At 40.3% G+C, this 256,153-nt stretch overlaps 2 protein-coding genes across 4 annotated transcripts; both read right to left on the minus strand.

Annotated features, from left to right (window-relative positions):
- Positions 1 to 15,455: 15,455 nt before the first annotated feature.
- Positions 15,456 to 52,302, minus strand: PLCXD2 (phosphatidylinositol specific phospholipase C X domain containing 2). The gene is made up of 4 exons (XM_072993952.2): positions 51,891 to 52,302; positions 30,941 to 31,401; positions 26,436 to 26,677; positions 15,456 to 19,596 (listed from the first exon to the last, which is right to left on the minus strand). Exons 1-4 carry the CDS (start codon positions 51,976 to 51,978, stop codon positions 19,446 to 19,448), a joined length of 942 nt encoding a protein of 313 aa, XP_072850053.1. The 5' UTR covers positions 51,979 to 52,302; the 3' UTR covers positions 15,456 to 19,445.
- Positions 52,303 to 68,697: 16,395 nt separating this feature from the next.
- CD96 (CD96 molecule) lies at positions 68,698 to 127,796 on the minus strand. 3 transcript variants are annotated; one of them, XM_072993949.2, is made up of 13 exons: positions 108,475 to 127,796; positions 105,181 to 105,591; positions 101,933 to 102,042; positions 98,459 to 98,681; positions 93,513 to 93,559; positions 90,454 to 90,544; positions 89,632 to 89,814; positions 86,930 to 87,004; positions 81,493 to 81,567; positions 79,989 to 80,069; positions 75,389 to 75,478; positions 74,755 to 74,878; positions 68,698 to 72,211 (listed from the first exon to the last, which is right to left on the minus strand). In XM_072993949.2, exons 1-13 carry the CDS (start codon positions 108,545 to 108,547, stop codon positions 72,103 to 72,105), a joined length of 1,692 nt encoding a protein of 563 aa, XP_072850050.2. In that variant the 5' UTR covers positions 108,548 to 127,796; the 3' UTR covers positions 68,698 to 72,102. The 3 variants fall into 3 exon arrangements, with proteins under 3 accessions (XP_072850050.2, XP_078245971.1, XP_078245972.1); XM_078389845.1 differs by having other exon boundaries at positions 98,459 to 98,684; XM_078389846.1 differs by lacking the exon at positions 74,755 to 74,878 and having other exon boundaries at positions 72,131 to 72,211; positions 98,459 to 98,684.
- Between the last annotated feature and the right edge of the window lie 128,357 nt (positions 127,797 to 256,153).

Genomic DNA, 256,153 nt, shown 5'->3' on the forward strand with positions numbered 1-256,153 from the left:
AGATCCAGGACTCTATTAATAAATATTTTAAAGCCACTTCAGTGTTGTTATAAAGAAGTTTTGAAACTGCTCCCTACAAAACCCTCTCAGGTATGCCCAGACAGGCAACACGATTCCTCTGTCCAACAATGCACCCTGCTTGACTTTTTCACTGCAGATCAGATGTTGAAAGGAAGTTGCATTCCATCCCATGAATATTTTAGCCAGAAACAATTAGCTTGTATGCTTATCAGAGGCAAGGAACTGGCCCTTTGGTTTAACAAGTGCTTTCTCCAGACAATTTCTGAGTAGGAGTGGGTTGACTGGTATGCTAAAACATACCAGATATGAAGTCAGGCTTTGTCTCTATAGCAGCAGTGTGTGGGCATGGCTGAGCTTCATAAAGGAAGCCTGGCTAAGTATCTCTAGATGCCAAGAATGCAAGTGGTACTTCTCCAAAAAAGACAGACAGATAATTTCCACTGTTAGCTCCAACAATTGCCAGAGTAGCTCTCAAGCTTTTAGATCAGGAGTAGGGAACTTGTAACCATGTAGAGGTTGTTGGACTACAAATCACATTAGTCTAGGCCAGGGTAGCCAATGACAAGGGATAGAGATGGGCAAGAACTGCCAGTTCAATGGTTTGTGCCAGTTTGTTTATTGGCGGAACTGTTGTTCGGTGCTTCAAGACCCTGCCTCTGGTGGTAGATTCCTACTCGGAGGCAGTGGCCTGGCTTCCCTGCCCCACCTCCTCCAGGTACTGCCTCTGACTGGGTGCCCACCAGATGAGGCAGGGTTTTGAAGCGCCGAACACCTGTTTGCCCAATAAACAACGGTTCATGCCCATCTTCAGAAAGGAATGATGAAAGCTGTAGTCCACTAACAATGGGAAGGGCACACATGTCCCACCATGTTCTGCACTTATGTAATGTGAATCTGAATTGAAGGTACTGCAATTCTTCACAAAATTCATAAGCAGATAGCTCAACAAAAAGCACCAGACTCATCCTAAGGACATGTCAGAATGTGAGAGATCACAATAGGAATTTGGGGAGACCAGACCACATCCACGGTCTCATGTTCTGAACAATGCACAGGTATGTGTAGAGATGGGAGACAGATAGATTCTAAGCAACAAAGACATATTTGCCTCCCTTTTGGCTACAGGCTGGTGATGACAAGCATGGCCGTCTAGAAGCTGTTGAACTACAACTCCTGCCTAATTCATCATTAGCTGTGATGGCTAGAGCTGGCGGACATAGCAGTCTCAACACAACAAGAAGTCAACCTTTACTGTAGTTTGTTTCCCACAATAGGCTTTGGGGAATGGGCAACTTTTTAATCATTTCCATTCCCCACAGCACCATTGCATAGAGGATCCAAATCCATAGAAGGCCCTTTCCATGCTCTACAATTTAACACAGACAATAGTGGAAGCAACAAAGGTTATATACTATTGGGACCAGCTTTGCGTGCTTCTTCTGTGGAATCCTGGAAGATAGCTTATGTGATTCTCTGAGGCACTTTCCTGCATAAAAGACATCCAAATGGAATCACGGGAAGTTACCCCTTGGGTCCTGGTAGACACGTTCCTACAATCATCAAGTAGTGCCGGCAAAGAAGTGGGACTGCAGTGGCCAGCTCAGGATCTTGGTGTAAAACTGTTGAGGCAAACAGCGCAATGAAACCATAATAGTTATCTATATATTTCCACAAATATTTTGTCCATGTCTACCTACCTTATAACCTACCATGTAAGCAATCTTTAAGTTCCCCTGCCTGGCTGGACAAGAATATTTGAAAGCCTGGCATCATGACAGTTTCCAGTCCAATCTTCACCAACTATGGAACATCCTTAGCTTGTAGTACATTTTAAATTAATAAATATTTTAACCCGTCAGTACTGGGACGTGGTGGTGCTGTGGGCTAAACTGCAGAAGCCTGTGCTGCAGGGTCAGAAGACCAAGCAGTCGTAAGATCAAATCCATGTGACGGAGTGAGTGCCCGTTGCTTGTCCCAGCTCCCGCCAACCTAGCGGTTCGAAAGCATGCAAATGCAAGTAGATAAATAGGGACCACCTTGGTGGGAAGGTAACAGCGTTCCGTGTCTAAGTTGCACTGGCCATGTGACCACGGAAGATTGTCTTCAGACAAAACACTGGCTCTATGGCTTGGAAACGGGGATGAGCACCGCCCCCTTGAGTTGAACACGACTGGACAAAAATTGTCAAGGGGAACCTTTACCTTTTTTTTTAACCCTCGGTATATTTTTTAAGTGTGTTCCTAATATTTCCCTTGGGCACTTTTCCATTCCTTGATTTTCATATAATGAAGTGGAAATAATTTATTCGCAAAGTCTTTCATGGCCAGGATCTAATGGTTGTTATGGATTTTTTGGGCTCTTTGGCCGTGTTCTGAAGGTTGTTCTTCCTAACATTTCACCAGTCTCTGTGGCTGGCATCTTCAGAGGACAGCACTCTGGAAATAATTTGTTCAGTGAATTATTTTGAAGTATATATATTTAAATAAAGAGACTATTAGAGGCAACTTCTAGAATGTTTCAAGGAACACTTAAGTTATTTTTTGCTTCAACTGGATGTTTGTTACTTAAATTCTTGGCCAAAAACAGGGACTGTCACTTCAAAACTGAATTCTGGTTTGGGTACCCAATTGCATAACATGAACATGTGGCAAGCACCCAAAACTTCTTATATGAGACCTCAGAAATGTGTTTGAGTATTCACAACCAGCAAAGTAAACTGGATTTGGGAAATCCATGTCCAAATCCTTAAAGCCACCAAACTCTCTTAGTGGCCTGGGATAAATCTCTCTCTCAGCCTAACTTGCCTCTAAACCCTCATGGGTTTGTTTAGGATTACAGCCCTCTTGCCTCTAAAACTTTTGACCAGCACAATGACCTACCCACCCTGTGAGTTCCCATGGCTGAGAGGCAATTTGAACCCATGTCTCCTGAGTCTGAGCCCATCACTCTGTTCAGTACTCTAGACTGGTTGTAATCTACCATATACATTTTCCCCACCACATCTAACTGGTAGGGAACCCCACTGAGAAGAAGACTGTGACTGTCCCAAATGTCTTTCCTCTGGTAAATCTTTACTAACTAATGCCTGCATTTTCCAGGATAGAAATCTGTAAATTTTTAAAACCAGAAAAAAACTTGTATAATGCATTCTGCCTCTGCTTTTGAAAAAAAAAATTACGTGTAACTACCAGTGTAACCCTAAACATGCATAACTAGATGTAAATCCCACTTGTCCATGGGGCTTACTCCCTTGAAAGTGTGTAGATCCTGAGGGTGCAGTCAGATACAGACTGCCTTGGGAGTCAGGCTCTTTGAACACACTGAGCACCACACTGAATACTTCAAACAAACAAACAAAAACATACATGAGGATTATTTTCCAAGGTTGCTGTCTTTTGTGAACTTTCCCAAGAGTAAGCTTCACTGACCAACATATGACGTACTACTGAATCACATCCACATTAGTTTTGAATCATCTTATCCATATTTTATTTACATTATTATGTGTTGATATTCCCTGCAGATATTCCTCGATTTGATACAGTATGCTGAAAAATATTCTGGTGGGTTCCAGGAACACTTTAAAAAAATATGTCAGTTACAGTGTTGTTTACTTCATCCCATGTTATCAAGTTCTGCATCGTATTGTGCTCTCTAAAAGAAAACCATAAAAACCAATGTTAAGATTTAAAAGAAAAATAATTTGGCAAAAGTTCACCTCAGAACTCTGTTTCTCTAAGTCCCATTTTAATTACAATCATGCTGTATAAAAACATTAGAAAAACAGATACAGAAATCTAAGTACAAAAACTGCTTTCTGAGCAACCGTTACAAACTCTATTAACGCAGCTTCTTAACTAAGGATACGTTGGAGAATATTTGCTGAACTCTGCCAGCGAACCGATTCATTGGTCATTAATGCAAGCCATATTTAGCAATATGTCTACATCATAAAAGGCTTCTCCTTTCACCCCCAGCAAGACTCAACCCGCTCCCCCCCCCTTATAACCGAATCCACAGAGATCTCTGGATTTCATTGTACATGCCTAAATAAGGTAAAACAACATTTTTCAAAAATGCAAACCTGGTTTAACTCCCCCTCCCCAGAGTGTGAACAGTTATTTTTAGCTTGAAAAAGACCTTTGTTATACGTTGAAGGATGCTGCCTGCTTCTGATTCAATCCTTCTGTCCTGTCTGCCTCTGCACCCTCCAGACATGCCCCAAAGAATTCTGCGAACGTTTAATGAACACAAGGCAAAAAGAGTGATAAATAATGTTCATCGAATCCTCAAAGCCCCGTTGTCTGCTGAAGACTGTGGAGTTTCCAAGCAGATGTCTGCTCTGTGTAACAACAAAAGGAATGTTTGGATGTGCCTGGTTTCTTCTCAGGAGTTCAGCCATTCTCCAACTCTGGCCTGAGAACAGAGATTCCCAGTGTAATGGCTCCGTATTAACAACTTCACACACACTTTAATGTTTCTCCAAGGAGGTGCACCGATATTCTGCAGGAGATGCCAGTTGATGATAAATACCAAGGATTTGCTGCTGCCAGCCACATGTTGCTTGGTAAAGAACCAAATGTGAAAAATATCATCGTATAGTTACAAAATCTTTAGAAAATGAACGACTCATATTCGACCATAGTGTTTCTATATAGGCAGGTTATATCAGTAAGGGAGCTGTGCGAAATTGCCTTAAGAAAAGCAGGTGAAGATAGTTGAGGTGGATTCAGATTGTGTTGATATTAGGTAAGAGTCTCTGGAGCTAAAGTTTTGGCCAGAATCTGCTTTGAACTTCACACAAGCCTAGATTTTGTTCCAAAGTTAACGTCCCGTCTTTTGCAGCAACCGTTATTTTCTAGGTGGCTATTTTTAAACTGCAACAGCTTGAGTGCAGTAAGCAAACCATGCCCCCAAGGCAGCATGGTTTAATAACCCACCCCTTCCCTTTGTTAATTCAAACCAGAATTTTAGAGAGCCTGTTTAGTGATGACATAAGCCTTCATTTAGATGCAAAGATAAAGAAAGCTCATGCCATTGTGGAGTCTCTCTGTGTTCCACAGGATTTTCTGCAGTTTCAAGAGTTTGACATATATTATTTAAGGGGTATGTAAACCATGAAATGGGAATGGGCATGAGGTTCCCAGCTGAGGGCAGGTTCCTCAATTAACACACATTCTGCCAGATAATAAAATAAAATAGCTGTGTGATCGTTTCTTGGAAGCAAAACTCTGGGTTAGGTAGTACCTTTATTGGATTACTGAGACATTACAAAGAAGATGCGTTTTTAATCATGTAAAGACTAAGAGTCAAACAGAAAGTAGAAATAAAGGTATGGCTTTGATACTGTATTGTACTGTGTTGTGTTGTATCTGCTGTTAGAAATAGTGCCTTGGAAAAAAATTTGACTCCCTCAGGAAGACATTTTACCATGAGACTGCACTCCAAGAAGGGCTCCATATAACACAATATGACAAACAAGCTGAATGTAAGTCACCTTTTTAACGCAATTGTGAGGCCTAAATTCATTCTGTGTTTTGCTGATGTAAAGACTGACACCAATGTTATGGCTACAGTATTTGGTATTTATGTTCATAGAGTGCAGCAGTCAAAGCACTGAGCTTTTATCTGCTGAGGAGATGCAATTGCTCTGGGGACTTGTGGTAAGTAAAAGGGTAGGAGACTTATTGCTAATTCTATTAATGGAAATCTGATCGTGCAGAAGGAAAAGTTCTTAAACATGGTTACGAAGTCCTGAGAACTAACTTCCATATCATTAGATATACTTCTTTGTTTCGCCTAAGATGGTAGATGAAAATGAAAAGAGAATCTACTTCAGAGAAAGTAGTAGGGAGGAAGCTTAAGAGTATCAATATGCAAGGAGTTCTAGAAAAAACAGTGAGGAATACACCTGCTGCCTATTTCAAGCTTTCATGGTTGTTACAGGGAAAGGAGGGCAGGCCATGGCTTATCCTTTCAGACTGCAATGGAACCAAAGAAGCCTTGACGACAATGGCAGTAGACCTTCTACACTAAAAAATTAAAGTAAATTAATAATCCTCCTTTTTTGTGTGTTACGGCAGTTACAGAAAAATCATCAAAGGTGCAGGATCTGCTTCTGGATAAGGGCACTGATTTGGCATGTGTTACAAAGACTTGGTTGTGAAAAGGGGTGGGAGGGGAGGCAATCTGCTTCATCCGGCTCTGTCCGCCAGGCTACTCTCTGGTACAATAGGCGAGGACTAGAAGATGGAAAGACATAGTGGCTGCCATCTAGAACAACTCATCTCATTAACCAGAGGCTCTGTCCAGGAGGCTACCAATTTTGAATATGTACTGCTATAGCTAGATGGCCAGGACATGTGTGGAATCTGGTTGGATTACCATCCACCACGCTACCCAATGGCTTCCTGAGATCCAGTGTGATCTCTGGTGTGACGTTGGATTACTCATTGTTCCAGGGAATGTCAGTGTTTATCCTGTGGTCAGTCAGTGACGAGTGACTCAAGATTTCATGCCTGCAGTGACGATCATAGATCTGTCCCAATTTGTAGCTGGCCTAATGCTTGTGACAGGGCATACTTTGGACTTGGTATTCTTTTCTGGAGGTCAACGGGATTAGAAGTGATTTCATTATCATAGACAGATCACTGTTTGGTTAGTTTTAGACTGGCAGCTGATGTCAAGCCTCCACAGAGGATGTGGACTGATTAACATGATCTGCCCATGGCACATTCACTAGGGGAGCTTCCTACTTTGTTGGTACTACTGTCAAAGTCCTCACTGATATATAGAACGTGGCAATAGTCTGGACTGGATCAGGTCCCTGATTGAAGCAGGAATGGAGGGCAATAATGCAGGAAGGGTTGCAGCTTGGATATTATCAGAGAAGCCTCAGAATGATTTAGATCGTAAATTAGCTGTAACTAATCTGAAAAGTTACACTGTAGCAGCAAAGGCAGGCACATGTGTTTCTGCTTCCACATGTGTCTCAGAATGTAGCAGACACGTGTTTCTTTTCCAAACAAGCCAAATGTTCTCATCTGGGAATATTCCTTCCTTCTGTGCTGTATCTGGATTCCCAGGTGGCAGTGGTAACAAGGAGTACTTTTGCACAATTCTGTTTAGTGCTTCAGTTACTAACAATTTACATGAGTGGATCAAGTGGTCACATGATTGTAGAAGGATAATTTTTGTATGGGCTACGAATGGATAGGTCACAGTATGTATTATAGTTGTTTAAAGGCTGGGAATGTGGCATACCACAGTTTTCAGTAAGTAGTTCCTTTTGAATAATAAGGAAAGAGTTGTCGTCTTTAAAAATGCCACTATAACACAAATGAACTGCTTGGTGTGGTCTCAGAACCGTGAGTTTAATTACTTTTCAGAGGCAACTCTGACTATGCCGTAGTTTTGTTTAAATTAAGAAGTGTTTCTCAAGGACTAGAATTGTTCTGTGCCATCAAGTTGGATCCACCTTATAAATGGGGCATCCTTTTAGAACCCTGTGTTGTTACTGTACATCTGATCTGTGTTGCATCCATAGCTACTGTACTGGAGACTAACTATTGGCCAAAATAATATAACAAGACTGTTTCAGACAGCTGTGGAAAAGCAAGATGGTGCTTTGCCACTTTTTACCAAACTAAAGATACCTTCTAAGTCTTTCTAGCAAGCTTTTCTACCTACGTCTCTGCAATCTGCATACCAACAGAAGTTACATACTGATTCTCTTCTTGAAATCCCCCACATTTTCCCAGCTATTTTGGCTTAGTGCATTGACCGAGCTTTAGCAACCAATGCACTGGCTTTAGCTACAGTGTTACCCTGTTGAATGCATTGGACAAAGAAGCTTTGTCTGAAGAGGGAGCTTTCTGAATTTTAAAACGTTTTTTAAAAAATTGCAAGAGAGCACCTAGATTCCCAAGAGTAAACTAGTTAATACAGGAAAAAATGCAGAAAACAAGAGCTATGCAGTACCTCTTAAGCATACTACTGTCAAGCATCTAAACATGAGAATGTCAAAGGTTTTCTGCAAAATCACAGCAGTGTCTTTAGAAAGTCAGACTACTAACACAAAATCTGTCTGTTTTGCCTCTTTTATTGGAATGTGTTGAATTTTAAACATAATTGAGATATCTGTGATGCTAAATGCATCTGTGCATTTCATAGGCAGATTTTTTTAAAAAAACCCAATGGAAATAGCAATGATCTGGAGTACCCAATGGAAGTCATTGGAATAATCACAGCATACAGATGAATGGAGATGAATGGAGAACTGAACCTTTTGCAAAAATCTCTAAAGGCAAATGCCAACCTCAGAGATGTATTTCTCCCCAGGGTCAGTGCAAGGGAAGAATAAGTTAAATTCATCCTACATATCTTCTGTTATCTCAGTAATTACTAAGTGTGCCAGCTGATGCAGTTTGCATATTTAAGCCACTATGTGTAAAATGCAAAGATGTATGTAATGTCATCATAATGTGGTGGACAGTTTCAGATATCAGGTCTGGAAAAGACTCCTGTTCTTGGATCACTGCTAATTAGTATGTTTGAGATCTGCTGATGATATCTGTCTGGAATGACGGGGATTAGTTAGAAGACACCTTCTTTGTGTTTGGTTTTTGCTTACTGCTGAGTCATTTCATACCTCTGTAAGGTAGTAGGAGTGTATGGTCAAGCTTACTGTCTAGTATAATGATACTCAGCCATCCTGTTCCTTTCTTGGGAATTTGTGATTAAGAGTTGCAGCAATTATGTACTCTTCAGTCTTGTTTGTCAGCTGCAAGCTATTTGTGATTAATTTTCTTTTCACATTAAACAATAATAACGATGACTTGTCTATTCTGACTTGGTGACTCTTTTCAGGGTTTTCCAGGTACAAAATACTCAGACGTGGTTTACCATTCTCTTCTCTGTGTGTGTGTGTGTGTGTGTGTGTGTGTGTGTGTGTGTGTGTGTGTGTGTGTGTGTGCACGCGTGCGTGCGTGCGTGCGTGCGTGTCCATGTGTGTGTGTGCGCACGCACACACGCCCTGGGACTGTGTAGCTTGCTCAAAGCCAAACCAGCTTGGTCTACTTGCAGGAGGTACAATGGAAAATCAAACTCCTGACTTCTGATTTGGCTGCCAGATACCTAAACCACTGAGTTGTCCACAAAGAAGAGGTTGGGATGTTCTGTACCAGTGTCTCTAATGTGGGCACATGAGAATAGACTGTAGACAACAATAACACCATTCTTTAACCTTTTTAGTCACTGTAAGAAGGTCTAGTTCTGCAAAATTCTGGGAGGCCAAATATGCAATATAATTGCTTGGCAGACATTTTACATTTTTAGAATATTAATTATAATTTGTCGTATATTTTTACTAGCCATAAGATAAACTGGCAGGGTTCATGGTGTAGTGGTTACCTTAAGAGTTTTTTTTTAACTTCATCATCTGCACTTACTTAGTTTTAAGGGTCAGATTATACTTTCGCACTATTAAAGAGAGGGCTGGGTAGTTGGGGCTCGTCAGCCATGGAAGGCAGCCCATCTAGGAGAAGGAAAACTCCGATTTCAAACCTCCACTGCCTTGTGGCTATATCCACTCATGGAAAAGGCTTCAGGAGTTAACCTCAAGGCAAAATCTGGAGCTGGAGTCCCGAAGGCAGCATATGTCGTTCTGCCAACTCCTGCGACATTGCTGGAACCAGTTGTGTTGGCTCTTGCCTTTCCATTGGACCATTTCAGCAATGTGGAGAGGGGGGATCTGCTGCTTGGGTAACAGCCTATCCCCCATATTACCTTACCCGGGCTTCATGCTCTGGAGAGGACACTCCTCGATTCAGAGCATGTTACCATAGTCTCTCGAGGCTGAAGGATGCCTATGCATCTGCACTTTGGTCATGGAGCTATCCAGCCAGTTCCTATTTCACAACATGTTTCTAAAACCCCACATTCTGTTGATAAAAGAGAGGGACCACAATTCCCTTGCTTAGCTATGAAAAAGGCATAATTTTTGGAGATCAATTACCTCAAGTTATGAAAGCTTTGTAGACACTATCTCTTGAATATCAAGTAGTGTGAATTAGAATGCACCAAATAATGTTCACTATGATGTTGTGAGACAGTTAACACCCCCCCCCCCCCCAATTTATATCCTTTCTGTTACTAAAGCAAGAGGACTTTGGTCAGTATAAACCAAAATGTTTCTATGACGCCTAAACCTTTGGGAATTTCTCCTGTGCAAAGTTCACTGGAAAAAACAAAAACTGCTTAAAATGGTATATGTGCTATCCAGCATCTTTGCAAGGGAGTCAACAAGGGTACAGTATTAAAAAAAAGATCTTTAAGCAAACAAAATTAACAGTAAATACTGTAACAATTAAAATGTGTGTGTGTGTGTGTGCGTGCGTGCGTGCGTGCGTGCGTGCGTGCGCATGCATGCACCCATCACAATTTTGAAACTTCAGACACCTGGAACTTGGTGTGCATATTAAGCATTTGGCAGTATTTTGTTTTTAAAGCAGATAAATTTCAATTAATTAAACACTGTGATACCACTGGTTACTATAGATTAAATATAGGTTTCTCAGGGGTTCTCCTTAAGAGTAGGTGTCTCCTCATTAACAAGATAGCTTGAAGTTTAGCCAAAATATCAACTTATGGTTTGAGGTGGGGCCAGAACCAACAGCTGCTCAGATATGCTACACCACCAGTGCTTAACTGCTGGCTTCTTTCAGTTTGCTGTTGTTTGGTTTTCATACTGTGCTTGATTCCTCTTGAATTTGTTTTGTCATTTTTATATGTACACCACCCAGAATAATGCTGTGCACTAATGGGGCATTATATAAATGTCATTACTTAATTAATTAAGCAATTAATTAAAATTTTGAGTCCTGGCAGCATGCACCTTGTATATGGCCAGCATTTTGTCAATTAGCTGTAATCAGCCAAGCAATGTCTATAATTCCTCTTGCATTTGTGTGAATTTACGAAAGGATTTTGGCCACTATGTTTTTAGATTTAAAAAATCACTATGGTTAGAATCCTGTTGAGCAAACGCAGAGTGTAATGCCATGGATCATGCCCCTCAAAGCAAAGAGCCTCTGCTTTCACAAATATCACCCTGTAATAATGTTTTTGAAAGAATTGTGTATCTGATGGACTGTTGTCGGTACAGCAGGAAAAAAAAAAAGCAGATTCTGCCCTTTGTCACTTTGGGTTTCTGTACTGGGAGAACAGCAGATAGGAACAAACAAGAAATGTTTCATCCCTCATTAATGCTTTAAAGCCTTGACATTCTTAATTGGTGTACGCAGTACCTCCAACCTTTCCTATTGCTAATAATTTAGCACCATTTTATGAGACCAAGATAATCAAAACCAAAATTCAAAACAAGGATAGGTATTTTAATCCACCTATTTGTTCTCTTTTCAAATAAACAGTTCTCTGGACCTTGACTGGTGGTTTAATCTGACCTGACCTACATACCCAACATGAAGAAATGTCAGGTTGCAAGTCTGAGCACACTTTTCAAAGCTCCAGTAATGCAAGCATTTTTCAGACTGCTGTCCAGTGCGGTTTCCAGTGAAGGGAGACCTCCTGTCTCAGGTGATTGCCCTTGTTTTCAACTGAATGTAACTAGAATACTTGGCTAACAGTAACATTTACTTAACCCCAGCAGGTTTCAAATGTGTTCTTCCCCTTCAGGGTAAAATATGTGCAAGAAGAACAGCTGGCAAACACTCCAAGGGCCCAGCTCTTGGCATATCCTCAAAAGGCAGGAGAGAGCAAGCATTTTCCATCGCAAGCTAAGGGCTCTCTTTAGAGGCAAGTATTCTGCCATGTGTCATTCAGGAATCTGGCTGCATCCAGGCAGCCACCTAGAGGCTTATCACTTTACCAGAAACACTTTCCAAGAGGTAAATTAAGGAGCTACTACTCAAACCAACATACTTTTTGGGCTGGTCTGCAATGGAGCTTCACTTTTTCTTAATACTTTCCCAGGACAAAATGGGCCGTCTTCCACAGAATTAAAATCAAATACGATTACTCTGCTGGGTTAAAACAAAAACTAAGGAAGCAAATCTATCTCTTCATCCACGGAAATTCTCGTGCAATGTCTGTTGTTGCTGGTGGGCAGAATGAAGGACAGTAATTGTAATTGATGTCTAATCAGGAGAAGATGAGGTGGTTCTCACCAGGTGAGTGTCAGATCAGGGAACAGGAATTCAAACAGTTCTGAAAAGGGTTGTACATTACTTCCCTTGAACGCTCTTTGTACAGCTAGAGTATACTTCTGCATTGAGGCCTGGATCTAGAGGTCCAAAGTTTGGTGGCAGCAAGGTCAGTGAACCAAGTGGTACAAATATTCAGCCGTAGGAAGTAAATAAAGCCTCCAGTCAGCTAAATCTTTTTATTTCTTCTTTCCTTATCCTACCCCATCTTGGTAATTCTTTGTTAAATTAATTGTCTTAATTAATATAGCAATTGTATTTTTTATAATTATATATATATTTTATATTGATTTATTTTATGTTGTAAGCCGCCCCGAGTAGACATGGTCTAGAGGGGCGGGGTATAAATTTAATAAACAAATATAAATAAATAAAAGCAAAAAAAAAAAAAAAAGCCAAAAAAGAGAAAAAAAGTGTGTTGCTAACATACTGCCCCATAGTATTGAAAGCACTCTCTAGTCAGTTTACAATTATGCAGGCTACAAATTGTCCCCCACAAGCAAGCTGGGTACTCAGTTTATCAACCTTGGAAGGAAGGAAGGCTGAGTTAACCCTGAGCTGGCTACCTGGGATTGAGCCCAGGTCATGAGTGGAGTTTTGACTGCAGTGTTGCAGTTTAACCACTGTGCTATGAGGCTCCCAGCTAACAGTAACATTTACTTAACTTTTAAATGTAAAATGGGAAGTTTCCCCCCAATAAGTGGATTCAAGGCAACTCACAATTTTAAATAGAATTAAAACCACAATAAATTATACATTAAAAACAACCTAGCTACAAAACGGATTAAAATACATCAAATGATTAAAACATGTCAAATGTTAAAAACTTAACTAAAAATGGCATTCAAGGACCCAACTCTTGATTATAAAGCCTGCCTGATAAGGTGGGTTGTCAGGTGTCAATGGAAGGATAAAAAGGAGTGGGAGAAAAACTAATATTCCACGCACGGGCCATTCAGTCTGAGTAGCCACAGGGAAGGCCCTTTCATGTCCCCTGTGCTGGCAATGGGACCAAGAAGAGGCCCCTCCTTTGACGTTCTTAAGCACCAAGAAAGCTCTTATGGGGAGATATGGTTCTTTTTAGTAGTCTGGACACAAGCCGTATAGGGCTTTATAGATAGTGTTGGCTGTTAACTGCCCAGAGAGTGTGCATCATACTGTTGGGCAAGATATGAAATGAATGAATGAATCACTGACTGAATGAAGTAGAAAGAAACCCAGTCCATCCTGAAAAGGTGTGACAGATACATTATGTAATCTGTATTTATCTTAAAAAAAAAAAAAAAAACACCCAACCATATAGGTATTCCAAACAGTAGTGAAATGAAGAGTTACAGAGATTCAAATTTTAAGTATTTTCCCATATTTAAAGACAAAAAAGGCAAATGATCTTTCTTTTGGATGGATACAATAGCATTCCAGGACAGACTTTGGTAGGTATTTCTAGTCTGAAATCACCTGCTTTTATTGTATTGGATTTTAAACAAAATCACTAGAAGATGACTTTTTGCAATTTCTACTTTTTCCACAATTACTCCTTGCACAATAATAATAATACAAGAACAACCATGCAAATAATCTGAAACAAAGCAGCATGTAATTTTATTGAAAGCTGAAGTAGTTCTATGATCTTACGAGTTAACATAAAATTTTCTGTATATTTATCCAGATTGCATATTCACATCTAAACCTGGACATTAAAGGATCAGAAAGAGAGCTTTGAGTAAATGTGAAGAACAGATGTTAGCCCCAAATTTTATGGGCACAGATAAAGTGAGGTATTCAGGTTTAACAATATTCAAAACAGTTAAAGTAGAACACATGAGGTTTAATAAAACATTGGACTTGAAAGATTCAGCATTCTGAATAAAAAAAATATGAAATATACATATGGTAGGGGATGGAATCATCCAAGACAGTGGCCAAAATCCTGCTGCTTACCACAGTAAATAGCTCTAGAGTAGGCCCACTGAATCAGTGAAGACTTAGTGAGTCAACTCCTCTGTAAGTTCCATTGATTCAAATAGGCCAACTCTAGTTGTCATTTACTAAAGTAAGCCACAGTTACAGTTGGCCCAATTTAATCAATGGAATTTATGGAGGAGATAACTCATTAATCTCCATTGATTCAATGAGCCAACTCTTGTGTGATTTACTATGCTAAGCAACAAGATTTTGGACCATAAAAATACATCTGTTTCAGTGTAATTTATATACAGCAAAGCCAGATACCAAATGATTATGGGAAATAAATACACATCCTAAATACTTGTCATTTGAATATACTTCTGGTATTCTTCTGTCACTGTGTATGCCTACCCATCAGCAGAATCACCAATACTAACTGCAGGTTGCCTATGAACCATAAGAAAATGACTTACAGGACAAATTGTGGAAAACAAAATACCCCTCATAGTTTTGATCTTATCTTAACCTGATAATACTCAAATACTTCTCCTAGTTGTGGCTTGACTTCAGGGATGGACAGGAGATATTTATGTAGGATTTGCATGTATACATAAGATAAAGACAAGAGAACTATTAAGAAAAAATTTCTCACTGTTAAATAACATTGGCTTTGCTACTACTGCATTATGTGATGATGTGAAGTAGCTAACTTTATAGAGATTCCCTTCATAGTTTGGCTACTTGATAATTACTGCAAGTAAAAATTCCAGTTTATTTCAAACTATAAGCCTAGCATGGTTTTATTATTGTTCTGATTCTAGTGAGATGAGATTGTTAAGTGTCTAAATCATTTAAATGCATTTCCTATTTCCCATTTGGAGAAAAGTGACTGTGCCAATCCTAGTGAGAAAATGGAGAGCAGACCAGATAAGCAGGGTAGAAATCAAATAAATAAATAAATTATTACATTGTGTTCCCTCTCACCTTAGTGGAAAAAGTTCTGAACACCATTAACGTGGTTTGGCTTCCTATAGATAAAAGCACCTGCATAGAATTCTATGCTTCAGAGCTGAGTAGAAGAAAATAGATAGTAGAAGGAATACCTACTAACCACGCATCAGGTTCTCATTGAGATATTGTGCACTACAAGATGACTTACTTTTAGCTAACTTTTAGTTCCCTTCTGCCTATATCTGCTTCTGAATTCAAATGTTTCCACCTGTCTTTTGGTCCCACCTCCCATACTCTGATGGCTGCCACATGCCATGTTCCCAATCCTAAAAATAAATTTCAGAACATAAAAAGCAACTTGAAATCTTTTTATTCAGTACCTGATGACACATCAATTTGTTCAACCAAAACCATAAGCTATAAGTCTATCCATGGTAAGATGGCCAAATTCATAACACTTCTACCAATAAATACTGTTAACTAAAAGAATGCTCACTTACTATGCCAGCGCTGTACAGAACAAGGGACAGTAACAGCCTTTCCAGTTCATTAAAAAAAGAAACATAAAGAAACAAACAAACCAAAACACACACAAAACATTACAGTCCATAATAACTTCAAATATAATGATTTAGAACAGGCTATGAAATAATAGAAAAAATAAGTTAACAAAAAAATCATTTTACACCACAGACTCATATTTCCACGACATTAAATTGCACAAGAAAACCCCAGCCTTAAAATTATAAAAGCCTCAATAACACTGATGTGTTGGCCTTGTAAGCTTGTGCCCTTCATACCTTTGCTTTTGAAATGATTTCCTCATGAAGCCAAATCACCCATGCTGGTCTGGAGATTCTGTGAGTTGTAGTCCCAAAACTACTTTTTTCTAAACTCTGGTTTGAATCATGCCCATGTACTCACCACACAAAAAGGCCAATTCACACAAACAGATTTACAGATAAAATTAGACCGAAATAATCTTTCTTGGAAAAAACATGCCCAGAAATCAAACAGACTTGATCTGAGTCTGTTTTATTCAAAACCAGGAAATAGTCTGTTTTTTTATGTTCAGTGTCTAATCTTGAATATCACCAAGAGCACATCCTTTTTATTCCATGAAGCTCAAATGACTAAGGACACCAAATGAGTTTCAGTGGATTCACCACAGTTACAGAACCCTCCTCCTCTATGAACTTGATACAGGCTGAATGCAGATTTTCATGTGACATGTCAGCATAAATTTACCATAAAAATAATTATCTCATATTTTGAGAAATGTAATTTTCACAAAAAAAAATCATCAGATTAGTGTGTATGACCACACTGAGGAGGCAGTTACATGAAATATTCTACAAGCATATTTGATATTATAAAATATTGCCTTGTGAGACTCTAGCATGCAAAAAGTATTGCTGAGATGTTCTGCCTGGTTTTTACTTGCAAGAATAAAGAGTCGACAGGTTCATATGTTTATTCCACCTATCTCATATTTTTATTTTAAAATACATTTTTGCTCTTAACTTGCAAGATAGGATTAGACATAAAGGAAGTACCTTATAAATAAAATAAATAGCCGCTATTCCACTTGAAAAAAAGATGAATTCCATCAATCAGATCATTATATGTCCCAACATGAAAATCTGATTGCTCAGAGGTTTGACTCAGGACTGACTCTTTCAAATTTGAATTCATCCTTTCAGTAGTAGAATCAAGTTAGGGGGTGCAATGGGTGTAGATGCTCTTGAAAAATAGTTGTGGACTTAGTCATCCATAATCCTAAATATAACAAGAACCCTCTTTCCACATTGTAATTGAGACTCCCAATGAATCACAGACCTCCACCAACACATTCAGCAAACAACAGAAACAATGTTTTACCTCAGTGAAAAAAACAACAAAAAAACCCCCCCAAAATTCTGTTCAAATAAAAATATAACAGAAGTAGAGAAAGAAAAAGAAAGGGAACAGAAAAAAAGAAAACCATCTGAAGAGATTAAATCAACTCAGACACAAACTATTAAAGTCTAGTGTTTCGATCATGAGGTAGGTTTAAACAGTAACAAATCCCAGGCTCTGTATAGATCTGTATAAGCCAGCTCTTTAAAGTCATACAATCACTGACTTCATCCTCTGTTCAAATATACGTATCTCACTCTGACTGAAATGCAGCCCAGCGTGAGGAATAGGCATGATACAATGCTCAAACCAACAGGTCTGAAGCATTTTTAAACTAGGCATCTCTACCCACTGTTAACCTGAGATGTGAAGCTGAAATTCCCTCAGCATATCTGGCCCCAATCTTTGGGCATCTGTTTAAAACATAAAAATAATAATAATGTGCTGTCAAGTCAATTCTAACTTATGGTGAGCCTTTTCAAGGTTTTCCAGGTAGCAAATACACCACAGTGGTTTATTATTCCCTTCTTCTGGGGGCATCCTGGGACTATGCAGCTTGTCCAAGGCCATACAGGCTGGCTCTATTCGCAGGAAGCACAGTAGGGAAACAAACTCCCAACTTCTGGCTCTGTAGCCAGGTGCCTAAGCCACTGATCTATCCAGCCAACTTTATTTAAAATAATGCAGTCCAAATGGCTACATCTAACCATTATTAATGACCTGGTAGGAAATCCCAGAGAAAAATTTAGGAAAGTCATAACAAATGCTCCTTCTATCAGGAACATAATTTAAAAAGAGACACAATCACACATCATGCAAAAGCATATTCAAACTGAAAATAAAGCAATATATGTGTGATATACTGATTTACTAAAGTGGCAGTGTTAGCAGCACCGGCAAAACTCTGAAGTATTGGAGGAGGGAATGCTGACCCCACCTACTGGCCTATAGAAAACTTTTGCCAAGAAAGAGCCATGAAATAATGCCCACTTTGGAATACAAAATCTATATAGACTTTGTGGGAAAACTCCAATGAGAAGAATATTAAATGATTGTCCTCTTTTATTATTTGTTATCTCCAAACTTCTGACAATTAAATTAAAACTGGATCCTACACCTGAAAAGGAAGGATTATCCATGCTCAAAGAAGGCAATAGCCTTACCTTTTTATTTCAAAGCAGGAATTAGGACAGCTATGATTAATGTGAAGATGGAACTGATGAAACTTTAGACCACAGGAAATTCACTACGTTATTAATAACTGCATGGTGCAAAACATATAGCAATCTACTCTCCTCCAAAGGAGACCAGTTGTAGTCAACTTCTGAACACTGAAATTGCACAGAGACACATGATTTCATTAATATTAAGTTCAATCTTATGCACGTCTATGAGTTCAATGATTCTTCTTTCCAGATCAAATTATATACAAATTCAACCATGCTTTGCCACTGCAAATTGGCGCTCCCCAACATTCACCAGTGTGCCCTGTTATGCAATTTTGGAATTGCTCCATTAATTTTTCCCTGCAAATCCACAAATATGTTGCATTTTGGTATGCCAGTTTTCACTCACATCCATGTGTGGATGTTCCAATATTGATGAAATCACTGTATCAGAATTGGTTCAGTGTGATGTTGACATTGGCCTCCAACTTCTCAGAAGTGGTTCCCAAAACTTAACAAAAATAAATACAACTGTATTTAAAAACACCCATCTTTTTGTTCCAGTAGATTTAAATACTAACTCTCATAACAAATTAAAATGTGAGTTCAAGTTTTTTAAATAAAAGGAGGCTGAAAGATATAATCTCTATCTCACAGTGAACTCTGAAAATTTCCATACAGCACCATATTCACAAGAGGTCCTAATGAACAACAGGGGTGCCGTTTCTTTAAAAAGTGACAGAGGCAGATTAATATACAACACAGTCCAAGTAAAGTAATGTACAATATTGTACAAAAGGAAAGAACAGCACACATGTGTGACTGATGTTGCCAGAGGAGATCTTTTGGCTGGTCTGATAAATACGTGCTTACAAATCAACAATTATCGTTGGAACTGGAGTCCTGGATGTCACAACATGTAGAAAGTATACACTCAGCAAGTCCATTGAGAGGCATCTGCTAATTATTTGCATGTGCTGAAGTATCCAGCCCCCAATCTGGCTGGCCAGCCTGACATCCTGCGTTTCGGCAGATGTAGATTGAACAGTCATTTCTGCAGCATGGTGATGAAACATAGTCATGCTGTATAACACAATGAAGACCGATGCCAAGTCAAGCTAGCATACGTGTTTTTTGGGCCTTCATCTTATACAAAACAGCAGAATTGATAGGTGGTGACTGAAGGCCTGAAGCCAAGTTATTGGTATGTCTGGTCAATGCTTCTACATCAAAACAAAGCAAAGTACGTAAATGTTAATCGGGTGGCAAGTTGAAAGTGTCAGGACTTGTTGTCTTCTAAAAGGAGGTCATTTAATGCAATTACAGTAGCTGCAAAGTCCACCAGCTCCACAAAGTCTGATGTAATTATGTTCACGCCCATGACCCCGGGTTTCTGTGACTTCACCCAGTTCAGAATCAAGGGAAGGTTCCTAAAGGAAAAAGAAAAGAAAATGTAATAAATACAAGTACACTAGGCACATTTCATTCTGTACCTCGTCAACATACTGGCACTGTATACTGGTTCTTGCTACGATAGGAGGCGAGCTGCTGGACCATCCCGGCTGGGCTCAGCCTCCCAGGGTTCCCCGCTGCCCTGACCGCCACTGCCAGAGGCCTCCCAGGGTTCCCCGCTGCCCTGACCGCCACTGCCAGAGGCCTCCCAGGGTTCCCCGATGCCTCTGGAGGTCCTCCGGGCTTCCCCAGTGGCGGTGGTTGTGGCAGCGGTGGAGCCAGGGCCAGGCGGCAGCAGTGGAGGTAAGGTGCTGCTTTTTGGGTGGCTTTTGCAAGTTGGGATTGGGCTGGTGGGGTTATGCTTAGCGTTATTTTTAGATTTATTTTTTGCAGGCCCAGGGGCTTGCAGTGTTTTATTTTTTGGGGGGGGGGGTATTTTTTTCTTCAGCTGGAATGGATTAATTACTTTTCAATACATTCCTATGGGAAATGGTGGTTCGACTTACGAAAACTTCAAGTTGCAGCCACCATTCCAATACGGATTAATTTCACAAGTCGAGGCACCACTGTATTCTTTAAAATTCAGCTCCTACTGGCTGAAGAACAAAGCTTTGTGAGTGGAGTTCAGCTCTCAAAACACTTTGCTCTTGGATCTTGGCTTCCTTTCCTGCTTGCAACTCCTTCTGCCCTTTCCACTTCCAATCTGCTCCGGCATGAGAGAAGACCCAAAGGGTTGCCAACAAAGGGGACATGGCCAGAAGGATAAATTGGCAAAAACAAATGCGACCCCACTTCTACCCAAACCAGATCCAGTTTTGTGAACAAGCAGGTCTCATCGATAACACAAGAGTGCTTTGTAGAATGAAACTAATATGATCAGTTATCAAATATGACATAAAGCATAGGTAAGAACACAGGAAAGCAAGCCACATCTGAAAACAGAGCACATGGTGCTAAAAGAAGTCTGAGGAAGGGGGATGGAGGCAAGCAGATGTTTTGCAAGTCACTTTATGTAAAGAGGGATTTTAGAAGTATGTGACTGGAATATGAACTCCAATATTTATGCCTCTGAATTGTTTACTGACTAAAGAAAAGGTAGAAGATCAACCCTCATGCCGTTTAAAGAGAAAATGTGAACCAAGTGAATTCTGGGCTATTTTCTAATCCCATTGGAATTCCAGTGTATAGTGGGCAAGCTGTAGGGTTCAGGGCCAGAGCTGCACATATTGTTATTTCCTAGAACCAATAGGAACTCCAGTACTTTCTTCCCCTGGAATCAACATCCTCAGGTTCTTGCTTTCTGTTTTTTTACCTCATGACTTACTAAGAACAGCACAGGACTTTCTTTTTTTAACCTGAATAAGTTCAATTGACAGGGACAAAAAAAATGTCCCAAAGACAAGAGCAAACAGTAACAATAACATAATAATAAATAAAAACAAAATGACAACAACAAAACCCCAAAAATAAATTGTTGAGAAAATGTTGGTCCTGGCTAGTTTTATTCTTACAGTGGTGCCTCACATTACAACGTTAATTTGTTCCAGCGAAATCGCTGTAGAACGAAAACGTCGCAATGCGAAAATAAAAAGCCCATTGAAATGCATTGAAACCCCTTCAATGCGTTCCAATGGGCTGGAAACTCACCGTCCAGCGAAGATCCTTCATAGGGTGGCCATTTTTGGTGGCTTTCTTGTGAGGAATCTATCCCAGAAAACAGTGGGGAGCCATTTTATTTACCCGGTGGCCATTCTGAAACCACCAATCAGCTGTCCGAAAATCGTCGTTTTGCAAAGAATCGGTTCCCGAAGCAGGGAACTGATCATAGCAAAGCGAAAAACCCCTATTCAGACCATCGTTTTGTGATCGCAATTGCGATTGCAGAAAGATTGTCATGATGCGGTTTCATCGTAATGCGGGGCAATTGTAAAGCGAGGCACCACTGTATATAACAATCAACCCTCCATATGACTAGTGGCTGAAACTCAGAGATACTGTGCAAAAGCTTACAGCATAAGTAAGTAAATAAGTAAACAAACAAAAACAAACAGATTTTTGGTTAAAACTTGTATCTGTAATATAATACCAGTCAATGTTTTAATAATTTTGATTAACTGTGCCTGATATTTTTTAATAACAACAACAATGTGGTATAATAATAACAATATCACACAGATAAGGGGAGTTGCGTGAGCAGTTTTGCAGTTTTCTGGCCATTTGAACTAAAATGCACAAAGTGCAACCGACATAACTCATGCATGTAGGCAAAACAGTCAGAAGACACAAGTAACACAATCCTATGCAACTGCAGTAGGATTCTGGCAATGGTTTCTATCTTTTTAGGCAGCAATAACACAGAAGCCTACCTTGCAGGTCTGCATGAATTTTGAAGCAAAGTATGATTGTGGGGATTAAAGCACCCCGTCTTTCTCTCTCTCTCATCTGTCTATTTATTTATTTATTTAGATTTATACCCTGCCATCTAGACAGTCTACTCTGGACAGGCTGAATGCTCAGATGTCAATGTTTCCCATCTGTTGAGGTCCTTTCCTAAGGCCTTTAGGTCCTGCTTGCAGATATCATTGTATCGCAGCTGTGGTCTTCCTCTGGGGCGCTTTTCCTGAACTAATTCTCCATACAGGAGATCTTTTGGAATCCGACCATCAGCTATTCTCACAACATGCCCAAGCCAACGTAGATGTCAGTTTCAGTAATGTATACATGCTAAAAATTCCAGCTCGTTCTAGGACTATTCTATTTGGAACTTTGTCCTGCCAGGTGATGCCAAAAATGCGTCTGAGACAATACCTATGGAACATGTTCAGCTTCCTCTCCTGCCATGCACAAATGGTCCAGGAATCACTGCAGTACAGGAGTGTGTTCAGGACACAGGCTCTATAGACCTGGATCTTGGTATATGTCGTCAGCTTCTTATTGAGCCATACTCTCTTTGTGAGTCTTGAGAACATAGTAGCTGCTTTCGCGATGCGTTTATCCAGCTCGACATCTAGAGAGAGGGTGTCAGAGATTATTGAACCAAGGTACAAGAAGTCATGAACAACCTCCAATTCTTCTGTAGAGATGGTAATAGAGGGAGGTGAGTCCACGCCCTGGCCCATGACTTGTGTTTTTTTCAGGCTGATTATTAATCCAAAGTCTTGGCATGCCTTGCTGAAATGATTCATGAGTTGTTGGAGGTCTTCAGCAGAATGGGCAACAACAGCTGCATCACTGGCAAAGAGGAAGTCCCGCATGTATTTCAGATGGACTTTGGTCTTCGCTCTCAATCTAGATAGATTAAAGAGCTTTCCATTTGATCTAGTCCGGAGACAGACACATTCTATTGCAGTTCCAAAGGCATGCTTCAGTATGACAGCAAAAAAGATCGGCATGAGGACACAGGGTTGGTGCGAGGACACAGCCCTGTTTCACTCCGCTTCGGATGTCAAAGGGATCTGATGTTGATCAAAAACTACAGTGCCCTTCATTTCTTCCTGAAAGGACCTGATGTTGTTAAGGAGTCAAGGTGGACATCCAATCCTGGGAAGTATTTTAAAAAGGCCATCCCTGCTAAGCAAATCAAAACCCTTTATAAGATCTATGAAGGCCACATAGAGTGGCTGTTGTTGTTCCCTACATTTCTCCTGCAACTGTCTGAGGGAGAATACCATGTCAGTGGTGGATCTATTAGCTCGAAATCCACACTGTGGTTATGAATAGACTGTCTGTAAGCACCTCCAGTCTCTTCAGCACAACACGAGCAAGCAGCTTCCCCACAACACTGAGAAGAGAGATGCCATGGTAGTTATTGCAGTCACCCCTGTCGCCTTTGTTCTTATACAATGTGACAATGTTTGCATCCTTCATGTCCTGTGGTACTCCAACTTCCCTCCAGCAAAGACAAAAGATTTCATACAGATCAGTGGTGATGATCTCTTTACAGCACTTCAGCACAGATGTTATCCTTCCCAGGTGCCTTGCCTGACGTGAAGGAATCCAAGGCCACTTTTATTTCTGCTAAAGTTGGTTCGCTGTCCAACTCTTCCAAGACAGGTGGGCACTCAATGTTATTTAATGCCTCATCAGTTACTACATTCTTGCTGGAATATAGCTCATTGTGCTGCACCCAATGTTCCATCTGCTGTGTTCTGCCCTGGATGATCACGCCTGTAGCAGTCTTCAAAGGAGCAGATTTCTTCTGCATTGGACCTAAAGCCTGCTTGATACCATCATACATTCCCTTGATGTTACCTGTGTCCACTCCTATCTGTATCTGAGAGTAGAGCTGAAGCCAATAATTGTTAGAACATCTCCTGGCAGCCTCTTGGACTTTGCTATGAGCAATTCGAAGAGCCTGCAAGTTGTACTCACTAGGGCAGGCTTTGCACCAAGGATCCTCTACATCAAGGATAAGGAATATACAGCCCTCCAAGTTGTTCTTAGATTGCAGTTCCCATCACCAACACTGCATGTGCTGGCTAGGGTTGTTAGGAACTGGAAGGTCATCCTATGCCCCCTTCCTGATTCTATGAGAGATGGAGTTTTCAGAACTTCCTGTGGATGAAAATGTGCTTTAACAACAGACAGTGAAGTAGAGCTCTTTCAATGAATTATTTTCAGCAGGTTCTAGAGAAGTGGTTTATTTGAAAACTCAAAAAAGTAGGTAGTCATTAAAAACATCATGGGAAAGTTGATAATTTTTTTTAAATGTGCCTTGTTTCTCATAGTGAGAACGCAATGCAACAGTAATCACAGAAATATTGCATTGTACTGAAATATTATATTGTACTCTTTATAGTTTTCTAGCTGTGATCTGTAAAGGTTCACAAGCAGCTGATCCCACTCTTCTTCTTAGAAGCTTCCTCCTGAGCAAACCAAAAATTACTTAGGTATTTAATGCTCATATGGCTTGCATTTACAGTCATGCTTTCATCCAGCAAATTTTAGCCAGAGTTTAGGAAGATTGAAATGAGGAATCATGAAACAAATAGCTAAGCAAAAGTGATTATACTAGGTTGTTTCAAATGCTATGTTTTATTTTTGAGGAATGTTGTTATTATATCATTGTTTATGTTCTGTACCATCACGCTGGAACTGACTTACAGTGACCCTAATAGGACTTCTAAGATAAATGAAATATTTAAGGAGTGGTTTTGGCAGTTCTACGTCCCCAGCGAGTTTCCACAGCCAAGTAGGGATTTGAACCCTGTTTTCCAGAGTCCTAGTCTGTCACTCTATCCACTACACCACACTAGGAGTCCAGTTATATTGCTAGATGGTGCTTAAGCCCTTTTTATATCACTTGTGATATAAAAATCACTTGTATTTTACATTACTTATTTTTAGGGAAGGGTGATTATAACAAAATACCACTTTTTGTTATTAAACGATAGTGACTGAATGTGAACCAGTTTTAAAGCTCTAGAATAAATGCCTCAAACATATATGATGAAGAGAACTGGAAAAAAGGACTTTACCACCATCTGGTGTCTTAATTCCAGAACAAAAACAGCAATGAAAAGTTGTGGATTAAAATCTGTTGCGTTTGAACGAAGGCAGAGAAGAAAATATGTCTGTTTTTATCATAGGAAGCAAGGGGTGGGCAGAACTCAGGCATAAAGGGTTTTTTTAAACTTTGCCTTTTTAAAAACAAGGACGCTGAAATCTATCAGAAGAACTTGGTACAAAAGACACGTAGTGAGAAGTAGAAAATTCTGAATCTAAGAACTGAAATACTGGAAGGGAATGGGGTGTGCTTATTCAATATGCTTGGACCCACTCACTTTTGCTTTCTTCATGCAAGCAACGAGTCTGAAGAGAAGCTGTTCCTGCTCATGTGTGGGCTTTGATATTCCTGGTTCCCTAAGCATTCTTCATTTTAGCAGGATAACAGGGGAGGGGGGATTGCAATGTTGTTGCTGCTGTTTTTAAGAACCTAGAAGTCAGAAATTCTTTCTGTCTTCTGCCCATCTCTCCCAAAACATAGGTAAGGTTTCTCCACAGAAATCAAACACCCACCTGCCGAATTATAACAACTGTAGGCATTTGCTACACTGACATAAAAGGTGCTGTAAGCTTCAAAAGGTTAACTTCTGTTTTTAATTAAGTAAGTAAGCAAATCATTAACATCTGAAGTTGAGTCTGAAATGAAATTTAGAATGCTAGTACCACTCACGCCCATGTAGTTCTCTTAGACGTCAAAAAAAAAGTAGGTGCTGTTACTTATTTTGACCTGTAGGTGGCAGCAACGTACTGTAGAAATGGCTTCTGTCTAATCATCTTCACACAGGCTGAACACTTCCACTTAATTTAAGGCCATCAAGTTCAGTCAACACAAGGCACTTCAAGGACAGCCACAAACCTGCGATTGCCCTAATAGGATTGGAGTTTTAAATATGTATTTACGTATTTATTTATTACATTTTTTACACAGCCCCCATACACAGCTCAGGTTCCAACAGCAACAGAAAGCTGGAGAGCAACTTTTTGCCTCACCCCACTTTTACTTGGGAGTTTTGATCCCTCAGGGGAAAAAATAGCTAAATTGTGTTATTGGCAGCTGTCTGTCAATGCGAGAGTCTTGCAACTGAACCCATAGGGGTTTCCCATGCCTCCCTGCAGCACACTCTCAGGGATGATATGACTGCACTCTTGGCCAAATTATAAACTTTATTTGTTTAGTCAAACAATTAATAAGTCGTTGGGCGTGAAACATAGCCACTCCTTGTTTCTTGGCAATTTCTGTGTCTGTGGGTCAAGGAGGAACAGCAAACCAAACAGATCCCAAAGGGAAAAACAAAACAAAACGGGCACTCACCTGTGAACAAGTGTGTTTTTCAATCCACGAATGAGGTGCCGTGCAATTGTTTTGACCCTTGGTGTGAGGATAGCTTGAGAAACGTGGAAAGTTCCATATTTTGCTCGTTCCCCAAGGGTGGTCTCTAAGAATTGCAACAGTTTGTGTACATTGGTTGTGTTTGCCCATGGTGCTGGCATTTTAGTCCCTGGCCATAGATAAGGGTATTCTTCGTAAAGTGGATGATGATAGAAAATAAGGACCTGAAGAATGTAGAAGGGAATAGAAAGCGTAAGAAATATCTTCTTAAACCAAGTTTGAATATCACTTATATTCATACTGTCCCCACTAAAATCTCTATGACAGGAAAGTCTAGCTGTTTTAGTGTCACTAGCTCCACAAACAGAACAACAGCAGAGCTTAAGAACATGATACAGGAAGTTTGTAGACAAAGTCTTATTTCCATGGGGATAGCTACAATCTGCTGTCCTCCAGATGTTCTGAATAGTACCCCTCAGCCTCGGACACATGGCCAGTGTTTGACACAGCAGGAAATTAATGTCCAAACTGTATCGGGATGGCACTAAAAACTGCAGAAATTCTTTGAAGGACTTTATATAATGAATGAAATGCTGTTTCTCACAGCTGAAGTATTGGAAATTCACATATTTTAATAGCAATACTTGATGAGTAAAGGTCCCTGAAACAAAATATTGACACATGTTGTGTTTATACTCCCAGTTTCAGCTTGAACATTTCTCTTTACACTGAGAAATTCATTGGCTTTTCAAGTTTAGTCTCCTTTAAACTGGGTTTTTAAAAGGTGAATATTGAGATGGGAGGTATACATAGACTTAATTTCATTACAATGTTTGATTTCTCCATTGCTATTTTTGAGAAGGAACTCTTTCATCCTTGGGTTTTTAAATGGCTCATCCATAGAACTCTATAGTGAACTATCCACCAAATAATGTTTTTCTGTACCCTTCCTAGAGTTATGACTGTTTTCTTCCCTTCTTCCTTTCCAAACACCCAATTCCGTTCCCTGTAGTCACTGGTTGTCAATATCACATTATTTAGCTCCATCCAGACATTACAGCCTGAACATGGCTAGGGGAAAGTGTTGTAGGAACATGGGAAATTATATCCCAACATTTCCACCTTTAGATCAACCAGACTTTTGTGCGTTCAGTTCAAAGTTCTGAAAAAGTGCTTATAAACATGTTCAGCTGAGTGCACTAATTGTAATAATAATCATCAACATCTTAGAACTGCAGAGCTGGAAGAGACTTTATGGATCAAGTCCAGCTCCTGTCAAGGAGGCACAGTGGGGAATTGAACTCCTAGCCTCTGGCTCTGCAGCCAGATACCTAAACCCCTCAGCTATCCAGCAGTCCTTCTGTGTTAACACTTCTTTAGCCAGATAAGGCATGGCTTCTGATCACAGGTGTGCTTTAGGCATATTCATCTGAATGTGGTTACTTGTTCATCTTCAGATCTTTGCACTGAATGCTTGAAGGTGTGGTTGACATCCATGTAGGAGAAAAACTGGAAGAAGTAGTTACGCATGCTCCCCTCCTCCTCATAGTTACAGCCCTACCCACTTACAGGCTGCAATGCCAGAATAGGGATTAGGTCTATTAGCATTCCAAGCCACTCAACCCTCATAGAATTCTTGCAGAGGTCTTCTTAGGGTTTTGGCTCTTTTTCTTCTTAAAGATTTATATTCCTCTATTTCTGGCTACAACAGCAAGAACAAGGGAAGTTTGGAACTGTTATTAGTAAGAATTGTGATAAAGGTAAAGGTAAAGGTTCCCCTTGACAATTTTTGTCCAGTCGTGTTCGACTCTAGGGGGCGGTGCTCATCCCAGTTTCCAAGCCATAGAGCCAGCGTTTTGTCCGAAGACAATCTTCCGTGGTCACATGGCCAGTGCAACTTAGACACGGAACGCTGTTACCTTCCCACTGAGGTGGTCCCTATTTATCTACAGTACTTGCATTTGCACGCTTTCGAACCGCTAGGTTGGCGGGAGCTGGGACAAGCAACGGGAGCTCACTCCGTTGCGTGGATTTGATCTTACGACTACTTGGTTTTCTGACCCTGCAGCACAGGCTTCTGCAGTTTAGCCCGCAGCACCACCACATCCCTGATAAAGAATTGTGATATTCATAGACAAAATGATACTCAGCATTTCTAGGGCAGTATGTCCCTTGAAGCAAGACAGAAAATAAGCTGCTACCATGGTGTACCAGCTATAATGATTCAAATAGCAGGAAATAATGCAGTACTGATAACTTGGGATGTTTGTCCTGGGACATAAACCACGTGACCACGATTCAGTACAACAGAGGAATGGAAAGCACTGTACTGGAAGAACTAGAAAACCTTCCCCTTGTGTGACCAGGGCCTAAGTCCCATTCATTTTCTGAGGGGTTATTAAGATGCAGCATTTGTTCCAGGTCCTAGTCTAACTCTAATCTCAATTTTCCTCAACAACCAAACAATGTTCTCCTTATAACACTTTGCACCAGTTTGTCCACCTTTTCCTTCCTCTCCACACGTTCGTCTTTTTTTTCTGCGCTGCTTTGTATCAGGAGAAGGAGGCTAGCTCTGTAGCATTTTCCAAATGCTTCCCGGTCATTTTAGCAGGCAAATACAAGTTCAGAGCTGAAGTTCCTGCTCCCTCCCTGAAAGCAAGCTGTGGCATCTCTGAAGAAGAGGACCTGATATCCCTTTCTTTGGGTAGGCATTACCCACAATTTCTTGTCTTGAGTTTCAAAGGTTCTGATTCAGCAGTGCCCAGCATATGCACAACCAAATATACATCCTCCTCACAGCTGTTTCCTCACTGGTACTGACCTACTCCCAGCTTGCCAGCTGCCACGGAGAAGTAAACACATGAAATCACCAGATGTTGCACATTTGTCGTGTTTTAAGGAAGAGATATCCTCATCCATTGGTGCCTCAGTAAAGCAAAACCTTATTTATCATAATTTTCAGTAAACAATGGGATGAGATACTGACAATTTCCACCATCTTATAACCAGACTGTTAACAGTTAGGATGCCTGTCCCAGTAAATTCCATGATCTCCTATCACCAACTTTTAAAAGTTTTTCTGCCGATTGTGACAAATTAAGAATTTAAGAATTTGTTTTATTATATTAATGTTTCCATTATAATTTGCAAGGACTTCAGACTGATATTATTACCTACCAGTCAGAGTACACTGAGTTAAGTACTGAGATTTTCAAGCCCTTTCTATGACTCTTAAGTAGCTCTAGTGTGAAGTGGGGCTAATCCATTACACATATAGTGGTTTTTCCACCCATAATCAGCCTAATTTGTTGCACTGGGGAAAAACTTCAAATTTTATACAGTATAAGCATTTTAGAGCCAGCTGACTCCCAAATAATCATGGGGACTGTCAACCAAAAAATAATGGACAATAATTACAAATCGAAGAGATCTGTAAAAATTCTCACTTTTTTCCTACTTTGCCTTAAAAATAAGCATTTTTTACACTGATCTGTACCATATTGCACATTCATGAGAAAATCCTTTGATCTGAACAATTGCGGATCACAATGGAATGTGGTAATCAACTTACTGAAAGCTATATATATATAAAAATATGAAATCAGTCTAATTAAAGGAGTATCACTAAACCCAGACTTAGGACACAATATGTTATTTTATACTGATGTCCAGCTTAGTTATTATTATGTGCCATCAAGTCAATTCCAATCTATGACAACCCTAATAGGGTTTTTGAGACATATCAGATGCTTAGTATTGTCTTTCCCTCCATGTTTCAGCAAGGATTTGAACACAGATCTTCTGAGTCTTTAACCAACTCTTGTTCACTACATCACACTGTCTCTCCCTTGGCTTATTACTTGAATTAAATCAAGATGGACAAAGAGCAGCCCTCAAGATAATAATGGGCTGCAATTCTTAGCGTTCCTCACTACTGACAGGCCATCAGATAAATATGGCATGACATTTCTTTTCTGCATGTTATAAAACTTAAATATAGGAATGTAAGAGTGCCCACAGCACTAAAGCTTCATAACAGACAAAACCAAGGCAAATCCAAGTGAATCAAACTTCCTGTTAACCACTAGAAACCTGGTACCAGGCAAAAATCACATTTTGCAGTTTGCTTTGAGAAAAGAGCAGGGATAGGGGCTTCTCCTATCACCAGGTCACCAAAAAGGAAGTGAACCAAGCTGGAACAAACAATGGTTTTGGAAAAGCTTTCATTTGGAAAAGCCTAACAATTGGATTTAGCCCAATATCTTTAGAGGAGCACAAGAAATGTTAGATGTTTAAACCAGAAAGCAGAAATGTTCCAAAGTAACATTTGCCATTACAAAAGCCATTTAAGTCTCATAGGCAAGTCAGTCAGTATAGCTTATTTTACAAACCCAAACAAGCAGGATGCTACAGTAGTTTTTCCTGACAGCTGTGTGAATGATAAGAGTGTTTGTCAGAGATCCAGTAAAATGGAAACCTCTGCTTACCTGCTGTTGCTTGTCCCAGAGGCTTTGCAATGTCACATTTTCTACACATTCCTTTGTACAAAGTTTTGATTCAAACACTTCTTGGATCCTGCTGATCAGGTACAGATGGTGGTCATTATCCATAGCATAGAAATGGTTGAAATCAAGGAAGATGACTTCAGTAGGATGATGTGTTAGGAAGCTGTTAATCTCCATCAGCCCATCCCATACTTTGATTCCAAACAAACCATGAATGAAGTAGATTTCCTGTCCTGCTTCACCTGGTTTGGAAGATACGCGGAGGTCAAAGTAACGGATTCCACCATCGAGCTGTTCCTTAAATGTCAGATTTTGTGTCACTGACCACTTCTTCATTATCTTCTTTACCAGTGAAATTTTAGCTAACCGTTTGATTGCTGTAGCTTGATCAGGTCCCACAGGAGATTTCTCATCAACCCAGTAGCTGAAGGAGTCATGTGATCCTATAGAAAAGACAGATACCATTTTACTCTTAATCTTTGAATATGGCATATATTCTTTTCAAGACAGTATCCTCAAGAAATCTGGATGCCACTCTGGTTGCAGATAGCTCAGTGGCTTATGTCTTTGGCTGCAAAGTTAGAGTTTGGGAGTTCAGTTCTCCACTGTGCCCCCATGAGAGGGGCTGGGTTCCTTCCAGCTCTGCAGTTCAAAGGCAAAAGTTAATTACAACAAATTATTTCACACAGTTGCACATGTGATTACAAGCATGGGGGAAGAAAGCTTAGCATGAATTTGATGGAGGAACCACCGTCCCATAGCACCCCGAGAAAAAGGGCACGGCAAACCACTTCTGAGTATTCTCTGCCTAGAAAACCCTGGAAATGATAGTCATGTCAGAATGGACTTGATGGCACAGAATTAATCAATAGTTATTAATCATAAGTAGCTGGTGGCTGTGAAGGGGGTACCTGCTTCATATTTATAACTGTGGAGCCTTCCTCCACTTCTTGATTGATATTATTTATATAATAATATATAAACAGAAAAACAGCAGAGAAAACTATAAAAAAGTTTTAAAATAATAAATAAATATAATATTAAAAACAAATAAACCTATATGAAGATTAAAAAGCAAGACAGAAACAATTTTAAAATATTAAACTTGATGCACAAACTCTCTTTGGCTGTAATTAAGGAAAACTACAAAAACAGCAAGCAATCCGAAGCTATATTCGTAGTTTGAAAATAAATAAAATTTAACAATAAGCCAGAAAAAGTAACTGATGGTGGAGATTATAGTTTGGAAAAAATCTCCTTTTTGGAGTATAACTTCCAGTCTTCTCCACCACCCCCACTATAATTCCCATGATAGGGCAGCCTAATAAATGTGGTCCCCCAAAGTAACTTCACATTTTGGATACAAGTGATTCATAATTATTAGCAGCTAGAGGCATCATCTTGCATGACACAGAAGAGAGGTTTTGACAGTGTGCATGAATCCTCAGTTAGCTGTGGGTTCTTTTCTTTTCTCTTGTAATCAATCTGTGTGGAGGCATTTCTGTACATTTCTGGAATCTAGGCTGCAAACAATTAGGATGTCAAAAGCAGCAGTATTTCCCCCCTTGTATTTTTCTCTCTCTTGTCATCTTCTGCTTTGAGATGCTTGAAATGAGCAAATTTACCATGTATGTCATTTGCTCAGGTGAGTAACTGATCAACTACTGTGTGATTTTCAGAAAGCCAGCACGTGTGCACAAGAAAAGCACATTTCAGTTTGCCACTCCTAGCATCCCCCTCCCCAATGCAGGATGTATGTGTGAGGCCCCCAAGATGCGTGGAGTTACAAGAATCTTTTGAATCCCTTTTTGAACCCCCCTCCCCTCAATGTTGATGTAGCAATAAACATGGAACCGTTTGATTTGTTAACACCGTCTCGTCCTTTATTGGAGGAACCGACAGCCCCAGTAAACGAACCTTCACAGTATGACCTTCATCTTTCTCTATCAAGATACTCCTTCTCTTGACATTGACATTCTAGTGCCCGATATTTGCTAGCTGCTGAAAGCAATTAACTCAAATGTGTTTTTTTTTTTCATGCAAAGAATCACTGCCAGTTTATCCTAATACAAAGAATTATTTCCCAGGTATTTCCTCCATCTGTATATTTTACAAAACACTAATAAGTTTCCACTTCTACACATACAGATCCACTGCTGATTTAATCTGTCTCTGAGAAGACTTCATTGTATGTGTCCCCTGGGATTTTGTTAGGCTAGACAAATGCATCCTACATGCCTCACTGCTCAAAAGATTTTGACTGCTACTTCTGAATGTGAACCTTGGCCAATCCTTATACACAAAAGACTCTGTACTTCTGTCTGCAAAGAAGCCCAAGATGTAGATTAGTAATAATGGTGTGCTGTCAAGTTGATTCTAAATTATGGTAATCCTTTCCGGGGTTTTCTAGGTATGGAGTCCTCAGGATTACCTGGTTTACCATTTTCTCCTTCTCAGGACCCCATTGTTGCGTGTCCTGCACTCTGGGATGATCGAGAACAGATCCTGCCTCTCCTCTGTATGACAACTTTTCAAATATTTGAAAACTGCTATCATATTACCCCTCAGTCTTCTCAGGATGTTCTGGGGCTGTGCAGTTTGTCCAAGGTGATATATGTAGTCTTGTCCTTTTAATGCATTTAACAATAGCTGTTACTTTTAATGTTTTAAGAGTTGTCCTCTGCTGGTAGCATTTTTATTTTTCTTTAAAAGCAAAATGCCATTGTATTTGGTGTTTAGGGATTGGCTTTGTCTATAGCACTAACCATTGATTAGAAAAACAGTCATTTCCATTTAGTGAGTCAAACTGCCACTTAATGAAGGAGTTGGCTGAGTAAAGGAATGTACTGTACTGATCCTTATTTATTTTTTCCAGTTGGGACTAGCTATAATCTATTTCCCTTTTTTGTTGTTGTTGTTGGTAATTACTTCACGTCTGCTCACATGCATACACTATGAAACAACACGTTTCTTCCATGCCCTGTTGGTGCTGTAAATGAGATTAAGATATTAAAGGCATTACCTGGCTAGGGGGCACTGAATCCACCTGGATGCTCACACTCTGCACAAATCAAGTATCAATGTGCCACCTTTCACAAATGCCAACAGCAATCAGCATCATGAGAGATAATGCTCTCCCTTTCTGCTGTTCCAACAAAATCCTTGATTTCAACCTATCTCAAGGTACTTCACATTTTGATCCTCAGAAAACTGGAAGGTAAGTATTTTTTAGAGGCAAGAGCTTTTTCAGCCTGAAGCCAGAAGAGGTAAACAAAGATTTTGCCTTCTGTCATACTGAATGTAAGTGACAGTGAGCTGGCATGAAACCATGTGAAAAGAAAAAGCCCAGAAAATGGGTTAGTCATACTCTGATCATTCAGGATGAGCTAAGCCAGCTGTGGCTTGCAAAGAGTACAAATAAAATTCTCATGTGAATTAAGAAATGCATCAACATCTAGAAAGCTATTAAGGGGAACTGTGAGCTAGGAATGCAATATGGTACACATGGTAACCAATTTGTACAGCACTTAACATATCACTCTTATGCCACTGGATGGGACTTGAAGATACCTTTGAAAATTTACTGGTTTGCAGTACATCTTCCCAAATCTCCAAAGGCTATGCTGGATGGGGAACTGTGAACATGAAGTGTGAATTTTCCAGGCTGTGGACTGAACAGAGATAGTCTAGTGCAGTGGTTCCCAACCTTGGGCCTCCAGACGTTCTTGGACTTCAACTCCCAGAAATCCTGGCCAGCAGAGGTGGTGGTGAAGGCTTCTGGGAGCTGTAGTCTAAGAACATCTGGAGGGCTAAGGCTGGACACCACTGGTCTAGTGCATATCCTTCCCTAGAGCAGAATTACTAAATTCCCTGTACATTCTTGGAAAAGTTCCATACTAGCCTTTCCTTCAAAGCTTTCAGGAGAGGATGTACCCAAGAAGACTCACATCTTCCTGTTAATTACAATTCTTTGGCTACAATTCTATTACTGTTTGCATAACTTCCTGTGGCTAAATGCAACTAATTGATGAAGTGACAGAACAAACTCTGGTTGTGCAACTGAATGTATAGCAGGCATGTGCCTGAAATATGGCCCAGCATCTTATTAATTCACTACAATTAGCTGCAGAAAGTTATGCAAGTCTTACACGAACACCAGTAGGTTTCTGGCTTTTGGGTATCCATTTGTAATCCATTTTACACATAAAATAACACTTCTGGGGTTCTGTTTTTCAAATTAATTCACAGAAAGTGCTACAGTGCTATATTAGGTTCATGATATTATTGTATCACAAAAGTAGCATACATTATTACAATATGAATTGCTGGTTGGCTCAGTGGTTTAGGTATCTGGCTGTGGAGCCAGAGGCTGGGAGTTCAGTATCCCACTGTGCCTCCTTGACAGGGGCTGGACTTCATAGGATCCCTTCCAGCTCTGCAATTCTAAGGTGATGATGACTGACAAACTTGTAATTTAAAAACTTGTCAGAATAGGAATCAAGTTAGTAAGAATGCAATTTTATAGGTGTTTCTGTAATTTCTCTTAGCAGGCACTCATTTTACCAGCAAGATAGAACCATGGACACCATTTTGAACTCTTATATAATCATAGATAATATAAGTGAATTGAAAGGGGCGTACAATCAAGTCCAATCCCCTGCTCAAGGCGGGAATAAATCAAAGCATATCTGCCAGGTGATTATCTAAGCTCTTCTCGAATGCCTCCAGTTGTTGGAGCACTCACCAGCTCCCGAGGTAATTGGTTTCACTGTCGGAAGTTTTTCCTGATAGTCAACTGAAATCTGGCTTCCTTTAACTTGACCCCATTGTTGCGTGTCCTGCACTCTGGGATGATCGAGAACAGATCTTGCCTCTCCTCTGTATGACAACTTTTCAAATATTTGAAAATTGCTATCATATTACCCCTCAGTCTTCTTTTCTCAAGGCTAAACATGCCCAATTATTTCAGCCTTTCCTCGTAAGGCATGGTTTCTAGCCCCTTGATCATCCTTGTCGCTCTCCTCTGAACTTGTTCCAATTTGTTAGCATCCTTCTTGAAGTCTGGCGTCCAGAACTGGACACAATACTCAAGGTGAGGCCTAACCAATGCTGAATACAGGGGGACTAGCACCTTGTGGGATTTGGAAACTATACTATTAATGCAGTCTAAAACAGCATTTTAGCCACATCACACTGTTGGCTCATATTTAGCTTGTGATCTACAACAATTCCAAGATCCTTCTCGCTTGTAGTTTTGCTGAGCCAGGTATCCCCCATCTTGTAATTGTGCAATTGGTTTCTTTTTCCAAGGTGCAGTACTTTGCATTTATCCCTGTTGAACTTCATTCTGTTGCTTTCGGCCCAGTGCTCCATCCTATCAAGGTCATTTTGAATTTTGTTTGTGGCTTCTAGGTTATTAACTATTCCACCCAATTTAGTATTATCTGCAAATATGACAAGCATTCCCTACACTCCCTCATCCAAGTCATTAATAAAAAATATTGAAGAGCACCAGGCCCAGGACTGAGCCTTGGGGTACCCCACTAGTTACCTCCTCACAGTTAGAGAAGGACCCATTAATCATCATCCTCTGAGTACGATTCTGTAGCCAATTGTGCATCCATCCAACACTTCATCTATCCAGCCCACACCTAGTTAGCTTGCTAATCAGGATATCATGGGGCACTTTCATCTCTATTACATGTTTGGAAGAAATGCCAAAGGACGCATCACAGCTATATAAAGCTTTTCTCTCCAAGATCCTGTTAATTTTATCATTAAGACAGGATGTGCTTGAATAGGCTCAATTTAAATTCAGTTCACGTCTCTCATCTGTCTTGCAAGACTGCATCTGTACACATGAGTCCAAATTCTTCCAGTGGTGATAGGAAAAAGGGAGCACAAGGGTACTCAATGCACATCATTCTCAGCAAAAATGATGGCATCATCTGACAGAAAACCTGAGAAATGAAATAACACGAAGTGTTTTACTTCCTACTATTTTACAATACGGTTTCATCTCCATTTCTCTCCATTTCCTCTCCACCCCAGCATGCACTACTAGATGTAATCTGATACCTCAGCACCTGCTATTGATTCTTGAATCAGCATTCTGCAGACTTTACCTGGAGAAATTAGCTGACACACTAGCAAAAATTTGGACTTCCATGCTTCTTTCCCCACACTCTTTTTTGAGCCATCCATCTTGTTAAAGAATAATAGAGAACTTGAACACTTGCAAACATTGTGGAATTTTAGTAGCATGGGTGATTTCCAGAGCTGCAGGTGCCACCTGTGCCCAATCGATGACTTTGGAAAGATACAGCTGCTCCCGTGATCTCCAGCACCACCCAAAAAGTTATCTAAAAAAACTAAGTGAAAATTTCTCCTTCTACTCTCCAGTGACCACATTATATAAAATAGAAAATGAGGGGTGGGGACCAGATGCTTGGGAGTCCTCAAACATAGCAAAACTGTTCCTACACCCATAGAAAGCACAAGTGGACTTTTTGAGTCAATGTTTTACCATTTTTAAAAAAACGTATGCAGCTTTGGCCTCATCTTTACCACCCAGGGATGTGGTGGCGCTGTGGGCTAAACCGCAGAAGCCTGTGCTGCAGGGTCAGAAGACCAGCAGTCGTAAGATTGAATCCACGTGACGGAGTGAGCTCCCGTCGCTTGTCCCAGCTCCCGCCAACCTAGCGGTTCGAAAAGTGTGCAAATGCGAGTAGATAAATAGGGACCACCTTGGTGGGAAGGTAACAGCGTTCCATGTCTAAGTCGCACTGGCCATGTGACCACGGAAGATTCTCTTCGGAAAACACTGGCTCTATGGCTTGGAAACGGGGATGAGCACCGCCCCCTAGAGTTGAAAACGACTGGACAAACATTGTCAAGGGGAACTTTTACCTTTACCTTACCACCCATATAACAATAATCTTAGAACTGCAGAGCTTAAAGGGACCCTATGGATCATCGAGTCCAGCCCCTGTCAAGTGGAGACTTGAACTCCCAACCTCTAGCTCTGCAGCCAGTTATCTAAACCACTGAGCTATCCAGCATTCAAACAGCATTGCCTGCTTGTGTACTTTGCTTTGCTCTCATGGACCAATATGACTACAATTCTTCATTACTTGTGTTGTTTGTGACAAATTAAGAATCTATGGATTTGTTTTACTGTAGCAATGTTTTTATCGTATAATTTGCAAGGACTTCAGACTGATATTATTACCTGCTGGTCAGAGTACACCAAGTATCAAGATTTTCAAGCCCTTGCTATGACTCTTCATTAGCTCTAATGTCAAGTGGGGCTAATCTGTTACATATACTAATGGTTTTCCCATCAGTAATCAGCCTAATTTGTTGCACTGGGAAAAAGCTTCATATTTTAAACCCACATAAGCATTTCAGAGCCAGCCAACTGCAAAGAATCATGGGGACTGTCAGCTAAACAATACTGTAATAAGCAACCGAAAATCTAAAAGAGGTCTGTAAAAATTCTCACTTTTCTTCCTTTGCCCTAAATATAAGCATTTTACAATGATCTGTATCATACTGCACATTCACAAGAAAATCCTCTGATTTGAACTGCTTATCACAATGGAACGTGGTGAGCAACTTACTGAAAGCACACAATGTAGATAAAACTATTATATGTAAATGTGTGTGTGTTTATCACATATACACACAAAAATATAATTGAAATCAATTAATTAAAGGAGTGTATCTTTAAAACCAGATCAGACTTAGGACAAAATACTGTATGTTATTTTATACTGATGTCCAGCTTAGTTATTTTTACATGCCACAAGTCAATTCCAATGTATGGCAACCCCTTGGAGGTACATAGTCACCTATCGATTTCTCTGTTTCATCCAATATGTAGGCTCTGTTCTTCCCAGTATGCAGCCAAATTAAAAAGGAAAAGACAAGTACATGTAGCACCTATGCTAATTACTCGTACTGCTTTTCTAAAACCGTATAACTTTTTTGCATGAATTTACAATGCACGTGTGAGTATATCACAATCTGATTACTCCTGCTGGCATTTGCTCTTAAACAGTATGTATTCCATTGCAAAACTTCACAAAATGCTACCTTGGGTCACTTAAGGAAAGTGTATTTTTCTGTTATTTTCTCACTGCAAGCTCTGAATTGTGCTAGGACTGAGGTTAAAGTTGACCCACTTGGAAATGTACCTACCAAAATATTATGGGGCTTGAGGATTCAGATCATTAACAGGGCTGATTAGCTTCTTAAAACCAGCTTTAAAGTAAAAGCTAATCAAAGTGCCTATTGGAGCAATTGAAGGGTGCAAACATTATGTTGACAAATTAAGCTAACACATCAAATAATGAAACTATTCTGACAAGCATACTGATTTCATACTGTTCTGTTTCATGGTTTAGCAAAGAGATTAGCAAAGCTATTAACAGAGGCTATTTAAGGTCAAACTGTGTAACATCTACAGCTCCATTTACTTCCTGTTTCAAAGCTGCCTGGCTGCTTATACTGTAGTTGAGGCTAGGAAAATGTTAGGGTCATGGATGCCCAACTCTTCCTTCCTGCTGTCTTCCAACCAAAACTGTAATTTCTAAGCTGTGTTGCCAAGGGAGATATTTTTTTCCATTTCATAAATCACTTTTAAAAATGAGTGTTCAAATGTTCCATTGTTTTTAACTCCTACTGCCATTGTCCTTTCAGCGGATAATCAGTCAAGTTAATTTCGACTTGTGGCGACCCTTTTCAGGGCTTTCCAGGTAGAGAATACTCAGATGTGGCTTACCATTCCCTTCTTCTGGGGTGCCCTGGGATTATGCAGTCTGCCCAAGGTCACACAGGCTAGCTCTGTGCACAGGAAGTACAGTGGGGAATTGAACTCCAAACTTCTTGCCTCCATAGCCTGATACCGAAATTGAGCTATCCAGCTATCTCCAGCTCCTCAGGAAGGATGTAATATTGATGTTTTCATTTGTATAAATCGAACAAATAAATAAAATTGTTTTGTCCCTTCACTTCTTCTCCATTTAAGATAAAAATAAAAATTAAAGCATAAGTTCCAGGTTACAGTAATGTATATTTTTGACAAATTGGATGTGAAAGGTGATCTGAATCCCCAGTCAGAATTTGCACTTTTGGAGAGAACTCGAATAACCTCTGTGCTAAGCAATTATGGACTGGCCTGCCCACTATACTCCCAGGAAGCTCGATTAGCTAGCATCCAGTTTTAAGTACTGTACACTGTTTCACTTGAACTGCAAGGGCAGAATCATAACTATGCCTTTGCAGAGATTAAAGAAAAGGGAGGAGCAACGTCTTTTCTTCAGTTTTGCTATCCCTGCATTGACTTACAGTCATGACTGCTAAGAAAGCAGATGGCCAGCTTAGCTGCCTTTGCTCTAATTCAGTGAATCTCTTCAGGATCTTGCTCAGATTGACCTCCGTGGATTTTCCTTTACTGCACTGATCCTAGACTAGCTTTTGAAGGGTACTACTCACCCAAGTATTTTGTTGGGTTTTCCTCATTCTCAGCAGAGGATAGGGAACATTCATTCACCAGAAAATGATTCTGCAGTGAGTCAATGTATCAGAATGGAACTTTAGCACATAACTGTTTTTTATCTAATAGCTTGTACACTCTTCCGAAGGTACTGTAATATAGACATATTACAACTGAACAGAGAGGTTCAGGTGGATGAGCTGATCCTTTCAACATCTGGGCCTTACCCTCAAATTATATGACGTTGCATGGATTTCCCTGAATGTCTTCACTAAGATGCAGGACCCACACCTTATATTCTATTGAACTGGGGAAGGGGGAAATGAAATAAGAAATGTGGAGCCTCTTATAGGTCAAGAGAGGTCTAAGTCCCTTCTGTTTTCTGACAAGATGGGACAAAGTCCACTGACTCAAGCAATGTTGTTTTATTTACATCCTATGCCTGCTTTCTGGAGACAGAATTCCTCAGGCAGTCTGTAATGTGAAGCTTGTTATGATATGAAAACTATATTAGCAATTACAGCATCTGGAAACATAGTTGCTTTGTATTGTAGGAAGCTATTAATCCATCGAGCTCAGCACTTTTTACACTATCTGCTGGCATTTTTCAAGGTTTCAGATCTCAGGTGCCCTTCCAAGCCCTCCATGGAAAAACATTGAAACTGGGACCCGCTGCATGCAAAGCAGAGGACCTACAGTATTATTTTTTATAGTCCATTCCATAATTTATCCTGAGAATTTTATCACTGTATTACCTTTCTCTTGGCCGGTGGATTTAAATAAGAAAACTTCACCAGTTAAATTTTGGAAACAATCTGCACCATTCAATGCTAATTTAAGATTAACTTGCTGCAGCTTTTGGAAGATATCAATAACTATAGTCACTTGGAGCTGATTTATCATATTATCTATCCTGGAAGAAACCTACATAATCTGATTGAAGGGGAGCCACATGGTTTTTAACCTGTAATGGGAGAGATTAGCAACTTTTCTTGCTTGTCCTAGAGGCTCCACTACACTCAAGAAAATGTCTGTGGGCACAGAAGTATCCGTATAGTCATTTACCCAGTTATGTACAATATGCCAATGATACATCCACAGATATTGCATGGGCATAGTAGAGCTTCCATGAGACACATGCCACCCTTGCAGTGCAGGTCCTCTCTGCTGATTAGAATGGCACTTCTGTTTTAACCTAATCTTTCAGCAGAAGTCTCACTGGCATATTTCTGCTGGTAGCTGGGTCCAAATTCTTCTGAAAATGCCAAGAATTTGGCCCCACTATAATTTCAATTAGATGGGGCATTTAAAGAAAATAATTCTACGGCTGGAAAAAGGCCTCACTCTCAGAATTGCAGCGTGAAAACCTTGCTCTTCTGGGTGCGTGCTTTTTTACATTCTTATAACCATAGAATAAACTTGTATGCACTAAGGAGAAAAGATATGCATATATTAAATGTTACATACCAATGCTGGAAATAAATCCAAGTACTGTACTTTTTGTTTAGCTTTCTGTCTGTTATAGAGAAAGACATCAGCTTCTAGAGAGAAGGGACATGCAGTTAGGGTGGCCGTTTGTCCTACTTTAAGGGGGAACAGTCTTCAAATTGAAGGGCTGCCCAAGCTCAAGCCTCATTTTGAAGGTGTCCTCCATTTATGGGGGCTGCCCAGTTCATGTCTGATTTAAATATAAAGAACCATAAGCAGGGATCTTGAATTTGCCAACCCATAGTTAGCATCTGGATAGGAGATTCCACAGACACACACCTGGCCTCCATCTATACTACTTTAGCGCTGTCATTCCATCTCACTTATTTAAAAATACAAACCTTTACACCTGCACATATAACATGCAATCTTATGTAAATCAGAGTCCTCATTTATCCTCCTTTTCAGTGCTTTTTAAGTGGCCACTCTAGATAGCAGCCCTTACATATGTCATCCCCTCTCTAGCCAAAATGTTGTCTCAGGCTATGAGAAACTGGCACACCAGAAGCCATGTTTTGGCCCGTCATCACCCACAGTCTAATATGAATGGTTGTGAACTTCAATCCTCTGCCAATTCCACTCCATCCCCTTTTTAGTTGGGATAGTAAAGGTATTAGAACAGACTGTGGACAATGGGAATTGCTTTAATAATATAGTTTCCTTTCCTTTGTTTCCACCATACAGTGGTGCCTCGCTAGACGATTGCCTCGCGGGACGAAAAACCCGCAAGAAGATTGTTTTTTGCGATCACTATGGTGCCTTGCAAGACTTTTTTTTCTATGACCGTGCTTCGCAATACCTTTTTTTTTTTAGACCGATGCTTCGCAAGAATTTTTTTTTGACCAATGCTTCGCAAGACTTGGGGGGTTTTTTTGAGACCAATGCATAGGGAACCTCGCAAGATGATTTTTTTTCACAAGACAACATTTTTGCGGAATGAATTAAAATCATCTTGCGAGGCACCACTGTACTTTCCCACATTTCCTTGGCATTTACTGTATGTTAAAAAATTCTGTGAAATGTAGCAGTAAATGCAGGGAAATCTGACTTTGAAGAAATAGTGGAGACAGGTCAAGAGAAGATGGCTAATATGGTGTCACCTGCTTAGTTATCGTTGAAGTGAACCATTATATGTTATTAAACTAGAAGTTTCCAGATAATGCAAAATAACAATAGAAGTAATTAACATTTTGAATACTATATATTTTTAGCAGCATAGTAACACCAAGCAAATATTGGTTTGTTTTTTTAAATTACAGTACTGTTAATCAAATAAGAAGATACTATAGCAGAATAAAAAGGCTCCTCTTTAGGAGTTCATAGAAATCAGGTGACATGTCTGCACAAATCTCCAAGTGACCATCTGTTTCCTTCTTTGGGAGTTAAGATTCAGGGAGAGGTTTAATCATGATTTTAGTAAGTGCTTAGGGAGGGAATCGAGCAAAAGGGACATCGTGCATGCTGTTAAGAGAAGCCGCTGAGCCTATCGCCATGCAAAGAAGTATGTCAAAGTCCACTGAAACTGCTACCCAGTTGACAGAAGGGAAGAAGAGAGGGAGACCGAGTTCAGCAGATGCCACAGAGATTAAAGGAAGCAGCCAACACATCATTATTTCTCTGGAATTAGTTCTAATACTGGAAAACAGTCCAGAAAAGCACAATTAGCAAAACCTTAAACCAACAGTCACACACATAGCACTCAAATCATAGCACTGTATCTACATAAATACTTAAATAATAATAGCACATTTAGGTATTTAAATAACCTTAGTTTTAATCAGCTTGCTGGATAACTCAGTGGTTTAGGTATCTGGCTGCAGAGGTTGGGAGCTCAATTCCTCACTGTGCCTCCTACCAGTAGAGCCAGCCTATGTTGTCCAGGGTAAGCCACACAGCCCCAGGGCACCCCCAGAAGAAGGGAATGGTAAACCACTTCTAAATATTCTCTATCTGGAAAACCCTGAAAAGGGTTTCCATAAGTCGGAAATGACTTGATGGCACATGATGATGATGATGATGGCAGCAATAGTTCTGATAGAGCAGAGTCCAGTAGAACCTATTGCCAGCATTTGAACTAATTCATCTATTTTGAGGAAATAAATTCAATAGATTTACATATTTTTGCCTTTACTTGCCTTTACTTCAAATTGATTGGTCACATTTTATTCCTGCTTGTGCTTAACTTGTGAAGAGCTGTCTGTGTGCATATGCAAATGAGATGAGTGGAACGAGAGGGGAAGATTATCCTTCTGTCTAATTAGGGCCATCTCTTTAAAACCAGTGCAAGGAATCTATCACTTAAAATCGCTTGGACAAGGTAACCTGTATTGGTTTAGACTAGAAGTGGGCAATTATGGCTTTCCTTATATTTTTTACCCATAACTTCACATTGTCCCAACATAGATCATGATGAGGGACTGTGTGAATTGAAGATTGACAACAGTTGCCTACCCCAGGTTGGGCCAACTGATATATCACACTATTAAACAGGAAACTTGTACAGACCTTGAGGCCATCCTCCTTCAAACCAATACTGTGCCACTGACAGTGAAATGTCGCAGTACAACAGTGTAAAAAATTCAGAACTTCCATTTTAGAACAAAGCATGAAGGAGCAGAAATATGTTTAAGTACAATGCACCTCATTTAAAGTGGAATTATAGAAGACAGTGCTTCTCCCAACCCATGTCAATATAGCTGTGGTAGCAAACGAAGGTACAGGAAACCAGAAAAAAATGTCAGGAAATATACAGTCCACATGTTTTCACAGACTGACACCTTTCCATAATTATGTCCATCAAAAATCCTGTTTTCTATGAGTGGGTTTTATATATCAATTATATGTTTCTAATCACAGTTGTTTTAGATGTTGCCACTATGTGGGCCAAATATTTTTATTGTTGGTGTTATTCATTTTAGGGCAGGATTTTAATATATACGGTAGGTTTTTATCAGATATGCTGCCTTAGAATGGTTTTTGCCTTAAATGCATTTTCTTTTTCTTTTCTTTTTTGAAGTATACTGGTTTATAGCAGTGGATTAAAAAAAACAGAAGCCTGTCATCTAAGTATGTAAAAAAACTGACACAAAAAAATTCCCAGGGAAATACTGTTGTCTTTCGGTTTGAATGATAAATGTCTAACACCTAAAAATGTCATTTCATATTAGCTCTTGGTAATCAAATATACATTTCTAGCAATAATTGCACTAGTCAAAGAAGACTTAAAACATCCAGGTTATCTTTAAGGTGTAGCATAGAAGAATTTTTAAATCAAAAGTTTGTCAACATTTCCCATCATTTATCCAGTCTTCTTCCTCCCTTCAAAACAAAACAAACACCATCACACCATCAATCTCGTATGCCCTTCCCAAGGGTTTAATAGCTTGGCATGGTTGATGCCTGAGATCTCCAGACACATGCTGGAGGTTGGAAAATAAGTCAATGTGTGTCCATGTAATCATATGATTTAACAAGGTACTCAGTAGACAGCTATCAATCTTTCTTTATAATGATCATCACAACAATCAGAGTGATACCTGAAAGAAGACTCAGTGAAGTAGAGAACTGCTGTAATAGCGAAGATTCATGTCTACTTTATGCCAATGCTATAGCACATAATCTCATAAAATGTTTTGTTGACTAGTCATCCATGCTAAAACAATTCATATGACACAGAGAGTAACCTTTAGGCAATTATAAGATGTCAACTGTCATTTTTTTTCTTCTCTTCATATGGACAGCAATATTGTATATTTATGGGTCAGAGGGATGACTGACAAAAACTTATTTCACCTTTGCACTGTGCAAACATTAACCAACACTTCCATCTTGGTTTACTGGCATGGAAAGAACAGATAACAATAACTAAGGAAAATGATAAATGTTTGATGCATCCTGTCACACACGTGCCATGATTCATTCCCAGAACTCATGACAAGGTAATAATTTAGGCACAACTGCAATTATATGAGGATCCCTGAGTACGGTAATATCTGAGTTACATCATGAGTCAGATAAACTGCAACATGTAAACTATGAAAATGAAACAGTTTTCTGATAAAACAAAAGCAAGTTTAAGTTAGTGAACATGCTGCAAGTCAGAAAGGACAACAGTTTAAGTACCTTACCAATGCTCAGCATCACAGGTTTAATTAAATGTTATGCTTACAAGAGAAAAAGCAAAAAGTAAAAATAAAAAAAATCAGATGTTATCTCCTTCTAATGCTGGATAGGAGAACATAAACAATAAGATACATTGAATCGTGACTTGTTAAAATATAGTTTTATGTGATAATAATTGTAATTGTAAGAAGACAACATTAAGATAATTTTAGATGCAGGCTATATACTGTGTATTAAAACAGATTTTGTAGGTTGTTTTCTGATATTTATTGCTCCTGTCAGTACTGCTTCTGATTTTTATTTAAAAAATTAACAATCCCTTTTAAAAACAGTCTTGGATTTGTCTCAGAAACTTTAAAATAAGTCAGATGCTTGTCAATTTCCTGTTTGCTTCACCCACATGACATATTCAGCTCCCATGTTACGGTACCTTTTATTAATGCAGTTACTTTAATGACAAGTATTAACAATCGAAATAATTTCAGCATTACTCATGATCAACATCACTACACATGGCTAGGCTCAATGTATGTGTTAATAACTAAAAACAAACCACACCTACTTTCAGCTGTGCTTAATAGCCTGAGAGAAAATGCTAAATATGGAAAGAAGAGAAATAGGTTCACCAAATCCTGCCTGCATTAAAATGCTTCTGCTTTTGTTATTGTTATTATGTGCCAGTTAAGTTGCCACCGACTTGTGGTGACCCTACGAATGCATAATCTCTATAGCGTCCTGCCCTCCGCAGCCCTACTCAGCTCTTGCAAACTCAAGGCTGTTCCTTCCTTTAGGGAGTCAATGCATCTTTTATTGGGTCTTCCCGTTTTCCTGCAGCCTTCAACCTTCCCCAGCATTATTGCCTTTTCCAGAGAATCTTGCCTTCTCACAATGCGTCTGAAGTACAACAGCCACAGTTTCGACATTTTTGTCTCCAGAGATAGTTCAGACTTTATTTGCTCTAGGACTGACTTGTTCATCTTTCTGCTACTCCAAGGTACAGTATCCACAAAGCAATCCCACAGCACCACATTTCAAATGAATCTTTTTTTTCTTGTCAGCTTTCTTTATTGTCCAGCTTTCCCAACCACACTTGGTGACCAGGAATACAAGTGAGCAAGATCTTGGTCTTCATCACCAGTGTATTTGATTATCTTTTCTCATTCCTTCATAACTGCCTTTCCAAGTTTCAGTGAACTTCTGATTTCTTGGATGCAGTCTCCATTTGAACAGTTGATGACTGAACCAAGCTATACAAACTCTAAAAATTTCAATTTCTTCAGTGTCAGCATTACAGTTGTGTAGTTCTTCTGTAGTCATGATTTTTGTCTTCTTAGTGTTCAACTGTAGTCCTGTTTTGGCACTTTCTTCTTTCACTTTCACTCAAAGTTTATAAAATGCTTCTACTACCAGCTGATTTAATTAACAATGCACTCCAAAAAAACCCAACAATTTTAGGTATAAGATTTTGTCGTATAACTGATAACATCCACATTCACTTCATAAATTGTGTATCAGGTGGTTATACTGTTGTTGGATTAACTATTAAATACAAGTAGGTGCCTGAAAAGTGTGATAACATCAGCTCTCCTTATCTCCAAGTGCATCTCATCTACATGATACACAGGATCTCCTAAAAAGAAATGTGTATGATTTTCTTTCATAGCTGGTAAAACAAGATGAGAACATTCCTGTAAGTTGTGATAAAGAAGTCTAATTTTTGCAGGATTGTGAATATTAGTTTTTGCTGTCAATTTCAGATATGGCACTATCTTTTAAAAAAAGCAGGAAAAATGGCTGTTGTAAATTCAAAGCATACTTCTGTTTCTCCCCTTACTCAAAAGGCATTAACAGAACAGATTCCTTTTAGTGAAGATACTCTACCACCTTTTATAAAGAAATATATGGGATCCAACATTTGCTGTAGCAGTTGGGCTCACTACTGTTATGACTTGATGGGGTGTTTCATTAGTTTATAAATATCTTTAGGAAGACTGAAGCATTGGTTCCGCTGAACAGCCACATTCCCAGTTTGTTAAGTGAACTGTAAATAAAAAACATGACAAGCCAAATGCCAGCTTGTGCCTGACTGTAGATCTGCCAGTTGTGCAGGATGGCCAGACATAAGCATTGCTACATAACAATGATTCACCTAGTTTGGTATCCTGTCTTGAGCAGAAACCAACTATGGAGGTTTCTGAGAGAAGGTCACCCCTCCTCAATAAGAAAACCTATATATGCACCAATACATTATGAGCACTGGCTGTGGTAAGGAATGCTGATTGACTTCCACTAGTGGTCAGCTTACACCTTAAAGCCAGAGATGGTACTGAATGTTTTATCCTGGTTAACCACAGTCATTTACTGTAATGTTCAACAATCCTCCTGTTTATTTTTGGAAATGGGATGGTTTCATTCTAACATGCTTTTATAGGCACTGAACAGTAGAACATACCACACAGAATCCATATGAAACCAAATATTTATTATTTATTTGAAAGATTTTTACCCCACCTTTCTCCTTAAAAGGGCCCATGGTGGCTTACATCCTCAAAAAGATGATGTTTTAAAGCCAAAAAGAGTAAGTATACAAATACTGTATTAAAAAATAATTGAACAAGCATATTAAAAATGCTGTAGTAAATAAAATCAATACTAAAACACATTTAAAAGCAACAGAGCACAAAAATCCATTTTAAAAACACCTCTCAGATCACCAATCACTAAGGAAAAGCCTGCCTAAAAAGAAAGGTCTTCACTTGCTTGTGGAAGGACCGCAAAGATGGGGGCAGCCCGGCTTCCCATGGGAGGTATTTCCAGAGCCAGGGAGCAGTGACAGAGAAGGCCTTCTTCCTTGTCCCCACCAAGCATGCCTGTCAAGGTGGTGGGACTGAAAGAAAGACCTCCTCTGGTTATCTTAATGTCCGGGCCGGCTCACAGAAGGAAATGTGATCCTTTAGCTTGGACCCAAGGCATTTAGGACTTCATAAGTTAAAAACAGCACTTTGAAATACTCATGCAAATATCACGAAATACTTCCCCAATCCAAAACTAAGCAGAGAATGTTTTGCTTTACAAAATTGCAATATTTGAATTCAGGTCAGTAGCAGAAGTCACAGAAAACCCTGTTGGAGAAACATATGAACCAGCCAAGTTTTCAGTAGGACACAGGAAGATGTGCCAAATATTAGTTTCCTCTGGGAATACAACTCACTCCTGTGAGTACATCATGTCATCAAATAGATCACAGAAGAGCCAGACTACATTTTAAATGCCTCCACCCTCACTGGGGACAAACTTGGGGGAACGTAGTGGTTTATATCGGAAGCTGTATTTCTAAAGCGTGAAAGAGAATTATTTCCACATATTTAGTGGAACATGTTGACAATCCAACCTGCAACTAAAAACCTGTGAAGATTAGGAAAGATTTGGCATAGATGGGGAATGGGTGGGGAGGTATACACATAGCTCAGTTTCCTCTCTCCGGCATCCTTCAAACAAATAAGAAAACAGCTTCCAAAAAAGGCAGCTGTTGATTACCAGATACACAATTTGGTGAAAATGTTTCTGACAGTCACTAGGCAAAACACAAAGAAATGATATTAAAATCACAAGAAAGTATATTAAAAACTTATTCTGTACTACCTTCAGGGCACTACAGTTGTCTCCAATGGAGCATTTACAGCAGCTTACAAAGAATGTTAGTAAAAGTAATAAGTACTCATATTCTATATTAATAGGCACATTGTCAAACACAGGAGGCTCATAGTCTGTGCATGGGCCTAAGATTTCCTACAATGTGAAATCCCATATGTATACATTACATTCTCATGATCACTTAACTAGCATTCTCTTTGCAATATTTATTGCACTGTTCAAGCCTGCAATTTTTTTTTGTTCAGATGCTATGTCTGATCTTCTGACGGCAGGGAAATAAGGTCAGATCTTGCCTCCTTACAAAATACGCAAGGGAGCGAGTGCAGAAAAGTATTATTGAAACCAAACCAAGTTGTTTGTCCAGATTTCACACTGTACGAATATGTACATCTCATTAAGTCTTCTCTTTCCACTATAGGGACAGTAACCAGATGTCCTAAATCACAGTCATGCTCTGTGGAATGGTTATAGCTCACTCATACAACACAGGCCTTGCATGGAAAAGGTTAGGGTTCAATGCTCAGAAATTCAGATTTTGGCTAAGAAACAGTTCCTGGCTGAAACCATGAAGAGGTGCTGTTGTCACTCAGTCTAAAACGTACACCTAAAATATGCAACATGTGAAGCCACTGACACTTCTGAACTGCAGTGCATATCACCCACCAATGTTGGCCATGATGGCAAAACATTCCAATCAAAAATCTCTGAAAGACAATGTAGTTCTTACTACTGGTGTCCACTGCACAGTACTGAATTTGATGGATGGAGGACTTGATGGGTGTGTGTGGAAGCATCCTACATTCCCCTGTTCTTAAACATGAAGGAGCTGGTCTGTAGAGTCTTTGGCTGTCCAATGTACCATGCTCCTTTTTTCTTTGGTTTTTTTTTCATACCGTATGTCTTAATGGGAATAGTCTCAGTTTCCAAAAATTTAAAATATGCTACATATTGGTAGTCTGAGGCAATTACCTTCCCACAGCACTTTTTCATATCTTACATTTGGGATAAATTCCTAATTGGCTTTTCCTACTTCACAAGAATCAGGTAACATGCCTGCACAAATCTCCAAATAACAGAGAAAAAATGCATTAGAAAAACAATGTTGCAAAATACATTGTTTATTTACAAAATGCATAAACTGTCTTTCAACAATTGTTCCCAAGGAAATTTACACCACATAAAACAGTAACAAAATTCTAAAAACCCAATTTAAATGAATTTTTTTAATTAACAAAGATAAAAGAAATAAAGCATGTGTGTCTGTGCTATGTCTTTCAATGTAATGAAACAGTACTTTTTTTTTAGTTCCTTATGAATATATCACCATGGTCAAAGTGCTGGGTTGTAGCTTGGGCAATCTAGGTTCTGATCTTCACTAAACTACAAAACAGTTTGGGTCCTCTTGTGCCTACTGTTCTCCCTCAGTCTGATCTACTTCTACTAGATGAGGATAAAGTGGAAAATAGCAGAATGATGACCTCACTAAATGGAAAGGTAGAATATAAATTTAAGAAAACACTAAAATATATGAATACTCCATAAGAACTGGATAGCATATTGATATCACTGACACTTTACAAGGCCAGCTGATAACACAATCCCTCCACGCTACAGATGGAGCAGAGAGAGTGCTGAGGCTGCAAGGCATTTAATCATTTAAGCCTATGTTAAGTTCATAACAAAGGCAAGATTCCAACTGGGGGCACATTTCTTTATCTCTCTTTCCTAATCAGTCCAGAAAAACATACACATTGTACAGAGGGAGTACACTAGTGAAATGAACCTTCCTAACGATTTTAAAATCTTTGATTAAGACAAATAAATGGCAAAGTAATTATTTTTTAGGAGGGTGGCACACAGTCAAAGTACAGGAGGTTCACTCTAAATATTCTGGGGCCGGCCCCCCCTCCTAGGCTCAAATCATGGGCTGCCTGTGTCCCTAAAATGGGAGGGCAAGGCTTATTTATCCTCTGAACCAGGTGGAACGAGGAGGGCACCCGATGCCCCCGTTTCCTATCGCCTATAGTATTCCCATTGAATTCGATGGAGCGGAACTCGAGTGGCTGCAGGCAGAAATGCCTAGCGACAAGGGAAAAAGTTGAATATTATCCTTTGCAGATGTCGGGAAATAGGGACGTGCCCAGAAGGGTCGGGAGCGGGTTCCGTTACCTGGGATGGCCAGATTGGAAAGCGGCAGGGCGCTGAGGGAGGGCGGCAGGGAGCCCATCCAGTCCGCGTTGCTGCCTTCCGCTGCCATCCTTGCTCCTTCCCGCCGGCTCCGCAGAGTCAACAGCAGCAGCGGCGGCGGCGGCGGTGGCCGCGACCGGTCCGTTTGCTGCGGCGCCCCGGCTTGCCCGCTGCTTTTCCTGGCGCCTGAAGCTGCCCGGATGCCATGCTCCGAAAGACGAGCGGGGCTGCCTGCCACTGTCTCGCCCCCTCGGGCGCTAATCCGCCCGCCTGCCTCGGCTCTTGTCTCCCCGTCAGAAACGCCTTGGCACTGAGGCGGAAGGAGCCCCTCCGGGACAGCCGACCTGAGCCACCCTGCCAAAGTTGCCCGCAGGTCCAGGAGCGGGCACGCCCTCTCCGCTTATGTAACAGCGGCTCGGCCCCGGCCTCGTCCCGTGAGCACCTGGCCGGCAAAAGGAGGGAGGCGCCCAGCAAGCAGGAATGCCTCTGCACGCGGCCAGGCTGCGCACGCCAGGGCGAGAAGCCGAACCGGGCAGCGAGAGAGAGAGCACGTGCCTCGTGCCCGAGCCGGAGCGCCTCTGATTGGCTGGCAGTTGGACCGGCAGAGCGGCGGGCAAGGGCACTTCCTTCTTTTTTTTTTTTTTTTGTCTCCTCACCCCCGCGGCAGGGCGTTCTGGGCCGCCTATTGGCCACTATCAGGGCCGCCTGAGTCTCTAATTGGCCTGTTCTCTTCCCCTGAAATCCACTCCTGCCTCAGGCTTCTTGAGGCAGCCTTGGGGTTTGAAACGACGCGCGTTAAAAAGAAAGGAAAACGATGATAAATAAGGGCAGTGCTGGGTACCTTTTTTTTTTTTTTGGACTAGGGTACCCAAAATTTCCCAGCTGGCCCCTTCAGGCTGGGGAATGCTGAGAATCAGAGTAATAAAAACTGACGTTTCCAAGCTCTGGTTAAGATTTACTGCGGTACCATAAAATCATTGTGAAGGCATCTTTTAGAACGATCCCCACGCATATGATAAAATGATGCTCATAATAACCTGAAAACAAAGCACATGGCCCTTTCTCTCAAAGGAATTTGCCATTCTTTCCAGATAGAAGTGTTTTCTTTAATTTAACCCAAATCTTACTTTATAAAGGAGGATACATTTAAAGACCGAACCAAATGTTTGTTAAGCACACGATCTGGTGAAGTCAGAGCTATGTAAAAGCTTATACAGTATCATAATTGCTTGTTAGAGCTGGCTGAGTATTAATTCTAAGGTGTCACATGTTTCCAAGTATATTTACAGGCGGGCCACCTCTTCTCATCCTAGGTTTATTATTTCACAACAGTGGTTCCCAACCTTGAATAATCCAGGTGTGCTTGGACTGCAGCTCCCAGAAACTCCAGTCAGCACAGCTGGTGGAGAAAGCTTTTGGGAATTCCTGTCCAAGAACACCTGGTTATACAGAAAAGCAGGGTTTGGAGAAGCTACTTTTTTGGATTGCAGTTCCAGAGTCCTTCAACCAGCATGGCTAATAGGCATGCTGGCTGGAGGATTCTAGAAACTGAAAAGTCTATTTTCTCAGCACTGCAGAATTCCATAGTACAGTATCACCTATTCTGCATGTACCTAGCTATATAGGAGGGTAGGTATGTAACACTTCAAAGTTCTATGGGGTTATTTGTTTACTTAGATGTCTATTGATGAACTTTACAAATGTAGCTTAACAGAATGAGTCTTTTCATATTCACAGTTATAGAACAAAGAACACGAGCAATTATAACAATAAAATGTTACAATTTGTGCACTTGAGTCCTAGGTGACAGACAGCACAATACAGAAACTGTTTTTAGAATTGCGAAGTTCAAATATACCTTTGAATTCAAATTCAAATAAAAATTCAAGACTTCTCCCTCAAGTGTGTTGGGTGTACAGTAAATAAAAGAATCAACTCCATATATGTAGTCTTCAAAACCCTTAACTAAAATCTATTCAATTCTATGCATGAATTCACTATGTGGATTCCCTCCTCCAACAGAAACATTATAGAAATTATACCTATACTGAGTTGGCAAAGGCCCCTACAGTTTCAGCAGCAACAGCAACTTCGGTCTCCAGTTTCCCTCCTCTTTCTAACTCAGACCTCTTACTCAGAGCCTTGCTCTTTCTTATTCCCACACCTTTGGGTTGAAACAATATTTCATAGGGGTTAAAACTACATTGGCATTTAGCCAGCTGTTTGGTTCCTTGTGGAGGTGGGCTGGTTCACTCTTTTTGCCAGTGATCAGAGAACGTCTTTGCTAGAGTGAACCAGCCCATCCCCAGAATGTTCCTACCCACACTTTTCTGGGTCCCCGTCAGGGGTTACTGTTTTTTTCCATGTGGCTAGGATTGCTCACTTCTGCTTCGTTTTCAGCATGTGTGATCACTGGGATCAGACCAAAGCAAGCTTCCTGCTTTATTTTGTGGCTGATTTCAATTTCTGCATATCATTAATGGTTTAAAGAGAGAGCTTGATCACTTAATGATATGGGTAACTGAAAAACTTCCTTTCTCTGCTCCAAGGAGCAGAGGCGGGAATCTAATATTTTAAAACTAATTAGGGCAGTGCTGACGTGTTGTACCGTTTAAAAAAAAATAGAAAGCTTCCTCCTGGAAATGGGAGGAGGATAAGGTTTTTTTCTTCTTCTGTTTACAGTCCAGGAAGTCAAGTTGCTCTGCCCTGTTACTTCAAATTTAATATATATATATATTTTAAAAATATAACACATCAGTGCTGCACTAATTGACGCTTTAAAAAATTCATGGGGCACAAAAAGGAGGCTTTTAATTCGGCTTTTAAAAAAAAGCTTTTCTTTTCTTTTAACAGCTTCAGGATGCAGACCAAATATGATTGCTATGCTACATAGATGCAAAGATCGCATCACGTGGCATGCAGGTTCTCTACTAAACCTTAAGCAACCCTGTTTAGCCCACACCAGCTCTCTGCAAAGGAAAATGTAGTCAAGCTCTATGTATTGTTCATTCATTAGTTGCCTTATAACCAATTCAGATAATTTGTTATTAGGTAAATCACTTGGAAATTTTGAATTTGCATGTAGAACTGCAGTAGTGCAAATTGTCTTTTCCAAAGTGGTATCCTTTTAGTTCTTTTACATATATTCTAGAGATGTTTAATTTCTGAAGAGTACACAATTTTATCTGATTTTTTTTAATATACTATAGTATGAAAGAAAAGAAAGAACCAAGAAGAAGCAATTTTTTTCTTTTTAAATCCTTCTTCAACAATCTTATTTTAGCTGCCCTAGTTATTTTTAAAGCGTTAATAACATGCTTCTATTTCTTTTCCACAAAGTAGCTCAGATTGAGACAGGATAAATAAAGCCAGGTTCTAAATGTAAGTCCTTTAAAATGCTCTTAGTGGCTGTAGTTGGAAGTCTGCTTTAAAACCACTACAGAACTGCTCTGCTCTACGGTGTCTTCTTTTTTGATGCATGGAACAAAACAGGCTAGATCATCTCCAAACAACTAGGATCCATTACCTGTTCCTTTGTCTCCTCAAGGAAACAACTAGGAGCAAGAATGTCTGCACAAATAATTCAGGAGCAGGGGGAAGGGGCAAATGATACCTATGAATAATTGACCCAGCTGTGTTCTTTGCCCATGCACATTTAAATAAATATCAGGCTCAGGATTCAGGTGCAGGATGTGCACTGTCTTGCTCCCTCCCAGGTACTCACAGATAGCAGTGTGGCCACATACTGCAGTCTTAGTCATGTGGATTACTGTACATGGAATCCAGAAAATCTGCACAGTTCATACAGGTAGCAGAATACAGCTGGTTTCCTTGCAGGAGCTGGAGTAACTTGGCACAATGATGTGATTGTACACAGTTGCAATTAAAGGCTGAGTCTCTAAGACTCTCCTAAAATAGCCAGTTAAATGGACTTTACCCTTTTTCTGCCACACCTGCATGAGAAAGGTAGAGGAGGTGCAAAGCTTGGTTGCCAACCAAAGCACCAACTGGATAAGCTCTAGCTGGTGCTTTCGCTGGGAAGTCCAGGAGATTAGGAGGTGCAGTCATGATTCTGATGTTTTTCTTACCATGGAACAGTTGGTGTAGGGAGGAATGTGTCCCTCCAGACCAGGAGCATTCCTCCCCCCTGCCCTAAAAGTAATAGGATCAAATGGTTCTGTTAGTTTCAATGAAATTTAATCAGAATTTCAGAACTATTAGTGAACTACGCTTTTTAAAACACAGTTTGAGGTTGGGCAAAATGTCTCTTGGATCACTAAACAGTTACGAATAAAATTAGTTTTCAGATTGTCCAGAACTCTTCATCTGGTGAAAATGGTATAAAACGTGAGGTGAAGGCAAATACTGTAACTGAAGAATTGGGCTAGAATGCCCTTTTTGGTCATGAAGCCAGACTGCCAATAAGACAACGTGGAGTTTAGATTCTATACAGGTTAAATGTTAGCAATGGTATCATTCTGTAGCCTTTCCCTCCTCTGCAGACAAATGGCTGGCTTCCCTTCCTACATTGGCAGATCTTCCCATAGCTTTTGGGGGAAAGGCAATGTGTCTTTGTGAGCATACAATGGAAATGTGCAATGTGCACTTGCCAGGGCAACTTAATTCATATAACTCTCAAGGTACTGTGTAACTCAGTGCACAGCAGCAAATACCTGCTGTTGCACTATTGGAACTAAGCTCCAGATTGCATTACACCACTGTAAAAATGTGATAGAGTTTCAGCCAGACTCTCAGTCAAAAGAGGAGAATGCATCTTGGTGTTCCACTGGATTAAAGAGTCAACAAATTATTATTATTTTTAATTTTTATATCCTTGACCTGCTCTACCACTGACAGCAATTTTCAGACATGAAAGAATCCTCCCTGTCAGGGTTCAGTAGAAAAGGCACCAGGACTCAGTGCAGAGCAAGACCACAGGAACAAGTTAGAAAGAACCCCACAGCCGAAACAGACACCAACCAGCTAAGGTTTCCTGTCGAAACAGCAGCCAAGTACCGTAGAAGGATAACGCAAATCATGGTCAGACAGTTCAGGAGTTGAAGTCAGGAGGAACAGTGTCAAGGCAGTAGGGTCCAGTGACATGAGAAGCAAGGCAGGAACAAGCAGCCAGGCCAGGAACCACCAGGCAAAGCAGGAACAAGGAGCTTGGCAAGGCCAGAAACCATTGTTGCTGCGGGACAGGTCAGAAGGCAAAGCCTGTTCTCATATAGCCCAGTCTTCAGATTCCACAGGTGGCACCCCTGAGGAGCTGGGCAAGAGCTGCAGGGAAAGGACCCAGTCCTGCAGTCTCTAAAGCAGTTCTCCCCAGAGGGATGGGGCCAATCCTGCATGCACTAAGGTTGCATGGTTCTGGCATGGTCCCAGTCCTGACACCCCAGTCCTTCCCTTCCCTACCTGTCCCAAATACCTCTTCAGGACCAAAGGGATACTTAGAAATCCCTGGAATCAGGGGGAGGGAAAGTAACAAGAAAGACTTATTTTTCTCAAAATGACCAGGGTTGATTGTTGTTGTTTAGTTGTTAAGTCATGGCCGACTCTTTGTGACCCCACGCCAGACCCTCCTGTCTTCCACTGCCTCCAGGGGTTTGGTCAAATTCAAGTTGGTTGCTTCAGTGTCACTGTCCAACCATAGCTTTGACTATGCGGACCTTTGTTGGTAAGGTGATGTCTCTGCTTTTTAAGATGCTGTCTGGGTTTGTCATTGCTTTCCTCCCAAGAAGCAGGCGTCTTTTAATTTCATGGCTGTTGTCACCATCTGCAGTGATCATGGAGCCCAAGAAGGTAAAATCTATCACTACCTCCATATCTTCCCTTTCTATTTGCCAGGAGGTGATGGGACCAGTGGCCATTATCTTAGGTTTTTTTGATGTTGAGCTTCAGACCTTTTTTGGCGCTCTCCTCTTTCACCCTCATTACAAGGTTCTTTAATTCCTCCTCACTTTTGCCATCAGAGTGGTATCATCTGCATATCTGAGGTAATTGATATTTCTTCCAACAATCTTAATTCTGGTTTGGGATTCCTTCAGTCCAGTCTTTTTCATGATGTATTCTGCATATAACTTAAATAAGCAGGGAGACAATATACAGCCTTGTCGTACTCCTTTTCCAATTTTGAATCAATCAGTTGTTCCATATCGAGTTCTAACTGTTGCTTCCTGTCCCTCATATAGATTTCTCAGGAGATAGATAAGGTGGTCAGGCACTCCCATTTCTTTAAGGACTTGCCATTGTTTGTTGTGGTCCACACAATCAAATGCTTTGGCATAGTCAATGAAGCAGAAGTAGATGTTTTTCTGGAACTCTATGGCTCTCTCCATAATCCAGTGCATTTTGGCAATTTGGTCTCTAATTACTCTGTCTCTTTGAAATCCAGCTTGTACTTCTGGGAGTTCTCAGTCCACATACTGCTGAAGCCTACCTTGTAGGATTTTGAGCATAACCTTGCTAGTATGTGAAATGAGTGCAATTGTACGGTAGTTGGAGCATTTTTTTGGCACTGTCCTTCATTGGGATTGGGATGTAGACTGATATTTTCCAATCCTCTGGCCACAGCGGAGTTTTCCAAACTTGCTGGCATATTGAGTGTAGCACCTTAATATTGTTGTCTTTTAAGATTTTAAATAGTTCAACTGGAATGCCATCACCTCCACTGATGTTGTTAGCCATGCTTTCTAAGGCCCACTTGACTTCACTCTCCAGGACATCTCGTTCAAGGTCAGCAACCACACTATCTGGGTTGTCCAGGACATCCAGATCTTTCTGGTATACTTCCTCTTTGTATTCTTGCCACCTCTTCTTGATGTCTTCTGCTTTTGTGAGGTCCCTTCCATTTTTGTCCTTTATCATGTCCATCTTTGTACAAAATGTTCCTTTCATATTTCTAATTTTCTTGAACAAATATCTGATTTTTCCCTTTCTATTATTTTCCTCTATATCTTTGCACTCTTCATTTAAGAACACCCTCTTGTCTCTTCTTGCTATTCTTTGGAAGTCTGCATTCAATTTTCTGTAACTTTCCCTATCCCCCTTGCATTTTGTTTTCCTTCTTTTCTCTGCTATTTGTAAGGCCTTGTTGGACAGCTAGTTTGCTTTCTTTCATTTCCTTTTCTTTGGGATGGTTTTCGTTGCTGCCTCCTGTACAACGTTATGAGCCTCCATCCATTGTTCTTCAGAAACTCTGACCACCAAGTCCAGTTCCTTAAATCTGTTCTTCACTTCCACTGTGTATTTATAAGGGATTTGGTTTTTAGATTATACCTGACTAGCCCAGTGTTTTTTCCTATTTTCTTCAGTTTAAACTTGAGTTTTGCTATAAGAAGCTGATGATCAGAGCCACAATCAGCTCCAAGTCTTATTTTTCTTGACTGTATAGAGCTTCTCCATCTTTGGGTGCAGAGCATATAATCAATCTGATTTTGGTATTTCCCATCTGGTGATGTCCATGTGTAGAGTCACCTCTCGTGTTGTTGGAAAAGAGTGTTTGTGATGACCAACTTGTTCTCTTGACAAAACTCTATTAGCCTTTGCCCTGCTTTGTTTAGAATTCCAAGGCCAAACTTTCATGTTGTTCCTTTCTTTTCTTGACTCCCTACTTTAGCATTCCAGTCCCCTAGAATGAGAAGAACATCTTTCTTTGGTGTCAGTTCTAGAACGTGTTGGAAGTCTTCATAGAATTGGTCAATTTCAGCCAGGGTTGATGACATAATCCAAATGTTGTAATATGATGTTGCGCAATTCTGTTCTGGTCATTTGCTAATATGTTGCTTATAGCCTACCATTTGGGAATAATGAATTTCAATAGTGATGTCCTCATTACTGGAATTAAGCACATGAAGTTAAATGTCTCCTGGGATATTTTTCCAGCCTTTTCAATGATGCTGTGGCTTTGTTAGCCTTACTGAAGAAGCACTCAAACATTTTTAAGAGAACCATCTTTGTTGCATTCTGAGATGGCTGGTGAATCCTCCTGTAGCTTAACCTGATGCTCAGAACCGTTCACATATTATGTTTGTCATCATTAGATTTATTACACCATTTCATAGTCATGTTCAGAAAATGTCTCACATTCCTTATTCAGTAATCTGATCACTGGGGATCATTTTAAAATAAGTAATAGACATGGGATTTTGGATGGGAGCCCAGTCTTAGTATAATGAAGGGCATGTGTACTTGCCAAAATGTTTCGGGAGTTTTTTTTCACTGAAGCAGGATTGCTATGTCTAGTCTACAAATTGTGATGAAGCCAGTTTCAGAGATGGATCCTGTTGCACTGTTGTCTGCTACACCGCTATTTAAGAATGGATTTAGATGACCAATTTTCACTCTCTTCATTGGGATGAATGTGTAAAATGGTTGTGCGCAGAGTCCAATATGCACTGGAAAACTCTATGGTCGCTTGTTTATTTAAAAAACAAGACTGTACTCTGGATCTGCTTCACAATGACAAAAACTCATACACTATAGAAAAAGAAATGAACACGGAGGAGTCAAACTACATGAGACACACAGTCAGTGGTTAGAAGATGGCAGAGATTTGTCATGTGACTGAAAAAAATAAATCGTGTAAATGAATGTGGAGAAATTTGATGATTTTGGACTATAACTCCCAGAATTCCAAAGGTAGCTACATGAGGCTGACTAGGGAATTCTGGAAGTTATAGTCTATAAAAACAAATCTGCTTATCAAGGTTTACTTTTGTGACATCAATACGACATCAAGGTTTTTATAATGGATTCTTGCATTGGAATATACAAAATGTTTCTAAACTCTGTTCAGCTTGTAGGTAGTGGCAGAACTCAGGTTGCAATCTTGGGGGTAATGGCAAAAGCTTTTCCCCAACCCTATGAACCAGCACACCTCTACGTTGAAGAAACCAGTGTGTGTGGGTGTGATAGACTGATAGCCAGGTGGGATTGAGCATTTTATCTATCCTGTCTATTGTCACTAATCTTCTAGACCAGCCATTCTCAACCTGTTTTTGGCCATGGCCATAAACACAATATGAAAGAAATACAGGCTTAATCAGGATTCTATAAGTCACATACCTTATAAGCTGGTGTGCGAAGAATTGTTTCTAGTCTGCGGCCCTCTTCAAATGTGTCAGAAGCCCCCAGGGGGTCATATGACCCCCACTGAGAATGGCTGGCATAGACCACTTCATTCTTCAAGGAAATAGTGTATTTCTTTTGTTGTTCTTCTGAAATGGATGGACAGCTTTGTGGGTCCCTCTGGCTTGGTCTTGAGCGCTCTTGCACACAGAAAAGACTGCAATGTGAGCTTCTATATTTGAGTTTATTTTATCCTGTTTTATCTTGAACAGACTTTGTGGAACCATATATGTAATTTTTCCCTTTGATCTTACGAGAGAACCATTCTTTGCTCTTACTGGACGCATAGCTGTAACTCACCTTACTAGCCTGCTTTGTTCTGCTAACGTAATTAGTATAATTTTCTATCCATGAAGAGGTTTTCAGTCTCTTTCTTCCACACATACTTCATTGATTCCTAAATGACACCAGGAAGGTATGGGAGGTTGAAACCACCTCAACCCAGTATGCTGAAAAGTTACATGTGTGTTTAGGCACTCCTGTAAGCTCATGCACATAAGTGGTCCTCAGGCTCCCAGCCTTTGTGGTTGAAACGATTGCATAGCACTCTTCTGTACATTCATGTTTCATGTACACAATGGACTCTCAATGAAAAGAAGAGCTTCAGTGTTAATTCCACATTATAACATGCTAAGGTTTCGAGTCAAATAATATAGGTAGCACATTATTGGAAGAAGATAAAACCCTGGGCAACAAGACTTGCAAATGAAGCCCATGTTTACATCCTGATGACCAATCATTAAGCAGAGGAAGCTAACTGTCTTCCTCAGAAGACAAATACCTGGGTAATGTGCTTCAGCTGGAAAAAGCACTGGCAAAAGAAATACTCAAGGTCCCAGCAGGCTATTCCACCCAGAGACATGGGATAAGTCCCTGGCCTTTGCAGAGGACCAAATGATGGTGGAGGGTCTAAAAAGCCATATATGCCTTAGAACATTGATGTCTCAAAGTGCAGGACCACAGAGCACAGCTGAGACAAAACACCTGTCTCTGTCAAGGACATCTCAGCTATAGCAAATAACTGAAGATCTGTGAAGGGGAGCCACCCACACCATACCAGGTAAATACAGAACACAAACACAAACCAACTTGCCAAAATGGAGAGTCCTCCCTCATCTGACCTGGCCCATTTATGGACTCTGCTTCTGGCTGCTTCCTCTTTGGATTACCAACATGGTATGCTGGTAATTTATGGACTTCCTCAGACTTTGGACTATGATTACTCCCTGAACTCTTGTAACATCTTGTCCTTGTAAGACTTGGATTTCCTTCACTGAGCTTATCTCCTGCCTTGCCAGCATTTAACAACCTGAAAATGGGACAGCAGTTTGGAAGACACTGGAGCTGAGAAAGCTCACGTTATGACAGTCAGTTATCTTTTAGCATCCCACTTCTAATGACAAGCTCTCTGTTCAGATTTCCTTCAAGGCATTTAGATTTCTTTGGTTGAACAATATCAGGAAGAATAATAGACTCTATTGGCTGTACTTTCTATGGGAACACAGAAAAACTGAAATGGGAACATTGTGTGTATGTGTATACACATGCATGCAGTACAAACCGTAAAAGTGCAAAGAATATTAGGCATGCAGTAGGACCTCAGCTGTTGTTCAGATGAAATCTCACCCAGCAGGCATCAAAAAGAATCTCCTGTTCCCAGTGGCCTGCTATTTGGACTCTACTTAGTCAGCTTGTTTATGACTCTCACAGTTCAACACATTTTCCGCTTTCAATATCAGCTGCCAGTGCATCAGTGGAAGGAAAAAAACCTGAATGTATTGTGACATATCATATTCTGAATGTGTACACACATACATTGATTTCTATGTTTGGTTTTCAAAAATTGTAGATGACAGAATACTGCTAGCTGACAGTTTAGAAGACTTGCAAAGATTGGTCAGTAAAGTCAGTGAAATAAGAACACTGTCTAAAAATGAATGTTAACGAGCTAAGACCATCCTTGTAGGCATCCTTCACTCTTCAGAGACTATGGTAACGTGCCCTGAATAGAGGTCTTGGAACAGGATCTAGTATGGCTGAGAAGGCCAATATGAGAGTGACAATCCCTTCCGCACTGAAGACAAATACAATCTGTCCCATGGCGAGCTCCCTGATTTTGCTAGTTTCAGGACTGCCTCTTTGCCTTGGCCTGCTGAACAAGTGCCTCTTCAAATTGGGAGGGACCATGCTGCACTGCCTGCCTCGAGGCTGAATGCTCAGATGTGAAGGTTTCCCATCTGTTGAAATCCATTCCTAAGGCCTTCAGATCCCGCTTGCAGATATTCTTGTATTGCAGCTGTGGTCTCCCTCTGAGATGCTTTCCATGCACTAATTCTCCACACAGGAGATCTTTTGGAATCCGACCATCAGCCATTCTCACAACATGCCCGAGCCAATGTAGATGTTGCTGTTTCAGTAATGTATATATGCTAAAAATTCCAGCTCGTTCTAAGACTACTCTATTTGGAACTTTGTCCTGCCAAGTGATACCAAAAATGCGTTGGAGACAACGCATATGAAACATGTTCAGCTTCCTCTCCTGCTATGCACAAAGGGTCCAGGACTCACTGCAGTACAGGAGTGTGCTCAGGACACAGGCTCTATAGACCTGGATCTTGGTGTATGCCGTCAGCTTCTTATTGAGCCATACTCTCTTTGTGAGTCTACAGAACATAGTAGCTGCTTTGCCAATGCATTTATCCAGCTCAATGTCTAGGGAGATAGTGTCAGAGATTGTTGAGCCAAGGTACACGAAATCATGAACAACCTCCAATTCTTGTGTAGAGATGGTAATAGAGGGAGGTGAGTCTACGCCCCAGCCCGTGACTTGTGTTTTCTTCAGGCTGATTGTTATTCCAAAATCTTGGCAGGCCTTACTAAAACGATTCATAAGTTGATGGAGGTTTTCAGCAGAATGGGCAACAATAGCTGCATCATTGGCGAAATGGAATCCTGCATGCATTTCAGCTGGACTTTGGTAAGACCATGGTAAGCACTACAAAGCACACAAGCCAAGAAATGCAATTAAAGATCCAAACTAAATATGCAGATCATGTTGGCAAATGTAAGTGCCTTGGAATTTGGTTTAACGAAGAGTAGAGTAATAGACATGCAATCAAAGTCAGAGCCATCTTCCTTGAGGTGAAGAATGTACTAGGCAACAAAAACTCTGCAATAGGGATGTCTACTGTTCAATGTACAGAGCTTCAATGTTCATTGCACAGTGCTATGTATACTCAGTTCTACTGTCTAGTATGGAATCATGGGCTTTTATCTTTTGTAAAAAAAATACAGAAGCATTTGAAATGCAGATGTATTGCAGGTTGTTAAACATTCCTTGCACTGAGTGGGTAAAAATTAAGAAGTACTAGAGTGAATAAATAAAAAAACAGGAAATCATTTTTTTTAAAATGCAAAAAGCTGAAATACTTTGATCATCTAACTGAAAAATGGAAAGTACAGATTGTTGTATTCAATGTCAAAATAACCATGAAGATGTTCAGTCTCTGACAGGAAGAAACAGAAAGCCTAGGACTGAGAAATGTAATAGAAATGCAATAGATCTAGCACAGTGATGGATTTAGCAGTGGAAGCTGGATTGCTTTTTTTAGAGAGATGACAACTACAGATCTTGACAGTAACTTATAAAGTTATTGGCAGGTGACAGGTAAATCCTCATGAACTGGGATCCAGACTTTCCTGAAGTTGCAGCTCATCACCCTCCACTTGCAGGAGACCAATGAACATGATGACAAACAAAGCTAGAATACTCTACCCACAAGTATTCCACATGTTACCCCCAAGCAGTCATTCTCTAATATAATGTTGGCAACATGGCGACACAAGGATAACTATCCTCCTTCATCAATTCCTCCATGTGAGCAGGGATGAGTCTGTAGAGGAGATGTTGCTGCTTGTTTGCAGGCTCTGCATATGAACAAAAACCCTGGAAAATAAAGATTCTTGCTTGCTTGTACAGCGAGCATGTGAGTAGCAACTTCTCCTCCTGAGACTTGTCTTTGCTCAAATGGAGAAAATGACACAACAGATGGGCAGGGCTAGCTACTCCCCTCCAACCATGTTTCAGAAGTTAAGGAATGATTGAATATGCCTTTTGTCCTAAGCAAGAGTAACAGGAGATTTTGGCATTCAGGTATACATAATACGCGCAGAATGTAATCAGAGAGAATGGATGGAACAGGAAAGCAAATTTTTCATTAATTTTCCAGGGTGTAACTGGCAGAGTTATAACTAGGAGGGGTGACCAGCCTTTGATCCTGGGCACTGGAATTTAGAGAATGCAAAGAAAATGACTGTTGGAAGGGAGCAGACCCAGCCCTTGGTATTTGTTGGTGGAAGTCCTGCTGTGGACTTGCATGCTCAGAGTGTATGTACTACCTCCAACCATTCCACTTGGGTGGAATGAAATACAAAACAGCATGGAACCCATGTGGCCATTATTTACTGAGACATCCCTCCCTCTTTTCTGTACATGAACCAATCTCACATGACTTGAGCTGGATGAAGAGTTCCATCCAGGCTTCACTGAAACAGTGAAGTCCCACCCACAAAAATGGGTATCTGTGTTTCTAGCAATTGAATTAGTCTGTTGCCGCAAAAAATAACAACATCTTCTGGCACATCTTTCCACTTCAGCACGTGCATGGAGTGAATTCTCAGTAGGCAGGTCATGTCTGTTTACTAATGCTGCATTCCATGCATTTGAAGAAACGTGTTGCAGATCCTGAAAGGCTATGCCAGATAAAAGCTGTTAGTCCCCTAGATCAGTGGTCCCCAACCTTCGGCCTCCAGAGGTTCTTGGACTACAACTCCCAGGAGCCTACACCAACCACCTCTTCTGGCCAGGATTTCTGGGAGTTGAAGTCCAAGAACCTCTGGAGGCCCAAGGTTGAGGACCACTGCTCTAGATGATACAGAACTCTTGTTTTAGCTGCACGTCCACAGATCAATGTGGCTGTAACATAAAATGAAACAAATGCTCAGATAGCTTTTCTGTTGTGAGAACCGATGGAAGCAATGTAGTTCATGCCTTCAGCTCCATTTATGGGTTATGCTGCTGCTGCTGTGGCACTGTGGCACTTTGCTTTTAGTGCCATTGAGGTCAACCAGAGGACAGTTCAAAAGCTCCAAGCAAGAGCAGGTGTAGGACCCATTAACTCGCAACAAATCCATAGCTATTCAGTCCTGAAAATTATTGCCACTTCTTTATGACTGGTTTTGTGGGACCTAACATGTTATTTTTGAAGTGCTGACCAGGGTGCAAAGGGGCTTTATTTACTATTTATTTATGTATTTGTTTTTTTTATCCTGCCTTTCTCCTCCAGGTGGAGTACAAAAATTTAAATTCAACATTTAATTAAAGGAAACTAAAATTTAAACCTTTTAAAGCGTGCTGTACAAATATTTTATTTATTTATTTATTTTATTTATTTATTCAATTTATATGCCGCCCACACTACCCAGAGGTAGTACAAATATTTAATAACATTATTTAAAAAGCATAAATCAGGCCAACCACAACTTCCAAAGAAAGGAGTCTCATCTCATCTCACCACGTCACCAAACCGTGGGCCAATTTAGCATGCATGTGGGGGGAGCAGCATCCGTGCATGGGTGGGCGGGGCACCCCTGCATGTAAGTGGGCGGGGCACCCGTGCATGCATGTGAGGGGCATGCATCCATGCGTGCGTGAGCAGGGTATGTGTGCATCCGTGTGTATATGTGGCGGGCGTACATGTGTGCATGTGTGGGGGCGTGCGGGAGGGATATCTGTCTCCATGGCCTGATCCTGCCAAGGTCATGGCCTGGTACTGGGCCGCAAACCAGTGACTGGGGGCCCCTGATCTACAAACTAGGTGAATCAAGTGTAGTTTTTGTTTGTTTGCTTGCTTGCTTTACTTTCTGAGAAATGTCTTGTTTTTCAGAATAGTACTTTTGTAGCCTACACACGTAACACAGCCAGAAGCTGGAAGGGAAACTGTCGCTCTGAGGAACATACAGTGAGTAAGAGCACTTAACTCTATATCATCCATATTGATTAACGTGGCTTTTCTGTGTTTCAGGCAACTGTCTTTTCTCATCCTCACTGGAGATGTCATGGAATGAATCAGGGACTCTTCTCATGTGCTTTGCCATCAAAGTAGAATCTGTCTCCTTTACCCTAAGTTGCTAACTTTCCCTACCATCCAAGTACCACCATCCCAGGCCCTGACAGTTTAAAAAATATATCCTTCACACATCCATTTCGGTATACCAAAGAACCAATGTGGCACAGCAGTGACATGGTCAGACATTACAAGCTCTCCCTAGCAATGTCTGACATATTATCCTTTCATGAAATTTCCCTCCAGCCCTAACGTAATGTTTCCTCAAGTATTTCTGAAAGAAAGGCATGACAGGGTAGCACACATCCTAGTCTGTGTGAAGAAATAAGGACAAAACTATAGTTTTGCAGTGGAGTTTGAGACACGCTGCATCTCTGTAGGCTGGCAAACATTTTTAGTGGTCCCAGTACAGACTTGGAATGCACCCTCCAGACTGATATTGCCATTTCTCATCCCATGCATGTCCCTAGGCATCATCTTCAGTACCTTCTCATTGTGTTTTTAATTCTAGTAACGGGATTTCAAAAGCCAGTGTAGCTGAAAGCTCAGGATATACGGTTTCAAATCTCTACCTCACTGAGAGGTAGTATACCTTGAAACCCTATTAGGGTTGCCATGAATCAGATGTGACGTGGTGGATTTCAGCCTGGATAAGGCCCCTCTGGACCCCTAGAATCCAATAAAATGTGCCCTTCTCCCACATGGGTGTCTTCTTTCCCTATACTGTATACATATAGTATAATTCTCTGCTCTAACTGGACATCAACCCAGACCCTTTGGCTAAGGTATTATGGTGTTCTTTTCTCATTTACTTGGATTCCAGAAGAGAAGACGCTGCCTGAAGAGGCATCATTAACCAATGTATCACTTTTGGCTGTGGAATAAGTAGGAGCCATCTTCCTTTCTACTGCATGCTTGTTTTAATTGAGTTAAAAGGGTGGGTACTTTCCTGCTCACCTCCATGACTAAGAAGAAATACAGTCTGGAATGGTATGTCTCAGGCAATTTTTTTCTGGTTTAGTAACACCATATATATCCATATGCCCCACCATGTCTATCTTCACCCTATAAAAAGACAACTAAAAAGAATTCACTAATGAGGTATATGAATAAGACTGTAAGTGTACTCTTCTATATTAAACAAAGCAAAGAAATGCAAATAATGTAGGAGAGGGAATTAATTCAAAGCCCATTAGAATCAATGTAACTGTTATAAAATACCTCAGAGCCTGTTGGAATCAGCCTTTAAGAAGCTGATGTTTGTTTAATACTGTGTTTCTGCTATGCACTGCATGCATTTCTATGTGATTCAGCTCAAAGCACTGGACTGTAGGCTTATTAGCAAACTTCTAGACTTACTGCCAGAATACCCCTCAGGACCTATGCAAGACAAGGATAATTCAGTCTTTTTCATCAGAGAAACTAAAGCTAAACTCATCTCAAGCTGATATTTTAATTCTGTGTTGCTTCTCTAAGGACTTTCTATTATGCATGGATTGTGTTTGCTTCCAGCAACAATGCTTCCTTTATTCAAAACTTTTAATAGTAAAAAAAGTTTTATTTTAATTTTAATCCAAGAGCTCTTGAGATCTGCAATATCACAACATTTCCAAGTCATTACAAAAACAAAGGGTTAACAATGTTCACAATTATTTGTTAATATGTAAAACAGTCACTGCCAGATTTTGCCATGAATATTGTTCATCTTTTATCTAAATGTTTCTTTTAGATTAAAAAAATGTTACTTACTCTGCCTATGTGGACTATTTGGGCTTTTACCAATATCATATCAGTAGCAACCTGAGTAGCTGCTATAAGTTGAATTCTGATCCTATTATGTACAAAATAAGCTCCTAATAAGAGAAATCTTACAACAGAGCCACCTTCTGGTGCTGAGTGGCTACTACGCCACTTTATTTTATGCAATATTTTATGACAGAAAATAGTGCAAACATATATAGGAGTTTGTGGAGACAAATAAAGATACAAGCATATAATAAATCAAATACAACAATTTTAAATTATGAATAAAAGAACATTGAGAGGTGTGTTTTTAACTGTTACTCCTAAAAATCTGCAACACTGATTATATTTTAAGTCATAGCCCAAAAAGTAACACTCCCAATTTACAAATGAAGAGAAAATCTCCAACTAATTTTCAAATGCCTGACACACAATTATGCAGTTTTCATAAGTCAAACAGTGGCTTGAGGAAAAACTAAATCCATAATTGTGAGATATTCACACTATGAAGGAAATGGTGCTCTCAGCTCCAGTTGCTGAGATGGGTGGCAGCGGGGCACCCTTTAAAGCTTGAAGAAGTTGCTTTTCTGGCTTATAATTCCTTGAATCCCTCAGTCAGAATGGCCAGGGGTGATACTGTCTCAGGAATTTGGGAGTTCTAATCCCAAATAATGGTAATAATCTTACCTCTATCCTGAAGGATTTTGAGCAGGATTTCTAGCATATTGGAACTAGGCTTTTCTATTTCAGATAGTAAAGGGGTTCCCTGAGCACTGGGGGAACAGTGATTTGAATAATATCTCACAATTGCTGGGATGGCACGAAGTGCCCCCCTTCCAGTGACCTCAGTATGTATGAACAAGTGTTTGAACACATCTGTGCAGTTCTGAAATTACCCCTTAGTCAAACATGCAGCCCTAGGAACAGAGGCATTTGCTCACCTTAAGTTAGAGAGTTAACTCCAATTTATTTTAATGCATTTACTCTAATTCTTAATTCAACCAATTATTGACACTGTCATTCCTGACGATGAATAGTAGTTTGACTTCATAGACAGCAGTAGTAGTAGTGGGTAGATTAGGGAATGGCAACGTAGCGTGGAGGTTAAACATAACATAGACTGGAGCTCTGCAAAAATGAACTCCTGAAGTCAATTATTAAATATAAGTCATCAATACTAGTCTGGTACAGAAATGGCCCATGGGCAAAAACATCCTCACACACAATAGATCTCATAGTCTCTACAAAGTTCCAGTCAAGGCATGGCAATGGTAATACTGTATGAATAAAGGAAAAGAAGGAAGAGGAGAAGTTGTCTTTAAATGATAAGATATATGAATATTTGTACATTTAATGAAACATTACTTCGACTTTGTATGGGAGCATAATGCTAATGTATATATTAGTATATTACATTACACTAGTGGATATATGAATCTAAATCTCAACTAGAGGGGACTAGAGATGGGCAAAAATATAAAAACGAACCCGGAAATTCATCAAAAATCACTGATTTGTTGCTTCGGGTTGGTTCAGGTTCATCCAAACCGGAGAACTTTCTGACCAATGAATTTTTTCACGATTTAAAAAAAAATTCCTGGTTCATTTTCCCCAAGTCTGTCCCCCCTTCCCACTGCCCCCCGTTGCCTCCCTACATTGTCCTGCTACCTCCTCCACTACCATCCAGAGAGACGGCGCTTGGTTCCCTTCCAGGAGCTGGGCCTGCTATCTCTGTATCTGCACAGGTGCCCACCTCTCAGCTGAGAACCAGCTGCCTGCTTTTAAAAAAATATTATTTTGTTAGCCAGTTTGTCAGCCCACCTGGGGGCCTTTGTGCAGGTCCTTGCCTCCCATCAGACAGATGGGGACATCTGCAGAGACTGCAATATAGCCTCTGCACAGCTTCTTGCCCCTCAGCTGAGAGGCAGGGACCTTCCTATAGCCCCCCCCCGGTGGACTGATAGGCCTTCTGCTAAAATAAAAATTAATATACAGTATATTTTTTTCTTAGCAGCCAGCCTTTCAGTCCACCAGGGGGCCTCTGCACAGGTCCCCATCTCATCTGCGAAGCAGGGACCTATGCAGAGGCCCCCTACTGGGCTGACAAGATGACTAACAAAAATATGTATTATTGTTATTATTATTTTAAGTTAGCCAGCCTGTCAGTCAGCCTGGTTGCTTCTGCAGCTGAGAGGCGGGGACCTATACAGATGCACCTTGGTAAGCTAACAAGATGGCTAACCAAAAGTTTCTTTTTTCTTTCATCAGCTGGGCTGTTAGCCAGCCAGGTGGCCTCTGCGCATGTCTCTGCCTATCAGTGTGCAGAAGCCGCTGGCTTGTGGGAGCCAGAGTCTTCTCAAGATGGCAGTGACGATGGCAGAAGGAGGAAATGGTAGAGAGGCAACGAGGTAGTGGGAAGGGGGGGGCAGGCTGTGGTGGTGGGGAGGCCAGCCAGTTTTTCGTTTTGTTTTCAAGACGGCTCCTGGGCTGTCTTAAAAAAAAAAAATCCTGAACAAATCAGCAACTTGATTCATGGTTCATTTACAATAATTCCAACATTTGTGGTTCATGGACGTCCATGTGTGTCTCCAGAAGAGACACATTAAATCCATGGGTCTTTGTTGAATCAACACAAATGTCAGTTGCACTGGTTGAATAAATGTGCTCTAGTTTGATCTAACACTTTCATTTAGCCCATGTTCTACAATTCTACAACCAGTATGCTGGTGCCAGCTGTCTTGCCCATCCTGCCTTTGGATACGCAGTACAATTATTCCCAGGCTGCTGTTGGAAGATGAGGATGTCCCCTTAAAAATAAAGACTAATCTAGTGAAAACAGGAGAATAACTATGAGAAAAGGATTAAATACAAAACTCACTTTTGTTAGTTGTGTGATTTATGGACAGTCTAAGGCAAAAAGGCTTCCTGTTAAGATTGACATACACTGTTAATTCCTTCTTCATCATGCTCAGGCTGAGTATCTGTAATGCGTGTTATGTTTGGTTTTAGTACGTCAAGTGCCTGCAGGGAGTAAATTGCCCAGAGTAATGGTATTCAGGGACACTGTGTTCCTAGCATTAATGTGAGATTAAGCAGTCCAAATTAGAATATGGGTCACCATCAATGAGTCCTGGCAATCTTTTGTAGAAGCTCTGCAGTGAAAGAACATTTCACTATGTTGGAACACTTCAGATCCATTATAGATTTTCCAGTTCATTGCAGGATGTGTAAGTTCCATCAAATCCTTGCATAGAGGTGTACTTTACTGGAGGCGGTGGTGGCTTGAAAGATGGTGGCCTGTTCATACTAAAATAGAAACACTGTTTTTAAAAAACAAGCAGCCAGAAAACCCCTCCACGTGTATGAAAAAGGATCTAGAAAGACACACATAATTAAAAAGCAAGCTGTTCTGAAAAGATCATTCTGTATTTAGATACGGATGGACTAAAATTCGGCTCTACTTCTACGACTACAGTGCTTGTTTTTACTTATATTTCAAACCAAATGATCAAAACAGTGAATACAATAAGGGCCTTTGTGGCTTTAGCACCCTGGTGTAATGTCTTCCCCTTGGAATCTCTAGTACTGCCGATGCTACCTTTATTTTAGCACCCCATTAACATCTGGCAGTAGTCCTAACATTTGGTGCCTTTGTCTCTTAGTTTTTAATTTGCTAATCAGTTTTTAAACTGCTTTTAAAAATCTGGATGTTTTTACACCACTTTTGGGAGATTTTATTGATGGTATCTCTGAGGTCTACTGAGATAAGGAAGTTTAAAATAGATAAATAAATAATCCAATACCAAATATAAGCATAAAATGCAACAATAAACTCAGGACCATACGTAGACCTGTGTGAGGTCAGCCGGAAGAGAGTTCTGTAAGAGACACATCCAACCAGTTCCATAGGAACTGGGTGCATCTTTCTTATTCAGTTGGAGCGACAGCACATTTCCATTTTCTAACCAAATTTTCTAAAAGTCTATTTTATGTGCATTATACCTGACAAGATCTGGATCTGTTTACAGGCTGCACCACACTTCAGTGCGCATGCATGTGCACATGGAACACTGAAGGTACCAACGGAGATGCTGGCATAGAAACATTTTGTTTGCCCTGTTTAATAAGGTCCAGATTTACTAAGGATGTTTAGGAAAATGAGTCTCATGTTAATCCAGCATGACTAATATTGTCTTCCATTGTTCAGTGGTATGTAATCCACTACACTACACAGATTGGTACTGATACACTTGTTCACCAGCTCAGAAAACTATATGTTTGCCACCCGGTGGATTGGAGAGAAAGCACTCTGCTGTTGCCAGTCTTTCAGTCCTGGGAACTGTCTATTGACTTTTTAACCCTAGTATACATGGCAAGGATAACCTGATACCTGCACCCCTGTTAAGTGCTTTATTCACTCCGCAGTTGGCTAGATAGCTCAGTGGGCTGGAGCACCTGGCTGCAGAGCTAGGGATTGGGAGGGAGACTCCCCACTGTGCTTTACTGGGGAAGAGCCAGCCTTTCCAGATTGGGCAAGCCGTATGAATCCAGACCATGATACAAAGGAGGGGCTGATGAACTACTCCTGAGTATACCTAGAAAACCCTGGGAAAGGCTGCCATCAGCCCAAATCGGGAGCACGTTGTATCAACTATGTGACGAAACAAAACGATTAATTGCTATTAATGTCCATCTTGGGACTAAACCTAATTGGAGATTTTGTGGCCAGAAGATCAGATCTACATTTTGGACGTCTCTGCTTCTCTCAGTTTGCAATTTTTCTGTTCTGCCTAGCCTGATAAAACAGGCTGGTACACACTTATGGCATTTCAAGTGGCCTAATAAAGTTATTGTATGGCTATGAGTACCTTTTAAAACTTATTTGTTTTACTTTAAATTTTATCTTAATCGGTTTGTGTCCCACTGAAGTCACGTGGGCCTCAGCCACAGCAATTGCAAGAGTGCTGAGATACGTCCCTCGCTAAATACATCAGTTTGAAACCTGTTCTGCTGCTTTTTGTGGCACTTACTTCACAGCAGCACACTTTGCATTGGGACGCAGCTACACTAAGGAAGGTCCACCTAGGCCAGTGGTTCTCCAACTGGGGTCCCCAGATGTTCTTGGACTGCAATTCCCACAAGCCTTCACCACTTGCGGTGCTGGCCAGGATTTCTGGGAGATGCAGCCCAAGAACATTTGGGGACCCAAATTTGAGAAACACTGACCTAGGGCTGTCAGCATTTCATATGGTCCAAAGGAACAATCTAACCCAAGTCCTTTTTGCTCCAGGTTTTCCTGTTGTAGCTGTACAGCTGATTTTTCTATTTTGTGCTGGTCCTTGGATGTTCTGTGCATTGATAGATCAAAGCTATTGTGGATTCCAATGGAGCCCACCTTAAGCTGAGTATTAATGATGTTTTCCTCCCTAAAGGTGACAATATCTCACTCCTGGCAACACCTTCCTTTCCATTCTTTTCCATTTGGGTCATTACTTGTTCCTTTATTTCAGTTTCCTGTTCTGTGGTCTTTTGTCTTCTACCCAAGCTGTTCCTACTGATCAACCTTTCCCCTCCCTTATTTATGGATGCCCAGACAAACCGATGTACAGCAAGTTATAGGGGAAAAACCACCCCAAAGCATCCAACTATGGACACCAAAAGTCTGGAGAAGGTGATGATATTAGCAAGGATGTCACACACCAAATTTAGTGCAACTTGGTGTAGCTACTTGGTGTGGGCTCAGCCACTCGTCACTTGTGCTATATCCTTGGGGAAATGTGTGGTTACCTTGCATTGTGTCAGATCTGGTTCTGGAATGTAGAAGTTGTGATTACATGTACAGTACTTACATTTCCTTTTGATACTGGCACCATTTTCTGATCCCCAAAAGGATTAAGAATATGCAGAAGAAAAGCAGGGCAGCTACAAGTGCTGGCCAGGAGAAATAATTATGTCTTGGAAAAGTTGCAGTACCTGAGAAAACCACAGAAAACCACTTCTATCATAAATCAGGGAGCCAAGCATTTATAGTTTCCACCCTTTTCTACTAGAATAGCAGATTCTGACGGTATTATTTGAATACAGGTGAGTCTCTGGTAGTCACATCCAAAAAGGATCCAACCTGGAGGTTGGAAAAGTTACTTTTTGGACTGTAACATCCAGAATTCTGCAATGCTAATTAAAATTTCCATTTCAAATACCAAGCTGAACGTTAAGGGTAGGGCTCTGCGGACCCTCAAGTAGTACATTGTGTCATTGGAAGTATTCAGAAAGAGGATCATTTAAAGATCCTCACTGAGATTTAACAGTATCAATGAAAGAATTGGAGGAAGCTGGTTACATGCACCATTTTATTTATCCCTCCCCACCACCGGAAAAAAAATTATGTTGTAAAAGTCAGCAGCACGAACCACATTTTCAGAAAATGCTACAAAAGATCTCAAAATAGAGAGATGGATCTGAAAGAGGCGAAAAATAAGTTACCATTATTATTAAACCTGGTGTTTACAGTGGGTGGATTGTTTGGGCTGACCAGCGTGGTTGGCTCCACAGCTTTTTTGGTGGACAGATTTCCTAGAAGAATGGGGAAAAGTGTACATACAATGTGTTATAGTGACTTCATTTTGAGTGGTCGCAAATTTTAACAATATTGGCTCCTTAATTTATGTATCTAACTAGTTCCATTTTAACAGGAAATATACACCTTGGTACCTACGCAAGGCAGCTAGTCAACACAATTAAAAAACATTAAAACATATTGTTGTTGTTGTTTAGTCATTAAGTCATGTCTGACTCTTCCTGACCCCATAGAAGAGAGCACACCAGGCCCTCCTGTCTTCCACTGCCTCCGGGAATTGGGTCAAATTCATGCTGGTAGCTTCAGTGACAGTGTCCAAGCATCTCATCCTCTGTCGACCCCTTCTCCTCTTGCCTTCACGCTTTCCCATATTATACTGGATTAAATTCTAGGTGTAAAAAATGCACTGGTAGTTTAAGGCAGCCCTTTCAGCATCACAGTAATCCATGTTTATGCACAAATCACTGATGCTGAAGAGGCTGAAATTGACCAATTCTATGAAGGCTTACAACACCTTCTACAACTGACACCAAAGAAAGATGTTATTTATTTATTTATTTATTTATTTATTTATTTATTTATTTATTTATTTATTTATTTATTTATTTATTTATTTATTTATTTATTTATTTATATCCCGCCTGTCTGGTCGCTGCAATCACTCTAGGCGGCTTACAGACACGAAATATAACAAAAAATAATTAAAAAGGAGAGTTATTACATTAAATATGCAATGCTTCAAGATGGAAAAGAAAAAAAAGAAAGAAAAAAGAAAAAAACCACAAAAGAAAAAAGGAAATAAGGGGACCAGAAGGCTAAAGCAGGGAGTCAAGAGATAAAAGGAACAACAGGTATGTTTGGCCATGGAGTTCGAAATGAAGCAGGACAAAGGCTAATAGAGTTATGTCAAGAGAACAAGCTGGTCAATCACAAACACTCTTTTCCAAAAACACAAGAGGGGACTCTACACATGGACATCACCAGTTGGGCAATACCGAAATCAGATTGATTATGTTTTCTGCAGCCAAAGATGGAGGTGCTCTATACAGTTAGTAAAAACAAGACCTGGAGATGATTGTGGCTCTGATCATCAGCTTCTTATTGCAAGACTCAAGCTTAAATTGAAAGGAGGAATAACCAATGGGCAATTCAGTTATAATCTAAACCAAATCCCTTATGAATACAGAGTGGAAGTGAAGAACAGATTTAAGGAACTAGATTTGGTGGACAGAGTGCCTGAAGAACTATGGATGGAGGCTTGTAACACTGTACAGAAGGCAACAACAAAAACAATCCTAAAGAAAAGGAAGAAGAGAAGGAAACAGAATTCAAGGGGGATAGAGAAACTTACAGAAAATTGAATGCAGACTTCCAAAGAAGAGCAAGGAGAGACAAGAGAGTGTTCTTAAATGAAGAGTGCAAAGAAATAGATGAAAAGAATAGAAAGGGAAAAACCAGAGATCTGTTCAAGAAAATTTGAGATATGAAAGGAACATTGTGTGCTAAGATGGACATGATAAAGGACAAAAATGGGAGGGACCTCACAAAAGCAGAAGACATCAAGAAGAGGTGGCAAGAATACACAGAGGAATTATATCAGAAAGATCTGGATGTCCTGGACAACCCAGATAGTGTGGTTGCTGACCTTGAAGAAGATGTCCTGGAGAGTGAAGTCAAGTGGGCCTTAGAAAGTGTGGCTAACAACAAGGTCAGTGGAGGTGATGGCATCCCAGTGGAACTATTTAAAATCTTAAAAGACAACAATATTAAGGTGCTACACTCAATATGCCAGCAAGTTTGGAAAACTCCGCTGTGGCCAGAGGACTGGAAAATATCAGTCTACATCTCAATCCCAAAGAAGGGCAGTGCCAAAAAATGCTCCAATTACCATACAATTGCACTCATTTCACAAGCTAGCAAGGTTATGCTCAAAATCCTACAAGGTAGGCTTCAGCAGTATGTGGATCGAGAACTCCCAGAAGTACAAACTGGATTTCAAAGGGACAGAGGAACTAGAGACCAAATTGCTAACATGCGCTGGATTATGGAGAAAGCCACAGAGTTCCAGAAAAACAACTACTGCTTCATTGACTACACGAAAGTCTGTGACTGTATGGACCACAACAAACTATGGCAAGTTCTTAAAGAAATGGGAGTGCCTGACCACCTTATCTATCTCCTGAGAAATCTATAAAAGGGACAGAAAGCAACAGTTAGAACTGGATATGGAACAACTGATTGGTTCAAAATTGGGAAAGGAGTACAACAAGGCTGTATATTGTCTCCCTGCTTATTCAACCTATATGCAGAATACATCATGCAAAAGGCAGGACTGGAGGAATCCCAAGCCGGAATTAAGATTGCTGGAAGAAATATCAACAACCTCCGATATGCAGATGATACCACTCTGATGGCAGAAACTGAGGAGGAATTAAAGAACCTCGTAATAAAGGTGAAAGAGGAGAGCGCCAAAAGCAGACTGAAGCTCAACATAAAAAAACCTAAGATAATGGCCACTGGTCCCATCACCCCCTGGCAAATAGGAAGGGAAGATATGGAGGAAGTGACAGATTTTACTTTCTTGGCCTCCATGATCACTGCAGATGGTGACAGCAGCCACGAAATTAAGAGATGCCTGCTTCTTGGGAGGAAAGCAATGACAAACCTAGACAGCATCTTAAAAAGCAGATACATCACCTTGTCGACAAAGTCCGCATAGTCAAAGCTATGGTTTTTCCACTAGCGATGTATGGAAGTGAGACCTGGACCATAAAGAAGGCTGACCACCAAAAAATTGATGCTTTCGAATTGTGGTGCTGGAGGGGACTCTTGAGAGTCCCCTGGACTTCAAGGAGATACAAATGCATCCATTCTGAAGGAAATCAACCCTGAGTGCTCACTGGAAGGACAGATCCTGAAGCTGAGACTCCAATACTTTGGCCATCTTATGAGAAGAGAAGTCTCCCTGGAAAAGACCCTGGTGTTTGGAAAGTGTGAAGGCAGGAGGAGAAGGGGATGACAGAGGACAGGATGGTTGGACAGCGTCACTGAACTGACCAACATGAATTTGACCCAACTCCGGGAGGCAGTGGAAAGCAGGAGGGCCTGGTGTGCTCTGATCCATGGGGTCACGAAGAGTTGGACATGACGTAATGAATAAACAACAAGTTTAAGGCAGTTTTTAATTATTTATTTAAAATATTTGTACTCCACCTTTCTCCTAAAAGGGGCTCAATTCATTATGGCTTACTCGTGTTATGGAACCAACTATTTGTAATTAGTAAATTATCATGGCTCATTTGTGTTGTTAGTTCATTTCTTCTTGTGAGCAGATTTCCTGACAGAAGAAAGAAACATACTATATATTACACCAAACTTGATTTAGTATTCTGACATTTCATGTTTTAACAATGTGAGCACCGTGATTTATTTCTCTAATTAGTCCCATTTTATTGTGTATATCCACTTGGGAAAATGCCAAAGGCAACTAACAATCAAAAGAAAACAATCTTAAATATAATCTAGCCGCCTGGAGTGGTCCTCACACGACCAGATAGGTGGAATATAAATAAATAAATAAATAAATAAATAAATAAATAAATAAATAAATAAATAAATAAATAAATAAATATATCACAGATTAACTCTTACATCTGAGGAAGTGGACTTGTCCATAAATGCTCACATTTTTTAAAAAAAGACATTAAGGTGTAATCATATTTTTGTTTTTTATTTGTTCTTTTACTTTATTTTTTTATTTTTATTTGGTTTTTCCTATAACATATATTGGCTGAAATCCTCTTGCTTAGCACAGTAAATTGAGCTAGATTAAGCCCATTGAATTAGTGGCAATTTGGTCCGTCAATTCCCCTGTAAATTGCATTGATTCAAGTGGGCCTACACTGGTTGTGGCTTACTCTAGTGTAGTAAGTCATAACTTAGAGGATCCCCATTTGAATGATTGCAACATACCAAGGAGTTAGCATCAAATCATCACTGATTCAATGGGGCTACTCTAGAATGACTTATTATAATAAGAAACATATCTTCTAGCTGGTTCATGGAAACTACAGTTTCAAGGTTCATCCTTAACTTTCAAACTTTCATGTAGAGTTAGAAAAAGTATATTTTTATCATATTATTATTTATTATTTTGTAAATGATGGCTTCCAGAATTGAACAGCCAGCATAGCCATTGCCATGTAATCTATGTTTCCATTCCTGATTTTGTGCACATAGGCAATAACACCTTGTGTGCTTTCATATATCATGCTGACATACACTATTACCTCTATGTGTCCACAATTTTCTCAATTCCCCAACCTCCCAAAGTCAGTTTTGATATCAGCGTAGAGTCCACAAAGGCTGTTATCCTTTGTCCTTGAATGTTCCTAAATGATCTTCCATGAGCTTTCCCCTGTTATTGCTCACTAATCTGAAGAACTCTGATTTATAGCATATTTGTCATACAACAATAGTTGAATTCAAAAAGGGCTAAGCACTTACGTTGTGATGCTGTTGTATTCTCACGGAGATGAGTCACATGAATATAGGTTTTCTGGGTTGTTGAAGTAGAATCCTTTAGACCTGTGAAAAGACAAAACAGTTTCCAGAAGCCAATTCATTTGAAAATATTTTAATGAAAAATCTAGCTCCAGCGGATCTAGCACTGCAAAAAGTACAGATTTGGTCTTTAGTGAGATTAGACAGATAATGAATTACAGCCTCTCATCCCATCTATGTCCCGGGTGAATTTTACATGCCTTCCCTGTCTGGGGAATAGGGAAGGTCTCTGAATCTATACCTCATGCGCCTCATTCTGGAAAAGCTTATGTACAAATGCAGTTTATTTCCCACTAGTCTATCTAAAAAAGCAGTAGCAGCAGAAAAAGAAGCATTTTAAATCAGAAAAGAGAGCAGTGACCCTGCACAAAAACATGTGTCAGAGATAGTCTGGGAATTAGCAATCAATATTTGTGTGCTTGCGCCTAATTGTGTGTGTTACATGTATGAACGATGACACACAGAATGGCTTGCCACAGGTGGTAGCTTTTCACAGCTTGTAAGTCAAGCAAGCCTCCAATGCCAGAAAGAGCAGCAGCCAGCTAAACATGTTAGACTTGGGAAATGATTGTGTTAGGAGAATCATAATTGCAAAGACCAAGCATTATCCCTGAGGCCACTAGTTAGAATCTTCCAAGACTGATATTTCCAGGCAGTAATACAAACAGAATTGTCTTAATCTGAGTACTATTGTACAGCCAGCAAAAGTACTATACAGTGCTTGTAGCGCCCTATTCAGTTTCCAGGAGATGGAGAAAGGACTTTGTGTAGGTGCATTTCAGAAGGAAATAAAGAGATATCTTGTTCTAACATTTCCCATTTGCACTCTGGCTTAATATCAGATGGAAGTGAAAATACTCAGGAAAACAGAGATTTGGGGCAATTGTTTTGATTTTTTTTTATCCCCTACCCTCTCCAGTTTTGGTCTCTAAGATTTAAAAAGTCCTCTTGCTACCATGGTAGATCAGGAGGCACATTTTGGGTGCTAAAGATTTGTAAATAATGTGGAAATTAAATATGAATTCACCAGACAGACAAGAACAAGGGCAGCAATTGTGTACAGTCACTAAGTATATTAGCTAGGATCTTCTTGGCATTGTTGTAAAAAAAGATCCTTTCTGAGCAGTGGTTAGCTAGACCGTCTTCAAAGATGGAAAATATACTTTGCCCGCAACCGAAGTGTTGTGATTCCATGATTTCAACTCTCTCTGCACCGTACCTCATTACTTGAAAATGCATTCATGAAATGATGAGAAGATAATAGTCAGATGCTTAATTCATTTCATAAAAACAAATTCACTGTTTCCCCCCTTTGAGACTGTTATAATTTGTGCTTGTCTGTTTTATGATAGCTCTAAGCAAAACCTTTTCATTGCCTTTGGGAATTAGTGAAAGCTCATCAAGACTTTAAATCCAAGCAACTTAGAAGCATTTATATCTTGCTTACCTTGTGACACTGTGTAGTCACTGAAGGACTTGGTCTGGGTGTTATTTTGCAGATTTTTAGTGAAATGCCAGGGTTCTGTGGAAGACAAAGGGTCTTTAAAGTCCTTGTTAAAAGTGTTTAATGCTTTGTGGTTCAGGTGCTCTCCAGTAAAACAAAAGTAATGTATATATGATCCATTTTGGACAGTACAAAAACACAGCATTTATGGGAAACAAGAAAGAGTATTTGGCTAAAGGCTTTTTCACATGTGTGACAGGCCAGTGGAGTCACCTGGGTGGGGTCTATGCTTGTGCCTCCCACAGTGGCCAGAAACATGCCATTAGGACCCCATCTCTGGCATCCTGTGTGGGCCAGCTGGGAGGAGGGACATAGCCAAATCACCACACCACATGCGGAGGGCCCTTTTCCATCACTGGCCAGCTCTACCCCAACAGATGCAAAGGAAGAGGAGCTGCCCACCACTAATTTGAGTCACCTCAGAAGTGAAAGGGGCTAGAGTGGTTTAAAGCAATAAAAATAAAAAGGGGAGAAGATTGCGAGATCTAGTGAGGTGGAGCTCCAGGAAAACCCAGGGGAGGATGAGGAGGAAGAAAAGTGTGGGCACTGAAGACAGAGAAGCTCAGGTAATCTGCAGCAGGCATGAAGAAGACTATTTCGCCCTTTGAAGATCGTCCCTATGTCCATTCTGGACTAACTCACTGAACAAGAAGCACAACCTACTCTGACCTCAAAATGGTACCTCTGCCACATGGAAGACAAAGAACCTATGACCTGACCAGCCACCTAGACAGCAAGTGGGAGACGTACATGCCAAGAGCAAACAGCAAGAAAGACTGGGTGTGGTCCTGGGACAGTTAGCAGAACCATTTCTGGGCCTTTCTCTAAGGGAAGTTGGGACTTAGTGCAGACCTGATGGGATTTAATACTGGAGGGGCAACTTATATTTTTAACATGGAATGAACAGGTGTTCGCTGGGAGAGGCTCACATGTGTATCTCCCAATGGTCTTTTGACATCGCCTCTTCATGGGGGAGGGGACACAAGAGGGTCACAACTGCTCTGTTTAAAGCTTCAGTTTGAGACAAGAAACGATTGATTGATAGAGGAGACATACCTGCCTCCTGAAGGGTAGTGCTTCCCCTCCTTTTTTTTTAGATTTCCAAATTTCTTATGAAAGAAACAATTTTCTGAGAGGTTGCTTCTAAAAGTACAGTCTGGAAATGATTTATGGTAAGCTCCATGCCACTTTTGGACAAATAAGAAGTGGAGGGGGCTGGAACTCCCCCCCCCATTTGAAAGAACCCTAAGTTGATGTAAATCACAAGAACAGAGTATATTTTAGAAACATTCTATTACTTTTCTGACCCCAAACATCTATCCTCGGTTTGAACTGTACATACGGTGGCACATAAATTTTCCCCTCCTCATTTCTGTTCTATGTTCCTGATTGGTTCTTCTTTTCTTTGGCCCCATTTTCTCAATTCCTTCTCCTTCCTGAGCCTTCCTCAGCTGCCTGCCTCTCTTCACTGCTTCATTTATTTCCTTCTCCCTGCTTTTATTCTCCGTGCTTCCACCACCCCCACCCCCGCCCCACGCATTGCCCTTTTAATGAGCACATGAGTTGAAGAAAAAAGACATTTCCTTCTGGAAGACTTTCCCCCAATTACTCATTTACTCAACAACTGAAAATCTGTGAAAGCAAACTATCAGTATTTCTAAACTCTGTCAGATGTTCATGCCCAAGTAGATTAAAACAAGAACAGCAACAACACATTCTTTATTGATTCAAAAGCCGTATTTCAGACAGTTCTGTGGAAACAGGTAAATCATTCATGACAACTTTCGGGATTTTGGAAGGGCAAAAATCAACTCTTTGACATCAGCTGTAAGCTTGAGAAGGAGAGACGCACAGCGATTAACCCTCAGCGTCAAAGTGTCGCTTAGTTCTATAAACACAAAGGATGGTTCCTATGGAAGCTAAGCACTGAACAGCTGTCTCTTGAATTATCACTGAGTATAGCTAAAGGAAAAACCTTTACAGTGAAAAGAAAAGGGCAAGGGGGAGTGACAGCTTTATTAATTTGGGCAGGGGATTTGTTAGACAGAACAAGTAACAACATCACTGTGCAATCAATATGACATTTATGTGCCAAGACTGTAATCCAGACTTCCTTGGGTGATTTATTGTGAACAGAGAGCATCTGGGCATGCTGAAAGCCTCATACCTGGGGTGGGGTAGGTAGGTAGCTCTCTAGGTGTTACTATAGCTCCCATCATCCTTACTCAGCATAGTCAACAGCACGTGTGTTTTCCTTGTATACGTAGAACAATTTTGTATACAAAAGAAAAATCTGGATCAAAAAGGCAATATAAATCAACTAGGTAAAAAGCTTTTGCTCAAAATAGATTAGGTTTATTTTCAGGTTCAAGTGTTGTTTTGTTTTGTTTTAAAAACAAGTAAACAGCTTTTTTAAGGTCTCCCTGATCACAGCTATCACTTTCTGATAGAAATGTCCTTAAAGTTAACTTGGCAATCACATATTAAGATAAATATAGCACAAGGAAATAAGCTAGGCATAGCTGAACCTGAGCTAAAAAAGGAAAAGGAAAAAGAGCAGATTGTGTCTCCTTTGCCCACTATATTAAATTCCATCCTTCTGGTATGCTGCGTCTGTCCAGGAAGGAAACTTGAGACATCTCAAGACAAATGTTTGGCAAACAGCTGACCGTATTCCATCTGGACCACTGGAGTTCCTAATGTAATTCCGCATGTGTGCAATTACTCCCAGGAGAGGTGGATCTGGGGGAATATTTCAAGTATCATTTCAAATTACATTCCCTTTTGGCTGCAGCATTTTCTTGTCATGAACTCAGACTGTTGCAAATTTATTCATCTCCCCACCCCCATGGGCCTAATTTTGTTTATCTTGTGGACTAAAGCATGTGCTTTGGGAAGGAAGGAAGGAAGGAAGGAAGGAAGGAAGGAAGGAAGGAAGGAAGGAAGGAAGGAAGGAAGGAAGGAAGGAAGGAAGGAAGGAAGGAAGGAAGGAAGGAAGGAAGGAAGGAAGGAAGGAAGGAAGGAAGGAAGGAAGGAAAGATGTTAACACACAAGGACTATCCTTTCTCTTCATTTAAGACCCCTCAAGAAAGGAAGATGAGGAAAAAAAGTATGTGTGAGGACAAGCAGCGACATTGAAAAAGCACATTCATGGATTCCATTTCCATGCTATTTCATATTCCCTTCCCTCGTTTATGGAGAAAGATTGCTGGAGAATGGCATTATTACTGCATTATTAAATAATGAAAGCATTTATTTGCTTTTTTGAATAAAATAGCAATTGGGAACTTATCACCCCAAAGATAGGCACACATAATTAAGATACAATAAATACAAGATATTAATTTTTAAAGCCTTATTTTTAATTCATAGAATAGTAGTCATTCTCTAAAAATCTCATTGCGCCACTAATTAACTTTTTTTTTTAAAAGTAAGCCATTTTCATGTCAAATGGGCAAAGCTCAAAGCGTCCTCCACGTATTCAGAAATCACTGTTCCTCAGGTACATTTTTGAAAACTAGCCAATTCCTGTCTTGGAGTATTAGTACTGTGAACTACGAAAAGGTATTTTTCCAGACTGCAGTTTCCAGAATACTTGAGACAGCATGGTTATATTTTCTGAAAACTGGAGTAAAAAATATTTTCATAGCATGTAGCCGGCCATAATGATTCAAATATGTACTTTTCCAGTCTTGTGCTCTGTACAACTGCAAGATTTAAACTGCAAGGTGATTACTGCCTAGAAGACCACCATGCCTCCATGTCATGAGAAATGGGAGAAGCTTTTGGGGTAGGGAGGGGCTGAAGGGAATGTTGGTGCTGCAGTAAGCAAAGCAAAAAATGCAAAGCGTGCTGCTTATATACCTCCCCATAACGCTTCAAGCACTCTCTGGGCGGTTTACAAGTTAATTATGCAAGCTAAACATTGCCCCCCAGTGAGCTGGGTACTCATTTTACCGACCTCGGAAGGATAGAAGGCTGAGTCAACCTTGAGCTGGCTACCTGGGATTGAACCCCAGGTTGTGGGCACAGTTTTGGCTGCAGTACAGTGGCTTAACCACTGCGCCAGTAAGGCAGCCCACCATCCATTTGCAACCTGACCGCCACTTTTCCAAGAGGACTGTTTGTTTGTTCTTCTCCCCCCCCTCCCCTGATAGGGTACCCCAGCTGCGGAGAGCTTGAATTGGGTTTCTGAGGTGAGGTTCCCTCTCCCCTTTGCTCACTGCCACTGTTGGCATCACCTCTGGCTGTGCCGCCCCAAGAGCCTCTTTGCCAGAAACTTTAGTGAACCAAATGGCAGCTGAGATGTGCACTCCAAAAGTCTCCCCAACTTCCTGAAGAAATGAGAAGGGGACGAAAAAGACTCCCCAAATTGGAATGTTCGGCCACAGAATTACAATTCAGTACAATAGAGGTATGGAATGTATTGTGAGAACTGGAGAACATTTCCCTCACGTGACCAGACTCTAAGCCTCAGCATAGGTGCAGTTAATTTTCCAAGTCCAAGCAAGATATCATTCCTGACAAAGCTATACTTGTTGGTATTCTCATTTTGGGGAAAGCAATACCTGCTGAACATCCACCTCTTCTCCAGCTCTTAGAAACAGACTGTGAAATGAAATGGCAGTAAAGGAAAGGGAGTCATGAGGAGGTGTGCAAAGAACTTCAAGACCTAGTGCACCCCACATTATTTGCAAAGAAATATTAAAAAAAACTAAGAAAATCCAATCTTCTCTTTCTTATCTATATAAGAAATTTGGTCTGTAAAGCACACAGGCATATGATCTACTGTGTGATTTCCCTAAGAAATAGATTTACTGCACAATAGTGAGGAACAGATTTGAGGAATAAAAGAGGAGGAGAGTGAAATAATAGAGTTTCCAATCAAGGTATAGGAGCTACAAGACAAGTGAGTGAGAGAAGAGTGAATGTGTGTGTGTGAGAGAGGGGGGGGCAGGAGGGAGGGAGAGGGAGAGGGAGAGAGCGCACCAAGGTGGAGGTGTTAGTTTGGGTGAAGCTGAATATATTCATTTGTAAGAATTATTTCTGATATGGAGTGTTCTTGTATAGGTACTCCAAGAAAAGCCCATGCTTTGTATCTCTTCTTCGACTGGAGGTTTGAAGTAGAGATTGATCAAACCACTGAAAAGCATTTCAGCTTAGGCTATTGCTGTACACTGCAGCTGCTGGATCACACTTTAACTGTTGTGGCATTGCTTTAGGGGTCTATTTCCCTTTACACCATTATAGCAGGACCAATGTTTGAAAGAAACTAAATGACGTAATGGCAAGATCAGAGCTTGAATAGTAATTAAAGCTTGGTTGTTGATTATTTTGAACAAAATGCACAAAATGTTTCATTCAAATAAATGCAACTTACTTTCTGTCCGTGAATCCAGACTTGGAGGAATATGGCTATTAGTTTTCAAGGAGTCCAGAGCTGTAGGCTGCCACCCTGTAGAAAATAATCATCACCTGAAATGTAGTGGTGAAATTTTCCAGCAATGCCTTAAAAACCTTGTAGAAGAAAACTGATATGTTGATCTGGCTCTGGATACAAATATCCAAACCCACAAGACATGATCTTATAACAGCATTTCTTATAATGGTATGTATGAAATATTCATATATCTATCTATTTCTTATATGTCCTGGAGGGATCCATGTGCTATACACATACCACATGCATGCATGCATGCATACATACAGCCTGCAGTTTCTTCTGATAAAAATATTCATAACGTAATGGGATAATACTATTAAATTATTATTGCACTTCAGTGGATTTGCCTCTTCTATTTTTCTTGACAGGAATGAAATGTATTGACTGCGGTGTGGAGTAACAGCTTTTTTGGTCTTTATTTAAATGAAGTACCATATGGCTATTACAGTTGATGGAAATTTCTACCACATCACATTTTCGTCTCAGTGTTGCTATTTTACTGATTTCTTTCCCAGCTTTAGAAAAAAGCACTGAAGATTGAACTCATTCTATGAAATTAATCCTCAGATTTTACCATGGACAGTTTCTCAACTGGCCCATCAGGTAAGGCAAATAATTTTTTTTTAAAAAAAATATAAGTGATGCAGCACATCAGTAGTGATATACCAGAGTCTTAAAAACCACAGCGGATCAGAGGAAGTGTTCAATTTGGCAATATCCTGAAGTGCCTTGTTTATTAAGCTACTTCACAACCAGAAGGAACCTTAACAGTCACAAGACTGTCATAAAACTGTCGACTTTAAAGTTTTAATGCTCACTTATAAGGCCCTAAACGGTTTAGGATCTTGATATTTGGCGGAACGCCTACTCCCACCAAGTTCTACCCGGATCACCCGCGCGAGTCAGGAGGTGAGGCTGAGGAGCCTGACGCCGAGAGAGACCCGGAAGGAAAAGACACGAAACCGGGCCTTCTCGGTGGCAGCTCCTCACCTCTGGAACAATCTCCCTCCTGAGATTTGCGCGGCCCCCACTCTGGGCACCTTTAAAAGTCAATTAAAAACATGGCTGTACATTCAGGCCTTCCCTTCTCTTTATTTTTCCTTTATTTATTTTCTATTCTATCTTTGTATTGTATTTGTTATAGTATGTTTTATGTAATATTTTGTATTATTTTTTGTTTATTATATTGGAAGTCACCTAGAGTGGTCTTATAGGCCAGATGGGCAGGGTATAAATCAAATAGATAACAACAACAACAACAACAACAACAACAACAACAACAACAACAACAACAACAACAACAACAACAACAACAACAACAACAACAACAACAACACTTCCTTTTGGTTTGTTTCCAGCTGGAAATGGACCAAACCAGAGCAATTCTACTCATATGAAAAAAGTAGAAGCCCCGACAGGGGCTATGAAAGGTCTGGGTACAAACATTCTGGGGATGATTTGAGTGATTATGTTGTGTGATTGCTTGAAAAAGCAGTGAAAATAGTTCTTGCTACAGCAGGAAAAATAGCCAGTAATGGTTTAAGGAGAACATCACAGTAACTGACAGCTCTATTTGATTCTTAAGTATTGGCAACCAAAACAATGTTTCAAAGCTAGACTTTTCACCAGTGTTGCAGTGCTATCACAAACTCATATTCTGATGCAAATGTTTATGATCAGAATACATTGGACATTATGCAGAAGAGTCCTGTGGTTCAAGGTAACATGGACACATTGTGAGGCATCCTATCCATTCTTATTAATTTGCTTACTCTGTAACACACTTGTATTTATGAGACACTCAGGGAGTAGAGATTCACAAAGAATGGATCAGGGCAGGAGCAGAAAAACTGCAACACCGGAGATCTCTAACAGAGAACTCTAAGAAAGTCACCCAGAATACAAAAAATTCCATGATTCCATAAGATGCAAAAAAAAAAAAAAAGGTAGTTGACATGGTAACGTTAGGTGGTGATTTTTTTCATCACAGAAAAAATATATGAAGCATAGCTACTGAAGTGACTGTTGAGGCCAGTAAGATGTGCTCAACTTCTTTGGCCAAGGAAGACCAGCACCATCACAAAGTGGCTAAAAGGAGTTAGAAAAGAGCCAATGGACACTTCTTCTGTCTATTAGGTTAAAAGCAGTGTTTCTGGTGCAGGAGCTATCCTTGAAAGCTAGTTTAGTGTCTGATATGAAGCTGAGTCTTTTCTTGTTGTCTAAGTGTGATATAAATCAGATCAAAGGGAGCTTGTGGACTAAATTAGAGGGGAATTCTCACATCATGATTCTAAGAGAATCACCTCCCTCTCTGGCTGTGAAATCCTATAAGATGCATGTTTAAACCACCACAGTCTACATCTGATAGGAGCTTGCCAAATGGTACGGCTGGTTGCAGATTTTCATATACGGTACTTGGAAGAAGATCTCATGCTGAATGTGTCCTTAGTATTGCACTTATGCCAGCACGTTCTACTGTTTCCTTAATACAACAGAAGACATAGCTGGAAACATGTGTGCGATTGTTTGGGGAACAAAGCAGTTTACTTTAGTTTCTGCAGATTTCATACAAATAATCTGAGCACATGTATATAATGTGTTCTTTGGATTTCAGACAGCTTATATTTAATTTAACTTACCACGAGGAAGCAAAATGTCTCCAGATGAAATATTTCGTGTTTCGTTTCCAAGGAAAGGATAGACAGACATGCATTTAACAGCCAGACTATGGGATGTCTGTATTGTTTTCCATATTATCAACAATGATCTCATCTCATAAAAACCTCCTGCAACTTTTGTATCTTCATTCTGAATTACTATTCCTTTGCGGGGGGAAATATAGAAAGGATATGCCATAAGAATAACTGCTAAACATTTCTCTGAAAAATAAGATCTATATTAAACATTAGGTGCTCTAGTTCAATACTTTAAAAAAAAATACATAGTCTTATTTATTATTTATAGAGCGCCTTAACGGTAAGGAAGGACCTGTACAGTAACAGCATTAAAACCTTGCCTGCAGAGATAAGGCAATGGGAACCAGCCAGAGTAGTGCTTGCACTAATGGGGCATTATATAAATCAAATGAAACAAACAAATCAATAGCAGACAGAGAAGAAATGCCAATTGATTTAAATGTGCTTATACTCTGAAAAAGATATGAAGAAGCCTGTGGTACTTTGGATCTTGGAGTGCAACTCCCACCATCCTTCACCATTGAATTTATTCATGGGGATTTATTGGTGTTGGGATCCAACAACATCTGGAAGGCCACCAGTTACTTATCTGCTCTAATACATGCACTGCAGTTTTATTATTTTCCAAACCGTTTTCCTACTAAAAAGTGCTTATTCGCAAATGCATCCCTTCTCTCACTTATAGCTGTTGTACGCTTTCTTGTTGAAGTCAAATATTTTATAAGTGTACATTTCCAATGTCATTTTCACCAAACTTTGCATTACCTTCAGACCTGCCCTTCAGAATCTCTCCATCCAGGTACCATAGAAGCTCTGGCTTGGGAAATGCCTTCTTTATTACACAGGTAAAAGTAGCCTTTTTAATAAAAGGAAAAGGAAAATAATTCGACAGTGAAGGTTAAGAGAGGTTTCAGCCTGGATCTCCAAGCCTAAGGCTGCAATCCCAAGTATACTCACACTGAAAGATAGTAATTCTGTAACAATTATTCAAATTAGGGTGACCGTGTTAGTTTATACAATACAGCCTCTGTTCAGGAGGCTATCAGTTCTCTGTTTGAACTAGTTAGTTAGTTAGATATGTATCATCCAGTTATGATGACCCTAAAAGGGTTTTCAAGGTATTTAAGGAGTGATTTTACTATTTCCATTCCCCCGGTGAGTTTCCATGACCAAGTAGGGATTCGAACCCTGGTCTCCAGAGTTCTAGTTCGTCACGCTATCCACTACACCACATTGGGTATCTGCTGTTTGGACTAGTGCAGAAAACAGTAAGAAAGGGGAGCGGGAAACTTTAGTTTGCCCCACCAATGTATGTTTAATGTATCCACAGGTCACATTATCACATTCTGTATCAGCATGTGCTGATTTACAGCAGAGCAGTCTTCCTATTCCAAATGTTTTTTCAGTAATGATTAGTAGAACTACAGCTTTGTAGGACTTAAGAATTCTTTCATCCCCTTCCTCACCCCAGTGGTGTCTCTGCTCTCTCTCATCCATTTCTTCCTTTGTTGAATCCTCAGCATCCTTGTTCAGCTCACTCATCTTAGCCGCCCCCCTTACCAAGCTGCAGTACCTTTTCTCTCCCTGTCTAAGAACTGCTTCTTAATCCTTCTATCTCCAGCAATAATTAGTTTGCCATGACAAAAATGTTGTGGCACCTTAAAGACTAATGGCTATATTTAAATGTGAGTTTTTGTGGACAAGTCCATGAAATCTCACATTAAAATATAGCAGTCAGTCTTTAAGATGCCACAATGTTTTTGTCCTCTTTATTTTTATTCTTCTGGTTTTGACTGATATGCTAGCAGAGACTAACACTGCTACCTCTTCTAAAACTACTATTTTGCCAAGAATTACTTTACCTCTCTCTCTCTCTCTCTCTCTCTCTCACACACACACACACACACACACACACACACACAGAGCATTTTAAAGGGAAAGTGATGTCTCATGGAATAGGAGACAATTGCACAAAATAAACAAATATATGCATATGTGCCTAAGAAACAGACTATATATGGAAGCCTTCAGGTAGATAAGTACCACTTGTCAAAACATTCAGATTTTGATCCTCTGTGCTCTAATCATCCTGAATGCATCACAGATGTCATGAAACCACTAAATTATTAGCAATGAAATAGCTCATAGAGCAAGGGAAATAATGATCATTGCTGTGGCTCTGTCTGACATGTGGTTTGTCAAAAAGCGCGGAGGATGTGGTTTGGTCTTCCACTGACAGTGCTTAAGATGAGAACACAGGCAGTCACAAGAGCTGTATGCTTGATGCATATAGAAACCAGTGCTAAATTGTGTGGACAACAATGACCTATTAAAGAGGTTGGCACCTTAACATGTTTATGCCAATGCAATACTTTTGCAATGGAGGAGTTTAAATTTAATGTGGTCTTAGATACAAAATAAAAATATGACTTGTAATTTCTGTCGATGCCATTCTGAACAATAGGCTTTTAACACCCCTCCTCCCTAAACCATTTATTTCACTTTTCTTTGTAGGATGAAAACTAGGTGAGCATGTGGGGGAGGGAAAGACAGACAATTGTGAATACCATTACCTAGATTTCTCCTTGAACTACCAAAATAGGTGTTTAAAATACGGGCCCCTGTTCTTGAGCATAGTTAATTTAAGACGGGGGTGGGGGTGGAGGTGGAGGACAACACCTTGTGTACCAGCAGATGATGCTGGAATGCACCGTCCTCCCTTATTACAGATTATCCTGGCAAGGGGTGACAGGGAGTTGGAGCCCAACAACATCGGGAAGTTGGACAACATCACAAGTAGCCCTCCCTGACTTAGAAGCATGCTTCTACCATATGCTATGATCAGAATTTGGCCAAATAAGTTGAGAAAGATCAAATTATACAATAAAGCTATTGTGTAAACCCTAGTTCTGCTATGTCAGATTAGAACCTATTAGTAAGCTGCTTCTTTCAGGACTTTTTTTCAGTTCCTCTGGACTTTTATGGCATTCCAAAGGCAATCAGGTCCAAGGCTGGATAGCTTTTGAGTGGCTCTCATTAAGAATAAAAGGGCATACGAGCTTACAGGGGAAATGGCATTTTTGGTCATAAAATGCTAGAAACAAACTTTGAGAAGAGTTATCTATGTAAGGCAAGTGCTGGGATCAGAGTTTGATAAATTTACATTTTTGTACACAACTCTAAGGATCTTACAGCTAGTATTGCCATTCTCCAAATGGTGGTACTCCAAAAAAAGTAACTTCTTCAAACTTTGGTAGGTAAAAGTTGATGCAATTATGCTGTGTTGTTGTTTTTCTCTTTTATACTGAAGGTATGAAGAAAAAAAGTGCTAAAAACACTGAGAAATTTAAGTACGTATTCCAAATCCTCAGGAGCAGCATATCTGCTAAAGACCGCAATAGTATGCCCAATTCAGTTGCCTGATCAAACACTAATAACTGAACAGAGTTGTATTGATACCAAGTCCCTGAGAGATTTCAGGCTTATAGGACTTTTTGTTGGGGGTGGGTGTTTGTATGTTGTTCTTTTGTTTTTGCCAGAGATCCAGCAATCCTCCATAGATCCACCCATCAGACAACTTACTGATCCATGAACAGGATATGAGCACAAGCATTTTGCTGTTAAACACAGAAAAAGAGTTGGAAGTTCTTTTGTTCACAAACTCAATCCTGGTTTCTACCCATGTACATTACAGTGGTCTTATAAACTTATTGCTCTTGTTAGAAAATTGGGAGTTTGAACCCTTGGCTGATCAACTGGAAGCCTCCTGAGGATCTATTAGTAAATCCCAGTTTACCTCCCCCCATTGATGTAAATTCACTCACCTTTCCTGTGAAACTTGCGTTGAGTGAGATAGAGATTTCTGGTTTCACTTCAGCACACAAAGAAAACACACATTTTAATTATTTAGACTTCAGGAATTACTTCAGCAGTGTAAATTTCTGCAGAAATGCTCTATTTTATAAAACAGAAGGAAAAATAACCCTGTGGCATGTTAACATCTTAAAACCAGTACTATTGATTTATTCCAGCAGCATGCCCTGTTTCTTAAGTACTCTACGGGCAAATACCAAACATACATTCATAATACTATATTGTGTTTTTGGTTCAGAATCTGGAAATGCTGGCCATGCTGCCTGGTAGACAGGACATGCTGGCTAACAGATTCCAGGAAATATGGCCAGCTGAAAAGTAACTTTTTTGAGCTCAGCTGTGGTTTTATAGTGTGCACAATTTACTGTCACCTTATGGAACCAAGTTCTACTTGCTTACATATGTACCAAAATAAAGTAAAATAAAAATATCTGGAGGCTAATTTTCTTTTTACAGTGATTTTTATGTTTGCATGTCAGGACTGGACATGCAGTTGGTCCTGTCTTCAGAACACTCTGTCTCAGACCAAGATGCTAATGAAACACATACAATTTCTGTGCATATGTGGAGGAAACTGAAACTGTAAAAGCAATCCAGATATCACAACTCAAAGCCCTTGTTGCATAAGAGAATGAGGAAAAACTCTAAAACACATGGAGCCATCAGATCCACCACAGGTTTTGGGATATATCAGATGCATCCAGGATTATAGTGTTGTAAAGGAAAGCCGACCAAGAGGCAGAGAGAGAGAGAGAGAGAGAGAGAGAGAGAGAGAGAGAGAGAAGGAGGGAGAGAGAGAGGGAGGGAAAACTATATTCTGGGGCTTTGAAAGGCAGGCTGCACTTTAATTTCCATCATTGGTCTGACCTTTTCCAGTAAACCCATTCCTGTAACAGAAAGTCTATTTACACAATTAGGACATGACAGATTTCAATGCCATCACTCTGTCAGTCTGCCCAGAACAGTGGTAGGCAGGGATTCTTTGTTGATACATACAATCAAAAAAGGCATTTCTATGTTAGATAAACAAGAAAGGAAAACTGCTGAGCATCTATATGAAGTACCTTCCTCTCTCTATCGAGTCTGTTCCTCAGAAATCATAACTGCCTTCTGAATTTTGTGAACTGGCTTGCAAATTAAGGTGTGACCACAAAAGGGCTGTTTCAAGTTGCCATGAGCATCTCTTTACTGCTTGGCATGTAAACTGCATTTGTCATTCACAAAGAACTGTTTAATTATCCCAGGAAGGTGTGTTTAAAATGGTCACTTGGTAAAGGTAAAGGTTCCCCTTGACATTTAGTCCAGCCATGTCTGACTCTAGGGGGCGATGCTCATCCCTGTTTCCAAGCCATAGAGCCAGCATTTGTCCGAAGACATTTTCCATGGTCACGTGGCCAGCACGACTAGACACGGAATGCCGTTAACTTCCCACTGAGGTGGTACCTATTTATCTACTCGCATTTTTACATGCTTTTGAACTGCTAGGTTGGCAGGAGCTGAGACAAGCGATGGGAGCTCTCTGCGTCATGTGGATTCAATCTTATGACTTTTGACCTTGCAGCACAGAGGCTTCTGCAGTTTAATCCACAGCGCCACAATGTCCCTTATAAAATGGACACAGAAACCCTTTTATCCCTCAATTTACATGTGTTTTACTTTGATGTTTAAATAGCCAATATGTCATTCCAGTAGCTCAAAAAGCTACGGCTTATTCCTGATCCACCAAGAATTGTATTTTAAAAAGGTAGACTTCCAGGTTATTTTGCATTACCTGCTCTCTTCTGTGTTTCTGCATGAGCCACTGTTGTGGATGTTCTGTTTTAAGGAGACAATTTCAGAGTAGCCACTCATGCAAAGCTGAAATGGGAAAGCTCATCTGTGCTAAAGAATTAATCTTGTAACTTTGAGAAAGGAAAAGAAATATAATGAAGACTTACATACGTACCATGATCTCAGTTGCTTAGATCCAAGCATATACCATATTTAAAGTAGACCCACTGAAATCAAGTTAGTTATGAATAACCTAAGTCTCACCAGCTTCAATGAGTCTACTTTTAGTATGGTTAAGCTTAGAAACCAAACCAGTGGTTACAACTTCATGAATCAACCTGATCCTTTGCCAATATCATAGGTGCTTCTGGGTATCATGCATGCTTGTGCTATTATCATAAACTGGTCCCCACAACATACTGAGACCAATGGGCACATTCCACACTTTTAAATAGTGTTATAAGCACTATTCCCCTTCAAAAAGCTACTGTTGTGGATTTAGTTAGCTACAATAAAACATGCATTTCCCAAAATGGCAAGCAGGTGAGACCCTCGCTGTTGACTTCCATCCCCATTAGCCCATAACAAAGCAGCTACATGAAGATGGTCCTTGGCTTTTGACATGGGTTTGCCACAGGAAATGCTTGGAAATAATGATTTTCAGTAGCCCGTGAATTCTGAATATGGAATTCAAAAAAGGCTAGGTGTGCTCCAGAAACACCACACCAAAGATTGGTATGCCTAGAAATTATCAAGAATTCATACTGAATGATATACAGTAAAAGTGTTTTTGAATGTGAACAATTTTGTTTGTCTTATATGTATTGTTAGACATAGTAAATTGGTTTATTTACGGCTGTAGTTCTAAATGTATTTCTGTTTGCTGCATTAAGGTATACAACCTTTGACAAATATGCTTTGATGGAATTGATTCAGCAGATTTTTTTTCTGCAGAATAGGAAGTTCTTATTAAACATTATCTGAACATTTCCCTTCCTACAATAGGAACTGAGCTCCTTCAGACACAACATGGGAAGACATGAGGCCGGATATTTACATTTTGCCAAAATTAGATGGTCGTTTTCTGAGGCAGGGTGACATCCTTGCATTTCAGTTCAAATCTATTATACGCTTACGCTATTAAATGGATAATTTACACCTATGTGCACTTCCAGGGAGAAAAAGTTAATAGAAGAAAGGGAGGCTGAAAATATTGTGACACTTTAAAGACTATGATTTATCTCAGTGTGAGTTTTTACTAATCAAAGTCCACTTCTTTAGACACTGGAAGGGCAAACACATGTCTTCTATATTATCATATATTCCCAGGATCAGCAGAGAATGCAGCCAGTTTAAAATCCAGTGAACGCAAGATCATATGTGCTTCCTAATTTTTTTAAATGATGTAACAAGTCTGTTTTGACCAAGATGTACCAAAAGCACATTTGGCCCAAAGTTGATTGAATACAAGTCTGAACTTTAAAGGAGCCAAATCATTATTTTATATACTAAGCCACTGATTCTTAACCTTGGGTTACTCAGGAGTTTTGGACTGCAACTCCCAGAAGCCTTCACCACCAGCTCTCCTGACTGGGGTTTCTGGGAGTTGCAGTTCAAAAGCATTGGAGTAACAAAGGTTAAGAACCACTGTACTAAGCAACTAAAAAGACCACAAAGTCAACTTGCCATGTCTGATATTTTGCATTTATATTAATAATGTGCACACCTCCATATGATGTGTAAGACTGCTAGTTAACCACAGATCTCAAATGGAAATGTTTAAAACCTCAACTCTCAAATGGAAAGTTTTTTAAAAAAACAACAACAAATATTCCAGTTTGTTTGTTAGTCATTTTACACAATCCTCTCTGGTTTAATTTAAGTTTTTTTAAGGCTTTGCCGTGCCAATGTATCTTTCTCCATTTGGTTTTGTGGTTAGGAATTATTTTTTTCTCTCTCTTTTGTACTGATCATTATAAGATCATTTATGAGAACTGGAAAACTGTGAAAATATGCAACAGTCAGGAAGTCCCCCTTCTGATTGATCTATATGAAGAGATCTATATACATACTGCAGATTGGACAGTGGGAGGGGTGAATGACCTGATAGGCCCAGGGGATTCACCTGACATGTACATGGTTGGTAATAGGCATCTCCAAAGGGGAATCCCTTGCTCTTCACAGGCCATTAGACATTCAGAGATCCAAGTTACTGTATTCAGGATTTTAGATGCATGCTTAACCACAAAAGCTTCCCCTGTACAGATGTCCATGTTCAAAGCAAGAAAGGAGAAGTGGGTGTGGGATGCTCCAGAAACACCAGAGATACAGCCAGCAGTGTACTTTGTTGTTTCATGTAAGCACTCCATTGCTTAATGTAATTCATTATTAGAATTCAAATTGGACAATATCTAGACTTCTCTGAGAGCTCTCAGAGGAATTTAAAATGTAAATGATAAAACTGAGATAAAATCAGCAGAAAATGCAGCACACAAAACTGAGCAGCAAATATCTAAAATGTGTTGCGCCTTCCACTCACTGTCAATAGTTGCTAAAATGTGGTGAGAGGCGATGCTATCAGAGCCCCGTTTAAAGAAAGCATCTCCTAGTTGACCACCAATTTGTGGCAGGAAACTTCGACAAAACATGGGGTTCTTTGATCTAGAAGAGAAGGAGGGGAAGGAAAGAGCAGGAGGCAGAGGAAAGAGCAGAAGCTCTCCACCATAGATGCATGTATGCTGTAAAGGGTTAGTTTCAAGAGCATTTTCAGTGTTTTGATCCTTTGGTTGTAAGCCTGTCTGCCTTGGCCTATAGATGGAAAGTAATATATAGTTGTATGTGTGTTTGTAAATACACACACAAACACACACATATATACATACATTTCATGCCTTATTTGTATATGTTCTTCTTAGCAACTTAATACATGCAAGCTGTATTGTAAAATAATGTTCTCAAAAAACAAATAAACCCAAAACAAAAGCCTAACAACGCTCACTTTATGTTTCAGAATGTATATAAAAGCAGCATATATATGCTGTTTTTATATACATTCTAAAATGTATATAATGTGTATATATATATATATATATGCTGTTATAAGTAGCATAGGATTGCTCCTTCTCACCAGATACTTTCACTTCAGTGGTGGTCTTCATGATTCTTCCAGGGTGGTGGGAAACAGAACAGACAAACTTCTTGCCATCATCAAAAACTGATACAGGCGAAATAATTAATGTATTCTCTGAATTACTTTCAATTCTGTCCTTGTACATTGTAGTTCTGGTTATGTATTCACGAGAATTATATGATGGCTTGCTTATAAGTATCTCTTCATTTTCATTTTCTTTCTGCTTAAAATGAGAGTTCTGTTAGTAACCAGTTCCAATCTCACAGCATCATAAATTTCCCTCCTTTATTTCCCTTTGAACCAACACCATATTATGAAGCAGTCTTCCCCAACTGGCTGCATTCCAGATGTTCTGGACATTTCTATCAACCACATTAGCTGGCAAGACTGATGACAATGATAGTTTAAAACAATTGGACTGCTCCAGGTTGATGAAGTTTACAGTTCTGAGACAGCATTTATGTAACATGTGTAACAATGGCATAACAGCACTTATACAGCATGTTTGCATGAACCATAGCTACCTGTGGTAATTTTACACTGTAAATATAGTTTGTGTATAGGTTTGTATCTGCCTGCATGGTAAATGATTTTAGTTTGATTGACAGCTGTATGTGGGACATGTGTCAGAAGAGACAGTTAAAAGAGTTGAGAGGTGTAGAAGAATGTTCATGAATGGAACTGTGAGATGATTCTTTGGTTTGATTTCTGGCTGGAGTGATGCTGCTTGGCATGTAATTGTGTACATATGATAGAAAGATAGACGTAAGAAAAAAGGCAAGAGGTTTGTGATTGTTGTCTCTTTCAGTTTTTGTCATACGATCCATGTTTAGCTATATGGTCTTTGGCTTAGGCAGCCTTAGGGCAAAACAACAACAACAACAACACAGACTATGTTAAATGATTACATTGTCTTTTTTTTTCTTATTTAAATAGGTGATATGGATGGGCAATTTGATCAGGACTGGAACATTAAAACACGCAAATCAACTTTTCTTCCTGTGCTATGATCCTGAAGAAAACCAATGCCACCACCAATTTTTTCCAGCAGCAACAGCAGATGTGTGCACGTGTTTGTGAGCATGCATATGCACGCCTTTGCCAAAATGGTTAACTGTTCACCATATTCCTGATTCCTCCTGGGAATTCTGTGTGGGGTGACGGGACAGAAATGTTAACTTAGTATGTATCAACTCAAAAGCAAGTTTCATTGTGCTTAATGGGATATTCTCCACATAAATGACTTAGGACTGAAGCCTGATTGTAAACAAATATTCAAAGAAGCACAGAATAAAACAATCACTTGATCAGTTATGTAGGTGCTCTAAGCAGAAGTGGCTTTCTCAAATAGCACCCATGGACAGAGAAAATCATCTGCAAGGGTAAGTTGCAAGATACTTGCTGTTAATTCTTTCTCCAATCTACAAAATATAAATAAGCTACATTATTATTCAGTTCTGTTATCATGCAACTGTGATATTTTAGTTGCTTTTGCCATTACTGTACAGATGTAGCCTTACTAAATGGGCAACAGTGCAGCCCATATTCTGTTCTGCATGTTGAGGCAATAAAGAGAAAAGCAATGTGTGCCACTGTTCAGTGGTCTGTAGAACTCGGAGCATTTTAAAAAGTAACTGAAATGTAACATTTAATTACTTTTGAGAAATGGTTTAAAATTTAGCTAAAATAGTAACTTTTGTTTGCAGGCCTTAGAACTGTAACTGCAACAGCAACTTAACTACTTTTTAAAAGCAACCTTCCCAGCTGTGCTTCTACACATTTAGAAATGTTCCTTTTCACCTAGAGCTCCTGGAGGAGAATTATTAAAATATGGATTTAAATATTTATAGGAAATCATAAGGCATTCATAAATTATAAATGAACACTATACTGTTGCATGTTTGCTATGTAACCACAATTCTTTCCCAATACTTTATTTCCTATCACTGTAGCCAGACTGGATGGCAGATTGAGTGTTTCTTGCTTCTTGGGGGAAGTCATGGGAAGAAGAGAATGGTCAAAAATACCCAGGATTAATGAAAACTTTAAAGAAATTAACCCCTTCTTCCCTTTCCAAAGTCAGTTTTTATATAGAAGGAATCAATTTGAAAAAGTGGCAGTAGCAGCAGCAGAGAACTCAAAGGGAAGACAATTGCTTTGCTGTACTGATTAAAGTACCAAGCACTAACACAGTGCTGAAGGTGGAAACACTGAGAGAAGCTGGATTTTATTACCTAACCTTGATCAGAGGTCTTTCTCTTCCAATTCAAGAATGTCACATAAGCCCTATTCAGGTGCTCAAAAGGGGTTAATATGAAAGGGTGAGCAAGGAGAGGCTAGCCTACCACCACCCGTTATTGTTTTCACAGTGAGAGGAAACCGTCTGAAGAGGAAAATTCTGCTGCATGCAGAGTCTCTCCGTATGACTGGATTGTGGGTGAGGGTCTAAGGCAATGGTTCCCAACCTTTGTTCCTCAGATGTTCTTGGACTACAGCTCTCAGAAGCCTTCACCCCTAGGTATGCTTACCAAGATTTCTGAGAGTAGCAGTCCAAGAACATCTGGTGACCCAAAGCTGAGAGTCACTGCTCTAAGGTGTAGCAGATTGCCTCCTTTTCAGATGGTCTTTCTTCATGTAGATACAACAGTCATGGCATCGAATTAGAACTCTCTCTCTGCTTCAGATTTACCTTTTTTTATTACATAGTCATGCTACCTGTAACTTTACCACTTGATGGCTTTATATAGCTTGGCCACCCATTAATTATTGAGGAAAAAATAGTGCATTACAGGAACATTGTTGGACAGGAGAAGCATAAAATCAGTGGGATCATCCTTGTGGTAGAGGTGAATGGGAACACAGAGAATTCTGTGAGTATACAATCCATGAGATACGAAAGGAAGGAGGGAGGAAGAGCTGCTGTCATGAACTGGCCAGTATTGATCTAACGGTTGCTAGAAAGTGCTTGTGATATAATTTTGCTTGTTGTACCAGGAAAACAACATTCGCCTTAACCATTGATCTTAACATGAAATGTCTCTTACGCTGAAGGTGTCTGTCCGCAAAACCCTATGTTAAAACGAAAACATATATTTTTCAAGATGCTAAGTTGTAGTTTTTGCACATTTATTGAAGACTAGTTTGATGACCTCAGGTCCATGTTTTGATGTAAGCTTTAGCTTGTTATGTTCCTCTAACCATAAACAATGAATCACTTCGTTCTTTTTGATAATAGTCTCATCTTTCCCTTGCATTTATCTGGCATGTGGGGTAGTGCCTACATCACTACTGCACTTCCTTTATTCTAAAGTTTGACAGCACTTTGCATCCTGGAACTGAAAACAGAGCCATTCCCTTTTGTATGGCTCCATTTTGCATCTTAAGTCACCCAGTTCAGGCCAAATGTTTCTCTTTGTAACAGAAGAAACAGGATTTCTTTTTCTCACCAGTATGTGATCAAATGTTACTTACCAGCAGCCATGTCAACGAGGCATTTCTCAGGTTTTCAGAAGGCAAATCTTTGATGCATGGAATTTCCAGTGTCTGGTTTAACAATGCTTCCACAACAAAACTCTTGACATCTTGCATTATGCAGCCAAAATAAAAGAATATACATGTTTATAAATTAAGATTAAAATCACAGTGTGTGGTACTTTTAAAGCTTCTTTTTAAAAACTCTACTTCCTTAGATTATGCTAACTGATTCTGCTTTACCACTAACACTTTCATCCCAGTGTTATGGGATGAAAGTCTTTCTGTATATTCTTTCTGAATATACAGAAAGAAATATATATCAGATATAGAAATATTTCACAGATACAGTGTTACACACAATAATCCAGGTGGGGCATAATATAAGGAAAGGTTTGTTGCTCTGTGTTTTATCTGGATATCAGTATGAGAAACACTTAGAGCCAACACTCTATCCTGAATTCATGGGTTTCGTTTGATTTCAGAAGTTAAGCACAAGTCCTGTTTAATACCATTTACCCAACAAGCAGAACCAAGCAGTAGCTAAGTTAATGTGTGGATTCAGCCCAGGCAGATTAGTCTGGTTTTAGAAAGAATCATGTCCCCATTCTTATTCTAGTATTTATTAGAAAAGTATGTTGACATAGAAATGCAATAGGAATTCTAAATCTAGTTAACTACAGTGGACCCTCGACTTACGGAATTAATCCGTATTGGAACGGTGGCTGCAGGTCAAAAGGTCTGTAGGTCAAGTCTCCATTGACCTACAGTGCATTGAAAACCGATTAATCCTGTAACAGGCCATTTTTTTTCCATTTTGGTTTTTTTCTGGTCTGTAAGTCAATTTTCAGGCTGCAAGTCAAACCTAAATTTTGCAGCCAGAGAAGTCTGTAACTCAAAAAGTCTGTAAGTCAAGCCGTCTGTAAGTCAAGGGTCCACTGTAATGTGGAGATGAGGGAGCCATGATTGTCCCCTCACCTGTTGAGAACAAAGGCAAGATACATATCTTCTATCTCCTCTGGCCTCTCCTGGAAAGGGACAACAATGTGAGAAAGAAGGAAGTGATATCAGCAACCCTAAGACTTTCAGCCTCGGGGCTGTAGGTAGGGAAGGTGTATGTCCCAGGTGCCAAATTTAGAGGGACCTAAAGAGACAATTATCCTGTCCTGTGCTGATGGCTTCTGCCAGTGATAAAGGCGGCGGCAAACGCACAATGCAGCCCAAGGTTGTCTGTCATCTACAGAAGCAAAGCATGGAGCAATGCCCCTATAGCTGAGTTACACACAACCACTCCTTAAGGGTTGAAAAAGAGAGAAGAAAACTTCCAGTGGTGCTCACACACCCCAAGAAACAAGAAAAGGTACCCATGTCACTTCTGGTATCAAGGAGCTTACTCTTATCTGTGCTAGTTCTTTTGAATGCTGGCTCCTAGCAGACGAAATCCTTGGACTTATGAGGTGCTAGGAAGAGTACTCTCTGTGCTCCAAACACACAGCTTCAGAGACTAGCCTTCCCACCATCATGCTTCAAGTTGGTTATGATGGTCTCCCCTTGGAACCAGTCCACAGCAAACAGTCAAGAAAAGAGCAAGTGTGCTCTTTCTCTTACTGTACAGAAAAACAACAGCAGGATTTTGGAAATAGAGATAAACGCTAAACAAGGTCAACGTTTGCTAGAGAAATGGCAATTACGTAGCAAATCCTGAGCAGACATATTCAGAAAAATGCAGGCCAGATGTTTTAAATTAAGGTCAGGGAGAGGTCAGGTAAGTAGTTGAAAACTTCAGACTTCTTTGGGCTGTTCTCTGCATTCTCACAATGCTGTATCAACAATATTATTTTGTCATCCTTCCTTTGATCTAGTTATACAGTAACACTCCTTCTCTTTGCTTTGGTCCTCTTTGTCTGCCAGTTATCAGTCTCCAGGGATTTGGGATAATTTTCCCCCCTCTAGATGTGCTTGTTTTACTTTGATGTGAAGTTATGTTTTCTTAATGACTAATATCTTTCAAGTTCTATTTCAACTGACTGAAAAGATGAATCTGCAATGTGTATTTTCCCTTTCTTATAATTTGTTGTGTCCTCTCTATGTGGGGACTGCAGAAGAGAGCAAGGCAGAGTGGAATAAATAAATAAATGGACTGTGAACAATAGTTGTCTGACTTTTGTCCTGTTTCAATGGCAGTGTTAATGCTGGCACACTGATAGTCACTCTTCAGCAAGACATGATGAGCAAAACCTGGAAGAGCATAAAGGTACAGCATATCTCAAACAATCCATCAAGCATCTCCTCACTTCACTGCCATTATCATCAGTTATTGGATTTTTTTGACCCATCAGACTGTTTGTGGGAAAGAGTATCTATGGAAATCATTAACTAATAATGATCAGAATGCATATTATGATCAAGTTTGTATTCAGTGGCACAGCTACTGCCAGTTTTGAGTTCACTGCAACACTGGAATCGGAAACACAACCAGGCCACATAATGTTGTACTGTTCTGTAGTTCAAGTACACTTTAGATTGACTATAAACACAGATGACATGCCGGATGTGCAGGAAGTATCAAGAATCTTGCCTGCTTCACGCCATGTTCATACATACATCATGGATGTCCTGTAGTCACATGAACATTGTATTCATATAGTTGCAGGGATGAAAAAGTGAAATCAAGCAGGATGTTGGATTCTTTCACCAGAAGTGTTGGAAATATCATGTTGTAATCATGGTCCTTTGTGACATTAGGTTTTCTGCTGAAATGGTAGGGGGACCTTTTCTACCTGATGTTTCAAGCAGGAACTCAGCTTCGCTCCACCTGCCACTTCATTTCCCTTTAGAGGGAAGACGTTACAGGAGTGAACACACTCATTTGGTGCTCACAAGGGGAATATGCTATAGCTTTGTTGTGTTCAGAGACCCTTCTGCTCATTGTGACCCTTCTGGGGTCACAATGTATTTCTAGCAATGGTCCTTCCCCCCCCCCTTTGCGTAAGGAGAAATACATTTCTTACTAGATGTAAACTGAAATTCATTGGATGCATTAAAATCCTGGTTGCAGTAGGTAAATAATTCAACAACCCCCCCCCCACACACACACACACTGCAATCAGTGTCTAACTGGAGGCATAGGAAATGCATCATGGTGGTTTATAGATGGAGTGAGGGGGTGGTCCACTTCAAAATCTAACCTCCCCCATTTTGGACAGAAGCCCACCACTAATGATAATGATGTGTTCGCTGCTACTTACCAATCTTCATTACAACAAGATTGATTTCTGAGCTGCTTGCTCCAGCTGGAAATGTAGTAACACTACATTCATACTTGCCAGAAATTTCGAGACTCACATTCTTGAACTGTAGAATCCACTGATTACATTCTGTATAGTTCGATGTAAAATTGCCATGACTGATGTCTGTCATGCAATGTTGGGAATCCTTCTTGAAGCTTACAGAATAGCTGTAAACCTTTTCAGAGTATATGGTACCATAGAGAGGGTTGTACACAGCTATTCTTCTTCTTGGGACATCAGAAACCTTTGACCACTGAGTCTGTGTTACATGGATTCCTTTTTCTTTCAGGATGTTACATGTTAAAGTCACATTTTCACCGGGCAAGGCATAGACCATTTTCTCATTCTTAATGATGATTTCAGACTGGCCTACAAGTCAATAAAAATGCATGTGATCATTTACACATATTCTAGTTATTCCCATATATTTATTTTTAGAATGCAAAACAGATACAATATAGAAATTTGCAATACAGGCATCTATTACTGCAACACACACAGAGAGACACACAGATAGAGGTCCATTTATTATATGAACTCAGAATCACTTTTCAGCCTAAATCCAACTGCTGGTTCCACCTAGAGTTGGCCATGAAATCAAATGCTGAATACTGAGTCAACAGTTATCCAAATGCTAAGTAGAGTAGAACTTTTGACTCAGTGTCATTTGAATAACTGTTTACTCACTATTCAACAACTGATTTCATTGAATCCTTTTTCTTTCAGGATGCTATACTTAGAATCACATCTTCACCAGGCAAATCATAGACCCTTTTTTCATTCTTAATGATGATAAGCCTTCAGATTTATACTCCCTAAAAGTAGTTTAATAATAATAATGATAATAATAATAATAATGATGATGATGATAATGATGATGATGATAATAATAATAATAATAATAATAATAATAATAATAATAATAATAATAATAATAATAATAATAATAATAATAATAATAATAATAATTTATTGTCATTGTAAGTATATACACAGTATACCCATACAACGAAATACACAATAATTACACTATAATCAATAAAACAGAACAACACAACACAAGAAAACAACAGAAGAATCTTTTAAAGAGCCCCAGGCTTAAAGACATTACTTCCTTCTGGTCATCTTGAAAAAAGCCATAGATACCCATTGGTCTGGATCCAATTGTATGACTGCTTGTGCCTTTTATAGTCTTGTGCAAGGAGACATCTAATCCCCCTCTCTCTGCTCTTTGGAACAGGAAAATCCTTCACAAATGTGAATGTCTGAATGTCACAGTATGAGCTTCTCTAATCCTAAACCAATTAGCTTGGATCACTTGGCAACTGGTCTTCAGCATTATGCTCAAGTCTGATTCCGCAGATGCAGAAAGGCCAGCTTAGTCATATCTCTGCAACAAAATAGTTTCTGCTCTAATTATGACCTAGCCTTAATGTCTGTTTCTGGGTTAGGTCATTGCAATGCTGTTCTTGGACTCCCATCATCCTCAGATGATGAGAGTTGCAGCCTAGAAGGATCAAGAAGACCAAAAGTTCCTCACTCTGATCTTGACCCTACAATTTAGCTATGTTGGCTTCAAAAAGTTGCATGAATGAACCTTGGGAAACAAGCCAAAACAGAGAATCAAGATGGCATGTTGAAATTGTGCAGCCCAAGCACCCCTCAGTCTCAAAGGCCAGTTGCACTGAAATCAGCATCTTGCCTTCAGGAAGCTGCTTCACTTTTGACAGAACTTTACACAGGATGTACTTCCTGAGAATTATTCTTCAGAGTGCACAGGAAGATCAAAGTGCAGCATCAACACGGAATTAGACATAAATATTTTAATACTTAACTATTATTAATATGCTTTTTATCTCAAAATGTGTTTCAGCTCTTGAGTGTCTGTACCTTTTAAGTTGTTGTGAGGTCAAAATTATTGCACATGGCTGACTAAAGTTTGTTTGTTTTATCCTTATTATAAGTTTGTTATCCCATACAGAGACACAGCTGCTTGCTTTATCTGGTGGGGCCAAGATCTCTCAAGAGACTTATTGAATGAATGCACAAGCACTTAGTAGGAGAACCAGTGGTTAGAACAACAGTAGTATGGCAGTCATTTTGCTTGTACTGACTTTGAGCCCACCCCACTAGGAACTTCGCCTGTTCAGATCCCATGAAAATTCCCTGGCAAAGGTGGGTCGGTGGGAGCTAAATGCACAAGATCAACTCAGAAGCAAAGCTCACAATTACTGCTCTTATTTATAAGATGCTCTATTCAGAGTAAAGGCACTAAGTGTCAAAATAATAAATCAGGCAGTATCTTCATTTGAAAAAAAGCATTTCTAACATTATCATTTTACTAATTTTATTCTAACCCCTTCCAGTTTTTATATTGCTTGTTTTTGATTTTCTAAGCCACTTTCAGTCCCATTGAGGTGAAATGTGGGGTATATTGTAAACAAACAAACATGCCAGCCCATGGTTTGCCAAAGGGTTTTCTCCTTTTTATAACTTCTTTTTTTAAAATGCTGTACATATTTTTTATTTTTTGGAGCTGCCCAAAGTAGTGGCTTGTCGAGTAAATGGGTGGGGTAAAAGTTTAAACGAACAAACAAACAAACAAGCAAACAAGCAAGCAAACAAATAAGAAATCAATTATTGGGTGGTTTTAATATATTTATTTAAAGCTTTTAAAAATATTTTAATAATATTGTAATAATTATTTATTTAGCTTTTAACTTTGTTTCTGTAATACTGTAAACTGTCATAGATCCATTAAGAGAAAGGTGGTGTATAAATATTTTAAACAAACAAATTTTAGAAACCTGACCCTGGAAATAGACCAGTTTGTTTTGTCTTTAAGAACATCAGAACTGCTGGTGCCCCAAAAGTCCGGCATTTTTTTCCAAGAGTCTGGACCGGATTGAGCATCAGGCAGATTGAAGCAGTTGCCTCAATCAACATATGTTGGGTGGCGTGGAGGGGCCACTAATATTAGCATCAATGACAGTGTAAGATTCGGCTGCCAGTCCTGGTGGCTTCTGTAGGTGAAATGTAGATGTGTGAGAGCATCTTGTCCTTTGCCACAGGTGGCAAAATGTCTTGGGCTGGCCCTAGCAAGAAAGGCCAACCAGAAGATTCCGTTATAGACAATCTGTCATTCAAAGGTTTCGGAAATCAATTTCCAGCACAGTGCACCGAGTTCTAATTCTCAGTTCAGAGATATAGCAAGCTAACAACTGTAGCATTGTTGAAAGAAAATGAACTTACCGCGAATGAGATGTAGAAGGAGGAAGTATATTGGGAGAAAATAATATGTCTGCAATGTCTGTCTTATGTCCATCTTCAGGTTATCTTGCCAAGAATGATTTCAAACAAAGACCTCAACAGAACTACATTCAGTTTTTTTCTCACAAAAGTTCACACATTCTGTCCCCTGCAATCTAGTAAGCAACAGAAAAGGTTCCTCGCTTCAAGAGCATAGTCTTCAAGAGCATACTTTCTTTTTCACATCACAAAGAGGAAATGTACATTTACAGGAAACCACTGTCTGTAGTTAGTTTTTATAAATATACAAACTTGTCTTAACAAGCAGTAAGGGTGGGAGGATTATTGCACGTAAAAAGAAAACTTGCTCCTTGCTGCATTTCACCTGCATATTCACTTCTGAAGAAAACCTTTTACAGCAGGTAACTGTTACTGACAAGTAACAGTAGAACATCACTGTTCTTGAAAAAACATATGTTAATTAGCAATATATGCATGGCAACATATAGGGTTAAGAGTAAATGTCTGACTTTTTGTATTTTTAGAATCTAACTTCAGAATCAGGCATCTGAATCAAGAGCTAGGCCTGCAATGTTGTGGCTGAGAATGAACAGGATAAAGAGTTGCATTCAAATGTTGTCTTAAGCCCTCCCCATGAATCTCAGCTTCCATTTTTCCACATATGCTGTGCAAAGTTATTACTACTGAAACTGCATAGTTAGACCAAGGAAATTCATTACCACAAACGAGATAGAAGGAAGTAAGGCCAGAAACACATGTTAGAGATAGTTCACAATTGGATGAGGAAAATCATTAATCGGTGAAAACATCTGAGTGCCACAAACAGGAATGTCACTCATCCTTGAAAGTATGCAAATTAAATTGCTGTATTTGTGACTGGGCTTCAGGGCTTAAGCATATGATTCCTTTGTCATTTCACAAACCCAGAAAGCCTGGCTCAGTCACCTACCTACAATATCAACACATGTTAAGCTTTAATTGCAGCCTCTCTCTTTATTTCTGGTCTAACACAGCTGGATTAAAAGGGTTTTCATACATAGTGTCTCCCTATTTTTCCCTCTCTGCTACTTATGCATTAGATAAAAGGTCCAAAGCAGACTTTGGGAATGCTTCTGTTTTAGAGTACGTCATGGCCGTGGTGGCTCGGGAATTCTGGGAGCTGTAGTCAAAAATAGTGCATTTTTTTATTTTTATCCAGCCCACCCACATCCATTTTTCCAACCACCTGAAAAGTTGGCTTCCTAAGGCAGACACCAGGAACGCAGTTTAAGGGCACAGTTGTACAGTTTCCCCCCCCGTCTCTCTCTCCTCCTTCTTCCCCGGATCTGAAATCAGCAACGCTACAGCCACACATTTGATAATTTAATCAATGCTTTTGTAGCAGGAAAGGCAAGGAGGGTTTATATTATCTTTCTCTGTTGTCACCAACTCAACATCTTTATTTTTAACTCTCCTTTCACTACTTCTAAATGTAGTGTCAGGTTTAATATCCAGATTTAATATGAGGAGTCGGGGGGGGGGTGGTGGTTGTTCTGACCTATTAAGACCTCTGAGCTCTTTGCTCTGCTCTCTGGTTGTTCAGAAATGCACCGATACTCCTTGACTTGGCTTTTGCTGTTGTCGATTCCGACTTATGGGCAACCCTTTCCAGGTTTTCCTAGAAAAAAGAGTACTCAGAAGTAGTTTATCATTTCTTTCTTCTAGGGGCATCCCGGGGGACTGTGCAGCTTGCCCAAGGCTACACAGGCTGGCTCTTCTCCCTGGAGGAACAGAGAGGAATCAAACTCCCAACCTCTACTTAAGCCACTGAGCTAACCAGCCAGCAAGGGACACCCTTGTTCTGTTCAAATCTACACATTGGTTCACAGCCTTATTCTGCACAGCCTTATTCTGGACTTTATCTCTTCTTCCTCCACACTATCAAGACAGGAGATGGTATCCTTGAGTGTGAATTAAACCGAAAAGGGGCGAGTCTTTCTTTCTTTCAGGCCTGGAAGGAAAGACTGGAGTGCAAATGATTTAAAACTCGTTATCTTGATGGGGCCTACATTTACTGACAAGCTGCTTTGTTTTCTGCTTTCTCTCTCCCCTCCCCACTTTGCCTTAACTGGAAGAGGAGAAAAAAAGAGCAAAAGGTCAGCATATACCGCTATCTGTGTGACACACTAGAAAAATTGCACAGCAGCAGTTTTATTGATCTTATAACTATTCATCACAATTGGACAGGACAGCAGCAAGCACAGCATGATCTATGCCATGTGCACAAAGAAGGTCGGGCAGTAGTTCCTAGGTCAGCAGGTCCTATCCTGAGAGAAGCATGCTAACAATCATTATTCTTCGGCCTTGGCTTTCATTGGACCCTGTTTGCTGACACTTGTCATACCACTGGGATTGCACAAGTCAAGGAAGATAAAACAAGAGAGTCTTCCTCGGCTGTGTAACTTAATTTATCCTGCTCAGGCTCAAGCACATAGGAACAGTAGCTATTTGCACCTGAGAGATAAAATGAAACCTCACACCAAAAAAATGTGAAATTAGGCCTAGGTTATAAAACATGTCGTGTCTTGCCAGTAATATCCTTCCATTCCAAATATTCTCTTGCAACATTCACAAAAGTACAGCAACATCTCCCTTTCTTTCTTTCTTTCTTTCTTTCTTTCTTTCTTTCTTTCTTTCTTTCTTTCTTTCTTTCTTTCTTTCTTTCTTTCTTTCTTTCTTTCTTTCATACATCTATATCATATAACTTTTTAATATAGTTATTTAAAATTCTTATACACTAACTAACAATGCCCTCAGTGCAAACAAGTATATAGCTTTAGAAATTTAAAAACAAAGGCAATTAATGAAATCACAAGTTTCAAAATGAAAACAGTAAGGGAAATAGCCCAAAACGGAATCAAAGAGTGAAAAACAGTGCCAAGAAAGAAAGAAAGTTTGCTATTAAGAGTGAGCGATAAAGCTGGAGGAACACTGTAGTCTCTCCAGGTCCTACACCTGAAGAAATGCTATCTCAAAAAACCGAGCAAGAAAGCAAGCAAATGAACAAAGCAAGGATGGCTCACAAAGGAGCACTTTTTCTTGCAATGATTAGTGCCGCATCCTACCCCACTGTAAAGCTTTCACCAGCAGAATTTGGAGGAGTGACAAATTTTGGCTCCCAGCTCCCGGAATACCCCAGGCGATTGGTGACTCATCCACTGCAACAAGTAAAGCAGTGTCCATCTCAACCTCTGGTTGTTGACTGCCATACCACAGGCAGAAGGCTTCTGTGTTTGTGTACATCTGAACACATGCCTATTGCCCCCACCTCCTGCTTGCTTTTGTGTATTAGTGTGGATTTGCTTCCATGTGAAGGTGTGTGTACAAATTCCCACTTCGGCCCTTAGCAACACCCACCACTGGTTGCTATGCATTCAGTCTCACCAACCTCAGCTAGCACCCGCTACCACTGCCCCAGAGAGCAGCTAGGTTGAATGAGGTAGTGGCAGCTAGATCTGGGGTTTATTGTCCAGAACATAACTTTTTAATGTTCTGCCCCTCTCCTCATTGTTACGGATGCAGTTGTTAGAAAATGAGAGAAACATGAGCTGCTGCAGGGCTACCCAAAATCTAGTCTTCTACACAATGATACATGTCCTGTTTGCACAGCATTCATAACCCAGGGAAGCCTCTGTGGATAAGTGTACAAATATTTTCCCCACTTCAGACAACCATTCAAATATGTGGACTGAGGGTCAGGGCCAAGAAGAGCCATGTGTCATTGAGACAGAAATAAAGGCACATCATTAGGGCCCCTTTCTATGCTCTTTGTCCATTTGCGCAAACAACAAATGTTGAATCATCTGGGCTCCTATGCAACAGAGAGTAAGACTGATCTAATAAATGGGATTGTCCTCCATTATTATTTTTTCTGTTTAAGCAAATTTGTGTTGTAGGATTTAGGGAACTGTAATGCAAAATGGTTACTTTTCCAGAATCTGCAAATATCTCTTTGGGTGGGTGGGTTGTGTCTTGACATTGCTCAGGAGAGGGGAAGGAAGTCCATTAAATTAAAACCCACTGGACAAATGACATCATTTTTCCTGCAGCAAACCAAAGTAGGAGTGATAATTACTGCTTAAAGATCCAGCAGCTCTCTAGAAACACTTAAGGAAAAGTTTCCTTCTGGCTTTGCAGTTTGAACAATGACACAATATGATGTTTGGTCTTAGTGGCCGATGTCTCATTCCTCTGCTTTCTCATCACCGCTCTACCATGTGTCCAATGGTAGTTTCGAAATAACTGGCAGGAAAAGTAAAGTATTTTAAATATATATATAATTGGCAATAAATACTGGCCCGTGTATTCCTAGTCCACAATACCAGCACTGATAGCATCACAGTGATTAATCACCATCATCATCAGCATGTGTTGTCATGTCATTTCTGACTATGGCAACACTTTCCAGGGTTTTCAAGGTAGAGAATAAATAGATGTGGTTTGCCATCCCCTTCTTCTAGTAATATCCTGGGACTGTGCATCTTGCCCAAGGCCATACAGACTGGCTCTACTTTCAGAAGGCACAGTGGGGAATCAAGCTCCCAATCTCTGGCTCTGTAGCCAGGTACCTAAACTATTGGGCTACCCAGCTAGCTCTGGTAGATCATTAACCCACATTATATACAGTTCCATGGGCGTCTTCCAAACACAGGCTTGCTGCAAAATTCTCCTGTGGCAGGGCTGGGGAAAATACGGCCCTCCAGCTGTTGGTGGACTCCATTTACCATTACTTCATCAATGATGAAGGATGATTGGAACAGCAGTTCATAAACTTTTGGACTGTCAATGTTAAAGGCTCCCCACTGCTATTTTAATCTAAGCGTTGGAGGGAAGACGGAGATTAGGTTGTACCAAGGCTCAGAAAAGTTAATATTTTCCACTACAACTTCTATGTTTGTTATGTAATATCTACATAAATGTGCTGCAGGAAAAGACCATATTCATGTTTCAATCTATATTTTATCATCAATTTAGGAGACATTGTACCTCAAAGGGACAAAACCAGTATCTCAATCCAGAGGAAAGAGTTTGCTGTTGGCTTTCACTATGTTCCAAATAGGCAAAAAGAAAAATGTATAAAGCAGTTTACAGTTTTCCATTCGAAATCCGTATTAAGCCATGAAATATTATTTGCACAGCAGCAAAAGAAAAAAAAAGGAAAAAGGAAAAAGAAATATAACTGCATTCTGAAGTCCTGAGAGGTTGTATAAGTGTGAGCTAATTATTTAAAACATGGCCAAACAGCCAGAAAAACCTTCAACCATAATTATTTAGAGTTTACAGCCGCTTCTCCCCAGAGCAGTTTTGAAGAATTGGCAGTAGGTGGCACTCCAATCTCATCGGCCAGTCTTAAATGTAGAAACAAGGGAAGCAACTATCCAGATACACCTTAACTATGTCCACATGATAGAGAAAGGAGACAGGGGTTCCCCCAATTGCCTTCTGTTGGGTATTTTTGCTTCCATACAAGGCTTTCCAAAGGATTTTTTAAAAAAAATATTTCTGCAGGAGAGGACGCACTAGTCCAAAATTCCATTCCCGTTGAGAAGAGAAGAAATAGAGGGAGGGAGAGAGCACATCAGTGGCAATACAATCCTTCTGTCACAATTACAATGAAGCAGCTTCTGAGAAGAACACAAGAGCGCAAGCGGCCCCAGAATAATAATAATAATAAAAAACTTGAACTCTAGGGACAGTTTCAATGATTCACAAAGAGAGCCTTTTTTTTCCCAGAGAACGTGAGAAAAAAAGAGCTGTTCCTGCTGGAGGCGAGGAATGATTCCCCAGCAAAGGAGCATCCTCAAACAGGGCTTGAAGGAAAGCCCAGCTCCCTCCCCTGCTCACTGGAGGAAAGAGGGGGAGAAGAAGGACACTTTGAAGGAGGAATGTCATTAAATGATAAACTAACTCCTGCTATCACCACAAAGAGAGTGGCTTGATGCTATAATACCAGCTATTCCTGTTTTGTCCTGTTTTTGCCTCTTGCAGCACTAGTAAGTTTTAGATAGTTTTACTTTCTAGTTTACATTGTGCAATACTCTTATACGGGAGTCATCCAGACATAGGCTATAGCCCAGTCTGGGCTGGAAACAGGAAATGTTGCTTGAGTTTGGGCAGTCTAAACAATGTACAACTCATGGCAAAGTATTCTGTGAAAGCGATCTGAAAGGAATTGGCTGTTTCTCATGTTGGTGTATAAGTGGCAAAGAAAGCTACTAAAAGATGGGCCCATCAGACCGCCATTGTTTGCATTTCCCTCCCAGAATGCTGAGTTTCAGTGGTGGATTGTTTGGTGATGGTGCTGATGTGGGTATTTCCTTCCCTCACAGGCCCATCTTCCTTACTTGTTGGTGCTCTGATTTCTACTTCTGGTGCCTCTGCAGGTTTGATTTCCAGTCTTCCAGGATCATGGACCACCTCCTTTGAAGCAGGAGAGGGATTGCTATTGCTACTGATCATAAATGTGCATCTTTTCTTTGCTTATTCCTGATCTTTTCCTGCTCCCTACCAGTGTTCTTCTGATGGATTAATGGTGGGCCCTTCTTCTACTGGGGTGGAAACTTGGCATTTTAGTTGCACGTTGGTGTAACAGGGGAGGAAGAGAGGTAGGTTATTGCTGCAGTGCCATGACAGTTGAGTGTTCTACTAATGGTCAGTCACCCAAGGAAAAAAACCCTGATTCCTCTTTTGCTCTTCCTTAAAGATTTCTTCAGTGTGGTGCAGATTACGGGTATACAACATTAGTTTTAACAACAGACTTAGTTCTCAGATTTCTTGGAGTGGACGGAATTCATGCTATGCTGCTGTTCTGACATGCTGCTGCTGTGTTACGATGCTGGCATAGTCACCTCTCATCAGTGTGAGCCACTTTTAAGGTGCTAGCAAATAATGAACAAAATAAAGCACCAAGCCCATCCACTTCATGGACACCAACCCCCTAGGTGATGGCTAAAATAAAGGAAAAGCTCTAAATATTAAACCAGAAGAAAGTGGGCAAAACCAAAACAACACACCTTGCCCAAATGGATGAACTCTGAGTGTCTCCCACGAAGACAAGAGTCTAGCTGGACCATCTAGAAGTAACTTAAGAGAATTCAAAGTGAAGTAGGAAGAACAAAGAATAATCAAGTAATCTGGAGCTACTGAAATGCAGGACAATTTTTTTTCTGACTGTGGAAAAATTCAATCTATGCAACACTTTTGTGCATGCAGTTTATGTCCCACCACATGTATGAAAGGACATCTAACAAATGGTTGTGATAATATTATTGAAGGAGCTTCTGGTCATAAATAGTCTAATTATCATAACATTTAATTTGTTTTCAATTTTACCTCTATTTCATTTATATCCATAATTTTAAATTGAGCAATACTCTCATACGATTAAAGAAAGAAAACAATGAACCCACTTTTAAGTTGGTTTGGACTGAGCTAGTAACCATGAGTCCCTATAACCCAGCCAAAGGACTTATTCATTTTGTACTTTCCCTTCTTCTGGTTTCTATTAAAGATGGAGGGTGGTGTTGTGGAAGAGGGGTTTTGGTGTTGCCATAGCACAGAGGCAGAGGAAAGATTAAGAAGACATGAGATGTGTAGGTAGAGGAAAATCCCAGGTGTGGCCAGGTGTATTTAGGTGGTTGTTTGATGTCAGCAAAAAGAGAGGGCAAAAAAGATCATCCAGAACCCCAAAACAACAGCAAACCCTCTGAGATATAAAGATGAGGAAATGAAAGAAAATAGAAGCAAGACAAAATGCACTGTCCTCATATTTAATTGCTGGCATTTTTTCAAAATGGAATTATGAATACTTACGCAACTTCCTGTAGCTTAAGCCTTGTCTGCCTCTGCCTTAGATAAATGAGATCATAGGTAGAGATTAAACATTTTTCTTTTCTGAACTACAGTTTCGAGAATCCTCCAGCTAGCATGACCACTGCCTGTGTTATATAGGGAATTCTGGGTGTTTTAGTGTGAACAGAACTTTTCAAGCTCTCATTATAAGAAAAAGATGTTTCAGACAAACAAGGAAACTTACCTTTACAGAAGGCAAATACCTAAAGCACCTAGATGATTTAATTTAAGAAAAAAACTTGGAAATATTTACAAGTAGGACACATACTTTTTGACAATAAGTAATGTAACTAGTAGTTTCAAAAGTTACTTTTAAATTATGAGAAGAAACATCTAGGTTACTTTTTAGCTGTAATGCCTAATTACTTTTGAATGGTACTTTTCATGGGCATTTTAAAGGCGTATTTAGAGGCATTTGATGGGAATATTTCAGGCACTGTATTATCCTGTTATCAGTTTTAAGAGACATGCATGTAAAGTATTATTTATCTTTTGTATTTTTTGTAAAGTTTTATCTTTTTAATTTTTATAAATTGTACTAAAATGTAATGTCAGAACTTGTTGGCAACTTATTGATCATGTGTCACACAACGAATTACTTGCACAATTAGAGCAATGATGACAGTGTAATGAGTAACAAACAAGTTCCTTTTTAAAATGAAACATTCTGAGATCGACTTAGGAAGGAATTCCTTCTGGACCCTAGGTATGGTCATCAATCAAATGTACAAAATTCAGTTGCACCGAACACTTCAGTTGCAGCATGAGCTAAGGCTTACTAAAGTGAAAACATCCACTAAAATATTTTCAGTGATATACATGATAGGGAAAAATAAAAAGAGGCGTTAAGCTGGTTGTGCAATTCAGGCTTCTACATTTGGGGACACTGCACACCTGAGGTGCAACTGAGGAACCTCATCTTGGGAAAAATCTCCTTTCCCTCCCAACCAGTCAGAAACAGCCTAATGGAAAATTGGCAGAGTCTGCATGAAGAGGTGAAAAATCTGGTTCTTCAGTCAGCATGGCCTATGAAAAATTCAGGCGCTTTTACCCTCTAAAAAGCAAGTCTGCCAAGGTTTAAAAAAAGGCTCCATCTAGGACACTTCAGAAGGAGGCCTATGTAAGGCTCTATCACTGCATTTCTGCCTTGCCCACTTCACTTCCTTCTTTGATACATTCGGTTGCTTTGTTGACAAAGTTAACTGTTGGCTGAAAGTGTTGGGATGAATATTTGCCCAATATCTAAACTGGCCATTGTTCTGGGAAAGGAAGGTCAATAAAATAAAGGTTTTCATATGTGAGGCTTTAAGAATCTTTGAGCCAGTCACATGCTATTTATGTGAATATTTAATTGCCAAATCTCTCTCTCTCTCTCTCTCTCTCTCTCTCTCTCTCTCTCTGTACCATGTACATTTTTTAAAAGGCAGTGATACTCAATAACAATTTAACAAAGGAGCTGCTTGGAAAGTGAGTGGATCTTTAGATGTAATCCATTGTACTGTATATGGAAAACAAATGTCATACTGTATTGAAAAAACCAACAGTGAGAATTAAGAACTGAATACAAATGTTGGAGTGTCTGCCTTGTCCGCCCCCCAAAACTGAAAATGCTGACAAATAAACCTGCAAAACAAACATTTTTCTTCCCAATCAGTGCTGGTCATCACCCTCCCCCCGAGCTGCCAAAAAGCAGAGAAGTATTGCTAGTATATTTCCTGCAAGAATGAAATATCCCCCCCCATTCACCAAGAGCAGCTCGACCCCCACCAAAAGCTGCATAACTCGTACACACAAACATTTTAAACCACTTAGTTATCACAAAGTCTTGCCCATTTCCAAAGCTGTAGAATGCACATAAAACATTATGAATATTTTGAGCTGCTAGAGAGACCATGTGACACATCCTGATAATGATTTCTCTTTTCCACTGGGTTAAAAGGACCAGGCAACCTCCCACTTTCACTTGAAGACAAGTCCTTAACATAACATTTCACAGAAAATGTAAAGTCACTGAGTGTGGCCTTTAAGCAGGTATCCTGACTGTTGATGTTGGATGGTCAAAGGGTTCTGCCTAAGAGTGTTGCAGCTACAGCTACTGATGGGAATGGCTCACAGGATCTGAACTGCAGTGCTTATTTTTCATCATATACCCTTTATTTGGCCTCTTGAGAATGAAATAAAACCAATAGTTGCTATCATCATTGCAAGAAAGTGGAGGGGGAAAGCAGGAATCATCTTGAGAGGAAAATGTTTTTTCCCTCCAGTTCCCTCACAAGGAAATGCTTTCCCACTCCACTTTCTTCCAAAGAAAGTGGAGAGGGAAAGCACTTTCCTGAGTAGAAAGTGGAGGGGGAAAACAGGAATCAAAGTGCTTTCATGATTCCTGCTTTCCCCCTCCACTTTCTTGTGAAGAAAATGCTTTCCCCCTCCATTTTCATCAAAGCAATTCATCAAAGTGATTCCTGCTTTCCCCCTCCACTTTCTTGTGAAGAAAATGCTTTCCCCCTCCACTTTCTCCTGATGATTTCTGAAGAAAGTGGAGGGGGAAAAGCACTTTCTTGCAAGGAAAGTGGAGGGAAAATGCAGGAATCATCAAAACGCTTTGATCCCTGCCTTCTCCCTTTTTTTGTGAAGAAAGAAATTATGGGTTAGAAAAGTGGGGGGTATCTTAAACATGGGGGTGTATTATGCATGGAAAAATATGGTACATGCCTTCACCCAGCAATGGCATAGTCATGTAGTTAGATTATGATGTGGCCATGTTGCCCTCTGAAATTAGGGCAGCTGGTTTGTCCAAGTACAACCAGAGTTTAGAAAAATTACTTTTGAGGACTACAATTTATCCCACAGCTAAGAAGAGAACCCAGCAACATTACCTGTAGAGATTAACTCTGATTATCAGTAGGTTGGGCCCATGGTGGGGGAACAACATTGAAGTGAACAAGAAGTTTACACTATACCCTCCACCTAACAGTAAATTTAGCATCAACGACAATGCTAATCCCACTGTTCAGCATTAATACATTGGACTTCTTGGGGGTGGGGTCAGAAAAAGCCCACAACTCATTCAATACAAGTTGTTTTGTTTGGTCCCCCTGTCTATTCTAGTGCATGAAGGCTAAACATTTATACATTGCTTTAGACTATTGCTGGTACACTAAGAACATGACAACACAGATTCAAAACACAGATCGTTCCTTCTGAGTCACAAAAGTTTGGTAGGAATGCTTGCTGTCCCAGAGATTTTGCAGGTTAAGTTGGACTCTGAAAGCGCCTCCTAGTCCAAATACAATAATTTTACATCGATATCTGCTATTCCCTGTGCCTCCTGGAAAAAATGAAATAAATAATCTAAAGCCAGCAGAGGCATGCCCAATGTCAGTTAGTAGATTAGTAATTGATTTTCAGATTTTCATTCGCCCATCACTTTATATATTGTTGTTTAGGCAACACGGAAGTGTATAATTATTTAATTGTTCTGAATTGTTGAAGCCATCTCCTGCCCCTTGAAAAATCAATGATACAGTAAATTAATTTCAGTCTGCTTCTGTAATTGGATTTTGAAAAGACCAACTTGCAAAAAAAAAACACCCACCAACCTGGAGGAAAGCAATGTTAACTCACGTAGAAGAAATTAGGCGTGCTGTTTAATTTTCATTTCCTCATTTTACTGCAAATAAAGAAATAGGTCTTACAGAGTGGAGAAGGCTTGGATGGGACAGATGTGCCTCTTCACTGGAGTAGCCACTTACACATAATCAAAAATAGAAAAGAGGATGAGGTTATATTTAAATTTGCATATGATGATTTATGCATACTGGTGCAAAAGGAGAAGCTTTTTTCCTAATAATTTAAACAGAATCAATATTTTATCTCATTGAAGTAGGGAAGACTGTGACTACGTGATGTCCATGGCCGCTATGTCTCTTCTCCAGCTGCTTCTCCACATGGATGGGGAACTTCAAGGCCCCTGGTCTCATTCCTCCTCCTTCTCCTTAAACGAACTATGACTAAAGCTAAAAAAATAAAAATTAAAAAAAACACAAAGTGTGCTGTTTATGTACCACCCCATAATGCTTAAAGCTCTCTTGGGGCAATTTATAATTTAATCATGCAGGTGACACATTGCTTCCCCCTCCCATGAGCTTTTTGCTCATGATGCAGAGTTTTTTCTCTGCTGCTGGGGGTTTCTCCCTTTTTCAAGCCAGAACAATTTGAATGGACATTTCCCCATGTAGACAGTTGTTTTATTCTGCAAAGGGACAGGGGCATGTCTGTGAGTGGTGTTGCGGTGACATAGACAGTAGGGGCATGATGTTTAGGGACCATGAGAACACCCAGCCTTACAAACTGTCCCCTGGGTGTCCCTGAATTTTTTTTTTCAATAAATGAGTGCAGCACTGAGTCACTACACTGATACACTAGTTTAGATTACCTCTGCACAGAAACAAAATAAAAATTTGCTGTGAAATAGAAACAGCCCCAACAAAATACACAAGGCTATGCATGTTTTTGGTAGGGACGTGGTGGCGCTGTGGGCTAAACCGCAGAAGCCTGTGCTGCAAGATCAGAAGACCAGCAGTCGTAAGATCGAATCCACGCAACGGAGTGAGCTCCCATCGCTTTGTCCCAGCTCCTCGCCAACCTAGCACTTCGAAAGCATGTAAATGCGAGTAGATAAATAGGTACCATCTCAGAGGGAAGGTAAAACGGCGTTCCCTAGTCATGCTGGCCACGTGGCAATGGAAACTGTCTTCGGACAGGTGCTGGGTCTATGGCTTGAAAAGCGGGATGAGCGCCGCCCCCCTAGAGTCCGACACGACTGGACTAAAAATGTCAAGGGGAACCTTTACCTTTACCTTTTATGCATGTTTCTGCACTATGTGTCTATTTTTCTGTGTATGTTATGAAAAACTGGAAAGTTGTTACCTTTTCCCTAACACTATTTAAAAACCCTTTAAAAACCAAGTGGCTTGACATAAGGCCATAAGGGGATTGGCAAAGACAGAAATAGAGTGAAGAAGGAAGGAGGAAAAGCTATGGGTTGAAATACAGATCAGTCTGCAGCCCCTGTGTGATTACTAGAAGCAAACGGAACAGTAAGATAGGTTGTGAATAAAATGTTGGTGTCGTTGCAGCCCAATTAGACACCCCTTTAAGTGAGGATTCTCTGGTAGCCCTTCAAATGAAGGATGGTTCTCCATAAAAGAGGATGGGTGATCACCAGAAATGGGCACAAACGGAACCACGAACCAGAAAAACCAACAAACTGGTGTGGTTCATGGTTTGGGTCATGACTCAGTTCAGGGATCCTGTTTTGACAGAGCAAAATGAAGCACCAAACTTTTTTCCCCTTAGTGCTTTGTTTTGCTTTGGGCCGGATAGGGAGGGGACAAGGGCAGTGGGAAGGGGGCAGGCAGGTAGCATAGGAGGAAGGGCAGAAGAAAGTACGTTCCCCCACCCCAAACTGACATGAAGCAGAAAAACAAACCATGAACTGGTTCATTTTTTCTCTGGGTTTGTGGTTCAAATTACTGGTTTTCTGGTTCATGCCTACCCTGGTATTCACCCTTCTATCCACTGACAGAGAGGAGCCACGTCAGTGGAGGGGGTATGCCTAATGCTGAGGCCCGTGGTGAACCTGCGTGAAGTTTTGTGTACTCTGATTTACCCACCAGGGGTAAAATCAATTTACTCCTCCTAAAACAAGGAGTAATGCTGATAATGGAGTGGGCCAAGGTAGAGGATGTTTCAGGCACCGTGAATGCAAAACACCTTTGTTTTCCTGAGGGTTCCTGGAACTGGTTCCCTCAAATTTGCCAGACTGGTTTAATTAATCAATCCACCCACCACCATATACTGAACAAGTGGGACATCTTTTAAAAACAACAGCTTAAATCATCAGTGAAATCACTGGAGGAAAGATATCTGGACTATGGAAATGGCAAATAACGTATCCTTTACCCCGCCCTCACTTCTCCTTAAGATGGCTGGCCTAACTGCATAGCTAAATTTACTGTTAAGACCTATTCAAACTATTGGACCTTAAAAAGCAGGGATAATTTTTTTAAAAAAAAACTATAGCCTGCACACTATACAAGAAAGAACAGCAGGAGCAACCATTAGATTATATTTGGTTTCTCAAAAGACTAGATCAGCCCGTGTATGTAATTTGTAGAATGGATATAAGACCATTACAAGGAGCTTATTAAGAAGGAAAAAGGGGATTTACAATGGCAACTTAGAGCATAATGGCTGAATAGACTTCAGCAACAGGGTGCTTAACTAAATTCATACGGTACTAACCTTACCGATTTCATTGAAAATACTGTGCATAAATTAGCCTAGGCACTCAATTTTGCCATTTTTAAAAAGTGGGTAGAAAAAAATAGATCAGTTACAAACTGAACATTCTGGTTTCTGCACACAGAGACAAAAGAATTACAAGCAGAATGTTTTCTGCATTCCGAATAAAACTTTTGACAAAACTAGAAATGAAAATTCTTAATGCATTCTTCATAAATTTGAGCAATACTCTCATATCCCATCCTGATGTTTGAACATACTGAGCAGCTTCCTCTACTGCTTCAGATAATGACTTCCTAGGGAGTGAACAATCTGAGATAATGGTGCTGTTTTTGGTCCCAGAAATTCTTAACGATTTTACTGTTGGCTCGTCCAATGCACAATTCATGAAGAGTAGATTGAAACTGTGTAAGAATAGCATCTTCAATCTATGTAACAAGCAGGAATGGATTAACAGAGATGGGAACAAGTGAACACAATTGCACCGTCTACTGCTGCTTCAGCAAAGTATTTATTTAGTACCAAAAATTTAAAAATAAAACAAAGGAAATTTGGAGTGAATGCTGTTAAAAGCAGAGCTTGGAACGTTACTTTTTAAAAGAATGAGTATAATTGCATGCTGAAGTCATCCATGACTGAACAGGGATGTGATGATGCTCAAAGGCCCATGGCAGTTGGAGGATGTTATGAAGTTGCTTATAGCAACAGTACTGGGGGCAAAGTTATTAATTGATTTCTTGCCCATCAGAGAAAAATAGAGGTGGGAGATTTTGCTTTCAAAAACAGCTTCAAGTATTATTTTTCCCCATCTCCAAATGTCACTGCTGTAGTTCTGCTAGCCCACCCACCTGCAGCTAAGCACATATCTTTTTTTAAAAAAAAGGTATTCAGGAATTACACATCATTTATTGAAACGTGGGATTATTAAATAGCACTTAAAAATTCCAAAGATGTTATTACCACCCACACCACATAGATATCTGTCCCAGTACAGCATCACAAAGTCATACATAATCACTCCTATGGACAGTATTACACAACTTCTAATAGCACAGGGGTGATAATTTAATTTATTTTTTTTATACCACAAAGTCAGGGTTGCATCAGATTAAGCTATAGACTAGGCATATAAATCAGGAACTGACTTCTGTTTCACGCAGAGTCTCAACTTGATTTACCAGGGACAAAAACGCTGATTGATGGGTGACCTTTGATTCACCCCCGCTCAATATCCCTAAGCAGGTGATATCACCATGACAGTTTTGCTCAAATGGTCCCATAAATATGCAACCTATGGGGCCACCATGCAAAGCCGCCACTGAATCATTGTCATCCTGATTTTCCCCATGGTTCTCTGGTGTCTTCTCACACCACAAAAAGATTGACACCTCCCCACTACTAAATAAAAACCAAAGGAGAGAATAAGATGCCTTTACTGCTACTTTTCTATCTTCTGGCTAAGAATGAGGTTTTTGCATGAGCAGTGATGTATCACAAAAGTGAAGCTATCACAATTCCGCAAAGACTCAATATAACTTCTGCAATGGGTGTCATTTTATCATCCCATTTTATTTTATTTTTAAAAAAAGTATTCTTTTCAATAGCACAAAAATTTGGGGGGCTGAATCCAATTGTTAGCCTTAGCTAGATTAAACCTAGAGTGGTCTTAAGTGACTAGATAGGCGGGATATAAATAAATAAATAAATAAATAAATAAATAAATAAATAAATAAATAAATAAATAAATAAATAAATAAATAAATAAATAAATAAATAAATAAATAAAACCTACTGCATTGATGGGATGACTCCAGTTCCCACAAACACTTTGATTTAGCTCTTCCCATTTAGAATGTTTTTAAACATACAGAAACAATTCTGATGGTTGTGTTACATGACTGCAAAAGAGCAATGGTGGAAACGGTGCTATCTTCCCAGATGCTGGTTATGTGCTTGGCCATGATCTAGTTGTGCAACTGATTGCATCACCAATTGTATGACCAGGAGTGTTACAGACAGCTGGAAAACCACAGCCTTTTGTATAATTGCCCTTGTTTGTGCTGGACAGTACACACATGGAGTAACACTTGTTGCACCCAATCACTTCCAACACTGTGCATAATAAAACGCTGGAGTTCTGGCCATAATGATATAACACCATAATACAATGGTATTATAGAACATGCACATGCATGTACATGTCATTTTTTAAAAAAATAAAAATAAATGGCAAATAGGCTCTTTCAACTATTACTACTAAAGAAATCAACTATTTCTTTAAAAATAAGCATTCTTAAAGGTAAAGGTTCCCCTTGACATTTTAGTCAGTCGTGTCTGACTCTAGGGGGCGGTGCTCATCCCCGTTTCCAAGCCGTAGAGCCAGCATTTGTCCAAAGACAGTTTCTGTTGTCACGTGGCCAGCGCGGCTATATACGGAACACTGTTTACCATCCCACCGAGGTGGTACCTATTTATCTACTCACATTTACATGCTTTTGCTAGGTTGGCGAGGAGCTGGGACAAAATGACAGGAGCTCACTCCGTCGCGTGGATTCGATCTTACGACTGCTGGTCTTCTGACCCTGCAGCACACACAAAGGCTTCTGCGGTTTAGCCCGTTCTATTAGTGTTATAACACTGTAGTATTGCAACACAAAAGTTAACATTGGGTGCTTGCACATAAAGGATTCTTAGTGCCATCAATCAACAGGCACTATGGGGATATCCCAATTCCCCACCACCACATTAATAGACTTCTTTTTCTTCAAGGAAGAAGACAAAGGAAGGAAGGAAGGAAGGAAGGAAGGAAGGAAGGAAGGAAGGAAGGAAGGAAGGAAGGAAGGAAGGAAGGAAGGAAGGAAGGAAGGAAGGAAGGAAGGAAGGAAGGAAGGAAGGAAGGAAGGAAGGAAAAGAAAGAAAGAAAGAAAGAAAGAAAGAAAGAAAGAAAGAAAGAAAGAAAGAAAGAAAGAAAGAAAGAAAGAAAGAAAGAAAGAAAGAAAAAGGGAACACACAGCCAGTGGAGAAACAAGGGAGGTTTAGAAATGGAAATCTGTTAAAGGGTTCTCCTGGATCCATTATCTATTATCTGTTAGAAGCTGCAGAAAATCCTCTTCTTGTGATTTCCTTTGTCTCTTTATTAGTAGCCCCAGAGTTCTCCTCCATGACTCAGATGCCCATTTGCAGAAAAACATAAGGTTTTTATTCAAGTTAGGATAGACAGGAAACAAATGGGGCACACATTTTCAACCAAGCAAGCCTAACGGGTTGTATTAACTAACTATACTGTCAGGAGGTAGGAGGTCTAGCTTTCCTTCTCTGCAGGGTGCGGGGGAGGACAAAACCCTTCTCCTTCAAGAGTTTGGGGACACCAGGCAAAAGATGTGGCAGCAGGCATGGAATACAACCACTGTCATCTGCCCTCTCACAATAGTTTCAATAACTTTGGCCTCATCCACCCCGTATACTCCAGGATTGGGGACTGTGCCAGTTCAGCCTACAGAGCCTTCGGGTGGACCGCAGGTGGAGCATCTGGGATGGTCTTTCTGGGACGGTAGTGGAAGGGGTGAGAGTGCCTTCCTGCTGGTGGGCCAATCCTGAGAGTCAACCTTGGCTGGGTTGCTGTTGGATTTTCCCATGACAGGTATGTTTCGAATGTGGGTGATCCCTCCCCAATACAAGGGTCTCTGCCTTTGCTGAAACACCAAACCTTTTCCACCTCTTCTGGCGGCACCATTAGTTGGATCCACTCTCCAGTCCATGGGTCTTGGTGCTCAATGACCTCCCAGCCATCCTGCAGATCATTTTGGGACTCCACTGGTGCTTCCATTTGGCCTCCTAGTCTCCAATTGACTCCAATGCTTCTTCCCAATGGTTTGTCTCTCCTGCCTCTGCCTCTCCTTTTTAATCCTGCTCTTCTAAGAGTGTACTTTCCCCTTCTGGCTGTGCTTCCCCCTCCAGCTGACTAGATTGCAGTTCTCCTGGCAGTTCGTCATTACTGCTCCAGTCTACCAGGGAGCTACGGGTGTAATAGTCCTTGGGAGTGGTCTGCAGGGGTTGTAGGCTGCTCCCCTATGGTCCAAATGTCCTCACCCATCCCACACTCTTTTTCTTCTAAATATTTCTGGCTATCCAGCCAGCACTTTCCTGTCAAACGCAAGAGCAACCCCTAACATAACGGGAGCTGGGATCAAAGTGTTGGAGAGAATTACATGCCAGGCAAACTGCCCGGTACTCCCTGAGTTAACCTTCATGAAGAATGAACTGTTAGCCCCTTCAGGTGCTGTGGTAGAGGACATTGTCCCATTGCCGCGGCTGAAGAAACATTCAAACATCAGTCCAGCTGGAAGTTGAACATGGAAGGAGAGAGAGTGCGATCTTGATCTTTGCTTTGGGCAGAAAAACATCCCGAAGTAACCTTGTCAAAGACAAAATGAAGGAACATGTTTTGGAATGCTGTTAATTTTTAAAAGATTATCCATTTGTAGCAGCAATAATATGGCCCATTACTTCAGAGCTGGCAATTGTTCTGCTGGACCTTTGCTAGCAAGTTTAGGTTGACATCCCATAGTCAGACACAAGGAAGGTGTTTCATCTGGCTTCAGCAGCCAGGCCCCCAAGTGTGATATGCTTTGAAAAACTGCCAAGATGAGGCTCGGGGGATTATTATTTCATTTCCAGAGACCAAAACCAATCCATCACTCCTTGCTTTGCAGCTCTGTGTGGAAGATTAGGACTCTCAAGGAAGCTTATAAACACAAAACCTCTCAATTAACTTCTTTGGGATCAGCTATAGCCTGTTAGATCCTTATTAAGTCAATTATTAACCCAGATGGTAAATGTGCATTGCATGACAATGCTTATTACTGTTATTATCAAGGCAGTAAAAATTGGGATATGTGTGTTTATGTGTAAACCTTTCTGTCCAGTGAAAGGACATACTGCCCTCTCCTTTTCTATTTTGGGGGATAGACTAGTTGGAAAAAGAAGTCAGTGCAAAGGAGAGCCTCAGATGAGTTTAGTGTCCTTTGCACGTCACATAATGCAACAGGGATAGAAGCTAGACTGTTTTACTCTAGAGACTAGAGATGTTTCACTACAACTACTGTACCAGGATTCTCCTAGCCATGTTGTCTGGAGCAGTCTGAGACATGTGGTCCACAAAAACCTCCTTTTCAAGCTATACATTATTTTTTCTTTGCAATGTTAAACGCAAAGAGCATTGAAACCATGCACTGAGTTATGCAAGTTCCCAGTAGGGTATGAACAGAAACGGTTTAGGGCCTCGATACCTGGCGGAACGCCTACTCCCACCAAGTTCTACCCGGGTCACACGGGCAAGCCAGGAGGTGAGGCTGAGGAGCTTAACGCCGAGGGAGGCCCGAAAAGAGAAAACAAGAAATAGGGCCTTCTCAGCGGTGGCTCCTCGCCTTTGGAATAACTTACCTCCTGGCATTCGCGGAGCTCCCTCGCTGGGCACCTTTAAGAACCTATTAAAGACTTGGATGTTTCGGCAGGCCTTCTCTCCAGATTACTTTTGATTTTCTTCTCTCCTTTATTGTTTCCCTATTTTTAATTGTTGTTGTAATTATGCTGTTTTATGTTATTGTATTTTATCTCTGTTGTTGGCCGCCTAGAGTAGTCCACCACGACTAGATAGGCGGGATATAAATTAAATAAATAATAAAAAATAATAAATAATGGAACTATCAGTCTCAGTTTCTTTCAGTAACCCTTTTCATCCATTACCCAAGACATGAATGTCAACATGGATAGCTAGGAGCAGCTAGCCTTACCTCCTCCTCCCTTGATGCTTTCTCTGTGTGAGCAGGGATGGATCTGAAGAGAAGTTCCTGCTCATGTATAGGCTCTATACTTGAGTAAGAACATAGACTTGCTACAGTTCTTGTGTATAGAGCTTACATAAAAATAGGAAACTCTATATCTTTCTCTCTTGCTTGCACAGAGAAAGTTACAAGGGAGGGAATGGAGCTAGCTGCTCCACTCTGTGTTGACAATGCTGCATTGAGTAATGACTGAATAGGGCTAGTTTACTATTTTTCAAATCTGAAGTCCAGTTTGTCTTGTCATTTGAGAACTTTACTAATTTCAAAGACATTTCTGCTTCATGTATGCATTATTTCAATAAAAGATGATAATACAAAATTCAGTGATTGGATGAAAGATGAAGCATTAGGGGAAAATTCTACCTGGAACCACGGAGAGCTGATATCAGAGCTAACAATGTGAGCTAGATAGACCAATGGCCTGACTCTGTATAGGCAGGTTGCTATGCTTCTGTGTTCTTAAAAATGAGAATAAAACAAATAGGTTCCTCCCTACAGCTGAGCTGGAACTGGGCAAGTATTCAGAACACAATGTTTGGGGACGAAAGAATCTCCTTTCCTACTAGATGTTCCAACGTTTAAGATTATGCATCCTAGACTATGCCAACCAAGGTACTAGCAGGGGGATTTTGGGAATTGTAGTCCCTGAAGATTATGTTTTCAGGCTCTGTATGGCTTTTTTGTACACTCCGTGTGAAAAGCAACTACAAAGCTTATCAAGCCAATGGACGGAACCTGCCTATCATACTGGAAACAAAATAGGCATGGCACATGTCCTCCTCAGGACTCCTAATAACAACGAGGTCTATTTTATATGCACTATGTATTGCGCCTTCAAGGTCCATGTATTTTCAAGTGACTTATGGAGGAGCTTTTCTGTTTGACAAATGAAGGCATGGAAAGCCTCACTAAAGGAGAGAAGAGAGAGAAACTATAATGCTGCATGCAAATGAAAAGTGCCCCTGGAACTTTGGAGCAGGAAATCAGTATCAAGGCTGTCATACTGTTCCTGCCGCTGCCCTATTAAATGATGTTATGTAAGACTGAATAAATATATCCTCTGTCCAGAGCCCACCTAGAAGGTAAGACAGTGCCGGGTCACTGTTTACCCATTTGTAAGGGTCACCTGTTATGGATAGTTAATCATGCCACACATTAAAAACTGGGTGATGCCACCAGGCTTCTTGGAACAAAGTATTTCTAATTGGTCCCCTGATGTACATCAACAGCTGCATTGGGTTCTGGCATTGAATTGTAGGGAAATAAACAACTGACATAACCTGATGAATGGACAGAAGAAACACAAGAGGCATGAGATCAAGAGCACCCCCATCAGGAGAAGAATAATGACAGAAGCTTCCCCCAAATACAGCGGACCCTCGACTTACGGAATTAATCCGTATTGGAATGATGGCCGCACGTCGAAAAGTCCGTAGGTCAAGGGTCCATAAAAATGCGTTGAAAACCCATTGATCCATAACCGTCCGGGAAAAAAAAAACCCATAAAAAAAGAAAAGAAATGCAAAAACCAGCACCCCAGTCTGAGGGGGTCCCTCACTGCCACCATCGCCACTGCCGAAGCCCTCTGAGGGCTTCCCTGCTGTTGCCGGAGGCTTCACGGGGGTTCCCAGCTGCCGCCGTTGCCGTTGCCGAAGCCCTCCAAGGGCTACTCCACTGCCATGGGAGGTCTCTCAGAGGTTGTCTGCCACCGCCAGCTTTCCCAGGGTACACCAGGCCTACCAGGGGAGGGCTTCCCCCAGTAGGCCCGGTCTACTCCCTGTGCAAGCTTGGTAGACTGGGTCTACTGCTTCAGAGATATGATCGGTGAAGGTGGGGGACCTCCGAGATGACTCCCATGGCAGCGGAGAAGCCCTGGAAGGCATCTGATTGGCAGCCTACTGACTGGAGGGGGGCGGGGAAAGCACAAATTTTGAATTCTGTGCCTCCCCCTTCTGGTCAATTCTCCGGCCGCAAGTCAAAGTGAAATTTTGCGGCCAGAGAAGTCCGTAACTTGAAACGTTTGCAAGTGGAGCCATGTGTAAGTCGAGGGTCCACTGTAAAAGAACAAGAAATAGAATAGCTGAGGAGCTGAAGTAGGGGCTCTAAGATCCAACCTCATTTCTACCTCTGTCCATCTCAAACAATATGCAGTGCAAGGATAATCTACCCTACCCCTTTGAAAAAAGAAACAAATGATTATTTATGTCAATCATGATGCATTCTTTTACCATCTAAATTCACATTTCCTCTTTAGGCTAGAACTGAATTTGGAAACATTATGTTTTGAACTATAGCCACCAGAATGACCAAGCCAATATGATATACTGTACTCTTTAAAAAGTAGATTACTCCATTTGTCCATATTCTGGACTAGACATCGCACAAGAAGCAAGGTGATCTAGTGAGGACCTGGACCAAGGAAATGTAGATTTAGAACACAGTACACATAGAAAACCTCCTCACGAATTGCTGCCTTGTTGTGGTGAAGGGGCTTGAGCAATTCAGAGAAGCTATGGACTATGCCACACAGGGACACCCAAGACAGGTCATAGTGGAAAGATCTGACTAAACACGATCCACCTGGAGCAGAAACTGGCAAACCACTCCAGTATCTTTGCCAAACTCCATGAACAGAAACAAAAAGCTAAAAGATATGATGCTGAAAGATGAGCCCCTCAGGTTGAAAGGCTTCCAATATGCTACTGAGGAAGAGTGGAGGACAAGTACAAGTAGCTCCAGAGCTAATGAAGTGGTTGGGCCTGACAGCTTTTTCTTGCCCTGCCAAGACACAAAATGGCAGCCAAAGTGAGGTAAGTGCATAGGGCTTCAAAAAAATTATTAGAAAGAATTCCCCCCCCCCCAACAGCCAAAATGTCACCAACAGTAGGCTATGTGATGGCTGTAAGGGGGAAATGAACAGTCTGGATTAACGTGTGCAGGGAGGATATGTTATACTGGAAAGTGGGAAGGCTATGCTTGGCTTGCAGGAATACTGAAAAGCATTCACATTGCCACAATCTGCACATTAACTATAAATTAAGGTGTTGTGAAGCCAAGAGGAGAAGGGGATGACAGAGGATGAGATGGTTGGACAGTGTCATGGAAGCTACGAACATGAACCTGACCCAACTCCGGGAGGCAGTGGAAGACAGGAGGGCCTGCCGTGCTCTGGCCCATGGGGTCACGAAGAGACACGACTTAATGACTAAACAACAACAACAAAGGTGTAGTGAAAGTAACTTGCATACAAGAAAGCTACTTGACAGAAATTTCTTCTTTACATGAACACCCCTGCTGTAATCACTCTACTCCACATTTACTCTCCTAATTAAATCAGAATCCAGGAACAGAGGAATACAGTGTAGTGTAAATCCATAGAACAATAAAGGCACAGGACAATGGGAGTCTGCTCAGCTTGAAACTAATTTCATCTTGAAACTAAGCATGTAATTCTGGCTAAGTGTCCTTAGGATCAGCTTATCTATATCTCATCTCCCATTTCTTTCCATTATCGACATTTTCTCTTCAATGAGTTTAGTAGCAGACATGGCTACTCAGAAGTTAAGTCCCAATTACCTCAGCTTCCAGGTAACTGTGCATACAATTGCTGCTTTAATCATTCATTCTCTTCCTTACTGAGAAACAGGCATTATAGAAGCATAGAAAGTACCTCATGTGGAAGTGATGAATAGGGAGATGTAGCCCAGTGTCACCTGCAAACTGATGGCACTGTGACCCTAAGGAGGCGTTACTCCTCATAAATCCTGGGGGCTTCATTTGCATGTAAGCATTGCAGGCGGCCTGAAATAGAATGCTCTTGCTAGATAGCGCATGATAAAGGCACAATTTACATGTAAAAGAATTCTCAAAGAATAAGAGAGTAGCAGACTTTTTATTTCAGTCAAATGTCTGTGAAGAGAAGCCCTGCTAAATGTCATTGGTATTCCACTCTCAAACAGCAAGCAGCACTGTGCAATGCTATCTCTATGAAGCAAGGTAGGCCTGTTGAAATTACTAATATTATCAGGATGGAAAAAAATAAAGTCTGTAACAAGGCAGGTTTACATTTCAAAGAAATGTATGCGCTCAAATATTTGAGGTATTCATTAAATCATTTGAACTGTTCCCTGAACCACCTGTAGTAGGATAAAACTATATACTGTATTCTGTACCAGTTGTGTCAGCTCAAGGAGCCAGATAGCAGAGGCACTTCCCTCAACTTTTGGGGGTTACCCTTCTGCCCTGGTCACGACCAGTCACTGCCTGCCAAATAGGCCCAGAAGTGCTGGCTGGCTGAGCTGGGGAAGAAATCAAAGGTTTGGCAAAAAGGATAAAGCTGAATTGCTGTGAGGATGCCTTCCTGTGCAATCAAATACAGTGGTGCCTCACAAGACAAATTTAATTCATTCCGCAGTTAATGTCGTCTTGCGAAAATTTCATCTTGCGAAATGTGTTTTCCCATAGGAATGCATTGAAATCTAATTAATGCGTTCCTATGGGCAAAAAAAGTCAGAACAAAGTCAAATTTGGTTTACAAAGGGTTTATTAAGTGCTTTTTAAAGCCATACATATTGTGCAGATGATTTTAAAAATTTCAGTCAAAGAACTTTAACTTTTTAAACATCATAGAAAAACATTTAAAAAATCAGCAAACATGAGACAGGAACAAAAAACGGAAAACATTTGTCTTGCGAAGCATGGCCATAGAAACATTTGTCTTGCGAGTCATCAACTCCATTGCCAAAACCATTGGTCTTGCGAGTTTTTTGTCCTGCGAGGCATTTGTCTGCGAGGCACCACTCTAAAATGTAAAAACCAGAAAATGTGTTCAGAAACTGGTTGCTCAATATCTGTGACCAATATGGGAGCTTCAAAGCAGGGGAAGCTTTGGGACCTTCAGATGCTCAGAAGGGTGTAGATGTTGACGGTGAAAATTTTATTCTTATTTGTTACATAAATTTGTGTGTAGGTGGAAACAATGTTCTTCACGAGATTCACAAATCCCACCTCTTTCTTCTTTATCTTGAAGATCTAATATCCCTTTTCATTTGTACTGGGCTAGCTGTAATCCAGTTTTCTTCAAGTTGTCTCATCTTCAAACTGACATAACCCTGACCCAAAATATTTTCCTGCCTCATGTGCAACAATAAATATCCCATCCTTCCAGTAAAGCTCTATAGCAGATATGAAGGCTGGCCAAATTATTCTAACACCTCTAAGTAAAAATTCCACAAGTACCTTTCCCTGGGAATAAAATCAACTCTGAAATTGATTTTAAGTCCCCTGAAATCAATGGAACTTAACTTAGGCGAGATGACTAATGTACTAAGTCTCATTAATTCTAGTGGATCTACCTTAAGCATGATTAACTGTGCAATCTTATCAAGTCAAAGTTGTCAATGACCAGCTGAGCCATTATGAAGTTATGAGGGAATCCAAACAACTTCTACCCTAGAGATGTCCAAAATTACTTAGGACTACCCTTTCTGTGGTCCATTTTTGTTTGTTGCCCTTGTGACCATGAACCTGGGAGGTTTAGGTGTGGAGTAATTTGGTTCTTCTTTCACCCTGTTGCTTCTCCATCCTCATTTTTTTAACTTATCTGTCTGCAGAACGTAGCCAGCAGAGCAGTCCTATGGATAGATTATTCTGACAGCAGATTTTGGAGATCTGCTGGCCGAAGAGGTCACAATTAGCAGAAAGGCACTTCTGTCAACATCAGGAGTTTCTGCCCAGTCCTAAATCACTACAGCTGCAATTTATGCAATATTCAGCATAAATCTTTGCTACACCTGTAACCTCATAAAACTGCCTTTTAGGAGGTGCTTCAGGAGGACATCATTAGTAAACATCACTAGTAAGCTAGATCATTATTGGAATTCAAAGACTCAGCCAAGCAAACTTTGTTTTTCCCACTTCATTGTCTCCAGCCTACACCTAAGTGGTCCTCTCCATTTACTTACTGCATCTAAGGAAGCAAGCCTTTTACCAGTGAAAATTCAGGGCACAACAAGCGGGTTGGTGTGAGACAAAAAGTGCTGCTACATACAATTTCTATTTTTAAAGTGAAGGATCATAAAAGTTCACTTGAACAGCCACTTACCCTTCACTTTCTTTGAAACAAATTTTCATCCTGTCCTTAACCTTCTGTCAGAACAAGTGAGCCCTCTGGCTCTAAGAGATAATACATTAGACTTTAGATATGAGGCATATATATATATATATTCTCAGTACCAAGACTTGAAATGCTTTGGAATTTTGGAAATGCTCTTCTCCGGCATCTGCTTAGTGTTTTGCATGGCAAGGGTGCAATATGTTTACACTCTATTACTGTAAACGGGATTGTTTGCAAAAAAAAAATTCTCTCAATGTTCTGCCCTCGGGCTACAAAAGCTACATTTAGTGTGGCTTGTCTTTAGTAATTGCTTTCTTCCTTTTTATTGATGGATTCTCTGGACTTTTCACTGCATGTTTTATTCTGTTATCCTTTTTAATGACTCCTCATTTCCTCAGCCTAGCCGGCCACAGATGTATCCAAGGGAGTCTATCACAGCAACAGGTGGAAGTGCTCTTGCTCTCCAGCCATGCAAAGAGGTGGGGGTGGAGAAGAGGCAGATTTTATGAACTCATTCGAGAAGCAATTTAATAATTCATCTACTAAGCAGAATGTGGCTTTTGCCTGCTGTTCAATCTCTAAATGGTGTGAATTATACTTTTTTCCCTCTGCCCCATTTCTAATGCTCTCTTTTGATTAAACCATCTTCTTGTTGTGGCAAATGGTACAGAGAGTCCTGCAACCTATATAAAAAGTGGCTCGCTGCCTTTTTAGTCACCCTGTTGTTGTTGTTGTTGTTGTTGTTGTTGTTGTTGTTGTTGTTGTTGTTGTTGTTGTTGTTGTTGCTGCTGTTGTGTGTCATGAAGTTGCCAACGACTCATGGTGACCCTATGAATGAGCTATCTCCATAAAGTCCTGTCCTCAAATGTCCTGCTCATTTCTTGTAAACCCAAGCCTTTGGCTTCCTTTAGGGAATCAGTGCAGCTTATATTCAGTCTTCCTTCTTTCCTGCTTCCTTCCACCTTTCCCATCATTCCACCCCTCTGAGAATCCTACCTTCTCAAAGTGGGACAGTCTCAGTTTCAACGTTTTTGCCTCCAAAGATAGCCCTCATATAAGACCTCTGAAATACTGCATGCAAATTTAAAATCAACAAAGACTTACTGGCCAGAGTCTTATGGGTGATTTGTGTTTGTGTAAGCATTGATTTAGCCCTACCATTTTGCCCTAACATCTCATGTGAGATTCAAGTGTTAGCATTTCTCCTGCAACTAGGAACCTGTTGGGCCCCTGCTTTTTGGCTCTGTTTGATCACTCCCTGACTCCCCCCACCTCTGGTCAGGTAGCTCTTGACTTGTATCTCAGTGGACTGGCTTCCCCTTCAAAATCACCTTCTCATAGGGATATTTCTTACCCCCTCATCTCAGACCCCTTTCCCCCTTGGCAGAGGGAGGTATCTTGTCCCTTATCATGGTCTGCCCAAAGCAGGAGGAGACAGCTTGCCCTCTCAATTGTCTGCCTGGCTGACTAATTAGGATGACTTGGGCACTGCTTGGCTTTCTGTACCCTGGTCTTTGTGCAAGATGTCAACTAAAACCCAGAGGAGGAACCATCCTGTATCCCCTAAAGTATTGTTACCCACAGGAATTTCCACAATCCAAACAAAATACAATTTGGATTGCTTTATGAAATTGTGGAAAATGCATAGAGATTCAAGGAACTGCCAATTATATTAAGTGGGATGATAAATCATAATATTGTGGAATATAGCATTTGTGTACCAGATCACATTTCTCTGAACTGCATCTGAAAGAAAAAGCATAAAGTTTTTAAGTGTTAGTCGTCGTCGTTTAGTCGTTTAGTCGTGCCCGACTCTTCGTGACCCCATGGACCAGAGCACACCAGGCCCTTCTATCTTCCACTGCCTCCCGGAGTTGTGTCAGATTCATGTTGGTTGCTTCGATGACACTGTCCAACCATCTCGTCCTCGGTCGTCCCCTTCTCCTCTTGCCTTCACATTTTCCCAACATCAAGGTCTTTTCCAGGGAGTCCTCTCTTCTCATGAGATGGCCAAAGTATTGGAGCCTCAGCTTCAGGATCTGTCCTTCCAGTGAGCACTCGGGGTTGATTTCCTTTAGGATTGATAGGTTTGTTCTCTTTGCAGTCCAGGGGACTCTCAAGAGCCTCCTCCAGCACCACAATTCAAAGGCATCAATTCTACGGCAGTCAGCTTTCTTTATGGTCCAGCTCTCACTCCCATACATCACTACAGGGAAAACCATAGCTTTGACTATTCGGACTTTTGTTGGCAAGGTGATATCTCTGCTTTTTAAGATGCTGTCAAGGTTTTTCATCGCTTTCCTCCCAAGAAGCAGGCGTCTTTTAATTTTGTGGCTGCTGTCTCCATCTGCAGTGATTATGGAGCCCAAGAAAGTAAAATCTGTCACTGCCTCCATATCTTCCCCTTCTATTTCCCAGGAGGTGATGGGGCCAGTGGTCATGATCTTAGTTTTTTTGATGTTGAGTTTCAGGCCGTTTTTTGTACTCTCCTCTTTCACCCTCATTACAAGGTTCTTTAGTTCCTCCTCACTTTCTGCCATCAGAGTGGTATCATCTGCATATCGGAGGTTGTTGATATTTCTTCCGGCGATGTTAATTCCAGCTTGGGATTCCTCCAGTCCAGCCTTCCGCATGTGTTAGAGTCACCCCTTATCTTGTGTTCCTAATGTGTTCAAATTTTTTGTGTCACTTTATGAAGTACTCACATATGGAACCTTAAAGACCCTTTAGGATACTGTCTTATGCCAACGCAGACAATTGGTTCCTCTAAAGAGCACCAAGTTGCCTGCCTTGGGATTACATACTGACCAACAGCACCAGGGTTTTAGGCTGAGGTCTTTCCCAGCCTTGCCTGGAAACGACCACGGTTTGGAAGTTGGAATACGTTTTTTTAAAAAAGAAACTCCTTGTGCTACTCATTATCTGCAACAGCCAGTTATGTTACTGTTATCCTTGTGTGATACATTATTGATGTGCTGTGTCGTTCTTAGCAGTATTGTCAGGGAATCACAGCAAAGTACTCTCAACCTGTGTCTAGAGACCAACCCCTGTATTGTGCCTCGAAAATATGGAAAGTATTGCCAGTATTATATACTGTAGTTTCAAACTATCGCACCAGCTGCATTTTTTGAGAAAGAAATTCAGTTTAAATATGTTTGTGTGCAGTCATATCATCACTTCGCTTATATATATATAAAAGAGAAATGATGATATGGCTGCACACAAACAGCAGCCACGCTATATATATATATATATATATATATATAGCCAAGGAAAGTATTATGCTTCTGAATGTACCTTCAAGGGGAAAAGTCTTTTCTTCTTGCATTTTTTTTTTAGCAAGTCCTTAATTTGCCTTGCTCTATAAGGTTTCATATTGTTATTTAATATCGCAATAAAAACCAGTGGAGCAGCTAAAGTCCTCAGCTTTCTCCTCACTCTTGATTTATCTAATGGCTGCCAAGATATCATTGGTCTGTATAATTGAAAGTCATCCAGTTTCTACAATTAACTACCAAGAGACAGCTTTGAAATGGAGATTCTGTTGATGAATAAACAATTATTGTATTTGAAATCATAATAGAAAGATAGAGATTCTCCCACAATAGAATTATTCCTCAGGAATTGCCATATCAGTAGCAAACATTGCAGATTTTATTGTTTATTTCTAATTTGCCCATAACTCCAGTTTGAGGATTCAGGATGGGCAGTCCCTTCTCCATACACCCATTGTTTTGCAGCTGAATGGGAAGAGAGCATTCCTCCACTCCCAAAATGGACACTGATGCATGATGTGTGATGTGGTCGTTTCATCACGTTCTCAGTGGTAAGGATGGGGATAGGAGCCTTTAGAAGGGCAGCACTGCCCTCTTCTCTGTTGAAACTAGCCTGCCTACCCTCTCTGTAGGCCAGAATGAGGTTTCTGGTAACTTCTTTGGCTGGATAGGAATTTTGGGCTCAGGTTTCCTGATTGGTGTATTTAACAAAAGTGGGGCTGAGGTCTGTGACTCAAATCATCATGTATCGACTGAGCAAGTATTCCTAGCTGTAACTGACATGGATTTACAGTCATATTTTCCACTATTTATACTTAAGTACAGACTGCCAACTTAGCAGTTCGAAAGCATGTAAAAATGTGAGTAGATAAATACGTACCTCCACAGTGGGAAAGTAACAGCATTCTGTGTCTAGTTGCGCTGGCCACGTGACCACATAAAGTGCATTCAGACTTGATGTCACTGTGTTCATCCAGCTGGAATTTATCCCAAAAAAGATTATTTCCAGAAGGAGATCAGACCATCATTTCCATTCATATAAAAATTCATCTGGGTATCAATTTTTCTTTGCTGCAAAAATTCTAACATCAACTTGTCTAATTCTACAGGCTTTATTTATCTACATTGCTGCTATGTTCCATATGCACAAAATTCCTTCTCAAATATTGAAATCATCTAAAAGTCTTACAGCTATGGAAAAACTGTAGACACAAAGGCTTGAACAATATATCATTGCAACTTGTGAAAAGCTGTAATTGTGATTAGCACCCAAAATTCTTACTACTATAAGAAGTTGCAAGCAGAAGGACAATCAAAAACCAAAACAAGTTATAAGCAGAACTTCAATAATGTTAATAATTATGTTTCTAAATTGCAGTACCTTACATTCTAAAAATGTAGGAACTTGTCACTTTAAAAGGCACAACTAAAAAGCAGAGAATATATCTCCAAAACACATCATTTGAAAGTAAAAAAGCGTTATAGTTTTAAGCAATCTAAGCCTTTAAGCATATTACTGGACACATATGAAAAGTTATTAAATAATGTTCTCACTTTGCCAAGCCTGCCATGTGTCAGATAACATCTATGGAGGAAGAGCCATTGCCCATTATTATTATGTTGCCAACTTTAGGAAACGAAGCCTGTTATTGTGCTGCTTACATGCCTGCTCCCCTTTGATATCTTGCGCCAAGTGTCAGTGTTGTTGATATCCAGTGTGTGTGAGACGTATCATTGTCAGATGCTTGGGGCTCTCTTGTTATGTCTGTTTCCTGCCTCCCTACATTTCTCTCAGATGTTTACCTTTCCTTTCCAACTATAAACATTCTCTTTTTCTGGGCATGTAACTATAGAATCCTGGATCACCAAGAAAAAATATATAAGAGAATTTTTTTTTTTTTTTTGCCTTTGTAACTCCTGATAATAAGGTTCGTGCAAATCAGACTCTGGTAAGCGGCCACCATGATGATAAGCATTACTCTTGTGACTAACAATGTCAGAACCTATGGATTTCAATGGGCTGAATCTACTAGTGGTCTGATTTAAAAACTAGAGCAAATCACAGAACCTGAAAGATTTTGGGGCTGCCATGTTAAGGTAACATTTTACATATTACAAAAGAATTATTTCAATGCATTTTCAATTCAATCCTTTGCTTACGGCCATCATTTATAAACACACTGAATTGTCAGGAATGCTATTGTATAGTGATCTTGCTTCCAGACTCAGCTGGAGCACCAGACTAATTGTTTTTAGTAAACTGCTGTTTAAATCTCATTTTTTAAAAAATACAATGTACATTTTCAGGGCTTCTTTTCTCCATCCCCCTTAATTATTTTAACACTCTATACACACAAAATTTGACACCTTGACAAGCTGATAGGCAAGTTTTGTATTTTTTGTAATGAATGGAAAGAACTAAGAGTAGCAGTTAAGGAGTTTATTGTATGGTACAACCTCTTGGCATACATGATATCTCATATATTCAGATAATCAGAGATACACAGAAAATGTTTCAATGGTTTCAACAGTTTATATTGACACATGGTACAGTCTGTCATGAAGAATTCAAGATCGATCAGGAACACCAGAAAATATATGCATAACAACATATAGCATCCTCTTTTGAACTTTATGTTCATGAAGTAGAGCAGACCAAAGAAAATATTTAATTTTAAAAAGATAAATTTTCAATTGCTACTTTAAAAATTATATATATGTATACTGTAAGTCCATGACATCTGTTGATGACGAGATAGGATGAAATTGTATACAAAGCGTTTTTTCCGCACTTCTTCCAATATAAAATTCATATTTGTTCTGTTATGAAAAGGTGTCTATCTCCTGTTGATTTTGTGGTAATTCAGATATGAAGAGTCCCCCCTGCTCATTTTAGAAACTGTGGTGCTGAAATTTGCAGCCACAAAACACTGCAATGCTATTCATATTTATGCTTAAGTACATATCAATGTGTTCAACGGTGCATATTATGGTTGTTGTTGTTTTACTGTTGTTATTTATAACTAGTATACACTTTCCCCCAAGAAAGAATCCATATATTGTTTTGAGAAAATTATTGCTGTACAGCCAAGTAAAACATTCAGTGTTGGCACAAATTACTCGTTCCTTTTGCTCAAGGCACTTACAAGAATTAAAGTACATAAAAGTTAAAAGCAAAATGCAAAACAAAAAGTAAAACAAAATATCCATAACACGAAATGATATAGTACCTCTCTCCAAGAACAACAAATTATAGGGATAATTTATTGATAACTGATCTGTTCGGTGCTTGAAATCCCATTAAAGCCCTGTGAATAGAGGCCTTCACAAAACACGAGAATGCACAGTGAAGGACATATTTTGAAACTTCCACATGATCAGACTTTAAGCCTTCCACTATTTCCCCTCAATGAGTTAATGGTGGGAAGGCAGAGTCAGTAACACTGCAAGATGGGAATATGCACCACTGAATTCAGTGCCTAAATTGTTATAGAAATGGACTTCTGTTCACATAATGGGCAATTCCCTTCCTTTCCCCCCACCACTCCAGTTCCCTACATGCTCACTCAATCTAGTCTAAAGGGTATCCTCAGACGTGATTTGAGACTCAGTTGGCGGAGAAGTGGAATGGTCCTGTAAAGTTGCCAGGGTCAGGGCTCTTGTTCAAGTCTCAGTGAATAGCTGTTAGGGATGTACACTGCACCTCCACTCGATTTGGCTCATGTCTGAATACAGGCACAGAGATCAGTGCTCAAGCTCCTCACACCCTTTTGGAGACATTCCAGCCTTATCCTTGTCTTGGATTTATGCCAGTGTTTCTGCATGTCTAGATCTCTATGAAAAACCCCATTCTCTCACATGGGGAAACGCAATGGCTCTGACTTGGAGCAGGGGCATTGGTTATACAGTGCCATCAATATTATTTCTGGAAGAATTACTTGCCCAGTTCTGGCTGAAAAGAGAGGCAAACAACAACTTTTATGGACTTTGGCAGTTTTGTTGTTGTTTAGTCATTTAGTCGTGTCCGACTCTTCGTGACCCCATGGACCAGAGCACACCAGGCCCTCCTGTCTTCCACTGCCTCACAGAGTTTGGTCAAATTCATGTTGGTTGCTTTGATGACACTGTCCAGCCATCTCATTCTCTGTTGTCCCCTTCTCCTTCTGCCTTCACACTTTCCTAACATCAGGGTCTTTTCCAGGGAGTCTTCTCTTCTCATGAGATGGCCAAAGTATTGGAGCCTCAGCTTCAGGATCTGTCCTTCCAGTGAGCACTCAGGGTTGATTTCCTTCAGAATGGATAGGTTTGTTCTCCTTGCAGTCCAGGGGACTCTCAAGAGCCTCCTCCAGCATCACAATTCAAAAGCATCAATTCTTTGGCGGTCAGCCTTCTTTATGGTCCAGCTCTCACTCCCATACATCACTGCAGGAAAAACCATAGCTTTGACTATGCGAACCTTTGTTGGTAAGGTGATATCTCTGCTTTTTAAGATGCTGTCTAGGTTTGTCATTGCTTTCCTCCCAAGAAGCAGGCGTCTTTTAATTTCGTGGCTGCTAGCACCATCTGCAGTGATAAGGGAGCCTAAGAAAGTAAAATCTGTCACTGCCTCCATATCTTCCCCTTCTATTTGCCAGGAGGTGATGGGACCAGTGGCCTTTTTTTTTTTGATGTTGAGCTTCAGACCGTTTTTTGTACTCTCGTCTTTCACCCTCATTAAGAGGTTCTTTAATTCCTCCTCACTTTCTGCCATTAGAATGGTATCATCTGCATATCAGAGGTTGTTGATATTTCTTCTGGCAATCCTAATTCCAGTTTGGGATTCCTCCAGTCCAGCCTTTTGCATGATGTATTCTGCATATAACTTAAATAAGCAGGGAGACAATATACAGCCTTGTCGTACTCCTTTCCCGATTTTGAATCAATCAGTTGTTCCATATCCAGTTCTAACTGTTGCTTCCTGTCCCACGTATTGATTTCTCAGGGGATAGATAAGGTGGTCAGGCACTCCCATTTCTTTAAGGACTTGCCATAGTTTGCTGTGGTCCACACAGTCAGAGGCTTTTGCGTAGTCAATGAAGCAGAAGTAGATATTTTTCTGGAACTCTCTGTCTTTCTCCACAATCCAGCACATGTTAGCAATTTGGTCTCTAGTTCCTCTCCCCCTTCGAAATCCAGCTTGCACTTCTGGGCAGTTACCTTACTGCAACAAAACAAAAAAGGGGAAACCAAACAGCAGGGCAGGGGAAAGAGTCATCCTAACATCCTAAAGTGAATGTCTGGCATAACTACAAGAATGTTGCCATTTGTCTGCATGCATGCATACATGCACATGCACATGTAGTCCTAGAACTCCAATTCATCATTATCATCATTTTTAAAAGAAAAAAAGAAAAGCTAAGTATCCTTCACTTTGCATGGCAAATTTTCAGAGTATTTCCTACTGTCTAATGAGCTTACTCAGGCCCTTCCCAGTACCTCAGTGACTGGAGAGTATAGGAGAGGTGGCAAATGTTCCTTCTCTTTTGGTACTGGCTGAATACGATATAACTTTTTTATATGGTATCAACTTTGTTCGCTGCTTGTGGGTAGGGATGTAACTGCTACCTATCAAGTAGCAAAATTTGCTTTGGCAGCAAAGAAAATACATGCCAAGCATCAAAAGTCTTAAGAAGGGAAGTTATGTCATTTTGAATTTATGAATAGATAGATGGAGTCAACTTCTTTGGTTCATTATTAACAGTTTTTATTCACATTTCTCAGTTTTAATCATGTTGCCTCTTATTTATTCCAGTATTTTTGGATGGATATTGGATGGATCCATGAAGGATTCAATACTCCATTGCATGAGCTCTACACAAATAGCCCAAATTCAGTTAACATTAGAAATGGGACTTTCAGATTTTTTTTCAACTCTAGCTCCCAGAATTCATCCAGCAACCCCCAGGCAGAATTCTGGAAGATGCAGTCCCAAAATACACATATACAGACCATCTTTCCTTTCCCTCCTGGGTGCCCATAATGGCATGCTTCTCCTTTCAAAAACAAGACAACTGCCCTGATGCTCCCTGGGAATCACAATCCATCATGGGTGAAGTAGTCTGGCTACTTATTAGGATCTATATGGGCCACGTCACAAATAACTACCATTCTCAGGAAGCCTTGTTACTCTAAGGTAGCCTTATGACTTATAAGGAGTCCTGGAGAAGCTTCCTTATTTTTTGAAGTCAAACCAAGTCAACACAGGCATCAAGGAGAAATAGTTTGTAGACTTCTCTTTTGGGGCTGAATCTCCCAGACAGGTGAATTCTAAAATTATTCTGAAATATGCTTGAGTGAAAAATCAAATAGTTTGTAATGTGTCTTCCCTGGTTCACATCTGAGACCTCTGGCTGCAATTACACTATGAAAATGAATTGGGAGATGGATTGGAGGTTTTGAAGTCAGTTTAAAGTCATGTGATAATCACATGGTTCTTGGGGCAGTGTGTGTATCCTCTTGAAAATTTTTTAATCCATTTCAATATTGTGTTGTATATCAATTGAAGGGGCTACACAGATTTTTAGAATTGTTGCATCTGAGGCTTTGTCCTGCATTCACTTGCCCTTGTGCTGATTGCCTCTCACAGCCACTCTATATGCCCAGAATTGGAACCTGTTACCAACCCCTTTTCTCCTCCCCCCTATTGTTTGCCCCCATTTTGTTGACATGTTTTCTATCATGTAAAAACTGTTTTATATATATTTCCATTGTGTATTTTTATGTTGTAAGCCGCCTAGAGTGGTCTTAACCGACTAGGTAGGCGGAAGATTAAATAAATAAATAAATAAATAAATAAATAAATAAATAAATAAATAAATAAATAAATAAATAAATAAATAAATAAATAAATCCCACAGCCACAATGGCTGCTGCCCAGGCTGGCTGGAGAATTATGGGAGTTGTAGTCCATGGAAGATGAGGAATTCTAGGAGATCCTGTACAAAAAAATATTTTTCAAAGCTCTGCATTAGATTCCATTGCAAACTGCAACAGGTGCACTCAGAAGGGAAATGGCCCACATCCAGCAGATGTTCCTTGTGTTTAATTCCCTTGGGCCAAATTAAGCACAACTAAAGTCTCATTTACAGCAAGAGGTCATATGTATGGCCATTTCACTCAAGATTAGGGCTTTCTTGAGGCACACATAAATTCAGGGCCATGGTGAACAAAGTTGCGGTGGAGAAACATTGTCTTTAACACTGAGTTGTTTAGCACACAGACTAAGACCATGCACACTCTTTTCTCACCCCTGTGCCAGTTTTCCCTATTTTGGTAGCCATGCTGTCTTGGGAGTTGTCTCAAAGATCTGGAGGTCACGAGGCAAGGGAAGTCTGCTGTATGCTGACACTAAAGAGCCCATCGTTCAGAGTACTTAGCAAGCTACATGGGTGCTTGCTTTTTCAGTAGTCTAGGCAATAAATCAAGACAAAACTCGAGCAGTCAGTGGTAACGTGAAATATTTGTCCTAATTAGACTGAGTAATAACATGAATCGGAAAGGAGACAGAGACATTGCAGCAAGACTGGTTCTAACTGATATCACACAAGCTGATCCAGTCAGGGAAAATAAACTCTGAAAAATGTACACTTGGAGGGTCATTTCACTGGCCGGTAGTTAAGAAGGTGACCTCTGGATTTGGAATCTTCAAATTCTGTTTCTTAAAGCAAAGGTACAGTATGTTACAATGCTTTTTACTTCCCCCCATCATTTGTTTTGTATTACAACATTGTTTTCAAGGATGCCTTGAAAGAGATGCAGACTTTCACTTCTTCCTGTTTTTGTACTAAAAGCTTTAACAGGAATTTTCCTGCTGCCTGACAATCAAAACACTTGCATTCAGCGATGCAAAAGGGCTAGAAAAGTCTGTGAGGAAACAATTTTTCACAGTGACGCTAAAGAGAGTGAGCTGGACCCACAGGGGTATAGGAAGGGATTTGCCACAGAAATAAAATGGATGCATTTGATTTTTAAAGAACTGCTCATATGATGCACAGTCCAATGCGAATCAGCCCAGCCCTTTTTGCTTCAGGTATGGAGTTTTTCCCCCTGCCACTGGCAGCTTGTACTTTTTTCAGGTCAGAGCGATTCAGACAGTGTACTCTCTGTGTAATCAGTTGCTTCATTCTCCAAAAGGATGGTGGACATGAATATGGATGGCGTTTTGACTATGCAATATACTGGGTGTGATGTTTTGGACTATAAAAACAGCCTACTTTTTTTTTTAATAACATGTTTGAGAAAACAAACTGCTAAGTTTAGTGCTGGATCACCTTACCACTGCTTTGATATATTAGTTTAGCACTAGATCACCTCTGCAGAGACAAAAAATAAAAAAATAAAAATCAATATGGAATAGAAGCAACTCCAGTGAACTACAGCAGACGACTATGTTTCCACAGTTTGTGTGTGTCTGTCTGCATGTTATGGAGAACTTTGGGAAACTGTCCCTTCCCCTTAGCCATGCAACACTTTAAACAGCCAACTGGCTTTACAATAAACCACAAAAGAAGAGGTGGGATTGGTAGAGGGAAGGATGAAAGGAAGAGAGGCTCTGGGCTGTAGTGCAGGGATACTGGGCTGAGGGACCTGTGTGGGTCCTGGCACCCAAGCAATCTACAGTCTCTGAACAGAAGCATAAAACTGGCATTGAATCAAGGTGCAGAAAAGCCAAAGTGCTCTGATTCAGTGTACCAGTATAGTTGCAGCCTAAGATATAATACCACTGGTTATCCTGCACTTATTTTAGGCCAGTTAACACTCAGGGTAAAATCAAGAATTCCTGAGCGGTCATACAAATAGTAATAGTTACATACAAATGTGGAGGCCCAATTATGGTGATTAGGTTCTATATGAACCTCTGATTTGTCCCCAAATAAACATTCATCTTCTATAAGTCTACATGCAAAGATATGATAAGCAATTTGTTCAGACTGTAAATCTATAGTCAGCCAGTATTGTAACTTTCCAATCTCTAAATGTCTTCACCTCATGCTGGCTCACTTTTACAAATGACCTCTTAGAAGTCTCTATGAAATTTATGTGCTGCAAAAACATGGGTGGGTGGGACCATCTAACTAAATCTTTCCAAGGGAAAGAAGATGATTCCAAAACATAGTCACAGTTTAAGCACTCACACTCAAGTTACAGAGCCCAGGTGGAGGGTCAGGAATACAAGAAACAAGATCCCCTGCAATACATTCAATGTACATGGTTGAAAAGCCATGGGAGATTGGCTTATGTTAGGTTGATAAACATAGCTGATAAAATATAATTAGTTGCTTCATTAATAGTCAGTCATATTTGTTTTGTTAGACTCAAGGCTTCAGACAATTGCTAGGTATTTGTCAAGATGTTATTAAATCCCTAGGCTTGGCACATTTTAAAGTGTGCTGTGAGTAACTGTGAAAGCTCTTTGCTGTCAACTAGCCAAGATGCAGCTGTGAGACTATGACAAGCGTAATCCATTTGCACAACCTAACTTATGCAGTGCATGGAAACAGCTGAAGCAGAGAGCTTAAGCAAATACTAAAGTAGCTCAGCTGTTTAACCAGTCAGGAAATGCATAGGAACATTCATGTTCTCAGTGCCATGATGTCACGTCTCAGTATGAATCCCATCAACTTCTTGAATTTCATTAGATTAGCCTTCTTAAACTCTGAGATGTGTTGGACTACAGCTCCCATAATTCCCAGGAAGTATGGTCATGAGTGTCTGCAAACAAGATTTGCAGTCCAACATGACAGTAAGACAGTGTGCGCATAAACTGACTGGTATGTTTATAAGGACGAGCAGGAGAACTAAACAAGAACACCTTGTTTTCTGTGGTACATGGAAATACCAATTTTGGCAGCTGCAGTGTGTTCACTTAATTCTGTTTATACACTCTGAGTGTGTGAAATATAGAGAAATAATTTACCATTTTTTTGTCCCACTTTTCTTCCAGACTGGGATATAGTATTAATTCATGTATGTGTTTCCCCCTCTTCCTCCCTGAAGTCTGCTGTGATTTCTCAGGAATATTTTGCTCCCATTCCTGAAATTAAAACAAGAGCTTCTTCATCTCTCTTTTTTTTTTCAGGGAATACATGAAATTATATGCTGAGCTCTCCAAGTGATGCTTCATGAGTGGGGCAGTCAGTGTGCACACTTAATCAGCTTTTGTGGGTTCAGGGTCAAGTAGCCTTTTCTTTTGCTTGCCTGCTCTCATATGCCCAGAGTCTGAGAGAACTTGCTCAATATTTTTTAATGACATTTCAGTGGATTTTATTAAATGCATGTACTAAATCTGTGGAATTTGGATTTTTTTTCCTTTGGATCAATATCACTTCCCCATGTGAGGTAAAGATCAGTCTGTTGAGAGGGGGAAAATGACCTGGAGTGATGAGAGGGAGCCTAAAAGAGGACAAAAGGAGAAGAGAGGATGGAATCAGAGAAGGCGGCAGGAAAGGAGAAGTAACCCGATATTGGCCTTCAAGACCAGACATCCAGGAGAGACTACACAGGTAACCTGTCCCAATTCATGTAGGATTAAAAAAAATGTAAGTAACCATGATGAATTGGATGGAGCCTCAAATGATAGTTTGTTTGATCATTATCTCCTACATTAATCTCAGCCACATGGTCAATCACAAGATCTCGACAAGAAACTTAGTCTTCATAATGTTAGCATTTTCCCACTTCTTCCTGAGTTCATAAGCTTGAATTCATGCATTTCGTTCCTCCATGGACCCTATGCTTATCTTTACCAATTCTTCAAGAGTAACAAAGATGCTATACTGTATGAAAACCAAGCCCTGATGAGGAAGTTGGGTGTCTTTCGCATGAGCAAGAGAATATTGAGAAGTGGTATGGAAGCTATCTTCATATATCTGGAGGGTTATTGCATGGAAGATAGAACAGACCTATGTTCTGCTACTCCAGAGGGTAGGACCCAAACAGGTGAAGCTGTTGGGGGATATGCCCAATATGATTTCTAGGGATGGATGGGTGAGTGGAATTTAATAAATTTAGAAGTAGGATATTGTTTCATTAAGTTTGAAATATAATGTTATAACATTGTATTTGAATCTTGTGGTAATCAGTGAGATGAAAACCTTATGCCTCCGATAGAGATTTCCTACCACAATATCTTGCCACACTCAATAATCAAAGCAGGATGAAATTTAGATAGAATACAGTATGTTTTGCCTTTTGCATAGATTAATTTATTAGTTTTCAGTTCCAAATATTCTTTGGCATTGGATGTTTATGTCATGTTTTTATAGAAATGCACTTACAGGATATAACGAAAAATGGGTCAAATAAAACATTTTAGAGTTCATACTTTACTATTATATTCATTAAGGAGCTTTTCTGCCAGCTTAGTGGAAAATTCTGTTCACAGAGCCTATCTAGTTATGCAAACAGAGGCTTCTTTTAAAATACATATAGAGATACTGGGGAAGTCAAATGTTCTACTGGAGACAGAGACTGAAGCAATCCCGTACTTCAAATTTACCCTTCATTATAATGCTTAATCCTCATACCTGGAAGAGTCAGATGATGTCAGAATTTCAGCAGAAGTGTGTGTGCAATATGGACTTCATATCGTTAAATGGACTCAGGAGAGGAAAACAAAAAAAAAGCTGCATGTGGTGCTTTTCATTATATAATATACAGCAGGAAAAAGTACATTAGATCAGGGTTGCAAAGGCCTGCTTGGCTGCAAGTTTGAGAGACAGGTCTAGTCCTATCACTAGACAGAGTGAAATAATAATCTCAGGTGGCAAATGCCAAGAGGGCAGCAGTAGCAGTTTAAGATGTTCCTCCTGAGTCCCCTGAACCTTTCTCCTCTGCTGGAGGACAGAGCTGCTTCCACTACACAATCTGTCCTATTACCTTAAATTGGTTGTCTGCCCTGATATTTGGCTGCCCTGACATTTTTTTCTTCTAAGTATGTGCTAAGTAGGTTATCTAGTTTGACCCACAGAATAAGGCAAATTCGTATGCCCACAGAACTACATAGGTAAGCAGACACTTCAAGGATGTCTGTCACAAAGGAAGACCACACGGTTCCCAGGACAGCCACCTCTACAGTACACATGGAAACCTTGTCTTGGACCAAGGTGCACAGTCTCAAAGGATTCTTGGCTGCACTCACCATAACTGGATGTTCAGCCACTCCCGTCGCACAAAAAGTACCCTTGGATTGGCCTTGGTAAATAAAAGCCATCAGCTGACTTGACCACATCTATTAGGAAGCCCATCTAGTGATGCACCGTAAGTCAATCTGCAAAAAGCATTATCAGTCAAGACACTCCTGGATCAAAGCATTTACCCCTTCAGGCAACTTTTGAAGTGGGTCACTCCAGGCAATTAGTTAAATACTAGAAGCAAAACACAGTAGGGAGTTGGAGAAGAATTATAAACGTTAAATACAGTATAATTTGTTATTCATATTAGTACAGTTCCATTGATATTCTTTAGATGACATTCTCCGGTAGCAGATTAAATCACAGTACACAGCCTACTCTCTTGAGGATAAAGTAGGTACAGTTCTTCCTATCTCAAGAACTTATTTTAATGTATATTAGAGTCAAAAGAAAATTGTCTATGCTAAGCGCCAAAGTAGTTCAGAATTTTTTTTTCAGTCTCTAAACCACAATGCATACAAAATTAATAAGGAAGGCAGCGCCCTATCCTTCTAATCAGGATAAAACTAGGGCAACGATAAGAAGCTACATCAGACCCCAAGAGGACTTAAGATGATGGCAGAAGATGGGGCAAGGAGATGTTTATCCCCTTTGCACCCTTCCCTATGACTTCCGTACTCAGCTGACAAGTGTTCCCAGGGAAGTCTAGTACAGTGGTGTCTCAACTTATGAACATCCCTGCTTACGAACATTTCGACTTACAAACAGTTCCGGTCGCAAAATTTGGTTCGACTTACAGCTGGAGCTTCTACTTATGAACAGAAAAAAGGTAGGGGGAAAAGGCGGGCAATTCAGATTGCTAACTGTAGGTGGCGACAAGGCTGCTTTGTACTGTAGCTCTTTCACTTTCAAGTTAGAGAGTGTTGTCGTCATTGTAGGCTTGGGAGAGCCTCCTCCTGCTTCAGAGTGAGCGTCCGTGTGTGTGTGTGTGTGTGTGTGTGTGTGTGTGCGCGTGCGTGCGTGCGTGCGTGCGTGCGTGCGTGCGTGCATGCATGCGTGCGTGAGCAGGGAGATAAGCTGCTGTTTTCTTCTTTTCAAAAATTGTTCTGGGTGGGTTTTGGCTGGGGTGGGTATGTTTCTGTGCTGTGTTGTTGGTGGCTTTGCTGTTTATTTTTGGAGTTTTTTCTTCTTCTTAAACCTCAGCAACGGAGGTGGCTTTAGTGTTTGTTTCTGGAGGTTTTTTCCTTCTTAAGCCTCAACAACGGAGCCCCTTCCAACCGGGCTTGCCGAGTTCTTTTTAAATTTTTTGGTGATTTTTTTCTTCAGCTGGAACGGATTAATTAGTTTTCAGTGCATTCCTATGGGAAATGGTGTTTTGACTTACGAATGTTTCGATTTACAAATACCATTCCAATACGGATTAAGTTCAGAAATTGAGGCACCACTGTAATCTTTATCTCTAACATGCTAGTACCAGTCTCCTAGGAGTATTTCATCTGGTCCTTTTGGTTCAAAGCTCAAGTTAAAATTGAGCTAGTCCTGTCTTTGTTTGACATAATGTCATGGGTGCAAACTGATCTAAACTTGGAACGTATCATCTTGTGAGCTTCAGAAGTGAATGGTTGTTTCCATAATCTTTGCAGCAAAGAATGCTTCCTTCCCACTGAACACATGGACAACAATTGTGGAGAATGGAATTCCTTTGTGAAGGAATGGATTGACATGTTTGTGTTGTCGGTGCGACTTATGTCCGACTTGGCAGCGAGTCTCAGGACTCAAGTCCCCATCCGTAAATGCAGTGTTCTCTAAGTAAGGCTTGCCTGGTATTACGCATAACAAGTGACATCAGCCTCAACTTGTATGACCAATGGTCACAATCTGGGGAAGCTGTCATCTGAAACATTTGGAAGGCAACAGATTGAAGATTTTAAAAAACAAAAACATCCCCTGCACATTATTACCTTTTTTCTGTGTGGCATCAAAACCTCAGTGAATAACACCAAGTGCCACACAATCCCAAATTTCAGGAGCATCTAGTATCTTCTTCCTTTCACTTAGTGTTTTCAGTCTACTAAAACCAAAGTTGTGCATCCTTACTTATATTTTAACTTCTCAAAAAGAGGAAGAAAACACATTACTTTGAGAAAAATATATTTGAATTACAGTGTGAAGAAGAGACTAACTAATTACTAATGGGACACAATGTTAGGAGGAACCAAGCGTTGTGAAAAGGAAAATTAAAAATGTATCTGGAATGAGTAGGCTTGACTTGCCTTCATTAGATCTCACCCACCACAGGTTTTTCTTCCTCTTTTTGAGATAGTACAAATACCATTTGAAAGTGGAGTAAAGACGACCACCATGTGTCCTTCCATTATGAACTGATGAGTAATACATTAGTCATACACTCCAGGTGGAAGAATTCATCATCGTGTTCAGTTCATTGTGTTTTGCCAGCATCCTCATTAGTTAGTTCCAGAAAATCCAACTGCGCCTTTATTTCCACTAAGCAAGCCTCCAGGAATATTCATCTCTTCACCTATCACAGATAAAGTTATCAGAAATCTTTTGTCACCATCTTCAGTCCTGGGCTTTGTTTTGAACAGAAATGCAGGTGGACGTCTTAAAAACCTCTTGTATTCACTTCATGAAATTGAAGTGTTTTGAGGGGCACTGATACAAGCAATTTCATAAGTACTGTATATATCTGAACTTTTTTTAAAAGAAGTAATCTGTGGTTCTAAACCACTGGATTATGGATCTGATTTTCCAGTACATCCACTCCTAATTGCAGTAACAAAGATATTTAATGGCATCAGTGGCAGTCTGTGCCAACCACAAAACAATTAGCCTTAATGGAATGTCATTGCTATGTTTGTACGAGAGAGAGAGAGAGAGAGAGAGAGAGAGAGAGAGAAAAAATCTCAAGAAGTATCTTGTTTTCCTTCTTCCTTCCTTTAATATTTTCTCTCTTTCAGGAGCCAAAGTGACTTACAAACATCATTGAAAAACAGATGATTGGCAAAATTGGCCTTCCAAGAGATATCAGGATAATTGAAATCTCCCATTACTGTGTTCTTTTGAAATTCTTGCAGTTTGTTTTTTTAAGTTTTCATCCTCACCTTCTCCTCCATTGGGCAGTTGGTAGTGGACTCCAACATTCCTTTTATTTTTCACCCCAATTATATTAATCCAGATGCTCTTGATAGGACAACCAGCCTCATCCTCCCATATTTCCATGCAAGAATGTGGTGTTGTGTTTTTTTTTGACATACAGTATAGTGTGACTCCATCTCCCTTTCTTTTCTTTCTGAACAATTTATATCCTTCAATTGCTGTATTCCAGATATCAGAGTCATCTCAGCAAGCTTCACTTATCCCTCTCATGTCATATTTACCCTCTTGAACTAAAACACCTTGTTTGTTTCCCATACTCCTGGTATTCATACGCTGTACAGGGACCAGAGACCATGTAGTATGTGGCCCTGTTTCCTTCCAACATTTTTATGAAAACTATTATTGTGTGTCATTAAAACTAGCTGCTCTATTCCTCTTATTGTGCATAAGCCTTCCACTGCCTTTACCTCTGAGCTTGTATCTCCCTCCCCCTTCTGATTCAATTTAAAGCCCTCTTGATGAAGTTCTTCATGCTGTGACTAAACACATTCTTTCCAGTCCATGTGTCTTAAGTCCCAAACCTTTGAGGCCAATAATGGAATGCCTATGGAGTTTCACTGTAGATTTTTGAAAGGTAATATTACATCAAGAGAATGCGCCTCAGATGCTCCTTCATTGAAACACAATGGCAGAGTTAAAAATACCATCAGCTGTTTATGAATCTTCTTAGGAGCTTCTTCCTCCAGTTCTTTTATTCTTTGAGGAATATGGCTCAATGGTTTGAAAAGAAATTTATTAAAAACAAGAGACAGCTGGTAGATGTCTTTACTTAGCTAAAATGTTCATGTAACAAAAATGTTTGAACCATGACATCTATATGTGCCACCTTGAGTCCCATATTTGACAGAAAAGTTACAAATCAGATAACACAAATAAAGTAGGCATTATTTATTCCAGAGGTGACAACTTCTAGAGAACAGAAGCCCACATGCCCAGTGTGAACTTTGTTAGGCCACACATGTTCCCCCACTCCGACCCCCCCAAATATTGATTTTTAAAAAAATCTGAAAAGGCCCCTTGTGCATTATAGTGGCTTCAGAGAGGAATTTTACTTTGCATTTGTTTGTCTTTTGTTTTCCTGCTGCTCCAGAACTGTTCCAGGTGAACTTAGATTTTGAAAGAGGTCACCTTGACTTAAAACAGATGAGAGGGATAAAACATGTCAGTGGCTCCCTGCCCCCTAGAAAGTTCATGGAACTTTTTGAGAACATTTTAAATCTTTAAAAGTCAAGATATCCTTAACTAATGAAAGCTTCCGAATATCAAAACAGGAGTTTCTTCACCTCTGAAAATATGATTTATTTAATTATTTTGGTTTAGTGATCACTCCAGAACCAAGATGTCAAAGGAAAATGTAAACCTAGATTCAGGATGCTGAAAGATCAACAGGAGAATAGCTTATCTGATTAGGTTACAGACAAGATGCTGTACTATAGAACTGTAGAGAAGAGATGCAAGAATGCCAGATGGCTTGAAAGGGCATATACTGTATATGATGGTCACTGGAGTGTCCCAAGGAATTTTACAGGAAAACCAGTTTGTGATTTACAAATTACAGCAAAGTCTTTGACCTTGAATGTTTAGTACAAAGTTCTCTGTAGGTGCAGTAAGGCACTGCATAGGTCTTATCAAGACTGCTGACCATGGAAACACTGCAGCTGTATCCAGCTGAACTTGCTTATAGCATTTTTGCTGACTTTCATGCTGAGAAGGCCTGCAGGACTTCTAGGAAGGGAAGTGGATGTCAGGGCAAACCTATATCCTTATAGCACCATTACTCTTAAGCCCTGAACACTTTCAAGCTGAAATTGGTGAACTGAGTTTATCACTCTTGTTAAATGCTGGTTAAGTCATGCTGAGTGTTGTAGAAAGAAATTCAGATTACCATTTTAATAGCACCTTGGCCTTTGGAGTCCTCCTGTGGCTTCAGTAGAAAGATGAATGTTTCTGTGTCCATCATTCACTTACACTCACACTCTTGGAGATTGCCCTATTGAACAGCATACTATTGACTGAAATTTCTCAGCTTTAAAAATATGTATCGGTAAGAACAATCCACTCCTTCTTTAGCTTTTGGCATATTTCATCGCCCATTATCTCTAAAAGTGACAGCTTTATTACCACATAATTATGGGGGGGAGGGGGTTTGAAAAGGGAGATTTCTACATAATTCTGTCTCCATATGGGCTTGTGTTGCTTGGATTTCAATAAAGAAGCATAGGCAGCAAAAAAAAGCAAGTGAACCTAAATTATTTTTAAAAGGTGATCATTACAAGGAGGTCCTACCTCAGGGCAAAGAATTACTCCATCAGATATTAGCCTCTTCAACAAAAGATGAATCTTTTATAGCTGAACAGGTAGCCAAGCTGGGAGAGCTGTTTTAAGACATTTATATGGAAATTGCACGATAAACGTTTCAATTTCAGCACTTCACATAATGTAAATGCTAATGCACTGAATAGCTTTACTGTCCAAGGATAGCATAACTATGAAGAGAAGACTAGGAAAAAGTACATGACAAAATATCAGCCAGTGTCTGTTCCAGGTGAGTAAAATTATGTTTGCTTTGTTGGGAAGGTTGATGGAGCAGTTCCATACAGAATTGTATGAGGTGAATGCTGCTGTAGAAAAGGACAAATGAATAATCAAACCATGGGAATGGAACCCTCACAGATTAACCTATTTGAATCTATCTGAAATACATGTACATTGACATAAACATGTGTTGCTTTATGTTTGTTAAACATTCTAAATGAAATAATTATCTTCACTAAAAATGACTATATCCACAATAGCTCTTGATCTTGGATTCTTTTAAGAAAAAAAAGTGGGGCAAATATTTTAAATAAATAAATAAATAAATAAATAAATAAATAAATAAATAAATTCTATCTTCATAGCCTTGATGCTGTGTAGAGAAATGCAGTGTGCAAATTAGACAGAAGAGTACATAAGCTGATTTGTTTCATATCTCTCTTGTTATAGTAGTTTTACTGGTCAACTAAGAGTAAATGAAAATGTCAGAATCACAGCATCTGTGAATGTGGACTATTTAACTAGAGGTCAGTTACCTCTAAACCCTATAAGGGTCACTATAAGCTGTTTCCAACTTGATGGCACAGAATAAATACACACAATATTTATTTATTTATTTATTTATTTATTTATTTATTTATTTATAGCATTTGTTCATTGCTTTTCTGCCCATCAAAACTCCCAAAGAGATCAATAAATTAAAATTACTAAGAATAAATTAAAAACTATCTAAACAAAACAGATTTAATACACTTTAAAATCAGATCCAAACAGTCTCTAAATCAGTTAAGGCCTTCAGAACAATACAGTAACTAAAAAGGTACTTGCTATACAATAAAAGTAATTTTTAAACTATGCATTATACTATTTTTGAAGAGTAACATTACTGCATTTTCACTGATAAAAACAAACAGGCTGACAGCTGTCTGTTACAGTAATGTAAAGGTCACATAAATAATCTTTGTGAAATTATTCTGGATTAGGTGTGATAGATGCTCCCAACTGGTCTGGAGTTTTGGTGCCCAGAGAACTAACATCACCTGGACTAGTTTTCTCCTTATGTATTTAGATTCCCACTTTGGTTCCTCCCTGTTCTGAGGACTAGAATTTGGGGTAAGCATCAGAAATATCTTGCATTCCTGTGTGAGGTAAGGCATCTTAGTTTCCTGAAAATATACAATTTATAGTATTTCTTCCTAGTATTCCGATCATCTTCCTTTATGTTAAAAACATTTAGGATGAGGGGTGGGAGGAAAGGACTTGCCATATCCAGGGATGGCTTGTGGTGGCATTACACACCTGTTCCAGCATAGCAAGAAACCCTAGTATTTCTCAGTCATTTCTACATTATTTGCAATGCCTCTGTGCTCAAAGTTTAGGGTTCCTCCAGAACAGGATAATGGGCTGTCAGGGGGATTCGATGAAAAGCAGGAAGGAAGGAAGGAAGGAAGGAAGGAAGGAAGGAAGGAAGGAAGGAAGGAAGGAAGGAAGGAAGGAAGGAAGCTTTCCACTAGTGCAAAACCAACACTGCATAGAACCCATCTTGTCACTCAAAAGCCAGCTTTAACCTTGCAGTGAGAAAAGATCTAAAGAGAGGTGAGTCCTGGAAACTATGAAGTGCCTCCCTCCCCATCTAGAAAATAATAGAAGTGTGCACAAGGATTTTTTTTAAACAGAAACGTCCTTTGGTTTGTCAGCACTTTGGCTACAATCTCTTCACAAATAAACACAAGTGGCATGCCAATTTGATACCCATTTTAAAGTTATCTTGGGTTAATATGAAACGTATTTTCACTGCAGAGAACCTGTCTGTTTCTAACACAAGGTTTCAACGATACTGATAAAATGGAGATGGATACAAAAGCCACTCTCCTTATCAAAAGGACCCTTTTTAGACAAAATTAACCGAAAAGGGTCATGTTAAGTTCACATATACATAATGGTTTCAAATTCCCTTAGAAGCACAGTAATGAGGAGATTAGATAAGCCTCATTGGTTGCCCTTTGATAAGGCACACAGGCCTTCCACTGCTCAAGACGGTTCTTCTCTTTTTTTCCCCCTTTCCTTCTTTTAAATTAAGTATACTTGTTTTCTGTCTTGATCTACCATCAGGAGTTCTAACCAAGCCTAGAAAACCCATTATACTACAGCTTAAGTAGACTGTGGTGTTCTAGAGAGCAAATGGCTGAGGTGCAGGATTGTTTTGTTTAAAACAATGAGTAGTTTATGCTTGCCAGGAAAAGTTGATAGATTAGGCATCCTTCAGTCTCCAGAGACTATGGTAACCTGCTCTGAAAAGTGGAAGACAGAAGGAAAAGAAAAAGACCTCAAATATTAAATTGATTGATTCCATAAAGGAAGCCACAGGCTTGTGTTCACAAGAGCTGAGTAGGGATGTTGAGAACAGGATATTTTGGAGGTCACTCATTCATAGGGTCACCATAAGTCAGATGTGACCTGACAGCACATAAAAACATCAGAAGTATGCATTTCCTTGGTATTTGGCCCTACTAGCAATGACATTTATCAGCTAACTTTTCTCTGCAACATTCAGTACAAGCAAGAGAGAACCTAGTCTCTGCTTGGGGGAAATCACACAACAGTACAGGAGCCATGTTAACTTGTAGATTCAGTCCTTTCCAACACAGAACAATGACCTAAACATACTGCCCCTTTTATAAAGGAGTTACAGCCACACTTTTTTTTCCCTAAGAAAAGATTGTGTATTGGAGAAATATACTATGGTATGATAGGAAAGGTGACAGAAGACCTAAATTATAGCTAAACTGGACATGTCAGGAGCGTCAGGAGCCTACATTTCTGTATCACAAAGGCAGGATATCTCCTCCTTGAAGAGACAAGAGAAAGGTGTGAGAAAGGAGGAAGTGACATCAGCAACTGTAAGAACAGCAATCTGAGGTTGAAGGAAGCCCCTTATATATAAAACCTGCTCCAAAAACCCTTTAGCAGCCTGTTTGCCCCCTTACCCCGGAATAACCACGCGAGACTAAGTGTATGGGTTAAACACGGGCCACACTTTATTAAATTCCATTCAGCTCTCATGAATATTGCCCAATCCTTCAGCAAAAGGGGGATCCTGTTGTAGTGCCAATTCAGGTTTCCATCTTGAGTTCTCGATTGACCATCGAACGGCGAATAGGTTGAACCCAGGCCTCAGTTATCCCCTTCTTAATTACTGTCAGATAACTACTGGACCCCATTTTGCCACGGACCCCTTGCTCCTCTCTCTGTGCTGCCCATGGGTCCATGTGCGTCCACAGCGCATCTTTCCCTTCAAGCACTGTAATCGTGTTGGGACTTCAGATGAACTACAATTTCCTGCCATTACCATCAAATCCCGGTTCCAGTACCTGTCGAATCTGCACTACCCACCACAGCATTGGGACTAGCCACCCTATGTCCCATGCTCCCCATCGAGCTGCTCCAGCTCCAAGAGCAGGGCCCCTTGATGTCCTCCAGAAAGACATCGAAGCCAGATAGATGAACGCCATCTGGCCTGAATAATTCTGGTTTATCGAGCTAGATCCCGTGGTGACCGACCACTGCTCCCAGGCCATCACAAACTGTACTTTAAATGCCCTCCATTTTTCACGCCCACTGTCTGTTCTCAGGAACAGCGGTGATGTTGCGTATCATCCGGGGAAGTAGCAAGGGCCCGCCTTGCTGGGGGATTCCTCGCCCCCCTCCCCCGGTGGCGTGATAATTTTAAACAGCTCAAAAGGTTGCAGTAGGGAAAGGAGAGGAAGAAAGTTACAGCATCAACCTGGTATTGAATTTAAACCTATATTACAACAATCAAGATTTTAATAATTTGCATCAATTTTTATTGGAGGTCTCAGTGGCTTGCTAATTATTTGTAATTAGGCCTGTCTCACAGGATGCATAATAATAAATTTTAGGTGTCATGGGAAAGGAGATTTTATGTTATTTGTTTAAACCTACTGGAGTAACTATCTTCATTTTGTCCTGTAATTTTCCCCTTGAAAACCAAAGACTTCCAGAGTAATTTAGTAAATTCCTATTGTGCTTCAATTATTAGAGTGGAAGTAGAACAGATTAAGAAACCTAGGTTGGAAACACAAAAGCTGACATCTTCAGAAGCATTCAGTGACAGATGTGAGAACTGGAAAAAAAGAATGTTTCCAGCTGCTGTGTGCTCTGCACTGTAATCACTTAATCACATTTGTTTCATTTACCTGGCATGCAGGATACAAGACAAAAGAACAAAGCATAAATCATAAGATTGGGCTTCCTAAGCAGCAGGTGATAATGAAGGTCTATGGCATTCATTATTCACAGAGGGATCCCTGGAATGTTTCCATACGTCCATTGTGTGGAAAAGGTATCTGCAAAAGATGAAATGGTGTCACACCAATGTCTACTGATGCCCACTGGGATTGACAGGGCAGGAATGCTTCATGGTAAGCAGAGCCAGGAGACTGCAATAAACAGGACATCTTTGCTCAGAAAAGGAAAACTGAGGGGAATCACCAAGCTCATTCCTGTGAAACAGAGAATCATGGCTGGGTGAGTGGAATGGGGGGGAAGAGAGACAGAGACTGGATCTATATACAAAAGCAGGCTTTTGAATCCACAGGGTGCATAGAAGAGGCAAGTGGTGGCAAATGAACTTCAGGATCATGAGTTTAGAGATCCAGATTCATTTCACATTTCTTCCTTCTACCAGACTCTCCATTTCCGCTGTTGCACAAAACAGGAACATTGTGAGTGAAAAGCAGAAGATGCAACTGACACAGCAGCAGCAGAACACTCGATTAAGCCCCTGTTTTGTTACTCCACTAGCAAGTCACTGCACAGCAGAGGAGAACCTGAGTCAGAAAAGCCAACATAAATGAGAGGGCAGGAACATACAATAGAGGTTTGGAGGTGTCTCTAAGACTGATCAGCATCAAGTGGTCACCACTTGCCCAGCATTTGATTTGTGAAGGTGTGTTGGTGGGGGTGGGGAAGAGAGGCAGAAAGAGAGAGAGAGAGAGAGAGAGAGAGAGAGAAAGAAAGAAAGAAAGAAAGAAAGAAAGAAAGAAAGAAAGAAAGAAAGAAAGAAAGAAAGAAAGAAAGAAAGAAAGAAAGAAAGAAAGAGAGAGAGAGAGAGAGAGAGAGAGAGAGATCTCGAAGCCATCTTCCATGGACACCTCCTTCTGAATCTGTTGCTTTGACCCCCTGATTGCCATGAGGAACTGGACATGAAACACATAGCAACCAAGCAGCGGTAGTCCTGGACACTCCACCTGGTGTGCCTCCTCCTGCTCTCAACTGCTGTGCTCAGTGCCTATCTAGAATGGAGAGGAGGAGGAGGGAGGAGGAGGAGGAGGAGGAAAGGGCATGAGGAGAGCTCTGTTTCTCTCCTTTAGCCGTGTGCAGTATGGAGGGAATCAATGACTGTACTGTGCAAGTATTTATTTATTTATTTATTTGATTTGTATCCCGCCCATATGGTCTATGCTGTCATTGTTGCTGTTATTACTGGTGATGCATGCTTTCAATGAATAAACATTTTCAAATCGGTCCTTTAACACTGGCTCAAATCTAATCCCAAAAGGTATCCTCACAGCAATTCTGTGCGGTCAGTTAGGGTGAGAGGTATGGTCCAGGTCAATCAGGGGCATAGCTGAGTAAGAATTTGAACTCCTAGCCTAACACTAAGGCTTAATTTTCCAGATCTTCCCTTTCCCGTGCACTGAAGGCAGAACCCACTAGCTTCCACATGGTCCACTGGCACAACTCTTCTCTTCAGCTCCATGCAATGTTCATTATGTGATTTGGAATGCCCAAAGAGGGTTAAATCCTCTTTCAGTTAGACATGTATTTTTCCCATAGCTTAAGAAGAGAAAACACTGTTCTCTCTCCTCTCCTTACCACCCCCAGATTAGCTGTGTATGTAAACAAAAGGAATCAAAGCACCTGCTTCAGAAATCCTCCTGTGGCTTTTGAGTGGAAAACATGACAGATTACTTCTCCGCATAGATGTGTTTTCCTGACTAATTAGCTCTTAGAGGTTAAGAGGTTATGACTAGAAGATACTTAAGGTCATTTTATCAATAGAGAACATGTGAGAAATGGAAACTAAAGAACAAATTTAGTCACGAAGTATTTATTTGAATTACAAAAGCAAGCAGTTATGCTGTTTTGGAGGTGAGTTCCATCAACTCTGATATGTATATATAAAGGCTATCTATCTATCTATCTATCTATCTATCTATCTATCTATCTATCTATCTATCTATCTATCTATCTATCTATCTATCTATCTATCTATCTATCTATCTATCTATCTATCTATCTATCTATCTATCTATCTATCTATCTATCTATCTATCTACAGTGGTGCCTCGCACAACGAGTGCCTGGTAGAGCGATGAATTCGCTCTACGAGGATGCTTTTGCGATCGCTAATGCGATCGCACAGCGATGGCCCCAATGGGCGAAAATCTCAGAGCTTTGCGACCCGCCGATCAGCTGTTCCACGGCATCAAAATGGCCGCCGGAACAGCCGAAAGGGCCGGGTGCAGTGTTTTCGCGCCCTTGGTAAGCAAGGGGAGGGCGCGAAAACGCTGCCGGAACAGCCGAAATGGCTGCGCGCAGCGTTTTCGCGCTCTCCCCTTGCTTACCAAGGGCGCGAAAACGCTGCGCCCGGCCCTTTCGGCTGTTCCGGCGGCCATTTTGAAGCTGCGGAACAGCTGATCGCAGCCATTTTCGTGCCCTCGTTCAGCGAGGGGAGGGAGCGAAAATGGCTGCCGGACCCCGGAAGCATCGCTGAACGGTGGGTTTTCAGCCGATTTGGAACGCATTAAATGATGTTTAATGCGTTCCAATGGGCTTTTCTGCCCTGCTCAGCGATGTTTCACATAGCGAGGGTTAATCCGGGACGGATTAACCTCGCTGTGCGAGGCACCACTGTATCTATCTATCTATCTATCTATCTATCTATCTATCTATCTATCTATCTATCTATCTATCTATCTATCTATCTATCCATCCATCCATCCATCCATCCATCCATCCATCCATCCATCCATCCATCCATCCATCCATCCATCTATCTATCTATCTATCTATCTATCTATCTATCTATCTATCTATCTATCTATCTATCTATCTATCTATCTATCTATCTATCTATCTATCTATCTATCATCGAGAGAGAGAGAGAGAGAGAGAGAGAGAGAGACAGAGACAGAGAGAGAGAGAGAGAGAGAGAGAGAGAGAGAATTTTATTTAGTTAGTTATAATATTTTTACCCTGCCTTTCTCCTAAAAAAGGATCCAAGGTGGCTTACATTGTTGAAATATTAAAAGAAATTATCCCAATATTAAAGAATTAGCAACATTCTATTAAAATATTAGGTAAAAGCATTATGAAAAAGATTTCAAAGCAATAAAATAAAAACCACCCCATTAACATTTTATGGATATGGAGAATAAGAGGAAGAAAGGTTTGGAAAGAAATGATAAAAGAAGAACCAAGGTGAGAGACAACGAAGAGAGAAAGGTTCCTGGGAGCAAGTTAACAGAGATCCTTTCTAGACAATCAGCAAATATATGTAAAAGGAGATCAGATAATAATACCGAGCAGCTTGTATGCGTTGAGTAGCTTGACGAAGGGAACATTAGAGGGAAAGCAGTAACAGTTTGGTTAACTACTATTGAGTTTGGAAAAATCTAATTTGTTTACATTCAGTTGGAAGGTGGCAATTTTTAACAGTTACACAAATGCTAACATTCTATTTAACTTTCACTTAGTTGATTATAAAGTAAGAGCCATACCAGGAAGTAGAAAAATTACATATAGACTACCTTTTCTTCCACAAGGCATCACAGGCAATATGGAAGTCCCTACTCCATTTTCCACCTCACTGAGCTATCTCACCAGCTATTAGCAATTAATACTGCAGTGAAATCCCCCTTAATAAAAGAAGTTGTATAGAAGAAAACTCTTTTTTATAAAGAATATTAAAAAAATAAAAATGTAGTAAAACCAAAATGTATCACTTATGGGTTACTTGTGCATTTTACTTTTCAGTTAGGTCAAGAACTGGATAAACGCATTGTCGAGCTTGATAAATGCACACAAAGAGAGTATGGCTTAATAAGAAGCTGACGATGTATTCCAAGATCCATGTCTATAGATCCTGTGTCCTGAGCACACTCCTGTACTGCAGTGAGTCCTGGACCCTTTGTGCACAGCGGGAGAGGAAGCTGAACACGTTCCATATGCGTTATCTCTGACACATTTTTGGTATCACCTGGCAGGACGAAGTTCCAAATAGAGTAGTTCTAGAATGAGCTTTAATTTATAGCATGTATACATTACTGAAACAGTGATGTCTACATTGGCTTGGGCATGTTGTGAGAATGGCTGATGGTCGGCTTCCAAAAGATCTCCTGTGTGGAGAATGAGTGCAGGGAAAGCGCCCCAGAGGGAGACCACAGCTGCGATACAAGTATATCTGCAAGCAGGATCTGAAGGCCTTAGAAATGGACCTCAACAGATGGAAACCTTGACATCTGAGCGTTCAGCCTGGGGGCAGGCAGTGCAGCATGGCCTCTCCCATTTTGAAGAGACACATGTTCAGCAGGCCAAGGCAAAGAGGCAGTCCCAAAACCAACAAAATCAGGGAGCTGGACAGAGGATAGTGTGGAAGGGATTGTCACTCTCAAATTGGCCTCAGCCACACTAGACACTGTTCCAAGTCCTCCATACAAAGCACGTTACCATAGTCTCTCGAGACAGAAGGATGCCTAATCTAGGTCAAGAATACTTGGCTCTCCTCTAAAGGTGTGTGGCCAGGAATACAACCAGCACCTCATTACTATGCATTACATTACCACAAAATATGTCTTATGCAAGTGTAAACTGCCAACAGAGTTATAGCCATCAAGACAAGTGGTGAAATGAATGGGGTACACTCTGCCATTTGGCTCTTGTTCCCCAAAAATACAAACGTCCTAGAAGAATACAGTTCAAAAAATACTCTTATGTTGATGCTGACTTTTGCACTAGACTGTATTAACAAACATGTACCAACAATCCATAACATTTTTTAAAAAAAACCAGTGGGGTCTCTGTTCATGCAGACAACAAACCTGCCAGAAAAGCCACTTATGCATGAAATGCATGATGAAGATGAGAAGAAGAGGACAGAAATCTGTATATGGTTTGTATGTGCTAGTTTATTCATATCAATGCTAACTTAGAAATAACTAGAATAAATTTAAACAGATATACTGTACAATACATCTCATCATCACAAAGATGGTTGGACCTCAGTGATATCATTCAGGCCCCCAATCTTCTAAAGTGGAAATGGCCACAAGAAAGGAAAGAAATTGGATTTTGAAAGATTTACAATTAGATGGTCTCTAATGGTTTCTTATCTTTCAACTGGTTTGGGACTAGGCAGGCCTTTGAACTAGAGACCTTTCTTTAGATAACCTTTCACATAGAGAATTGTCCTCTGTAAAGGAGGACCCCTGGCCACACAAAAGCCAACACAGAAACAGTTTGTTTACCCCAGAAGCAGGGATGGGGACTGGGGACTCAGCTGGGACTCAACTAAGGTTTCCCCCCCCCCCCCAAGACTCAACTCACAATGTGTAACCCACCAAACCCCTCCATATTTTTCTGGGTGGAAAAGCTGGCTTTCAATAGGGACTTGGACTTGGGACTTGGGACTCAGGACCCAAAGACTTGCCAACATCCTTGCCCAGAAGTGGAGGAAACACAGCACTCCAGGTATTGTTGAACTGCCACTTCCAGCATTCTTTCCCATTGACCATGCTGGGTAGTGCTGAAGGGAGCTACAGTCTGACAACAGCTGGGAAGCTGCATTTTGCCCACCTGTTATTTATACACTTTACTGAGGCCATGTAGGTTGGGGTCTAGGGACAACAGTACACTCGTTCACTTACCTCATGTAACAGATGGACTGAAATGTGGATCCACAGTGAATCCCTTCAAAGAAAGGTGTGGAGGTTTCTTCAGGTTGCCTTGGCTAGTGCTTTTGTGGCTGCATTTTGCTTATGTCAAACACAGAGATACACTTTCACATGAACTAAGAGCCTGTGAAAGGCATTTTAAGAACTATCTTGTAAGGAGTGGGGACCTTTGGTCCTCTGCAAGCTTTGAACTCTTTAATGCCCATAATCCTGAATCATTGGCCAGGTGGTGGTCATCCTGGTACAAGCTGATGGTCAAAAGTTTCCCTCTAGTGTAATTGTTTTTCAATGGCTTTTGTAGGTCCTTAATTTAAGAAGAACTGCTCTCTTGGTTAAAAATAACTAAACCTATGCATTAGTATTTCTTATGGACACAGAGGTTTATCTCCATTAATGGAGGAAGTCGAAGGCCATCTGGCAATCCAAGACAGACAAAGTACAACACACACCCTGGCAAAGTGCCTAGTGTTTCCACTAACAAGAACATTAGGCAGTGACCAAATTACCATCTTCTGTAAGAGTATTAAATGGCGGAGCCCGTTTACAATAAATATTGCTAATAAAGAGCTGCTCCAAAATAATCAGAGCAACAAAAACTGTGCAGCAGAATGATTAAACAGCAGGCTCCAGTAACATTTCCAATCCATCTTATGATATGAAGACAAAGCTTTAGACTACCAAAGAATCAGTCATGAGTGTGCATGGAAACTGGAAACAAAAATCAATTCTAACCAAATTCTCATGCCATTAACTAAGCTGTGAGCTTCCCAGTGTAGTTGCGGCCTGCTCAGTTAGCTGGATTTCAGGAGTGATCATGTGCTAATTTCATATACAAGAGTTCAAGATTCAACAATACATGGGAACATTAATGTCTTACACTGAGTGCAGTGAAACTTCTTGTTTGTTTCCAGCCTTTAAATTCAAAGAGCGACTCACTTCTCTACTGAGTGTTTCTTTTCCTTTTTTTAGTTTGTTGGAGGCAGTTGTTTGTTTGCTATGGATCTGTTCAGTTGGTTGCTAAGTATGTATGCAATAAAGAAAGCACGCACAAGTTTGTAATTTGGAGTAACTCTAAATAAATAAATCTTTTTTATTCTTCTACAAATGTCTCAGGGTGAGTTATTGAAACATTAAATGCCAGTTAATGAGAAAGGGGTGGACTCTGGGGAACTTGTAGCTATTCTCCTCTGTGAGTCTCTGTACTTCTGTTGCATAGTAAAAGGAATTTTACCAGAAATTTAAAACTCTGTAACCAAACGTACTCTGATAAATTAATATGAGATCACAACTTTAATCCCAGATCATTATTGCAGCTAGATTAGTTCATAGAATCATAGAGTAATGAAGTTGGAAGGAGCCTATAAAGCCATCAAGTCCAAATTTCTCTTGAATGCCTCCAGTATTGGAACACTCACAACCTCTCGAGGTAATTGATTCCATTGCCACACTGCTCCAACACTTAGAAAGTTATTCCTAATATTCAACCAAACTCTGGTTTCTTGTAACTTGAGCCCACTGTTGTGTGTCCTGCATTCTGGGATGATTGAGAAACAAATCTGCCCCTCCTCTGTATGACAGCCTTTCAAATATTTGAAAAGTGTTATCGTATCTCCCCTCAGTCTTCTTTTCTCAAGGCTAAACATACTGAATTCCTTCAGTCTTTCCTCATAGGACTTAGTTTCTAGTCCACTGACCATCCTTGCTGCCCTCCTCTGAACTTGTTCTATTTTGTCAGCATCCTTCTTGAAGTGTGGTGTCCAGACCTGGACATGATACACAAGTTGAGGTCTAACCAATACCAAACAGAGGGGAACTTATACCTTGTGGGATTTGGAGTCTATACTGTTAATGCAGCTTAAATAGCATTTGCTTCTTCTTCTTCTTCTTCTTTTCTTCTTTTTCTGCCACCTCACACTCTTGGCTCACATTCATCTTGTGATCTATGATGATTCCAAGATCCTTTTTGCTTGTAGCATTGCTGAGCCAGGTATCCCCCGTTTTGTAGCTGTGTATTTGGTTTATTTTTCCTAGGTGCAGTACTTTGCACTTCTCCCTGTAGAATTCATTATTTTGTTCTCAGACCAGAGCTTAAGCCCATCCAGATCATTTTGAATGTTGAAGAGTACTGGGCCAAGGACAGAGCCCTGGGGTACCCCACTTGTTACCTCCTCCCAGTTTGAGAAGGACCCATTAATCATCACTCTCTGAGTACAATTCTGTAGTCAACTGCGTATCCACCTGACAGTTGTTCTAGCCAGCCCACACCTAGTTATCTTACTAATCAGACTACTATGGGGCACTCTCGAAAGCTTTGCTGTAGTCAAGATATACTATTGTGACATTCACCTCTATGAAGCATCTACTTTTATTGCCCTCACAAAGGTTCCAGTCTTTGTTTCCCTCACTGCCACCAGTGGATTACCTCTGTCCACACTATAAAAGACCTTTGTCCAAACACTTGTCTGGTAAATGCCAACAGAACTTATTTATTGAAGTGTAGCAATGTTAATAATAACCACAGATGTTCTTCAGATGTTTGTTGTACACAAGCTAATCATTCACAGGTCTATCTATGCATACTTTCTTCTTGCCATATAATTAATTACCACCTTCTCTATCTATTTATCTTAACCAGCTTAGCTCTATCAATAACTGTTCCTTCTCACTCTGACTCTGACTAACTCTCACTGACTTCCTCCCTCCTGACTCTTCCCAGGCTCCGCCTTTTAACCTCTCTCTCTCTCTCTCTCTCTCTCTCTCTCTCTCTCTCTCTCTCTCTCTCTCTCTGCTCTGCCTCTCCACCACATTAGCATAGATATGAGTAATACATGCCTTATTTTGCATAACAAGGGGTGAACGCTACAACTATGTCTACAGTACCCTCTCATTCTACCAGGGAGATTACCTGATCAAAAAAGGAGATCAGACTAGTCTCGCAGGATTTGTTCTTGACAAATCCATCTTGACTTCTAGTTATTACTGCACTTGTTTTCTAAGTTTTTGCACAGTGACCACTTAATCATCTGTTCCCAGAATTTTCTATTGGATTGATGTCAGGGTGAGTCTGGTCTGTGGTTCCCAGGTTCCTCCTTTTTAAAGAAAGGGACAACAGTAGCCCTCCTCCAGTCATCTGGCACCTCATCAATTTTCCATGATTTCAAGAAAACAATGGACAGTGGTTCTGAGAGCTCTTCAGCCAGTTCCTTCAGTACTCTTGGATGCAGTTCATCCAGTCCTACAGATTTGAACTCGTTTTAGGTAGTAAGATATTCCTTAACCATTTGTTTATCATTCTTCAGCTGCAGTCCTGTCCCTTCCAGTTGCTGTTCACATTTGTCTCCAGGGTTATACATAGTCTGTTTTTTGGGGAAAGACTGAGCTAAAATAGGAACTGAACATTTCTGCCTTTTCTTTGTTCTCTCTTATTATTTTTCCATCTCCATTGAGTAGCTGAGCCACTGTTTCTTTTCTTTGTCTTTTGCTCTGCACATGTACCTGACGAATGCTTTTTTGTTGCTGATAGTGTCTCTAGCTAACCTCAACTCATTCTCAGTTTTTGCCCTCCTAATGTGATCCCTTCATTTCCTTGATACTTGTCTATACTCTTCTTTTGTGGCCTGGTCTCCTTTCCCCTTCCTATATGTGTCATTTTTGTTTTGTTTTGTTTTGTTTTCAGGTCCTGTCTGAGCTTTTTGTGAAGCCACAATGGCCTTTTGTTTTGTTTTGTTTTGTTTTTCTTTTGTTTTTCTGGTTTTTTGCTGTGTCCCATCTTTTTTTCTTGTTGGAATTGTTTGTAATTGTGCATTTAGAATTTCCTGATTGCTGACCTGACCGATCTGATATTTCCTTTAATTTTTAATTCTTAGCAGGTCAGATGGGACATTTTGGTACCCCAGGCATCATGTTTTCTTGTGGAAGTCAGACAAAACCAAAGCTACAAAGTGAGAAGTGATGTAAATAAAGGCTCCAGTTTCTTCCACCGTGAACTGTGTAACTGCTGTGTATAGTTTTTAGTTTAGGGATAAAAAAAGAGTGGGGGAGGGCAATTTTTCCCCCAACAATATATTGCTTGTTCCCACAGTGGTTGTTGTTGGTTTTTTTGTCCCACATAATGTACCGTATTGGGACAAAAACATCCCGTGTTGTTGAAATGTGATGCATATTAGCTAGTGTGGGAACATGGATGAAAAACACCCCTTTTACACACACACAGACTGACAAAATGGAAAGTGGAAGAAAACTGTAACCTATGATCCTGCCATTGTGCATAAATAATGTATTGTTTACTAAAACCATGAAGTTTGTCAAGATGAAAATATACAATTGCAGCCAGACAGCAGGAGTCTCTCAAAGAGTAAGGATTCACTCAAGGATACACCCATGCCATAGCTGTCCCATCAACAGGAAGTGTGTAACTGTACAGAACTCCAAATTGTTATGCTGTTGTCTGGAAGAGTTGGAGATGGGAAACATGACATCACATACTTTTGGTTCATAGTGGGCTGGTTTGGGTTGGTGGGAGATGCCAGACTGTACTAATAAAAACAGGGACTATGAAAAGTGCACCTTGACATAGCTGTTCTGTGGTAGATGTTCTGCCACCTGGGAATACAGTGAAATGAAAATGTTGTGCCTCAGAGGAAAGATAAGAAGATTAGAAGGGGAAAAACAAGATGTATCTGCTTACCCAATCCTGTCCAGTAAGGATTAACTTGACATACTGATTTCATAACAGAAAGGGAAGGAAGGAGCTGGTAGAGATATCTAAAGATAGATAGATAGATAGATAGATAGATAGATAGATAGATAGATAGATAGATAGATAGATAGATAGATAGATAGAGAGAGAGAGAGAGAGAGAGAGAGAGAGAGAGAGAGAGAGAGATAGTAGTGGTAGTATTTTTAAGACACAGAAATTCTATTGATTTTACATACTTTGAAAACAAGGAAAGATTTCATCTACTTGAAATAAATACTGCAGTGCATGGAAAGATGTGTTTTCTGCACTGGATGTCTGGATATTGTGGAATATCCTTGCTTCTGAACCCAACTAACACTCCTGTGTATATAGAATATTTTCAGATTTTGCAATGGAATGAAATCCCCATAGGTCAGAAGAAACCTCAGAAGCCATGTGTTTTTATGAGCTACAGTTTATGAAGGTAAGCAAAATGAAACTTGCCAGTCTTTCAGGTGCCAGAAGATCCATTGCTGTAATAATTGAACAGGAGCAGAACAGATGAGATAAACCAAAGCAAAAGTTCTCTAGGTTCAATTATTAAATCAAATTTGTCAGATCCAAACTTCAGGTTTCCAGATCAGTTTTAATTTTTGCAACCTCACATTCATGTCAGATCATATAGCATGCATTACTGAACACTGCTGATGACCTTCCAACAGAGGTTACCCCTGTTCAGAAGCACCTAGGTAGTTTATGAGTAATGTGAAGGCTGGCCCTTCTTTCTATCTAGAAGAGTAATTATTAGAGCAGCAGGATTACATGGGAAAGGCGATAGTGCGGCACTGCAAACAGAACCACAACTTGATCCTCATTAAAAAACTTCACATGGAAAGTTCAAGAGAGAACTGGAAGAAGTCAAACTGTTTCAAACCCCTGCCCAAAAACATTTAATGACCACCTCCAAGGGTGGTGGAAACTTTTAAAGGAAAATAATCAGAATATGCTCAAAGTTCTGAAAAAGCTAAAACCAAAACATCAGAAGCAGACAAATCCTCAGACGAGATTTAGAGTTGTAATCTGTCTGGCCATTCCTCATGCTGGGAATGAATGAACAGTCACTAAAGCTCCAGTAATTAGAGCATCCATGCACACCCCTGTGTCTGAATTAATAGAAGATTTGAAGAGCATAAATTAAAATATCCTTACATGCCATAATGTCTGGAGGAAAGAAAGTTAGCTACCCTGCTACACAGTTTCTGTTAGCAGCTAGGGAATCTCGACTGGGTTTGGGTAATAAAATGTAATATATTAAAGTTTCCCTTATATGGTAGCAGTTGTTTTCCAAATATTGTATTGTCTTTATGGCATCTCTCCTCTGAACTTGACATCTTTTAAAATAGGTGGTCAAAAGTTACATGCATTACCTTCAGAGACATCTTCCTACTGCTAAAAAACTAATGTTCCTACTGCTAAATAAGACTAGTATTCAGATTTTGAACATGGCAAGCCTGCCGTGACCTTTTATGCCCTTGTATTAGTACCGTCACAAAGATCAGAAATAGGCGAAAAGAAATATATTTCTAGGGATAAAACCAGATGTGTTTATATTTTTTTTCTCCTCAAGTGGAGATCAGTACCTGATTTCACTCACCTATCTATCCTAATATTACTCATGCTGTGCTTTGTGATTGGTTATTTGAAAACAAATACAAGATTAATTTGCAAGTCCAATTGCCAATGCACTGTCTGAGGAAATCTCCCATTGTTAGATGGAACTGTGTTTGTGTGAATTTCATTGTATGTGTATACTATGTATGATAATAAATCAATTTATTTTTAAAAAGAACATAGGTTCCTTATAGTGTACACAAATTCCCCATAACTTCTAATTTGACCCAAAGATTGGTTAATACATACAGTAGTGTTGGGTAGATGTAACAAATGTTTAGAGGGTTGCTAATGCTTCGCCCGCTACTGCACCCACTACTACAAATTCAAATTTCACCCTCCCCTCTGTATTAAAGAGAGTAACTAAAACATTTTGATATTGTATTAGCACTGAGAATACAAGGTGCCTAGTAGACATTTTGGATGTAAAATGAGAAATTGTGGTTTCAAATCCCAATTTGATATTCATGCATGAGCTGTCTGGAGAAACTGCAAAACTTCTGAGCCAGAGGGACCGCAAGGGTCACTAAGTCCATGGGGGAAATCTGCAGGTGAAACATTCCTGAGAAAAAAAGGCATCTAACCATTGTTTAAAAACCTCTAGTGATGGGGAGAGGGTCTACCTCCTTCCAAGCAAACTGCTCCTAGTGTTGGGAAATTCTTTTTAATGTTCATTTGAAATCTCCTTTCTTGCATTTTGAAGCTGTCAGTTCAGGTCCTGTCCTCTGTTACCTGGCATGCTATCGAAGTATATACCGTATTTTCCCTTTATAACACCCCCCTGTTTATAACACACCCATTTCTAACACCAAAATTAAGAAAACTTATCTTTGAGGATTCAGTCTCTGGGCTCAGAACGCTCAGACTTTAGGAGTCTCTGTTGAATCTGAGCCTACAGGCTCCACTTCCAATGAAGTGTGTTCCAACTGGTTTGTTCAGCATCAGCTGATATCAGTTCCATAAGGCTCCTGATTAGAGGAAGCTAAACCTCCTGACTGTAGGAAGCTAAGCCTCGTGATTGAAGGAAGCCTGTTTACATAGGCAAGGTATGTGCCATTTTGTTCTCTCCTCAGTTATCTCAACTTACTTCCGTGTAAAAGATGCCCCTCAATTTTTAGGGTAATGATTTTAAGAAAAAGTAGTGTCTTATACAGTGGGGTCTCAACTTACGAACTTAATCCGTATTGGAAGGCAGTTCTCAGGTCGAAAAGTTCTTAAGTCGAATCTGCATTTCCCATAGGAATGAATTGAAAACCATTTAATCCATATCTGCTCTTTTTGTCCATAGAAACTAATGGGAAGCTGCTATTCCGCCTTCTGCTACTAGAGGGGGATATTTTTTTCTTTTTTAATTTTAACCTAAGATGACTTAGCTTTAAAAAAAGGGGGGGGGGAAAGAGTTCGTAACTCGAATCTAAATTCATAAGTCGAGTCCATATATTCCTATGAGAGCGGTTCGTAAGTCGAAACGTTCGTATGTCGAGCCGTTCGTAAGTCGAGACCCCATTGTACACAGAAAAATACACTACGTAAATCTATAGTTACTCTACAAACACACATTTGTAAGGGATGTTTGACTAATGGCAGTAGTACATCTTAACAAACTGGGCTCACTAAAATAGACAGAGCAATTGAGCACTGGCATTTTATGGAACTCAAAAGAATTAAAATATACACAGTAAATGTACTGGGGAATAGCAATGATTACTGTAAAGTTGCATAAATAACGAGCAATAAGCAGTGGATTTGATGTCGAAAGGCATATACTTCATAAATATTTGGGGAAAATATTAACTCAAAGGAAACAGACTCAAAAGGCTGAGAGAGAATTAAAATCCAGGCTTCTGTTGCAAGACCTGGAAAGCTATAGAGAACTGAATTCAGTTTCCAGAACATAGAAATACTTAGGATTCTGTAAATTGTCATGCAGAGATTAGTACAGGCAGAAGGGGAAAGTGAGAATCTTTCCCTAAGATAGACACACACTCTCTTGCTCACACAGATATGCAGAAACCCCTAAAGAAAAGGAGGGAACTAGCTGGGAGATCTGCTATTCTGCAAATATAAAACATTCTAAAGTTAGATTTTTTTTTTGAGGTGACAGAAATTACCAGCCCTTAGTCCTATTAGCTTGCTTTGAATAGATACTGGGGAGTGTTGCTATTCTTGTGGAACCAGTGAAAAGGCATGGAATTACTTGGCATACAAAAGTCCTAAGCCAGAATCAAGGAAGATAATGTAACTATGTGTGGTCTTTTCAGTGAATTTAGTTGAAAAGGAAGAATTCAGGATGAGGATGCTTACTGGTGCTTCAGCAGGAAGCCTTTAGGAGCAAGAAGTGGGCAATTTCAGGTAGTGATAGAAATAATGAAGAGACCCAGAATGAAAACTGTAGCAATATTGTGCCTCTTTTTATAAGAGTTTTGGGTTTGCTGGCTTAGGTGTCTATGCCTCCTTCTCTAGCTGCAGAAGCTATATCTGCCGGCTTCTCAGTGTTTTTTGATCTGTTTGGGAGCTGGCACAGCTAACTAACCCTTCCTGATGGTCCATCTTTGCCAATAAACAGGAAAGTAAAATGGAGTTCACTTGGACATATTTAGTTCAAGACAAGAACTGAGTAGACTGAGCTAACCGAAAGATGTTAAGAACCTAAGAAAGGCAAAGTCAATAGATATCACCTGTGAACTGAGACTTTCTTATTGGAATATTCATGTCTATGCATATTTTTCAATAGGATTAGGAATGTTTTGGAGCTGTATTCCCATGGAGGTATCCACTTTGGTATGGTGGATAAAATGATCGAGTAGGATTTTAGAAACTTGGGTTTGAATATCCAATTGACCATGGAAAATTGGCAAGGTGCCATTGGTAAAACCACTACCCCTTACCATCTGGTGCCCTCTGTAAAATTTCTGAGCTCCTTCAAGTATGGAGTTTATGGCCATATTCAACAGCACTGGGCCAAGGTGGCACCTCACTTGTTACTTCTCTCCAGGATGATGAGGAACCATTGGTGAGAGATCCTTGGATGCAGTCCACCAAGGAGATACAAATTGATCCCACAGTAGCGTTGTTCAGTCCATGTTTTACCAACTAGGTTACAAGAAAGATGACTGTCAAAAGTCCTTCATCTTACAATTTCTGCTCCCTGTCTATAAATGAGGCTTCAGAAAAAAATATTTTAAATCTTTAAAGCGACATGCTCCTTATCAATAATAAGGAAGCCATTTTCACTTCATGGTAGGCAATTGCTTCTTTTCGTTTCAGTAGTGGGCAGCTGGCTGTTTCTGTACTGCAGCCTCAGTGACCTCTCACCATTGGCTATGCTGGCTGTGGTTGATGGAAGCAATATGCCATATACGCCATATTGGGCAGGGCACAGTTGCCCACCCCTACATTGCATGTCAAACGTCCTGCAAGACAAGAGAAGGACAGCTTTTGTCTTCCCCTTGGAGACTAATCTCTTGATGACAACAACAAGTACAACATTGAAATAAGGTACACCTATAAGGCTTGATTTAATTGCTTCTATAAACAACAACATGCCCATTACAGTCCCAAAGCTACCAGTCTGGGACCCTCTAAAGATAATTGGTACAAATGGCCTTAGAATTGGGACAAATGCTCTTTCAATGCTACCTTTAAAAACACCACTTTTTCATGGTACTAACTAGTAGCAAAGCATCTCATGATTACAGCCTGTGTGCTAAAGTATTTTATGTTTGCTTTTTGCTGCTGGGATCTATTTGTAAATGGAATCAATGAATTCTACAGAATACAGCATTTGAGACAGGCAGACGATCCATCCTTACCCAAGCAGTTGTTGCTTCTGCAGCTGGCACTGATCTCAAGAGCACTGCAGGGGTTAGGGTTAGGGTTAGGGTTAGGGTCCTGGGCAGGAACACTTTACTGGTTAAATTGTGTGCAAAGTTGCATAAAAGGGAAGTCATAGCCTCATGGTATCCCAAGAAGCCAATTAAGATACACTCTTGCCTTACATTTATCACATAGAACAGCGCTTTTTGTAGAAACAGCTGATTAAAATTTGAATATCTTAGACTATTCTCTCTGGCTCCAACTCCTCAAATGAAAGAATGTCAAAATGTACGTGGTGGCGCTGTGGGCTAAACTGGAGAAGCCTGTGCTGCAGGGTCAGAAGACCAGCAGTTGTAAGATCGAATCCACGCGATGGAGTGAGCTCCCGTCGCTTGTCCCAGCTCCCGGTTCGAAAGCATGTAAATGCAAGTACATAAAAAGGAACCACCTCGGTGGGAAGGTAATAGCGTTCTGTGTCTAAGTCACACTGGCCACATGACCATGGAAGTTTGTCTTCGGACAAAACGCTGGCTCTGTGGCTTGGAAACGGGGATGAGCACCGCCCCCTAGAGTCGGACACGACTGGACAAAAATTGTCAAGGGGAACCTTTTTTTAAAAAAAGGCATACTTCAATTAAAGATGCTTCCACAATTTTTCTAGTTCAAATTTTACCCTAGATTTTTGGAGCAATGGGTTGTCTGGTCTTGCTCCCAAAGGGAAACCAATACACTGGAAATTCTTCTGGGTTATTTCCAAATCTCACACAGATTTGTTGGTTTGTTTCATTTACAGGCTGATTTTCTCCCAGTAACAGGACTTAAGGTGGTTCACAATGTTAGAACAAATCACATTAACACCACAATACAATTAAATGTACGATAATAATTTTAAAATCAAGAAATTAATAATTATTAAAAAGCATTTAAACATTACAAAAATACACTTAGAAACCCAGCATCCAGGGACTCAGAATTAGGGATGTAAAGGGCATTTGCTAAATTCTTCATTTCCCCCTATTTAGGCTCCATCAACTTGATGAGAGATCTCAACAAGGATTTTTCAACTCTTTCATGATTCTTGCTTTCCCAAAGAGAGCAATAAAAGCAGCACTATTTTTTTCATCAAGGTCTCCATAACTTTCACAAATTCTCTATACAAAGTGTGTGCACACACAAAATAAGGACTGGTTGTTAAAAGAGGTAGAAGCACCATCTCTGATGCAAGCATCCTCATTTTCCACAATCTGCATTCTCTGCATTGAAGTGTTCTATTGTGGAGTTTTGCTTAATTTACTGCTTTCTTTTTGTAAATGAAACACTACACCATCAAGTAAAAGTAAAAGTTTAAGCAAATAGTGCCTGTTTTATTCCCCTGGTTAAAGAATTTCAGGAGGGGAATGTAGGAAAGACTAAACCCATAAAACAATAAAGGAATCAAAACAGTAAACTCCTCTCATTTCTAATGTAAAAAGATGACATCTTAAATTAACATATACTAACATTGACTGAACAGGCTCTGTACAGTTCCCTTGGAAACTGGTATGAAAAAATGGCTGCTCACATATTTAAGTGGATAATAAATAAATTCAGGTTCAGCTATCATTGGAGGTTCCCTGAAATCCCTCAGACATGGAATGAACATGTGATGAAGTCACATTGCATTGCATAGACACAAACACACACACACACAGCCAAACACCTACCCACAATGTGCCTGCTAGCCATCTTATTTGAAGAGGTGGGACTAGCATGTATGATCGGTAATACCCAAATTTTGATTAGCCTGCTGGTCCTCACCAGCCCTACATTTATGAAGTGTGTGGATGGGTCTTATTAGCACCACTCCATGAAAATGAAAAAGCCTGATCTTCTCTGGGTGTATGTCAATACAAACAGAGAACCTCTCCTTACAACTGTTTGGAGAAAAACTAGTACAGTATGTGTAAGATCTAGACAGCATGACTCTGCTCCAGTCAGAAGTCTCTTAGAGTCCTGAGTTTGCCATCTATTTTGAGGGGGAAATTGCTCAGATTCGCAGTGGGTTGGACTCCACAGTTACTGCAGAATCAGAGGATGTGTCAAGTGTGCTGTGCTTAGGTCAAGTATTAATGGATGAGTTTCAGTTGTTGAGACCTGAGGATGTGGACAGGGTGCTTGTATCTCTCCGTTCTACCACCACTCCGCTCCACCCTTGCCCATCCTGGCTAATTGGAAGATTAGCCAGAGGGGCTCACACCTGGGTCCAGGAGGCCGTGAATGCCTCTTTGAGAGATGGAGTGGTCCCTGCTGCCTTGAAAGAGGCGGTAATTCATCCACTCCTTAAAAAGCCTAACCTGGACCCAAGGCTGGTGGTTAACTACCGACCAGTGGCGAACCTCCTTTATTTGGGCAAAATGTTGGATCGGGTTGTGGCTGGGCAACTCCAGGCGCTGCTGGATGAAACAGATTTTCTGGATCCATTTCAATCGGGTTTCAGGCTGGGTTTTGGCACAGAGACTGCCTTGGTCACCCTGTATGATGACCTTTGCTGGGAGAGAGACAGGGGGAGTGTGACCCTCTTGATACTCGTGGACCTCTCAGCAGCTTTTGACACCATCGACCATGGTGTCTTTCTGGATAGGCTGGCTTAGTTGGGAGTTGGGACACTGCTTTATGGTGGTTCCTCTCCTTCCTGGCTGACAATGTCCAGAGGGTGGTGCCGGGGGACAGTTGCTCTGCCCCATGGCGGTTATGTCATGGGGTTCCTCAGGGCTCAATACTGACCCCCATGCTGTTCAACATCTACATGAAACCGCTGGGAGAGGTCATCAGGAGGTTTGGGCTGAGGAGTCAGCAATGTGCTGACGATACTCAGCTCTACGTCTCGTATTCCACCAATCCAGGTGAGGTGGTTTCTGTGCTGAACTCATGTTTGGACCTGATAATGGACTGGATAAGGGTTAATAAATTGACTCAGTCCAGACGAGACGGAAGTGCTGTTAGTGGGTGCTTCGCTGAATGGGCTGGAGGGCCATTTCCCTGCCCTGAATGGGGGTACACTCCCCCTAAAGGACAGGGTCTGCAGCTTGGGGGTGCTCCTGGACCCCAGTCTAACACTGGAAGCCCAGGTGGACTCAGTGGCCAGGGGCGCCTTCCTTCAGCTGCGGAAATTATACCAGCTACGGCCCTACCTGGATGAGTGGAGTCTCATGACAGTTACACACGCACTGGTAACATCCCGCATAGATTACTGCAATACGCTCTACATGGGGCTGCCTTTGAAGACGGTCCAGCAACTGCAACTGGTCCAGAATCGAGCTGCGCACCTGGTGAGTGGTGCAGCCTCCAGGGAACATATCAAGCCGATTCTGTATAAGTTATATTGGCTACCAGTTGCTGCCCGGGCCCAATTCAAAGTGCTTGTTTTTACATATAAAGCCCTAAACGGCTTGGGCCCTGGATACCTGAAGGACCGCCTCCTTCCATATGAACCTACCCGGCAGTTAAGATCTAGCCAGGGGGCCCTTTTGAAAGAAGCGTCCCTTAAGGAGGTAAGAGGGACAGCTTGTAGAGAAACGGCCCTGACTATGGAATGCCCTCCTGACTGAGATTCATCTGGTGCCGACGCTGATGACATTTTGGCGCCAGGTCAAAACCTTCCTGTTCCAGAAGGCTTTTAATTGAAATAATATTAGTTGCGGGTCCGATGGCAATTTTATATATATTTTAATTGTATTTTAATTGTTCTGAATTTTTTATTGTATTTTAAATGTTGTAAGCTGCCCTTTGGGTAGTTTGGGCTGCATATAAATTAAATAAATAATAATAAATAATAATAATAATAATAATTGTAAAAGCTGTTTCTTAGATGCTACCCACTATAGGCCCTATGCAGAATATATCTTTTATGCTTCAGTTCTAGAAAGACCTCTGGCCTTTTCACCTTGCAGTTAACTATTCTAAGCAGAAATATTCTTAAATGTATAAAATATTCTTTGATATTAATCTGCCCAACAGTGAAATAAGATTTCTCCTCAGAATTTACATTCTGCTGCACAGTCCTAAATGGTTTAGGGCCTCGATACCTGGCAGAACGCCTATTCTCACCAAAATCTACCCATATCACCCGATCGAGTCAGAAGGTGAGGCTGAGGAGCCTGACACCGAGGGAGGCCCAGAAGGAAAAAACTAGAAACCAGGCCTTCTTGGTGGTGGCTCCTCGCCTCTGGAATAACCTTCCTCTGGAGATTCGTGTGGCCCCTTCGCTGGGCATCTTTAAAAAACAACTGAAAACTTGGATGTTTACGCAGGCCTTTCCTCCAGTTAATACCTGATTTTTTCCATTTTTCTTTTTTCCCTTTTTTCTTCTTGGATAATTCATTTATACTGATGTTTAAAATTTTTGTTATGTTGTAATTCTGTTAGATTGTTGTTTTATGTGTTGGAAGCCGCCTAGGGTGGTTGTTCGACTAGATAGGCGGGATATAAATATAAATAGATAGATAGATAGATAGATAGATAGATAGATAGATAGATAGATAGATAGATAGATAGATAGATAGATAGATAGATAGATAGATAGATAGATAGATAGATAGATAGATAGATAGATAGATAGATAGATAGATAGATAGATAGATAGATAGATAGATAGATAGATGAGTTTAGCTGAAATTCAAAATTTTGCAATATATTGGACCACTGAAATATTAGAAACAGGAGAAATGCTTGCCTGTTTCTAATATTTTAGTGGTCTAATAAGGATATTATCCAGTCTTCCTTGCAGATTCACTACCAAAGGAGGTTTTAACTTTCCGTCATCGAAGCTACCAGAATGAATTTGACACAACTCTGGGAGGCAGTGGAAGATACGAGGGCCTGGCGTGCTCTGGTCCATGTGGTCACGAAGAGTCGGAAATGACTAAACGATGAAATTACATGTGTGCATGTGAGAATAAGAATAAGAACTTTTAAAGAAAGACATGCACAAGTAGAAGCCTTATTCTTTTCCATTTGTTCTTCGTATATTGACTGACTGGTTTGATTTGATTTGATATGTATGCTACCTCTCTTCCATAAAATTTGTTTTTCTTGTTGATATTCCATAAAATGAGACTCATTAAAGTATTGACAAAAAACACAAATTTTATGGAAGAGAGGTAGGATACACATCAAATCAAATCAAACCAGTCAGTCAGTAGACGAAGAGCAAAGGGAAAAGAATAAGGCTTCTACTTGTGCATGTCTTTCTTAAAAAGTGTGGCAGTATTTACAAACAAGCATCCTTCCTATCTGGCATGCCAGAGGAAAGTACAACATTCTCCTTATCCCCAGAAATGTATCTATCATCATCCATCTCTATGGACTTACTCAAAATTTCTCAAAAGCCGTGTCTGGGAAGGACTTCCCCAACTTGCATTAAAGGTTGTTTTTGTTGCACTTTTATTTATCTGGTATTAACTAAGGCATTGATAGAATCCCTTTAGATTACACATTATCATGCATATTAACTGAACTAATTCTCCAGATGCCTATTCTTATGATGCCAAAACATCACCCTCGTTACACAAAACAAAATTCAAGGTTTGCCAAAGGACAAAAACTTCAAAGGGAAAAACCTGAAGGGAAGTGAAAAACCAGCAAAAGCTGTCCAGAATGCTGGTAGATTACTGAGGAGAAAACTCAGCATTGCCCCATTTTGTTGTAAGGGCCTACCCCTTCTTGTAGAAACTCTTTTGTACTGCATGAAATTTATTAGATCTTTCTTCTGAGGGGACCTTCACTAGTGCCATTGATTTTGTAGCAAATTTCACCAGCAAATTTTATGCCCCCTTTGTATTTCCACTTTAGTATCTTTGTCAGCTTAAGTAGAAGCAGCATTTGACCCTGATATATAAACAGCTATCAGCTGTTGTTCAGTTTGAAGCAATCTAGTCACATCCTTCTCTGAAGAATTCAATTCATGAAATAAGATTTTTTTTTCAAGATCTATTGGTAAGGGACAGCTTGAGGTTTTGATTAGGTCCAGCCTACACTTTCCCATACTACTTGCTTCTGGTGGATTCTGTGAGTTTTAGTTTAAAAGGTAGCTGTCCCCATCTGTGGTGCAGAAGCAATAGGCATCTATTCACCACAAGCTTGGACCAACAATGGCCATCAAGCCATCATGCTCCTTGAGTCCTCTTTATAAATTTACAAAGGCATCTAATTGGTTTTTCAAAATAGAATATAAATATGACCTTGGCTTGAAGAGCAAGGATACAGCAGGTCATTCTTTCTTCATTTAGATAGCAAAAAACCCACCAAAAAGCAGAACTTAAGAAATGGTAGTTTAAAAATGATTAAATTAGCATGATTTTATCTATTCATTTGATGTTGCTACAAGTACCTGCAGGCAAAAACCAATGTGTTGCATTTCTTGTTAGAAATTATTTACTATAAAATTGATTTTTTCAAAAATATTTCAAAATACAAAAAAAAAAAAAATTCCACATGACTTCCAGAAAAAAGTCTGAAAAATAAGTCATTGTTAACTATTGCTAAAAATATTGAAGGATTATTAGAGCTGATGTTAAAATGTTACTAAAAAGAAAAAGGAATTGTGAAAAAAAAATGACAAACTCCTTGATAACATTTCATGTTTTACCCTCGTGTTCTGAGGTAATGAAATATTTGTACAGTTCTGTTTCTGTACCGACAGAAGGCTGCTATCCTTCCAATTATCATGTTTGAATAATTCTTCAATGTATTGTGGACCAAAATAATTTATCAAAGAAAATCCAATCAGGTGGATTTGAACAAATCAGCACTGAGTTGGGATGTAACAAGTGCCTCACCCCCTTTTCTAAAACATTAATATATCTGATTTTACTAATGAGTATATGAGCCCCAAATTTGTGGTCTAGCCCACTAGCATTCCAAAACTGTCACACTAGTTCATTTTTAATTTTAACTTCCTTATTTATCAAAAATGGGTTGGACAGGAGGAAGGTCTTGATTTAGCCGTTCTGTGTACATATTTGAGATTTGAGAATACAGCTTGGGTCTTGATTTTGCTTTTTGAAAACTGTAGACAGGAAGAATGGAAATCTTACTGTCTCTCAGGAACAATAGCAAGTCTCATCTTTTAAATGAAAAGAAACTGCCAAACTGCACCTGTTTTTATATATGAAGAAACTGCAAAATAATATGTAAAGGTCAAAGGGGTTCTCTGACTCAGAACTATATATACATGCACTTCAGCAAGAACAACTCTTCACATAAGATGAGTTCAATCTTTAAAAGGTTTGTTTTCCATAGAAGGCAGTTGCAAAAAGAGAACCATTCACATTAGCTAGTGAACAATAGCTTGTTTTTCAGACTGGAAGTTTTCTATCATCTATATATAGGGTTGCCAGATACATTGGTACCAAAAGGAGGACATAGAAAGACAAAAAAGAGGACAGAGGAGGATGTATTGAATGTTTCATTTCAATCATTCCGGATTAACCTGCGATCATTACAATTTTATTACAATAGCTGCCAATAAATGTATCTTAGTGAACCGACCAAGAAACAGTCATGTTAAAAAATAAAAATAAATTCAATGGAGCTTTCCCCCCCCCCAAAATATTAACAAACATGATTTAAACAGCCAATTGTACCTGAACCCATCCCGGCCTGGCTGTGGGATCCCCCAGCCACTTGCACTCTGCACAGGCTCAGAGGCAACCTTTCTAATCTGGACACCCAAACAAGGCTGCGGCGCAGGCAGGGGGAAAGCAACGCCGGGCAAAGCTGAATGAGGCAGCCTCCCCTCCCCCCAGGGTCATAAGTTCAAGGCTGGGGAGTGTGGGAGTTGGAGTCTCCAAAAGGGACTTTGAACACACACAGTACGGGTGCTTGCCTTCCCAGCGATGCGCTCGGGCACTGCTTGCTCCTGCCTGGCTCGGCGGGCTGTGCTCCACTCGCACTGCCTTTCTAGGGTCCACATGGGCTGGGCGGCCATGGCGGATCGCCGAGCAGCCACCACTGCCGTGGGACGGGGCAAGGGCTGCGCTCTGGCTCCAGCAGCAGGTAATGGGGTGTGTGGTGGGCAGGCGGGGGTGGGGGTCCTTCTACCTCTCCCCCTCCCATCCAAAATTATAACATAAAATATACAAAATATATAAAAATATACATTTTTAAGGTTTTTATCTTTGCCCGCCGGACGGAGGATTTTGGCTAAAAAGGAGGACATGTCCTCCTTTTGACAGACATCTGGCAACCCTATCTGTATACTGCATATAAATATTTAAAGAAAAGGTATTTTAGTTCAAGGTGAACTTCAGATGGGAATTCAGAAATGTGATGCATCCCCAGTTCTCATGTGTTCCAGTAAGCTTCTTTTTGTAATGCCTGAATAAATGTACCATGGGTTGAACGCTAAATAGACCATCAGCCTTTCAAATGGCAACATTTGGGAGTCATTCAAGAGGATGGGAATAAACAGGTGAGCTTTTATTGTCTAAGGATAAACATTTATTCTTTCTCTTACCAATATGTCAGGGTGAGTTATTGAGGCTATAAGTGCCAGTTAATGAGAACAAAAAAAGATGGTCTACTTTGTGGAGACCTGAAGCTAATTCTGCTCTGTACGTCCCTGCATTCTGCTACACAGCTATAGGAGTTTAGTCAAAATTCTACAAAATACTGGGTCACTGAAATATTAAAAACAGGAGAAATCTTTGACTAATATTTTAGTGGTCCAATTAAGATACTACAGTATAAGATACTATCTAGCCTTCTTTGCAGATTCACTAAGGAGGGAGATTTCCCTGAATTATGTGTGTACATGTGCATATACTGTAAGAGAGAGAGAAAGAGAGAGAGAGAGAGAGAGAGAGAGAGAGAGAGAGAGAGAGTTGAAAATAGAATTGGTTCTGCTGTCTATCTGTCTGTCTGTCTGTTTATCTATCTATTTATCATTTACCCAGATCTACCTGAATCACTCGACATAGCCAGCAGGGATGGCTGAGGGGTCTGATGCCGAGGGAGGCCTGGAAGGAAAAAACAAGAAACTGGGCCTTCTCGGCGGTGGCTTCCTCCTCTTCTCTCAGCGGTGGCCCCTCGGCTGTGGAACACCCTCCCTACCGAAATTCGGCTGGCACCCTCGCTGGGCATCTTCAAAAGCCAGTTGAAAACTTGGCTATTCAAGCAGGCCTTCCCTTCAGTCAGTTAAGTAACTCTTATTTTTTTTTCTCTTTTGATTTATGCCATCTGGAATTAACTATTTATCTTAAAATAACTGTTAAATATTTTATATTGTTTTTAGTATATGTTGTGAGCCGCCCTGAGTAGACTATGTCTAGATGGGTGACATATAAATGCAATTAAACAAACAAACAAACAAACAAACAAACAAACAAACAAACAAACAAACAAACAAACAAACAAATGTAATCTCTATACTTTGTCTAATCTGACACTGGCTCATGGCTGGTATCTCTAAACTATGCTGTTTGGTCCCTGGAAAAGTTAATGGACATTCAGCAAGGAATACTGTGGTTTCTGGAAAGAAAAGCAGGATAAAAATATTTAAATAAATAGGCCAAATATAAATGTTGTTGATCCAAAGTGCATGTGCTTCAGACCACAATCTCTCTGTTGCAATGGCAAAACAAAAGCTATTGTTCAAGGAATATGTGTACATTTACATTTGTCTGGAGTACCTCAAGATCCATCCATTCATCAGATTGAACGTAAAAGGAAATAAGGCTACTTGCACAAGACTGATGTTTACATTTAACAGTTAAAATACTATATCACAGTGGTGCCCCGCAAGACAATGTTAATTCGTTCAGCGAAAATTGCTGTCTTGAGAAAAAATCATATTGCAAAATACGGTTCCCCACTGGAATGTATTGAAATCCATTTAATGCTTTCCAATGGTCTAGAGGGGCAGGGTAAAAATCTAATAAAAATAAATAAATAAATAAATAAATAAATAAATAAATAAATAAATAAATGGGGGAAATCGTCGTCGTTTTGCGAAAATCGCCCATAGAGAAACCGTTTTGCGAAGTGCGGATCAGCTGTCAAAATCGCTGTTTTGCAAAAAAAAAAAGTCCCGAAAAAACCCGTTTTGAGAGTCACAGACCTAGCTGTCAAAATCGTTGTCTTGCAAAAATCGGTCCCGAAAAAAACCCTGTCTTGTGAAGCACGGTCCAAAATATCGTCCAGCGAAAATCGCCCATTTTGCAAAGTGCTATAGTGATTGCAAAAACCCATCGTCTAGCAAATTAATCATTTTGCGAGGTAATTGTCTAACAGGGCATCACTGTAGTATGTACTGTAAGTCCCAGTTTGCTTCCCCATTCTGAGGGCCAGTGCCAGTTCCTGAGGGGACCATCTGCGATAATTGCCTTGGGATCAGAGTCAACTCTGGCACCAGTATCGCTTAAGTGAGTGTTCCTCTTGTCAGGGAAAGCTCTTTTACCTCCTTGGTGGCGTACTTTTGGGGTTTCAGTGGAGCTGGTGGACTCTCTCCCACCCTCGGCAATGTGGTATTCTGAGGATAGAGAGATAATGGGCATTGATCAAGAATGGATGAAAAACTGCCCCTCTCTTCATTACTAGCCTAGGTTTCTAGCTTCTAAAGTAGTCATTAGATGATTTACCTCATGTATGTAAGGCCAGAAGAGAGTGCCCAGATGCAGTATTTAATTAGTGTTTCAATTATCTTTTAAATATTTGCACATCAAGTTCAATAAAGAGCAGACAGCTGAGTTTCGAGACAAGTGGCTGTGGCATCAGCAATTTCTCAAGGGAGGCCCGATCTGAAGGTTAACAATTCAAGCAAAAGCTGTTAATCAGCGTAAATACTTTTGGCTCGAGACATCCACACTGAGAACAAACGCCTGGCTCCTTTGATCTTAATGAACTAAGATGCATTTCACACATCACAGCAGCTGGCAGGTCCTCCATGGCAGCAGCTGCCAAACACAGAGAAGTTACTTGCCTCCAAACCACATCCTGGAGTTGCTGGATTGCCACTGTGTGGCAGATGCACCCAAAGATATTTCAGAAGTCCTGGAATGTTTTCAGTCTCACTTCTGCCACAGGGAATAAGCCTTGACTCATCACTTGCAATCCATTCGGGGGGCCTTTTCACTCTTCTGCCTAATCTTACCCATTGTGTACAGTCATGGTGTTCACAGGTAAACACTATCATACAGCACTGGCAAGGTCGATGGCTCTGGAAGAAGTTTGTATAAATCAGAACTGGGGTAACAGGCAAATACAGGGACACAAATTCATACATACAAATACTCATGCAGACATTCTCTCTCTCTCTCTCTCTCTCTCTCTCTTACACACACACACACACACACACACACACACAAAATCACTCACTCAGGCAGGCAGATGAGCATTTTTGTTTTTCTTTCACACCAGTCTTAGGAATTCTATACACCAATTCAGCCCCATGATGAACTTCGAAAATCCTTCCCAGTGTTCTGCACAATGATGATGTTGAAGACCAATGAGCACATGGGAATTCTGGGGAGGGAAATTATATGTGCAACTCCCTCCTTGCTCTACTTGCCTACAGAAGAACACTTGCACAGGGCTTCTAGTTACTCTTTACAGTGTTTTGTGTGCTAATTAAATTGGATTATGTTTTTAGGTATACATGGGTTATTCAATTTTATTGTTAGCCATTTGGAGTCATGTTTGTTGGAGTTTTATTTACAACCTTGCATGCTCTCTGTAATTTGAGTGACTAGGAGGGACTTTTCTGGGCTGGGGCGATTGCCTATTGGTCCAGCACTAACCAACTGTTCTTTCTAGCTTCTGAAATTTAAAGAGAGCCCCACCTCTCTGCTGAATGTTCAACCCCCCTTTTTCATCAGTGTGTGGCAGATGTTTTGTTACTGTTGATCTGTTCGGTTGATTGTTAGTATGTGTGCAGTAAAGAAAAAGTATACAGAAGTCTGTAATTTCAAGCAGCTACAAGTAAAGAAACATTTTTATTCTTTCTCCTGGAAATGTCTCAGAATGAGTTACTGAGACTTTAAGTGCCAGTTAATAAGAAAGAGATGGACTTTGGGAAGTTGTAGCTATTCTCCTCTGTCAATCTCTGTACTTCTACTCTGTAGCAAAAAGAGAATTTCATGAGAAATTCAAATCTAGTAAATAAGAAGAAATATCATTTCCAAAAGCTTGGACTATAGAGGCATGCACAGTTAGTTGAAATAAAGGCATACTTGCCTTCAATCATTCTTCTGGGCCACTGCTACCAGTCGTAGTTCTATTGGACTTCTGAGTGTAGCCTGGTAGTACAGGCTACACTCAGAAGTGTAGCATAAAGACCCACATTCTTGCAGGTCAATTCATTCCCAAGTCAAATGATGCTGCAGTACATTCAAGCTGCATTCAGCTGAGCTATTTCTTTTACTATTTCTTTTATTCTTACACATGTCCGCCATGCAATGCCCTTTAGAATCCTTATGCACTTTATTTTTGTCCCCTTTATATCCTAAGAAGCTCAGGGAAGCATACATAACATCCACTGCAATTTTTCATTTAAGGAACTGGTGAGAATTTGAAGCAGGAAGCTTGAATGTGGAAGTATTCCTGCAGCAGAACTGAGGTGGGCACTGGGGCAAGACCTCTTCCCTTGATTTCCTTGGCATCTTCCAGCCGCTGGCCTACTCCAATGCCATTTCTTTTCCTCAAATATTTAAAAAAGACTCATGTAGGGGAAAGAGCTGTGAACCTCCAACCAAGAATTTACAGATCCATGGAGCTGCTAATGCAGTGGTCTGGGAACAGGGGTAAATTACCCCAAATGGGGTAAAAGTAAAAATCCTGGGGATAATGAGCAGAGCCTACCTTGTAGGATTTTGAGCATAACCTTGCTAGCGTGTGAAATGAGTGCAATTGTACAGTAGTTGGAGCATTCTTTGACACTTCCCTTCTTTGGGATTGGGATGTAGACTGATCTTTTCCAATCCTCTGGCCACTGCTGAGTTTTCCATTTATGAAGGTTAAAAAAAAATAGCTCACTGCTCTTTGATATTGGGCAGTGGCACCAGGGTGGGCGACATGGCCTTTAGCCTGGTTTGTTCCTTTTTACACACCACACAAAAATTGATTAAAATGGTAGGAAAAGCTCCCCCAACTCTGCGTTGGCTGTCTCTAGCAAGCATGTCATTGCTAGCACCACTCTGGCAGCAACTGATGATGATTAAATCCTCTGTAAGCTAGCAAAAATTTAATGCAAACTGCTAGGCACGTTGGACACCTTACTACAGTACTCCCTATACCACTCTGTGGCTGGAGTGCAATGTTCCAGCAAAATAGTGCACATTTTATTAAATTTGGTGCATCCCGCTAGTTCGGTACACAGCCTGTGAAGATTCAATAATATTTTGAATTCAAATAATGTATGATTTCCTTCCTTTCAGATTAAGGGGGTAATGTCAACGTATATACATTTTTTGGGGGGGTAAAAGGTAAAAAAAGTTCCCTGACCCCTGTGCTAATGTGATAGAAAATATTTTAATGATATGTGGGATGGCCCAGGAAGAGATAAGTCTTGCATAGAGTTGACTCATTTTTTTCACTTTTTCTGTCCATACCCCAAGGGATGTGTGAACTGAGGATAAGGTAAAAGAGTAGTTGTAACTGAGGATGAAAAGAGGGGGGAGAAATCTGACTATGCTTTCCGTAGGAATGATTGTGGGACTGTGAATTCCTCTAGAAATCTGATGGGGGGGGTGGAATAGGGAACTCTTGGTATTAATGTCACGGACTAAATATGTGCTAAAGCACCCTCCTCCTAACTCAATCTATGGAGGTATAAAAGGAGCACAGATCAGAGATGACTGACCCTTTAGAAAACATTCTGACCTGCTCCATTCCTGGTCTGTGATATTATCTATGCATTTCAAGATGTTGATTTAAAAAGTCTATGAATGGGAAAGTGAAAATGTCTATGACCTGGGAGGGGGAGCAGAGGGGCAACACAGCACCATCAATTTTGGAGATGGGACAGATCTTAAATATTGAGCGTAGCATGCATCTTCTCAGGCCAGTTGTCTCCAATTTTTTTTCACATTTGTCCAAAGGCACGTTCCTGCCCGTTTTCTACTTTGTACCCTCATCTTTATTATTTATTTATTTATTTATTTTATTTTATTTTATTTATATACCGCCCATCTGGCAGCCAAGGCCACTTTGGACGGTTTACAACAAATAAACAAAACATGTTCAGCCTGTATTTTTTGTAAACAAACCTCATATCACAGAAACATTATAGGCTTTAGTGACCTGCTTCTATTGAAATGGAAATCTGTGTAAGTAGTACTCTGAGCCTCTGACATTTCTCAGCATTCAAATTATAGAGGTGGATGAGCATATCACTGTAGACTCACTACTGAGATCTCTGTCTTTCTTGGGGGCTTCCACTGGTTCTTATCTTTTCCCTCAAATTAAATATTTAATTTTCTCTTTAGAAAAGAAGATGAGTACAGAAAGTGCCTGTGCCCTTTCAGCATTAGAACAACTATAGAATTTCCCCATGGGGAATACAGGCTCCATTTGCAAGTTTCATTGTTCAGACACAAAGCTTGGAGGGAATCTAATCACAGGAATCGGACATGCTTTTAGCTTCTGCCAGTGTACTATGTACATCATTTCATTCCAATCCAGAGAGAGCAGGGTTTTAAACCATCTACCGGCTTCTTTCCAGAGAAGAGATTTGATCTCCTCCTGATTTATACCTTGGACAACCTAAATTGCAGATCACAGTAATTTGCTAATGGCTACCCCTTATTTTAAAAGTGTGATGAGCTGGGATCTTGACCTATGTCTCACAAAACAGTCCCAGGTCAAGGGACTACCAAGTGAAATACACCCTGGTTCCTATGAATGACACAGACTCAAAAATAACTGTCAACCTATGAAAGAACAAGCAGAAACTTGAGGTACCTTGAGAAAAGTCAATAAGTGATTAGAACTGCCCACGTTGAAAAAGCAGCTGGAGATGTCAGCCCTCTAATAACTCATTCCTATAGAACGCCAAACAGAGAAAAGCTAAACTTGTGTCAAGACTGCTGTGCTAAATGATCCATCTTTAATGTGACTCACTTTGGAGTATGGATATTTGCTTTACTGAGATGCAATCATTCAAATTTCCACTGCTGTTACATTCTTAATTGGAAGACTTTTCATAACCTGCAACTGTTTCTTTCCAAGAAGGAAGACTTCTGCTCATCTGAATCAGCAGCATATGGGTGGTGTTTTCAGAACGTGTGTCACTAATATCAAATAGGAAAAGAAATTTGAGTTGCAAGAACTTTTACTTGAATTACACTGATTTTATGCACGCCTATAATAAATAACACTGGAGAAAATCACCTTTGTTAGTTGATGATAATTCTAGAAAAAACTATCTCATTTAATTGAAAATAATATGTGAATACCTACAAAACAGCAGGAAATACATCATGTTATTAAAACACCCTTTTAAAAAGGCTGAGGGAAAGCAGTTAAATCTAGCCCTTGAAAATGCAAAGTGATATCTCAGTTCTGTAATTTGGTATAGGTAGTTAGCTGACTTGGGGAAATTAAAATTTAGGCCAAAACACAATGGTGAACAAGTCCTGTCTGCACAAGCTAGAGAGTACTGAACGTCCATATCTTTGATACGTTGAGTAAGTATTGGCTTAATGCTACCTTGAGGCTGTCTCAGTAAGAAATCCATAGAGAAGAGATGTAGTTTTTCTATTAATCTCTTATGCCATGAACTGGCAACGACTTATTTTTACAAACAGTATAGGTAGCCACTGGTTATTGGGGCATAGACCCACCTTTAACCAACAATGAAATGTATGTAGCCACGCTTGACATTCTACTGAGGGTATACCAGCTTCGAGCCACAGACTGGCTGAAGAGGTGCATCTTGGCATGGCAAATAAGGATCGCAACATATACTGTGGAAAAGATATCATTGAGACCTTGGCACACATCATTTTAGAATGTAGCTTATACACAAATGAACGCATTCAATATCTTGGTTCAATCATGAGTAAATGTATTGGTGTACCTCTGTGTTTGGGTTCTTCAGAAATCGGTGACAGTTCCTCCATTTTGGTGGGAATGAGAGATGGAGACGATCTCAACGGTTCAACAAACTTAGTTTTATTCTCTTTGTTTTCTTGATTAACATTAATAAATGGGTCAAAACTACTCAACCCTCCACCCGTCTTGAGATTTGGGAAATCTTTCAGTAAATCACAGACCTTATCTGCCTGTTCTTCTATCTTTTTCTGTACTGCTCTATCTCTCCTGCTCCAGTCTTTCTTACATACTCCTGTTCTGAATTCCTGCTCTTCTCTCCCTCCTTTTATATCTTCCTCCCACAGTATCAAATCCTGCTCCTCCCCCTTTTTGTCCCTCCATCTTCTCCACCAAGCATATCTCTATGGCTTTCTCCACTTTGATTCATCCTCCTTGACTTTTATGGCCTCTCTCTCTCTGCACCCTTATATGTCACATCCTCTTTGTTACCCGCTGAGGATGGCACACTAGCCATCTGTCCTTCACATGCTCCCACAGGCTATCTGAAGTTTCTGTTGTCCGGAGAGAATCAAATAATAACACAGTTAGTGGCTAAGTTTTTATTTTCAATATGAAAATTCACAAAACACTATAGCAAGATTTTATACTATACTATGTATTTATTCTATGTATTTATTTTTTTATAATCGGGTCTATGACCGGAAAATAAAACTTTGCTTACTTACTTATATCATGATTCTGTAGAAATAAAGCCAAGAAGAACTAAAGCCCTCCAAATTTCATTTATTATTTAGCTGTAGCAACACCAATAGTTCCAATGTAATTTAAGAACATCTCAAGCCTTTTATTTTTCCATATGTTGCACATACAGAAATTTTGACAATTAAAAGAGTAGGGAGTATAATTCATCTTAAAAGTCCACTGAAAATGTAAATAAGCTTAACATCATATTTTGTATCATCAGTAGTCAATAAGATGAGAAATTCCCCCACTGTTACTCTGCAGAGATATTCGGTACAGGAAATTGCATGTAAGATATATGGAAACTATTAAATGTGATGATCAAGTGCATGACTGAACACATATTCAGTACATCAGTTTTATATATACATGTAATAAATGTGCATAACCCATTATACATGATGTCAGTATTCCATCTCTGCTGATCTTTTTTTAAAAAATATGGAAGCATGTCTACATAGAAAATAACCACACATAAAGTGGAATGAAGAGATTTCAGTACAGAGAAGATAAGGAATTTATATTGTTATCTTCCTATTTAATTGGTCAGAAGAAACAGAAAAAAAGGTATGACAAACTACAGAAGGCTCAGGAAGTTCTGCTTGAAATTTGAGTTTAAACTATTGTGAAATAATAAATCTGGAAGCTTAGATGCTCATTATAATAGTTCCTCTATCCAGCACATGCACACGCACGCACATGAATCCAAAAACTCAGGCAAATAGATTTAGTCCCTATCAACAAATGAGGACCATTGTTTCTTTAATGCATTGGGCTTGACTGTTCATTCATGACCAAGCTACCCTCAGATATTTTGCATTACAACAGGAAAAGCTTGCAACAAAGAAATGTTCCTGGGAAAATCTATTTAGATGCAATCCCAGCTACTATGCTATAGGGATTGCATCTAAGCACAGAAATAAAAATAAGCATGAAGAGGGTGGCAGATGATGCCATACTCTCTGTTCCTTAGAAAGACCTGGAGCTTTGATTCAGTGAGCCCGGGTTTCACTACATTGTGGGGTTTAAATATCCTTCTAAGTATAAAAAGTAACATCCATAATGAAACAGTCAGAAGCTACTAGAGTACTGACTTACTACAGCTGACACATCCATAAATTCTGGCAACTTGGTGGTCGTGTCATTTGAAGAACATTCTCCTTATAAACACAGGTTTTTAAGCTGAAAAGTACTTTCATTATTGTTCCTGCTAAGCAGAGTGTAATTTAGTTCCTATTGAACTCTCCTACTCAAAAGTTTTTGTTGTTGTTTCCACTTATATACTGCCCCATAGTGCTAGAACTCTCAATGGGTGGTTTACAATATAATTATGCAAGGAACGCTTTGCCCCCAGCAAGCTGGGTACTCATTTTACCAGCCTCAGAAGGTTGGAAGTCTGAGTTAACCTTCAGCCACCTATATGAACCCATTGGGATTGATCCCGGGTCATGAGCAAGAGACTTGACTGCAGTATTGTAGTTTAATCACTGTGCCACTGGGCTCACTAGGCAGATCCAAAATATACTGAAATACATTCTAGATCAATACCAGCCTCAGTGTTGTCCCTTTAAAAAGAGAATGGTTGAATGCATCTTTGCTTTTAAAATTAGTAGTTGTGATTCTGCAGAAAAAATTAATACATGAAGACAATGTTCTTTTCTGAATTCTCTACATGTCTGTATCTCTGTGCATCAGCAATTACCAAAGCAAGAGGACTGTCCTTGAGAGTGATAATTAGTAGCTGACAAGCCAAGTTGATGCCTATGACAGCCAGTGAAAGCAATTTTGAAGAGTTGAGGATGATCTCTCTCTCTCTCTCTCTCTCTCTCTCGATTTAGATGGTGTAATAATAAATAGTGGACTAAGTATAAATGTACTGAAAGAGAGCACAAACAGCAGCATCAACTCTGCAAATCTACTAGATTTGGAGATGTATGATCTACCCAAATTACTCGGCATAGCCAGGAGGGTCGGTTGAGGGGCTTAACGCCAAGAGAGGCCCAGAAAGAAAGAACAAGAAACCGGGCCTTCTCAGCAGTAGCCCCTTGACTATGAAATGGCCTTCCATCAGAGATCTGCCTGGCTCCCTCGTTGGGTGTTTTTAAGAGCCATTTAAGAACTTGGCTCTTCAGGCAGGCTTTCCCTCCTGTCAATTCTTGAATTCTGTCTTTCCATATTTATTCCCCATCTTGATCACGCTATATTATTGTTCAAATGTTGTTACGGTTATGAATGTTGTTTATTTTTGATTGTGATGTTTTAATTGTTATTTAATGATATTTTATTATTTTGTAAGCCGCCCCGAGTAGACGCTGTCTAGGGGGGCGAGGTATAAATCGAATGAATAAATTAATTAAATAAATAAATGAAACACAAGTGATTTTGTAAAACAATCATCTGTTCTGACACTGGACACAGGTAAAATTATATTAGACGAAAGAAATCAGCAGGGCTATTAATTTAACTCAATTGAGTTACAGTGTCTGGAACTCTCTGCATGTTGTGTGGCAGGCAAGTTGTGACAAGGGAAGGTTAACATGGATATACATGTGGGTGTCGCATTTTAAAAATTAACTGAAGTAGAGGATGTCTAGAAAAGGCTAACCCAATCAAGATGATGAGTTTTTGAGAAGCCACACCATTTTGGGAACAGTTGAAAATCTCGGTATATTCATGCTGACATGAAATCTGAGGATACAGAAGAGAATAAAAACCAGGCCAGGTCTCTTTATCCGAACACCTGCATAATGCAGAAAATTCAGAAGACTTAGAGGGCAGAATTTGAAGTAAAATTTACTTATTTTGACTAAATAAATCTTTAATTGTATTTTAATCATTTTATCTTTTATTGTATTTTAATTGAATTTTAATTGTTGTAAGCCGTCCAGAGACCTTTGGGTAGAGTGGGCGGCATATAGGTTAAATAAATAAATAAATAAATAAATAAATAAATAAATAAATAAATAAATAAATAAATAAATACTGGAAATTCCTAACGTAAGGGCACTTAACAATGGAACAGACTTCCACTGGAGGTATTTAAGCACAGGCTGAACAACCATTTGCGAGACGCCTTCCTAAAATCAAAAATGTCATGGTTCTATTAGAGTGTAACAAGCCGAGGAAAAGCTGATCAAAAAGGAGCTTAAAAATATGCATTTTTAAAGATAGTACCATATGTCAGCAGAGATGACCATGAGCAGGTCAGAGGAGAAGGCTGTCCAAACCAAGATGTACCTGCTACAGGTAACAGAGGTAACTAATCTACATTTGGTGCATACCAGTTTCACATAGAAGGAGGGAAATTTATCTTTATCTTCCCCTACCCCCCTACCCCCCAAAAATACCAGAGATAGATTCCTCTCTCTGCTTGATAGCTACGTCTTGACTGTTAAGCCACCCAGGCTGCTGGATGCTGAAAAAGTAATTCCATGTGGACAGGACTCCTGTTTTGTAGTTGCAAAAAACATGTGAGGTAAACAGCCTTGTATAGTCTGGGCACTGTTGACCAGTGACCAAGTGTTGAGTCACTTAACGCCAGATCTCTAGAAACCTGCTGATGGCCAGGTCTCAAATTTGCCAGCATGGAGAGATAATTTTGTTTCTACGAGTCAGGAAATGTGGATCCATTCCACGGCAGAGGAAAGGATACAACTGGAAGGAAATAAAGAAGGACCAAAACTTGGGGTTAGGGCGATTTCGTTTCTTTCAGGCCAGATTTCCCTGGAAATAGGCCAAAAAACAAAAACAAAACCCAACATAGTATTCCTCTCTCATTCACCCAGGGGTTCAACAGGACAGGCCTGAAGACTGTAGACAGAGTGTGAAGTTCAGGACACCTTAGTATTCATTGGACAGGGAAGGCAGCCCTAGACCATTGTGTAGACTTGATGACCCTGGACACACTGTCAGTAGTGAGTGAAAAAGAATCATAATTTAGGGTTGGATGATTATTTCTTCAGACCAGATTCCCCCAGCACAGATGAATGCCAGACCAAAACCTGAAACTTGAACCAGTCTCCTGCTCTCTTGAGTTCCTTGGCAGAATTGGACCAAAGCCTGAAGAGAGGGACCAAAATCAAGATCATGCAAATATAAGCGTCAGCTGCAGGCATGAAAAAAGAAAGATAGAAAATGGCAGAAGGGAAGGAGATAATAATCCCTAATGCTACGATGGACTTTTACTTAAAGCTTGCATGAGAGTCGGACATCCATCACATGTTCAACCATACTGTCAACTTTAGAAATGTGATGTTTAATGAAGTCTTCAACTCCCTAAAATTAAAAAGGAACATTCTCAAGCATGACCCCTCTAATGTGCAACAGCATACCATCCTCTCCTTGCCATTCCAAGACACAAAATGGCTAGGCTGTGGACCAGGTGGACTAAGGGATATATTTGGTTCACCTGAGCCCTCCCAGGGCTCCATGATTTGAGTTTCCAAGGCAGCTTTGGCTTTCACTGGTATGTCATTGGAGCTGTCAGTCTCTTTCTGCTTCAGCACTTCTTGAATTTGCTACAGTCCTATTTTTGCTTTTCCCACTGAGACTCACTGGCGTCAAGTATTTTTACTTTTTTCTTCTTTTCAGCCTTTAAAACCCCAGTGATTTGTAGGTTGCTCTGACCGAACCAAGCACAATGTGGGGCTTTCTGAACTGTTCCATATCTGCTTTGTCAACACACAAATGCTTCTATTCTGCCTTGTTTGCCAGATTATTTTTTTTCAAAGCCAATATACATCCCTAGGGTTGACACTCTGTTTTAAATGTCAAGGTCTTTCTGGGACATGTTCAATGTTTTAGAAGGAATACAATAATCTCATAGAGTAAGACAGATGTGGTTGTGGGAGATGGGGGAGAATGACAACCAATCCAGCTTAGACCAAAGTTATACCCTTTCAGTTTTCATTCCAAGTCTTTCTTTCTTTCTTTCTTTCTTTCTTTCTTTCTTTCTTTCTTTCTTTCTTTCTTTCTTTCTTTCTTTCTTTCTTTCTTTCTTTCTTTCTTTCTTTCTTTTCTTTCTTTCTTTCTTTCTTTCCTCTAAACATCCACATTCAGATTTAATCCCAAGAGAATTGTAACCCCACAGCTGCAAGTTGTTTTATTCATTCGTTGGATTTATATCCCACCTTTTTACCTCAGATGGCATACATTTTGGGGACTATATATCAATCAGAGTCAATCCAAGGATAATAGCATTAATACTTTGCTTTTTAAAAAAGTTATTTAACGGCTTCTATATTTGTAGCTGCCTCAGATCAGCTGGACATGTACAGAAAGGAAGGATGTAAATATTCAGTAAGAGCTGCTCTGAAATGACATCGACCCAAATCAAGATCAAACAAGTGGGGCCTTGTCATAAAACCTAGTACAGAGTACCTTTGTCCAGCATTCCAACCACTCTATCCATTAGTCCTTCTCATGGTCTTGTTCCTCCCACCTGCTGCAGCCATATTCAATAGCCAGTCAGCATTTCATGCTAACCAAGCATATTCTGTCCTCCATGGACAGTTTGTTCCTTTTTCCTCCTTCATTTTCCATCTTTTTTGGCTTGAGGTGAGGCAGACTTATTTGTCTCAATCCCAACTATATTAAAATATTTGATTTCTTGGCTGATGTTTACAGAAAGCTCTCACTACCATCCCTAGGGATATTTTTAAATTAAATTATCAGGGTGAAACCTATCCAGTTAATGGATTGGCTTATTCTACATTTTTAAAAAATATATATTTATGAGACTCTTCCTCCCATCTCCCTTTCCAGATACTCCATTCTGTTTGCCCTCTCAGCCAGCTGCCAGGACATTTTTCTCAGTCAGGCCATCAGTATTTCATGGTCACAGAGTCATTGTGGGGCTGTTTTGGGATCTCCATTTCTTACGATTTTCCTTCAAATATAAGGGTTGGGTATCAATACCCAAAAACACTTGGGTACTGGTACTGTAGGAACTATTATCCACAGGATCAGTATTCTCTGATTCACTTACCCACTGCCTGAAAATACTAAATAAAAAACCCTCAGAAATACTTATTACATGTATCTCCAGAGTGTATTTACCAGAACTGGCCATTAGTGGGGAAAAGAGACCATGCAATGTATAATGTTCATTACTTCCACATTTTTCGCCGTCCGTGGGGGAGACATTTGTAATCAGTCCCTTGTGGATACTGTGGTCCTACTGTTCTCTCTTTTTGTGAGAATGTGATGTTACACCAACTTCAAGAAGCCTTCAGTCTGAAACTGAGGAAATAATTTCAACAAGTTGTTTTCCCATGTCAACTTGTACATTGATGGTTACGGCCAAAATAGAATAATAAATCATCCCACTTCTTTTGGGATGTCTTAAAAATGTACATAAAGAATACTTTTCCTTTTGCTACCTTCTCAATGCTTCTTTGTTGACCAAACATTCCAAGATGACATTCATAATGCTGAAGTATTTATTATTTTGAAAACACACAAAAGTGATTCCCTCCCAATTGGGTTTTAATATGCCAGTTCATTTGAATTTCTAACCCTAAATTAGCATAACCTATTGCTAAGGCAGGGAGACATACAAAAAAGAAGAAACATGCCACTATTATGCTAGGAACAGAGGCATGACAAATTGGATAGTTTGTTGGTGCACTAACTCTGAAGCCCTTCTAGTAGCCATCAACCTGATTAGGTTTTCCCTGTGTAGAGAGAACCAAATAATGGAGCGAAGCAGAAAGAGAGCTTGTGAATATTGTCTTTTGGTCTACAAGCTCCCAGAATTCTCTACCTTGGGAGCTGTGGTCCAGAAAAGGTAATGCCTTAAGGCTCTGAGCAGATGTAACAGTGCAGCTTGCTTCTTCTTCATACGATTTGATCGAGCAACTTCCAGAGTGCTGCAGAATACAGAAAACAGTGCTTATATTTTATTATCTATTTATTTAATTTCTATACTGCCCATCTGTCTACCAAGGCTACTCTGGGCAGTTCATAACAGAAAATAAGACAATAATCAACATCAGCAAAACAAAACAAAGTAACGTCAAAGAGTAAAGAAAAATAAACATGAATCACTTATAAACATTATGAGCTTAAAATAACTCAAAAAAAATCAACAATTAATAAAAATGGTCAAGATGGTAGAATCACTGACTTTAAGTGTTGGTAGAAGCTCTGTGTTCTGTTGGTGGTATATTCTCAAAGGTCTGTCTAAATTACCGGGTTTTTAATTACTCCTTAAAAATATCTGGGTAAGGGGCCAGGTGGATATCAGATGGGAGTTTATTCCACAAATGTGATGCAACTGCCAAGAAGGCCTGATTTCTGATCTTTTCCTTCTGGGCTTTTCTCAGGGTCAGATTTATCAACTGCCCCACCCTATCCATGTGAGTGGATAGAGTGGGCAGAACCTATTAGAAGCAGGTGTTCTCCAGGGTATCAAGCCCGAAACCATTTGGGGCCTTATATTTTAGTGTCATCAACTTGAAGCTGGCATGGAAATGAACAGGTAGCCACTGCAAGGCAACCAGAGTGGAAGAAATGTGCTGGCATCTATTTAATCCACTCAAAAGTCTGTCTACCATGTTCTAGACCTGCTGAAGTTTCTATATCAGCTTCATGGGTAGCCCCATATAGAGAGCATTACAGTAGTCTATTCTCAAGACTACCAATGCATGTACCAGTGTGGTGAGGGGCTGTATGTCAAGGTAATTATGCAGCTGGGTGATCTGCCTAAAATGGAAATAGGTGGAATGGACTACAGATTATAACTGGGTATCCATCAACAGTGCTGGGTCCAGTAATATGCCCAAACTGTGCACCTCAACCTTATCAGAGAGAGTAGCCCCTCCAAAGGAAAGGGAGACTCCCGAACTGCAGGGACACCCGGGACATCTACTACAGGACCTCCATCTTGTCTGGATTCAGCCTTTGTCTGTTATCCCTCATCTACCCCAGCATGGCATCCAGGAAGTGCTCAAGGGACAGGATTGAATCCACTGCAGAACAGTGTAAGGAGAGAAAGAGTTGAGCAACATCACCGTACTGATGACACAAGACTCCAAAATTTCTGATGACCTCCCCCAGCAGCCTCATATAGATGCTAAATAACAACAGAGAGATAATCGACCCCTAAGGGACCCTACAATTGAAGGTCCAAGGGGTGAGCACCAATTTGTATTCTCTAGGCTCAGACCTCAAGGAAGGACTGGAGCCAAGCCAAAGCCTGGCCACCAATCTCCCAATCCCGAGAGCCATCCCAAGAGGATATTGTGGTCAACGGTATCAAAGGCCACCGAGAGATCAAGAAGGACTAACATGGACATTTGACCCCTGTTGGCCTCCCTCAGAAGGTCATCTTGCAGGGTGACCAATGCTATCTCCGTGCTGTGACACAGACTGAACCCAGATTGGAATGGGTCAAGGAAATGAGTTTCCTCCAAGAGTACCTGCAGCTGATCAGTCACCACCCTCTCCACTATATCATCTCAGACTTTGCTCAAGCAATCCTCCAAGCAATTTTTTTCAAGCAGCTGTTGCTTTACTGTGTGTTACTTTTGTGTAAGTTAATTATTAGGTAAATGACAGCTGGAACAAGTTCCTTTTTGGACCACAGTTTCCCACTCAGCATAGCTAGAAAAGTAACAGAAAAATAATTTTTCCCATGTCTGTTATAATCTTCAATTGGCAACACGCCCACACTCACACCAAAAAAGAAAACTCCTCAAATAACCACAGACTGCGCTGAAACAGCAAAGTCTCCCTGTCAATCACAACACCTCCCACAGGTGACTTCTCTATATGCCATCCTTGGATGCCTTCCTACATTAACTGCAGTGAAAGTACCAACAAAGGGGAACAGAGAAAGCACTAATAAAGTGTAAATCATCACTGCTGATAACACTTAATCTGTCTTCTCCATCCTTTTCCTTCTCTGCCCTTCAAGGTTATGCCTGTAAAGTATTATAGGGTGGAGACAACCAGTTTCTTCTGTGCTTTTAGACTTGATGAGGCCGATCAGGGCTGCTCTAGGAATCTTCTCCTCTCAGTGAACCCAGAGCTCCTGTCAAAGGGGTATTCTATTATATATTCATTATTTCAGCAATCATACGTTAAAAGAAAATTTGCAGATAAAGCCAGAAGGAGCAATTAAATGTCTTAAGGAGCACTAAGATGAGACCCCAAGTCATTTTGTATGAGAGCAACTTTATGAACAGCTTTCAGTAGACCAGTGTATTCAAAACAATGCTTGTACTGCTCCATAGGCTTGAGGGCAAGGTTCCTGCTAAGCTGGGCATGCTCACGTGTGCGCAAGAATCCACTTCCCTTTGTGCAGCTGTCTTCCTTCTCCGTGCAGTGATCATGTTAGATTCTGGTTGTGATGGGACCAGTGTGTGGGAGGGCGGAGATCCACACATACGCAGAGGCAGAGTTGCACAAGAGACAAAGGGTACGTTGTTTGCAGGTAAGATAGTCACATTTTAGCTGCTAGCTCTAAAAGTCTGTGCATATATCCTTGGCCCTCTGGCCTTCTTGCTATGTTTAAGGTCTGAACAGGTACCACAGCAGAGCTTTGCAGTTCTGTTGATAAGGAAAAAAGTGTTGGCCAAATGCTGAGACAAGAGGCAGTCTCTCTTTTACAAACCTGCAACAATTTCATTGGCTACACAGCAATGTGAAAAAGACAGAACAGCAATATGCTTTTATGAGCAAACTGATTATTTGTTTTATTTAACAGAAAAACATAAGAACATAAGAAGAGCCCTGCTGGATCAGGCCAAGGGCCCATGTAGTCCAGCTTCCTGTATCTCACAGTGGCCCCACTAGATGCCTCTGGGAGCACATGAGATACCTGTCTCCTGATACCCCTCCCCTGCATCTGGCATTTTAAGGTAATTTTCTTTTAAGCCTGGCTATTATACATCCCCATCATGGCTTATAACCCTCGATGGACTTTTCCTCCAGAAATCTGTCCAATCCCCCTTTTAAAGCACTAGACCAGATGCTGTCATCACTTCCTGTGGCAAGGAAGTCCACAGACTAATAAGGAGTTACACAGGCTAATTTATAGGCCACCTTTGTCCTGATAAGGGGACACAAGAAGGCTCACAATTAGAGATGTGGAAAAAGTGCCAAAATAGCACTTTGTATTGGTTCATGGGCCATCAGACTTGACAAGCCACGAATCATGAATTGCTCCCCAGTGATCCAATGAACAATGAATCAATTTGCCTTCGCAAATACAAAATCAATTCATCATTCATCGGGTCATTTTCCCCCTTTCCCTCCTCTTGCTATGCCCCGCATAGCAAGAGGAGGGAAAGCAGGGATCAAAGCAATCTCACAGTGCTTTGATCCATTTTTCCTCCTCTTGCTAAGCCACATGGGGCATAGGAAGAGGAGAGAACGCAGGGATCAAAGTGATTGAGCAGCCGCGGGTGCAGGATTTCTTTGATCCTTCCCCCCCTTGCTAAGCCCCACAGGACATAGCAAGAGGAGGGAAAGCAGGGATCAAAGCAATCTCACAGTGCTTTGATCCATTTTTCCTCCTCTTGCTAAGCCCCACGGAGCATAGGAAGAAGAGAGAACACAGGGATCAAAGTGATTGAGCAGCCGCGGGTGCAGGATTTCTTTGATCCTTCCCCCCTTGCTAAGCCCCACAGGGCATAGCAAGAGGAGGGAAAGCAGGGATCAAAGCAATCTCACAGTGCTTTGATCCATTTTTCCTCCTCTTGCTAAGCCCCACGGGGCATCGGAAGAGGAGAGAACGCAGGGATCAAAGTGATTGAGCAGCCGCGGGTGCAGGATTTCTTTGATCCTTCCCCCCCTTGCTAAGCCCCACAGGGCATAGCAAGAGGAGGGAAAGCAGGGATCAAAGTGATCCTGCAGCAGCTGGGGGATGCCTTTGATCCCTTCCCAAATCTTATGCCACGCGGGCACAGGAAGAGGAGGAAAGGGGAACCAAGCTATCCCTCAGCGCTGGGGGTGGAATTCCCTTCGGACAGTTTTTAGCAAGCTGCCCAAAAGGAAAAAAACCCCCTCTCCTTATGCCCCTGAGGAACAGCTGATCCGCTGTGGCATAAGCAGATAGTGAATGAAGGGACAAATATAAAAGGGTTATATTTGTTGCTTCGTAGTCGTTGGGGTCTCTGGACCTCAAGAATATGAAACAATGAATGTCTGATGAATCAGAGATATTTAATGAATATCCTGATTTGTTTTTATATTCGTCCCCTTGTCCACTCACAATATTAAAAGAAAAGAATTAAAAATATAGTAAGTTAAATATTAAAAAAACAAACTACAGTATACACTAATTAAAATACAATTGAATAATTAAAAGCAAGTAAATATTTAAAAAGTATTTTAACTTAAAAATGGCATTCAGAGACTTTATCATGATTGTTAAAAGCCTGCCTGAAAAAGGTGTGTCATCACCTGTTGGGGGAAGGATAAAAGGGGGAGGGCCAGCCTGATCTCCTTGAGGAAAGGCATTCCATAACCTGGGAGCTGTCACCAAAAAAGGGCCCTCTTTCTTGTCCTCATCAACCCTCCCTGCACTGGCAATGGGACCAAGAGACACCTTCCCCGCCCCCCCTCAAAAAAAAAAAAAGAAAGAAAGAAAGAAAGAAAGAAAGAAAAGAAATAGAAAAAGAAAAAAAGGGCCAGATGCTTGTCTGTTTGTCCTTTTTGTGCTTAACGTCTCCAATAGGAACTTGGCAAAAACATTAACCGCTGCAAAACTTTATTAATTTAGACCTCCTTCCTGAAAATAAGACTTGGCAAATTAACTGTATTAATTTCACTAGACAACACAAGGGTATTTATTTACATATACTATATTACTCTCCTCTTTCCTGCTGAAAAACGGGGCAAGGGAAACATTTTCAAAAATAACCCCGAAACTTGATTTAAAGCGATAATTCTTTCTTTCCTCACAATGATAGTCTGGACAGTTTTTCATACTATGAAATTCTAATACATCTATCAAGTTCATTTGCTAAGAGTTTGGGTAGAAGATTTCAGTTTACAGGAAAAAAAAACCCAAAGCAAGCAAAAACAAAAAAAGGCAAAAGACAAAAACTTTGCAGCACTTTAAAGATGAGCCGCTATTTTTTTAACATGAGCATTTGTAGCTCCAGCCCACATCCTCAGACATAAGATTGACACTGTATGACTGTCATCTTGGAGCGAGACGTGGTAGTCACATTTTAAAAGTTTTAGTACTGCATCATATTCATTCCAATAGAGAACTAAATGGGGAGGGGAGAGCTAAAATGAAACAGCAGCTTGGGAACATTTGTTCAATTTCTCATTTAAATGGAATTAAGGAGGACAACTCATTTAATTAACAGAGGCTTTGAATTAAGTAAATCAAGAAGAAGTAATCCTCAAAAATTATGTGAAACTTGGTGCACCTGAAAATGTGAATATTTGGTTTGATCCATTCCTTCACCGTTTGCTCAGCCTCCTGCTAGGCACCTTTAGGGTTCAGAATACAGCATTATCTTGTTGGATTTGTCTATGATATTACTGCATCATGATTACATGCTAATGAAATGCCAATCTCAACCAAAATGATACTCTGCCTAATTATAGTTTCCAAAATGGGCTGCTGGAAGAACCTTTCTGTAGGGTTCTGGAACAGGTTAGCTCATTAGTAGATACAGAGATGGAAAATGTTACTTTTTGAACTACATCTCCCAAAATATCCCAGCCATGGTGGCTAAAGTATTCTGAGAGCTCTAGCCCAAAATCAGCCAATTTTAAGGAGACTGCCCATCTGATATTCAAATCTTAATGAAAGTACTTTTGAGAACACCAGCAGCTGTAGGGAACCTCATGATAGGCATGCAGCAGAAGGCTTTCTTGTGCTTTGTTATTTTTAATGTTTGTGAGGATTGTAAGCACCTTGAACACTACTAACTAGCAGTAAAAAAAGCAGGGGAGGAATGTAAATTATAATCATAACCTTAATGATAGTCGTAAGATAAGCCATGCCAACCTCAGTGCCAAGCTTGTTCACAAGGAAGCACATGGAATGACAGCTGTGAAGAAAGGCTGGTCTCATTAACTGAAAGGAGGACAAACTGCGACAGTCCAAAGACCTGTCTGGACCCTTCTCATGGGAGAAAAACATCTCACTCAAATGAGAGATAAAATAGATCACACTAAATATAGTGCAAAGAACCGAGTGCTCCAACTTCCCCTGTCTGAACTTGCCCAAAGTGGGTGTAAATGCCTACAGGAAACATGGCTGCAAGTTGCTATGCTAACTCAAAGGGATCTCCTAACCAAAGTCTCCCACAAACAAAACCTATGGAAATCTTAGAACTGGCCATTAGATGGAACTGGAGTGTTCTGGTCTGCTGCTAATGACAATCCATTATGTTAATACAGTAGTTCATAACATAACAAACTTTACATGATGAGAATGGCTATAAGGATCATTGGGCTCTCAAGAAGTAATGTGCAATGCAACAAGTTGCTTTTTAAAATACCATTTCAGGCTCTGGCCAGGCTTTAAAAACATCTCTCTCTCTCTCTCTCTCTCTCTCACACACACACACACACACACACACACACACACACAATCGAATTTTCCCCTCCAGTGATGGTTGCCCTGAGATTTGTTTCTCCTCCCAGAGAAGGACAGCAATTCCCTGAGACTTTAGCAGGTATCCTGAGACGTGGCAGCCTTCCCACTTCCTTTGCCTCTTGCAGCATGGAGACGATCTGTCCCAGTGCCTTCATGAACCAACCCAACAAGGAAGGATCTGGGATATACTAGGAAAAAGCTTTGGCAAGCTTTGTAACGTCCAGTCTGTTGGAAGTGATTGGGTTCAACTCATCTTGTACTTGAGTAAGATGCATGTCTTTGCATGGGGAAGAGTAGAGAAAGAGGCCTGCCTCAGGTTTTTGGCTTAATTTTTTTTGACCTGTGCTGACCTTCCTTCAACCTTATATTGTTATTCTTCAGGCTGTTGGTGTCACTTGCTTTTTTTCTTACACTTTTCTCTACCTTGTCCCTCCAAGGAGGAGAAATTTTGTCTTTGTTCTCTAAAAATGAAAGGAGCAGCCACAGAACTAGGATTTATCTCGCCTTTCCTATTGCAAATATATCACTCTAATACAGTGGTTTCCAGCCTTAGGTAACCCAGGTGTTCTTTAAATGCAACTTCCAGAAACTCAGCCAGCACAGCTGGTAGTAAAGATCACTGAAGGTTAGAAATCTCTGCTCTAATAGATATTCTTTCTATTTTCTTAGATAGCGTGGATGTGATTCCTTTACAAATGGGGAAAGTATGTTCAGGTAATCATGTCATGTCCCAAAAGGCCACATCCACAAGATAATATTGTTCTGGTTCTACTGTGTGTGCACTCTCCAGCGCAGTCTTCATTATGCTTCTGAGAGTATAATTAGCTCTCAAATATGGTAGCTGGAGTAAGTGCATCACGAACATTAGCTTGAGAACTTCAGAAGCTTCTGCCAGTCAGTGTTGGAACTACTGTACTTGTCTACACAGATCAATGAATTACACAAGACCATTGATTTTTAACAACTCTGCATAGATGTAATGAAGGCAGGTAATCTCCTTCCACTCTGTAGCAAAAGTAACACGGCTGTCACACATATCCTGTAAGATCTACAGGTTAACTTTTGTCTCAAGATTCCTTATTTTTCTTAAAGAAAATCATCTGGATTCCATCCATATTTTAAACACCCTGCCTTTGACATGTATCAGCTGAATGGATGGTGTAAACTTCAAAGAGAAAATATAAAATGTGTTTCCTAAAATGAGAATATCAAAGCCTGAATTGAGTTACAGATGTTTCATTTTGTCCAACATTTGGAGTGTAACTTCCTGCTCATTTTTTTTAAAACAAGTTTCTTACATTTATGTTTCTCTTGATCAGGAATAGATGTTTGCATATTTGAAAAGAAAAGAAAAGTCACCTCATAGGAAATAAGCCAGTGAATTACCAGGTAGAGGTTTTTAATTAGCAGAGAAGCTACAGAAACTGTTTACACATGGTAAGCTTCTCACATATTGGTGAATAGAATTACTTGTGCTAAATTCCTCCCTGCCTCTGCAACTCCCCCCTGCAGTTAACTTCAGATCCAATAAAACCAGATCCATATAATTATTACAAATCACTTCAGGAGGATGCAACTCTGCTTTCTCCTCCTCCTCCTTTTGTAGTTTGTTACATGCCAAAACTGACTGATAGCAACCTTATTAGAGTTTTCAAGCGAGGTATTCAAGTAATGGTTTTATTAGTTCCACTCCTCCAGTGAGTTTTCATAGCAGAGCCAGGGAATTGAATCCAGATCTCCTGAGTCCTAGTTCATTATTCAATTTATTACACCAAACTGGGCACCCTGTTTTTTTGCATAGCCTTCTAGAAATCACAGCACTGTAAAGGGGGCATGGTGCTGATGGCCTTAGGCTGCACATCCTTCTTTGCAGGATCAACATCAATGGACTATGGCATTGCACTAATAGATTTCCTTACCTACAAAGGAGCTATGTGCAGTGTTAACCTGAGTTAGACATGCACTATGCCTTGCGCAGTTATTTCCAAATAAAGGGAAGAAGGCACACTTAACATGTTAACAACTCAACAGCAAAAGGAGGTAATTACCGAACATTAAAAAAAAAAACTAGTGCATCTTTTTAGAACTAGTCTCTTAGTCCCTGTCTGAGCAGATTTAGCATTCTGTTAGCTCATTGCTCTTGCTTTTAAGCTGCAATGACTTTTGTTTAGATCTTGAAGGTCACAGCTTCAAAGTGCAGAACTAGAATCACAGTGAGACACACAGGCTTAAGCAGCCCAAATATTGAAAGGGCAAATATAAAGCAGAGAAGAGGGAGGGCTTTAGTGTTCTCTCTCTGTCTTGCTCGCTCTTTGCAGCAAAATATTAGAATTCTTCGAACAAAAGGTGTCAGTCCTAGAGAAAAGGGCAAGCTCAGGGCCCTTCCAGACACATTTGTTCTGTGTTGCACCTGGTTCAGGGCTGATCCTATCAGTATTCCTTCTTCCCCACTCCTGTGACTCAAGATTTGTCTGCGTTCTAACAGTGAAACATTCACAGCTTTTCCTCTGCTGATGCATGTTTTTTTAATCTTGGTTGATTCCAGGGGTTGAAGTTCAGGACTTTGGTGTAAGCTCATTTTATAATCACAACTCTCTGGCGGGAGGGTTTCAATTAAGCTTTCAGTTTAACTACCAAATAAAGAAATGGATAAATAAACAAATACACCTCCCCAAAAGAAGCTGCAGCAGAGAAGTAGATTTCTTTCAAAGATTTTAAAGAATTGCAAAGATTTCCTGAGCAGAAGCTACCCAAAATAAAATGAGCTAGGAGAAAGCAGGGTCGATTTTTAGCCCTTGTGTGGAAAAATCTTCAGAGAGTCTGGTTAGGATACCGCCATCAATTCAGTTTCCAGAAACCCTGTGATGGCAAAGTTTGTTTTCACAGGACAACACCTGCCATCAGCTCTTCTCTCCAACTGGATCTGGATCAGAATACTCCCCAAACTTTGTTCAGTACTAATGAGCCAAATGGTCGGCATGAGCTAGAATCATAGAATGATGGTGTTGGAACAAGCAGAGTCCAAACCTCTGCACAGTGCAGGAGTACAAGTAAAAGTAGACAGTTGTCCAACTTTCTCTTGCATGTGTTGGAGTACTCACCACTTCCTCAGGTAATTCTGGATCAAAGATTTCAGGGAGAGCCATCACACAAAGTCTCTCGAAGGAGGTTAGGTTTATTATGATCCAAAGAAAAGATAACAGTTCAGAAAAATGTGTAACAGACAAACCTTAGAAATCATAGCTGTATCTCCATTCTATACAAACCAAGTACAATATGGCTCCCATTTAGAATAAGACAAAGTGTTGGTATAACAATCCGGAAACTGAACAGAGGTGCAAGAGCAATGATACAACAAATAGGTTTCATAGCCCAACTTTGTGGGCCTGGCCCACTGCCTGTGTGAGATTTGATTCAAAGAGAATGGCATCATTTAATAGAATTGTTCGAAACACAAAAACATAGAACTTAACATCACAAGCAGACCTTGATTTCTTCACAAAAGATGCCAGGGAATCCTATGTGGCCTAAGCATCCAATTAGAAAAATTTTGAGATGCCCCGGTCTTCTACAAACATCAAATGATCACACATGGAGAAGTGGCAAACTCTGCTGGACCTCTGAAGAGGTTTAATAAGATTTGCTCTCACATGCTCAACAAACAATTCCTACAGTTCTTTTAAAGCAGAGGTTGGAGACTTCCAGAGGTCAAGAGGTTGGGAAAATGAGTACTCAGCTCACTGGGGGGGCAAGTTCTTATTTGCATAATTATGTTGTAAACCGCCCAGCAAGTGCTCTAGCTACACACTTGATCTTTGTGGCTTGCACCTTCTCCCCCTTCTTCACCCCAGTATTGCAAACAGAAAAATAATTAGCATACATACATACATACATACATACATACATACATACATACATACATACATACATACATACATACATACATACATTGTGCCCAGTAGTGTTGTAGGAACAATGTCACACTTGGAGTATTGTTGTTAGCTATCCCCATGCAATATTTTATGGCTTCCATCTCACCATGGACTTGCATTTTTTTAAAATAAATTAATATTATGTTATTGCAATGACAAGTTAACAACAGCTGTAAAATACACTGAGCTGGATCCTGATTATCTCATCTGAACTGATCCCATTGAAATCAGTACATATGTTCTGTCACAACTAGCTAATATCCTATTACTATGCAGTCCAGCTGATGGTATCACTGGGCATTGTTTCATTTGTTTGTTTTCTAGAGTAATTTAACCATCATCTGCCACTGTGGGAATGCATTCTGAGATCATACTCGATTTAGAACACATTATTTAAGTGGAAATTCACATACATTTGTGAGCCCAGGAGCAAAAACAACAAAAGTCTACCTACAACCTAAAGACTAGCAAATAATATAAAAATTATGGCCAATAAAACTTGTCTGTCTTTTGTGCCACAAGAGTCTTAATTATAAACTTCAGAATGTCATAAATTCATTTCTTTTTACTGAAAAGATTTATAAGCTGCCTTTTCAGGTAAACCTTCACTAAGTTGCAAAGCACGGGATTTAAAATTGGGGATATGCACTTCCTTAGGAGAAATATGCAAAGCTAGACCAAATCAAGATTTTTTTCCCTGCTAGTTCAGGCAATTAATGTGGTATATTTACCTGTCTTACACTGTGGAGAATTCCAGCTTCACCAGTACCATGGTGTCTGATGACTAACAATTGATTGATTGATTGATTGATTGATTGATTGGTTGATTGGTTGATTGGTTGATTGATTGATTGATTGATTGATTGATTGATTGATTGACTGTATTTAAATCCCACCCATCTGATCAATTGACCACTCTGGGCGGTCAACGAGGTGGACTCACATCCTAGATGTTCATGGATAAGACACATGAAGTCTATGCAGCTGAAGCTAGCATCCGTTGGAAGCTACCAATCCTCATTGAAAATACTTAACAAAGCAGCCAATATCATATACACAAAATGGTAGATTTGGAAAGGGCTTCCTCTTTAGAATTAGTGTGATGCACCAATTCTTTATTTTGTGTTCTTTTCTTATTTATAGCCTATGGTATCTTGTTGCCTTGCTTTACTTTATCCCCTCCCCACCAAAAATTAATAAATATATATAAAAAACCCAGCATGATATGATATACAATATACTTTTTCTAATCAAAATGGAAAGTAGCTAATAAGACTAAGGCATGTGAAGCTCCTGTGATATACTACGTATTTGTTTCTAGTATGGGAACAAATTAAGTAACCTGATTAATCTTGGCAAGTTATTCTAATTCTGCGTATCAGGATGAAAAGGTATGTTCCACTTAATTATGAGATTTTAAACTACTTCAGACAGGCATGGAAGCAAAAACTGAGTCAGCGTATTCAAATATAGCTGCTACTGTATGGATGTAGATGTTTTGTTAATTGCCTAGTGTCAAGCTGTCAGAATTGAAGCAACAGAAACAAAACGCAATGTGTGTGTTGCCTTAGAATTCACACTGATGTTTCTGAGTAATGCGGAAATCAGAGACAAGTTGCTTCTGGGCCAAAGAAAAACCTCTAGTATCATCTGCCCTTTTCCAGTTAGCACATCAAGAGAGCTGTGTCAAACATCTGCCAGATGTGCATTTTGACAACAATGGTGCAGTGCATTCTTCCCCTTCAGATCAATTCAGGAAAACTAGCCACAGACCAAGAAGTCAGGTATGACACTGCCAAGAATTTAGACCAAATAGTCTAGAGAGTGGGATCATCTGGTCCCTTCTGATTCAGTGGCTGAAATCCTGTTGCACAGTTACGCAAAAAGCATAACTTCTTGAAACAAATTGTCATAAAATTAAGAAATCTCAATGGAGATTGGCTGAAATCCAATCATCATCATAACCTTAGAACTGTAGAGATTGAAGGGACTGTATGGATCATCAAGTCCAGCCCTTGTCAATGAGGCACAGTGGGGAACTAAACTCCCAGTCTCCGACTCTGCAGCCCGAGACCTAAACCACTGAGCTATCCAGCAGTTCAAAGTTACAGCTAGAGTCGGCCCACTGAATCAGTGGATGAGTTGATAATTAAATCCCTACTGATTCAATAGACCTACTCTAGTCGTGACTTATTACTAGAGTTTTGTTGTGTAACAGATAATACTTATCATTATCTGTTACACACCAAAACTCTACCAGTGGTGTTACCACCTTTAATAATACTCATGTGTCATCAAGCTGATTCTGATTTATGGCTGATCTTTTTAGGGTTTTTCAGATACAGTGTACCTCAACTTAAGAACATAATCCGTATTGGGACTGCGTTCTTAAGTCAGAACGTTCTTAAGTCAAAACGTTCTTAAGTCAAAACGTTCTTAAGTCGAAGCACCATTTCCCATAGGAATGCATTGAAAACATTTAATCTGTATCTGCTGTTTTTCGTTCTTAAATTGAGGTGCTGTTCTTAAGTCGAAGCATTAGTTCCCATAGGAACTAATGCAAAGGGGGTTAATCCGTATCTACCACTAGGGGTGATTTTTCTTCTTCTTTTGACCCAAGGTGAACTTTGGTCAAAAAAAGGGCAGGAAAGGTTTTTTCCCCTTTTTTAGTTCTTAAGTCAAGGCTCTGTTTCAAGTTGAAGCAATTTTTCGTGAACTGAGCCATTCTTAACTTGAATCGTTCTTATGTAGGGATGTTCTCAAGTCAAGGTACCACTGTAATATCATTCTCTTCTTCTTGGGGGGGGGGGTACCCTGGGACTGAACAGCTTGCAGTCTCTTCTCCTGGGGCACACAGTGGGAAATCATATTCCTAATCTCTGTCTCTGCAGCCAGAGACCTAAACCACTGAGCTAACCAGCCAGCCGTTGTCACCTTTACACAGGCAGAGTTTACCCAACAGGATTTGGGCCTTTCTTGTTGAAACCATATTGTTGCTGATTTTGATGAGACGGGGAGAAAGAAAGTTTATTACCTCAGACCTTGATGGGTTTTAGGCAGAGAAACCTAGGCCACATTTATTAGTTGTCACAAAATGCAAAGTACCTACCCATAGTCCTGTCCAGGAACTTTGTCCACACCTTTGTCTCTCCTATGCGCAACATAATCCCTCCTCTTCAATATCATGGAATATTGGCCCAGTGAAAAGAAAGGGAAAGGACATAAAAATAATATAGGGAAAAAGGGAAAGGACATAAAAATAATATAGGGAAGTGGGAAATGTGTGAGTGACTCAACAGAGATATGAGAAATTTCAGGGAACAGCAGCTGAGGAGTGACTATCTGAGGAAAGAATCTGTAGCATAATCATAAGCAGAAGGAAGCAGATCAACATAACTGAGCAAGTAAAGGAAGAATTGACACCTACAACAGGGGCAGTGCCAAGAGAATCAATAAACTGTGACAAAATCCTTGCTGAATTCATCATCATCATCATAAAGCTGCACAGCTGGAAGGAATCCTATGGATCATTGAATCCAGCCCTTGCCAAGGAGACACAATGCAGAATTAAACTCCCAATTCTACCACTGAGCTATCCAGCCATTCTAGCAATAACAACGAGACTTGTGGCACCTTAAAGATTCGTCTGTTTTATGCAGCAGATTTTTTTTTTTTTTGTAAATCATGCCCCTCTTCATCAAACTCAATGCATTTGATTATGTAGGCCACAGTCTACACAGTATAAATGCTCAAGTTCAGTAACACTTTTTAATCTTGAAGGTGCCAGAAAACTCTTTGCTAGTTTTGATGCAATAAACCAAGATAGCTAGTCCTCTGGAAATTAATTGGCCGCGCTTATTACACAACTACATTTTAGCTCACCTTGAACCAAGAAGTTCAAAATGGTATACATGCTCCCCCTACCATTATATTTCTTCATCTGATAGTGGCACAAAAAGCAGCAAGATCTGAAATTAGAGCTTGCAACAGTTATATGTTTGGTCTACAACTCTCAGAATGTCCTATCTTAATGATTTGAAGGGACTTTTGATAGTGTTTGCCTGAACACACAAAAAACCCCTACTGCCTCACTAGAAACCTAGGCTTTCCAATCACAGAAGAGCCTCGTGGCGCAGTGGTTAAAATGCTGTACTGCAGCTAAAACTGTGCTCACGACCTGGGGTTCAAATCCCAGGTAGCCGGCTCAAGGTTGACTCAGCCTTCCATCCTTCCGAGGTCGGTAAAATGAGTACCCAGCTTGCTGGGGGGGCAATGTGTAGCCTTTATAATTAAAATTGTAAACCGCCCGGAGAGTGCTTGTAGCACTATGGGGCGGTATATAAGTCCAATAAATAAATAAATAAATAAAATTTCTATGTTTGTTTCAGCTAATGTGCACCAAAAAAAAAAAAAAAAAAAAAAAAAACCCTGCATTCAAACCTTTTCTCCCCAAAAGATTAGGATCTGGAATGGAGAAAGGGAAAGAGACCTTGGAAAAGGTACTTTTGGGGGTAACAATTCCAAGAATCTACAAGCCATCATAGCCAGTGCGATGCGGAATGGGACTTTCTGAAAGTTGTTATCTGAAATAATTTTCTCCCCAGCTAGAGTCTTGTACACTTCTTACCCCCTATTTAGCCCTCTTGTGTGCAAACTGAATGCTTGTCTGGGATTTTACAGAATCTTCAGCATTTTTAGGACAAAGAGCCAACTCTCCTTTCTCCCTTCATTCCAACAAGCCACTAACTAGAATTTCAAACCTGGCTGAGATCAAGTGACACAGTAACAACAGCAAAAAAGTCACTCATTTACAATATAATCAAATTGCAGAAGTGAAAAAGTGAGCAACAGATCTCTCAGATCAGTCATCTACCCACTAATTAGTACCATTCTGAGATCTAAAGAAAAGGCCTTCAAGGCAATAATGCCTTTGCTAAATTCTGAAGATGACTTTTCTCTCTATAGCTGGGGAGTTTGAGCGGAAATGCTGAACCAAAGCTTCAGGCTTCAAAGCTCAACTATGCATTAATTACCATGAATGAAAAACATCTTCAGAAAATTATGCCAATTTACTGACCATATTAAAAGGGAGTGTGTTGGAAGAGTGGAGAGAGACAGCTAGACTTTTCATTTGGGGTCAGTTTTGAAGAAATTCCCATAGCAGCAAAACTCTGCATTGCAGTATTGCTCTGTTTGAAATTACTTTTAAGACTGTCTTAGAAAAATGAAACAGCATAGTAAGTTTTGAAACAGAGGTGTATTTTGCCCCAGCAGACTACTAAATAAACCAAGGTGCAATAAGCACAGTGGGTTGAATTCTTATGCCTGAATCCTATCAAACTGTCTGGTTTGGCTCCGGTAGCACTTGGTATCCACTGGGGTTAATGAACAGAGGGCAGTGCCACGAGGCAAAGCTAAGGTATGGGAAAAGACACAACAGCCTTTTGGATTTCCAGCATCCTGTACCACAGAACCTGAAAACTGAGGCACATTAACTTTGAAATGAGGAGTGAAAAACAAAACAGGAGAAACTATGCCATCACACAAAATTGGCATGGTAGTGAGGACGACGATTGAATGAGATTAAAAGCAGCTGTCTGTGGGATGTATAAATACCTCTGAGCGTACCCACTATCTATTATATGTCCACTAAAAAGCATTCCCAAACCACCCTTCTGGAAGTCTACTAAGTCTACTGAGAAGCAACAGTACAAAACCCCAGCATATGCCTTTTTGCTCAGAAGAACAGGATTACTGACTGAGACATAACCAAGGGCAGCATCCCTCAGCCACCTCTTTGCATTACATCATAGTAATGATGATGATGTCAAGAAGTCATCTATAAAAGCACTCCTTTGAAGCTATTTCAAGAACACAGTCCCTTGCACCCACAATCTCATGTCTGAGCAATGACCCACTTTGCAGAGTAGGAAAAAAGGGTGTGAGTGTGTGTGGGGGGGTAGGTATAGTTCAATGGGAAAGAAAAAGGATTTTAAAAATCACTCATATTCTGTGTCTCCTGCACTGGAGTTCCAGTTAAAATTTCCTTGGATCATTGAAGGCACATGCTACTACTGCTAGTCTGCTCTTGAGGTCCATTTTGGAAGCAGATATGTGGATGACTCTTCGAAATATAGTCATGTGGGAAGATACTTTACAAGACCAGCTATTTAAGTCAAATTTCTCACTCCTAGTTCTAGTCATTTTTACTGCACCATTACCATCATTCAGGATTTGTAGATTGCGGTTCATGGACTGTCAACAAGAGGTCAGAATCCCATTGATCCTGTGCAAGCCAGCCTACTCGCACTGCTGGGTGGCTGTCCGTAGCTTCCTCAGTTCAGGGGAGCAGTTGCACTCTCAGTTATGTGATGGACGGCAAGCAATAAAATAAAAGAAAAAAGCTGTATGACTGCTTTCACTTTAAAAAAAATGAGCAGCCTTGCTAAAGGCTGTGGAAGGGGAAAACAGGTGAGAAAAGGGCAGAAATAGTATTTTGCCCTTGCCCTGCTTGGCCTGGGCAGAGCCACTGTGAAGGCTCTTGACAACATGCATTGGCGCAGTATTGCCCCCTATGCCCAGTAAGGTGCGAGAAGTTCAGATCCTGGCTTCTGCTCAAGGAACCTATGCTTATTGCTTTATTCAGATTTGGGTTCCTCTGGCATGCGTGTACATGAGCCCCAAGAGGCATGGGGGAAAGGGTAAGCTGTGTGAGTTCTCCCAACTGGATTTTCACCTCTTCTTCTTCTTCATAAAAAGCATGGAGATCAACAGCACTACAGAACAAGCAAGCAATAACAATTCACTTGAACCTCAGAGAAGCACTTGCCCACATGACTTTGCCCATCCATGTGGTTGCGTTTCACCTGGCCGTATGCGGGAGGGAAACTAGACTTGAATCATCTGGCAAAAAAGAAAGAACAAAAGACCAAACCCCAGGCCATTTTATTACTATGCTGTATACTGTTGGAACAATAACAACAACAAAAATCGGGGAAGCATTAACCCTGCTAAACTGTCTGAACAGGTAGTAAGTACACCTATGCAGCTTACCAACTGTGGGAAACTTGCAGTGCTGGAAAACTAGTTCTGTCAAGCATGAATTACTTCCTGGGAAGTACTCAGAATGATTGTGCAGCCACAGTAAAGTATTCCGTTTAAGATGTTTTAAAACCTGCCCTTTGGTTCGTTTTTGGATACCATGAAAATTGCTGTGTAGGCTGTTTTCTTCACAGATCTCTATATTAAGCAGAGATACCACTGAGGCTGAAAGGGGGTGGGCATGAAAACGGCTGAGTGACAGGTAATAGCAACACCATGGTAATAATGCACCAAATGGATAGTTGTATAACATAATACAGAGACCCTGACACAAGGATTTAATTGATCAGTGCTCTGTACCTTCAGAAACAGTAACTAAGTCAAGGCAGCTGGAAAGACAGATTTTTAAAAGCAGAGAGCAAGGCCAGCAACTTATTTGGCATATATTTTCTCTTAGGAAAGGGGAAGAAGGGGCAAACACAGGGCATGGAGTTAAGTGGATTCTATTGTAATAGTCTAAAATTAAAAGCAAACAGAGCAGCAATTGACTCTGGGATTTCAAGTGTCACTTTATCAAGCTACGTGATATAATGAATTTCACGAGACTGCTAGACTGCCAAATAAGACCTTTCCTCCATAGTTACGCTACAGAATATGCTCTTTTTGAAAAGAAAAGGTCCGGAGAATGTCTAGAGTAAACAAATACAGATGGGCATGAACCAAACCACAAACCAGAAAAACAGCATGAATTGGGCTGGTTCGTGGTTTGGTTTGTCGATGTAGTTTTGCTGAAACAAAATGAATTGCTGAACTTTTTTCCCGTTCAGCGCTTCATTTTGCTTCGTCAAAACAGGACGCCCACCCCTCCTATTCCTCCTCCTCCTGTTGCCTCCCTACATTTTCTTGAAGCTGCCTCTGCCTCCGCCGTGATGCTGAGAAGCAGCAGGCCTGGTACCTTGCACAGAAACTGGGCCCTGCTGCCTGTGCCCTCCTGTCAGCCGAGCAGCAAGTGCTGGCACACAGGCAGCAGGTCCAGCTTCCATGCAAGGAGCCGGGCCTGCTGCCTCTCAGGATAGCGGTGGTGGTGGTGGAGGCAGAGGCAGTTTCAAGTGGAGGTAGGGAGGCAAGAGGGGGAGTGGGAGGAGGAGAGTCCCCCCCTCACATGAACCTGAAAGGCAAACCATGAACCAGTTCATTCTTTAGGGTGTTTGTGATACTTCGTGGTTTGTGGATAGCCACAAACTATGAACTATCACAAACCACCAGTTTTCTAGTTTATGCCCATTTGCATACACAAATAGTACTGTAACATTACAGGATCAAATGCATTTGCATTTTCAAGGATTATGCCATTAATTTTTATTTTGGTCAAGATTTCAATTTGAATAATTCTTCAAGAATTACCCAAGGAGAATTTTTGGAGTTACTGCCCACAGAATCACACCTACAGACACCTTGAGATGCCTACATTTTACTCACAACAGGCCTCTCTTCCAGGCTGTCTCAGGTGTATTTCAAGTAAAAGTGCTTCCTGGGAGGTCTTTGGCCAGAACTATGTGTTTATCTCAGTCTGGTGTCAATGTGAAGCAACTTTCATTGCTTCACATGACATCCACCTTATTGCATTTTAATATAGCAGACATTGGATGCCATGTTAAAGTGCAATAAGGCTTCAGCTGGGCAGATGGGCCATTCCTCTTCTGCAAGGCTTGCTTGTCTGTCTTGTCCAGTGAATGGCTGGACAACAGTGGTGGCTGCAGAGCACAGTGCAAGCAGCAGAAGCAGCAGCAGGAGGGGGTGTCTTTAAGGACCAGAGAGACCCCTGCTACACAACATATGTTCTTCAAGCACCATCATCCAGCTGTCTGTCAGACGAGCAAGACCCGCAGAGGAAGAAGGGCAACCAGTTTCACGAGTCGCAAACATAGAGCCGCTGAAGCTGACTCCCTGGGCAAAAACAACAATATCAGGTGGCCTCCCAATTATTTTCACAGTGGCCAGCTAACATTATTTGTCTCCAGGGTGCACCAGTGGCTCCATTTTAGCTGTGTTAAAAAATGCATATGATAGAATCAGTTTTACTCCAGTTTGCAGATAACCCAAAGGAAAAAAAAGCTTACTGTGAGTTTTCTGCAACATGCAGTTTGAGTCTTTGTGGAAAATGTAGTTCTTTGGAAGAACCTTCTAATACAACCTAACAGGCAGCAAAACTACAGCTTCCATGAAGATCTAGGCCTCCCAGAATGTAACCAAAGATTCCTGGTGTCCTTCAGTTATGATGAACTAGTACTCCCAACATGTGGAGCCAGCGTGGCTAATAGATGAGGGAAAAAATGTGATCCAACACCACTTCAGAAGAATGAGGCCTGTGAAGGCCAATATAAGGTATATTTCTAAGCGAAAAGTGCTGGAATCCAGTGTGGTGTTGTCGATAGTATGATGGATTAGGATTTAGGAGACTTGACTTCAAATCTTCACTTGACAATGGATACTCCCAGAGTCGAGCTAGAGACTGCTAAAACTGCTATTTAAATATTTCACTTACCTTGAAAAGTCATTTAGGGTTGCTGTAAGTCAGTTTCAACATCATGGCATACAACACACACAATCTAAATGCCAGAAAGCTAAAGAAAATAAAGGTGAAAATCATGAGCCCCTCAAAGTACCATATTCCTAAACAATGATCCTACAGCTGAAAAGGTTGTGGATTGTGCATCAATTAATCTAATCTAATTCTGTGGACACATGGAAAAATATCTCACTGGCTCATTTGAGAATAGTAGAAAATACATTGTACAAAATAGTCTGTACTGGAAACGTAAGTGAATGGAAAATAAATTTGCAAGCCCCTAAATAATACAGCAGAGTTTGGAAAAGTTATTCTTTGAGACTAAGTTCCCAGCATTCTCCCACAACCTACATCCAAAAAATAACTTTTTGAAGCTCTGAGACATAGCCAGAGTTGCTGTTTCATAATAATTTCCAGTTATGGTCACAGTTTCTTTAATTACTGACAAATTAGCATGTGAAAGTACATTTTAGGACAACACTTTAATCTTGCTAAATGATCAGCACAGCTAAACAGATTCAAGTTTACTTGTTAATGCATCTGCAGTCAGCACCAACTGCTTTGGTGTCATCCTCCCACACAGCCTCAGCATTATGTCAGCTTTGATAATGTGCCACTTAACTACCATTTATTCTTTATTACTTTTTTTCCTTTTCCTCTTTCTTTCTTTCCTTCTTTTGGAGAGACATTTCAAACAACCACAGAAGATGGATTCATGAAATTATGACACATTGCATTAGTGTCAATCCCAAACTGCACTCATGTTTTCAAGGAGCCTAAACAAAAGGATACACAGTCCAATTCATAGCTTTTGTACAGCATGGTGACTTTCTGCCAGCCTGGTCAAAGTAGGGGACAATATGCTATACCTAAGAGTTTAAGGGGGTTCTACAATGGGGACTATTATTTGCAGTAAGGGAGAAGAAAGGGAATTAAACTAGCACATTTCTCACACTCCATGACCTACTGAGTGACACTGTGAGAGAAATTGCATTTCCTCATTCTCTGGTCCCACCAGTTTTAATCAGTTTGAATGCTACTGTGAGACCCGAGGCGAGGCGATAGAAGCGCTCGCCGGAGTGTCGTCCTTCTTTAAGAAGGAAAAGGAGACCCAAACGGAGACTACAACTCCCTGCATCATGGTCAGGCATCAGGGAATAGACACCCGTGAATTGGAACGGGATTTGGAGAGACTCTTGGTGGCCACTCAGACAGGACTAGAAAAGGCGGGAACGAGGGTGAAGGAGCAACCGTTGGTGGAGGTGGGACATGAGGATATAAAAGGGGACCGGGACAACATACCGTGTGGCTGGGAGCTGATATGGGTCGAGGATCCCTGGACAGGGAGGTGAGAGAAAGTGAGAGTGCCTCGGGAAGAGGCTGATTACAGGAGAAGGGGATTGCCCCTCCAAGCCGTCTTATTGGGGAGAATCCGAGGCTAGGGAGTGGCGGATATGCTTGAGAGAGGAGAAGGAAGCAGTGGAAAGAGAAGAACGAGAGAGACGAGCATGGCGTCTGGAGGAGACTCACCGGAGGAGGTATTTACCGGAGCTTGGGACGCCTTATGCAGAGGGAACCGACCCCTTTGACCATGAGGGGGAAGACGAGGAGACATTACCCCTGATTGAGGTGGGCAGTGATAATAAAGAAAAGGGTGAGACCAACCCTTTCACCAAAGGACTCTGGTATGATCCAAGTTATAATCCCTTCCTACAAAATTTATGGATACCCTCGTTTGACCCATTGGCGATGAGAGAAAAGAACACAGACAAGTTTAATGTTGATACTTCTTTATTTGATGTTCCAATAAATCCCAGTTCTGTTTTTCAAAAAACTGAGCATCCTGTGTATGTGTCCAATCAGCCTGAGGTTACATTCGAACCCTCACAGCTAGTAACTCGGATGAGACGATCATTTCATCCGCAATTCTTCAGTGTGTTGCTGCATTGCGTTCGTTTCCCATCAGTTTTGGTGATCCTGCCTGCTATCACAGAACCAACCAGGTGATAGCTAGTATCAGATATTTCGAAATGTACCAAAGCTTTTATCTGCAGTCTTGTTTTACTTGTTTTATTCAAAGGCCACCTTTCTCCCTGTTAGGCGACCCAGCTTGTGTTGCACTGTGAAGATGACTCCATGAGCAGCCATCCTCATTCCCTGAGATGCAGGGCCGACCCTTGACCCTTGCGATGCCACAGAGGCAGGACATACAAAGGTTGGGAGGAGGGTGGAATTGCTCCAGGGCCAGACAATTGTGGAAGCGGGCACAGAGGGAATTGTGAGTTGTGATGCTGGCTCCCAAGGGGGTGGTGGGCCCAAGTCTATGCAACCACTGAGTCTCTCTACAGTCTGCCCCCCCTTTCACTCCTTTTTTTAAATAGTGAGGGTGTGCAAGTACAATGCACATATAAACACCTTTGCTCTGAGCCCTGTTGTCGCCTCAGAATGGGTGGAGATGGGTGCCCAGGCAATAAAGCCTGACACAAAATCTAACTTCCTTATCCTCTAGTGACAGTTATCCTGTGATCTGTCTTCCAGCCTAAAGACCAGGAAGCCTGGCAATTCTCGGAGACTTCAGCTGTTGCCATGAGAGCTCGCAACCCTTTACTTCATGTTGGTTTTCATATAAAAAACAAACTAAACCCACTCATAAAATAAGTGGCTCTCCTATTTGCAGGTTGTGATAGTGAAATCCATTTAGCCACCTCGGCATTCTGTTTCAAAGACCAGGTCTTAATATCAGCTTGTTTTGGAGTAGGTCAGTATCAAACAGGATATTTGTCTTTATCAAATTATGAAACTTGTGAAACAGACAGTAAGCAATGTTGGAATATTGCTACCTGCTTATGATGTCTTTAAGAGGTCTTGGATGGGAGGGACTTTTCTGGACTGGGATGAATGTCAATCAATTCAGTAGCAGCCAATTATTCCTTCTCTACCTTGTATTCCTTTTCCCATCTTTTTTACCCTAGTCAGAGTTCTGTCAATGTTAGCAATGGAATCTGCCAGAAATGGACAGTCCGAGTAAAGTGATCTGTCAGCTGTGTAACCAATCAGTTCATGGAACTACTTAACCAGTTAAGCTCAGTGATGTAACAAGTTAACATTTTTACACAAAATGATGTTTGCTTTTATCTATGAACAACTGTAAGTAAAAAGAAACATTTTATTCTTTCTCATCACCAGAGTCTCTGAGTGAATGTATTCAGACAGTAAGTGCTAGTTGAGAACTCTGAATTTGACCTCTTCACTGAGGAGGTGTACAGGTACATGGAGGCTCCTCGTATGGGGGTCCTGGTGGAGTTCCACTTGCCCTCAGAATGGGAAAGTGGCCAAAGCACGGAGCAGGTCACATGCCTACCGCCAGCATGCTTAAATTGTCTCTGTGCCCATCGCCACTATGCCTGGATCACCACAACCCACCAGACTGAAGACCTTGACCCCAACCCAGAAGAGGTAAATCCTACAAGGTAGCAGCAACACACCTGCATAGACTCTCCCTGTGGGATGCCACCTGACTGGAGCAATTATCAAGTCCTTTGGCAGCCCCTGGCTTTCTATACATACCAGCCCCACTGGGGGCAACTTGCAGAAACAAGGGAAATTAGTGACTGGAATTCAGCCCCCCCCCCCCAGTGAATAGACTGGCAGGGAGAAGAGCCACTCATCCAAGAGCCAATAAAGACAGCTTTACCTCACCTTCCCAGTTTGGACCTTACAGATAAAATGTCTAAGGAAGTTTTGCCTGCCACCTTGGCACTTGGTTGGGGCTGTGGCGCTCACCATGGCATAGGGCTGGGCAAAGTGCAGCTGGCAGGTCACATGCCTGGGGCTCAAATGCAGTGCTCAGCCCCCATGCTGTCCCACAGATGTTCCATAGCCTGATTATGAAATTAAGTTCCATCAAGCAGATCCCAGTTGATGGCATCACTCCCAAGCTGTTCTTGGTATAAAACATTCAAAAGCAGTTTACTAGTCCCTCCTTCTGGTGGTGCTCTGGGATTCCCCAAGTCCATAGCAGAGTGTATAACCATTCTCATATGCTCCATGTGATCTTGGCTGGCCTCTCTCCTGGGAGACAGGCTATAGATTTAACTTCCTGCCCCAAATGATCTGTTCTATTGAGCTCTAGAGCCCCACTGTAGCATTTGGTAATTCAAAGCTCCTTACTTTTCTGATTATGATTCATCTCAAAATAGCCCTGCAGGTACAAAGCAACTGTTATTTCTGATGGTTGTCACTGCTTTTTATCAGGCAGAGTAGGTATTAATGGGAGGTGCCTGTCTCCAAAATAGCAGCTAGAGGCTAGGAAATGGCAGATCTCCCAGCCTTTTGTACAGGAGATGCTATGTGAATTTAGAAAGTGATTTTCCAGCTATGTGCATAGGGTTGGAAACACTGTATGCATGTGTATACTGGAGTGAGGGATGCAGGGTGTCTTACATAGCAGTATGAGTGTGCTGTTTGCCTTCACTTTCACACAATTTCCATGTGTGTAAATAGGCTGAATATTCAGTCCTTCAAAAAACAACAACACAACCCTCTGTTTTATGGATGTGGTATTATGACAGGGATCACCTTCCCCACCCCTGGCTCTCCATCTGCTCTTGCCCCACACACCCCGGAGAGTCTGTTGGAGTTGCCTTCTGTTGGATCTCAGTTGCGTGCTGAGCCCAGTCAGATGGCTCAGAGCCAGGAGGAAAAGGCAGGTAATAAAAACCTGAGGAAGGAGGGACAGATCTTTGTACCTAGATGGCAGGGATAAAGGTGGAGGGTGAGGGACAGGCCACAGTGAGCAGTGATATGGAGGAGTTGGAGGCAGGTGAGTGGAAGGGGTTGAGTTTGGACACTGCTGGCTCCAAGGATGAGGGCACCTGGGGAGATGCAGTGGAGGAGCAGGAGGAAGCCTTGCTCAGGGAAGTGATCTATGGTTCCAAATTCCTTGGACTGGAGTATTCATTGAGATTTGGCTCCCATAACAGAAAGGTTGAGGATGGAGCGTTGAAAGCCTCGGCCTTGTGCCATTGGAGACAACATCCCACATCAAAAAACCCAACCCTCACTCCAAAATGGAAGAGGTGCTGGAGGCGGAGGTGCTGGAAAGAGCAACAGCAGCACCTCCAAGAATGCTCATAGGGTGTAGGGTCACGAAATAAGAAGGCTGATGGTTTATGGTGATCACCAGATAATTAGGATAGCAAATAGTCTTACAGAAGTTAAAGAAGTCAGCCACACACAGAGAAGGATGTCTGCCAGCAATGCTCCTGATGGGCAACTTCAATAAGACTGCCCTGCCCCTAGAAGGACTGTGTTTTATTAACCTTACAAATTCACAGATAGTTGACAGTTTACAGATAGTTGACAGAGTTCAGATAGGACAATAGTTACATAATGCCATTAGGATTGGCCCAAATAAAGGCTTTGAAGTTAGCTCCCTTTCACTATGAGAAAGAGGAAGAATGGGTGAAGAATGGGTAGCCACATCTCCTTTCAGAAGCAGCTGTGACGTCATCCAGGAGAGTTTGCTCTACTACTGTAGAATCAGCCAACAGCTTAGCAACTTTGGGGAGGCGCATTCCCCCACAATCAGGAGCCAGGGAAGGGTGGAGTGAATGCTGGAAGGCTTTGTTTTTGTAATAAAATCCTCTTTGAGCTTGTGGGAGACACATTGGCTAAAACCTCCCCCACTGACCCAGCCTTGGGTGGGAGCACTGAGGGATGCAGGTATATTGCTTCTATATCCTTAATTCAAAATGGCCTAATGTTGCCTTGCAATAATGTACCTTGGGCTCACTACCATTCACAGACAGACACGAAGCAAGGGAAAATTTCAGAACTTTACTCCTTTTTTGGTCACTTAAGCACTCAAAAATAAAATAATTGTCATAGCAGGTTCTTATCAACTCTCCACCTGCCCAGCTTCACCAGATATGGTCCTGCCTTAAGAACCTGTTCAGAAGTCGTTATGTTGTGTTTGGACTGTCTTCTGCTGTCAGAAATGGCTTACACGATATTGCTTTCACTGATCATGCCACATCAGAGCTGGAATCCTGTGTATTCCTAATCTCATACGTCTTCTGTGATCTCTTTCCTAGAGAAAGCCAAAGTTGGGTAGCATTCCTCTAAAATTTCTTGATGCTTGGGCAATTACATAAAGCTCTTGTAAAACTGAGGTTGAGAAGTTAATTACTGTAATTGTCAACAGTTCCAACCAGTACCAACCCAAACCTCTCTTTCATAGGACTGCCCAGGCCATCTTACAGAGATGTTATAGAAGTAAGTAAGTCTGAAAGACTTAACACAGAAAAAGTACTCAGATAATGAAGGAACATGTCCAAAATGGACTGAAGCAGATGAAGCTTGGAAGTTTTATCAATTCCCCACAATGGAAACTAAATAATAGAGTCTGACAGCTGTCTCATATTGTGGCAAAGCAGTGAGCATGATTTAACATTTGTCTTTTATTTCTTAACAGCTTTCATTGCTCCTTAAAAGACCCATGTGCATTTAAATTAACCTTGGTGAAAAATGAGACTGTTAATATTTTTTTTCAGACTGTCCATGCAACCAAGTCAGCTTTGAAAAAGTGTATTCTGCAATGTTATATCTTTTCAGTTCAACTAAACACGACAGAATCATGGACTTTAAAACAGGTAAGAAAAGATAGAAGCATTTGAAATGTGGATTTAACACAGGATGACAAGGTATTTTTTTCTTATTGAGAGGATGACCAATGTGGAAGTACTACAACAATAAAATAAATATCAAGAGATCACAGAACACAAAAAATAGAGAAGACTAGTGTACTTTGGTCAAATGATAAAAGTACAAAATATTTAAAGTCAATTATCTGAGGTAAAATGAATGGGAAAGAAGTGTGGGAAAGGAAGGAGGAGAAGAAAGTTTAAAATGTGTATCAGATAATGGGTGAAATGGGCATCTCCTAGTCAACTAGGTAATATTACATCCCTAGATGCAGGGCAAACTGAGAAGCATGTGTAATTCTGTTTTCCAGTACCTCTCTATCACTCCTTGCTCGTTGGTGTCTGCTAACTGGCAGGGCCAGAACTTATTTCCAGGATCCCTTACTTGCCCAACTGATGCCAGAAAGTTAATATAAGAAGGTGGACCAAAATACATTGCCTGAGCATTTCTCCTCTAATCTAAAGCAAACAGATTTGAGATTTACAAGATCTGCCAATTCAAAGACAGGCAGTGACTACACAGCTTCCTCTGGCCTGAATATCTGCAAATCCATTGCACAATGCAACAACCAACTCATAACATTCCAGAAATGAAAGCTCTGGCAAAAATTGCTGATACTGCTGTGCCTGTAAGATGGTACTGAAATTACATGGAGCTTTTTAGGGCCATTATTGTGCATCTTTCAAGCAGGACTACTTCTGATGTTTCCTGACAAAGATATAAATTTGTGTGTAGTTACGTCTGCTTGTTCTGCTGTTGAGTTGATAATCAGTTCCATGAATCATCAGCATATGCTAGACACAAACAGAAATGATTAATCAGACTCTTCTCTTTTGCAGCAGTAGGCTCTGGAGGATAGTGTTTAATAGGTACTGCTTCTGCATCAGATTTACTGTTCCTTATGTCTGCATTACTTTCCTGAATGTGAACTGTTATTTCACCAAATGATCTCCAGTCAGTTTTGCCAACAGTAGCAAACACTAATTTGCTTGGCAGTAGCACAGGATACTCTAATGGATACAACTGTTAGAAATGAGTCATTTATATTTTCATGCATGCCAGGAGTTCAGAAGCATGTGTTGATATTTCTCTTAGCGCTGTTTGAACAAATTGATGAAATCTGACTCAAACGATACGAAAGGCTTCTTACCTGTGTCATTCTCTGAAGCAGGAGTTGGACCCTTTGCTTGTAACCCAGACAACAATTCGAACTCTTGAAATTTCAATCAGTTCATGTATTTATTGATCAGGTCAATAGAACTCATAATGTTTTCCCGAAAATAAGACCTAACCTGAAAATAAGCCCCAGTATGGTTTTTCAGGGTGCTCATAATATAAGCCCTACCCCCAAAATAAGCCCCAGTTAAGTGAAACCCCACCCTCCACCATTGTGCAGCAACCAGAAAAAGATGACATTACTGTGTTTGAATAAATGTACTGTAGATTGTTGTACATGAAAAATAAAACTTCCCCTGAAAATAAGCCCTAATGCATTTTTGGAGCAAAAATTAATATGAGACACTGTCTTATTTTTGGGGAAACACGGTATATACTTGATAGCTCTTGAGTTGCTTGTAGGAAGAAAAGAAAGTACTGTACTGTAATCCTTTTTTCCTATTTAAAGACAGGAATCTGCCTTCTGCTAAGTCAAATGACAGCAGAGAATTTGAAAAACCACACCAACCTACAAATTCCAGGGTTCCATATGATGGAACCACAGTGGCTAATGTGTTTTCACATTGTTCTAACCATGCAGTGTAGGATAAACATTGTTTGTAAGTCTTGCCCTGTATTGTAAACTGTGATGGATGTCAAAGTCTCAGATGGAAAGAGGTCTTTCCCCATCATTTGCTACCTGATTCTTTTAGCTAAAGAGATTAAGGCGGAATTAACTTTTTGCACTGAATATATGTTTCATGATGGAGAACTCCTGAGCCCCAAGTAACAACCTGGAAGTTGCACAAGACTGTACTTTCCCCACGCTTCCTTAACAGATCCATTCAGATCAACCACCTTTGCTCTAAACATCAACCTTTTGTATTTGTGGCACATTTGACAGAATTCGGAATAGGATCCTGAAAAACTCCCAAAGACTTACTAAAAAGCATTACTACATACATTGTATTTTTCTATATTTATTATTTGGCTAATTGTTTTTATTTTTTAGTTTACAGGCTTGTAATAATCTGAGGCCCTAATTTGCTATATACCGAGTTTTGTGCTGAATGCAGTTCTTTTCTTTTTCAGGCTTATAGGTTCGTGTGAGCCTGAAGTATTTTCCCAGCCTGCTCATCTCATGCAAGAATGCAACAAAATTTCTTGGTTTTTAGCAGCCATTACTCCTTCCATCTCTGATTGGACCTTGTCCTTGATTCCCCTGGGCTCACCTTCTTTGTGACTTGTTCATGATCCAAGGAATATATTATGCAACCCAAAATTTTGCCAAATGTACGACAAATACAAAACACTGCACGGGCTGAATTTTGTAGAGTAGGGATGGTTGATCACAATGGGCTTGGGGATCAGACTCTGGCCCTCCAGGCTGCCCTATGATCTTCTCTAGGCATGGAGACTGCTGGGGGGAGGGGTGTGAAGTGCCTATCCAATCCAAGTTTTTCTTTTTTGGGAGTGATGTGTGTCTTAGGGCCAACCCCCAGCCTTGGCAGGACCAGCTGTGGAGACAGATCTCCCGTCACCCCGCATACCCACCTGCATGCATGGCCCACCCACCCGTCTGCATGGATGCCCCAACCACCTGTCTATGCCCATGCACATGAGTGCATCCTACCCACCCGCACATGCATGAGCATCTCCACCCACCCACAAGTGCGCCATGCCCACCTGTGAGCTTGAGGTTCCCCACCCATGTACAGTCCCCACCCCCACCCTGCAAACGGTCCATGGTTTGGAAAAGGTTGGAGACCACTTTCTTAGGGGACCCTCAGCTAAGGCCTTTAAGAGTAGAAGTAAGCCATCCTTGGAAATGGGGGTGTTACTGGGGGGCTTTAGACCCCCCTTAGGGATGGCATGTGGTCCATGGGCTACACATTCCTTACCCGTGCTTGCTTTTGCCATGTTTCCAAAACTAGCTCAACTGTCCTGTCTTTCAAGGGTCAAAAGATGTATTATTTTTAAAACACAGCTGCTAGCCTGCTCCTGCCTCTCCCTATCTCCTTCTGCATGTGCTGCTTGCTGGAAATCAAGGCTCTAAATTCTATGATATGATTTCCAGAGATGGAGAAGGCTGTCCACTGCAGGAAGTCCCTATCTAGGAAACTAGGTCAGTAGAAATGCATAAAAAAGGGTGAAGTTAGTACGCACCTTCTTTTCGTGTGTTTCCTGTACAGGAAAAATGAACATATGCATGGAAGCAGAGTCATGGGTGGTACTCGGTATAGCTGAGCATCTCTTAAATATCATTTCCAATAGAAACTGTTAGTAGAGAAAGATGCATTTGTACCCACGACCTTACTTTGGAATGATTTCTAAAAAACCTTGGAAATTGAAATTAATTTTATTTTTCCAAGCCAATCCAAGCCAATCCAAGGCCTAGAAAATTACCTCTCCCCCTCTGGAATGAATTCTCCCACCAGTTTTATGCACCCGCCCCTCTCCCCCAACATACACCAGGTATTTTTTGTGCTTGTATGGCGGCCACAATGAAACCTGGGTGGAAGGATGATCAGATGGAAGAAATAAGGTTTGTTCATCACTGTCTTCTGCAGCATCCAGATTCCTTGGCACCCAGTGACACACTATGATTCAGCAAGAAAAGCTGCAAAAGTTACTTTTTGCAGCACTATCGTTCCTAGAATCCCCTCGCTATGTGGCCACAGTGGGGCTGTAATTTTTCCATATTTCGCTCTGCTGTAATTCATGGACAGAAGAGTACTCCCAAGGATGACTGCTGTTGTAAGCAGCCATTAGAAAAATGCTTAATTTCTGGACAGCTAACAAAAAAAAGCCCCTTCCACTCCTTACTCATCATCATCATCATCACTGTCTCCACTGCCTGGTCAGGGTAGGAAGGGACATGGAGTGCTCTGTGGGTCAGGGAAGGTGGACTATAAGAGCCACCAATGTTTGTTTCCGGCCTTGCTTAGGGCAACTTTGCAGGCACCCCTACCTTTCCCCTGGGTGATTGCTGGCAGAAAATTCAGGCTATGTGCAAGAATAAGACGTGGGGAAGCAAATGGACAAGCCATTTACTTCCATAGCCGTTCTCTCTCTATAAAGCATGGAAATTGCACACACATCAGCATAAGAGTCAGGAGGTTTTTATAAACTAAACAATAAAGGCCATTTCCTTGATGAATAGGGAGTAACAGGGGATTCCAAATGAGGAAATAAAAACTAAGGGGCGGATAAATAATGCAGCAGGGAAGGTTACAAAGCTATGTACTTTGGTCAAGATTTACATCGCTTTGAATAAGCAACAAAGTAGTCGCAGTGGGCTACAGTGCATGGCAAGAGTTGCTGTACCACTGCCAGCACCCACAGCAAGATGTGTTGCCAAGCAAAGGCAATTGGTGTTTAATATACCACATTTTCAAAGGTGTTCAAAATGAACTCTCCAGTTAATTTACATGCTGAGCTGCTTGTTAGCATTTATAGAGAATTAGGCCATCGTTATGAACAAGACCCACAGGGCTCCTTGCTATTTTACATGCCTCCTATGACATCCATGACTGCAAGAAAGCCTTACAGAGAATGGTTTGTTTGGGGTAGAAATGATTTGGCAGTGATAGATATATACAGTTTTCGTATGCTACCTGTATATATCATGTGTGCATCCGTGTATCTGTGTCAGCTGGACCGAAACAGAAAAGTAGTGATACGAACAAAAAGTTCTCTCTTTGTTAGTTCTTTTGGTTTTCTTTTCAGAATCTTCATGTTGTTTGGTTTTGATTAGTTTGAATGGCATTCAGTTTGGGTGATTTTCACCTCTTTGCAGTATTTCTGCTCATCCGTAAGGAAGCTGAATCCTTCCAGATTCATTCAAAGCTCTTGGAAAAGGTATTCACACAGCCAATGAGTCAAACTAGATAGGACGGATAATGAAGTCACACTAGTGAGCAAGAGCCATTGCTGAGTTAGCCTTCCATGTCTGAGAAATCAAACCTACAAAGGAAGAACTGTGTGCTAATAGCCTGGAGATCAGTCACTAAAGAAACCAAGCTGATTTTGCAAATTAGAGCAGGAGAGAAAAGTTCCTGTTGTGACAATCACACACAATCAGCACTGAAGGATTTATCTCTAGTGATGGGTTATATATAACGTATTGTTAGGCCCGTGGAAGCAGATAGAGGCCATTTCATTCAAGTGAACAAGTCATGTAGGCAGTAAGGAAGACGAATAGAACATCGAATATAACATCGAATAGAAGTAGAAGCACATGACTTTGTAAAAATGTTGTTTGAAGTAATTGTTTAGCTACGTATCAGCTATTTCTTATTATATAAAGAGAAACTCTTGTAGCTGCTTGCTGGCTTAACTGGAAAGATTTGAAAGGATCATGTAAACACCCCATGGCAGCAGGGGAACCTTATTGCAGCATTGCTAATAAATTGCTCTTCTAAGCTGTTCTGTTTGGTGTCACCTTCTACAGCCACTAAATCAAAAACAAATTATATTACGACTTTGGATGCTGGAAAAACCAAAATAGAACTCAAATTCAGTTGACCATTTGGCTGCTCTTTTTCTTCCACCAGCTGAGGCAGGACAGGAACAACTCTGAATTTAATGCAGCAATTTAAATTTTCTAAAGATGGAAGACTGAAACATTCTACCTTCTCAACTTCCAGGAACTCAAGAAGCGATTGTGGGTGAAATCTGACACCATCGCATTACCTCATAATCTCAATCGGAATATCTGTAGAGCCTTCTATCTCTGCATACTTTTGCCAAATCTTTCCTCAGCAAGAGATCTTTGGCCTCTAGTGGTCAAAGACTTTTTACATCTTTTGATTGGACGGATGGATCCGTACAGATATACGGACACCATTGATACACGAGGGACACGTTGAGGGATGTCATTTGGATTCCAGGCAAGAAAAGAACAACAGCGACACAGTATTTCATGTAAAGATAATTAGCTCAGAAAGCTGTCTCTTCAGGTCAGGGAGGGAAGACGTTTACTGAGGCCTGTACTCACAAACCCCTTTTGATCATCTGAGCTAATTTAGCATTGACAGCAAATTGTCTGATCCCATGGCAAACTATAATCATTATCAAAGAACAATCACTTTCAGATGACATTTTTTAATGACTGACATTTTAACATGCGTTCACTATTGACTTTTCCTCAGCTTTGTGCAATCGGGTAGCATTTGATTAGCGACCATCTGCCATTCAGCCACTTGTGCTTCAACGGAAGGTAATGTAAGCAGATATGCATCTGGCGATGGAATAGTTGTGATTCTTACCAGAGCTTGGAAAAGCCATTTTGGGGGACTGGGACTTCTAGACTGCTGGAGCTACAGTCTCCAAAAGTAACTTTTCTAACCCTGGCCTCAGTTCCCATTTTAGCTGCTGCACTGCCCAACCATTTCTTAAAAGTTAGCTCTATTAACCTTTTTTTTAAAAAATGCAGTTCTTACAAGGCCATAATTCCAGCTGAGAAAACTAAACTATGCCTAGTGATTCTCTTCAGGCTCTTGGCTTTCAGGGGAACTGCTGCCATATTTCACAAAATAGGTAACCATTACTGTTGTCTCCCTCTGTCACCGGAAGGATCCTTTTTTGCTTGTCACGAAGTCTCTCCACAGTCTGCTTTTAAGAGGCTATTGCCTCATATTGCTCCTTGGGAAGCAGCTCATCTCCAGTGCTGGTTTACCTATTCTCAGGATTAGCACAGGAGAGATCTACCTCACAGCTACATTTACATAGTAGCACCGTATGTATATGGTAAGAATACTTGAAGCCTAGCCAGTGGCACCAGTCCTGATATTCTGACCGAGCTTTAAAGGTTGATACTGGACACTGACATGGTCTGTTACTTCAATCCCCCCCATTGCTTACTAATTTTAGTTACTTCTTAGTGGGTTTTTTAAAAAAATCAATGTAAATAAAAATAGCCTTTTTAAAAAAATCCTCAAAATCATTTAGCCCCCACAGGAAATACAGAAAGTCAATGCTATTTGTCATATGAAAAAATGGTATTACCAAGTATTATGTTACAAATATAAATGGCCCAAATCCTGTTGCTTTGCCTAGTAAATAATTAGAATAGACCCACTGAATTAGTAGGACTTTGCTGAGTCCACTCCTCTGTGAGATCCATGGATTCAAATGGGCCTACTCTTACTGCAACTTGCTTTAGGATTGTAAGTTGCAATTAGAGTAGGCCCATTTCAGTCAATGGAACCTATGGAGGATTTGACTCACAACATCTCCATGAATTCAGTGAGCCTACCTTGGTGCAATTTACTAGGCTAAGCAACAGGATTTTGGCCTGTGTGTTAAAAATAACTTATGCACAATTTCATCATTTAGCTGAGAATTAGGAAATGACTACCTCTTCTCATATGAACCTACCAGTTCACTAAGATCAGCATGTTCCTGTTGTATTGGTGATGATAGGAGACTAGAGGATCACAGTTGTAACTCCCCTGTTCAAGGCGACTCAAATAGTAAGATTGACCCAGGCTTTAAAATGAACTGGAATTGTTAATCTTAGTTGTTTCTTTGTTCCTTTAAATTGCTGTATACTATTTATACTATTAACACGATTTGTGAATGTGTGAGTTTGTTTTTATAACATTTATTTTTAAACATTTTGTAACTGTAGGAAAATCTGAGTTTAAATAGGCAAGAGTTAGTATTTTACAACCCTTGGCAGATTTGTGGTAGATGAGGCATAGTGTTATCTATTAACTATGCACCAGCTCATAATTAATAAATTAACTAATTAATTAGGTTTATATATCATCCCTCTATTGGACACACTACTCTGGGTGGTTTGCAAATTAAAAACTCAGAACCCCACACCACCCCAATAATGATATATCAATATGGCAGTTCCACAATATAGATCTAAAAAAACAAACAAACCAAAAATGCATAAGAAAAAAACATTTAAAAAATAATATTAACTGTTTCTGGGAGATAGATTACTGGAGGCAGCTTTGTATAATTCTGTCTTCACTGATTTCCTGAATGTCAGGATGCTGGAATAATTATAAAAAAATCCAGAATACTGGATTTTTAAAAAACACTTGAAACACTTTGCTGACAAGGATGACATTCAATGAAGGTACAAAAAATAAAAGTGATACTGTCCAGTTTTGAAATTAAAAACTGAATCAAGACCTTACTTAAAAACAAATGCATTAAAGAACAATCTGAACTCCAGAATGGAAACACCTCAAAGCTGCAAGAATCTTTTTGTAGATTACAACTTTCCATATTCAGACAACACACACAGATGGTTGTTGTGGATTTTTCGGGTTCTTTGGCCTTGTTCTGAAGGTTGTTCTTCCTGACGTTTCGCCAGTCTCTGTGGCCGGCACCTTCAGAGGACTGGAGTAGGAACTCTGTCCATGTTCTGTCCATGCTCTGGAGTTCCTACTCCAGTCCTCTGAAGATGCTGGCCACAGAGACTGGCGAAACGTCAGGAAGAACAACCTTCAGAACAAGGCCAAAGAACCTGAAAAATCCACAACAACCATGAGATCCCGGCCGTGAAAGCCTTCGAGAATACAATACACACAAAGTCTTGCGCTGGAGATTTCCCTCAGAATATGCTAAAGCATTTGCTGCTTCCTTCCCTATATTGTAGTAGAGGAGGGACACATTGAATTTCACAGTTGCATTTGATGGGGACACGGAAGAGGCCGTCTCTGTTGCTGCTCCTAAGCTGTGGGACTCCCTCCCGTGGGAGGTCAGGCTGGCCCCACCTTTGCTGTCCTTCCACAAGCAGGCAAAGACCTTTCTCTTCAGGCAGGCTTTCCTTTAGTGACTGGCTGTCTGAGAGCCTAGTCTTGCTGACAAATAACCTTGCTGTTGTACTGGGTTCTGTTGAAATGAAAAAGAAGAGAGATACACATTTAAGCGTACACACGAGGCATGTGACTTTGCCAGGGGAATGAGTTTTTCTGCTCTGACAGAGGTATGTCTATTTTGTGGTGAATGTAGAAGCGGCTCTTTGGAATGCTATAGAAGCCATTCCACATATGGGAAGGCCCCTGCAGCTTTTAAATAAGTTCCTGCTATCTGATACAGCGCAATACCAGAGAGCAGGATTTGTTTTGAAAAAAAAAAATCAAATAAAAGCACAGCTTCTCCCCACCAACCCCTGATTGCTGGCTCTCCCACCCACCAACCCCTCAGTCAGTTGTCTCTGCACCCTCTTTCCCTTTCCACCCCTTTCCCTTTCTTTCCCCCTCCCTCCTCCCCCCCCTGACCACCCGCTGCCCGTGACTAACCTTGTATTGATGGGTGGTGGGCCTCCTCCCAGCTGGGGGAGTTCTCTGCTGTGGTTGGAAGGAGGCAAGTCTTTGTAGTTCTACAAAATTGTTCTGTAGGTCAGATGCTAAGCCAAACAAGAAGAATCTTGCTGCACAGGGAATACAGTCTCTTCTGACAGTAGTTGTGTGGGTACCTGCTTGTGTATTTTATGGGCAGTTTATGATTAGCAGAAATTGAAGTTGTGAGTTCTTCTCCTTACCCCTTATGGGTCACAGCCACACCTCTCCTGTGCTTATTTAAATATCAAACAAGACCAGTGGAGAAAGTCACTCCAAACTTCATAAACTTCACTATGTTTTAAGCAGCCCTCAATAAGCAATGACATTACAGATGTGTTCTGATGCCTGTATTAAACAAGACTCCAATGTTAATGTGTCTGAACTGGGCTTCTCTGCCTGAAAATGAGCCAGAACCAAAGTGCTAACAGTGGCCTAATGAGAAGGAATGGAAGACCTACCTTCATTCCCAGATTCACAAATCACTGGGGTGGTTTAGTGGTAAAGATTGTTGGGCTAGGATCTGGGAGGTTCGGGCCTCCACTGAGCCATGATATTTACCTGGTGACCTTGGACCAGGTACGTTCTGCCTCTCAGCCTCATCCACCTCAAAGAATTGTTTCTGTGAGGATGAAGTAGAGAGGAATAGAGCCAAGTAAGCTGACTTCAGTTCATTGGAGTAATGTGGGATGCACATGTAACAAACCAGTAACTAAAGAAGGTTTGAGTGAGTGACCCAACTGGGTCTGAGCTACACTGTAGGAACCAGCAACTATAACTGCTTTTTAATTTGTTTGTTTTAACACAGTCCCAAATCCAAATGTTAGTTCCAGTGGCACTGAAGTTTACTGCTGAGTGCTAAATCAACACTTACATAAATCCCACTGGTTCAGTGGGTCTACTCTAGTTGTAATTCACCACTGGATTTGGGCTATATTTTTAAAGTTATTTTATATTTGGTTGTCACATTGAATGTGAATAAAAAGCAGATGTCAAAATGGCAAAATTAATAATGAAATAAAGAGTACAACATATCAATTCTGTAGGCGACTATGTTCAAAATATGGGATAGCTCACTCCCACTGTGAAAGACAGGGCAAGAAAAATCTATGCAAAATGCAAGTAATTAGATAAGGATTGGATTTCAACACAGAAAAGGCATAGAAGCACATTAGAAATAATTATATTGCCAAAATACGATTAGGGGCTGTTACTCAAGGGAAGGGAAAATGATGAGTATGAAAAAGCTTTGCATTTATGTTTATCAGAGTGCCAGCTCACTTACGTGCAGCCGATCTAGCAGAGAAGGAATACAAAATTGCTTGTGTTCTTGGAAGGGCAAGAAAAAGGGTGTTCCTCTCTGCAGGATACCTCTGGCCATTCTGGTGGCATTAATTTAATCTTAACACCTCCGTATTTTAATTACCTGGCTTCCTTGCACAAGCCGCTATTGCATGTCTTTAGAGCCAGGTTAATTACAGGACCAGTCAGTGGGAAGACAAGAGAGCAGCACCACATGTCCTGCAGGACACAGCATGGTTGTGGATGATTGCACTTGGAACTGGGCAGTGGGGAAATATAATCTACAAAAAACCAAAAAGGGAACATTGGGATTGGAAAGCCTGTCAATAGCATCCAAACCTTTAAAGCATAAGTTATTTTTGTGACAAATATGGGGACATTTACCACTTTGGGTAAAGTCATCAAAAAGGAACTCACCTGAAATTTCTGGTCTTTTGCATCAGCCAAATTCTGTAAATGTGACTATCTTCATTACAGAGTGAACAATTTTCTCTGCACCAGCCACATAACAATTAATTGTCCATATCTAGTTGGGTAGGATTGCCAGATCAGCAGCACCCTGAAACTTCAGGGCCAAACGTGGGACCTAGGGGTGTGCCCTTATGATACCATGAAGGGTGGACACTTTTACAACAGTTATGAAAAAGCAGTGTGATAAGATAGAAGGACATACAGTACTAATCCCTCCTTTGTACATTAAAAAAAATCCTTGTATTTTTTACCACTAAAATGCAAATTTAGACACTGAGAACCAAAAAATCATGTCAGTTCACTTGGATTTATCCCAGTTTGTTTTTATATATTAAAATGTATCCCCTGAAACAAACTTAATCTGCATGTTATGAAGTGGACTAAAATCTATGAGAACTTCTGCCCAATAAAACGTTAGTCTTTAGGGTGCCAGATGAACCTCTGTTGTTTTTTTCTGCAAGAAACTGAACTTGACTATCCCCTTGGAAAGTATTGATATCAATCAGATCAGATTTCTTCATGTATTTTATTCACAAATATGACCTAATTCTAAGTTGACACTGAGATATTACTGAGCAGCCAAAGACAATCAGTGATTCAATTGAGATTTTCAGGGAAGTAATCGTATTACCTGTTGCATCAGAAGGGGTTTGGATCACTTTAAAGTTTTATTTGGCATAAGCCTTTATGGACTGTCATCAATTTACATTTGAAGAAATGGACCACGGTTTATGAAAGCTTGTTACAAATAGAAGTTCCCAGTCTTTAAGTGGTCGCAAGACTCCTTGTAGTTTATGGCAGTTAAATATTACACTAGCTGGATGGTCACATAGCCGAGTAGTGTGTTGTTGGAGAGACCATGTCCTCTTGTTCCAAGGTTGACTCTTTAGGCAAACAGGCTTGAAGAAAGGAAAGATATTGGGGGGTTTGTGAGAACCACAGTGCTTTCCCCTCGATGCCAGATTTGCTTCCCTGCCAAAACTCCACAAAGCCCTTGGTCCAGTTCAGCCCCATGCCTGGATGCATGCCATCCCAGAACTCAGCATTTTGTTTGCAGGAGGAGGATGAGGAGCAGAAGTAGAGGAAATGCACATCTGAGCAATTGTTTAAAAGTGTAGAACAAGGAGGGTGAATTCCTGTTCTCAGTTCCACATGTGCAATGGGGGTGATGTCATAATAAAGGCAAATTGCTGCAGATTAAATTTGACCCAACTCCGGGAGGCAGTGGAAGACAGGAGGGCCTGGCATGCTCTGGTCCATGGGGACATGAAGAGTCAGACAGGACTAAATGACTAAACAACAAAAAAGGCAGTTTTGGTGTGCACACAACTTGTACACAATGCAAGAAAGTTGCATGCAGCCCAAAATCACCAAAGGAAATCTTTAATCACTGGTAATTTGCTGCTTCTGAGATCATCCCTATTACACGCATGGAGCTGTGCCACAGGATTTCTCCCACTAAGTGGTAAAAGACTGAGACTGCGATAAGACTTGCAAAATGTTTCTGATTTACTCCTTGAGAATTTCAACCCTTTTTTGGGTGTGTGTGTGTTCGGATGAAATAAAACCATTACCGATTCTTCTGTTCCCCCTTCATGCTATCTCTGCATCAAATCCAACCAACTAGGAGGCTGCTAGTACTGTATTTTTGTTCTGCATTTCAACTTGTATTACTACCTGCATTTCATTTTCGTACTCCTGTACATTTGGTGTGCTGGTCCATGTCTCCAATACAGTGGGGTCTCTACTTAAGAACGTCTCTATTTAAGAACAATCCAACTTAAGAACAGCTCCATTTGCTAAATTTTGTTTCTACTTGAGAACAGAAATCCAAGATAAGAACAGGAAAAAAAATGTTTCCTGCTCTTTTTTTAAGGTCATCTTAGGTTAAAAAAAATTCTCCCCCTAGTGGTAGAGTACGTATTAACCAGCTTCCTATGGGAACTAATGCTTCAATGTACGAACGCACCTCTACATAACAAAAAAACAGCCAGAACGGATTAATTGGTTTTCAGTCCATTCCTATGGGAAATTTTGCTTCAATTTAAGAACGTTTCAACTTAAGAACACCATTCCAAAATGGATTAAGTTCTTAAGTAGAGGTTCCACTGTAGTTTCTATGGACGGAAAAGAGCAGATACGGATTAAATGGTTTTCAATGCATTCCTATGGGAAATGCAGATTCAACATAAGAACTTTTCAACTTGAGAACCACCTTCCAATACGGATTAAGTTCTTAAGTAGAGACCCCACTGTAGCTGTTGTCCGACTTTTTCTTCCACTTTTAAAAACAATTTTTATTTATTTATTTATTTATTTATTTATTTATTTATTTATTTATTTATTCATTCATTCATTCATTCATTCATTCATTCATTCATTCATTCATTCATTCATTCAATCATTCAATTTTTTACCCCGCCCCTCTAGACAATGTCTACTCGGGGCAGCTTACAAAAATTTATTTATTGTATTTATACCCCGCCTATCTAGTCATTTCGACCACTCTAGGCGGCTTACAACATAAAGGATAACAAGTTCAAGAAAAATTTATAACAATTAATTAATTAAATGATTCTGCAAGATGGGAAAAATACAAAATAAATCAAATAAAGAGAAAAAGAAAAACATTTCAAAGTGGAATGCCAGTGTGTTGGTGTGCTTCTGTGAAATAGGGCTTGATGTACTTGAGGATTGTTAAGGGAAAGGAGAAGGGAGCTGATGGGGGAAGTTGAAGGTGGAAGTTGAAGGATTTCTGAGAAGTAGAGGGGACAGGAATAATAATAGGACACTCCCCCAAAGTCCTCCACGAATGGCCAAAAGGAAGCATGTAGAGCATGAGTCCCCCTACTGCAGTGATTCCCAAACCTTTCCACTCATGGCTCCCCTCGATGGTGGCAGTGGAGCAGAGGGGGAGTTTAAAAAGGCTTGTAGAGCAGAACAGGAAGCAAAGGAACCAGCGCTGGAGACAGAAGAGCAGCAGCAGCAATGCCTTGGCAAAGAAATAAATAAAAGCTTCAGCATTGCTCCTAGCTGGTTTGGCATTGCCGCAGGGAGCCCCAGGGATCCATGAGGGCCCTGCAAGGGTGTTTTCCTAACACAGCAATGTACCTATGCAAGGTTTTTTTTAAGGGGGAAAGGGGCGGGGCTGAGAAAAACAAAAAAAAGATGAAGGGGATTTGTTCCACTTGAGGGGTGTAGATAAACGTACAGCAGGACAGTTGAAAAGGTATGAACCATCCTCACAGGAGATATGCCACATGAACACACGAACTACGCAGGAACCAGAAGATGGGAGAAAGAAGGGGGGCATTTCAGACTGCAACCTGAATTATTCTCATGACCATAAATTGGTTCTAATTTCCTTGATAGATCCAGCAACAAGTGGTTGAAATGACTAGATAGGCGGGGTATAAATACAATAAACAAACAAACAACTCCATCTAGTTTATCACTCTGACTTCAAGACTAAGAAACTTCTCCAGAAACTGAAATCAGGTGCTTCCAATGCTAGAAATTTAAAAACTGCTGTTTCACTTTTTGTCTTATCCCACCACCTTCTACACTGACAACTTTTTAAACCACTCAACAACACAACTTCTCACTCTCTACATCTCTCTCTCTCTGCCCCCAACCCCACATACATTGCAGACAGCCTGACTGCCACCATGGTATGGCATGTGTTTTTCCCTCCTTGGAATTCAGATTAGGCCAACTTCCTCATGAGACAGCCATTCCATTCCCTCTTCTCTTAGTTTATCCTTGATCATTGGAGCATGGGGTTTGCCAGGATCTGTGAGCCAACTTCAGTTTTAAAATCCACTTTTCAGAAACAGATTTTCTTGTAGAAATCCTAGAAATCTTTTAGTAAACAATATTTTTTCTGCTAAAGCTTCTCTTGTAGAAGCTTTAAGGTGTGTGTGTGTGTGTGTGTGTGTGTGTGTGTGTGTGCGTGTGCGTGTGCGTGTGCATGTGCGTGTGTGGGTGCGCGCACACGCATGCATGCAAACTAACTGACAATTTTATTGAAAGCTTTCAACCAGGAATCTCTGCAGCAGTGAACACTATAGGAAGCACCATAGCATTAAACTCCATCCCAGAACAAACCCTGAGGCAAAATAAACCATGCCTTCTGGAGGGACAAAAAAGCATAGACAAGAACCAGGGCAGCTCTCACTCTGTAAAAACCTCATGAAAAATGGAGATATAATCAGTGATGAGTCAGGTATATCATGGAAAACAAATGTTCCATCTGAAAGAGTTTTTACTTAGTTTATATCTTTAAAAAATTCTAGAGAAGTGCAAAGTACTCAGAGGCATTTAAGAAAAACACTTATGACTACAGTATAGTTGAGTCTCTGGCCTAGGACTCCTTTGGGCATGGTTACTGTATCAGATTTATTGAACACTGGAGATGAAACCCCTGCTCCATTTTTATGTTTATGCAGCCGATGGCTGAGGAGCAGACACCATGCACTTATTTAAGGAAACAGGTAAGTAACTGCCAAAGATTTTACATGCCTTCAATGACATTAATAAAGATCGAATACTTCCCCTGGTCCCATGAGAAGCCATTAAGGAGAAAGGTGAGGAAACAATGACGCTTAAAGAAGGTACATAATTGGTAAAATAATGCTGGTTACTGCTGTGACGATGGCATTTACAGAGTTTAAGCTGAAATAACTCCTGGACATTGAAAGCCATCTGTTTGCACAATGAACGGAAAGGGATATTTTCCTTCCCTTAGAGCGAAGATGCTTTTTATTATTAAAAGAGCAACTGCTTGCCAGTTTCACTTATTCGTTTAGTGAAAACAAAAGTCCCAAAGTAATTATGATTGTGCAAACAAATGCTCTTTTTCCACAGCTGGTAGAAACAAGAAACAGGGTGGGCAAAGTGCTACCTATGAAGGAGGAAGTTAGAGGAAGTTATCTTGAAAGAAAAGCTTAAAGAAAAGCTTAAAATCACAAATAAATAGCAGCTGAGGTTCTCCTTTAAGAGTTATGTGTAACATATAGGAATGAAGGATGTCCCTTCCTGTCTGGTGAGGTGGACTAGGCCGTTGGACTTTGCTCCTTGTGATAGCTGCTGTCACTCCTCAGTTTAATCCTGTATCTTGAGCAAGGTAGGCATCATGGGTTCTAGAGTACAGCTCCCAGAATGTTTTATATTGCCTTTATGTCAGATCTTTAACTTTTGCATGCAGATGTTACCTGCTTCTAGTATTCCAAGGTATTTATAATTTTCATTACTTCATGTGATTTTATAATATCACCATTTTTAAACTCTATTTAATCTAGTTTTTGGATCTTGCCACATTGTATAGACAGCTCCGCATTTGTCAATTCCAAATTTCATTTTAATATCTTCACTAAATAGTCACACTCTGTTTAGCAGCGATTCTATCTCAGTGGAACTTTTTGCATGTAATGGTTGTTGTGGGTTTTTCGGGCTCTTTGGCCATGTTCTGAAGTTTGTTCTTCCTAACGTTTCACCAGTCTCTTGTTACATCTGATTGGCCTTTCCCAAATTTCTTTCCAAAATTTTATAGATTCTTCTTTACATTGGCCTAATTTCTTTTGCTCTGTATTTTCTCCTAGTGATTTATAGAAAAACCATTGGCTATTTGCATGTTTTCCTCATATTGTTTCAATCATCCATCATATCTTTCAATTTTATTTGCTGTAGCTGTTGCCCATTGTTTCAGTTATTCGATAATTTCAACAATTGTTGAATACAGCAGATAGCAGAGGAGGAAAAAAGAAGCCTCTATGATTATATACGTGCAAGCAGAGAAAAATTACAGCGGTGAAAATGGAGAATATTTTGAAAACAATAAAAACAAAGGCTCAACATAAGAAACAACAATTTGAAAATAAATTAAACAGTTGGAAAAATAAACCACTATATGGACAACACTTGAGAAATATTAATGAGAACCACACTAATAATTCAACATATGCATGGCTAAAACTGGGAAGCATTTTAAAAAGTAACCAAAGGCTTGATTTTTGCTACAAAAGAACAATTCAACATGATGAAAACTAAGCTCCAAGGAATTAGTGCTAACAGCAAATGTCAATTCTGCCAAGAAAAAGATAATACTGTGTCGCACCTCATCTGTGAATGTCCAAAGATCACACAAAGAGATTACAAAATTAGACATAATAGAGTGGCAAAATTAGTGCACTGGTCAATATGCAAAAAATATAACTTGCCAGCCTCCAAAAACCCATGAGAACATCAGGTAGAGAAGGTGTCAGAAAATAACAAGGTCAAGATCTTGTGGGATTTCCAGATCCAAACTGATAGACACCTTGAACACAACATACCAGACGTAGTAGTAATAGAACAAAAAAATGCCTGGATAACTGACATTGCAATTCCAGAGTACGCCGGAGTTGAAAATAAAGAATTGGAAAAATTAACAAATTCGGAGACCTGGGAATCAATACATCTTGCTTTTGGATTAAACACACTTCAGTAGTTCCTGTAGTCATCGGGGCTTTGGGAACAATATCAAGAAATTTCACACAGTATTGTAAACAGTTGCATATCTCAGAAACAACTCTATCAGAGCTACAAAAACTGGTAATACTGTATAAGGAACAGCATACATACTGTGCCGATATTTACAGATACTTAGGTTTTTGGTTAAAACTTGTATCTGTTAAATAATACCTGTCAATGTTTTTATAATTTTGATTGACTATGGCTGATATTTTTGAATAATAATAAGAAAAATATCATCAACCCTAGAACTGCAGAATCATCAAGTCCAGCCCTTGCCAAGGAAGGACAGTGGGGAATTGAACTCCCAGCTTTTGGCTGCGCAGCCAGATACTTAAACCAATAATCTATCCAGCAATTTTGCTAGCTTTAATACTGATGAGGGAGAAGTCCTTGTAAACTTCCTATTTTATATAGAGAAGCTTCAAAAAATGCAAGACTCACGGATCACTGAAAATGTTTTAAAAAGGACAAAAACAACACATTTCACAAGAAAGCACACCTTTTTTTTAACCCCAGGAGAGAGAAGGCAGGGAAAGGAACAGCATCCTCCAATCAGGAGTTGCAATAACACTCTGGATGGAATTTTCTTATCAAACTACACCATGGGAGATCAGTACAAGCAAGGAGTGATTGTTTATGAATAAAGGACATATGCTTACATATGTTGTCAACCTGGAGAACAAAGGCATCTCAACATACAATAAAAACACCCTATCAACCATGGAAGAGTGAAAAGCTCCTCCCGCCCCCTTTTGGTCTCTGTTAGCAGATATTTGGGGAGGGGGTATGCACACAAAAATATTATAGAATAAAAGCTTGCATTTTGACTCTAGGGGGCGGTGCTCATCCCCGTTTCCAAGCCACAGAGCCAGTGTTTTTGTCCGAAGACAATTTTCCATGGTCACATGGCCAGTGCGACTTAGACACGGAATGCTGTTATCTTCCCACCGAGGTGGTCCCTATTTATGTACTTGCATTTGCATGCTTTCTACCTCTGCTCACCCAACAAGGCAAGAATAGGTTGAAAGTTTCATTTTTTAACCAATAGCTTCAGACATGAAATATTGAAATGTACTGAAATTCGAGACTACTTTTGAAGACAAAAAGCAAGTAGTTCACAAACAGTAGCTAAATTGTTCACAGGATGGTGGCAGTAGAAAATATATCTTCTGTCTCAGAGGAACACCAGTAGTTCCAAGTTAATTTCCTAGCTCACTCATTAGAGTGTTAACATCTAAGGCTTGACATGGTTTAGGACCAACCTACCTGAAAGTCTTCTTTTCCCTGGGCCCACTGTAATGTTCACTGATATCTGAGACTTTTCTCCACTCACAAGCAGGGTGAGGTGGAATTCAGAGGTGGCAACCAGGGAAAACATTGGTTGTAGACCTGTGACATCTGCTCAACAAATGACTTGGCCATGTGCAAACACAGTAGAACGTCTGGCAGCAGTTCCAAGAAAATATGAACTTAACAAAACAAAACAAAACAAAAAAAACCCTATGTCTTCCTCTGATTAGCTTTATAATTCTATGTCTATGCAATGAACCAGTTAACAATCTCCAGCTTTAGTTTTGCTCATTTCTGTTTAGAATTATTTTAATTCTAATTAATGTTAAAGTGATCATTATGTTAGATTTACAAAACTTAAGAGAAACCAAGAGCTGCCAGTTTGGTAAACATTTTAGGAGTGACCAAAGAAAGTAAGATTAAGCAGACAACAGAGGGCTAGATTAGATATACAATTCCATTAATTATCAAGTTTGCAGATCACATTTGATTTATTACAAAAGCAGTAAAAAATGTGTAGAGGGCATCCAATCTATGACAGAACAGTTACTGAAGAGAACTGTTAAGTCAGACTTTAATAACCTGGAATGTCAAGTTTATCAACTTTGGTTGGACAAAAGGTTAAGAGATAGAACTACTTCCTATCCATCATCATAATGTCTGATTAGGCATTCCACCTAGGTTGACTACATGTAAAACAAATATATCCATGTTGCCTTTTAGGACAAGAAAAAGTACAGGTATCTTCTCAATACTGTCTCATAATTATTGAAATGAGTGTATAATTTGCTTTAAAAACCAAGGGCAGATACAATAAATATGTTAGATCCTGAGATTGATCTCAACATAGAATCCCTTTCAAGGGAGGGAAAAAGAAGCCTTCAACCTAATGGTCATACAGCATGAGTATCTTTCCCTTTTCCTATCAAAAATCACACTTTAAAAATAATAAAACATGTAATGCCCATCTATGTTTAAACTTGTAAAATATATGTTTTGAATCACTCCATCTTTTTAATGGAGTTTCCACAATCAACAGAAGGTAATAATTTGCCATACTTTAAAGAGAGTATTTTTTTTTCTTAGCTTTACCACAAACACCTTTTTTTTGGTGGAAAGACGAGGTATAAATTAATTGAGTAAAACAAGATGTATGCTGGAGTAGGGCATGCCCAGTGACGAAGAGAGAATAACAGCTAACTATTAACCCTACAGCTATCTATTCTAAATTAAGAGTTTAGTGGGATTTACTCCCATGTAAGGAAGTATGTCCTTGCAGCCTGTCTGACTAGGACTAAGCCAATCTGGGATTACTTGGAGGCTCTACGAATTCCCTTGTTAGAAATCTTTAAAAGCAAAAAAACAAAAACAAACAAACAAAAAAACCCTCCTGTTGTACATTATAAAAGTTCAGATATTTGGGGGATAAGGGCTGATACAATATCATATTTAATTTCCAAGATGATTTTACAGCCTTTCTGGACTGAAGTGGGAAAAATAAAGGCATAAACTCTGTGCACGCATAGTCACAGGGAAAATGTTAAACCATGATGATTTCCCTTTGTGAGACAATTCAGTAGCTGTGAAGAAATGAAATATGGCATTCCATCCCAGGTGTTATTTTGGCAACCCCAAACAGCTTTCTTGCTTGCAGAAATAACAACTGCCTATCAGTTCAGCACCATCCTAGTAGTTACTGTCAAACACTGTTGAACAGCAGACAGCTACCAGATACACATCCCGTGATGAATCTCTGAATTCCTGAACTAAGCTTCTTGATATCAGAGGCCACCAGGTACCATTACTCTTCCAGAGGATTAGGTTGCTTTCCTGTAAAGCAGCTGGATGAAGATCAGTACATACAAGCTACTGTAACATTCTTGTCGAAACCTGCAGGCTGTCAAAGTACAGTAGTGGTTCCAAACCTTGGATACCCCTGGTATTCTATTACTCCATCTCCCGGAAACCCCAGCCAGCACAGCTGGTGGTAAAGGCTTTTGGGAATTCAAGAACACCTGGATTATGATGGAAATCATCTCAGGCCAGAGCTCATTTCATAGTACCTCATAAACATCACAATATCTTACACGGTAAAACTGAACAGGAAGTGCTCTGTACTTTGTGATATCATTGGTCCATCTACCTCAGCCCTGTCAACTCTGATGGGCAGCAAGTCTCCAAATTCTTAACCCTACCTAGAGATCTCTTAAATAACTATACAGTGGTGCCTCGCTAGACAATGATAATCCATTCCATTGAAATCACTGTTTAGCGAAATCATTGTCTAGCGAAAAGTATTTCCACATTGGAATGCATTGAAACCTGTTAAATGCGTTCCAATGGGGAAGAATCGTCATTGTCTAGCGAAGATTGGCCATAGGAAAGCCGCTTTGTGCACCACCAATCAGCTGTTTAAATAGCTGTCTTGCGAAGCTTAGGTCCCGAAAACACCTGTTTTGCGAGCGCGGAGGAAGCTGTCAAAATCGTAGTCTAGTGAAAATTGGTTTGCGAAGCAGGGACCAAACATTGTCCAGCGAAATTCCCCCATAGGAATCACTGTTTTGTGAATCGCTATAGCAATCGCAAAAAGTCAATGTCTAGCAAAAAAACTGTCATGCGGGGTAACTGTCTAGTGAGGCACCACTGTATTCAGTTACTCCACAATACAGAATCATGAACAGGGCTAGAACAGGGCCCCTTTCGCTTCCTCACCATTTTGCTTATGTGAGTAGCAGCCAGTCTGAAGAAGAACAGGCATCTTGGGTCCTTTTTTAAGGAGAAAAGACTGGGTAAAAATATTTTAAGTAAATAAAAATAATCCTGCTTGTGTGGAGGCTTTACATGTTAGCAATAGCGCAGATGAAAAAAGAGAGTAATTTTTTAAAATATTGTAATAATATTACAAGCCCCCTTGGATCCTTCAGAAGAGAGGTGGCATATAAATATTTTGAATAAACAAGATAAATACATTTCCTCAGCATTTTTCCTTGTGTGTAGAGCCTAGATGTAAGAAGGAAGCTCTCCTCTTCAGACTAATCCTGTTTACATGAACCAGCCAATCAGGCCTTTGTGTTCACTATTCTGGATTACAGACCAATTGAGCAGGCCTAATGGGATTTCCCACTTAAATACTAAAAATGGCTGAGAGATCACTACTGAAGTAGCCTGCCTCTACTCAAAAATAGCCTAATCATCTTAACATTTTAATCTGCTTTTAATTTTACCTATATTTCATATATGTCTATAATTTTAAATCATGCAACACTCTAATATGAACAAAAAAACCTGACTAGACCTGACTCTGCTAAGCTGCTGAAATCAAAGGAGATATGGACCAAAGCAATTTTAAGTGCAAGCAAGGTTTTTTCTCATCAGGATGAGCAGTGACCAGTATATCCAAAGCCATTGCAAACTCAGTCAGCAATCTGACTTAGAACCATTTCCCCCGAGAGACAGGTATATTGGTGGAGAAGTGTGTGGGAGGGATTGGATGTGCTTTTTAGTCTCTTGCATGGACAGCAGTGTGAAGTGCTTATTTGTAGAAGCAAGCTTTAAACCTTGACCATGAAGCAGGGGAGAATCAACTATCTAAAAATAATGTGAAGAGCCCAGAACACTGTGGTGGTATACCAATATCCTGTGCTGGCACTGCTCTGATTCCTGTGCAGAGCAGCAGCAAAATCAATCACATTGGGTGACCATCTGGCTCCTCTGAAGCAAGGCTGGCTCCAAGTGCCAAAACACATGGTAATTCTGAAGTCTGTGCATTGTACAAATTGTTAATGTCAAGAGTCAAGGCAGCAAAATTGAAGTACTGTTTTGTTCTATATTTGGGTTTTTCATTAGTGAGAGGAATCCCTTCTATTTTCAGTATGGAGAGGAAGAAATATTGTTTTAGAAAAAAAGTCTTGGCTATGGAATGCACAAGGAACTTCTTTCTCTCATGTGGTTCACTTAAGCTAGAACTTTGTATGTTTGGAACAAAATTAAATGTAGATGTACATGAAATACGCACCACTTAATTTTTCTACACAGTCTTACTATGGATTAGACTTTCATCTGAATGCATGAACTAAATCCACTGAAATGTACACACCTTTTATTTGAGCTGTGATGCCCTTTGCAAATATGCAGATTATGCTATGTGTTAGCTTGCTTATGTGATGAATATGAACACATGAAGCAACTTTTGGAATGCTTTCAAACACCATGGTTTACACAATGTCCTCCTATATAAATAGTTTTGCCATGCAGAGGGTACTTTACATTGTGATCTACAGCACTGCATTATAAAGTGAATCTAAATCCAAAGATGTTGGGTAGCCATGTTAATCATATGATAAAATGCTAACTCCATAGTAGGAAAACTCATTTATTAAGCCAACCCTTATTCCATCCCACCGAAAACTGTATGTGTAAGCTTTTGAGGCTGTCATATTTCCACAGAAGGAAAAATGTTGCAGAAGATGGAGGAGAGGAATGGAGAAAGCGGAAATATTTTAAAAAGAAACAAAAAAGAAAATAAGAGCAAAACCAGAATTTGATCTCAGCATCCTTCTGGAATGTTCATTTGTGACAAAGATGGGAGTCTCCTGATTTTTCACATGTGGGTATATCAGGAGAAATGGCATTTTCGTTTGCAGTCCAGATTGCCATTATGTTTGCTGATACCAAAGAAGCATGCTTTGGTCCTCTGTTATTGGGAATATGAACTTAGCTATAAACTCAAGCCTACATCTATGGGGTTTGTTTGTTTTTTAAGTTAGCTAAAAACAGACTAAAGGCTCAGTATCACAGGTTCCAGCCAGACAATAAAAAGCGTTTCACAGTCTCTATCAGAGTAACCTCTAGGCATGGGACTTTTAGATTTCTTGTACTGTAACTTCCTGAATTTGCAAGAAATTCTCCCACTCAGAATTCTGGCAGGTGTAGCCAAGAAAATCAAATCTCCACAAATGAGTTTTTTAAATACTTGCATGTGGGCCTAGGTGAGCCTTGGGGGCAACGACTTGAAAAGGAAATGGTTGGGAGTGGCTAAACTCCTTAGGGGCCACAATGAATTGCTAGTCTTTCTGCCCAGCATGTTCTTTAAAGGGTATCCCTCAAAAAACCCACCACCACCAAACTACCTCTTCCAGTGCTCCTCAGACTTAGCCACTCCCTCCTATTTCCATTTTTCTTGGCTACAGCTCCCAGAATTCTAGCTGAGAAACTCCTCATAAATCCAGGGGATGCAGTGCAAGAAATCCAAAACTTCTATGCTTAGTAACTGGCTAAATCCAACATGAATCTTGAGATAATTCATCTGTGGGCCAAACTAGATACAATTTTAAACATGCTTTGCATTTAATGTACAGATTTTTTTTCCATGATAGTTCTTTATTAACTGTCAATAATCCTTTTGGAGTGGATATGAAATGTCAAATTACTAGTAACAAACAAGCTTATTAACATTCAATATATAATTTAAGATCCCAACCTAGTGTTTTGTTTTCTTCAAAGGGCATTGGCCAGGTATTAAACAACTAAAATGTATGCCTTCTAGCTCGTGAAGCATCATCTCCATGAACTGTTTTTATTCCAGTCAAATTGCATCCAGTTTAGGTGCATATTCACTGATACAGCTATGCCTCTTGTCAAGTATTCTGGGTTTGAACTGACAAATTAATACAGTGGTCCCTTGCTTAGCGATTGCTTCGTTTAATGAAGAATTCACTTAACGATGTGTTTCTTGGAGGAATTTTCCGCATTGTTTAACGATGTTCTCTATGGGGGATTTTCACTTAACAATGTCTGTTTTCGCTCATTTTTAAGTGTCTTAAAATGTTTGAAACTTGTTTTAAATGCATGGAATAGGTAGTGCACCTTGTGAAACCCATGCAAACTTAATTTGGCTTTGTTCTGAGTCTTCGTTAATTTTTGGTGATTTTTTGTTTTCCCCATTTAAATCCATTGAACTGTCCCTTCAATGGATTTAAATGGGGAAAACAAAAAATCACCAAAAATTAATGAAGACTCAGAACAAAGCCAAATTAAGTTTGCTTAGGTTTCACAAGGTGCACTACCGATTCCAAGCATTTAAAACAGGTTTAAAACATTTTAGGACACTTAAAAATGAGCGAAAACAGACATCGGAAAATCCATTGAAAAGCAATGAAGCCGACTCAATGCTTTCCAATGGCTTTCCAATGGGGGAAACATTGTTTCACTTAGCAATGTTTCCTATGGGGATTTTCGCTTAAGGACGGTAATCCGTTCCCATTGGAACGGATTAACCGGTTTTCAATGCATTCCTATGGGAAATGGTGTTTTGCTTAACGATGTTTTCCCATAGCAATGTTTTTTTGGAACCAATTAACATCATTAAGCGAGGCACCACTGTACTGTGTTAGACTGCATTGCCATGGGCCAAAACTTTATGAAGCACTATATGCCTGCTTTAAGCCAATGTTCTGAGTGTTAGAAAATTGCAAGTGGACTAAAGTGATTTTAGAATGTAACTACAAATATAACCTGGATTCCTCTTCTTTGTAATGAATATAAGAATTCTATAGTAACATCCGCTGAGTATTATCCTGATCTGCCAAGTTTTAATTATTTTTATTGTACTATGGTGATGACATTTGACATAATGCCAACTATCTTCTTGAGAGCTGCAGTGTCCATAGCTACGTAAGAAGTCTAGGAAGAAGCATGAAACATTTAGATACCTCTGAACTTATAGTATTCTACCCCCCCCAAAAAAAAACAGATATGGCAGACCTCCCATAAAAATCTGGATTTAGTTGTGTTAAGTTGTTACAAAATCACAGTACAGAAGATAGTTGTCTGCTTTTGAGTCAGTAAGAATAGAAACAGCTCTGACGCCATTTCTGCAAAGTTCAACATATATCATAATCTATAGAAGTGCAATGTTCAACAAACACCTTTAAAAGTATCTGAAATAGTTCTAGCTTTGGTTAAGTGCTAACAATGAAGCCTTGAAAAAAAATTATGAAGATTGTTATTATTGCTTTTTTTTTTTTGCATACTACCAGATGTTTGTTATTTGACTAGAAGGGGGCAATACAATCTCAACATTCTTCCTAAGGCACAGCTGAAGGCAAGATGCCTGAACTGTTATCTACTCTGTGTACTGCCTTATCTTTACCTAGTAACAAAAAGCAAGTTCTGACATTTCACCAGATTGCCATGTTCCCTGTGATTGAGAAAGCACTGTCTACCATTTGAAAAGTACGTATTTCAGGACCCAAACACATTCATTCCTCCACATGAATGATTCATCTGATAAGCTACAAATACAACTCAACAAAAACAGTTTGAACTAAAGCATGCAAAGGAGCAGAGGACAGCCTTTAAAAAAATGCAAACCCACCAATAGAAATGAAAAGAGCACACAAATTTTTCCAGTTTGAGCACATTTATTAATTCTTCATTGTATTTCTATCCTTTCTCCCCAAAAACAGATTAAAAGCAGCTATACTGAACTGGTAGTATGGCTATATGATTCCTGGCTGTGCGACTGTCTTATATTTTCTGACCTGATTCATAGAAACATCTAGTATCTCATGGTGCAAGCAGTTACACATAGTAAAAGAAAGGAGATCATTGCACTGAACTCTCTTGATCATGTGTGAGCATCTGGGTCTTTTCTTCATGCACTCTGTTTTTTCTTACTCAGATATCTACAAGCTGATTCTCACAACATTCTAGCCCCCCAACCTACAAAGACTGAAGTGAAACTCCATTTTAAAAAAAGAAAGAAAAGGCTTCAGACATCTCAGATCATGAACAGAATTTTTGCTGCAGTACAGCAGTTCGGCCAAAGTGCCATGAGGCTCCTTGAAGAACAAGTTTTAATTTATTACATAACACCAGCCTACAGACACAGTTCATTTCATGACAAACACCTTAAGCTACCAGCTATGTTCTAAATATTGTACTTAAGTATTTCTTAAACATTTATTTTAAATACAGATATGTTCTACTTTATTTTTGAAGAATGATCTCAGATGGAATGTTATACATCTGTTTTTCAGCCATAAAAACAGAACTTTACAAGAGCAAAAAGCTGAAAGAAATATTGACTGTAGGGATGGGAATTTTGTTTGCTGCAAATGGGGAAAACATGAAAGAGACTCTTAACTTTCTTTTTCGAAAGAGACTCTTTAACTTTCTTTTTCATGTTCTTTCATTAGTTGTTAAGAGAGCATCTGGAATACGAATCTTTCATTTTTTTAAAAAAAGAGGAACATGAAAATGTCTTCTTTTGTGTTCCCATCTTTTGTCCCTTTTTTGGTGTCTTTTTAAACTTATTTGCCCCTGAAACAAAACGGTGGTTACAATAGCTATTTTAACTGAAAGGATAGCATAAGAATAAAGATACCATGCCCTCCACCACAGCTTTAGATATTCTCCATTTGTTTCTAGTAATAATAAGCTGTCAAGTCAATTCTGACTTATGGTGATCTTTTAAAGGTTTTCCAGGTAGAGAGGACTCAGAACTGCTTCCCTTCTTCTGAGGGTGACCTGCGACTGTGCAGCTTGCCCAAGGTCACTCAGGCTAGCTTTACTCACAGGAAGCACAGTAGACAATCAAACGCCCAACCTCTGGCTCAAATGCCAGATATCTAAACCACTGAGCTATCCAGCCAGCTGCATTTGTTTGCAGTAATGAGGTTGATCAGTCAACCTGATTGTACTAACCTGTCCCATGAGTAGGAAGTTTCCTAAACAGAACCGCTTCTTAATAAAACCATTTAGAGAACTGTCACAACCTCAAGGGCAGAGACAGAGACCACGAAAAAAAACCCCTTCACTCCATCCTTGCCCACCCTTCTCAATGGTTCTGCAGACTGCTGCCCAAGTTCTCTCTCTCCTTATCTTCCAAGGGAACAGGATGGCTGCGGCCACCTTCTCTATGGTGATATTTCGAATGATGGGTGTGTGTGAGTGAGTGATCCCCTGTGTCTGGGTCAGCAGCTCTGCTCCTGATAGCAAATTGGAGCAGAGCTGCTGACCTAGACGCAGGGGATCAGCAGCTTGCACATCATGTGCCCTGCCTGACACTGTAGGATCAGAAAGCGACACTTGAAAAGCAAAATCAGCTCATGGTTCTGAGGCATGACTGGGGCCCTGTTGCCCTCCACAATTCCAGGGCTCAAAAGCACAACAGCCACAGCAAGCACCCTGCAAGAACTGCCTCTGGCAGCTGAGCTGGCACTGGCACTGTTATTTGTGGTAGGAGCAGTAGCAGCAGCTGGACACAGAGTAAGCAAGTTCTCCTTGAAGAAAATCTGGGCATAGCAGCAGTTCTGATACAAAATTTAATAATTTTAAATTACAGATGTAATAAATGAAAAGGAGGAGAATGGCACCAAATGGATTGCAACTGATTTTTTTCCCTTTCCATAAAGGGAACATTATGTTAGGTTAAATGACAGCTTCAGACTAGGCTCTACACATGATAAAGAAGTGTGTGCACTGTATACTGACAACTACTGGAGGTGTGTCCTGTACATAAACCCCCATGAAACTTGAAATTACCATTTACAGGGAAAATACACTGGAATTCATTTGCACATGAAAGATTTTCAGGAAAAAAACTAGGGGAAATAGTATAGGCATATAAAAACAGTAATTTCAAAATGGACCGTATATCAAATTGAGGAACAATAGGACAAAAAACTAGGTTGTACTGTACTTTCATCTTTCCAATTATATGAAAAAGGGGAAAATATGTTGGATAAAACTTCTGGCTTCAGCTGAAGACAGAGGTAACCATCCACAGAAGGGAAATACTACAATAATGAGATTTGAAATGCACACATAGAATTTAGAAGGGAGGGGCAATTGGATTCAATATATAATTCGTTTTCCCTGTAAGGGGAAAGAATTGTTAAATTACTGGATAACTTATGCTGAATTCTACAGGAAAGTAAAATAAATCAACTAAGAAAAACTGGCTTCATAGTTTTCTTCTTCCTGACCCACTCTTTCCCTTGCCATGCTTCCAAAAGTATTCTTAATAATCTTGTCATTTATTTTCTTCTCTTGCTTTCACACATAATTGTAAGTTATCGTTCTGTACTGACAGGGTTTTAAATATCTCTTCATTTTGCTTGGAAGTCTTGGGTAGGCTGTAGTACTGAGGCCCAAAAAAACGGTTTGAAACTCATTGGTTGTCCTAAGACCACAATTTGAGAAATGCTGCTTTGAAGGAAGTGCAAGTAGCTGCAGGCAGTATGGAGCAATTGCTGCTCAATTAATGTTCCATTTCTGGTGTTTTATAAGACTTTGCATATAAAGCTGTATTTGTTCATCATATTTGTAGTGGTGGCTAAAGCCTGATTTTTTAAAAAATCTTCACAAGATTACCTCTTTTAAATCAAGTAGCTCTTGCATCATATCCATATTGGTATATTCCATTAATTCATTTTGCTTCCTATGTTGGGTAGAGGTTTATGTTGGGCATATAATTATTCATATTCTGCATGTTGATCATCTCAAATTATTTTTCCTTTGCAAATAATTAAATCAATTCCTTTCATATACTTGTCCCTGAAATGCAAAATGTTGTTTCCC

Source organism: Pogona vitticeps, chromosome 3 (genome assembly GCF_051106095.1).
Source record: "Pogona vitticeps strain Pit_001003342236 chromosome 3, PviZW2.1, whole genome shotgun sequence".
Lineage (NCBI taxonomy): Eukaryota > Metazoa > Chordata > Lepidosauria > Squamata > Agamidae > Pogona > Pogona vitticeps.

Bases quoted from the DNA above. Each gene is read 5' to 3' on its own strand.
- PLCXD2 (XM_072993952.2), bottom strand. From the start codon at position 51,978: ATGGCAGCGGAAGGCAGCAACGCGGACTGGATGGGCTCCCTGCCGCCC. The intron at 31,402-51,890 runs GTAACGGAACCC...TCTTTTCTATAG, and splicing joins TTCCAATCTGGCCATCCCAG to GATCACATGACTCCTTCAGC. The intron at 26,678-30,940 runs GTAAGCAGAGGT...TACATTCTTCAG, and splicing joins TCTGGGACAAGCAACAGCAG to GTCCTTATTTTCTATCATCA.
- CD96 (XM_078389845.1), bottom strand. From the start codon at position 108,547: ATGGACATAAGACAGACATTGCAGACATATTATTTTCTCCCAATATAC. The intron at 81,568-86,929 runs GTAAGTTGCATT...TGTCTTCCACAG, and splicing joins TCTGGATTCACGGACAGAAA to AACCCTGGCATTTCACTAAA. The intron at 72,212-74,754 runs GTAAGTACTGTA...TTTCTATTTTAG, and splicing joins TGCCAGTATCAAAAGGAAAT to TATGAACAGGCCACCATCTT.